The sequence below is a fragment of the Phyllobates terribilis genome, unplaced genomic scaffold, assembly GCF_046119375.1.
Source record: "Phyllobates terribilis strain yellow unplaced genomic scaffold, ASM4611937v1 Scaffold_11__3_contigs__length_659146591, whole genome shotgun sequence".
NCBI classification, from domain to species: Eukaryota; Metazoa; Chordata; class Amphibia; order Anura; family Dendrobatidae; genus Phyllobates; species Phyllobates terribilis.
The window spans coordinates 118,486,374-118,774,731 of record NW_027362771.1 but is presented as its reverse complement, the minus strand read 5'-3'; the positions used below and the strand labels follow the sequence as shown (position 1 = coordinate 118,774,731).

Below are 288,358 nucleotides of genomic sequence, written 5' to 3'. Positions count from 1 at the left end.
AGGCCCGTGGTAAGCTACATATATACCAATCAGCTCAACAAAGGGCATGCCACACCCTTAAATTGCACAGAATGCAAACAAGTCAAAAAACCAGGCAATGTGAACTGAGGTCTAAGATGGCAGACATACAAGAAACAGAGGCATGTTCACACTAGCAAAAAAGAAGCAAGACAAAAATATATCTCATACCCTACCATAATTATATATAAATGTAAAGCAAAATTGCATAATAAATATAGGGTACTTAGTGAACTATTTTTGATCAAAAAAAGTATACAAGCCGTCCCACCCTATATTTATTATGCAATTTTGCTTTGCATTTATATATAATTATGGTAGGGTATGAGATATATTTTTGCTTTGCACACTCTTGGCATTCTCTTGATGAGCTTCAAGAGATAGTCACTGGAAATGGTCTTCCAACAATCTTGAAGGAGTTCCCAGAGATGCTTAGCACTTGTTAGCCCTTTTGCCTTCACTCTGCGGTCCAGCTCACCCCAAACCATCTTGATTGGGTTCAGGTCTGGTGATTGTGGAGGCCAGGTCATCTGGCGTAGCACCCCATCACTCTCCTCCTTGGTCAAATAGCCCTTACACAGCCTGGAGGTGTGTTTGGAGTCATTGTCCTGTTGAAAAATAAATGATGGTCCAACTAAACGCAAACCGGATGGAATAGCATGCCGCTGCAAGATGCTGTGGTAGCCATGCTGGTTCAGTATGCCTTCAATTTTGAATAAATCCCCAACAGTGTCACCAGCAAAGCACCCCCACACCATCACACCTCCTCCTCCATGCTTCACGGTGGGAACCAGGCATGTAGAGTCCATCTGTTCACCTTTTCTGTGTCGCACAAAGACACGGTGGTTGGAACCAAAGATCTCAAATTTGGACTCATCAGACCAAAGCACAGATTTCCACTGGTCTAATGTCCATTCCTTGTGTTCTTTAGCCCAAACGAGTCTTTTCTGCTTGTTGCCTGTCCTTAGCAGTGGTTTCCTAGCAGCTATTTTACCATGAAGGCCTGCTGCACAAAGTCTCCTCTTAACAGTTGTTGAAGAGATGTGTCTGCTGCTAGAACTCTGTGTGGCATTGACCTGGTCTCTAATCTGAGCTGCTGTTAACCTGCGATTTCTGAGGCTGGTGACTCGGATAAACTTATCCTCAGAAGCAGAGGTGACTCTTGGTCTTCCTTTCCTGGGGCGCTCCTCATGTGAGCCAGTTTCTTTGTAGCATTTGATGGTTTTTGCAACTGCACTTGGGGACACTTTCAAAGTTTTCCCAATTTTTCGCACTGATTGACCTTCATTTCTTAAAGTAATGATGGCCACTTGTTTTTCATAACTTAGCTGCTTTTTTCTTGCCATAATACAAATTCTAACAGTCTATTCAGTAGGACTATCAGCTGTGTATCCACCAGACTTCTGCACAACACAACTGATGGTCCCAACCCCATTTATAAGGCAAAAAATCCCACTTACTAAACCTGACAGGGTACACCTGTGAAGTGAAAACCATTTCCGGTGACTACCTCTTGAAGCTCATCAAGAGAATGCCAAGAGTGTGCAAAGCAGTCATCAAAGCAAAAGGTGGCTACTTTGAAAAACCTAGAATATCAGACATATTTTCAGTTGTTTCACACTTTTTTGTTAAGTATATAATTCCACATGTGTTAATTCATAGTTTTGATGCCTACAGTGTGAATGTACAATTTTCATAGTCATGAAAATACAGAAAAATATTTAAATGAGAAGGTGTGTCCAAACGTTTGGTCTGTACTGTATATATATATATATATATATATATATATACATATATATATATATATATATATATATATATATATATATATACAGTGAAGGAAATAATTATTTGATCCCTTGCTGTTTTTGCAAGTTTTCCCACTGACAAAGACATGAATAGTCTATAATTTTAAGGGTAGGTTCATTTTAACATTCAGAGATAGAATATCCCAAAAAATCAAGAAAATCACATTGTATAAATTAGATAAATTTATTTGCATTTTGCAGTGAGAAATAAGTATTTGATCCCCTACAAACCATTATGAGTTTTGGCTCCTACAGACCAGTTAGACGCTCCTAATCAACTCGTTACTAGAGATGAGCGTTGTTCTACTCGAACTGTTCGACAATCTCAAATTCGAGCTGTTTTGGGCGGTGTTCGAGCCGTTCGGCGAACACGAACAATTTGATAAAAATTCGGCTGTTCGAGGTTATGTTCGATAACTGTTCGTGCACCAAAATCATAACTGGATTTTTTCTCAGTAATGATGAAAATTAATGTTAATACGCAGTTTGAGTGTACAGCGGGGTGGGGGGAGGGGCAGGGGATGGATCTCTGCAGGAACAATGAAGATCTCCATTTTTTTTTCTCTTTCCCGCATTTGCAGTGGGGAGGTGCAATCTGTCAGCCTATCAGCAGCGCACACACGGAGCGAAGTGCTTTTTTTCACACAAGCAAGGGCATGTGTCATTGGCAGTGTATGTCACATGTCCTTGCCCTATAAGACCAAGCCATTTTCCCCGTCGCCACCATTTTCTCACTGCTGCAGCTGCGTGTTAGACGGCACCGCTGTTGCTGTGTGCGCTATACCTTGTTAATTTCAAGCCAATTTTCGCACAAATATACAGATAGCTTGGGAGTAGGGAATAGTTGTGATTGCAGTCCTTTTAAGGACTAGGTTACAGCATTTCCTACGACTTTTATCAGGGAGGTCTGTGCTCTTAAATAGATAGGTTGTGGGAGTAAAGACTAATTGTAATTGGAGTCCTTTTCAGGACTAGGTTACATCAGTTCCTATCAGTTTTTGCCAGGCAGGTCTGTGCCAGTGCTGTGCAAGTTTTTTCACAGCATTTGGCTGAATCTAGCAAAGCTAATCCTTTTTGGCCTATTGCAGAGTGTGTTAGTCAGTGGAGTAGCCTATCTGTGCTGCAAGATATACCACCTGTGTATAGAATACCAATTTTTTTACTGCACCTAGTGAAGTAAAATCTTTTGGGCATAGCATCATTCTATTAGTCCATCTATACTGACCTCCATCAGGTTGCAAATTAAAACTAATTTTTATCTGCATCTACAGTACCTCTGAAAAAATATTTGGGCTTCTAGCTGTGTGTGGGACTTGTTGTATTAGTCCATCTATACTGACCTCCATCAGGTTGCAAACTGAATATATTTTTTTCTGCATCTACCTCTGAAAAAATATTTGGGCTTCTAGCTGTGTGTGGGTCTTGTTCTATTAATCCATCTATACTGACCTCCATCAGGTTGCAAACTGAATATAATTTTTTTCTGCATCTAGCTCTGAAAAAATATTTGGCCTTCTAGCAGTGTGTCGGACTTTCTCTATTAGTCCATCTATACTGACCTCCATCAGGTTGCAAATTAAAAATAATTTGTATCTGCATCTACAGTACCTCTGAAAAAATATTTGGGCTTCTAGCTGTGTGTGGGACTTGTTGTATTAGTCCATCTATACTGACCTCCATCAGGTTGCAAATTAAAAATAATTTTTATCTGCATCTACAGTACCTCTGAAAAAATATTTGGGCTTCTAGCTGTGTGTGGGACTTGTTGTATTAGTCCATCTATACTGACCTCCATCAGGTTGCAAACTGAATATATTTTTTTCTGCATCTACCTCTGAAAAAATATTTGGGCTTCTAGCTGTGTGTGGGTCTTGTTCTATTAATCCATCTATACTGACCTCCATCAGGTTGCAAACTGAATATAATTTTTATCTGCATCTAGCTCTGAAAAAATATTTGGCCTTCTAGCAGTGTGTCGGACTTTCTCTATTAGTCCATCTATACTGACCTCCATCAGGTTGCAAATTAAAAATAATTTGTATCTGCATCTACAGTACCTCTGAAAAAATATTTGGGCTTCTAGCTGTGTGTGGGACTTGTTGTATTAGTCCATCTATACTGACCTCCATCAGGTTGCAAATTAAAAATAATTTTTATCTGCATCTACAGTACCTCTGAAAAAATATTTGGGCTTCTAGCTGTGTGTGGGACTTGTTGTATTAGTCCATCTGTACTGACCTCCATCAGGTTGCAAACTGAATATATTTTTTTCTGCATCTACCTCTGAAAAAATATTTGGGCTTCTAGCTGTGTGTGGGTCTTGTTCTATTAATCCATCTATACTGACCTCCATCAGGTTGCAAACTGAATATAATTTTTTTCTGCATCTAGCTCTGAAAAAATATTTGGCCTTCTAGCAGTGTGTCGGACTTTCTCTATTAGTCCATCTATACTGACGTCCATCAGGTTGCAAATTAAAAATAATTTTTATCTGCATCTACAGTACCTCTGAAAAAATATTTGGGCTTCTAGCTGTGTGTGGGACTTGTTGCATTAGTCCATCTATACTGACCTCCATCAGGTTGCAAACTGAATATATTTTTTTCTGCATCTACCTCTGAAAAAATATTTGGGCTTCTAGCTGTGTGTGGGTCTTGTTCTATTAATCCATCTATACTGACCTCCATCAGGTTGCAAACTGAATATAATTTTTTTCTGCATCTAGCTCTGAAAAAATATTTGGCCTTCTAGCAGTGTGTTGGACTTTCTCTATTAGTCCATCTATACTGACCTCCATCAGGTTGCAAATTAAAAATAATTTGTATCTGCATCTACAGTACCTCTGAAAAAATATTTGGGCTTCTAGCTGTGTGTGGGACTTGTTGTATTAGTCCATCTATACTGACCTCCATCAGGTTGCAAACTGAATATATTTTTTTCTGCATCTACCTCTGAAAAAATATTTGGGCTTCTAGCTGTGTGTGGGACTTGTTGTATTAGTCCATCTATACTGACCTCCATCAGGTTGCAAATTAAAAATAATTTGTATCTGCATCTACAGTACCTCTGAAAAAATATTTGGGCTTCTAGCTGTGTGTGGGACTTGTTGTATTAGTCCATCTATACTGACCTCCATCAGGTTGCAAATTAAAAATAATTTTTATCTGCATCTACAGTACCTCTGAAAAAATATTTGGGCTTCTAGCTGTGTGTGGGTCTTGTTCTATTAATCCATCTATACTGACCTCCATCAGGTTGCAAACTGAATATAATTTTTTTCTGCATCTAGCTCTGAAAAAATATTTGGCCTTCTAGCAGTGTGTCGGACTTTCTCTATTAGTCCATCTATACTGACCTCCATCAGGTTGCAAATTAAAAATAATTTTTATCTGCATCTACAGTACCTCTGAAAAAATATTTGGGCTTCTAGCTGTGTGTGGGACTTGTTGTATTAGTCCATCTATACTGACCTCCATCAGGTTGCAAATTAAAAATAATTTGTATCTGCATCTACAGTACCTCTGAAAAAATATTTGGGCTTCTAGCTGTGTGTGGGACTTGTTGTATTAGTCCATCTATACTGACCTCCATCAGGTTGCAAATTAAAAATAATTTTTATCTGCATCTACAGTACCTCTGAAAAAATATTTGGGCTTCTAGCTGTGTGTGGGACTTGTTGTATTAGTCCATCTATACTGACCTCCATCAGGTTGCAAACTGAATATATTTTTTTCTGCATGAACCTCTGAAAAAATATTGGGCTTCTAGCTGTGTGTGGGTCTTGTTCTATTAATCCATCTATACTGACCTCCATCAGGTTGCAAACTGAATATAATTTTTTTCTGCATCTAGCTCTGAAAAAATATTTGGCCTTCTAGCAGTGTGTGGGACTTTCTCTATTAGTCCATCTATACTGACCTCCATCAGGTTGCAAATTAAAAATAATTTTTATCTGCATCTACAGTACCTCTGAAAAAATATTTGGGCTTCTAGCTGTGTGTGGGACTTGTTGTATTAGTCCATCTATACTGACCTCCATCAGGTTGCAAATTAAAAATAATTTGTATCTGCATCTACAGTACCTCTGAAAAAATATTTGGGCTTCTAGCTGTGTGTGGGACTTGTTGTATTAGTCCATCTATACTGACCTCCATCAGGTTGCAAACTGAATATATTTTTTTCTGCATCTACCTCTGAAAAAATATTGGGCTTCTAGCTGTGTGTGGGACTTGTTGTATTAGTCCATCTATACTGACCTCCATCAGGTTGCAAACTGAATATATTTTTTTCTGCATCTACCTCTGAAAAAATATTGGGCTTCTAGCTGTGTGTGGGTCTTGTTCTATTAATCCATCTATACAGACCTCCATCAGGTTGCAAACTGAATATAATTTTTTTCTGCATCTACCTCTGAAAAAATATTTGGCCTTGTAGCAGTGTGTCGGACTTTCTCTATTAGTCCATCTATACTGACCTCCATCAGGTTGCAAACTGAATATATTTTTTTCTGCATCTAACCCAGCCAATAGTTTTGGCCTAATACCACAGTTTGGCCACTCAGCTCTGCTCGGTTACCATCCATTGTTTTTTTGTGCAAACAACTCCAGAGTTGTGAATTAGTTAACCACCAAAATGAGTGGAAAAAGGCCTGCTGCTGGTGGAAAGGGGAATAGGCGTGTTGGGAAGGGGAAAAAAGGTTGTGTCCGTGGGGTAGGTGTTAAAGCAACAGTAACATCTGCAGAAGAAAGACCATCTTCCAGCCAAACTAAAATGTCTACTTCTTTTAGCGGACAATGTGATAAGATCCCTTTCTTACGGCCACGCCAATCGCTACAAATTCCAGATGAGGCACAAAAACAGCAGGTGCTTCAACGGATATCAAGTGCTCCTTTAAGTGGGCTCTCCTCCACATCAACTTCAACATCACAAATACTCCAGTCCTCAAAGGTGTCACCCAAATCGCACTTGCTTCCTCACAGCTCCCAAATCTCCAGCTGCCCGTCTGAGTATGAGGTAGAACAGATGGTTGAGTCTGCAGAGCTGTTTACTCATACTATAGCCTGGGAATCAGAGGTCGACTCCAGCGCTTCTGTGAATCCAGACGAGGAAATGATCTGCACTGATGCCCAGAATCTTTATGAGTCGGATCCAGGACCAGACGCAGAAGGTTCTGACCATAATGTAGACCCTCATTCCCAAACTGTAACTCCTGTTGGTGGAGACAATGAGGAAGACGATGATAAGACTCAAATACCTGATTGGAGCGACAACTTTAGTTTTTTGTCAGGGCAGGAACCGGTTGGCTCTGAGGACGACGGGTGTGATAACACACAGGGTGATGATGATGAGGTTGGAGATCCCACTTACTGTCAACCCACAGTCAGCCAAGAGATGAGGTCAGCAGAGGAGGTGGAGGAAGATGCTAGTGACGACGAGGTCAGGTTGCGCCTTCCTGGACAGAGACGTAGTACTGGAAGCACGTCAACAACTGCATCCTCAAACACAACTCTGCCTCTCACCACAAGTCATGGTGGCTCTTCAGGTCGCATGGGTGCTAAGCCTTGCATAGCCTGGGCATTTTTTCAGATCGATAAAGATAACCCAACTCGTGTTATCTGTAACATTTGTCAGCAAAAGCTAAGTAGAGGCCAAAAAATACATAGTTTGAGTACTTCATGCATGAACCGGCACATGGACATGAAGCATAAGTTGCAGTGGGAAGCTCAGTGTGCTACAATGCGGCCTAGCCGGCCGGGCCAACCACCGTCTGCCATATCTTGTGCATCCGCGGCCTCTTCATCCTCTGTGACTGGGGGGACAGCAGTCACACCTGTTTTGGGGCGCAGACCTGCCACCTCTTTACCCGCAACAGCCAGCGTGATTGGCAGGTCATCATTTTCTTTGGAGGTGGTAACAGCAGCTGGTGTTGAGCGCTGTCCGACATCGATAGCACCACCTTTGGATCAAGGCAACCTAACATGTCCGCCTGCATCTTCCTCACAGACCGGCAGTTTGCCGGGGACACCCTTATCAACCCCATCTAAGCACAATAGCCAGCCCTCGGTCCCTCAGATGTGGACAAGTAAAAGACCATTTCCTCCTAGCCATGAGAAAGCTAAGAGGTTGAATTTCACCATCTGCAAGCTCTTGGCTACAGAAATGCTGCCTTTCCGCCTGGTGGACACAGAGGATTTTCGAGACCTTATGTCCGTCGCAGTGCCCCAGTACCAGATGCCCAGTCGGCACTACTTCTCAAAGAAAGGTGTGCCTGCGCTCCACCAGCATGTCGCACACAACATCACCGCTTCTTTGAGAAACTCTCTGTGTGACAGGGTGCATTTCACCACAGACACTTGGACGAGTAGGCATGGACAGGGGCGTTACATGTCGCTGACTGGGCACTGGGTAACTATGGTGACAGCAGGACAAGGGGCTGCTGTCCAAGTCTTGCCGTCCCCACGAGTTGTGCGTCAATCCTCTTTATGTCAAAGTTCCTCCACTGCTTCTGCCTCCTCAACCTCCTCTCGGTCTTCCACCTGCACCCAAAGCCTGTCTGGTCATGCCACAAGCTTTCTAACTGCGCAGAAGGGATCCTGCACACCTCCTTACTATGCTGGCAGTAGGGCTCAACGTCATCAGGCGGTTTTTACATTGAAATGTCTGGGAAATGTGAGTCACACAGCTGAGGAGTTGTGGTCAGCTCTGGAGAACCAATTTCATGAATGGTTGTCTCCACTGGACCTGAAACCAGGGAAGGCCGTGTGCGACAATGCTGCAAACCTGGGTGCGGCCCTTCGCCGGGGCAATGTCACACACGTGCCTTGTATGGCTCACGTGTTGAACCTGGTTGTCCAGCAATTTTTAGCCCACTATCCCAGACTAGATGGCCTTCTGCAGAGGGCACGGTCGCTGTGTGCTCACTTCCGCCGTTCGCATCCCGCAGCTCAGCGACTTACATCTCTACAGAAGTCGTTGGGCCTGCCACTTCACCGGCTAAAATGCGATGTGCCTACCCGGTGGAATTCAACTCTGCACATGTTGCAGCGACTGTGGCAGCACCGACAAGCCCTGGTGCAATACGTTCTGACGTATAGCCTGGGCCAACGAGATTCAGAGGTGGGGCAAATCACGCTGGAGGAGTGGTCTCAGATCAGGGACCTATGCACCCTTCTGCACAGTTTTGAAATGGCGACGAAGATGTTTAGTGCTGACGATGCCATTATCAGCATGACTATTCCGGTGATTTACATGCTGGAGCACATGTTAAACAGAATTCGGAGTCAGGTGGTGGCACAAGAGGAGGTGGAGGAAGTAGAGGAGGAGGAGTTGTATGCGGAAGGGCTAACATCTGCAAGGTCCAGACGGTCGGCAGCACCAAGGCGGCAGGCATGTGAGGGTGGGGGAGATGGTTTTACCAGGGCGCATGGTAGCAGCCAAACTAGTGAGGAAGGTGCAGGAGCCCAGGAAGAAGTGGAGGACGAACTGATGGAAGACTCATCAGATGAGGGAGACCTTGATCACATTTCTGTTGTGCGAGGTTGGGGGGAGAGGACAGAGGAAGGAAGCATGATTGTTACCTCGCCACCAACACAACAGGGACTTGGTGCTCCTGGATGCGCAACACACATGAGTGCCTTCTTGCTGCACTACCTGCAACATGACCCTCGAATTGTGAGAATTAGAAATAATCCTGACTACTGGGTTGCCACACTGTTAGATCCCCGGTACAAAAGTAAATTTGCAGAAATTATTCCTGCCATAGAAAGGGATGCACGCATGCAGGAGTATCAGCAGAGACTGTTGCAGAATCTTACATGTGCTTTTCCACAAAATACCAGTGGTGCACGTAGTGAATCTCACAGTTCCAACTTGCCAACCGTGGGACCGTCAAGTGTTCAGCACTCAAACCGTAACAGAACCACAGTATCTGGTGGTAACATCAATTTTGCAGAATCATTTCACCACTTTTTTAGCCCATCCTTTGCAAGGCCACAAGAGACAAGAAGTCTGACACATAGTCAACGCCTAGAGACGATGGTACAGGAGTATCTCCAAGTAAACATTGAAGCCACGACTGTGTCACTGGACCCTTGCTCTTTTTGGGCTTCCAATCTGGATAAATGGCCGGAGCTAGCCACTTACGCCTTGGAGATCTTGTCATGCCCCGCAGCCAGCGTTCTGTCTGAACGTGTGTTCAGCGCTGCTGGTGGTGTGCTGACAGATAAGCGCACGCGGCTCTCCACTGATAATGTAGACAGACTCACGTTCATAAAGATGAACAAATCATGGATCCGAAACGACTTTTCTACCCCTGTGTCATCCTGGGGAGAGTAAAAGCTTGATGATTGTTTAAAATCACCCTACCAACCGTTTTAAGCTTTCAAATTACTAATCATGTTTATCTGTATCTTGACTGGAAAATAATTTGGGCTTTGTAGCAGTGTGCAGCACTGATCCTATTAGGCCATCTATAATAAGCTCCACCAGATTTAAAATTAAAAATAATTTTTAGCTGCATCTAGCCCGGAAAATAATTTTGGGGCTCCGAGATGCGCAAGACACATAAGTGCCTTCTTGCTGCACTACCTGCAGCATGACCCTCATATTGTCAGAATTCGAAGTAATCATGACTACTGGGTTGCCACACTCTTAGATCCCCCAAACTTTTCGATCAACCTTTTCATTTTAATAAAGACCAAAAAAATGGTCATTTTTGAAATTATAAGCATTAGCAGGTTGTTAGAAACTGAAATCAAACAGTTTTCAACTCAAAACTTTATTCTAGGTGATGTTACATTTTCACATAGGACCCCTTGTTCGAAAGGAGCTTCTGAACTCTCTCGTCCATTGAATTTGTTAGGTTTTGGATGGTTTCTGCTTCAATTGTTTTGCATGAGGACAGAATACCCTCCCAGAGCTGTTGCTTAGATGTGAACTGCCTCCCGCCATCATAGACACTCCTTTTAATGATGCTCCAAAGGTTCTGAATGGGGTAGAGGTCAGGGGAGCATGGGGGTCACACCATAAGTTTGTCCCCTTTTATGCCCATATCAGCCAGAGATGCAGATGTTTTATGTGCAGCATGAGATGGTGCATTATCATGCAAAAAAATGATCTTGCTGTGAAATACACGGTTCTTCTTCTTGAACCATGGCAGGAAGTGCTGTTTGAGAAAATCCACATACATTATGGAGTTCATCTTTAGCGCCTTCAGGGATCCTAAAGGGGCCGACAATCTCTCTCCCCATGATTCCAGCCCAAAACATTACTCCACCTCCTCCTTGTTGGCGCTGTAGCCGTGTTTGCGTGGGGTGTCCATCAACCAGCCATCCTCCACTCCATCCATCTGGACCATCGAGCGCTGCACGGCACTCATCCGTGAACAAAACAGTTTTGAAATCAGTCTTCATGTAATGTTTGGCCCACTGGAGCCGTTTCTGCTTGTGTGAAGTGGATAGAGGAGGTCGACAGGATGGCGTATGCACAGCTGCAAACCTCTGAAGGACCCTGCATCTTGTTGTTCGGGGGACGTTGGAGGCACAAGCAGCTTCAAAAACTTGTCTGCTGCTATGACAAGGCTTTTTTGCCGCTGCTCTTTCAACCTGACGTAATTGCCTGTAGGAAAGAGTCCTCAATTTGCCCTTATCAGCACGCACACGTGTGTACTGTGAATCAGCTACATACTTCTTGATTGCCAAGACACTTCATCCTGATCATCGCACAATGTTGATTGTAGTCATGCCTTGACCTAAACACTCCACAATTTGTTGCTTCTCAGCAGCCGACACATCCTTTTTCTTTCCCATTTTGGCAGAAAATGTAGGCTGCTGAATAATGTGAGAGAGCCTTCTTAAGTAGTCTTGCCTTTCATTGGACACACCTGCCAAACTAATTAGCACTGGTGTCTGCAATTGCTTACAGTGATATAAAGAGCCCTGACACACATCACCATCAATGAGTTTAACTGACAAACAAACAAATTCTTCCCTTATCACTCCTAAACACTTTTTGCATAATAATTTGGAACACAGTGTACATGTGCTTTTCCACAAAACACCAGTGGTTCACGTAGTGAATCTTACAGTTCTAACTTGCCAACCGTGGTCTGTATGGAGTTGTTCAATAAAGGGCCCAAAATTAAGATAACATAGATGGGAGAGGTCTCTATGAATAGGAATTCCTAAGTATTTGATACCCTGTGAGGGCCAGGCAAAGGGAAAGTTGGACTGGATGGAATCCTATATGGATTTGGGGAGGGAGACATCGAGGGCCTCAGACTTCGCTGCATTGATTTTAAAATTTGACCATGTAACAAAGTGATCTATTTCAGCCATAACAGCATGGATGGATATATGTGATTGAGTGATATATACTAGGACATCATCAGCAAATAGAGAGCACTTGTACTCGGTGCCTCCCACCTCAATCCACCTAATATTGGGGTTATGGCGAATTGATGAGAGCAGGTGCTCCGTCACTAGGATGTATAAGAGAGGGGACAGAGAACATCCCTGCCTTGTCCCATTGGTGATTGTGAAAGGTGATGAAAATGTTCTGACGCGCCCCCTGGGCCTTGGGACACCCGGAGCCGGACCCTTTTTGGTGGATTCTGGTGGTTGTAGTCTCCGTGGCGGCAACCCGGTTCCGTGGCTCAGGGCGGTCAAACCAGTGGCGGAACTATTTATGTGGTTTTGATGTTTAAATGTCCGACTACGCCACCCGTGGATTGCGGTCAGAGTGAACCGCCGCTCCAGGGCAGACCGCTGAGGCTGGTGTTGTGGGTGCAGCAGAGCGTAGCATAACTCCCCACGGGAGGAGTATAGCCTCAGGGCAGTGTATGCGGAGGATGGGGGTGATGGTGCAGGGCAGCAGCAGTAATGACACGGAGTCAGTGATGCAGTCCAGGGCCTTTACTCACAGTTCTTATTATCCAGACCACGTCTGCAGGTAACGGCTGCCCACGTCGTACTGTGCTCACCAGGTGAGGGGCTCAGACAACTCCCAGATAACTTTGGAGCGCTTCACAGGACCCCCTTTGTGTGTCCTTTGTCTGGCCTTTCTTACCAACCCTTCTGTCCGGCTGCCTCGGGCCTCCTCTTGGTAAACTTGGCGCCAGTTTCCCTGACCCTATGTGGTGCCTTCCTAGCGGGTGTAGCGAGGGGCTGCGCCACATAAAATGTCACAGCCTCCTGTTTCTAGCTGACCGTCGTTTCCTGCCTCCACTAGTTTCGGGGACCGGTCTCCCCCTTTGGCCTGACCCCTCCACGCAGGTGGATTCTGGCGTGCGGTGGCGACTCGCCCGTCCGCACCCCTGAGATCCCTTCGTTCCTCGTTCCTGGAGCCTTCTCCGCTCCTCTTCCTTCCTTCTCCCTCTTCCAGGCCTGGGCCTCTGTTACTAGGCCCGCCTCCGGAGCAGAGCTCATGCAGAGCCCCTGCTCCCTGCCACTTCTGCTCAGACTTCTCTGCACTGAACTAAGATGGTGCCCACCTTTTATTCTCCCTTCTCAATGCACCCAGGAACTGCTTCCTCCCTGCTCCTGCACTACAGGGTTCCCCTTCCTCAGTGTTCCCTCCCCCCACTCCAGCCAGGGACAGGGACTGTCGTGCCCATCTCAGGGGCATATTGGTCGCCCTGCCCCACGGCAATGTGGTGTAATGCATGCAGGTGTCGGGTCCTGATCCACACTACATCCTTACCTGAGAGTGAGATATCACACCTCTGGGTGAGGTGCAATACCTCTGTAGCAACCGAGCCCTCAGGGTGCTACAGTTCCATTCATCTTCAGCCTAGGTGACGTATTGCGATACAGGGCCGTGATTTTGGCTATAAAATGGTCCCCTAGACCCCTACCCCAAGCTTTTTAAGAGAATCATATATGGCGTGCCAGGAGACTCTATGGAATGCTTCCTCAGCATCCAACGAGAGTATCTAATTACAAATTTTTAACTGCATCTAGCCCAGGAAATACTTTGTGCCTAGTAGCAGGGTCTGCTAGTCAGCGGATTATCCCGGCTGTTAAGCAAGCTACACCACCTGTAGTTTGGACACTTCATTTTTTCAAAGGAAATGCTTCGGGACCACGGGATACTCAGTGAAGAGCATCAGGAGGCACCCCAAGGCATAGGGGCTGGGACTGGCAGTAGGATGCCTTGCGGTGGACAGCCGAGCTCGATCCTTATAAAAGCTTTTTAACTGCAGCAGCTTTAGTGGACGCTACTGGAGCTGGAATTACGCGGCTGCTGGCATGAGACTTGCCCTCCAATAGATCCTTGTAAATGGATTTAAAGTGTATTCATTCAAATTAGAGAGACAATTTAAATTAAAAAGCTTAGAGCTGCCTCCACCACAGGGGGGCTCGCTCGACCCACCAGCGGACAGGCACCAGTATTGGGAGAGGGGGGCTGGCCATCAGGGTTCACCGCGGCTCTGGCACAAACCCGGCGACACGGAGGTGGCACGGGCAGGAGCGGACTGGCCGTGTCGGCTTCTCACTTTTTGGATTTTAGAAGGGCATGACATGCCTATATCTGTGTCTCCCCCTCCTTTTACTCCTCCACCTCTTTTATTTTCGCATGACTATATGTACTTGTCACATTTCCATGTGTTAGTTAGGTCTTCTGAGCAGTTTGTCAGCTTTTGGACACCTTTGAAGGTGTTTTCTATGTGTTTCTATGTGTTTTTGTTTGCCTGCCATTGGTTTTAACGGTGTTCGAAGGTGTTCGACGAACAGTTCGACGAACAGTTCGGCGAACACACGGGTGTTCGACGAACCGAACCGAACTCGAACACTACGGGGGTGGCTCAACACTACTCGTTACCTGCATTAAAGACTGCTGTCTTACATAGTCACCTGTATAAAAGACTCCTGTCCACAGATTCAATTACTTATTCAGACTCTAACCTCTACAACATGGGCAAGACCAAAGAGGTTTCTAAGGATGTCAGGGACAAGATCATAGACCTGCACAAAGCTGGAATGGGCTACAAAACCATAAGTAAGACGCTAGGTGAGAAGGAGACAACTGTTGGTGCAATAGTAAGAAAATGGAAGAAATACAAAATGACTGTCAATCGACATCGATCTGGGGCACCATACAAAATCTCACCTTGTGGGGTATCCTTGATCATGAGGAAGGTGAGAGATCAGCCTAAAACTACACTGGGGGGGAATTGTTAATGATCTCAAGGCAGCTGGGACCACCTGTCACCAGGAAAACCATTGGTAACACATTATGCCTTAAAGGTTTAAAATCCTGCAGTGCCCCCAAGGTCCCCCTGCTCAAGAAGGCACATGTGCAGGCCCATCTGAAGTTTTCCAATGAACACCTGGATGATTCTGTGAGTTATTGGGAGAAGGTGCTGTGGTCAGATGAGACAAAAATTGAGCTCTTTGGCATTAACTCAACTCGCCGTGTTTCGAGGAAGAAGAAGGATGAGTACAACCCTAAGAACATCGTCCCAACCATGAAGCATGGTGGGGGAAACATTGTTGTGCTTTTCTGCAAAGGGGACATGACGACTGCACTGTACTGAACGGAAGATGGATGGAGTCATGTATAGCAAGATTTTGGCCAACAACCTCCTTACCTCAGTAAGAGCATTGAAGATGGGTCGTGGCTGAGTCTTCCAGCAAGACAATGACCCAAAACATACAGCCAAGGCAACAAAGGAGTGTCTCAAAAAGAAGCACAGTAAGGTCAAGGAGTAGCCTAGCCAGCCTCCAGACCTTAATCCCATAGGAAACTTATGGAGGGAGTTGAAGCTCCGAGTTGCCAAGTGACAGCCTCAAAATCTTAATGATTTAGAGATGATCTGCAAAGAGGAGTAGACCAAAATTCCTCCTGACATGTGCGCAAACCTCATCATCAAAAAAAAAACGTCTGACAGAGGGATCAAATACTTATTTCTCACTGCAAAATGAAAAAAAAAAATCTAATTTATGCAATGTGATTTTCTTGATATTTTTTTGGCTATTCTATCTTTCAATGTTAAAATTAACCTACCCTTAAAATTATAGACTGTTCATGTCTTTGTCAGTGGGCAAATTTACAAAAACAGCAAAGGATCAAATAATTATTTCCTTCACTGTATATATATAGAACAGTGGAGCCATCAAACCATATATAAGGGGCCTTGGGGCCATCATATTATAGATAAGGGGCTGTGGGTGCCATCATACTATAGATAAGGGGCAGTGGGGCCATCATATTACATATAATGTGGATGTCATTATACTATGAATAAAGGGCTATTGGGGTCATCATACAATATATAAGGGGATGTGGGTGCCATAATATAGTGTACAAGGGTGTGTGTTGGCCGTCACACAGTATATATTAGGCTGCAGGGGCCTTTATACAGTGTATATGGGGCTATGGGGGATATTATACAGGATATAGGGAGTTGTGAGGGCCATCAAACCGGATATAGGGAGCTGTGGAGACCATGATACAGTGCATGGGGAGCTGTAGGGACCATGATACAGTGCATAGGGGGCTGTAGGGACCATAATACAGTGCATAGGGAGCTGTGGGGACCATTATATAGTGCATAGGGAGCTGAGGGGACCAACATAGAGTGCATAGCGAGCTATGGGGACCATCATAGAGTGCATAGGGAGCTGTGGGGGCCATCATGCAGTGCATAGGGAGCTGTGGGGACCATCATGCAGTGCGTAGGGAGCTGGGGGGACCATCATGCAGTGCGTAGGGAGCTGTGGGGACCATCATGCAGTGCGTAGGGAGCTGTGGGGACCATCATGCAGTGCATAGGGAGCTGTGGGGACCATCATGCAGGAGTTGTGGGACTGTCATACAGTATTTAGGGGGGCTCTCAGGACATGATTTCAAATGGGTGCATTATTAGTTTTGATTGAGGCTTTGAGAGTGCATTATTATTTTTGGGGAGGGGCATTGTTACTTAAAGGGGATTCTCAAGGGTACTTGTTGCTTGGAGGGGACACATTGGATATCATATAACTTTGAAAAGAGCATATCTAGCATTGTTACTTGCTAGGTAGCACAGTGGGGTCTTTACTACTTTCTGTGGGGCGCTATTATTTTTATAGGCCCCCTCTATCTGACACAGTCTTGGAAGCATTAATTGGTGGATGGGTAATCATAGTAATGACATAATTTTTGAAGTATTGGGGGTCACTGTTCTACTGTCGGAAGAGCAGGCAGCATGGGGAGGTGTGGCAGGTTGGGGACAGATGGGGACGGTGCTGGAAATGTGAGAAGTCAGATGTGTCTTTGTTGTAATCCCTGCCGGCGAGTTCTGGCTGGAGAAGTTGTTATGGTGGTCTGGATCAATTGAAAAAGATGAGAAAAGTAAAGGACTCAATCAGAAAGAAAGTCACTATACTGTATATAATTCTACTGTAATCTCTTTAATATGGTTTGTAGAACTGGTATCTACACTATATGGTCACCATATGGCGTAAATATCAGTCTTTTATATAGCGTTTTTTTTTTCTTTAATTTAGTAACGGCTTAATTCATTTAAGTCATGCAGTGGTACGTGTATGGTGGTATTATTGGTCTTTGTACAGTGTGTGTTATGTAGAGGTAATGGTCATATTATAATACTATGCTCTCACTGTGTAGTGGTGATGTAGAGGACATTGTGTAGCAGTATTATTTTGGCGTTGTATAGTAGTAAGTTTGGTAATATTGGCCTTTGTATAGTGTGCTTTAGGTTGGCAACTGTGGTATACTGTAATTATTAGTGATGAGCGAGCACTAAAATGCTCGGGTACTCGTTGTTCGAGTTGAGCAAATTGGAATGCTCGAGTGCTCAGACCAAGTAACAAGCCCAATGTAAGTCTATGGGAAACTCGAGCATTTTTACGGCAGCTCCCCCAGGCGGTCTGCAGAGGGCCTAAAAATTGCCCAAATCAATGGAAACAGTGCTCAAATTACATGGGAACAGCTTGGGGAAGACCCCTGGAAGCATATCTGACTCCCAGGTCACTGCTGTCAGCAACGTTGTCAGAGGTAATACGCCACTTTTACAGACTCACAATAAAACATACAAAAACGAAACCAAAATGGATTTTCCTGGGAATTATGTTAAGGAACATCCTTTCAAGGGTAATGACTTGTATGTAAGGCAAAATAAATATACAAAAACAAAAATGCTCCTCCACACCTTGGGCTATGTTCACACGTAGCGTTTTTGATGCGTTTTTGCACTTTTGCATTGCTTTCAACCTTTGCATTGCTGCCAAATTCATTCACCGTGAAATGTCATTTTAACATTTTACAACCTTATCTGGCCATGTGGTGTGTGACATATCATCAGACACATCCTGTTTTATTTATGATGGAGGGACTCTGAAAGTCACAAAGACTATTTTATAGGGCCCTTACTATTCCAGCAGTTGGCTATGCTTTGTTGTTCCCATTATTAACGAGTGGGTCTCCTGTACTGTTATTGCGTATGCAGTGACTGCAACGGCTGCCAAAAATTTGGAGGAACTCCAATGCCCCTTGCAAGAGATGTTAAGGTCGGAGGGCGTCCTGCAAAAAATGCTCCAATTATTAGGAAGTGTGCCTCCCATACTTTTTGCCTATACAGTGAAGCAACGGCTGCCAAAAATTTGGAGGAACTCCAATGCCCCTTGCAAGAGACGTAGAGGTCGGAGGGCCTTCTGAAAACAATGTTCCCATTATTAGAAAATGTGTCTCCCATACTGTTTGCCTATGCAGTGAAGCAACGGCTGCCAAAAATTTGGAGGAACTCCAATGCCCCTTGCAAGAGACGTAGAGGTCGGAGGGCCTCCTGCAAAAAATGCTCCCATTATTAGGAAGTGTGCCTCCCATACTGTTTGCCTATACAGTGAAGCAATGGCTGCCAAAAATTTGGAGGAACTCCAATGCCCCTTGCAAGAGACGTAGAGGTCGGAGAGCCTCCTGAAAACTATGTTCCCGTTATTAGGAAGTGTGTCTCCAATACTCTTTGCCTATGCAGTGAAGCAATGGCTGCCAAAAATTTGGAGGAACTCCAGTGCCCCTTGCAAGAGACGTAGAGGTCGGAGGGCCTCCTGCAAAAAATGCTCCCATTATTAGGAAGTGTGTCTCCCATACGGTTTGCCTATACAGTGAAGCAACGGCTGCCAAAAATTTGGAGGAACTCCAATGCCCCTTGCAAGAGACGTAGATGTCGGAGAGCCTCCTGAAAGCAATATTTCCATTATTAGGAAGTGTGTCTCCCATAATGTTTGCCTATGCTGTGAAGCATCAGCTGCCAAAAATTTGGAGGAACTCCAATGCCCTTTGCAAGAGACGTATAGGTCGGAGGGCCTTCTGAAAGCAATGTTCCCATTATTAGAAAGTGTGTCTCCCATACTGTTTGCCTATGCAGTGAAGCAACGGCTGCCAAAAATTTGGAGGAATTCCAATGCCCCTTGCAAGAGACGTACAGGTCGGAGGGCCTTCTGAAAACAATGTTCCCATTATTAGGAAGTGTGTCTCCCTTACTATTTGCCTATGCAATGAAGCAATGGCTGCCAAAAATTGGGAGGAACTCCAATGCCCCTTGCAAGAGACGTAGAGGTCGGAGGGCCTCCTGAAAACAATGTTCCCATTATTAGGAAGTGTGTCTCCCATATTGTTTGCCTATGCAGTGAAGCAACGGCTGCAAAAAATTTGGAGGAACTCCAGTGCTCCTTGCAAGAGACATAGAGGTCAGAGGGCCTTCTGGAAAAAATGCTCCCAATATTAGGAAGTGTGTCTCCCATACTGTTTGCCTTTACAGTGAAGCAATGGCTGCCAAAAATTTGGAGGAACTTCAATGTCCCTTGGAAGAGACGTAGATATGTTGATATGGTACATATGGTGGTGATATGGTGGTGGAGAATGATGATGCGGAGAAGGAGGAGGACAAGAGCAAATAGACAAAATCAGGAAACGTATACCCATATCTGGGTGTGAAGACAGAGGTACATGGGAATAGAGTTAGACCTCCCAAAAAAAAGACACGGTATTTGAGTTTATGTTACGCTGCTATCATTCGGTGGTGTTGAGAAGTCTAGCCCAATCCAGCCCTTGTTCATTTTTATAAGAGTCGGCCTGTTAGCATTTTCAGTTGACAGGTGGATGCGCCTATTGGTTATAATTCCACCAACGGTACTAAAAACCCACTGACAAAATGCTAGCGGCAAGGCAGGCCAGGACCTCCAAGGCGTGCCATGTGTCCAGCTTGTATATCCAATAATTATAAGGCACAGAGGAATCACGGAGGACATTGTGTCACGCTGTCTCTGTATACTGGAGGTAGGGGGCCTAAGCTGACCCTAAGCTGGGGCCCTGACTAATCCCTCAACCTGGAGGTACTGTTAAAGGTACAGAGGTCCAGGCCGCCAGCGTAACCCCTACCTCCTGAGGATCCCTGCACCTAAGTAATCTAGTCCTGAGAAGGACCCCGATCACAACAAAAGGGGACAAGTAATAATATGCCCACACACAGTACTTAGACGAACGAGACAGTACAAGGGAAAAACCAAAACCACCTTGCATACAAAAACTACACAACTACAACAGAGGGAACACCAACGGGAAAGGAGATAAATGATAAAGCGAGGAAGGGAAAAAACTCTCCGAATACACTTATCTCTGAAACTCCAAATACCACGATCCGCTCTGTTAGTCTGCATGAAATGCTTTCACCGACACTTCCCTAACAGACCAGCAGGCATTTGAAGGAGTCTCACTACAGCAGCATTGATTGCAGCTGGGCGAGGCTGGACCTCGTCTAGCACAGAGAGAGAGAGAATTAACTCCCTCACTGCCGAAAAACACAAAGCACCAAAAAGTCAGCTGCGAGAAGTCAGGCTGTGTAATCGTGACGATCTTCGTGGCGACACACCCGTGACAGTACCCCCCCTTCTACGAGGGGCCTCCGGACCCTCAGGGCCAGGTTTATCCGGGTGAGTCGTGTGGAAGGCCCGAACTAATCGGTCTGCGTTAATATCCGACGCAGGAACCCACATCCTCTCCTCAGGACCATACCCTTTCCAATGAACCAGGTACTGAAGGGACCGGCGATTAAAGCGTGAATCGATGACCCTTGATACCTGGAACTCCAAGTTACCCTTGACCACCACTGGAGGGGGAGGTAAAGGTGACGGTACCACCGGCGCCACATACCTCTTAAGCAACGATCTGTGGAACACGTTGTGAATTTTAAACGTAGGGGGGAGGTCAAGACGGAATGCCACCGGATTAATAATAGAACTGATTCTGTACGGCCCGATGAACCTGGGACCCAGTTTCCAGGAGGGAACCTTAAGTTTTATATTCCTGGTAGACAACCATACCCGATCGTTCACACTTAGGTCCGGACCAGACACTCTCCTCCTATCAGCCATACGTTTGTATCGGTTCCCCATAGTATTCAGATTCTTCAGCACCCCTCTCCATACTGAAGCGAGTGATGAGGAAAATCGTTCCTCCTCAGGAACCCCCGAAGAGCCCCCCCTACTGAAAGTACAAAACTGGGGGTGAAAACCATATGCCCCAAAAAACGGGGACTTACCAGTGGACTCGCTCCGCCTATTATTAAGAGCAAACTCTGCCAGAGGTAAGAAAGAAGCCCAGTCCTCCTGGTTCACTGACACAAAACACCGGAGATATGTCTCCAAGCTCTGGTTCATACGTTCCGTCTGACCATTGGTCTGAGGATGAAAAGCCGATGAGAACGACAAATGCATACCCCGCCGTGCACAAAACGCCTTCCAGAACTTGGACACAAACTGAGACCCCCGATCAGACACCACCTCGGAGGGTACCCCGTGAAGCCTCACAATCTCCCCAATGAACACCTGCGCAAGAGTTTTAGCATTAGGGAGAGCCGGAAGAGCGATAAAATGTGCCATCTTGCTGAACCTGTCCACTACAACGAGTATGACCGTTTTACCCAAAGACGGAGGGAGGTCCGTAATAAAGTCCATAGACAGATGAGTCCAAGGACGCTCCGGGATCTTCAAAGGTAAGAGGGCCCCAGACGGACGGGTATGTGAGGTCTTAGAGTGCGCACAAACCCCACAGGACGCGACAAAAGTTACCACCTCCTTATGTAAGTTAGGCCACCAAAACCGACGCGAGAGGAGATCCACAGTTGCTCTACTCCCCGGGTGTCCTGCAAAAACTGAGTTATGGTGTGCCTCGATCACCTTTTGTCGCAACTGATCTGGAACAAACAGTCTCCCCTGAGGTCCAACAGGGGCGTCCCCCTGAGCCTCCAATACCTCCTCCTCCAGCTCAGAGCATACTGTCGAAACCACCACCCCCTCCTGAAGGATAGGAATCGGGTCGTCCGTATTCCCGGCCCCAGGGAAACTACGAGATAAGGCATCCGCCTTTACATTTTTTGACCCAGGACGATATGTAACGACAAAATTAAACCTGGTAAAAAACAATGACCACCTAGCTTGTCTGGGATTCAGACGTTTCGCGGACTCCAGATATAGCAGGTTCTTGTGATCGGTGATGACGGTGACCGGATGGACTGCCCCCTCCAAAAAATGGCGCCACTCCTCAAAAGCTAACTTAATGGCCAAGAGTTCCCTATTGCCGACATCGTAATTCCTCTCAGCGGACGACAATTTTTTAGAGAAAAAGGCGCACGGATGCCACTTACCAGGGGACGAACCTTGTGACAATACTGCTCCCACCCCTACCTCGGAAGCGTCTACCTCTACAATGAATGGCTGTGACGCATCCGGTTGAATGAGTATGGGTGCCGAGGCGAAACATTTTTTCAAGGAGGAGAATGCTTGACAAGCCTTGTCAGACCACCTAGAAAAATCCGTCCCCTTTTTAGTCATGTCTGTGAGAGGCTTAACCATGGACGAGAAATTACGAATGAACTTCCGGTAATAATTAGCAAACCCCAGGAAACGTTGTAGTGCCTTAAGATTCTCTGGCCGATCCCACTCAAGAACTGCCCGCACTTTCCCAGGGTCCATACGAAAACCGGACGCTGAAACCAGGAAGCCTAAAAACTGGAGTTCCTGTACGGCGAACACACACTTTTCCCATTTGGCATACAGTTTATTATCCCGCAAGATCTGTAACACCTGCCTAACGTGCTCCTGATGAGACACCAGATCCGGCGAGTAAATTAAGATATCATCCAGATATATGACAACAAACTGTCCCACCAGGCGGCGAAAAATGTCATTAACAAAGTGTTGGAACACCGCCGGGGCATTAGTCTGACCGAATGGCATGACAAGGTTCTCATAATGCCCCTCCGGAGTGTTAAACGCCGTCTTCCACTCATCCCCCTCCTTCATCCTAATCAGATTGTACGCCCCCCTGAGATCCAACTTAGAGAACCATTTGGCGCCCACGATCTGATTAAAGAGATCGGGAATAAGTGGGAGCGGATACGGATCTCGGACCGTAATCTGATTAAGTTCACGGAAATCCAGGCAAGGGCGTAGGCCTCCATCTTTCTTCTTAACAAAGAAGAACCCTGCAGCCACCGGTGAAGATGAAGGTCTAATATGCCCCTTAGCCAGACTTTCTGAAATATAATCCTTCATGGCCTGCCTCTCAGGACCAGAAAGGTTATACAACCTAGCTTTAGGTAACTTGGCCTCAGGGAGCAGTTTTACAGAACAGTCATACTCGCGATGAGGAGGTAGTTCCAGACACCCTTTCTCCAAGAATACATCCTCAAAGTCCGCCAGAAATGGAGGTAAGACCCAAGGAGTAACCGCACCGATGACCGTGTTCATGCAGTTTTTATTACAGAATTTACTCCATTGGCTTATCTCTCTGGTTTGCCAATTAATAACCGGGTTATGCTTAGTTAACCAAGGAAGGCCCAACACTATAGGAGTGGGAAGACCCTCCAACACGTAGCAAGACAACAGTTCTTTATGTATCGCCCCCACTTGAAGTTTTACATCATGCACAGCTTGCAAAAAACTTCCCTGACCGAGAGGCCTGGCATCGATCGAGAATATGGGGATGGGTTTAGCCAACTCACTCAATCGCATACCTTGAACCCGGGCAAACCGAGCATCAACCAGATTAGCCCCGGCCCCACTATCCAGAAGAACAGATATCCTCTCAGTTCTCGTACCCACCACCACCTCCGCCGGTACGAGAAACTGAGACGAACCTATGGACGAAATACCTACTCCCAGATTGCCGTCCACCACACAACCTGGGATCAACAGTTTTCCGATGACTCTTCACTCTGCAAGGGACGGAATGGACACCCCCCAATAAAATGTCCCTTTCTCCCGCAGAAGAAACACCTTCCTGTCTTATGGCGCACCACCGGTCCCCTCCCCCGAAATGATGTCCCTCCTAATTGCATAGGCTCCTCTGGACTGACCAGGGGAACCACCATATGAGGGGACCTTGTAGGAGGTGGAGTCATCACAGGGGGTAGAGTTATCCCGCACCTCTCCCGAAGCCGTCTGTCAACGCGAATAGCAAGGGCCATAGCGGCTTCCAGTGACGCGGGAGAGTCATACTGTGCCAACACATCCTGTAATTTGTCGGATAAACCTTGACAAAACTGGCTCCTAAGAGCCGGGTCATTCCACTGGGTGTCCGTGGGCCCACCTACGGAACTCCGAACAGAATTCCTCCGCCGGACGATCTCCCTGCTGGATTCTACGTAACTTAGACTCAGCAAGGGAGATCCGATCTGGGTCATCATATACGAGTCCCAGAGCAGCGAAAAACCTATCCACTGACTGGAGAGCCGGGAAGCCCGGGGGAAGAGAGAACGCCCAAGATTGTGGGTCCCCTTGTAGGAGCGAGATGACAATTCCCACCCTTTGTTCTTCACTCCCCGATGACCGAGGCCGCAGCCGAAAGTACAACTTGCATGCCTCCCGGAAAACAAAAAACTTGTCCCGCCCCCCAGTGAACCTGTCAGGGAGAGCTATTTTAGGTTCTGGTCCGGCTTGCTCCTGAGGATACAAAACCTTGGACCTAACGTCCGCCAGCTCCATGGACAAACTCTGCAACTGCCGAGCTAGACCGGCTACTGGATCCATGGTAGCTGGAGAAAAACTAAGTGGTCGGTGAAAATGTCACGCTGTCTCTGTATACTGGAGGTAGGGGGCCTAAGCTGACCCTAAGCTGGGGCCCTGACTAATCCCTCAACCTGGAGGTACTGTTAAAAGTACAGAGGTCCAGGCCGCCAGCGTAAACCCTACCTCCTGAGGATCCCTGCACCTAAGTAATCTAGTCCTGAGAAGGACCCCGATCACAACAAAAGGGGACAAGTAATAATATGCCCACACACAGTACTTAGACGAACGAGACAGTACAAGGGAAAAACCAAAACCACCTTGCATACAAAAACTACACAACTACAACAGAGGGAACACCAACGGGAAAGGAGATAAATGATAAAGCGAGAAAGGGAAAAAACTCTCCGAATACACTTATCTCTGAAACTCCAAATACCACGATCCGCTCTGTTAGTCTGCATGAAATGCTTTCACCGACACTTCCCTAACAGACCAGCAGGCATTTGAAGGAGTCTCACTACAGCAGCATTGATTGCAGCTGGGCGAGGCTGGACCTCGTCTAGCACAGAGAGAGAGAGAATTAACTCCCTCACTGCCGAAAAACACAAAGCACCAAAAAGTCAGCTGCGAGAAGTCAGGCTGTGTAATCGTGACGATCTTCGTGGCGACACACCCGTGACACAGTGGTACTGTCGGCAAGGTACTCCTTCACCATCTTCCAAAACTTTTCCTTCCTTGGGAGAATACCCCGCGACTCAGGGCCTGTGCAATGGGAGGATCTGAGAAAACTGTCCCAGAACTTTGACAGTGTTCACCTACCTCTGCTGGAATGCATTTGTGGCTCTCTTGCCTGTACTCCTTGGTTGTCTAGCGAACTGTGACCTCTGCCGCCAGTGTTTTCAGATGAGAATTTTTTAAATAATTCCGCAACAAGGGCCTTCTCATACTGCCCCATTTTATTAGACCTGTCCTGCAAGGGAATAAGAGACAGAAAATTCTCCTTGTAGCGTGGGTCTAGAAGTGTCACCAACCTGTAATGACTGTCACCCAAAATTTGGACAACGCGAGGGTCACGTGAAAGGCTGCGTAACATAAACGCAGCCATGTGTGCCAGACTGCAAAGAGGCAAGACTTCCGTGTCCTCACCAAGAGGACGACTACCATGCTCACCTCCTCATCCTCCTCCTCTTCCTCCTCCTCCCTGTCCTCAGGCCATCCATGCCGAACAGACGTTATGACAGTTGTGAAGGTAGTACCGTCTATAGCGCAGGAAACTAGCTCCTGTTCTTCCTCCTCCTCCTCTTCCTCATTATCACCGAAACCACATTGGGATGAAATGAGGCTGGGCTGTGTGTAATCACCCTATATGGTTCCTTGCTCCATCTCATCGTGCTCTGCCTGCAATGCATCCTCTTTAACTGTGAGCAGAGAGCGTTTCAGAAGATAGAGAAGCGGGATGGTGACGCTAATTTTGGCATCATCGCTGCCCACCATCTTGGTGGAGTCCTCAAAGTTTTGGAGGATGGTACAAATGTCTGACATCCATGTCCACTCCTGAGGTTTTATGTGTGGAGTCTGACCTGAATACCGATGGCCTTGTTGATGCTGGTAGTCAACAACTGCCCTCTTCTGCTCACAAATCCTTCCCAACATCTGCAATGTAGAGTTCCAACACGTGGGGACATTGCAGAACAGTCGGTGAGCTGGAAGCTGCAAACGCTGCTGAAGCACGGCAAGGGCAGCGGAAGCTGTAGCTGAATTTCAAAAATGGGCACACTGGCAGCGTACTTTGACAAGCAGATCCGACTGATCTGGGTAGGTTTTGAGAAACCGCTGAACCACGAGGAAAGCACATAGGACAGGCATGGTACGTGTGTGAGCTCGCCTCGCCTCAGAGCCGCCACCAGGTTCTGGCAATTGTCACAATGACCATGCCTTGCTGTAGGTCAGCGGTGTCAGCCACAGATCTGCCTGCTCTTTCAGAGCTGTCGACAACTCTTCAGCATTGTGCGGTTTGTCACCTAAGCATATTAGCACAGCCTGTTGCCGCTTGGCTGAGGCCGTGTTGCAGTGTTTCCAGCTTGCGACTGATGTGGTTATTTCAGAGATGGAGGCTGAAGAGGAGGAGGAGGAGGTGCAGGAGTTGTAGAATGTGGGGGCAACCCTGATTGACCCAGTGTCCGCAATCTTCTGCGTCGGGAGGATTTGTTCTGTCCCAAGGTCTGACTGAGTCCCGGCTTCCACTGTATTAACCCGGTGTGCCATCAGCGAGATGTACCGTCCCTGCCTACAAGCACCTGTCCACGTGTCCGTGGTTAGGTGGACCTTCCCAGTAACTGCGCTGTTGAGGGCACGGCTAATGTTGTGGGACACGTGCTCGTGTAATGCGGGGACGGCACACCAGGAGAAATAGTGGTGGCTGGGGACCGAGTATCAAGGGACAGCCGCCATCGAGTTGCGGAAAGCTTCCGTCTCCACGAGCCTAAAAGGCAACATTTCGAGCACAAGCATTTTCGAAATTTGTGAATTTAGTAGTGTAGCCTGTGGGGCGTTGGCTGCGTATTTGCGCTTGCATTCCAAGGACTGGGGTAGGGACAACTGAATGCTGTGCTGGGACAAGGACGTGGACGTGATTGCTGATGGTGCTAGTTGAGAGTGTGTAACGACAGGTGCAGGGCGGGAGGCATCTTGGCATGCACCATGGACAGGAGATTGGCGTGCACGCACAACAGTGGAACAAGCAGTGGTGTCACCCGCAGACACTGTTGCTGGACCCTGGGGTTCGGCCCACTTAGTCGGGTGCTTTGCTGCCATGTGCCTGATCATGCTGGTGGTGGTCAGGTTGCTAGTTTTGCTACCCCTGCTGATGTTGGCCTGGGAGGTGGTGCAAATGGCCTTTTTGGGGTTATCTCTAGAGTCTTTAAAAAATAACCAGACTCGGGAAGACCTAACAGTTTTACTGGCAACTTCCGTCGTGTTGGTGTTACGAGGAACGCTTTCCCGCCTTCTGTCTGCGGCCACCACACTGCTTCTTCCTGCCTGTTGTGATCTTACGCCTCCCTCCCCCTGTGTGCTGCTGTCCTCGCTCTGTATGTCCCCCTGCCAGATTGGGTCAGTTACTATATCATCCACCACCTCATCTTCCACTTCTGCACCCTGGCACTCCTGAATTTCTGGCAATTGTGTCTCATCATCATCATCATCCACCTTTTGCAACAGTAATTGCACTTTCCCACCGTCGCCTTCGTGTGACCATGGCTGCTCTAATATTTGGGCATCGCTACACACGTTCTCCTCTTGACTCGCTTGAAGCTGGCCGGGCGAGAGGCCCGAATCTACAAATGGAAAAGTGAACAGCTCTTCTGAGTGTCCAAGTGTGGGATTAGTTGTCTATGGGCACACGGCATGGTGGGAGGAAGGAGGATCAGGGTGAGGAATATGCAGTCCAGACTCACGGCTACTGAGACTTGACCGTGTGGAAGACAGGGTGGTGGTGGTGGTGGTGGCTAAGTGACTGGATGCATTTTCTGCTATCCAACCAATAATCTTTTGACACTGCTCTGTGTTCAATAGTGGTGTTCTGCGGGCCCCTATTAATTGGGACAGGAAGGTTGAGCGACAAGATGTGGGTAATTGTTGTGGCACAATTTCAGCTTGCCCACGGCCACGTCCTCGGCCTCTGCATGCACCATCACATCCACTTCCCCATCCCTTGCCACGCACCTTCCCCATTTTTAATGGAGGACAATATTTTCCACGTTCACGAGAAATGGCTGATTTTGATACGTCTGACAGAGAACCACAATTTTAAATAGCAGGCCTGTAATTTGCTAATACTATCCTTCACAGACACCTAGTGTGAATAGCTTGACCGACACACTGCAACGAAATGAAAATGGAAGAAATGTCTGATTTTGGAACATTCTTATAGGTGTTATGTCTGACAGAGAACCACGGTTTTAAATAGAAGGCCTGTAATTTGCTAATACAATCCTTCACAGACACCTAGTGTGAATAGCTTGGCCGACACACTGCAATGGAATGAAAATGGAAGAAATGTCTGATTTTGGAACACTCTTATAGGTGTTATGTCTGACAGAGAACCACGGTTTTAAATAGCAGGCCTGTAATTTGCTAATTCTCCTTCACAGACACCTAGTGTGAATAGCTTGACAGACACACTGCAATGAAATGAAAATGGAAGAAATGTCAGATTTTGGAAAACTCTTATTGGTGTTCTGTCTGACAGAGAACCACGGTTTTAAATAGCAGGCCTGTATTTTGCTAATACTATCCTTGACAGACACCTAGTGTGAATAGCTTGACCGACATACTGCAACAGAATGGAAAAGGAGGCCAATATTTTCCACTTTCAGTTTAAATTTCTGGATTTTTATCGCTGAAATATGGAACAGATCTGGCTTTATTCTGCAGTGATAACAAGCAAATGGAGCATAAAAATGGTGTACTCTGGATTGCTTTTTAAGCAAATAACAAGGATTAAGATAAAAAAAAAATTTCCCTGGCCCCTGACATCTGGGGCTATTTCTACATATATCTGTAAGAACAGCAACAGCAGGAATGTTCAATGGACCCTCTTGCACTATATGCACTGCAGTCTGCCACGTACACTGCCTGCCTGCCTGCTTCCTGCTATCACCACTGAATATATGCAGCTGGATTAGTCCTCAGAAGGACGATCAATGGATCCTCTTGTGCTGTAACATTCACTGCAGTCTGCCACATACACTGCCTGCCTGCCTGCCTAACTCCTGCTATCACCACTGAATATATGCAGCTGGATTAGTCCTCAAAAGGACTATTAGTTCAGTTGGATATATATATGTTGTGGAATACCTATACTAACTACGAAGAAGCAAATCTTTCCCTGACGCAACAACTCTCCCTACTCTGCCTTGTTCTGGAGTAGACTGTGATGAGCATGGCGGCGCCCAGTCTTATATACACCTAATGATGCTGTGTAGCCAGCCAATCATTGTAATGCCCACAACCACCATGGCTACGGCATTACAGTGCATGACAGGCAATCCCACCTGAGCAACCTGAAAATACTCGCTGAGCACGAGTGATGCTCAGGTGAGTACCTAGCAGTGGCGAGCATGTTCGCTTATCACTAGTAATTATATATGTATAGATCCTCTTTTACGTGGTGGGGAGATTGTATGGGGAAACACGTATTTTTGCGCTTGAGCCTCTGATTTTTTAGGGCCCTAGCAATGTCCCTGCTTGATACTGAATAAATCAAGATGTTTTGAAATTGTACTTCTATCCATCCTGTGATTTCCATAAGGGCAGGGACACACGGCCGTATAACTCATGCGATAATCTCATCGCACTGAACGGACTGGCCGGCACCTCTCCTGACCTGAGCATGACAGCATGATGGATTTCTATGCAGCTGTCAAGCTCAGGTGAGAAGAGGTGCCGGCCATTAAAAGTGTTACCATGCGATCCTCGGACGAGAAATACGTAAGTTTGTCCCTGCCCTAATTCCACGACTTTTCCTTATTGGTGTAGCAATTTTAACCTCCAGATACCACGACCACCAGAATAAGTTTTATTTCTCCATTTCACAGTAGATGGGATATTATCCAGGGGGCAGGATACATAATGGTCCGCAAAAGTAAAGCCTTCATGGTTCTCCTGTTTTGGCATTCACAAAAAGTCATTCTACAATATTTCATTTTATGGGGGGCGTTTTTTGTAGGTGCTTTTATAACTTTTTTCAGAAGTGTTGGCATAAGATTTTACAGAAGTATATTTGGAAAAGGAGTAAATAAAAGAAGTTAAAGTGGATCTGTCACCAAATTTCAAGATACAATATGAATACATTATCTTTGACTTGAAAATTCCTTTATGAAAGGCTGTATGATGCTATATGAAAATTTTCCTGTCTAATCTGAAAAGTCATTTTTTTATGAGTCTAGGTCTAGCTGGACTCATAAAATGCTGTTTTAAATTTGAGAATCAGACAGCCATTTTGATATTGATTTTCATGGTGAGTACACCAGTTTCATCAGATTAAATAGACATAATTAATGAATTTTGCAGTGTGTAATGTGAAAGCTGCTAAAAGATCCACTTTTAAGGTGTATTCCCATCTTGGAGATTTGTGCCCATAGAATATGCCATAAATGTCTGACAAATGCCGTTTTCACATTTGTACTTCACACTTTTTTTCAGAATGGGTGTTCCCTATCCTGCTTTTACATCTTTTTCCATAACTACCATGGAACTCAATGAAGAGGACCACGAATATTCACAGCCATCTCTATTTATTGGAAATTGGAGTGCATCTACCAGACAGTGATGACATATCATGTGCATAGGCAATAACTATTAATGGTGGAAATACCCTTTTATTAGACTGTTTAATGTTTAAAGGGGTTTTCTATGAGTCGAAAATTGTTAACCTGAAACGATTTTGTTTTGGAAGTTTTCAATGCATTTTCTCTTGCTTTGATGTTTTTTTTCTGGTACTATTATCCTGGGCACATGCCACTCATTTACATTTAGGCTTAAGGTCATATTGCCAGTTCAGCTTACAATTATAACTTTACATTGAGGCTTCCCATTCCCACCACCTTTATCCTGCCACTATACCTCCTTGTTCTGTAAGGCCAACGACACCTCCTTTTTCCATCTATATCCACCAAATACATGTCTTGCTGCACTAATATATTCTATTTCCATTACATTCATTTGCACCAGGTCCACCTTTCCATATGTGATGGGCTGGAGGCTTTTGAAATTGTGAACAGTTTGGAGATACTGTTGGGTAAGTGCAATGACTATGAAATATGACTGTCCTCTACATGATCTGTGATATGCAGGGACTTTAGTGCAGGAGACTACACTTGGGTTACAGAGCAGTAGCTGATGATGTTAGCCCAATCCCATGTACAACATGTGATTGATGATGTGGTGTATATTGGGGCTGTGACATTAGTCTGGGAAAGCCATAAGACAGATGGCCATAATATCACTGTCATGATGGGAAAGAATTGGCAGCGAGATTACATGACCCAACTCCCCCCAAAAAAAAAATCGGATTAACTCTTAATTCCTTGCCATTTGTAGCATTCACTACAACAGTCCAAAATTAAAATAATAGTCACAGCAGAATGAACAGAATATAAAGAAGACACAGACTCAATGAATCTAGTTTATTCATTTTTATTCTTACGTATTATCAAGTTTAGTTTAATTTAATCATCCAGTGCCATTTATAGGATTTACTGCATAAAAAGGATGAGAACCAGAGGAAAGCAAAACAACCCCATATGTGGGGGAAAATTCCTTCCTGACCCAAATACTGGTGATCGGCTAATCCCTGGTTCACTGCAGTGTCAGCTCTGGATGAGGCCCTGTCACACCTTTACTTGGAATATTTTAGATGTATCTAATACATGTCTATATTATCTTTATATCTAGGCTATTTAAAACTTATGTCTAACTAAGGGTGCACTTCCACTGGCCAATTATCGGGAATTAGAGTTTCTTACCTATACTTATTTTTACATACCTATTCTTATCCTTTCTTACATATACTTTTTTTTTTACTTACCTATGCTTATTCTTTTTAGATTTTTTTATTGAATGCTTAATATACTTATTCTTTTTTTACCTATACTAATCCTTTCCTACCTATACTTCTCCTTTTTTACTTATTATTATCTTCCATTAAATATTAAATATACTTCTCCTTTCTTACCTACATTTATATTTTTTTACCTATACTTATCCTTTTTTACCTAAATGCATCATTCCCTACCTATACTTATCCTTTTTTTACTTACACTTATCCTTTCTTACCTATACTTATAATTTTTTAACTATAATTATCCTTATCTTCATATGTTTATCTTTTTTATTGATTGAATATTAAATATACTTATCCTTTTTTAACTATACTTGCATTTTCTTACCTAGACTTATCCTTTCCTACCTAGACTTATCTTTTTTTATTTTGTTGAATTTTAAATATATTGATCCTTTCTTACCTATTCTCATCCTTTTTTATTCCTATGCGTATCCTTTATTACGTATATTTACTTATACTTATCCTTTCTTACCTATATTTACCTATCCTTACATTTTCTTAACTATATTTACCTACACTTATCCTTTCTTATCTATACTTATCCTTTCATACATATATTTCCCTATACTTATCCTTTCTTACCTATTTTGACCTACACTTATACTTTTTTAACCTATAATTATCCTTTTTATCTATATTTATCCTTTCTTACCTATATTTACCCATACTTTTTCACCTATATTTACCTACCCTTATCCTTTCTTACCTATATTTAATTTTACTTATCTTTTCTTACCTATTCTTATCCTTTCTTACCTATACTTATTTTTTATCTATACTTATGATTTCTTACCTATACTTATCTTTTATTACCTATATTTACCTATAATTATTCTTTGTTACCTATATTTACTTATACTTATACTTTTTCACCTATATTCACGTACACTAATCCTTTCTTACCTATATTTAATTTTACTTATCTTTTCTTACCTATACTTATCATTTCTTACCTATTCTTTACCTTTTTATCTATACTTATCCTTTCTTCTTACCTATACTTATACTTTCTTACTTATACTTACCTATATTTATTCTTTTTTACCAATACTTATCCTCTCTTACCTATACTTATCCTCTCTTTTCTATATTTACCTATACTCATCACTTATAGTTATCCATATGAAGGTCCCTGATGATATTGGACATCCAATCTTCTAGTCTTCTCTTCAAGGTCTTCTGGAAGCTGAGGTACACAGCTTGCTCTGATATTATTGAGCTGGTTTCTTGTTGAGGATTTTCTAGTTCCCAAATGAAAACCCTCTGAACACGGCCTGGTCCTCTGGTGTTATAGATAATGCAGCCTCAGCCGCTTGGATCTTGTCAAGCTTAAAAGCATGGAACCTGGGTTTAGGCTTAGTTGGCTTTAGAAAAGATGCAGAAAAAAGTCATGGTGAACTTGGTAACTAATCAAAACAGTCTTGACTTGAAATATTGAAAAAAAATGCTCAATGTTAAAGGAACATTTTCAAATGTAAATATATCTTGAAGACAAAATCAGCACCACGAGTATTGCAGCTCAAGTCTAGTCACTTCAATGAGCTGCAGTGCCTCTAGTCATCTCTATGGCCAATCATACTTCTGTCTCATCATACATAGGATGCCAAATTATGTGCAGGTAACATGCAATAGCTTAAGTATGGTTAGAACATGAAGTTTTTAAATAAGTGCAGTACAATCTGTACTTATTACTTCAACTCTGAACACTTTGACATGTTAACAGACTCTTTCCGAATTGGTCTAGCTCCATTAGTTTTGCTTTTTGACAAAATTGCTTAAATTTTTTTGTTTTAATTTTCTTCTGGCCAAAATCAGCAGTAGAGACTATAAAAAGGAGAAGTATTATTGAAAAATGTAAACTAATCTTTTTTAGATTCACTTTCAGGTCTGCCTGAAAAATTATCAAAATGTTGTGAACTGCTCCTTATGGAGAGCTCGTTTCAATTTTTTTTTTTAACCAAGAATATTCTTCTCTAGCTCTAGCCACAGATACCTATGCAATGCTTTGCCAGGTTAAATGGTTTGTATACAAAAATTGGCGTGCACACAATCAGTAGGTGCTGGTGGAATGAAAAGGATAGTAATTCACCGCACACTCTGGGCTTGGGTGATGCAAAGTTTATTTATTCTCTGTGAAAAGCAAAATTTCAAAGTGTATAGACATATTCCATGCTTGAATGTGACCAAGTTAAACAATGTTTCGACCCCATATGGGTCTTTTTCAAAGCATCACTTAGTTTCACGGCGTCTGAGGGTGCTCCCGTGCCCCAACATGCAGGCAGAAACCATGGGGCACGGGAGCACCATCAGACGCCGTGAAACTAAGTGATGCTTTGAAAAAGACCCATATAGGGTCGAAACGTTGTTTAACTTAGTCACATTCAAGCATGGAATATGTCTATACACTTTGAAATTTTGTTTTCACGGAGAATAAATAAACTTTGCATCACCCAAGCCCAGAGTGTGCAGGGAATTACTATCCTAAGGTTAAATGGCTTGCACCTGACAAAACGTATAACTAGTTAAATATTTGCATATAGCCTCCAAAAAAGTCTGAAGAAGCACATTACCATAGACTAGACATGCACCAATAATAAATTAAATTGTCCAACCAGCCCCATCGTCTATAATATTAATGTAAAGATTAACGCTGTCCAAATTGTTTTCCAACTCTGACATTAAACATAATGTATCACAGAGCCAAAAAGGTAGAAGATTGTGGGAGAGTATCTTATTCAGATCATTGTGACAATTCTGTACATTTACTTACTACAGGGATGTATGGTGGTGCCATCCTAAGGGCTTCCACTGAGACCCAATCAATTCGCTGGAAGAAGGGATGTTCTCGAATGTTACCATTGAGTCCTAATCACTGGACAGGATCTTCCTGGAGGAGCTGTTCAATGATATCCTTGGCACTGGAGGAAGATTCATCAAAGATTGTGGGATCCTATCTACACTCACTGGTCAGCATTTCGTTTAAGATGACTCCAAACGAGTACCAGTCTACTCCAGCGTTATACTCCTCCATGTCCAGGATCTGCCATAGAGAAGCATTATTAGTAGTGCTACCGCTTGTATGTCACCGTACTTATATGTCACTCATATTATTATGTGATTCTATAGTAAATGACAGTAAGTCTTACTACTTAATCATGAGACAAAAAGGATATTTGATAATTATGCTCCATAAGGCTGTGTGTCCACAATGCGGATTTAATGCCTTTCCGCGGCGGCATTTCCGCCGCGGAAACGCATTAAAATCATTTGTTAAGATGTTTGCCATGTTTCTCAATGGTAATCTGCATGTGCTGTGCACATGCTGCGGAAATTTCGGCTGCGGATTATCATTGCGGGAAAATCCTCAGCACAACAAATTTGTGCCCGATTTCGCGGCGAAATCAAGCCCATTGACTTGCATTGAACCGCATAAAATCTGCATGGTACCCTGGTCTGGAGAAGAGGAGACTCTCATCCGACCCAGGTACCATCGTACCCGCAAGTTAAAAAAGAATTATACAGTAAGAAATAAAAAAAATTATTCATACTTACCTCTCCGGTGGCCCCCGGTCTCTTCCCGGCGGGTTCCTGTCTCCTTGGCGGCCTGTAGTGTACTGGCAGGACCTGCGGTGGCGTCATTTAATCAGCTGATGGTCACGCGACCATCACCTGACCGCTGACGTCAGCGGTGAGGTGATGGTCGCGTGACCATCAGCTGATTAAATGACGTCACCGCAGGTCCTGCCAGTACACCGAGGGCCGTCGAGGAGAGAGGATCACCGCTGGGAGGAAATCGGGGGCCGCCAGAGAGGTGAGTATAAGGTTTTTTTTTCTTTTTACTTTTTAATTATTTTTTTTAGTATAAATGCACCATTTGAAAGCAGAACTCTCCTCATAAGTTGGTCACACAATATAAATCCATACCAGTTGCATGGATTTATATTGTGTGACCAACTTATATTGTCAAGCCCTTTTCCAAATGCATTTGAGTGATGCTCAAAATCGCTTGGAAAACCGCTTGAAAAAACGCATGCATGAACGCATGTAAAAACGCTTAAAAAACGCATGTAAAATCCGCAGGCGTTTTTTCTGCCAGGGAGAGGAAAAACCACTCAGGAAATTTCTGCTTCAAATCTGCATAGTGGGCACATACCCTAAATGAAATTAATAAAGGATATTAAAAATCAGAATGAATGTAATATGTATGATTGTGACAATGCACACAACGCTCAGCTCAGTGTGTTACCGGCTCAGACATTAACCCCTTTACCCCCGGTCGGTTTTCAGTTTTTCCTCCCCTTCTTACAAGAACCATAACTTTTTTATTTTTCCATCCACATAACCATACAAGGGCTTGCTTGTTGCAGGACGAGTTGTAAGTGTGTTTTGAATTACACCATTCATTTTATCATGTGATGCACTTGAAAGTGGAAAAAAAAATTCCAAACGTGTTGAAATTGCAAAAAAAGTGCAATTTCACAATTTTTTTAAATTTTGTTTTATTTACCATGTTCACTATATGGTAATTACAATTGCGCAGATACCAAACGTGATGACATTTTTATTGATACCATTTTGAGGTAGATACAATGTTTTGATCACCTCTTATGGCTTTTTATTACAATATTGGGCAGCCAAAAAAACGTAATTCTAATGTTTTGATTTTTTTTTCATTACACCGTTTACTGATCAGATTAATTTATTTTATATTTTGAGTGACTGAACTTTTACAAATACAGCGATACCAGATATGTGCATTTTTATTTTTTTTAATTGTTTTATTTTTTAAAGGGCCAAAGGGTGGTGATTTGAACTTTTCTGTATTTTTTAGTTTCCTTATATTTTTAAAAACATTGTTTTTACTTTTTACTGTATTTATTAGTCCCCTTAGGGGAATTGAAGCTGAAACTGTCTGATCGCTGATGCACTGCTATGTATAGCTAAAATCACAATCTCCTCTGAATGCCAGCTAAACACTGGCTTTCACAGAAGTACTGTCATGACAAGCAAGCAGGTCTTCAGGAGACCCCAGACTGTCATGGTAACCCATCAGCACCCTGTGTGGAAAGACGCGCCCCCCTGCCGGCAAATGTTAAATACCACTGTCAAAGATTGACTGCAAGATTTAACAAGTTAATGGCTGCAGTCGCAGTAGTATTACATATGCAGCTGTTAAAAGCTCATGATGGCTGATTAAATCAGCCATTATCCACATGAAAAGATGAGGGCTCGGCATGCGACCCCCGCATCAAACGCAGGGACATGACATATGACCGACATGTACGCCATATGTCATTAAGGAGCTATCTGTGACATTATAGCTGATAGTATTGAGGTGGCGGCTGGCCTTGACTAACATACACAGCTTAGTCCGATGTACTTGGACTTCAGACACTTGTTATCTAATAAATGCACATAAAATAATACATTTTCCTGTATCATTATTACACATTTTATTGCCATCTATGGTCCAGTTTACTCTACATTACACCTGGTCAGTCATAGTTCACTATCCATGTAGACATATGGGCTAGGAGGAATAGGAGACGCTGCTCCTCCCATTTGGTGATTGTGGGGTGCATGACAGTGAAGCACCCAGAGGTCAAACATTTTTCTCCTGTTCTTTGGATGGGTGATATATTGAAAAACATTTAAAGGGGGTTTCCAGTGCTCTTATATTGTTAAACAGAACAGGTCATCAATATAAGATTAGTGAGGGCCAACACCCAGCAGTCCCACTGATTGGCTGTTATCAACTCCGCCGGTGGTTGGATATAACCAATAAACAGACATCACAGCTCCGTTCACTGGTTAGTGGCGGTTGCTGGTAATACAGATTAGCCCCTATTGAAATGAAAACGGGCTGATCTGCAGATCTCGGTACTGACCAGTAAATAGTACAGAGGTGCGATGTTCTGCTCTGTTTACATCAGGTTGCAACTAGAGGTAAAAACAGCTAATGAATGTGATCGGACCCTCTATGATTTTATATTGATGAACTAGCCTAAATAAAGCTCATCAATGTGAAAGTATCCGAAAAACCTTTTAAATACAAAAAATAAAAACATTCTATTCTCACCTCAGGAGCCATGTAACACATGGTCCCAGTGAAACTGGTGGCTGTTTGGTCTCCGTGCATGTTCTCAAGTGCAAGACCGTAATCTGTGATCTTAACGTGGCCCGTATCAGTCACCAGGATGTTCTCGGGCTTTAGGTCTCTGTAAGAAACACAAATGTAACCTAAGTATAAAGTAAGTGTTCTTCTTATATCTGTGGTCAAATGATGACATACGAGAATAAACATATTTTCTTTTACTGCTGTACTTTCCTCTGAGATACCTCCTTTACTATATGCCCTAACTGTATCACTGTAGGGATCACTGAATTACAAGTGACAACCGCTCACGTGCAGTTTCCTGACAGTGATACCAGATAGGACTACAAGACTCCAGTTACAGGGCATCAGTCTGCAGGTCACCTGGTGGACGGACTGAGTGCAGCTAAGCTTTAACCCCTTTCTGACGTGTATCGTAATAGTACAGCACACCTCGAATCACTCCCTTTAGTGCGGGCTCCGGCGTTGATCCCACACCTTTCCAGGCACATGACAACTGATATGTACAGCTGTCATGTGCCCCTAACAGCCACGGATGGAATCGCGATCCACCCGTGGCCGATAACTAATTAAATCTCTGACAGCGGCATTTAACTTAAGCTTCCCGGAAGCGCGTCACTGGTTCCGCCCATTGGCGACCCCGGCACATGATCGTGGATCGCCGATAGGTTGGCATGACAACCTGGGGTCTGCAGGAGACACTCAGGTGATCTGATCATTGCCTGTGTGTAGCACAGGCAATTAGACAATTGCAGCATCTAGTCTCCCATGGATACTATTGAAGCATGCAAAAAGTAAAAAAAAAGTTTTTAAAAATATTAAAAAAATAAAAAAATGTAAAAGTTTAAATCACCTCCCTTTCGCCCCTTTCAAAATAAAACAATAAAAAAAATCACATATACACATATTTGGTATTGCCGAATTCAAAATCGCCCGTTGTATCAATAAAAAAAAAAGAATGAATCTGATCGGTAAACAGTGTAGCAAAAAAAAAATCAAAACGCCAGAATTACGTTTTTTCAGTCGCCGCTACATTGCAATAAAGTGCAATAACGGGCAATCAAAACATCGGATCTACCCTAAAATGGTATCAATAAAAATGTCAGCCAGGCGTGAAAAAAATAAGCCCTCACCCGGCCCCAGATACCGAAAAATGGAGATGCTACGGGTCTCGAAAAATGGCACCATTTTTTTGTTAACAAACTTTGGATTTTTTTTTCACCACTTAAATAAAAAAGAACCTATAGTGAACATGGTAAGAAAAAAAACCAAAAAAAATCAAGTGTGGAATTGCACTTTTTTTGCAATTTCACCGCACTTGGAATTGTTTTCCCATTTTCCAGTACAGAATATGGTAAAAGCAATGGTGTCATTCAAAAGTACAACAAAAGAAAATGCAAAAACGGTAAATGGCTGAGTCATGAAGGGGTTAAGGCCTCGTGCACATAATCATATTTTTGGTAAGAGTGTGATCTGACAAAACATTGGATAGCACTCAGAACAATATTATTCTATGGGCCCGTGTATATGTCCGATTTTTTACTCGGACCGATCGCAGCATGCCTGAGTTGGATCCAATCATCGGAACACACTCGGCCATGCAAATCAATGAGTCCATGGGAAATATCGGACTGCACTTGGATGACATCTTAGTGCAGTCCGATTTCCACGGACTCACAGAATGGAGATGGTGGAGACATTTTTTTTCCATCTTGTCCTCATCAGAAAAAATCGGATCACACAATGATTAAATTCGGTTCAGAGTTTAATCAAAGTTTGATAATCATCCAGATTCTCTTACATGGGAGAATATAACTGGTGTGACCCAGCCTGACACTGACTAAATTACCTATGGATGACGCCCTTAGAATTGAGGAACTGGATCCCACACATTAGTTCGGCGGCATAGAATCTGACAAAGAGAAAATGAATAAGTATCAGATCCCATAGATAGTAAACTTGGGAATTCATATTAGTCAATAGGAGCATTATTCTATATTATTCCACTTATAGGACAATTTTCTATCATTACTCTAAGCATTTTCATTTCAGTTACTTTAACCAACAATTAGAATTAATCTGGGCTCCTAAAGAGACTGTTATAAAGTATTTCCACATTCAGAAATAGAGAAAATCTCAGGACCTGACATGTCAGCAGTGGAAGTAACACTGTGACCTACAGAATCTAACTGCCCTTTTATATACTACACAGCTTATTTAAAGAGGTTATCTTGTCTCACAACAAAACTCTGCAGTCACTGTATGTGACTGCCGAATCGTGACAGTGTAAAAGGCACACACTGTCAATACTGCAGTCTCGAGAATGCATGTATGAAAATGACATACTTAACGATTATATGCCGACTATACTTCTGCACTTCTCTCTATTCTCTCCTATTGAGGGAAGCCAGGTGAGACTAGTCAGCATGTGACCACAAGTATGCAAATTGTAGCCGTGATCACAGGATTGCAAACCTGAATGGGAAATACAGGGAAATCGTGACCGTGTGCGCAGTGCACACTTTCACAATTTGGTAGCCTGCAGTCATGTACAGTGACTGTTGACTTTTCTTCTGAGACCGGACAACTCCTTGAACACATTACCTGGCACTTACCTGTGCAGAAGTTGGTAAAAGTCCCCGCAGCTCATGTATTCCATACCAAGAAAAACATTAATCTGTAACATGGAACATTTGTATTTATTATACAGTAAAGACAAATACAGGTTTTATTACTTGAAGGGGTTTTCCATCCAAGAAACAAAGTTAAAGCATATTGCTAAGATATATAGTCACTCAATAAAAAAGGTGGGTTGACTGCTGTGACCCCTAAAATTCTAAACAATGATATAGAATATATTAATAAATGTATAAATTCTTGTTTCAGCCAATGTTTAGTAATTATTTTTCTTTTAATTATAGACATAGGCCCAGCTTCATCATTTGCATTTTTTTAATCACTTTCCTTTTTCGTCTTCTGGTATTTGTTGCTGTTTTTGATGCCAAATTCTTCTTAGTGGTGCACACAATTCAAGAATTTGGTGCAAAGTCAAAAAAGGTCTTTTTCTGCCTTGAACTGTTTTTGCAACTTTTTGGCCCCAAAAATTACACATTTTCAAATTGGCCCAAATATATGGCCAAAAAACTGGCAAACTCAAAAAATACACCGAAGGGGACTGGAATGAAAATTGCATCATATTTGCAACTTTGTAAAAAATCAGAATTGATGAATCAGGTAAAAACATCTGGAATCACTAAACTCTGCCCACAAAGTGAAAAAAAAGCAGATGAGCTCATATAGAATAGACTTCAAAAAAGGTACAAATAAAATAATAAATTGGGTGCAAACAAAAAAAGGCGCAAAAACACACAAAACCAGACAAAAAACAGACTTAAAGGCAATAATGAATCAAGGCCATAATGTTATCTCTGTATTTTGTATAGGACAGCTACACAGTAGCTGTTTTATCTACATCTCACTTCCCAAAAAGTAGAATAAAAGATAGTTGTAAAGTCCTGTGTACCCCCAAATAATACCAACGTAAAGTGCAGGCTATGCAGAAAAAAACAGCAAACAGCTCTGTTAATAATAACAACAACAAAGTAATGAGTCTTGTAAAAAAATGTATTTGGTTTGTTTTTACAGTATGCTAATGTAGCAAAACATAAAAATCATATAAATCTGTTTTTTTCCATAATCCTAAAGACCCCAAGAATAAAAGTAATATATTATGAAAAAAGTGTTGCTACCCATGAGCTGTGCCTGGTATTTCAGCTCAGCCACATTTAAGACTATACAGAGACATTTTGTTCTGTACAATAATACCCTGTATATCCCCTCTGTAGAGTTTGTCCTGGAAGAGGAGCATTGAGCAGTGAAGCTTGTAGTGCATGCAGGGGTTTTCCACTATTATGATGTATCTACAGTGGCTTCTGGTGGTCCCAAACTTCTTCCATTTAAGGATTATGGAGGCCACTGTGCTCTTAGGAACCTTGAGTAGTGCAGACATTTTTTTGTAATCTTGGCCAGATCTGTGCCTTGCCACAATTCTGTCTCTGAGCTCCTTGGGCAGTTTCTTTGAGCTCATGATTCTCATTTGGTCTGACATGCACTGTGAGCTGTGAGGTCTTATATAGACAGGTGTGCCTTTCCAAATCAAGTCCTATCAGTTTAATTAAACACAGCTGGACTCCAATGAAGGAGTAGAACCATCTCAAAGAGGATCACAAGGAAATGGACAGCATGTGGCTTAAATATAAGTGTCTGAGAAAGGGGTCTGAATACTTATGACAATGTGATATTTCAGTTTTTCTTTTTTAATAAATTTGCAAAAATTTCTACATTTCTGTTTTTTTCAGTCAAGATGGGGTGCAGAGTGTACTTTAATGAGAAAAAAATGAACTTTTTAGAATTTACCAAATGGCTGCAATGAAACAAAGAGTGAAAAATGTAAAGGTGTCTGAATACTTTCCATATCCATTGTATCCTTAGAATAGGTCAATAATATCAGATTGGTGGGGGTACAATCGCTGTTACCATCTCCGCCAAAAGCCGGATGTAAACAGTGTTCAGAGCAAACAAGGTTTAGTGGTCGCTCCTTGTACTGCAGGACAGCTCTTATTCAGACTAATAGGTCATCAACATCAAACAAGTGGCAAAACCTTTTGGCACTAAGTAGTGCCAATTCTACCTTGGTCTGGAATGCGAAGTCTGCGTGGACAAGGAAGGGGCTTCCAGATGCCAGCTGAAGAACTCGCCTCACCACCATGACATCCAGCCTATCACCTCCGGCTAGCAGGGCTCTTTTGCTGATTATCTTAACAGCAAATTCTTGTCGGGTTAAAATATCTTCCGCCATTAGGACCTTTTCAAAGCTTCTGAAGCCGAGCACATGGTGGAATAATAATCTCTCCTTGATGGAATGAGAGACTGTGCTGGAGCTGGATGGCCGGACACCGCTGCATCCTATAAGGGGAGTTAAATGGAAAATTTTAACATTTACAGGACATTATTCAGACTGAGGAAATCTTCTGTTCTAGGTAAAGCTTGTACTTCATTTTATAAATTGTGCTAATGGATTTTTATTAAAAAGCAACTTAGTATTCATGTAATCAATCTTACATAGTTTTATCTGCTAAAAAGAAGTAAAAAAAATGATTATCTCTGACTGCGATTGTTAACCTTTTAAATGCCACTGTCAATCTCGGACAGCGGCATTTAACACGCAACGGCATGCGTGCCTGTCATTCCCTACGCCCATCGGCGCACCTGTGACGTGATTGCTTGTTGCCGATGGGTTGTCATTACAGCCGGGGGTCAGCTGATGAGTCCCATGCCTGTCATTACGGAGCTCTTTTGTAACCCTGCCTGTGGCTGGGCCTCAAAGGTGACCGTGATTTCTGCTATATATAGCGATGCTGTGGCATCGCTGTGTATAGCATAAGCGATCGGACAATCACATCTTCAAGTCCCCTAAGAGGGCTAACAATAACAGTGAGAAAAATGAAATAAAAAATTTAAAAAACCTTAAAATGTAACCTTTATTAAAGTTATGTAAAATAGATGGTTTGCTGCAGGGCATCTCTATATTTATCCATTTACCATAGATTTCCTGATGACCAACATCTGGTGGGGAAACGCGTCGAGATACACTGGAAGACCATACATGTGAACTGATAAAAGGGGGGATGGCCCTAAGGCCAAAATAAATGACAAAAGGTCATTTAGAAAAAAATAAATACTTTATTAGTCACAACTACACAGGTTAATAAAGGTGGATGAACCGAGCAAATACATAATTAAAAACAACTGAGGTGCACAGAGTGGTGAGTACATTATTAATCAATACAAATAAATATAGGGTCATAAAGGGTCATATGACCAAGTGACTCACATAGCCGTCTTGTCATAAGCTTGAAATGTCACACATAAGTAAATATAAAGATAACAGACTCATATGCTACCTCAGAGGGTGAAAGTCTGGAACCACCACATGTTCCCTGGCATTCCTTTAATTTTGTAGTACATTACTTCAATAAAATGGTACCGGAGTCAGCACTTGCGCATACCGTACTATTTGGCGCCATTTTATTTAAGACACTGTATATGCGAATTCGCAGACACAGGGTCTTAAAAATATGGCGTCGTATAGCGTGGTATGCGCACACGCTGAATCCAGCTTAATTTTAGTGAAGTATTGTACTATAAAATTAAAGGAAAGCTATCACCAGAAATAATGCTGTTAACCTGCAGATACGCGGCCTATCGCCTGCATGCAGAGGGGAGAAAATGAACTTTATTCTCCCTGCTAGCATTCGGTTTCAGTTAAGGGGTCGGGGGCGCCGCGGGTTGAGTCATTGCTCTGAGAATACAGAGCGTCCGCTGTAACTGCACCTCCAGCCCTGACTTACACTCCCTCTGCATTAGGGCTTGATGGATGGGTCTCCCAGCCTGGAATATGCTTCCCCATCCTGCCTGCGCTGCTGCTCCATCCATCAATCCATGCTGTTCATCCATCCATTCTGCTCATCCATGCTGCTCATCCATCCATCCATGCTGCTCATCCATCCTTCCATGCGGCTCATCCATCCTTCCATGCGGCTCATCCATCTATGCTGCGCATCCATCCATGCTGCTCATCCATCCATCCATCAACACTTCTACTCACCTTTCCCTCGCTCCACTGCAGCGCATCGTCTGAGTCAGGGATGGGCAATTAATTTTCTCGGGGGTCACATGAGAGACCGTGACTGTTGCGGAGAGCCAAACCAATAAGTTGAAATTAATTCTGCTTAATATTAATATCAATATATTAATTATAATTATTATATTATTAATAATTATATTAATATTACTTGTATGACTTAATATTGAGAAGAATTAAGTATGCTGACATCCCCCTATATACCGTTTGAACCTGAATACAGCCCCTTCTATATACCGTGAGAGCCCCCACACAGCCTCCCCATATACAGCATGAGCCCCACACAGCCTCCCCATATACAGCATGAGCCCCACACAGCCTCCCCATGTACAGCATGAGCCCTAAACAGTCTCCCCATATACAGCATGAGCCCCACACAGCCTCCCCATATACAGCATGAGCTCCACACAGCCTCCCCATATACAGCATGAGCCTCACACAGCCTCCCCATATACAGCATGAGCCCCACACAGCTTCCTCATACACAGGATAAGCCCCACACAGCCTCCCCATGTCCAGAATGAGAGCCCCACAGCCTCCCCATGTCCAGCATTAGAGCTCCACAGCCTCCCCATGTCCAGCATTAGCGCCCCACAGCCTCCCCATCTCCAGCACGAGAGCCGCTCAGCCTCCCTATGTCCAGCATAAGTGCCCCACAGCTTCCCGCTTTCCAGCATGAGAGCCCCATATCCTTCCCATGTCCAGCATGAGAGCCCCATAGCCGCCCCATGCCCAGCATGAGAGCCCCATAACCCCCATGAGACACCCATAGCCTCCCCGTGCCCAGCATTTGAGCCCCATAGCCTCCCCATGTCCAGTATGAGACCCCCATAGCCTCCCCATGTCCAGGATGAAAGCCTTGTAGACTCCCCATGTCCAGGCTGAGAGCCTTATAGCCCCCTATGCCCAGTTTGGGACCCCCCATAGCCTTCCCATGTCCAAAATGAGACCCCCATAGACTCCCCATGTCCAGAATGAGACCCCCATAGCCTCTTCATGTCTAGGATGAGACCCTCATAGCTTTCCCACGTCTAGAATGAGAGCCTTATAGCCTCCCCATGTCCAGGATGAGACCCCCATAGCCTCCCCATGTCCAGGATGAGACCCACATAGCCTTTCCATGTCCAGGATGAGACCCCCATAGCCTCCCTATGTGAAGGATGAAACCCCCGTAGCCTCCCCATGTCCAGAATGAGAGCCTTATAGCCTCCCCATGTCCAGCATAAGACCCCCATAGCCTCCCCATGTCCAGTATGAGACCCCCATAGCCTCTCTATGTCCAGGATGAGACTCCCATAGCCTCCCCATGTCCAGCATGAGAGCCCCATATCGTCCCCATGTCCAGCATGAAACCCCCATAACTTCACATACACATGAAAAAAAGAACACCACATACTCACCTCGGTCCCGTTCCCCCGGCGCTCTGCCTGTGCCTTTGCTATTGTCTCCGGTGTGCTGACTCTCTGCAATACAGAGCTGACGAGATGAAATGACTTCATCGTGTCAGCTGTTTCACATGTTGATTGGTGGAGGAACGGGTTAGAGGCCCATTCTCCAGCAATGCAGTCGGCGCCAATGGAGATAGCGGGCGGGTGGGCGTGGGATGGCACGGTGCAGCTCAGGTCTGGTATGAGGTAAATATTAAAATAAAATGGCGCCATTTTGTTGAAGACCCTGTGATTTTGTCTTCAACAAAATGGCACCGGAGATCGTGCTATGCGCACAGGCACTAACACACTCCTCCTCCATACTTACTTAGCACCTATGCGTACCGCTATCTCTGGCGCCACACTCCTCGTCCTCCTCCCGGTCTGGATGTGTTCTTCTGTCTCCGGCCACACTGCACAGGCACAGTGCGCTTGCGCAGTCTATAGAGGCTTCGGACAGAAGGACACATCCCTGATTATAGTGTAGATATTGTTTGCATACCCTGCAGACCTCGTTTTTCTGTGATTATAGTGGAGTATTTATTTATATATATATTTCTAATCCCATTACTATCACACTAGCCATGTGCTCTCCCTCTCTATTGGTGTTCAGGGACTTAGAGGGACTTTTAGGGATAGAAGACTTGTGAGTGGGGGCGCGATTGTCGTACAAATTCTAGAGTGCCAACCCCTGCGGTCAGGAAAGGTCACCCTAGGGAACAATAGGAGGAGACTAGTTCCCGTAGTATCATTGATATTATGATATTTATTCAATCCCGCCATTATCATATTAGCACTGAACTATTGCTCACTGTTGGTTCAAGGGACTTATAGGGACTTCGAGGGATAGATGATTTATGAGTGGGGAACCATTGTCGTACTATATTTAGGGTGCCAATCCCTGCAGTCAGGAAGGGTCATCATAGGGGACAATAGGAGCAGACTAGTTCCCATTGATATATTGTGCATCATCCACATACTTTTGTATTTTTATATCACTAGTTTTGCACATTTATTATTTTTCTCTTTGATCTTTGGGATATTTCTTTGTATGGACAATTTTAGTTATCTTTAATACAGATTACATTTTAAGGTTTTTTTAGGCAAATAAAATGGCTATATCCTTTAATTGTTTGATATGCTGTTAGTTGGTTAAAAAAAATAAATAAATAAATAAAAAGTTCAAATCACCCCTCTTTTCCCCCATTGAAAATAAAGATATTAAAAAAATTAGAAAAAAATACACACCTGGTATCGTTTTTTCAGTCACTGCATTTCCACAAAAAATGCTGTAACAAGCGATCAAAAGTCACATCTATCCCAAAATGGTATTAATAAAAACGTCTTCTCGCCCCTCAAAAAACAAGTAAGTCATCAGACAGCTCCATCGACTGAAAAATGAAAATGTTATGGGACTTGGAAAATGGCGATGCAGCCCCCAAAAAAAATTTGTGGGGCAAATTTCTGATTTTTTGTCATCACTAAAATAATAAAAAACTGGACATGTTGGGTATTGCCGTAATCGTATTGATGAGGAGAATATTATTGCAAGGTCACTTTTATGACAAAATATACACCGTAAAAACAATTCCCATAAAACAATGTCAGAATTGCATTTTTTTTCCACAGTTTCACAGCATTTGGATTTTTTTCCCATTTTCCAGGACACTAGTGGTAAAATGAATGGTGCCATTCAAAAGTAAAACTCATCCCACAAAAAAAAAGCCTTCATTCGTCTATGTGGACAGAAAAATAGATATGGCTCTGCGAAGAAGCGGAGGAAAAAACAGAAACACAAAAACAGAAATTAGCTGCGGTGTGAAGGGGTTAAGTCTGCACCAAATCTGCAAGTCACAAATAAGCAAGGTGTGCATGAGACTTCAGGATTCTCATTCACTTTGCTGGCATCGGGAAACCCTTCAGGTTATGTGACAAATCTGAAAAAATAACGCAGCAAAAACACAACGTGTGCACACAGCCTTACAGTAGGAATGTCTACTTTGCCCATAACAACCAATCACAGATCAGCTTTCATTTTACCAAAGCAGGTTGAGAAATGAAACCTGAGCTCTGGTTGGTTGCTATGGACAACAAAGACAAAGTAATGGACAGTTTTGATAAATGAGGCTCCCAGACTCTGCATTATACATCAGGGGACAGCAGCTCCATGTCACTGGCCCACACCTGCTGTCAGCAGATGGGAGCAAGAACAGTTGGTGAGAATCTAGCAATATGGGTGATGTGGTCTGCATTACAGGAACCATATAGGAGAAGACCTCAATATGGCCGATAACACAGACATGGCACATCCGCTACAGCAGGTACACAAGGCAGACACTAGGATTTCTAAATGTACGGCATACGGTGCTGAGAAGCAACTGCAATGCTCATGAAATAAACCTCCTAAGAGATGGACAATCCTTTACAAGTATCACTAGGATTATTATTATTTATTATTATGGCGCCATTTATTCGATGGCGCTTTACATGTGAAAGGGGTATACATAGTAAATACAAGTACAATGATCATGAACAAGACAAGTCAGTGACTGATACAGGAGTAGAAATAACCCTGCCCGCGAGGGCTCACAGTCTACAAGGGTTGGGTGAGGATACAGTAGGTGAGGGCAGGGCTGGTCGTGCAGCGCTATGGTGGAGCTGTGGTTACTGCAGGTTGTAGGCTTGTCGGAAGAGGTGGGTCTTCAAGTTCCTTTTGAAGGTTTCCACGGTAGGCGAGAGTCTGATATGTTGGGCTACAGAGTTTCAGAGTAGGGGGGGATGCACGGGAGAAATCTTCTATGCAATTGTGGGAAGAGGAGATAAGAGGGGAGTAGAGAATGAGATCGCTACATTCTAACATTTGCACAAATTTCAGAATTTTTTGGGATCGTTTTCTGCAGAAAAAGTCATTTAAGGAGTTGTCCACTACTTGTCAACCCCTTCTGAAATGCTACAGTGCCCCAAATAAAGTAAAAACACTTCATATTTACCTAAGTACCAACATCGTCCGAATGGCACCATTTCAGGAGGGATGTGCTTTTTTTTCATTTTATTTCAGACACTGCAGCATTTAAAGGGGCTATATCACCAATATTTTGACAAGTAATCTGAGATATAATATACAGTATATAGAGATATACTGTATAGATATATAATATATAGAGATAAATGTGTCACTTATAGGGCTGCTTGTTGTAGTTTTGATAAAATCGCTGTTTTATCAGCAGGAGATTGTCACTAGAGGACTGCTGCCAGGCAGTCGTCCATATTAATGAGCTCTGTATAACCCTGCCCCCACCACAGCTTGGGAGATTTCTGCCTATGCAAAGTGTACACTCACAGAAAGCTTCCAATCAGTGTTGTTAGCAGGGTTATACAGGGCTCAGCATTCAAAGAACTGGTAAATTTGTAGCAGATAAAACTGTGATTTTCTCAAAATTATATCATGCAGTCCAATGAATAGTACACCATTGGAATAAGGGTCTCTGCCCCTATATCATGCTGCTCTCAGATAGGGTAACACGAAATTTCTGCCAGATTCCCTTTAAAAAGGAGTCAGCATTTTCCATGTCTTGTGGTAAATCTCAGCAAAACTGGACCTGGACATTACACAACGATAAGAACATTTCATCATGATTTGTGAACAGATAACTCTGACCACTTTATATTGATAAACTGCCTACAACCCCTATAATCTAATATAAAACTGGTTTTGGTAATTTTTCATTCTAAAGTTAGATTTGGACTAATTTTTCTGACTTTATCCCGGATTACATGTGGAGGTATAAAACATGTACACCAATGTTCCCCATAATTACTAGTTACATTTCTCTATTTACCTGAGCCTTCAAGGTCTTCTTTCTTCTGGCTATTGGCCTGGATTGATGGTGTCTTTCCTTCCTCTGAACAGTCCAGGCTGATTCTTCTGTTCTTCGGTCCTTTACTCTGGACATTGACGTCTTCATCCATGTGCTCCATCTCTGGGGTGGGAGACACCTTCCGTCCTGAGTCTGGTTTCTTCTTCTTTATTCCCTTCCTTTTGGGCTTTTTGATTGAAGACTTCTCATCAGCCGATGAGTCCAAGTGTCTTCTGTTTGAAGTCCTTCACTCTGGGCAATGACGTCCTCATTCACTCGCTCCAGTTCTGGGGTGGGAGACATCTTCCGTCCTGAATCTGTTTTTTTACTCTTTCTTCCTCTCCTTTAGGGTTTTTTTGATTGAAGACTTCTCATCAGGCGATGAGTCCAAGTGTCTTCTTTTCCTCTCTCTCTTCCTCCCTACAACCTCCTCTTTCTCCATATTAGCGCTTTGCTCACAGTCCGCAGACAACTTCTTCACTGTCACCAGTCAACTCCAACTGTCACTTTCCTCAACTGTCAACTAAGCGCACGGGCACCTGGATGGCACTGTGATCAGTAACTGACCAATAAGATTCCAATGTATATGCTACAGTATAAGGATGGGAATTTATCAGTTTGATATAAGGGTTGTAATAAAATTAAATCTGTTTCTGTTCTACTAGTTTTAATTAGTTGATTTAAACTTTATCTTTTCCATTTTCCATTACTTTAGTATTATCTCACGGATAATTTTAGGATTTTAGGGCCCATTTTAAAAATATGTTGTATTATTTATCCACATCAATAAACTATATACTTGACCATTGTACTTATTGAGAAAGAGTTGAGATCTCTATATTATTTGCATCAAGTGGCTGCAAACAAAGCAAGCAAGATGAGTTTCTCATCCACTGCTGTACTCAGCATAAGCAGCAGCTAAAGTGACAAAGCTATGTATAATAATGTTTTTTTCTATTGCTGCCTATGCAAAGTACAATAGTCTATGACAAACTCATTTTGACTTCAGTGCTATGTATAAGCAGTGATCAAGATGACAGAAAATGAGCAATTAATTATTAAAGACAACTCTAATCGTGTAGAGTGCATATAACCAGTGTTCATTCATTCGCTATTCATTTTCTGTTGTCTCAGTCTCTTTCTACGTAGAGTGAAGCATTCGAGATGAGTTTGCCATAGGCTGTTGTGCTCTGCTTAGGCAGCGACTTATATGATAAAGCTCACTTCATTATACTAGCTTTGTAATTTCGATCTTTGCTTATGTAGAGAGCCGCAGCCACTGGCAAACTCATCTCCCCTTCTGCGCTCTGCATAAGTAACATTGGATTGGCATTCGCTTTGCCAATCAATATTGTCTTCATTTATTACATAGAGCTGCTTTTAAAGTTTTACATTTTTTCTAACCCAAACTAGTGTTACAAGTCGGTCAAGAGACTGGTTTAGGATTAGGCTTATGGTTAGGCTAGGAATAGGGCTAAGGTATTAACATTGTTCCATAAAAAATGTAAAAAATGGGCTGCACTTTGAACACATTTTATAAGTGGTCATGAACTTGTAAAAAACTCATGAAAGAATAAAAGTATGTTAAAACCAAGCACACCATTGTTTTTCTTATGAAATTCTCAATAAGCTTGATGTGTCATATGACCCTCTTCCCTTTGAAAAAAATAAAGTTGGATCCAAAATGGCCGAATTCAAAATGGCCGCCATGGTCACCACCCATCTGGAAAAGTTTTTCCCCTCCCATATACTAATGTGCCACAAGCAGGAAGTTGATATCACCAACCATTCCCATTTAATTTAGGTGTATCCATATAAATGGCCCACCCTGAATATTCTTTATTGTTGTTAGTAGCAATGTATTTTGGGGTTTTATACATGTAAGGACATAAACCACACAATTTCTGTAAACATTTATGCAAACGAATAGATAACCTATTTCTTTTTTCGTTAGTTTAAACCATATTAGTGTGATCACTTGGTGAAACACGATTGCCAATTGTAGTGCCTCGTTTAGACACAAACTTGCAGCCTTTTTTCTAGTATATTTTTAAGAGATTTATCAGTATATAAAATAGGTAAGTTTTTTTGACAATATTTATAATGTGGTAATAATTTGCACTGTAACTTGTAGAAAAAGTCACAGGTTGATCAGTAATAGAATCTTTGTCTTAGGTAGTGGACTGCGACAGGTATTCCATTCTGATTTTAGAATTAGCTATTTTTTTAGCCTGATTTAGAACTTGATGGGAATACCCAGTTTTGGAAAGCGGGCATCGATAATGGAACATTCCGCGTTGTAATTGTCCTGTAAGGTACAACACTGTCTTGCTTTTATATATTCACCGACTGGTAAATTGTGAACCACGTCTAGGATGACAACTAGTAGCAAATAGCAAAGAGTTTATTTATCCCAGTGGATTTTCTATATCATTCACATTTGACATCCTCATTCTTAGTATCCCCATACATGAGTATGTCCCAAAAATATTTTTAATACAAATACAATTATATGTGAAACTGATGTTATCCTCATTGTTATTAATGTAATCAATGAATTTAGGTATGGACACCTCACAGCCGCACCCGATTGTGAGGACGTCAACTATGAAGCTCCAATATGGCCACAGGTAATATTTATCCATTGTGATGTTTATCCATTATGGAGTTGTTCTACCGCATGTCAATTCATATGGCAATACTGAGGTGAAGGATTTGTTTATCCCTATTGAACGCTATTACATTGATTGCTGTATTGTCATAATATATATGTTACAAGTAGTGTTGAGCGATACCTTCCGATATCAGAAAATATCGTATCGGATTGGATCGGGCCGATACCCAAAAAGTATCGGATATCGCCGATTCCGATACCGGAAACCAATGCAAGTCAATGGGACACTAATATCGGAATGAAAATAAACCCTTTCTTTCCTTGTAGGTTAATTCTACATGAAGTAAAACAACTAAGAATAATGTAGAATGACATGAAAAGCCGGCAATTCATCAGCGGCATTCACCGGTACCCGACAATTTACAACAGAAAGAATAGAGCTTCACACATAGATTAGATAGATAGAAACATGTCAGTCACATATATATGAAGTACAGTGACAGTGTTGCTTACTGTACTTGTCATTTAGTGTAAAGGATTTATTAAAAAAAATATTAGTGTTTTCGTGCACCGTCTCTTTAAAAAAGCCGGCCGGCAATTCAGCAGCGGTACCCGACAATTTATAACAGACAGAATAGAGCTTCACACATAGATTAGATAGATAGAAACATGTCAGTCACATATATAAGAAGTACAGTGACAGTGTTGCTTACAGAACTTGTCATTTAGTGTAAAGGATTTATTAAAAAAAATATTAGTGTTTTCGTGCACCGTCTCTTTAAAAAAGCCGGCCGGCAATTCAGCATCTGTACCCGACAATTTATAACAGACAGAATAGAGAATCTCACATAGATTAGATAGATAGAAACATGTCAGTCACATATATATGAAGTACAGTGACAGTGTTGCTTACTGTACTTGTCATTTAGTGTAAAGGATTTATTAAAAAAAATATTAGTGTTTTCGTGCACCGTCTCTTTAAAAAAGCCGGCCGGCAATTCAGCAGCGGTACCCGACAATTTATAACAGAAAGAATAGAGCTTCACACATAGATTAGATAGATAGAAACATGTCAGTCACATATATATGAAGTACAGTGACAGTGTTGCTTACTGTACTTGTCATTTAGTGTAAAGGATTTATTTAAAAAAATAATAGTGTTTTCATGCACCGTCTATTTAAGAAAGCCGGCCGGCAATTCAGCATCTGTACCCGACAATTTAGAATAGAAGGAATAGAGAATCACACATAGATTAGATAGATAGAAACATGTCAGTCACATATATATGAAGTACAGTGACAGTGTTGATTACTGTACTTGTCATTTAGTGTTAAAATAAAGGATTTATTTAAAAAAAAATTGGCGTGGGGTTCCCCTTAATTTTAGGCTCTAGCGGAGGTTAAGCAGACAGCTGGGGCAAATGTTTGAAGCCTGGGAAGGGGGTAATACCCACGGAGCTTCCCAGGCTACTAATATCAGCCCCCAGCTGAATACCTAGCCTTTACTAGCTATTAAAATGGGGGAACCCCCCCAAAAAAATAACGTGGGGTCCCCCCTAATTTAATAGCTAGCACAGGCTAGGCAGACAGCTGGGGGCTGATATTAATAGCCCAGGAAGGGTGCCATGAATATTGGCCCCCTCCCAGGCTAGAAACACCAGCCGTCAGCCGCCCCAGAAATGGCGCATCCATAGGATGCGCCAATTCTGGCACTTAGCCTCGCTCTTCCACGCTGCCCTGGTGCGGTGGCAGGGGGTAATAGGGTTGGGGTTGATGTCAGCTTATAATGCCAGCTGACATCAAGCCCAGGTTAGTAATGGAGAGGCGTCTATAAGACACCCCCATTACTAACCCCATAGTCATAGTCAAAGTTAAAAGAAAACACAAACACCCAGAGTAAAGTCCTTTAATTGAAATAAAGACACAATTCTTTATTGTTCTAAATTAAACCATACTTACCATCACGCCCATTCCAGCTGAAGCCAACGATCTCCTGCAATAAAAGAAAAATAATAAAGCAACCTCATCCTTACCTTTCGATGGTTCCCAGGACAGCTCCAGCTCTGCTACATCGAGATGACAGGCTGGACCGCAGCAGAAAGCTGCCATCCAGCCTGTCATCCCGCAGACACTGAGAAGCGCAGGCATGCTTGCGCTCCTCAGTGTCTCTCTGTGACGTCATCCAGATGAGCCGAGTTCATGTCCAATGAACTCAGCTCACCTCATGCACGTCACTGACAGCGTGGGAAAATTCTCCTGCACTCAGCGCTTCAGCGTGAGAATTCTCCCACGCTGTCAGTGACATACATGAGGTGAGGTCATGTCCAATGAACTCAGCTCACCTCATGCACGTCACTGACAGCGTGGGAAAATTCTCACGCTGAAGTGCTGAGTACAGGAGAATTTTCCCACGCTGTCAGTGACGTACATGAGGTGAGCTGAGTTCATTGGACATGACCTCGGCTCATCTGGATGCCGTCACAGCCAGACACTGAGGAGTGGAAGTATGCCTGCGCTTCTCAGTGTCTGCGGGATGACAGGATGGATGGCAGCGTTCTGCTGCGGTCCAGCCTGTCATCTCGATGTAGCAGAGCTGAAGCTGTCGTGGGAGCCATGGAAAGGTAAGGATGATGTTGCTTTATTATTTTACTTTTATTGCAGGAGATCGTTGGCTTCAGCTGGAATGGGTGTGACGGTAAGTATGGTTTAATTTAGAACAATAAAGAATTGTGTGTTTATTTCAATTAAAGGACTTTTTTCTGGGTGTTGTGTTTTTTTAAATACTTTACTAGAAATTCATGGTGGTCATGTCTAATATTGGCGTGACCCCATGAATTTTGGGCTTAGGGCCAGCTGATAATGCCAAGCTGGCCTTAACCCCTTTATTACCCAGTGAGCCACCGCACCAGGGCCCTGGATGAGTTGGGTACAGCGCCAGAAGATGGCGCTTCTATGAACGCGCCATTTTCTGGGGCGGCTGCGGACTGCAATTTGCAGCGGGGGTGGCCCAGAAAGCTTGGGTCTCCCTGCGCTGCGGATTCCAGCCCCCAGCTGCCTAGTTGTATCTGGCTGGGCACAAAAATAGGGCGAAGCCCCACGCATTTTTTTTTTAAATTATTTCATGAAATTCATGGAATAATTAAGAAAAAAAGGGCTTCCCTATATTGTTGTGTCCAACCAGGAACAAATAGGCAGCTGGTGGTTGGGGGCAGCCCATTCCTGCCTGCTGTACCTGGCTGGACACAAATATAGTGCGAAGCCCCACGTCAATTTTTTTTTAATTATTTCATGAAATAATTTTTTTAAAAAAGGGCTTCCCTATATTGTTGTGTCCGGCCAGGTACAAATAGGCAGCTGGTGGTTGGGGGCAGCCTGTTCCTGCCTGCTGTACCTGGCTGGACACAAATATAGGGCGAAGCCCCACGTCAATTTTTTTTAAAATAAATCCTTTATTTTAACACTAAATGACATTTGAGGAGTTAATAAAGATGCAGTCCCTAAATTATTATTTATTTTTTAATTAATTTTTCCCAAAACTTTTGACGTGGGCTTCGCCATATTTTTGTATGCCAGCCAGGTACAGCATCCAGCTTCTATGAACGCGCCATTTTCCGGGGTGGCTGCGGACTGCAATTTTCAGCGGGGGGGGGGCAGAAAGCTTGGGCCTCCCTGCGCTGCAGATTCCAGCCCCCAGCTGCCTAGTTGTACCTGGCTGGACACAAAAATAGGGAGAAGCTTCACGTATTTTTTTTTTTTAATTATTTCATGAAATTCATGAAATAATTAAGAAAAAAAGGGCTTCCCTATATTGTTGTGTCCAACCAGGTACAAATAGGCAGCTGGTGGTTGGGGGCAGCCCGTTCCTGCCTGCTGTACCTGGCTGGACACAAATATAGTGCGAAGCCCCACGTCAATTTTTTTTAAATCATTTCAGGAAATTCATGAAATAATTAAAAAAAATTGATGTGGGGCTTCGCCCTATATTTGTGTCCAGTCAGGTACAGCAGGCAGGAACGGGCTGCCCCCAACCACCAGCTGCCTATTTGTACCTAGCCGGACACAACAATATAGGGAAGCCCTTTTTTTCTTAATTATTCCATGAATTTCATGAATTTAAAAAAAAAAAACGTGGGGCTTCGCCCTATTTTTGTGTCCAGCCAGGTACAACTAGGCAGCTGGGGGCTGGAATCTGCAGCGCAGGGAGGCCCAAGCTTTCTGGGCCCCACCAGCTGCAAATTGCAGTCCGCAGCCGCCCCGGAAAATGGCGCGTTCATAGAAGCGCCATCTTCTGGCGCTGTACCCAACTCATCCAGGGCCCTGGTGCGGTGGCTCACTGGGTAATAAAGGGGTTAAGGCCAGCTTGGCATTATCAGCTGGCCCTAAGCCCGAAATTCATAGGGTCACGCCAATATTAGACATGACCACCATGAATTTCTAGTAAAGTATTTAAAAAAAACACAAACACCCAGAAAAAAGTCCTTTAATTGAAATAAACACACAATTCTTTATTGTTCTAAATTAAACCATACTTACCATCACGCCCATTCCAGCTGAAGCCAACGATCCCCTGCAATAAAAGAAAAATAATAAAGCAACCTCATCCTTACCTTTCCATGGCTCCCACGACGGCTCCAGCTCTGCTACATCGAGATGACAGGCTGGACCGCAGCAGAACGCTGCCATCCAGCCTGTCATCCCGCAGACACTGAGAAGCGCAGGCATACTTCCACTCCTCAGTGTCTGGCTGTGACGGCATCCAGATGAGCCGACAATGAACTCGGCTCACCTCATGTACGTCACTGACAGCGTGGGAGAATTCTCCTGCACTCAGCGCTTCAGCGTGAGAATTTTCCCACGCTGTCAGTGACGTGCATGAGGTGAGGTCATGTCCAATGAACTCGGCGCACCTCATGCACGTCACTGACAGCGTGGGAGAATTCTCACGCTGAAGCGCTGAGTGCAGGAGAATTTTCCCACGCTGTCAGTGACGTGCATGAGGTGAGCTGAGTTCATTGGACATGACCTCGGCTCATCTGGATGACGTCACAGAGAGACACTGAGGAGCGCAAGCATGCCTGCGCTTCTCAGTGTCCGCGGGATGACAGGCTGGATGGCAGCGTTCTGCTGCGGTCCAGCCTGTCATCTCGATGTAGCAGAGCTGAAGCTGTCCTGGGAACCATGGAAAGGTAAGGATGAGGTTGCTTTATTATTTTACTTTTATTGCAGGAGATCGTTGGCTTCAGCTGGAATGGGCGTGGCGGTAAGTATGGTTTAATTTAGAACAATAAAGAATTGTGTCTTTATTTCAATTAAAGGACTTTTTTCTGGGTGTTTGTGTTTTTTTTAAATACTTTACTAGAAATTCATGGCGGTCATGTCTAATATTGGCGTGACCCCATGAATTTCGGGCTTAGGGCCAGCTGATAATGCCAAGCTGGCCTTAACCCCTTTATTACCCAGTGAGCCACCGCACCAGGGCCCTGGATGAGTTGGGTACAGCGCCAGAAGATGGCGCTTCTATGAACGCGCCATTTTCCGGGGCGGCTGCGGACTGCAATTTGCAGCGGGTGGGGCCCAGAAAGCTTGGGTCTCCCTGCGCTGCAGATTCCAGCCCCCAGCTGCCTAGTTGTACCTGGCTGGACACAAAAATAGGGCGAAGCGCCACACATTTTTTTTTTTAATTATTTCATGAAATTCATGGAATAATTAAGAAAAAAAGGGCTTCCCTATATTGTTGTGTCCGGCTAGGTACAAATAGGCAGCTGGTGGTTGGGGGCAGCCCGTTCCTGCCTGCTGTACCTGGCTGGACACAAATATAGGGCGAAGCCCCACATAATTTTTTTTTAATTATTTCATGAATTTCCTGAAATAATTTAAAAAAAATTGACGTGGGGCTTCACACTATATTTGTGTCCAGCCAGGTACAGCAGGCAGGAACGGGCTGCCCCCAACCACCAGCTGCCTATTTGTACCTGGCCAGACACAACAATATAGGGAAGCCCTTTTTTTCTTTATTATTTCATGAATTTCATGAAATAATTAAAAAAAACAAAACGTGGAGCTTCTCCCTATTTTTGTGTCCAGCCAGGTACAACTAGGCAGCTGGGGGATGGAATCTGCAGCGCAGGGAGGCCCAAGCTTTCTGCCCCCCCCCCCCCGCTGAAAATTGCAGTCCGCGGCCGCCCCGGAAAATGGCGCGTTCATAGAAGCTGGATGCTGTACCTGGCTGGCATACAAAAATATGGCGAAGCCCACGTCAAAAGTTTTGGGAAAAATTTATTAAAAAATAAATAATAATTTAGGGACTGCATCTTTATTAAGTCCTCAAATGTCATTTAGTGTTAAAATAAAGGATTTATTTAAAAAAAAAAATGGCGTGGGATCCCCCATAATTTTAGTCTCTAGCGGAGGTTAAGCAGACGGCTGGGGCAGATGTTTGAAGCCTGGGAAGGGGGTAAAACCCACGGAGCTTCCCAGGCTACTAATATCAGCCCCCAGCTGAATACCTAGCCTTTACTAGCTATTAAAATGGGGGACCCCCCCAAAAAAAATGACGTGGGGTCCCCCCTATTTTAATAGCTAGCAAAGGCTAGGCAGACAGCTGGGGGCTGATATTAATAGCCCAGGAAGGGTGCCATGAATATTGGCCCCCTCCCAGGCTAGAAACACCAGCCGTCAGCCGCCCCAGAAATGGCGCATCCATAGGATGCGCCAATTCTGGCACTTAGCCTCGCTCTTCCACGCTGCCCTGGTGCGGTGGCAGGGGGTAATAGTGGTGGGGTTCATGTCAGCGCCAGCTGCCATGAAGCCCAGGTTAGTAATGATGGCCGTCTATATGACACCCCCATTACTAACCTACAAAGTGTTAAAAAGAAAAAACACACTACACCCAGAAAAAAATAATTTATTTGAAATAAAACACCATTTTATTTAATTCTTAGTTTACTAAAAAAAAAAATAGTTACCTGTCCACGTTCCTGCGCTGATCTCCCATGCACAGCTGTCACATCTGGAGATGGTGACAGCTGTGCATGGCTGCTGTAAGCTCACGCTGCCGGGAACACGTCCGCTCCCGGCAGCGGGAGCCACTGACTGAGGTCACCGGAGTGCATTCAGGCAGCGCAGCTCCGGAGACCTCCTTTACGGCAGTGCTGTACCGTGGGAATTTCTCACGATACAGCAGTGCCGTAAAGGAGCTAACCAGAGCAGCGCTGCCTGAACTCCGGTGAACCCTTACGGCCCAGTCATTCTAGCGGCGGCAGCGGTTCAGAGCGGTCACATTCTATGTGGCTGCTCTAAACTGGAGATCTTCGTGGGACACTCGTGGACTGCTACGGAGGGGTAAGGATAAGGTTGTGGTTTATTATTTTATATTTTATTACAGGAGATCGATGGCTTCGGGGAATTAGGTGTCTAGGTGAGTATAGGTGTAGTTTTTTATTTTTTACTTTATTTTAGGTGGCGATCGGCGGGGACAGGTAATGTATGAACTAATTTCTTTTAGGTAACCACTGGCCACCAATGACATGTATTTAAAATTTATTGGGGACACAGTAGGGCAATTTAAATAGCAGGATCAGGCTGATGGGAACTACTGCTCCCATCGAGCTGATCCTGCTGGCACGAGTGGACGGGGGACAGACATAGGCCGATGGGAGTAGTAGTGTCACATCGGCCTATGTCTGCCTGCACGCACAGACACCCCGCACACACACCCGCACACACACCCGCACACACACACCCCGCACACACACACACCCCGCACACACACACACCCCGCACACACACACACCCCGCACACACACACACCCCGCACACACACACACCCCGCACACACACTAATCATGACGGGTCCGGGAGGTGAGGCTGACCTGTGCGGCCGTGGGAAAGTTGATGTGAGTTCATGCAGTCAAGCATGAACTCACATGAACCCTCTGAGGGCACCGCGGCTACTTAAAATGAACAGCTGATCGGCATCACCTGATACCTCAGCTGTTCATTTGAAATAACCGGCGGGAAAGCGCAGCACAGAACGGGAAAGCCGGCGGTGAAGTCTTTTCACTGCCGGCTTCCCCGCCCGGGTCCTTCGCTCCTTGGTGCTGCGCTCCCCGCCCGGTCCTAATTTACGATTGGGATTGGAGGTGGCGAGGGGAGCGGAGGATCGGGGTGGGAGGCTGCGGGGAAGCAGTATGGGGCTGCGTGATTGTTTAAAAGCCGGCGGCTTTTAAACAATCAGGAGAATTCTCCCACGCTGGGATGGCATTCTGATGACAAGCTGGATCGCAGCTGAGCGCTGCCATCCAGCTTGTCATCCTTCACAGACACTGCAGAGCGCAGACATTATGGGAACTTCCGATTCCGGTATTCGATATTATAAAAGTATCGGAATTAAGTATCGGAATTCCGATACAGTGAATATCGGCCGATACCCGATATTTCAGTATCGGAATGCTCAACACTAGTTACAAGTCATTTGGTTCTGGCATGTTTTTCTGGTGTAGATTAGCCAAGAGTTAAATGTATGTCTGTTATAATATTGCCAGACATATATGGCCTGCATTATATTACATAACTCTACATGCCACACCATATGAACTGTCTATAGGGTTACAGTTTGTGTTTTCTGTATTCTGTCTGTATAAATTGTTAATTTTATGGACAACTGACAACAAATTGTTCTTTTTATCGATTTTGGTATTTTGTATCTTTAATAAAATTATTCTATATTAAAATATTGTGGATCATATGCTCCTTCATAGTCTCTATAGGCTTACATGAATCTTTTTGAAAGGATCTTTTTTTTTTTTTTTTTGAGGAAAAACATATTGTGTCTATAGGTATATAGGGGGCTGTGTGTGGTCTCATATGGTATATACAGTGGCATGTAAAAGTTTGGGCACCACTGGTCAAAATTACTGTTATTGTGAAGGGTTAGGCAAGTTGAAGATGAAATGATCTCTAAAAGGCCTAAAGTTAAAGATGACACATTTCCTTTGCATTTTAGGCAAATATATATATACTAGATGGTGGCCCGATTCTAACGCATCGGGTATTCTAGAATATGTATGCGGCCGTCCGGGCGCAATTAGCAGAGCGTTGTTTAAATTTGGTGCCAATCTCGCTGATTGCTCGCGGCTGTCAACCGCGACCAATCAGCAGAGCGCTGTTTACATTTGGCGCCAATCTCGCTGATTGGGCACGGCTGGCAGCCGCGACTAATCAGCAGAGCGTTGTTTAAATTTGGCCCCAAGCTTGCTGATTGGTCGCGGCTGGCGTCCGCGACCAATCAGCACAGCAGTGTTTAAATGTGGCATCAACATCGGTGATTGGTCGCGGCCGCTATTTAAATGTGGCGCCCAAATCGGTGATTGGTTGCGGGTAGCGTCCGCAACCAATCAGCACAGCGGTGTTTAAATTTTGCGCCAAGATCACTGATTGGTCGGTTGCGGAGACAGCGACCAATCAGCGAATCGTATTGGTGAGGACCGGAGAGCGGAATCGTATTAGTGAGGACCGGGGAGCGCCGCTGCCTGTGCGGCTACTTCCGCTGCGAGAAGCCAGTAGATGAGCGACTGCTCGCAGAAGTATCCCGACCCGCAGCGCTGCTCCCCGGTCCTCCCTTCACACCCTAGCCACTGATCTCCCGACAGTAGCCGCATGGTGTTCCTAAGGTTCGGACATTTGTGTTCAAAATCGCTGATTGGTATAGCGTCGGCGACCAATCAGCACAGCGATGTTTAAATGTATCTGCAAGATCGGTGATTGGTCGCGGCCGCTATTTAAATGTGGCGCCCAAATCGGTGATTGGTCGCGGGCAGCGGCCGCGACCAATCAGCACAGCGGTGTTTAACTTTTGGGCCAAGATCAGTGATTGGTCGCGGCGAGAGATCGCGACCAATCAGCGCATCGCATTGGTGAGGACCGGGGTGCGGCGCTGCCTGTGTGGATACTTTCGCTGCGAGAACCCGGGACATGAGCGACTGCTCACAGCAGAAGTATCCCGACCGGCAGCGCCGCTCCCCGCTCCTCCCTTGACACCCTAGCCGCATGGAGGTCAGCAGTGCCGGCGGTTGGGAGATGAGCGCCTCGCGCCGGTCATCTCCTGGCTGCATCGCCGCTGAGCTCCGTCCCGCAGATGAGCCGCTAACGGTCGCCATCTTTTTTCAGAAATCCTGCGGCGCTGATTGGCCGCTGCCGGACCAATGAGCGACGCGGGATTTCCTGGACAGACAGACGGGATAAGACGATTATATATATAGACTAGATGGTGGCCCGATTCTAAAGCATCGGGTATTCTAGAATAGGTATGCGGCCGACGGGGCGCAATTAGCAGAGCGGTGTTTAAATTTTGCGCCAAAATAGCTGATTGGTCGCGTTCGGCAACCGCGACCAATCAGCAAAGCGGTGTTTAAATTTGGCGGCAATATTGGTGATTGGTCGCGGGCGGCGGCCGCGACCAATCAGCGAACCGTGTTAGTGAGAACTGGAGAGCGTGTTTAAATTTGGCACCAAAATCGCTGATTAGTCACGACCAATCAGCAGAGCGGTGTTTAAATTTGCCGCCAATACTGCTGATTGGTCGAGGCCGCCGGCCGCGACTAATCAGCGACTTTGGGGCCAAATTTAAACCCCGCTCTGCATCGCTCTGCTGATTGGTCAAGGCCGGCGACCGCGACCAATCAGCAGAGCGTTGTTTAAATTTGGCACCAATCAGCGAGCCGTGTTAGTGAGGAATGGAGAGCGTGTTTAAATTTGGCACCAAAATCGCTGATTAGTCGCGGCCGGCGACCAATCAGCAGAGCGTTGTTTAAATTTGGCGCCAAGCTCGCTGATTGTTCGCGGCTGACGGCCGCGACCAATCAGCAGAGTGAGGTTTAAATTTGGCGCCAATACTGCTGATTGGTCGTGGCCGGCGACCGCGACTAATCAGCAGAGTGGGGTTTAAATTTTGCGCCAATACTGCTGATTGATCTCGGCCAGCGACCGCGATCAATCAGCAGAGCGTTGTTTAAATTTGGCGCCAATCTCGCTGATTGGACGCGTCTGGCGTCCGCGACCAATGAGCAGAGCGTTGTTTAAATTTGGCGCCAAGCTCGCTGATTGGTCGCGGCTGGCGTCCGCGACCAATTAGCACAGCAGTGTTTAAATGTCGCGGCAAGATCGGTGATTGGTCGCGGCCGCTATTTAAATGTGGCGCCCAAATCGGTGATTGGTCACGGTCAGCGTCCGTGACCAATCAGCACAGCAGTGTTTAAATGTGGTGCTAAGATCACTGATTGGTCGCGGCCGCTATTTAAATGTGGCGCCCAAATCGGTGATTGGTCGCGGGCAGCGGCCGCGACCAATCAGCAGAGCGGTGTTTAACTTTAGCGACAAGATCACTGATTGGTCTCGTGCGGAGAGCACGACCAATCAGCGAATCGTATTGGTGAGGAGCGGGGAGCGGAATCGTATTAGTGAGGAACGGGGAGTGCTGCTGCCTGTGCGGATACTTCCACTCCGAGAAGCCGGGAGATGAGCGACTGCTCGCAGCAGAAGTATCCCGACCCGCAGCACCGCTCCCCGGTCCTTCCTTCACACCCTAGCCGCTGATGTCCCCACAGTATCCGCATAGTGTTACAAAGGTCCGGACATTTGTGTGAAAAATCGCTGATTTGGGCGCCAAATTTAAATATCGGCTGCGACCAATCACCGGTTTGGGCGCCAAATTTAAATATCGGCCACGACCAATCACCGATCTTGGCTCCACATTTAAACACCGCTGTGGTGATTGGTCGCGGCCGATATTTAAATTTGGCGCCCAAATCGGTGATTGGTCGCGGGCAGCGTCGGCGACCAATCAGCACAATAGTGTTTAAGTTTTGCGCTAAGATCAGTGATTGGTCGCGGTCTTCGGACCCGACCAATCACAGAATCATCTTGGTGAGGACCGGGGAGCGGCGCTGCCTGTGCGGATACTTCCGCTGCGAGAACCCGGGACATAGCGGGCGCTCGCAGCAGAAGTATCCCGACCCGCAGCGCCGCTCCCCGGTCCTCCCTTCCGCATGGAGGTCAGCGGCGCCGGCGGTCCTTCCGCTGCTACCGGCCGGGACATGAGCGCCTCGCGCCGCTCATCTCCCGGCTGCATCTCCGTCCCGCAGATGGGTTCGGCGGTCGGGTTTCCTCTGCTATTGCCGGCCGGGAGATGAGCGCCTCGCGCCGGTCATCTCCCGGCTGCATCTCCGCTCAGCTCCGTCCCGCAGATGAGCCGCTAACGGCCGCCATCTTTTTTTAGAAATCCCCCGGCGCTGATTGGCCGCTGTCGGACCAATGAGCGACGCGGGATTTCCTGGACAGACAGACACACAGACAGACAGACAGACGGGATAAGACGATTATATATATAGATATAGATTGCAAAGCAGTCATCAAAGCAAAAGGTGGCTACTTTGAAGAACCTAGAATATAAGACATATTTTCAGTTGTTTCACACTTTTTTGTTAAGTATATAATTCCACATGTGTTAATTCATAGTTTTGATGCCTTTAGTGTGAATGTACAATTTTCAAAGTCATGAAAATACAGAAAAATCTTTAAATGAGAAGGTGTGTCCAAACTTTTGGTCTGTACTGTATATATATATATATATATATATATATATATATATATATATATATATATATATAGTCATTTTTTACATTTTAAAAATGATGAAAAAAGAAAATCGTCAGATGCAAAAGTTTGGGTACCTTGCATGGTTAGTACCTAGTAGCACCAACTTGTAAACACTCTATGTAGCCAGACAAGAGTCTTTCAATTCTTGTTTGAGGGATTTTCTTCCATTCCTCCTTGGAAAGTTCTTCCAGTTTTGTGACTGGACAGACTGACTTCTGATGACTCTTCCATGAAGGCCATATTTGTGCAGGTGTCTCTGAACAGTAGAACAATGTACCACAGCTCCAGAGTCTTAAATCTTTTTGAAGGTCTTTTGTAATCAAACGGGGGTTTTGATTTGCCTCTCAGCTCTCACTGAAATTTTTCTTGGTCTTCCAGATCTTATCTTGACCTCCACTGTTCCTGTTAACTGCTATTTCTTAATTACATTTCGAACTGAGGAAAGGGCAACTTGAAAACACTTTGCTATCTTCTTATAGCCTTTTCATGCTTTGTGTGCCTCCATCATTTTCATTTTCAGAGTGCTAGGCGGCTGCTTAGAAGAACCCATGGCTGCTGTTTTTTGGCACAAGGTTAGAGGAGGCTGGGTTTTTATAAAGCTGTGATATTTGTAGCACCTGGCCTTTCCTAACAATGATAGTGAACAAGCCATAGCCCTAACAGGCTAATTAATGTCTGAAACCTTGGTTAAATTCAAGTTTGTAATTTTTAAATTGTAAAAAATGACAATATTTTATATATACATACATACATACATATATATATATATATATATATATATATATATATATATATATATACACACATAATATATATTTGCCCAAAATACAAAATAAATGTGTCATTTTTAACTTTAGGCCTTCTAAAGATCATTTCATCTTCAACTTGCTTAACTGTTCACAATAACGGTAATTTTCACTAGGGTTGCCCAAACTTTTACATGCCACTGTAGGGGGGCTGTGCGCGGGCTCATATGGTATAGGGGGATGTCAGCATACTTAGTTCTGAATTATTTCACAATTAATTTCAGCCTATTAGTTTGGCCCTCCACAACAGCCACGTTCTCTCATGTGGCCCTTCAGAAAAATTCATTGCCCACCCCTGATCTAACCCAAAGTATCTACCAGTGCTAATTTGTGATTTTAGCATGCTTTCTAATTAAGGTTATGTTCACTCGTTGAGTTTTTTAATGAAAATTTATGCAAATTAAAAGCAGCATTTTACAGTACCAGCAAAAGCTATGAGATTTCAGAAGTCTCATGCACAGATTTTTTTTTCCTGACTGAATTGGAAAACTGATGCGTTTTTGAAAAGTACAGCATGTCAATACTTTCATCGTTTTTGCAGCATTTTTTACCTATAGAAAGCAATTAGTAAGTGCAAAAATGCAGCAAATATGTAGCCAAAAAAGCAGGTTTTGTTCAGTTTTTAGTGAAAAAAGCATGTACAGTCATGGCCAAAAGCATTGAGAATGAGACAAATAGTAATTTTTCCAAAGTTTACTGCTTGATTTTTTGTAATGGCAATTTGCATATACTCCTGAATGTCAAAGAGTGATCAGCTTAACAGCAATTACTGTACTTGCAAAGTCAATATTTGCCCAGAAAATGAACTTTAACCCCTAAAACACATTTCAACATCATTGCAGTCCTGCCTTAAAAGGAGCAGCTAACATCGTTTTAGTGATTGATCCATTAACACAGGTGTGGGTGTTGATGAGGACAGGGCTGGCGATCAATCAGTCATGATTAAGTAAGAATGACATCACTGGACACTTTAAAAGGAGGCTGGTTCTTGGTATCATTGTTTCTCTTCAGTTAACCATGGTTATCTCTAAAGAAACACGTGCAGCCATCATTGCACTGCACAAAAATGGCCTAACAGGGAAGAGTATCGCAGCTACAAAGATTGCGCCTCAGTCAACAATCTATCGCATCATCAAGAACTTCAAGGAGAGAGCTTCCATTGTTGTCAAAAAGGCTCCAGGGCGCCCAAGAAAGACCAGCAAGCGCCAGGACCGTATCTTAAAACTGTTTCAGCTGCGGGATCGGACTACCAGCAGTGCTGAGCTTGCTCAGGAATGGCAGCAGGCTGGTGTGAGTGCTTCTGCACGCACTGTGAGGCGGAGACTCTTTGAGCAAGGGCTGGTTTCAAGGAGGGCAGCAAAGAAGCCACTTCTCTCCAGAAAAAACATCAGGGACCGACTGATATTCTGCAAAAGGTACAGGGAGTGGACTACTGAGGACTGGGGCAAAGTCATTTTCTCTGATGAATCCCCTTTTCGATTGTTTGGGACATCTGGAAAACAGCTTATTCGGAGAAGAAGAGGTGAGCGCTACCACCAGTCTTGTCTCATGCCAACTGTAAAGCATCCTGAAACCATTCATGTGTGGCGTTGCTTCTCAGCCAAGGGAATCGGCTCACTCACAGTCTTGCCTAAAAACACAGCCATGAATAAAGAATGGTACCAGAATGTCCTCCAAGAGCAACTTCTCCCAACCGTCCAAGAGCAGTTTGGCGCCCAACAATGCCTTTTCCAGCATGATGGAGCACCTTGCCATAATGCAAAGGTGATAACTAAATGGCTCATGGAACAAAACATAGAGATTTTGGGTCCATGGCCTGGAAACTCCCCAGATCTTAATCCCATTGAGAACTTGTGGTCAATCATCAAGAGACGGGTGGACAAACAAAAACCAACAAATTCTGGCAAAATGCAAGCATTGATTATGCAAGAATGGACTGCTATCAGTCAGGATTTGGTCCAAAAGTTGATTGAGAGCATGCCAGGGAGAATTACAGAGGTCTTGAAGAAGAAGGGGCAACACTGCAAATATTGACTTGCTGCATTAACTCATTCTAACTGTCAATATAACCTATTGGTACTCATAATATGATTGCAATTATATTTCTGTATGTGATATAAACAGACAAACATTAATAAAAACCAGAGGCCAGCAGATCATGTGAAAATATAATTTTGGTGTCATTCTCAAAACTTTTGGCCATGACTGTACAACAGTATGTGAAAACCATTTATTTTTGTGATTTTCGCAAGTTTAAACCATAATGTCTTGGTGTCCTCACATGAGCATGGCTGTTAAGATTAGTACAGTAAATCTTTAAATAATTTGGTCAAATTGCCCTTTTTTTCTTCGCAGGATGGTGACAATGGAGGCAGAATGGAGATATGGGGGCAGGATGGAGACAAATAGGGGCAGGATGGAGACACATGGGGGCACGATGGAGACAATGGGGGCAGAATGGAGATGAATAGAGACATGGAGGCAGGATAGAGACAAATATGGCAGGATGGAGACAATGGGGCAGAATGGAGACAAATGGAAACATGGGGGCAGGATGGAATCATAGGGGCAGGATGGAGAGATATGGGTGGCAGAATGGAAACGTGGAAGAATTGAGAGACATTGGGGGAAGGATGGAGACATTGGAGGCAGGATGGAGACATTGGGGGCAGAATGAAGATATTGGGGGCAGAATGGAATCATGGGGGCAGGATGGAGAGAAATTGGGGCAGGATGGAGAGACATGGGGGCATAATGGAGACACATGGGGGGCAGGATGGAGATATATTGGGGGCAGGATGGAGATATATTGGGGGCAGAATGGAGACAATGGGGGAGGATGGAGACTTTGGGGCAGAATGGAGACAAATTGAGACATTGGGGACAGGATGGAAACATAGGAGAATGGATACATTGGAGGCAGAATGGAGACATTGGGGGCAGAATAGAGACAATGGGGGCAGAATGGAGACAAATGGAGACATGGAGGTAGGATAAAGACAAATTGGGCAGGATGGAGACAATGGGGCAGAATGAAAACAAATGGAAACATGGGGCAGGAAAGAGAGAGATGGGGGCAGAATGGAAACATGGGGCAGAATGGAGAGACATTGGGGGCAGGATGGAGACATTGGGGCAGGATGGAGACATTGGGGGCAAGATGGAGACATGAGGGCAGAATAGATACATTGGGGGCAGAATGGAGACATTGGGACAGAATGGAAACATGGGGGCAGGATGGAGAGACATGGCGGCAGGATGGAGAGACATGGGGGCAGGATGGCGAGACATGGGGGGCAGGATGGTGAGACATGGGGGCAGGATGAAGAGAAATGGGGCAGGATGGAGAGACATGGGGGGCAGGATGGAGAGACATGGGAAGCAGGATGGAGAGACATTGGGGGGCAGGATGGGGACATTGGGGGCAGAATGGAGACATTGGGGGCAGAATGGAGACAAATTGAGACATTGGGGCAGGATGGAGACTATACAGAATGGATACATTGGGGGCAGAATGGATACATTGGGGCAGAATGGAGACATTGGGGGCAGAATGGAGACATTGGGGGCAGAATGGAGACAAATGGAGACAATGGGAGCAAGATGGAGAGAAATGGGGGCAGGATGGAGAAAAATGGAGATATGGGGGCAGGATGGAGACAAATGGAGACAAATGGGGCAGGATGGAGACAAATGGGGCAGAATAGAGTCAAATGGAGACATGGGGCAGGATGAAGACATGGAGGCAGAATGACTGGGACAGAATGGAGACAAATGGGGGCAGGATGGAGACAATGGGGGCAGGATGGAGAGATTGGAGGCAGGTTGGAGACATGGGGGGCAGGATGTTGGACATTATTACTGTAGGGGCTAATTATGGAGACAATGGGGGCAGAATGGAGACATGGGGGAAGGATGGAGAGACATTGGGGGGTAGGATGGGGACATTGGGGGCAGAATGGAGACATTGGGGGCAGAATGGATACATTGGAGGCAGAATAGAGACATTGCGGACAGAATGAAGACATTAGGGGCAGAATGGAAACATGGGGCAGGATGGTGAGACATGGGGGGCAGGATGGAGAGACATGAGAGCAGGATGGAGAGACATGGGGGCAGGATGGAGAGACATGGGGGCAGGATGAAGAGACATAATGATTACTGTAGGAGCTAATTAAAGGATATTATTACCGATGTGGTGTATTTTATTTTTGAGGATACTGTTTTCAGTGAGGGGGCTCCTGTTACTGTGCATGGCGGCACTATGTTGGTTTTTTTTTCTTCATCTGGTGTAGAAGTTGTGGAAAAATTGGGGAACGTGCTCTTGAAGTGGTGCTCTAGATAACCGTGTTATTTTTTGCAAAGACGAAGCTGGGAGAAGTGATGACGGTCTGAACAAGAAAAGCGAAGATGAAGGAGTTCAAATAGAGACGTCACCAGTGAGTCAGTGTGTTATCTGTACACTGACACTATACACTGTATACTATGCACAGCGCTCCTGTGTATAATGGCACTTATGGTAATATTAGTATTGTGTTTTTTTTATTAATGATCAGTATTGTAGTATTCGGTCACTATGTGGTGGCAATATGTGGTCCGGTCATGATGTGACGGTATTTGTTCCTTGTATGTGGTATTGTTCGGTCACTATGTGATGGTAATATGCAATCCGGTCATGGTGTGACGGTATTTGTTCCTTGTATGTTGTATTATTCAGTCACTATGTGGAGGTAATATGTGATCTGGTCACGGTGTGGCGGTATTTGTCCTTTGTATGTGGTATAATTTGGTCACTATGTGGTGGTAATACACGGTCTGGTCATGGTGTGGCAGTATTTGTCCCTTGTATGTGGTATTATTAGGTCACTATGTGGTGGTAGAATGTGGTCCGGCCATGGTGTGACGGTATTTGTCCCTTTTATGTGCTATTATTGGTCATTGTCCATTTGGAACACCCATGACCTTTAACTTCCTGGCTGATGTCTTGAGATGTTGCTTCAGTATTGCCATATAATCTTATTTTCTCATGATGCCATCTATTTTGTGAAGTGCACCAGTCCCTCCTACAGCTAAACAACCCCCCAACATGATGCTGCCACCCCTGTGTTTCACAATTGGGATGGTGTTCTTAGGCTTCCAAGCTTCTCCCTTTCTCCTCCAAAAGTAACGATGGTCATTATGCCCAAAAAGTTACATTTTAGTTTCATCAGACCACAGAATATGTCTCCAAAAATTAAGGTGTTAGTTCCTGTATGCATTTACAAACATTAATCTGGCTTTTTTAAGTTTCTTTTGGAGAAATTCCTTCTTCCTGGCTGAGTGACCTTTCAGCCCATGTTGATACAGTACTCGTTTCATTGTGGTTATTGACACAATCTTACAAGCTTCTGCCATCATCTTCACAAGATATTTTGCTTTTTTCCTTGGGTTAATATGCACATGTCGGACCAAACCACGTTCATCTCTGAGACACAGAACCCATCTCCTTCCTGAGCGGTATGATGGCTGGACATTCCCATCTTGTTTGTACTTGCATATAATTGTTTGTACAGATGAACGAGGCACCTTCAGGTATCTTGAAATTGTACCCAAGGATGACCCAGACTTCTGCAAGTCCACAATTCTCTTCCTGATATTTTGGCTGATTTCTTTAGACTTTCCCATGATGCTACACAAAGAAGCAGTGTGTTTCAGGTGTGCATTAAAATACATCCACAGTTGTGTCTCTAATTAACTCAGATATTGCCAAAAAAACTATCACAAGCTTCCAAACACATGACATCATCATATGGGCGGTCCAGAATTGTTTAAAGGCATAGTAATCTTAGTGTATGTAAACTTTTGAATTTGCAGTAAGTAATAAAAATGCCTAAAAACATTCTCTCTCTCTCATTATTCTGGCATTTGACAAATATTAAAAATTATGGTAATCCTAATTGACCTAAAACGGGAAAGGTTTATTCTGATTTCATGTCACATATTGAGAAAAACATGCGTATGTGTCTTTTTATATAGTGTATGTAAACTTCTGGTTTCAACTGTATATATACAGTACAGACCAAAAGTTTGGACACACCTTCTCATTTAAAGATTTTTTTGTATTTTTTTGACTATGAAAATTGTACATTCACACTGAAGGCATCAAAACTATGAATTAACACATGTGGAATTATATATTTAACAAAAAAGTGTGAAACAACTGAAAATATGTCTTATATTCTAGATTCTTCAAAGTAGCCACCTTTTGCTTTGATGACTGCTTTGCACACTCTTGGCATTCTCTTGATGAGCTTCAAGAGGTAGTCACCAGAAATGGTCTTCAACAATCTTGAAGGAGTTCCCAGAGATGCTTAACACTTGTTGGCCCTTTTGCCTTCACTCTGCGGTCCAGCTCACCCCAAACCATCTCGATTGGGTTCAGGTCTGGTGACTGTGGAGGCCAGGTCATCTGGCGTAGCACCCCAACACTCTCCTGCTTGGTCAAATAGCCCTTACACAGCCTGGAGGTGTGTTTGGGGTCATTGTCCTGTTGAAAAATAAATGATGGTCCAACTAAACGCAAACCGGATGGAATAGCATGCCGCTGCAAGATGCTGTAATAGCCATGCTGGTTCAGTATGCCTTCAATTTTGAATAAATCCCCAACAGTGTCACCAGCAAAGCACCCCCACACCATCACACCTCCTCCTCCATGCTTCACGGTGGGAATCAGGCATGTAGAGTCCATCCGTTCACCTTTTCTGCGTCGCACAAAGACACAGTGGTTGGAACCAAAGATCTCAAATTTGGACTCATCAGACCAAAGCACAGATTTCCACTGGTCTAATGTCCATTCCTTGTGTTCTTTAGCCCAAACAAGTCTCTTCTGCTTGTTGCCTGTCCTTAGCAGTGGTTTCCTAGCAGCTATTTTACCATGAAGGCCTGCTGCACAAAGTCTCCTCTTAACAGTTGTTATAGAGATGTGTCTGCTGCTAGGACTCTGTGTGGCATTGACCTGGTCTCTAATCTGAGCTGCTGTTAACCTGCGATTTCAGAGGCTGGTGACTCGGATAAACTTATCCTCAGAAGCAGAGGTGACTCTTGGTCTTCCTTTCCTGGGGCGGTCCTCATGTGAGCCAGTTTCTTTGTAGCGCTTGATGGTTTTTGCAACTGCACTTGGGGAAACTTTCAAAGTTTGCCCAATTTTTCAGACTGACTGACCTTCATTTCTTAAAGTAATGATGGCCACTCGTTTTTCTTTACTTAGCTGCTTTTTTCTTGCCATAATACAGTCTATTCAGTAGGACTATCAGCTGTGTATCCACCTGACTTCTGCACAACACAACTGATGGTCCCAACTCCATTTATAAGGCAAGAAATCCCACTTATTAAACCTGACAGGGCACACCTGTGAAGTGAAAACCATTTCCGGTGACTACCTCTTGAAGCTCATCAAGAGAATGCCAAGAGTTGGCAAAGCAGTCATCAAAGCAAAAGGTGGCTATTTTGAAGAACCTGGAATATAAGACATATTTTCACTCAGTTGTTTCACACTTTTTTGTTAAGTATATAATTCCACATGTGTTAATACATAGTTTTGATGCCTTCAGTGTGAATGTACAATTTTCAAAGTCATGAAAATACAGAAAAATCTTTAAATGAGAAGGTGTGTCCAAAGTTTTGGTCTGTACTGTATATATGCTAATATTTAAGTATAATCCTAAAGTAATAGTAGATAGTAAATAATACCTTTAAAGTGAGCATATAACAAATGGCTATAATTACTCTAGAAATCAATAGAAACTACAAAAGATAGTATATAGCCCAAATAAAGTATAAATAATTGTTTATTAACCCCTTTCCGACCTTGTCAGTAATAGTACGTAGCTGGGGCCTGGGACTTATGGACCAGCTACGTATTATTACGCGCGCTGTGATCGCGCCCGCACACAAGCGGTGCGGGGCGATCGCCGTCGGGTGTCAGCTGATTGTCACAGCTGACACCCAGTGCTATGTGCAGGGAGTGGTCCCGCACCGCTCCCGGCACATTAACCCCCGCAATGCTGCGATCGAATTCAAGGCAAGGGGGGAGGTGATCGGTATACTCACCTCTCCTGCCGGCGTCCAGCGATATCTGCGGCGGCTTCCGGATGTTGCCATGACAACCCGATGTCGTCATGACAACATCCGGGTCACCAGGAGGCTGGACGTTCGTTTGGTCATGTGCAGTGCGCGACCAAAGTAATGTCTCCCCTGTGTGCAGCGCTGGCAGGCTGCATGACAACGAGAGCTGCTGCTCTCTATGCCATGCAGCCGATCAGGCTGAAAAAAGTGAAAGTCCCATAGTGGGATAATGTGTAAAAGTAAAAAAAAAAGTAGAAAAGTGAAAAAAAATTAATTTTATTTTTAAAATATATAAAAAAAGAGAAAAAAATAATCCCCAAAAAATAAAAATATATTGAACCCATAATATTTATTTATTATGAAAAAAAAATATTAAACCAATAAAAAGTACACATATTTGGTATCGCCGTGTCCGGAACGACCTGACCTATAAAACTGTCCCACTAATTAACCCCTTTAGTGAACACGGTAAAAAAAAAAAAAAAAACGAAGCAAAAAACAATGCTTTATCATCATACTGCCAAACAAAAAATGGAATAACACGCAATCAAAAAGACGAATGTAAATAAAAATGTTATAGGTAAAAACGTCATCTTGTCCCGCAAAAAACAAGCCACCATACAGCTCCATCAGCGGAAAAATAAAAAAGTTATAGCTTTCAGAATAAAGCGATGCAAAAAAATTATTTTTTCTAGAAAATCGTTTTTATTGTGTAAAAGTGGCAAAACATAAAAAAACTATATAAATGCGGTACTGCTGTAAATGCACTGACCCGAAGAATAACGCTGCATTATCAATTTTACCACACGCGGAATGCCATAAAAAAAACAATTCCTGAATTGTTGTTTTTTGTTTAATCTGCCTCCCAAAAATCAGAATAGAAAGCAATCAAAAAATGTCACATGCCCGAAAATGGTACCAATACAAACGTCAACTTGTCCCGTAAAAAACAAGCCATCACGTGACTCTGTCGGCCAAAATATGGAAAAATTATAGCTCTCAAAATATGGTGATGCAAACTCTAGTCTTTGCTAAAAGAAAGCGTCCTTTAGTGTGTGACAGCTGTCAATCATAAAAACCCGATATGAATCTGGTATTGCTGTAATCGCACCGACCCGAAGAATAAAGTAGTCTAATCACTTATACCACGTGAGGAATGGTGTAAAAAAATAAACTTTAGGGTTACGGTTGAAATAGGGTTAGGGTTGGGCTAGGGCTAGGGTTGGGGTTTTTTCAAAAGTAAAGAAAAAAAAAATGATGACAATATGGCGACCAGTGTTGAGCGCAAGTGCTCACTACTTGAGTTTGCTTCGGGTACTCGGGTATGCACTGAGTATCGCGGGTGCTCGAGTGACATGCTCGAGTCTCTGCCCCATATGCTTTGCGGCCAAAAAAAACGTTGCTGGGATCGCCTGCCATGCACGAGCGATCCCCGCATGTTTTTTTTGGGGTGTCTAACAACCGTGAAACATGCGGGGCGGGGACTCGAGCATGTCATTCGAGCACCCGCGATACTTGTTGCATACCCGAGTACCCGATGCAAACTCAAGTAGCGAGCACTTGCGCTCAAGACTAATGACAACTTATTCAATATGTTGACCTAATGTTATCAAATTCTGTCGTACCTTTTGGTTCAAAATGTACACTATACCCCTTGATAAAATTCTTGAGGGGTCTAGTTTCCAAAATGGGGTCACTTGTGGGGGGTTTTCACTATTTCAGCACATCAGGGGCTCCCGAAATGCGACATGGCATCCGCTCTTGATTCCAGGCAATTTTGCGTTCAAAAAGTCACACAGTGCTCCTTCCCTTCTGAACCCTGACGTGCGCCCAAACAGTGTATTTTCCCCACATATTGGGTATTGGTGTACTCAGGAGAAATTGCACAACAGTTTTTAGGTTCCATTTTCTCCTCTTACCCTTGTGAAACTAAAAAAATTGGGGCAAAAAGATCATTTTTGTGGAAAAAGTTAGATTTTTTTATTTTCACGGCTGGGGGGTTAAGGGTGCTTACCACACATCTAGATAAGTTCCCTCAGGGGTCTAGTTTCCAAAATGGTGTCTTTTGTGGGGGTTTTCCACTGTTTAGGCACATCATGGGCACATCCGCTAATTATTCAAGCAAATTTTACATTCGAAAAGTCAAATAGCGCTCCTTCCCTTCCGAACCCTGCCGTGCGCCCAAACGGTGGTTTTCCCCCACATATGGGGTATCGGCTTACTCAGGAGAGATTGCACAACAAGTTGCATGTGCAATTTCTCCTGTTACTCTTATGAAAATGCAAAACTGGGGGCTGAAAAACATTTTTGTGTGAAAAATGTGAAAATTTTATTTTCACAGCTCCATGTTATAAACTTCTGTGAAGCACCTGGGGGTTCAATATGTTCACCACACATCTAGATAAGTTCCCTGAGGGGTCTAGTTTCCAAAATGGTGTCACTTGTTGGGGGTTTCCACTGTTTAGGCACATCAGGGGCTCTCCAAACGCAACATGGCGTCCGCTAATTATTCAAGCAAATTTTACATTCAAAATGTCAATGGCGCTCCTTCCCTTCTGAGCCCTGCTGTGCGCCCAAACAATATTTTTTCCCCACGTGTGGGGTATCTGCGTACTCAGAGGAAATTGCACAAATAATTTTGGGGTCTATTTTTTCCTGTTACCCCTGCAAAAATAAAAAAATTGGGGTCTAAAGTAACATTTTTGTGGAAAAAGTTAAATGTTCATTTTTTTCTTCCCCATTCCAAAAATTCCTGTGAAGGGTTAATAAACTTCTTGAATGTGGTTTTGAACACCTTTAGGGGTGAAGTTTTTGGAATGGTGTCATTTTTATGTATTTTCTGTCATAAAGGTCCCTCAAAGTTACTTCAAATGTGATGTGGTCCCTAAAAAAATGGTTTTGTAAATTTTACCAGAGCACCCGATGCAAACTCAAGTAGCGAGCACTTGCGCTCAACACTAGTCGCCATATCGTCATCTTTTTTTCTTTTTTTTCTTACTTTTGAAAAAAATCCCACCTCTAACCCTATCCCCAACCCTAGCCCTAGCCCTAGCACGACCCTAACCCGAGAGTTTATTTTTTACGCCGTTCCTTGTGCGGTATAAGTGATTAGACATCTTTATTCTTCGGGTCGGTGCGATTACAGCGATACCAGATTCATATCGGGTTTTTATGATTGACAGCTGTCAGACACTAAAAGATGCAATTTTTGTAAAATCTAGTTTTTGCATCGCCATATTTTGCGAGCTATAAGTTTTCCATATTTTGGCCAACAGAGTCATGTGATGGCTTGTTTTTTGCGGGATGAGTTGATGTTTTTATTGGTGCCATTTTCGGGCACGTGACATTTTTTGATCGCTTTCTATTCCGTTTTTTGGGAGGCAGAATAAACAAAAACCAACAATTTAGAATTGTTGTTTTTTTTTATGCTGTTCCGCGTGTGGTAAAATTGATAAGGTAGCGTTATTCTTCGGGTCAGTATGTTTACAGTGGTACCACATTAATATAGTTTTTCTATGTTTTGGCGCTTTTACACAATAAAAGCTATTTTATAAAAAAAAATATTTTTTTGCATCGCTTTATTCTGAGAGCTATAACTTTTTTATTTTTCGGCTGATGGAGCTGTATGGTGGCTTGTTTTTTTGCGGGACAACATGATGTTTTCTGCAGTACCATTTTTATTTATATTCATCTTTTTGATTGTGTGTTATTCCATTTTTTGTTTGGCGGTACGGTGATAAAGCATTGTTTTTTGCTTCGTTTTTTATTTATTTTTTTCACCGTGTTCACTGAAGGGGGCTAACTAGTGGGACAATTTTATAGGTCAGGTTGTTCCGGACGCGGCGATACCAAATATGTGTACTTTTATTGTTTTGTGTTTTTTTCATAATAATATTTATTGATGGGTACATTATATTTTTATTTTTGATGGATTCTTTTTTTATTTTTCTTTTTTCAAATTTTTTTTTTTTTTTTCACTTTCTGATACTTTTTTTACTTTTATACTTTGTCCCACTATGGGACTTTCACTTTTTTCATTCTGATCGTCTGCATAGCACAATAATGGAGCACCATACCTGTGCTATGCAGGCTGTCAGCGCTGCACAGGGAGAAGATCATTTGGTCATGCACTGCGCATGACCAAACTATCTTACTGCTGTCTGGTGACCCGGATGTTGTCATGACGACATCGGGTCGTCATGGCAACATCCGGGAAGCCGCGGCAGACAGTGCTGGAGGCCGGAAGAGGAGGTGAGTATCCCGGTCACCTCCCCTTGCCACCGCAGTGCTGCGATCGACTTCGATCGCAGCATTGAGGGGGTTAATGTGCCGGGAGCGGTGCAGGACCGCTCCCTGCACATAGTACCGGGTGTCAGCTGTGACAATCAGCTGACACCCGGCGGCGATCGCGCCCGCACAGCCTGTGTATGGGCGCGATCGCCATGACTCTTAAAGCTCTTAAAGCCCAGGGCGCAGGTACGGAATAGTACGTCATGGGTTTAAAGGGGTTAATATTAGCTTTATATGTGTTATTCGTAAAAGCAAATAACATAATGTGTATCTAATAGAGCTGTCTTTGCATTAAAGCCTTCCTTTGTTCTGAAAGTATAGTAAAACTAGATATAGCCAGTTTCTAAGGAATTTTGACATAATTTGCGACTTTGTTTTTCCCAACTTAAATATTCCTTTCTAGACAATGAAATGTAATCCATTCCCACTTTCCTTATCTTTGCGGATAGTAATAAAAACGTGTGACCAGGCATCTGAGAGTAGACAAGTCTAGGACACAAATAAGGAAAAGGAGGGATCCAGCACCACTTGCGTGGAGAAAAAATGTTTAAAACTCAAAAATTTATTTTGACCTATTTAAAAAGGAGTTTCATGATTAAAAGTAGCTTTGCTATGTCACTTCCTTTACAAGAGCTATTTAAACCATGCATTTAGATGCACAATAGTCACATTAGGGCCTCCAGTACATCCATGGAAGCATCTGGAACTGCATTAAAATGACCATTGCACAATATCGGACTGATAGGGAAAGTCGCTATTTTCTGGGAGATATGTTCCAGGAAGGCTGAACGAAATGGAAGGGGTATGTATAGGTTTAGAAGGAAAGAGAAATACCTACTGTACATTGTAGGAGAACATACCGTCCATAGTGATCATAGGCTTTCTGTTTAATCTCCAATGGGAGACTCTTGGTAATAAACACAGGAACAACACAAGTAGATAAAGTTGCATGATATCCTCTTGCCATCCAAACCTTCTTCAGTGCAAGGATTTTCTGGCTTGTCAGGTGTGTTTCCTGTAAATATGGCAATTGCTTTCTTAATAAAGTCAAGCACAATTGCACTTTTAAATTTTGAATTAAGTCCTGACTTACAAGCTCAATACAGTAAGTGGCGCCATTATCTAATGCTGAGGTTATGACTATAGAATGTAGAGCTGGAAAGACAATAAGCGCAAGAGGGTCTTATCCGGATAAAAATTATTAGAATGTGAGCAATCGTGCTCACCTGGCTGTGTGATCACAACCGCTAAAAAGCGGCAGACCCATGATTCACTGTGGTTTGTCCTGATGAAGAAGTGTGACACTTTGAAACACATTGACTAATAAACTGCATTCCTGGATTCCTGACTCCTTCTCATTCGCCGGCAGCGCAGATTTAAGCCATTTCACTACAATCCTTGAGGTTATGGCTATAACAATGGACCAGATAGAGATAGGGGAGGAGGGATGGTGGTACACAATCAGCCACAACACAATCATACAACTTACACACTTACAACTTACACAATAACATTTCCCAATTTCACGGAATAAACAGATTTTTATCTTGGTTATATCCTGTGTTGCAATAAATGAGCGTAGACTTTTCCCCTAAACAAGTAACCTTGGTGGTCCAGGTGGGGAAGGTATTCTATGCGTTATGGATTTCGAGGGGTCAACCTGAAGGTCTAATGGGTGGCCAAGAGGGTCCCAGGATATGGATTCATAGTCGGATGGGGGCCTAGATTTGATCCATTTGGGAAGCCCTTTCTCCTCTTTTTAATTCCACCCATGAGAGCTGGAGGTTATAACAGATCGTATATAGAAGCAAGTGCCTCAAAGGCTATGAGACAAGGATAAGTGCAGTTACAAATAGGCATCAGATAACTGGTGCTGAAGGAGTTAGTGCAATCTGATGCTGAGGGCGCACCACCTTAGATTCGCCAGCAGAAAGTTGTATACAGCATTTTATGAAATAACTTTCACTGTAGACTGCAGTGAACCGCGGTATGTCCTGTTAGAAGGTTAATTAGTAAAAGATTAATGCTGAATAACTGTAGCAACAGAACATTTATATAGGGAAAGCAGCGGTGCTTATAGTGATGTTTAGGAAGGGATCACCGCAGTAGATTGTATTTCATGTGGCTGTGAGAAATCTCACCAGCTAAGCCGCTTACACTACCCCCTGTCCCAGTGCCCCTGATTCCCAATGTCTCAATAAGCATCTAGTGTCTGCACCAGGAGCCCACCAGGTCACAACAGTTGCGACCATGGGGCATGTGGGCAGGGAGACTGAGACAGAAAGATGGCGTCGGCGCAGGAAAGGCGGCCGGATCTGAAGTGCAGGACTGCCGGTGTTTGCCCGTTGTCTACAGCAGATGTCCCCAGCTCGTTCAGGGCTCGGGGAGCACAAAGTGCAGCTCCATGTAATGCATAGCAACCACTGCCAGAGCAAATAACAGCTGATATGTGGTGATGTCGAATCTCATAATAATTACTTATCCTACAACAATAGGTCATCAATATGGTGTAACCTGCCAATCCCTTTAAGAAATTGAAAAACCTACAATCCTGTATTTCACATAAACTTTTCAAAACATACAGAAGAAATGTTGGTATACACAGATGAATATTGTTACTATGAAGCAATATTTATTTCAGACTTAATGTTCAGACAGTAAAATAGTTTTCTCTATTCACCTGACAGATACAGTCGGAATACACCAAGTAGTAAGTTTGTAAGGAAAGTGTGCCACCTAGTGTTCAATAGGAGGATCACGTGTCCCAGTAACCAGCACAATGACCTTTTGCTGTGTGTTTGGGCAGTGTACTGGGCACAGATGATATATCAAGCTACATTTGTGTTCTTGATGTCACCAGAGATGGTAGTTGCCTGGAGGCTTGAACTTAGATGAATAAATAATATGTAAAGCATGTTTTTGTGGGACATTTTCATTCCTTTATGTGACTGTGTACTACGTACCTTGACATGATTTCACCTCACTATAAAGCTGCAAGTGGCAAGGGGATAAGCAGATATCTGAAAAGTGGCATATGGCTCAGAAAAGACATGAGCACTGTCGCAGGCAGACAGTCTCAAAGAACTTGTACCTTGTGGAAAATTCTATTCTGAAGAACATGTGACTGCAAAAATCAGCTTTTCTTAACCCTTTCATCCCTGAGCCTGTTTTTACCTTCCTGACCAGGTCAATTTTTTTTTTTAATTCTGATCAGTGTAATTTTATGTGGTAATTATGACGCGCCCCCTGGGCCTGTGCTGTGCAGGGGGATACCCGGAGCCGGATCGCTGGGGGTTGTAGTCTCCGTGTGGCGGTGACCCGGTCCGTGCCCAGGGTGGTCAAACCAGTGGCAGTCTTAATGTATAGCAAATGTCCGACTACGCCACCCGTGGATTGCGGTCAGTGGGGACCGCCGCTGCGCTGCCGACCGCTGAGGCTGATGTTGTTTGCGCAGCTGAGTATGTGATAACTCCCCACGGGAGAAGTATTGCCTCAGGGCAGCTAATGTGAGAGATGATGGGAGTGATGGTGTGAGCGTCCCAGTGCTAATGGTGCTGGTGCGGCGAGGAACCACAGAGACGTGCGGTTGCAGTTTTCAATGCTTTACTCACAGTTGTTGTTCATGTCAATGCTGCAGTCGATGACTGCCCGAGCCGTGCTGCGTCCACCAGGTGAGGGACTCGGTCAACTCCCAGGTAATTCCAGAGTGTGGTTCAGAGCTCCCTTCTCTACCTTTCTCTGGCCGTCCCCACCAGTGACCCACCTTTGTCCAGCTTCCTCGGGCCTTCTGTTGGCGAAACCTCTCCCGGTTTCCCTGACCCTATCCGGTATGCCTTTCTGGTGGATGTAGTGAGGGGTCGCACCAAGATGTGGTAACAACCTCCGGTCTTTGGCTGAGGAATCTGTTGCCTCCACCAATTTGGGTTCCGGTACCCTGTTCTGCCAACCCTTCACCCTGTATCTCCTCTGGGCATATGAGGTTCCTTCTGTCCTCGTGTCTCTGGGCCTTTCTCTGTGTTCCTTGCTTCCCTTCTCCTCTGTTCCAGTTCCTTTCTTACTTTCCTTTCCGCTCCTTCTCCTCTCTCTTTCTGCTGTTTCTGGCCTCCACTCCAGGCCTGCCTCTGGAGCTGGGCCCAGACTGAGCCACAGCTCCCTGTCAGCCCTCTCTGGCTGAACTCCTGTCTTCTTCTCCTCCTCTCTGAACTGGCTGGACTGAACTCACTCCTAAGATGGTGCCCACCTTATGTACCTCCTTCTAACACCCGAGCCCAGGTGACTAGCAACCAATGGGCTCCTACCTATGCCCAGAGACCCACCCCTATCTGCTCCTACACCACTGGGTATTCCACCCCCCCGCCCCACTCCAGCCAGGGACAGATGCTGTCGTGCCTGCACTTCTGTCTAGTGGGAGCACCGTTGAGCTGTCCCTCGGAAATGGGGTGTGTGTGGTGCATGCAGCCTACCGAGTCCTGGTCCACACTCCATCCTTACCCGGGAGTGGAATATCACACCTCTGGTTTGAGGTGCAATACCCCTGTAGCAGCCGAGCCCTCGGGGTGCTACAATTACTCTGGAACGCTTCAACGGATCTCGCTGATTCTGAGACTGTTTTTACATGACATATTGTACTTCATGATAGTGGTAAAAAATTTTCGATATGACTTGTGTGTATTTGTGAAAAAATCGGAAATTTGGCAAAAATTTGGACAATTTTGCAATTTTCAAACTTTTAATTTTTATGCCCTTAAATCAGAGTTATGTCACACAAAATAGTTAATAAATAACATTTCCCACATCTCTACTTTACATCAGCATAATTTTTGAATTTTTTTTTTGTTAGGAAGTTAGGGGTTAAAAGTTGACCAGCGATTTCTCATTTTTTCAACAAAATTTACAAAACCATTTTTCTTAGGGACCACATCACATTTGAAGTGACTTTGAAAGGTCTATATGACAAAAAACACTCAAAAGTGACACCATTCTAAAAACTGCACCCCTCAAGGTGCTCAAAACCACATTCAAAAAGTTTATTAACCCTTCAGGTGCTTCACAGGAATTAATGGAATGTGGAAGGAAAAAATAAACATTTAACTTTTTTCACAAACATTTTACTTTAGACCCAATTTTTTTTACTTTCACAAGGGTAACAAGTGAAAATGGACCCCAAAATTTGTTGTGCAATCTCTCCAGAGCATGCCGATGCCCCATATGTGGGGGAAAACCACTGTTTGGGCGCATGGCAGGGCTAGGAAGGGAATGAGCACCATTTGACTTTTTGAATGTAAAATTTGCTGGAATAATTAGCGGATGCCATGTCGCATTTGGAGAGCCCCTGATGTGCCTAAACAGTGAAAACCCCCCCGCAAGTTACACCATTTTGGAAACTAGACCCCTCAGGGAGCTTATCTAGATGTATGGCGAGCACATTGAACCCCCTGGTGCTTCACAGAAGTTTATAATGTTGAGCAAGTGAAAATAAATAAATTACATCTTTCCCACAAAAATGTTTTTTAGACACAAATTTAGCATTTTCACAAGGGTAACAGGAGAAAATGGCCCCCTCTTTTGTTGTGCAATTTCTCCGGAGTATGAAGATACCTCATATATGGTCGAAAACTACTTTTCAGGCACAGTGCAAAGCTCAGAAGGGAAGAAGCGCCATATTGGAATTCAGATTTTGCTGGACTGGTTTGAGGATGCCATATCACATTGGTAGAGCCCCTGAGGTTCAAGAACAGCAGAACCTCACCATAGGTGACCACATTTTACAAAATACACCTCTCAATGAATTCATCTAGGGGTGCAGTGATCATATTGACAGCACAGGTGCATCACAGAATTTTATACCATTGGGCAGTGAAGAAAAAATAATTACATTTTTACCACAAAATTCTGTTTTAGCCCCAGATTTCACATTTTCACACTGGGAAATGGGTAAAAATGGCACCAAAATTTGTGCCACAATTTCTGCTGAATGTAATACCCCATATGTGGCTGTATAATACTGCCTAGACATACGGCGAGACTTGAGAGGGATGAAGCGCTATTTGCATCCTGGAGCGCAGATTTTCCTAGAATAGTTTGTAGACTTTGCAGACTCAATATACAGAGTCAAAAAAGGGGGAGAGGGGAATGGATGTGCATCAATTTGTATATATATTGTAGGGATTTTACTCACTTAGGTGCGGTGGGAGACAAGCAGGAGGCATGTTCCTTTAAATCTTCATGTTGGTTTATTACATCATAAACCGGGCAAAAAAGTAATACAAACAGCCTTTAGTTCAGGCAAAACAAAGTAAAATGTCCATTAAGCAAGTCTCTGCTTAAGCTAGTCCTGTGGGCACACAGGCAGCTTAGCGTTCAGCGCACTGGCTCAGTCCGGTGAAACAACACACAGGAGGCCTTATCCCTCCAAACACACAGAACATGTGTCAAACAATGGCATCCATTTTAAAGACTGTTAACCACACCCAGAGGTGAGGCACGTGGATAGATGGACCCGCCCAACTGTCCGAGCTACCCATAACCCAGTCCCAGGTGCACCAAACGATCAACTTAGTGCTTATATGCCCTAGAGAAAAACTCCGGGTTACCTCACAGAAGACAGCCATCTCTGTGACACATACTGTACCTCCCATCAACTATGCGACCATAAGCCACCTTACAATATACTGTATACACATGATCAACAAGGATATAATTATACACACTAAGGATAATAGCCATGCAAGTCAAGCCACAATAAGAGAACTGGAAAAAAGGCCTCTCCTATAAATGGCAAAGTGCTAAGTGCAAAATTTCAGTGATCATACCAATAGGTTTGCTAAAATATCATAAAGGCATTTATTTTCACGAATAATAAGTAAGGGTAGTATGGTCCCGCAAGCCATCTTATCTAGGGTCAATCAAATATTGCACAAGCCCAGAGCCAAGTAAATCAGAAATGGAGATAGAACCATATATCCCATAGCCCAAAGTGTGTCATCATTAATCATTTGTAAACATACATCAGGTATTTTCTTCGATATAGGTTGTCAATATACAGAACCCCTAAGTGCAAGAAGAGCAGAATCCCACTTCAAGTGACCCCATTTTGGAAATTATACCCCATTGGGAATTTATTTACAGGTGTAGTGATGATTTTGACTTCATGTTTTCCACAAACATGCAGCAGAGGATGTTGCTGAGTGAAAATTGCAAACTACCATTTTAGCCAGCAGACGTTGTAGTGACCAGTACATTACAGTGACTAGTACATTGTGCCCAGCTCCTGCTTCTGGAGATATGCACCCGTAAATTGGGCAGGCTACGTCGCTACAGAAATGCCAAACATGTGGACGCTGAATGTGGTTTAGACACACTGGGGCTCAGAAGGGAGGGGGGCATTTCGATTTAGGAGCACAGAATCGCTGCATTTATTTTTTTTTTGGGGGGGGTGAGGAAACATTTAGCTTTTCAAGAGCCTTTCTACTACCATTAAAGTGAAAGCCCCCTATATTTCACACACTAAAAGACGCATTTTATTGCAAATTTTGCATCCCCATATTTTGAGAGCTACAATTTTTTCATATTTCGGCTGACAGAGTCATGTGAGCGCTTGTTTTTTGCGTAACAAGTTGATATTTTTATGGTACTATTTTCGGGCACATGACATTTTTTGATCACTTTCTATTCTGAGGCAGAATGAACAAAAATCAGCATTCAGGAATTGGTTTTTTTATGCCGTTCCACGTGTGGTAAAATTGATAAGGCAGCCTTAATCTTCGGGTCAGTAAGATTACAGCAATACCACATTTTTATAGTTTTTATATGTTTTGGGGCTTTTACACAATAAAAACAATTTTATAGAAAAAATAATTATTTTTGCATCGCTTTACTTTGCGAGCTCTAACGTTTTTCTAAGTCAGCTGAAGGAGATGTATAGCAGCTTGTTTTTTGCTGGACAAGATGACTTTTTCAGTGGTATCATTTGTATTTGCATTCGTACTTTTTGTTTAGCAGTATGATGAGGAAGCATAGGTTTTTGCCTCGTTTTTTATTTATTTATTTAACGGTGTTCACTGAAGGGGTTAACTAGTGGGACAGTTTTATTGGCCGTGTCGTTCCGGACGCGGTGATACTAAATATGTGTATTTTTGGGGGGTTTTAACATAAATAAATGTATTTATTGGATTCATATTTTTCTTTTTTGTTTGTTTTTTATAAACTTTTTTTTTTACTTTTTTGACAGCGGCATCACTGGGGTTTAACGCCCGTGATCGGTGCTAGTACCGATCGTGGGTGTTGCTGCAGGGTGTCATCTCTCATATAGAGCTGACACCTGCACTCGATCACGGCAGCGCTCAGTGTGAGCTAGTGAGATCACGGCGCCATATATATACTGCTCTTTGCGGGAACACAGCTCCCGCAGATCAGTATATACAGGTGCTTCTCACAAAATTAGAATATCATCAAAAAGTTAATTTATTTCAGTTCTTCAATTCAAAAAGTAAAACTCATATATTAGATAGAGTCATTACAAACAGAGTGATCTATTTCAAGTGTTTATTTCTGTTAGACTGTGTGCCCACTATGCGTTTTTTAAGAGTTTCCGCAGCGGCAATTCCACTGCAGAAATGCTTAAAAAACGCTTGGTAGAAGGTCTGCCATGTTCCCCAATGATAATCCGCATGTGCACATGCTGCGGAAATTTCCACTGTGGATTATCATTGCGGAAAAATACGCAGCACTACCAATTATTTTGCGGAAGCGCTGCGTTTTCGCCGCCATTGACTTGCATTGGAACGTATGGAATCCATATCACTGCATCTGTACATGAATTTCAATGTGCGGATGGTACCCGGGTTTGAAGAAGAGGAGACTCTCCTCTGAACCCGGGTACCATAGAACTTGTAAAAAAATAAAAAATAAATATTATACTTGCCTTCTGATGGCACCCGGTGTCCTTGTCTCTGCTTGCCGGCAGCTCGCGGTAGACTAAAGGACCTGCGCTGGTGTCATTTAGTCATGTGATGGGTCACGCGACCGCTGATGTCGGCAGGTCCTTAAATCTACTGCGAGCTGCTGGCAAGCAGAGACAAGGACTCCGGGGGCCATCAGAAGGTAAGTATATATTTATTTTTTACCATTCTTTCGGGCGCACTATATAAATCCATGCCGTTTGCATGGATTTATATAGTGTGACCAAGTAGTCAAGCACTTTCCAAGTGATGCTAAAATCGCTTGGAGAGCGCTTGTCAACCCGCATGCGGAAATGCATGTGAAGAACGCTTCACTTCCGCCTTGTCCCTGGCAGGAAAAACGCATGTACAATCCGCATGCGTTTTTTCTGCGAGGGAGATGCAGAAGCGCTCAGCAAAAATCTGGAGCATTTCTGCATCGTGGGCACATAGCCTTAATGTTGATGATTATGGCAATGAAAACACAGAAGTCATTATCTCAGTAGATTATAATAATTAACAAAAAACACCTGCAAAGGATTCCTAAGCATTTAAAAAGGTCCCTTAGTCTGTTTCAGTAGGCTCCACAATCATGGGGAAGACTGCTGACTTGACAGATGTCCAGAAGGCAGTCATTGACACACTCCACAAGGAGGGTAAGCCACAAAAGTTCATTGCTAAAGAAGCTGGCTGTTCACAGAGTGCTGTATCCAAGCATAGTAATGGAAAGTTCAGTGAAAGGAAAAAGTGTCGTAGAAAAAGGTGCACAAGCAACCGGGATAACCGCAGCCTTGAAAGGATTGTTAAGAAAAGGTCATTAAAATATTTTGGGGAGATTCAGAAGGAGTGGACTGCTGCTGGAGTTATTGCTTCAAGAGCCACCACACACAGACGTATCCAGGACATGGGCTACAAGTGTCACATTCTTTGTGTCAAGCCACTCATGACCAATAGACAACGCCAGAAGCGTCTTACCTGGGCAAAAGAGAAAAAGACCTGGACTGTTGCTCAATGGTGCAATGTGTTGTTTTCAGGTGAAAGTAAATTTTGCATTTCATTTGGAAATCAAGGTCCCAGAGTCTGGAGGAAGAGTGGAGAGGCACACAATCCAAGCTGCTTGAGGTCTAGTGTGAAGTTTCCACAATCAGTGATGGTTTGCGGAGCCATGTCATCTGCTGGTGTAGGTCCACTGTGTTTTATCAAGACCAAAGTCAGCGCAGCCGTCTACCAAGAAATTTTAGAGCACTTCATGCTTCCCTCTGCCGACAAGCTTTTTGGAGATAGAAATTTCATTGTCCAGCAGGACCTGGCACCTGTCCACACTGCCAAATGTACCAATACCTGGTTTAAAAACAACAGTATCACTGTGCTTGATTGGCCAGCAAACTCGCCTGACCTTAACCTCATAGAGAATCTATGGGGTATTGTCAAGAAGAAGATGAGAGACACCAGACCCAACAATGCAGACGAGCTGAAGGCTGCTATCAAAGCAACCTGGGCTTCCATAACACCTCAGCAGTGCCACAGGCTGATCGCCTCCATGCCACGCCGCATTGATGCAGTAATTGATGCAAAAGGAGCCCCGACCAAGTATTGAGTGCATTTATTGAACATACATTTCAGTAGGCCAGCATTTCGGATTTTAAAAACATTTTTCAAGCTGTTATAAAGTATTCTAATTTACTGAGATAATGACTCTTGCGGTTTCATAGGCTGTAAGCCATAATCATCAACATTAACAGAAATAAACACTTGAAATCGATCACCCTGTTTGTAATGACTCTATATAATATATGAATTTCACTTTTTGAACTGAAATAAATTAACTTTTTGATGATATTCTAATTTTAGGAGAAGCACTATTGCCTATTGGGAAGGGGTTAAAGAGCTTTAGGCTATTTGCCCACGATGCAGAAATGCTCAGGATTTTTTCCTGAGTGTTTCTGCATCTCCCTGGCAGAAAAAAACGCATGCGGATTGTACATGCGTTTTCCTGCCAGGGACAAGCGGATGTGAAGCGTTCTTCACTTAAATTTCCGCATGTGGGTTGACAAGCGATTTTAGCATCACTTGGAAAGTGCTAGTCAACTTGGTCACACTATATAAATCCATGCAACCGGCATGGATTTATATAGTGTGACTGAAAAAATGGTAAAAAATAAAAAAAATTAATATATACTTACCTTCTGATGGCCCCCGGAGTCTTGTTTCCCTCTGTCCTGGCTGCCGGCAGCGGTACACTGAAGGACCTGCCGACGTCAGCGTCGCGTGACCCGTCACATGACTATGATGTCAGCGCAGGTCCTTCAGTCCATCGCTAGTTGCCGGCATGAAAGGAGGAGCGCAGCGGGGGCCATCAGAAGGTAAATATGATCTTTATTTTTTATTTTATTCTTTTTTTTACAGTTTCTATGGTACCCGGGTCCGGAGGAGAGTCTCCTGTCCTCCACACCTGGGTACCATCCGCACATTGAACGCGTGCATTCCGCATGTGCTTATCTAGTGAAGCGGAATGCACGCGTTCTAATGCAAGTCAATGGCGGCGAAAACGCAGCACTTCCGCAAAATAATTGGTAGTGCTGTGTTTTTTCCGCAATGATAATCCGCAGCGGAAATTTCCGCAGCATGTGCACAGCACATGCGGATTATCATTGGGGAACATGGCAGGCCTTCTACCATGCGTTTTTTAAGCGTTTCTGCAGCATTTTTGCTGCTGCGGAAACGCTTAAAAAACGCATCGAGGGCACACAGCCTTATATAAAGATTGTAGTCCTGTGATAGAGTACATTCTACCTGGTCTCTATGCAGTGCAGCCTAGGTAAGTAAGGAAAAATGACATGGTAAAAGATAATAGAAGAAAACAAAAAAAAAGTGTAAAATCTTCTATTCTTCATCTGTAAATGCAAAATAGCACAATAGAAGCAGTTTTCCTTCTCCTGAAGAGTCGGTGGAGTCTCCTGAAATTGAGGACATGTGGATGAACACACTGAAGCATGTCCTATATATTATGTCCTTTTGGCCGGTTTAGCAGTTAACTGTTTCTCTCTTTCCAGTTCCTGTTCTCTCTGTTGTTCTTGCTTTAGGTTTTCCTCCTGTTTTTCTGCTGGAGTTTCAGAGCTCGCTTCTGTAATAAAGTATAAACATCATCAGTATCATGAAAATGGTGTCTGAGCTGCTGGCAGGATGTCATAGAGCAGGAGGAGCTGATGGCATTCATATACATGTTTGTGGGACAAGCTTCAGTAAACCTTTCATTTCCTGAAATCCTTGGTGTTTGTATAGAGGAGTCCAGTGGGCGGTCCTATTCAGTGACTGACAGTCTTCCCTTTTTTTTTTAACTGTTTACATGCCTCAATAGTCTCCATGGGAGACTAGAAGCTACGATCGTCTGATCGTATGTGTAACAAAAATGCTCATCTGCTATGGGTGACGCTCACAGCAGTTCAGCAATGACAACCACAGGGGTGTCCAGCAGACCCCAGGTTGTCATGCCAACCCATCGGAGGCCCGCGATCATGTGACAGGTGCGCAGATGGGCAGAGTTAGGGTATGCGCACACGGTGCGGATTTGCTGCGGTTTTCACGCTGCAGAATTTCTGCACCATTTCCGCACCTAATATGCAAATTAGGTTAATTGCGTTTTTTGGTGCGTTTTTTACATGCGGTTTTGCCGAATGCGTTTTTTGATGCGTTTTTTATGCATGCGTTTTTCATGTCTTTATGTTGAAATTTGCAGAGTTTCAGAGAATAGGGTTTTTCTAAACAAACTTTATTGATCATCATGTAGCGTTTTTGTGCGCGTTTCCGCGGCAGAAACGCTATTGAAACACACATGCGGTTTTTACACATGCAGATTTTCCTTATCTAATGCAAGTCTATGGGGAGAATCCACATGCATTTCCACAAGAGAAATTGACATGCTGCAGTCTTTAAAGACGCACCTCATGTCAGTTTCCTCAAGGTGCACAAAAACGTATAGTGGGACTATGCTGTAACATCTGGCCGCTGCAGTTTTGATGCTGCATAAAAACGAAGCATCAAAACTGCAGCAAATCTGCACCGTGTGTACATACCCTTAATGACACACTTCCAGGGCGATCATGCTAAATGCCGCTGTCAGAGATTGACAGCAGCATTTATCATGTTAACGCTATTCCACCTGTGGCTAATGAAATCAGCTGTCATGTGCCCAAAAACGTGCGGGCTCATCGCCGGAGCTCACACCAAAAAGGGGGAGGCGACCTATGACATACCTGTACATCATAGGTTGTAAAGGGGTTGTGACCATCGTTTTAATTTTGTTTCATAAATCATTAGAACATGCGAAAATAATTAACTTTGTAATATATCTTCTCAGAGAAAGATATATTACAAAGTCCTCACTGTCAATTCATGGGTAAAATCTGTATTCAGTGAATAGATTCTCAATTCATTGAAAAAAGGAAAAAAATCAATAAAAGACATCACAGGAAAAAAAAGCAGCCATACTTCCAATACGATGTCCAGACACAAATACACAACAGGATGCAGCAGGCCCCCATTATAAAGCTGGGGGCAGCACAGGTGCAAAATACTAACAGAACAACCACTTACAGCAGACATCCGTGAGGCAGCTGCCTGGTATTCAGAATGCACACAGGCTTGCATAGGGGCCATTCACAACATTACATAAGATGCATCTCTGTCCGTATAACAGTCTATTACCAACACCCCTATTATTACATCAGGTTGGCTGCCACTGCGATATGTGCACCCACAGGCCAGATACCCCATATTACCCAGCCACCACTGAGGGGCCCGGCCTGCACCCTGCATAAAACATGCAAAAAAGATGCATATAATGCATGAGGTATTGGTCGATATTTTGGCCAAAATACACAAGCTCACAACCCACGTCAAAGGTCCTCATTATCTTGCAAGTCCCTATACTAAATACAGATTTTCCCATTGCTGAGATAGATGACAGTTGGTGCTTATAAAGTTCTATGCAGAAAGAAGGAGGAGTTAGAGGTACAGACATTCTGTTACACATTCTGCTGTTACAATACTAGTTCTCCATTAAACTGTATGAGCACCAGTCATCATCTTTTATCTCAGGAGATCTGTATTCACACGTCCAAAGCAAACACAGGAGAAATACTGCCTGGCAAGTATTATTCCTGCAGGCAAGTGCTATAAAATACTATGTATCTGAGACTGAATTTAGAAAGATGAATGACTTTATAGTTAGGACACTGAACCATCAATGACATGTTGGGAGTTCCCATTTAAAGTTTACAAATGCCAACGTGATGTCATGGCATCAAAATTGTTCACCATAAATTCTCCTAAAATCACATTTTATTAATTACTTATTAAAAAACTCATGAGTGAAAACATACAAAAAAACACCTAAACGATAAAATAATGCAGGAACACTTTTCTCAAATGTAAAGATGTTCCAAGATTGGCGGTCCACACAAATTAATAAATAGGGATAGATATATATATATATATATATATATATATATATATATATATATATATATACAGAGGAAAGTAGGGAGGACAACAAATTACCCAAATACTGTCCCCTACCTAAATCGCAGAGGTAGGCACCCTAAGTGTACGAGAATGGCGCCCCCATTCTCATTTCAAGTATCTTTGGGCCATCTATAAAGGAATCCCTGTTTTTCTACTCAATGCTTAAGGTGTTTGATCCTGATTGTTAATTTTTTTAAGATTTTTTTCAGGACATTTCCTGATTTATGTGTATCTATAAATATTATTTTCACAGGATCAGTTAAAAAAATCTGCTTTTGGTGATCTTGATATCAACAGTTTTTGATTTAGGTGGTTCAATGAATTTTTTGATCACAAGCAACGTATAGGTCAGAGCCTATTAGGGACAGTCGATAAGAAATGGGGGTGCCAGTCATGCCACACAATGTGATGCCAACCTCCGCGGCTTAGGCAGGTTTTCAGTTATTAGGGATAAGGTCATTTCTATTTGTTCATACCCTCCTATCTTTGATCTAATGTGGCGCCCCTGAGGGTTCAGTCGCCACAGAGGTACTGCACCTCAGACCGAGGTGTGGTATCTCCTCTCCGAGGAAGGGTGGAGCACCTCTCAGGACTCAGCCATCCATCCAACACTATACCTCTCCCACCTGAGGGGGGCTTATATGCACCAGGGTGCTGCCCCAGCCGGGATAAGAGGAGATGGGGGGAACCAAAGATAGGGGGAACCATGTAGTGGGTGAGGGTGGAGGATGCACTTTAGGTTACACCACAAAATTCATATTTAATAAACGGCCATCGTGGGCTTATGGTCTTTGGTTGTGATTTTCATCACTGAATGTGGCTTTCTGTGTGAACCTGCAGCTGATTGAAGATACACGGTCCTCGTCCTCCGGCCTTGAGGCGAGGAGCGGGCTAGAGTTAATGGCTGTCTCTACCCGGTCAAGGTCCCTACCTAAGAAGGCCTGGAGGGGAGCAGAGGAGACAAGCTCCACAGGCAAAAGGATCCCAGGGGGATGCAGACGGAGCGGCATACGCCACCTGTCCTCACTATTCTGGCCTAGTCAGAGGGACTCCTGCTGCAAAAGGGGTACCGGCCCCCGATATCTGGCTTTGCTACTCTATGTCCTAGTCAGAAAAGCCCGGAGGCTTAGAGGATCCCACCGGGTAACGGACAGAGTCGCCACCCGTACCCTTGTTCTGTGTATAGCCAGAGGGAGACCCAGCCTTGTAACACGCACCACATACGGACAGGAGAGGACCTAGTGGAAAGCCTAGGAACACTCTGGTGCAGGGGGTCCTGATTGATGCACCCGAACTACCTGGAGTGTGCTGAACCCCTTCCTGGTGGCCGCAGCGCGCCGTGAGGAGCAAGGAGAAGCCTTGCAGCTGACACCTAACAACGTGAGTAAAGCTTGGAAGACTGCATCCATTGCCTCCGGTCCCTTATTTCAGCGCGACGCCATACACCACACCGCACCACCCACTACGACTCCCCTGATCCTTCTTCTCTGCCCTGAGGCCCTGCTCCACCTGTGGGGAGTAGTACCATCTTCTGCTGCCACTACATCCCGCCTGAGAGGACTGCCGCAGCGCTGGTGGCGAATCACCAAACTCCACAGGTGGCGTAGTAATTTAATCCACTCGATTACCACCGTCCCTCCTGGCCCCCTTATTTTTACTGTGACGACCCTGGGCACGGACCGGGCCTAGGCCACGACTACATCCACCGTACACGAGGAGGCCCGGTTCCGAGTACCCCCATCTCTCAGGGTAGGGCCAGCGAGCGGGAGAGAGGCGTCACACTATCATCTAAAAGAAATTGAAAATCTGGTTACTGTTTATCTGGTATTTTCATCTGGTTATCTCCACTATGACACAATTTTCTTTCCCATCCACATTAGATAGGACAGGAAAAACAAAGAGAGGAACACAATACACAAATACCCTGCGATAAATAAATAAACCGCAATAGTGCATGAAAATAATAAAGGGTACTTAGTTAACATAATTTTGATCAAAATAATGCGAAAGCCACCCTGCCTCGTCACGGCGACCCTTATGGGACAGTCCTAACCCTAATATTCAAAACCTTACCGTTTGTCAAGTGACATTCATGTAGATAAGGGCTGAGAGACTGAACCCAACTAGTGGACACAGAGAACTGGGAAGCAAGATGAATAAACTGTAAGGTATTGTGTTTCTGTCTTTGTTTTTTCTGTTTAATGGCTATGCGTGAACATGCTCTTACATGCTGCATGCACACCAATTTACATTCCAGTTCAGTTCTTCAGATTATTATTATTATTGGGTATACCAGAGTCAGCCGATGAGGAGAGGGGGCGCCATTCTCGTACACTTAGGGTGCAAACTTCCACGGCTTAGATAGGGCACAGTATTAGGGTAATTGTTGCCCTCTCTCCTTTCCTCTATATATCTGTCCCTATTAATTAATTTGTGTGGACCATCAATCTTGGGACATCTTCACACTTGAGAAAGATGTTCCTGCATTATTTTCTATTGTGTGGGTGTTTTTTGTATGTTTTTACTCATGAGGGTTTCAATAAGTAATTAATAAAATGTGATTTTAGGGGAATTTGTAGTAAATGAGTTCCCCTTTAAGCACACCACTGTGGTATTCAGCCATTTATCGCTGGAAAATTAAGGTTCCTTTATCTACTATGACCCTTTCGGCCAAACACCACCAGCATCAGCTCACCCAATGGTGTTTGATTGTTCCTAGACCCAAACGATTCAAGGTTATTCTGCCGATTCCAGAACTTAGACATGTCGATATTCAGGATTTTTTCACATCAGATGTTTTACTAATTTGGAAAGGGACCTACTTATTACACATGTGAGACTAACTGCAGTAATAAATTCTTTAGGTCTTGTTCACACTACTATCAAGGCTGTTCATATCGGTGTTACGACCTATATCACAGATCTACAATGTATTCCAACAGGTTTCCATCTTCGGTTTTGTCGTTTTGACAGCAATTAAATTGCTGCAAACTTTGCATTTACACTGAAACCCAGATGAAATGAAAAAAAAAGCTTTAATGTGGATTTACAGGTTTTTAAGATCAGAAGAAAACCTCTGTGGAGGGTATTGCTGAACCGTGTCTCAGAAAGTATCTACATTCCCACATGTACTTTGATAAAACTTACCAGAGCGTTGATATCAAGAATTGAATTACATTCTCTACATTTGGAAATTTCTTGCTCTGGGGTGTCTAATAAAACCACTTGATTTTGCCTGAACAAAAGATATAAATCATTGTGAAATATTGAAATTATGGAATATTGTAAGATTTAGATCCATTTCTAAACTTTATATAAGGTTTGGTTTCAGTGATGTCATGTTAATTAAAGGGGTTGTCCAGTGATAACAATTTATCCACGGAATACGTGATAAATCACTGATCAGTGGGGGTTCAACTTCTGGGACCTGCACCGATCAGCAGAATATTTATCCCCAAAGGGGAACATTTTATCTCAATTACAAAATGGAGTAACAGGTTGTATACCCAATAATTCTCTATGGGGCAGCTATAAAAAGCCGAGTGCAGTGCTCGACAGCCCCATAGGGAATGAATGGAGCAGTGCTTGCATATGCGCAGTGACGCTCCATCCTAATAGCAATAAAATTACCCCGTTCTGCTGATCAGTGAGGGGTTCAGCAGACAAACCCCCCCACTGATCAATAAGTTAGCAGTAAGAAAGGAAAACAAATCAAATCCCAATTAGCAGAAATGAAGAAGAAGCTTTTATTGGAGATTCTACTTTAGAACTTAATAAAAAAGAATTTATTTAAAAAGTGAAACTCTACTTATCAAAATAAACATATTAATTCCAAGATGCTCCATTATTGGTATCGGCTAAACCAGAGCTTCTCAAACTGTGATATTTAGGACTCATACCCATCACCTTGAGAAAAATCGGTCCGATGTTGTTCCTGAAAATTTGGACAAGTGTCATGCGTTTTTCATAGGAGTAGAATGCGATTTTTCACACCTAGCATCCGAATAACATCCAAATTCAATGCGATTTTAACATTAGCTTTTACTTAGAGAATTACTCTTTGTCATTTAACCCCTTTACCCCCGAAGATGGTTTGCACTTTAATGACCAGGCCAATTTTTACAATTCTGACCACTGTCATTTTATGTCATTGAGGTAATAACTCTGGAATGCTTCAACTGATTCTGAGAATGTATTTTCATGACATATTGTACTTCATAATAGTGGTAACATTTCTTTGATATGACTTGCGTTTATTTGTGAAAAAATCGGAACTTTGGCGAACATTTTGAAAATTTTGCAATTTTCAAAATTGTAATATTTATTCCCTTAAATCAGAGAGATATGTCACACAAAATAGTTAATAAATAACATTTCCCACATGTCTACTTTATATCAGCACAATTTTGTAACCAAATTTTTTTCTTAGTAAGTTATAAGGGTTACAATTTGACCAGCGATTTCTCATTTTTCCATCAAAATTTACAAAACAATTTTTTGGGGACCACATCACATTTGAAGTGACTTTGAGGTGTCTTTATGACAGAAAATACCCCAAAGTGACACCACTCTAAAAACTGCACCCCTCAAGGTGCTCAAAACCACATTCAAGCTGGGTCAGGAGTTGAAGAGGGGAATGATTCATGTAGGGACAAGAGACTTCCTGTTCTCCGGTTGCTTTTCTGGCTCTACACTCCTGACGTTGGCTACGTATCCTGAACCTGCCTACCGCGACCTCAGACTGTCTGATCTCATCCTTGTCTTCGCCCTCCTGTTCCTGGTACCTGTGCCTCTGGACTTCCCGTCTGCTGCTGCAGTCCTGGAGACAGCCCTGGAGTGCTACCTGGCAGCCCAGCCTGTCCTCACCACCAGAGGCTCCAGTAAAGACTTAGTAGATACCTAGTCACACCTCTCCAGGGTAAACCCGGCCCGTAGCGCAGTGGGTCCACTTCCACTAGTGTTACATTCACTTACCAGCATTACACTCACGTAGCAAACGTGGTAGCAAATATTCAAGGAGGACACAACATCTGAGCCTGGGATTTATAGGCTGGTAAGTTTAACCTCTACTGTGAGCAATATCTTTGAGGGTTTTCTAAGAGATGCTATTCTGGAGTATCTCAATAAGAATAACCTAATTTCCCAATATCAACATACTGTATGTTTATGAAGGATCTCTCCTGCAAACTAATCTGATCAGATTCTATGAGTAGGTAAGTTCTAGATTGGACCAGGGAAACATAGCAAATGTTGTCTATCTGGACTTTTCAAAGGCATTTGATAAGGTGCCACACAAAAGGTTGGTACATAAAATGTGAGCACTGGGATCAGGGGAAAATATGTGTAACTGGCAGGGGCTGACATATTGCTGGTGCAGCTGCACTGGGGCCCAGAGTTGGAGGGGTCCCGCAACAAAGGCGCACATTCAACTGAAATGTATTGCGATGAAGAGAATCCGCCGGCTCCCTACGCTGCCATATATGCCGCTAGCCAATCAGAGGTTGGCAGCTGATATCGACGTGCCCCTGACTGGGGGAACATGGCAGTGAAGTCATGAGCCGCGGTTCGCACGCCGAAGATCATGTGTAGCAAGATTGGAGCAGCAGATCAGAGGCAGGAGCTTCTGGACAGAAAAGAGGACAAGCGTTTCATCTACCTCACCGTCCCACACACCAGGAAAAAGTACTTCTCATTAGCTGAACTGGGGAGGGTTTCTGCACTAACATGCTGCTGCTTTTCAGTGGTTGAAGCTACGTATCTCAGTCTGCTCCTGCGAGGCTGGCTGGCTATAGGTATTGATCATGCTGACTGGTTGAGGCTTCTCCTCTTTCATCCTTCACATGAATAATGTGAATATGAAGAAAAGGAGTCACGTGGGACTCGTGGGAGAAGGGGTGCGACATTGATCCCTGAGCAGCGGAAAATACCAGGAGACACCAAGTGACAGAGCGGCCCAGTGCAGGTACCAGCATATCTGGCAATTGCCAGAATTGGAATATGGCCAGATCGGCCCTGGGTGCATGGAGGATGTGGAAACAGATGAATAAGAGGGACCAAATTCTGAAGAAAATTTAGAAAGGGGGAATAGGGAAGAGTTAGATTAATGAAGTGAGGTGATAGGCCTGTCTAAAGAGATGTGGCTGGCTGCTAGATGTCTGATAGCCTGTAAGTGGAAGTCGGTTCAACCCCCATCGAATACTGAACTACAGTTGCGAATACAAGATACCGAGGTATGAAATATCTTACAGTTGTGCTGAACAACACTATAGGGAGTTTTGATGCAGTTTGGACTCTCTGGGACACGTTTTGGGTTCAGAGAGACTACGATTAAGTGTAGTGGCGGTTGGATGTCATGAGTCTTACAGTAAGTACGTTTCTTTATCTTCCCCCTCTTACCCTTCTTCTGTCTCAGTGTCTTGTGTCATTGCTTTTCTTTAAACAACATATTGAGATGCAGACTTACTGTGCTGAGTTAACTCATTATAGACGATGGCTCTGTTTAGCATTAGAAATTGTATCTACTGTTTCTATTTTGATTTGAATGATTTTCTTTTTCTCTTCTGTAATACTACCCCTATTGGAAGTAGCAATCCTACAAGTCAATATTGACCCTTTAATGAGCCTTGCAATATGACTTAGGATAAAAGTCAAACCAGAATCCCAATTTACAGACACAGTCTTTCGGGGTATTTCCCCTTGGCAGTGCAAAGTCGGTAAATTGGGATTCTGGTTTGGCTTTTATCCTAAGTCAAACTGCAGGGCTCATTAAAGGGTTGATATTGACTTGCAGGATTGCTACTTCTAATAGGTAGCACTAGAGTTTGAGTCCTCTTCGTCTCTGAAGAGAAAATTTGCATATCTCCTTATATTGGCATGCCAGACCTGGCTTGTCACTCTCCACGAGGAGAAACCTTACCCTTTAGATCCCAGTAATACTACCCCGAAATTTTAACAAAATTCAATTATAGAAAAAAAATGTGGTGGCTAGGTATTAGTCGTATCATCTGGGGTAGTAAATTCCAAAAAACTGGTGCAGCATGGGAGAAGTCTTGGAGATGGAAGTGCGAGGTTAAGATGATGGAAGATGTTAGTCTTAGATCAATTGAAGAACGGAGAGCACAGGTAGGGTGATAGACAGAGATGAGGAATGAGCTGTGAAGTGGTGCAGAACTGTAGAAAGCTTTGGGGGTGAGAGATAAGTTTATATTGTACTCTATAGTAAATGTCTAACCATTGCAATGACTGGCACAAGGTGGAGACATTTGTGTAGAGATCTGCAACAGTCCAGATGAGAATGAATAAGAGCAACAGCAAGAGTTTTTGCCATTTTAACCCCTTCACCCCGAAGCCTGTTCTCACCTTCTTGACCAGGCCATTTTTTTAAATTCTGACCAGTGTCACTTTATGAGGTAATAACTCTGAAACCCTTTAACAGATCCTGGTGATTCTGAGAATATTTTTTCATGACATACTGTACTTCAGGATAGTGGTGAAATTTCTTTGATATGACTTATGTTTATGTCTGAAAAAATCGGAAATTTGGTAAAAATTGTGAAAATTTAGCAATTTTCAAACTTTTAATTTTTATGCCCTTAAATCAGAGAGTCATATCACCCAAAATAGTTAATAAATAACATTTCCCACATGTCTACTTTACATCAGCACAATTTTGGAAACATAATTTTTTTGTTAGGAAGTTATAAGGGTTAAAAGTTGACCAGCGATTTCTCATTTTAACAACAAAATTTACAAAATTATTTTTTTAGGGACCACATCACATTTGAAGTGACTTTGAAGGGTCTATATGACAGAAAATACCCAAATGTGACACCATTCTAAAAACTGCACCCCTTAAGGTGCTCAAAACCACATTCAAAAAGTTTATTAACCCTTCAGGTGTTTTACAGAAATTAATGGAATGTGGAAGGAAAAAATAAACATTTAACTTTTTTTCACAAAATTTTTATTTTAGACCCATTTTGTTTTACTTTCACAAGAGTAACATGAGAAAATGGACCCCAAAATTTGTTGTGCAATTTCTCCTGAACACACCAATACCCAATATGCTGGGGAAAACCACTGTTTGGGTGCACAGTAGGGCTCGGAAGGGAACGAATGCCATTTGACTTTTTGAATGTAAAATTTGCTGGCATAATTAACGGACGCCATGTCGCGTTTGGAGACCGCTGATGCGCCTAAACAGTGGAAACCCCCCCACAAGTGATGCCATTCTGGAAATTAGACCCCTCAAGGAACTTGTATAGATGTGTAGCAAGTAGTGTTGAGCCACCCCCGTAGTGTTCGGGTTCGGTTCGTTGAACACCGGCATGTTCGCCGAACGGTTCGTCGAACACCGTTAAAGCCAATGGCAGGTAAACAAAAACACATAGAAAACACCTTCAAATGTGTCCAAAAGCTGACAAACTGCTCAGAAGACACAACTAACACATGGAAAAGTGACAAGTACATATAGTCATGCGAAAAGAAAAGAGGTGGAGGAGTAAAAGGAGGAGGAGACACACATATAGGCATGTCATGCCCTTCTAAAATCAAGAAAGGCTGGAGTAAAAATCTAAAATCAGCCTACCAACACCCAGACGTCGTGACAAGAAAATTAAAAAAATAAATATCTTTAGGTAGAATGGCGGTTCCATTCAGAACACTTATATTACAAGACATAGTGGTATCCCTGTTGGGAGTCGTGGCAAAAACGGAACCCAATACATTCGGGCTAATCCACCATTTGTCATATCCAAGGGGCAGGTCAGTAAATGACAACATCGATGCGGAACCAAGTACAGTAGTATATACTGTACCTCCTTTGACAAGGCAATCAGGCGGGTCAAGAAGTTGGGAAGGGGCACCATAATGGCCAAAACAGACATTGAGGGGGCGTTCCGGTTACTTACTACCTGTGCCTATTGGGCTGCTTCTGGGAAGGAGCATACTATATAGATCGCTGTTTGCCCATGGGGTGCTCCATATCCTGCTCACTATTTGAGGCGTTTAGTTGTTTCCTCGAATGGGTCGTCATGGACGTTTCTAAGGGGGCACATATTATCCATTACCTCGACGACTTCTTATGCCTGGGCCCAAAAGATTCTCCACAGTGTGAATACACGCGGTAGTCCACCTGTGAGAAGGAGAGAGCTGGAGGGAGAGCGGACACCACAGAGCCGAGGGGTTAGATGAAGAACGGAAGAAGGAAAGAGGGCGAGGGAAGTAAGGGAGTACGGTGGAAGGCCGACCTGAGCTCCCCCACGTTCCGGCTGGGCGGGGAACAGACCTGGGAAGAAAAGCCGCTTGCGCATCCCTTTGAGGTTACGGGCGCGAGCGGGCAGAGGGACTACGCTGGAGTGCAAAGTCGACACGGCCAGGCCGTTCCTGCCCGGGCGACCTCCGTGTCGCTGGGTTTGTGCCAGAGCGGCGGTGGACCCTGACGGCTAGCCCCCCTCTCCCAATACTGGTGCCTGTTCGCTGGTGGGTCGAGACCCCCCGCAGTGGAGGCAGGTCTAAGCTCTGTAATTTAAATTGGCTCTGTAATTTGAATGAGTACACTTTAAATCCTTTTACAAGGATCTATTGGAGGGCAAGTCTGGTGCCAGCAGCCGCGGTAATTCGAGCTCCAGTAGCGTCCACTAAAGCTGCTGCAGTTAAAAAGCTTTTATAAGGATCGAGCTTGGTGGTCCGCCGCAAGGCGTGCTACCGCCAATCCCAGCCCCTTTGCCTTGGGGCGCCTCCCCGATGCTCTTGACTGAGTGTCCCGGGGGCCCGAAGCGTTTCCTTTGAAAAAATTAAGTGTCCAAAGCACAGGTGGTGTAGCTTGCTTAACAGCTTGGCTACTCTGCTGACTAGCAGACACTGCTACTAGGCCCAAAGTATTGCCTGGGCTAGATGCAGTTAAAAATTGTTATTAGATACAAAGACGGTGTAGCTTGCTTCAGATGGGCTACTCCGCTGACTACGAGACACTGCTACTAGCCCAAAAGGATTTCCTGGGTTAGATGCAGTAAAAAATTGTTATTAGATACACAGGTGGTGTAGCTTACTTCAGATGGGCTACTCCGCTGACTACAAGACACTGCTACTAGCCCAAAATGATTGGCTGGGTTAGATGCAGTAAAAAATTGTTATTAGATACACAGGTGGTGTAGCTTGCTTCACAGCTGGGCTACTATGCTGACTAGCAGACACTGAAGCTTTGGAGCAGATCTCTGATTCCCAGGCTATAGTATGAGTAAACAGCTCTGCAGACTCAACCATCTGTGTTACCCCAAGCCATAGTGTATGTAGTTTCTTACGGTTAAAAGGGGGGGGGGAGCGACCCGACCCACCTGGAATTGACGATGCCAATGTCATGTAAAACACAGCAAGGGGACTCCAAAAAGAGTCTATATTTTTTCCAAAAATTGTGGCACAGACACCACTTAAGTAGCATCAATTGCCCCAGAGTTGCTTAAAATGGTTGGTGAGGTGATTTTCCAAAATCCTCAAGCTTTTAGTCTCTCCAGGATGACACAGGGGTAGAAAAGTCCTTGCGGATCCATGATTTGTTCATCTTTATGAACGTGAGTCTGTCTACATTCTCAGTGGACAGCCAAATGTCCTTATCTGTCAGCACACCACCAGCAGCGCTGAACACACATTCAGAGAGAACGCTGGCTGCGAGGCACGACAAGATCTCCAAGGCGTGAGTGGTGAGCTCAGGCCATTTTTCCAGATTGGAAGCCCAAAATGAGCAAGGGTCCAGTGACACAGTCATGGCTTCAATGTTCACTTGGAGATACTCCTGTACCATCCTCTCTAGGCGTTGACTATGTGTCAGACTTCTTGTCTCCTGTGGCCTTGCAAAGGATGGTCTAAAAAATTGGTGAAATGATTCCACAAAATTGCTGTTACCAGCAGATATGGTGTTACTGTTACGGTTAGAGTGATGAAGACTCGACAGTCCCACGGTTGGCAAGTTAGAACTGTGAAATTCACTATGTGCAACACTAGTGTTTTGTGGAAAAGCAGATGTAAGATTCTGTAACAGCCTCTGCTGATACTCCTGCATGCGTGAATCCCTTTCTATGGCAGGAATTATTTTGGAAAATTTACTTTTGTATCGGGGATCTAAGAGTGTGGCAACCCAGTAGTCGGACTTCGAATTCTGACAATCTGAGGGTCATGTTGCAGGTAGTGCAGCAAGAAGGCACTCATGTGTCTTGCGCATCCAGGAGAACCAAGTTCTTGTTGTGTTGGTGGCGAGGTAAGAATCAGGCTTCCTTCCTCTGCCCTCTCCCCCCAACCTCGCACAAGAGAAATGTGATCAAGGTCTCCCTCATCTGATGAGTCTTCCATGCCCATCGCCAGTTTGTCCTCCACTTCTTCCTCGGCTCCTGCACCTTCCTCAACAGTTTGGCTGCTACCATGCGCCTTCGTTAATCCCTCTCCCCCACCCTCCCATGCCTGCTGCCTTGGTGCTGCCAACCTTCTGGACCTTGGAGATGTCATCCCTTCTGCATACGACTCCTCCTGTACTTCCTCCCCCTCCTCTTGTGCCACCACCTGACTCCGAATACTGTTTAAAGTGTGCTCCAGCATGTAAATGACCGGAATAGTCATGCTGATAATGGCATCGTCAGCACTAAACATCTTCGTCACCATTTCAAAACTGTGCAGAAGGGTGCATAGGTCCCTGATCTGAGACCACTCCTGCAGCGTGATTTGCCCCACCTCTGGATCTCGTTGTCCCAGGCTATATGTCATAATGTATTGCACCAGGGCTTGTCGGTGCTGCCACAGTCGCTGAAACATGTGCAGAGTTGAATTCCATTGTGTCGGCACATCGCATTTCAGCCGGTGAACTGGCAGGCCCAACGACTTCTGTAGAGATGTAAGTCGTTGAGCTGCGGGATGCGAACGGCGGAAGTGAGCACACAGCAACCGTGCCCTCTGCAGAAAGCCATCTAGTCCGGGATAGTGGGCTAAAAATTGCTGGACAACCAGGTTCAACACGTGAGCCATACAAGGCACGTGTGTGACATTGCCACGGCGAAGGGCCGCACCCAGGTTTGCAGCATTGTTGCAACCGGCCTTCCCTGGCTGCAGGTTCAGGGGAGACAACCATTCATGAAACTCGGTCTCCAGAGCTGACCACAACTCCTCAGCTGTGTGACTCACATTTCCCAGACATTTCAAAGTAAACACCGCCTGATGCTGTTGAGCCCTGCTGCCAGCATATTAAGGAGGTGTGCAGGATTCCTTCTGCGCAGTTAGAACATGGGTGGCATTACCAGACAGGCTTTGGGTGCAGGTGGAGGACCGAGAGGAGGTTGAGGAGGCAGAAGCAGTGCAGGAACTTCGAGATAAAGAGGATTGACGCACAACTCGTGGGGACGGCAAGACTTGTACAGAAGCCCCTTGTCCTGCTGTCACCATAGTTACCCAGTGCCCAGTCAGCAACATGTAACCCCCCTGTCCATGCCTACTCGTCCAAGTGTCTGTGGTGAAATGCACCCTGTCACACACAGAGTTTCTCAAAGAAGCGGTGATGTGTGCGACATGCTGGTGTAGCGCAGGCACAGCTTTCTTTGAGAAGTAGTGGCGACTGGGCATCTGGTACTGGTACACTGCGACGGACATAAGGTCTCGAAAATCCTCTGTGTCCACCAGGCGGAAAGGCAGCATTTCTGTAGCCAACAGCTTGCAGATGGTAAATTCAACCTCTTAGCTTTGTCATGGCTAGGAGGAAATGGTCTTTTACTTGTCCACATCTGAGGGACCGAGGGCTGACTGTTGTGCTTAGACGGGGTTGAGTAGGGTGTCCCTGGCAAACTGCCGGTCTGTGAGGAAGATGCAGGTGGACATGTTATGTTGCCTTGATCCAAAGGTGGTGCTCTCGATGTCGTCACTAGCATCCTCCTCCACCTCCTCTGCTGACCTCATCGACTGGCTGACTGTGGGTTGACAGTAAGTGGGATCTCCAACCTCGTCATCATCACCCTGTGTGTTCTCACACCCGTCGTCCTCAGAGCCAACCTCTTCCTGCCCTGACAGAAAAGTTAAGTTGTCGCACCAATCAGGTATCTGAGTCTCATCATCGTCTTCCTCATTGTCTCCACCAACAGGAGTTACAGTTTGGAAACGAGGGTCTACATTATGCTCAGAAGCTTCTTCATCTGGGCCTGGATCCAACTCAAACATTCTCGGCATCAGTGCAGATCATTTCCTCGTCTGGATTCACAGAAGCTCTGGAGCAGATCTCCGATTCCCAGGCTATAGTATGAGTAAACAGCTCTGCAGACTCAACCATCTGTGTTACCCCATACTCAGACAGGCAGCTGGAGACTTGGGAGCTGTGAGGAAACAAGTGCAATTGGGGTGACACCTCTGAGGACTGGAGTATTTGTGATGTTGAAGTTGAGGTGCAGGAGAGCCCACTTGAAGGAGCACTTGATATCCGTTGAAGCACCTGCTGTTTTTGTGCCTCATCTGGAATTTGTAGTGATGGGCGTGTCCGTAAGAAAGGGATCACATCACATTGTCCACGAAAAGAAGTAGACATCTTAGTTTGGCTGGAAGATGGTCTTTCTTCTGCAGATGTTACTGTTGCTTTACCACCTACCCCACAGACACAACCTTTTTTTCCCTTTCCAACACTCCTATTCCCCTTTCCACCAGCAGCAGGCCTTTTGCCACTCATTTTGATGGTTAACTGCTTGGCAACTCTGTAGTTGTTTGCACAAAAAACGATGGATGGAAACTGAGCAGAGCCGAGTGGCCAAACTGTGGTACTAGCCCAAAAGGATTGGCTGGGTTAGATGCAGTAAAACAATTTTATTAGATACACAGGCGGTGTAGCTTGCTTCACAGCTGGGCTACTCCAATAACTACGAGACACTGCTCCTAGGCCCAAAAGGATTTCCTGGGTTAGATGCAGTAAAAAATTAAAATTAGATACACAGGCGGTGTAGCTTCCTTCACAGGTGGGCTACTCCGCTGACTAACAGACACTGCTACTAGGCCCAAAAGGATTTCCTGGGTTAGATGCAGTAAAAAATTAGAATTAGATATACAGGTGGTGTAGCTTCCTTCACAGGTGGGCTACTCCGCTGAATAACAGACACTGCTACTAGGCCCAAAAGGATTTCCTGGGTTAGATGCAGTAAAAAATTAGAATTAGATACACAGGCGGTGTAGCTTCCTTCACAGGTGGGCTACTCCGCTGACTAACAGACACTGCTACTAGCCCAAAAGGATTTCCTGGGTTAGATGCAGTAAAAAATTGTTATTAGATACACAGGTGGTGTAGCTTGCTTCAGATGGGCTACTCCACTGACTACCAGACCCTGCTACTAGGCCCAAAAGGATTTCCTGGGTTAGATGCAGTAAAAAATTAGAATTAGATACACAGGCGGTGTAGCTTCCTTCACAGGTGGGCTACTCCGCTGACTACCAGACACTGCTACTAGGCCAAAAACGATTTCCTGGGTTAGATGCAGTAAAAAATTAGAATTAGACACACAGGCGGTGTAGCTTCCTTCACAGGTGGGCTACTCCGCTGACTACGAGACACTGCTACTATGCCCAAAAGGATTTACTGGGTTAGATGAAGTAAAAAATTGTTATTAGATACACAGGTGGTGTAGCTTGCTTCAGATGGACTACTCCACTGACTACCAGACACTGCTACTAGGCCCAAAAGGATTTCCTGGGTTAGATGCAGTAAAAAATTAGAATTAGATACACAGGCGGTGTAGCTTCCTTTACAGGTGGGCTACTCCGCTGACTACCAGACACTCCTACTAGGCCAAAAAAGATTTGCTGGGTTAGATGCAGTAAAAAATTGTTATTAGATACACAGGTGGTGTAGCTTGCTACAGATGGGCTACTCCACTGACTACCAGACACTGCTACTAGGCCCAAAAGGATTTCCTGGGTTAGATGCAGTAAAAAATTGTTATTAGATACACAGGTGGTGTAGCTTGCTTCAGATGGGCTACTCCACTGACTACCAGACACTGCTACTAGGCCCAAAAGGATTTCCTGGGTTAGATGCAGTAAAAAATTGGTATTAGATACACAGGTGGTATAGCTTGCAACACAGATAGGCTACTCCAATGACTAACAGACACTGCTACAGGCCCAAAAGGATATGCTGAGCTACATTTCGCCAAATGCTGTGAAAAACACTTGCACAGCACTGGCAGAGACCTGCCTGGCAAAAAGTGCTATGAACTGCTGTAACCTAGCCCTCAAAAGGGATGCAATTAGAACTAGTCCCTACTCCCTAAACCTATCTGACTCGCCCAGGGGGATGTAAGGGGGAGACTCGGTACCCGGGCCTTTACCTTCTTTGTAGGATATCACGGCAGTTGGCTCCTGGGCCCGTCCTCTGGGTCTCAAATAAAGCCCCATCCAGCTTTTTGGTTGAACTTGACTATTAGTCCCTTCTCTCGGGGACTAGGCCGAATGAACTCATTTTGGCGTACTTGCGCCTTGGCGGCCTTGTTTCTGGCCTCCAATTGCTCCGAGCGCACCCGCCGGGTGTGCCGCTCCTTTGCTAGCTGCAGGAGTTCCTGCCTGCAGAATCCTTCCCTCTGCAGGGCTTGGGCCTGGGTCTCCTGCGGAAACCCCATCAGGTCCCCCCCCCGGTTGTCCCACCTAAATTCTTCTCCTTCTTGGCGGGCAGCCGGGGGCGCTGGTGCGGGGACTAGAGGGAGTTGTTGCTGGTCCTCGTATTTCGCGGACCAGTCGAAAGAGGGCGCTCCGTACACCCACTCGGGTGCCGGGGCTGGAGGTTCTGGGAGGGAGCCGAGCAGGAGGTCCGCGGATTTGGCGCCCGGGGGTGGAGGTTCCGGGCTTAGCAGCTGCTCCAGGGTGTACGTGGCTGGGGACGGAGGGTGCTGTAGGAGGCCCAGGAGCAGGTCGGCGCTTTCAGCGCCCGGGACAGGGGAACTAACTTCTCCTACCTGCTCCTGTGCTGGACACGACCTCCTGGCGTTCATCTGGCTCCGCCTGGGCCGGGGTGCTGCCGCCGTGCTGCGATCTTCGCCAGCAGCTCCGTTTTCCACTTGGCAATCGTCGCTTGCTGGGCCTTTTCCAGCTGCTGGCTCAGCTCCTGTACCTCGCCCTGGAGGAATTCGGCCTCCTCCGGGGACAGCTTAACAATTGCTCCCTCCAGGGTGAGAGGGGTCGCCAGCTCCTGCAGGCCAGAGGCGGAGGTTTGGTCCTGACCTCCTTCCATGCTGGCTGCCAGGTGCGGTCTGTCTAGACTGGTTAAGACAACACCCTGTCTCCACTGCTTTTCTCCTCCTCCTCTCCCCTTTCGGGGGCGATTCCATGGAAGCCTGTTGTCGGTCACTCCTAGGAGTGACCTCCCTACTTTGACGGACACTTCTACATACATGGTCACTGTTGCTTGGGGCGGGCCTCGCTTTTGGCGCCATTCTGGGACCCGGCCCACAATGGGAGGTGATTCCTTGTTGTCTTTGAGTACGCACATAATGGCGCCCGTTCTTCTGGGGTGGGCGCCACATTCAGTGAAGAAAAACAGTTCAAATACGGCACACAGTACCCGGTGATAACGGGCACGAAATCCTGTTCGTGACGCCAGGAAGAGTGTGACTCGTCCTGGGGGATATATGGGGGAGACTCGGTACCCTGGCCTTTACCTTCTTTGTAGGATATCACGGCAGTTGGCTCCCGGGCCCGGGTCACTCTTTAAAAGGTGTTTTGTTAACAGTTTGTCTCGTGACGCCACCTGTGGTTTCTGGTAATGGTTACCAGCGCTGCTGCAGACCGCCGGGGGATGATGGGATGGCAGCTGGGATGTTTCTGCTCCCCACAGGCGGAGCGGACCCCCAGGGCAGGGTTGATGGAAGGAATGCAGGGCGTTGTAGCGTAGAAGGGATGATGGCGCAGCGGCAATAACCGACAGAGACAGTGGAGTGCAGTCATCCGATTTTACTCACAGTTCTTTTTAGGTTCCTCAGGTACACTGTACAGGTTACCACTTCCCGCGTCGCACTGCGTTCACCAAGCAGGGGTTCAGAAGTCCCTCCGGCAATTCGAGAGTACTTATCGGGACCCCCTTTCTATATGTTCCTTTCCTCAGCCGACTTTCCGCGCTGGGTCTCTCCCTCCTGCCCTGCGCCTCACATAGACACCTCTCTCTCAGACTCACTACTTTACACACTTCCTCTAACTAAGATGGATCCCCTATTTATACTCCTAACAAATGCTCCCCTAAACTCCTTCCTCCACCCACACCCACTACTTGGCTCCCCCTCACTCTGGTTCCCCCCACTCCAGCCAGGGACAGGGCTCAGCAGAACACAGTGCATCTTGCCCTTCCAGCCGGCCTGGAGCAGTGTAGTGTTGGATGCAGGTGTTGGAGTCCCGGGCTGTACCCTTTCCTTACCAGAGAGTGAGGCACCACGGATGCAGTACCTCTGTGGCGACTGAACCCGCAGGGGTGCCACATATCTCTCCATGTAACTGGAAATTCACTCGCAATTCACACAGTTATACTGTATAGCGCCCACAGCAGCAGCGGTGCCATCTAACACTCAGCTGCAGCAGTGAGAAAATGGTGGCGACGGGGAAAATGGCTGGGTCTTATAGGGCAAGAACATGTGACATACACAGCCAATGACACATGCCCTTGCTTGTGTGAAAAAAAAGCACTTCGCTGCGTGTGTGCGCTGCTGATAGGCTGACAGACTGCACCGCCCCACTGTAAATGCGGGAAAGAAAAAAAATGGCGATCGGCATTATTTCTGCAGAGATCCATCCCCTGCCCCTCCCCCCGCCCATTCTACACTGAAAAAATCTATTAACATTGATTAACAGTATTACTGTGAAAAAATCCAGTTACGCTTTTGGTGCACGAAGAGTTATCGAACATAACCTCGAACAGCCGAATTTTTTGCAAATCGTTCGAGTTCGTCGAACGACTCGAACACCGCCCAAAACAGCTCGAATTTGAGATTGGCGAACAATTCGAGTCGAACACCGCTCATCTCTAGTAGCGAGCACCTTTTTCCCACACTAATGTTAGCATCATATTTTGCATATTCACAAGGGTAACAGGGGAAATTGCACCAAGCAATTTGTTGTGCAGTTTGTTGTGCAATTTCTCCTGAGTACACTTTCCAGACTGGACCAAGAAAAAGTAGTGGATGTTGTGTATATGGACTTTTCAAAAGCTTTTGATACGGTTCCACATAAAAGGTTGATACATAAAATGAGAACAATGGGGATAGGGGAAAATATATGCAAGTGGGTTAAGAACTGGCTCAGTGATAGGAAACAAAGGGTGGTTATTAATGGAACCCACTCAGACTGGGTCTCAGTTAACAGTGGGGTACCACAGGGGTCAGTATTGGGCCCACTTCTTTTTAACATATTTATTAATGACCTCGTAGGGGGCATGCAGAGTAGTATTTCAATATTTGCAGATGACACTAAACTCTGCAGGGTAATCAATACAGAGGAGGACAATTTTATATTACTGGAGGATCTATGTAAACTAGAAGCTTGGGCTGATAAATGGAAAATGAGCTTTAATGGGGATAAATGTAAGGTAATGCACTTGGGCAGAGGAAATAAAATGTATAATTATATGCTTTATTGTAAAACACTGGGCAAAACTGTAACTGAAAAAGACCTGGGTGTATTGGTGGATGACAAGGTCAAGTTTGGTGGCCAGTGTCAGGCAGCTGCTGCAAAGGCAAATAAAATAATGGGAAAGAGGCATAGATGCTCATGAGGAGAACATAATTTTACCTCTATACAAGTCACTAGTGCGACCACACTTAGAAAACTGTGTACAGTTCCGGTCTCCGGTGTATAAGAAAGACATAGCTGAACTAGAGCAGGTGCAGAGAAGAGCGGCCAAGGTTATTAGAGGACTGGGGGGTCTGCAATACCAAGACAGGTTATTACACTTGGGGTTATTTAGTTTGGAAAAACGAAGGCTATGGGGTGATCTTATTACTGTGTACAAGTATATAAGGGGACAGTACAAAGACCTTTCTACTGATCTTTTACTCTGAGGCCTGAGACAGGGACAAGGGGGCATCTTCTACGTCTGGAGGAAAGAAGGTTTAATTATAATCACAGATGCGGATTCTTTGCTGTAAGAGCAGTGAGACTATGGAACTCTTTGCCGCATGATGTTGTAATGAGTGATTCACTACTAAAATTTAAGAAGGGCAAGGATGCCTTTCTTGAAAAGTATAATATTACAGGTTACATATACTAGATTCCTTGATAGGGCGTTGATCCAGGGAACTAGTCTGATTGTCGTATGGAGTCAGGAAGGAATTTTTTTCCCCAATGTGGAGCTTAATGTTTGCCACATGTTTTTTTTTGCCTTCCTCTGTATCAACATGTTAGGTTATGGGTTGAACTAGATGGACTTAGTCTTCCTTCAACCTTAAAAACTATGTTACTATGTTACACTCATACCCCATATGTGGGGAAAAACTACTGTTTGGGGCACGGCATGGCTCGGAAGGGAAGGAGCGCCATTTGCTTTTCGAATGTAAAATTTGCTGGAATAATTAGCGGACGCCATGTCGCATTTGGAGAGCCCCTGATGTGCCTAAACAGTGGAAACCCCCCACAAGTGAGACCATTTTGGAAAGTAGACCCCTCAGGGAACTTATCTAGAAGTGTGGTGAGAACCTTGAAGCCCCAGGTGCTTCACAAAAGTTTTATAATTTTAAGCCGTGAAAATAAAAAAAAAAAATCACATTTTTCCAACAAAAATGTTTTTTTATTTCCAAATGTTGCATTTTCATAAGGGTAACAGGAGAAATTGCACCATGCAATTTATTGTGCAATTTCTCCTCAGTATGCCGATACTCAATATGTGGGGGAACATACTGGTTGGGTGCACGACAGTGCTTGGAAGGGAAGGAGCGCGATTTGACTTTTTGAATGCAAAATTTGCTGGAATAATTAGTGGACACCATGTCACGTTTGGAGAGCCCCTGATATGCCTAAACAGTGGAACTCCCCGTGCTTCACAGAAGTTTTTAACGTTGAGCGGTCAAAATAAAAAAAATCACATTTTTCCAGCAAGAATGTTTTTTAGCCCCAAATTTTGCATTTTCAAAAGGGTAACAGGAGAAAATGGACCCCAAAATGTTTTGTGCAATTTCTCCTGAGTACACAGATACACCATATGTGGCCAAAAAATATTTTTGAGGCACAGTGCAAAGCTAAGAAGGGAAGAAGTGCCATATTGGAGTTCAGATTTTTCTGGACTGGTTTGAGGGTGCCATTTCACATAGGTAGAACCCTTGAGGTGCCAGATCAGCCAAACCCCCCATAAGAGACCTCATTTTACAAACTACACCTCTGAATGAATTCACCTAAGGCTGCAATGATCATATTGACACCACAGGTGTGTCACAACATTTTGTGCCATTGGGCAGTGAAGAAAAAATAATTACATGTTTATCACCACCAAAATTTTGTTTTAGTGAAGATTTTACATTTTCACACTGGGAAATTGGTAAAATGGCACCAAAACTTGTCCCACAATTTCTACTGAATTTAGAAATGCCCAATATGTGGCTTGCAGTACTGCTTAGCCATACGGTGAGACTCAGGAAGGACTGAGCGCTTTTTGCCTCCTGGAGCACAGATTTTCCTAGAATAGTCTGCAGACTCCATATACAGAGCCCCTACCTGCTAGAAGAGCAGAATCTCCCGCATCAAGTGACCCCATTTTGGAAATTATACCCCTTTGTGAATGTATCTACGGGTGTAGTGACGATTTTGACTCCATGGGTGTTTTCCAGAAACAAGCAGCAGTGGATGTTGCTAAGTGAAGATTGTAAACTGCTGTTGTAGTGTCCAGTACATTGTAGTGACCAGTACATTGTGTCCAGCTCATGCTTCTAGAGACATGCACCCTTAAATTAGGCGGGCTGTCATCGGTACAGGAATGCCAAACATGTGGAAGCTAACTGGGTTTAGGCACAGTGTGGACCTCAGAAGGGAGGGCGACATTTGGATTTGAGAGCGCAGAATTCACTGGATTTCTTTTGGAGAGCGAGTAGCCATTTAGTTTTTCCAGAGCCTTTGTGCTACCAGTAACATGGAAGCCCCTATATTTTTGTTAACAGATGACAGACCTGAGTTGGGACTTGCTATTTTTGTGAATGGAGTTGAAGCTTTTATTGGGAACATTTTACATAACATTTGGGATCACATTTATCCAGCACTTACATCGGGGTTTTCATGTAAATCTCTGAGTGATGTGATTCAGATGAAACCCCCGAGAGATCCATTCACTATAATGAGGCAGCAGAGTTACTCTGGACTCCATCTGGCCTCTATTCAGCATCGTCCTTCTTTTCAGAAGTGCACAAAACTGTGGCTGATGGCACTTTTATGCATGTCTAATAAAAAGACAGACACCGCTGGATCATAGGCCAGACGGCATCCACAGTACCTCCATCTGCCTCATTATAGGGAATCTTCTGCAGGGAGTTCCATCTGAATCACGTATTTCAGAGATTTACACGGAAACCCCGGTGTAAGTGCTCAGCGTAGAGTGCTGGATAAATGTGAGCCGAACCTTACTGCAATCTTTGAGAGACAGAATGAACAAATCAACACCAGGTGAAGAATTGGTTTTATTTATTTTTTCTGCTGTCCCTCGTGCGGTACAAGTGATTAGATTACTTTATTCTTTGGGTTGGTGCGATTATAGTGATACCAGATTTATATTGGATTTTTACGTTTGGCGGCTGTCACACACTAAAAGACACTTTTTATTGTAAAAACAAGTTTTTGCATCGCCATATTTTGATAGCTATAACTTTTCCATATTTCGCCGACAGAGTCATGTGACGGTTTGTTTTTGCAAGACGAGTTGACGTTTTTATTGGTACTATTTTCGGCATATGACATCTTTTGATCGCTTTCTATTACGTTTTTTGGGAGGCAGAAATAACAAAAAGCAGCAATTCAGGAATTGTCTTTTGGGGATTTTTTTTATGCCGTTCCACATGTGGTAAAATTGATAAGGCAGGTTTATTCTTCGGGTCAGTAAGATTACAGTGATACCACATTTATATCTTTTTTTATGTTTTGGCGCTTTTACACAATAAAAACTATTTTATAGAAAAAATAATTATTTTATTATTTATTATTTTATTTATTTCACTTTATTCTGAGAGCTATAACTTTATTATTTTTCCACTGATGGAGCTGTAACTTGAATCTGACAAAAGTAATAATTAATTAAAAATCTATGAAAATGAACAAATTGAGTCAGACATTGCTTTTCAACCCTGCTTTCACAGAATTTAAAAAAAAATAAACTCATGAAATAGGCCTGGACAGAAATTATGGTACTCTTAACTTAATATTTTGTTGAACAACCTTTTGAGGCAATCACTGCAATCAAATGATTCCTGTAACTGCCAATGAGACTTCTGCACCTCTTGACAGGTATTTTGGCCCACTCCTCATGAGCAATCTGCTCCAGTTGTCTCGTGTCTGAAGGTTGCCTTTTCCAGACGGCATGTTTCAGCTCTTTCTAAAGATGCTCAATAGGATTTAGGTCAGGGCTCATAGAAGGCCACTTCAGAATAGTCCAATGTTTTCCTCTTAGCCATTCTTGGGTGTTTTTAGCTGTGTGTTTTGGGTCATTATCCTGTTACAAGACCCATGACCTGTGACTGAGACCAAGCTTTATGACACTGTGCAGTACATTTCTCTCTAGCATCCCTTGATAGTCTTGAGATTTCATTGTACCCTGCACAGATTCAAGACTCCCTGTGCCAGATGCAGCAAAGCAGCCCCAGAACATTACAGAGCCTCCTCCATATTTCACAGTAGGGACAGTGTTCTTTTCTTGATATGCTTCATTTTTCCATCTGTGAACATAGAGCTGATGTGTCTTGCCAAAAACTTCCACATTCCAGTTTGGCTTTTTATGATTTTTTTTCAACTATTTGTGTTCTCCTTGGTCGTCTCCCATGAAGTCCACTTTGGATCAAACAACGACGGATGGTGCGATCTGACACTGATGTTCCTTGAGCGTGAAGTTCACCTTTAATCTCTTTAGAAGTTATCCTGGGCTCTTTTGTTACCATTCGTTTTATCCGTCTCTTTGATTTGTCATCAATTTTAGTCCTGCAGCCACGTCCAGGGAGATTGGCTACAGTCCCATGGATCTTAAATTTCTGAATAATATGTGCAACTGTAGTTACAGGATAATCAAGCAGCTTTGAGATGGTCTTATAACCTTTACCTTTAACATGCTTGTCTATAATTTTCTTTCTAATCTCCTGAGACAACTCTTTCCTTTGCTTCCTCTGGTCCATGTTGAGGGTGGTACACACCATGTCACCAAACAGCACAGTGAGTATCTGCAGCCCTATATACAGGCCCACTGACTGATTACAAGATTGTGGACACCTGTGATGCTAATTAGTGGACACAACTTGATTTAACATGTCCCTTTTCTCACATTATTTTCAGGGGTACCATCATTTCTGTCCAGGCCTTTTTCATGAGTTTAATTTTTTTTTAAATTCTGTGGAAGCAGGGATGAAAAGCAATGTCTGACTTTCATTTGTTCATTTTCATAGATTTTTAATTTATTGTTACTTTTGTCAGATTCAAGTTATTTCTGAGACCATTGTAGGTTTTTCTTTCATTAAACGATGGGTACCAACAATTTTGACCACGGGTGTACATGGTTCTGGAAACCTAATATGCTGATGGTTTGTCCATTAAGTGCAGTAAATAGAGAGTAGAGGAGGGGGTGTATGACTGAACGTTGAGGAACCCCAACAGTACAGGAAAGAGGAGAGGGAGAAAAGAGGGCAAATAATACAGTGAAAGAGTGAGGAGAGGTAGGAGGAGAACCAGGAGAGAGCAGTTTCTTTGAGGCCAAAAGAGCGGAACATAGTGAGGAGGAACTGGTGATCCACAGTGTCAAATGCAGCAGAGAGATCCAGGAGAATCAGCAGGGAGTAGTGACAATTAGATTGTTAATAGATTGATAGAGTCTTTAGTAAGGGCAGTTTCTTCCTCAAACTGTTCTCACAGAGATGGAAGCATACAAATGTCAAAAATGTCTTAAAATGCTAAAGAAAGATTTCTGGAATTAAGGGGCGTAAGGCAACCCTTGAAAAACACAGCATTGTTGTTCATTTGCCAAATTTATAGTTGGCACAATGCAATCAATACTATAAGTAAGGCCGTTTTTTTTCCGCTGTTTGTTGATTTTGTGTCCTATCGTTTTTTAGTTTTAAATATTATACACTCCCAGTAATAGCAGACATTGGATACCCTAAACATTTATTTTTTCATTTTAAATACATAGTATTAATGAAAGTTTTAGAATTGATTCCTTAATTAGTCAACAAAATTAGTGCTAAAATTGAGGCTAGACAAATACATCTTGAAACATAGTGCCTAAAATCGTTTCCCCATCTTAGGGCAGGGACACGGAAACGCGAACGTATAACTCGTGCGATGATCACAGTGCACTGAATGGACTCGCCGGCACCTCTCCTGACCTGAACATGACAGCATGATGGATTTCTATGCAGCTGTCAAGCTCCGGTCAGGAGAGGTGCTGGCCAGTACAGGTTTACCATGCAATCCTCACACAAGAAATATGGCAGTGTGTCCCTGCCCTTACTCTTATAGTATTACATGTTATATAGTCATTTCACCATATACTGCTGAGTAAAGGAAATTTACTTATTACTTCCTTAAAGAAGTTCCCTTTTGTGGTATGCATTTTGTTCCTTTAAGCCACCAATGTCTTTGTTTCTATTTAATTTTAACATCTTATCAACAGTCCATTGCACAAGTCTCATTACTTCATAATTGCATGTAATGGTTTACAAAACGTATTAGGTAATTAAAAGGAAGGTTCACACCCTTTAAGCAAGGTATATTTAGTTGTTATTTCATGCAAATGCTATATAGCCATTAAAAAATGTAGCGATGTTTGTTTTTTGTAATAATAAATTCTTTTTGATTAGTCCGAATAACATGATATTAAATTTCAGGCAATTTTTTTTACTTTCTTCATTTCACCCTTCACTGACATTGCAATGAACAAATCAATATACTGTACTTATCACATGTTGCATTATGGGCTCTCATGATACAGTGGGAGTCTGTACCCTGATATACATTTTTGTAAAGATTTGTTTCTGGAATTGCTGTTGAATTCAGTATAACTGAGATGCAAATGCAGGTACAGACTAGCAATTAAAGAGGGTCTGGTTGCACAGTCCTCCACTGGTGCCGTCCTCTTTGAGTCCTAATCAGTGAAATCATGACTGGTTTTGTACAGGATGTATATGAAAGAACCTTTGATTGTCCGTTAATTAAATTAGTTCAGATCAGTTGCACAGCAAAAAAAAATTAAAAATGTGTTGCTGTTTAGATAAAGAAATCTTAAATCTTCGTAAATGATGGCATACCTCTTGTATATACCATCACTCACTAATGGCAAAGTCCAGCTGCAGGATGCCCATTAATCAGACTGAGTCCCTTTGACTTTTTCTCCGCATAATGCATTTGTCAAAGTGCTGTCCCAGCTCATGTACTGGTAGCCACCACTGTCAGACGATGACAGTTAGTTCTGGTGGGTGGCACTGATAGCATATGGGGCAGTGGGCATGATGAATGGTGCCTTGTTACCCAGTCAGTCTGGAGTTGGGAAAATGCTCCCCCCCTCCCCTTTTGCTAGGCAACGTCTAAGAAGGCCAGCTAGGAATAAAATATATAATGACAGTTTAGCTCCTGCTGACTGGCTATACACTGGGAAAACCTAAAATAAAAATAAAATGAACAAAAACTCTGCAGTAAATAAATAAATTGCAACAGTGCATGAAAATAAAGGGCACTTGATTAACTTAATTTTGAAAAAAAAACGCAAAAGCCACACCCACCACATCATGGTGACCCTATTCTCTGCCCTTATTCACATTCACATCATTAGACATATGGTAAGGTTTTAATACTACAGGTTAGGACTGTCCCGACTAGGGTCATCGTAACGTTGTGGGATAGCTTTTAAATTTTTTTGATCAAAATTATGTTAACCAAGTGCTCTATATTTTCGTGCACTATTGTGATTTATTTACTACGGGTATTTGTTCATTTTGCTTTTAACTATGGTTTTGTGTGTTTAGTGGCCAGTGTGAACATGCGCCTACATACTGCATGCATACCAACTTATACTCCAGTTCATTTCTTTTGTTTTTTTGTTTCAGGTTTTTGTACCTTATGCAAACAAGGGTGTGGACTTGCTTTTCTTTGAACTGGACATTAGGTTTATATAGCTCCCCACTGCTGGGTGTCCATTAGCCTGAGTCTCGGTCCTTCTTTCTCTGCCCTTATTCCCATTCACATCATTAGACTTATGGTAAGGCTTTAATACAAGAGGTTAGGACCATTCCAAATAGGGCCACCATGACGTCATGGTGGTGAGATGGCTTATGTTTTTTTATCAAAATTATTGTTAACCAAGTACCCTATATTTTCATGCACTACTGCTATTTATTTACTTACTGCAGGGTATTTGTTCATTTTGTTTTTATCTTAGGTTTTGTCTGTTTAGTGGCCAGTGTGAACACGCGTCTACACGCTGCATGTATACCAATTTATACTCCAGTTTATTTCTTTTGTTTTTTATTTAGCTATTCACTGGGTCTGTTCAGGACAGCTTTGGCAGCCAAGGGAGGGCACCTTGCCTTTATTTTATTGTATTATTTAGACCGCTCTAGTGCATTTATATAGGAGTGGCTCTCTTTTTACTGACCAGGCTTTTGTTCAATGTTTACTCTGAAGTTTATTCCTAGGATGCCCCTCTGAATTTAACTGTTACTCTCTCTTCTTCTGCTCCACCATCCAGTAGCTACGCCATGCATGCAACTCAGGGGCCTCTACAGAAAAGGTAAAATCCTTGCTTGGGGTGAAAGAGTGAACATTAGGGAGTTTGTTAGTCCTGATAAGTAGAGTTGCGTGTACCAAGACTGTCCATGGTAGCAGTAAAGAGCTTAAATAAAGAGCAGTTTACATTGTAATATACACAGAGGAAGGTTCGAAAAGTGGAGCTCTTTAGAATCAAAGTGGGAAGGCAGTTCTACTATTGTCACATAGAAAAAAGAATAGAAATCATCAGCATCAGTTCATCCTACTGGGAACAGACCAATATTTGAAAAATATGCATGTAGGGTTAGTTTTCAGCCCACGATCTAATAACAGAAGAAAAACCACAGCATACATTAACCGGTTCCCGACCGCCCACTGTACATAAACGTCGGCGCTTGCTGGGCTCTGTGCAGCGCCGACGTTTCAAAACGGTGGGTGGTCCTGCTAGCACTGCGGTACCGGTTCAGAGAGATGATGTTAACCTGTTCCTATCTTCTAGATGCCGCGATCCATAGCGATCGCGGCATTTAAAAGATAGTGACAGCCGGTGGTCGGCAATCGGGAACCCCCACATACCTCAGCAGCGGTCTCCTCTGCGATCTCAGTGAGAGAGCAGAGGAGAAACAGTGTGACAAGAGCTGTCAGCCTTGCCACAGTAAAAGTGAAAAAAAAAATATCAAAAAGAAAGTAAGGTTAGGGTTAGTGAGTCTGTCAGATCAGTCAGTCCTGTCAGATCAGTCAGTCCTGTCAGATCAGTCTGTCCTGTCAGATCAGTCTGTCCTGTCAGTCAGTCCTGTCAGATCAGTCAGTCCTGTCAGATCAGTCAGCCCTGTCAGTCAGTCAGTCCTGTCAGATCAGTCAGTCCGGTCCCGTCCGTTCAGTCAAAAAATATAAAAATAAAATGGCCCGTCAGACTTATACTGCAGAAGAGGTGTATGCCCTGCTGTGTTCGGATAGTGATGACAGTGCAATCTCAGATGGAGATATGGATTTTGAGGGCTTTAGTAGCGGTGACACAAGGACCAGTACAGCAATAGGGGCAAATAGCGCTACTGGAGAAACGTCTCCAAATCAGGGAACACTGCCCAGTACAAGAGCTGTCCCTGCTACTAGTGAATTGGGCAACGCCAGTGTACAAGGGGTTTTGCCACATGATCTAGCATTTCCCAGATGGTAGGCTTTGGATTCGGCTGCTCCATTCAGCCCTGATTTCAACGCCTTTCCTGGTATAAATGTGGAGGTGGAAGATTTTGGACCAATTCATTTTTTTAATTTGTTTTTTACAGACAGCTTGCTAGAGCATATTGTCATGCAAACAAATTTATATGCATCCCAATTCATAAGCCAGAATCCCCGATCTTACTATGCTAGGGCAAATTTATGGACACCAACTAATGTCCCGGAAATAAAAAAAATTTTAGGACTTACATTTGCCATGGGGCTTGTTAAAAAACCGAGCATTCAATCCTACTGGTCCAACCACCCTGTTCAAGCCACCCCTATGTTTTCAGTCGTTCTGCCTAGGACCCGTTATGAAATGCTCATGCGGTTTTGGCATTTTAACGACAATAGTCAATGCCTGCCCAGAAATGCCCCAGAACATGAGAGGTTATATAAAATTAGACCCATCATTGAAAATTTGTCAGAAAAATTCTTAAGGCTCTACACCCCAACACAAAATATTTCTATAGATGAGTCCCTTGTAAAATTCAAAGGAAGACTGCACCTCAAGCAATTTATCCCATCTAAAAGGGCAAGGTTTGGAATAAAGATCTATAAAATGTGCGAAAGTTCAACCGGATACACATCCGCTTTTCGCATATACGAGGGGAAAGATAGCCAACTAAACCCACCAGGATGCCCTACTTATCTGGGGACATCTGGAAAAATTGTTTGGGAGCTGATAAGTCCATTTTTTCAAAAAGGCTACAATCTATATGTGGACAATTATTACACCAGCATACCCCTATTTAAAAGTCTGGTTGAACACAACATCGGGGCTTGTGGGACCATTCGTAAAAACAGTCAGGGGTTTCCACAGCCATTGGTCAACCAAAAGTTCCAAAAGGGGCAGTCAGGGGCTGTACGCAACGGAGAGCTGCTTGCCCTGAAATATAGGGATAAGAGGGATATTTTTGTCCTCAGCTCGATCCACACAGATGCCACAAGGGCCATTGTAGAACTAGGATCCACCACTCCGAAGCAAAAACCTGTGTCAGTCATTGACTACAACAAACACATGGGGGGTGTGGACCTTGCAGACCAGGTTCTACAGCCATACCAGGTATCAAGAAAGTCCTATACCTGGTATAAAAAGTTGGTTATTTATTTGTTTCAGGTGGCCACATACAATTCTTTTGTGTTGTACAAAAAAAGCAGGAAATTCAGATCCTTTTCTTGATTATCAAGAAAAGGTAATTGAAAATCTTGTCTTTCAAAGTGTTAGCCCCGCTCATCCATTAGAATCTGAGGATGTGAAAAGACTCACTGAGCGACATTTTATTGCTCTTATTCCAGCAACGGAAACAAGAAGGAACCCCCAGAAAAGATGTCGTGTATGTACTAAGAGAGGAATGAGGCGTGATACCCGCTACTATTGCCCACAATGCCCATCATTGCCAGCCTTATGCGTCACGGACTGCTTTAAAATCTTCCACACAGAACCACGTTTTTAAACTGTAAAAATGCATCCCAATTTGTCATTCAAACATTTGGTTCATTTAGTGAATGACACATTCGAGTAGAGCTCACTTAATTTCCAGGGGGGGTTCTCCAGAATCTAAACCTTCCATTGCGTGCTTGTTTCTGGAAATCATCCATTGAGTTAAAATGGTCACTAAACCCATAGATGAATTCCCAGAGGGGTGTTATTTCCAAAATGGGGTCACTTGTTGGGGGTTTCCTCTGTTTAGGCACCTCAGGGGCTCTCCAAATGCAACATGGCGTCCGCTATCGATTCCAGCCAAATTTCCATTCCAAAAGTCAAATGGCGCTCCTTACCTTCCAAGCCATGCCGTGCGCCCAAACAGTGGTTTTGCACCTCATATGGGTTATCAGCGTGCTCAGGAGAAATTGCACAACACATTTTGGGGTCCATTTTTTCTGGCTGCCCTTGTGAAAATTAAAAATTTGAGGTTAAAGTAGCAGTTTTGTGAAAAAAAGTTAAATGTTCATTGTTTTCTTCCACATTCCAAAAATTCCTGTGAAGCACCTGAAGGGTTAATAAACTTCTTGAATGTGGTTTTGAGCACCTTGAGGGGTGAAGTTTTTAGAATGGTATCACTTTTGGGTATTTTCTGTCATAAAGGCCCCTCAAAGTCACTTCAAATAAGATGTGGTCCCTAAAAAAAATTTTTTGTAAATTTTGTTGTAAAAATGAGAAATCGCTGGTCAACTTTTAACCCTTATAGCTTCCTAACAAAAAAAAAATTTGTGTGACATATCTCTCTGATTTAAGGGCATGAAAATTCAAAGTTTTGAAAATTGCAAAATTTTCTACATTTTCGCCAAATTTCTGATTTTTTCACAAATAAACGCAAGTGATATCGAAGAAATTTTACCACAGTCATGAAGTACAATGTCACGAAAAAAACAGTCTCAGAATCAGGGGAATCCGTTGAAGCGTTCCAGAGTAATTACCTCATAAAGTGACAGTGGTCAGAATTGAAAAAATTGGCCCGGTCACGAAGGTAAAAACAGGCTCTGGTGCGAAGTGGTTAAGAAGTAAAGCTGATTAAGCTTTATTCACTGACTAAATATATAATATTTCAATCCTAACAGTGGGTCTTTGTCAAGCAGTGTAACATACTATAAGTAGCAGTATGTAATGGGGTCACTCCACCCCTACAATCCAATTTGTGAATCACATGACATCATATTCCATCAGCCAGTAACCCTATACAAAAATTGCGTATAACAGTGATCAGTCAAAATAGTATAAACTCAGGAAGTCTGAATAAGAAGAATAAATTATGTTTAATTCAATAACGTAAATTATGGCTTCCTGAAAATTCCACAAGTTGCAATGTGCGTGTACAAAAAACAGCACGTGTTGTCAAAGATCATTGCACCGAAAGATGACTTGGTGTCCCTTGTTATAAGACTGCACATGACCAAAAACATCAGAGTGTGGTGTGGCCGAAGAAACGAAGAAATCACATCTAATCAAGGAAGTATACAATGTTTCTAAAGAAGCTTGTGATAGTCACATGTCAAATTAGCTACAGACAAACTGCTGGCAAAAAAGTAAGAATACTATCATTACTGGGCCAATAAGCATAATAACAAATGGCATCAAAAGATAATGAATAAACGGTGGCTGCTAACAGTCCTGGCCTATACTGTGTTATGGCTTATAGACATATTAATATTTGGTCAGTATTTAAAATCAGTATTTGTATAAGAAAACTAAAAGAATTTAGCCGGAGTATATGCTGGTATAAGTGCAATGCATATGTGTGCATTCACACTGTGGCCATTTAACAGACAGAACCTAAGATAAAAACAAAATGAGCAAATACCCTGCAGTGAGTAAATGAGTAAATAGTAAAAGTACATGGAAATAACAAAGGTACTTAGTTTACACTGTGTTGATCAAAAAAGCGTAAAAACCATCTCAACGCGGCATGGTGTACCCAACCGTGATGGTACCTAACTCTTGTACTTCACTTCACTGTGACAGCATATGTCAAAATAGATAAGAGAAGAGCAGGACCGGGTCCCAAGTGTTCAGACACCTATGGAAAGCTATATAAACAAAATGAACAGCCCAAAAAGGAGGATTCACGTCCCGGTTTGTACAAAATTCAAAAAAACTACAACAAAACAAAAAGAATTGATTCAGAGCATATGTTGGTATAAGTGCAATGCATAAGCGTGCATTCACACTGTGGCCATTTAACCTCTGAGTGTCCAGGATGGAGGACTATGTGGGGCCCATTACACTGTATGGAGCACTATATGGGGCCTACAATACTGTATGGAGCACTATGTGGGGCCATTATACAGTATGGAGCACCATGTGGGGTCGTTATACAGTATGGAGCAGTATGTGGGGCCATTATACAGTATGGAGCGCTTTGTGGGGCCATTATACAGTGTGGAGCATCATGTGGGGCCATTATACAGCATGGCGCACTATGTGGGGCCATTATACTTTATGAAGAACTATGTGGGGCTATTATACAGTATGGAGCTTCATGTGCGGCCATTATACAGTATGGAGCATCATGTGGGGCCATTATATGGTATGGAGCACTATGTGAGGCCAATATTCTCTATTGAGCACTATGTGAGGCCATTATAAAGTATGGAGCACTATGTAGGGCCATTATACTCTATGGAGCACTATGTGAGGCCCACTACACTGTATGGAGGACTATGTCGGGCCCACTATACTGTATGGAGGACTATGTGGGGCCCATTACACTGTATGGAGTGCTATGCGGGGCCCACTATACAGTATGGAGCACTATGTGGGGTCCACAAAAGACAAGAAAGAGTATATGCATATTAATGTGAAGTTCATATAATAAATGAATACAAACAAATCATACACTACATATTAGTAATACTAATAATACATGATTGTTCAGGTGAATGAAATATTGCAAAAGGTAAAGTGCTTAATGTGGTCAAAAGATGGCATAAATAACATGAAGTGATGCAGCAGTATCTGACATGGGTTAGTTTAAACCAGTTTAAAGGGAGATCTCCATAGATATATGGCACATGTAGCCATATTTAGTACAGGAGTAACAATAATACATATATAACCTATCCACCATACTGCCCTACCAGCATGACCTACTATGTTTGAGAAAGATATTAGTCATGGACCCCAAAAGTGTTACCACAGGTATAGGCAAGTATCCCACGTGTATCGCTGCTAGACGTGCGGCTTTATCAGAGAAAGGAAAAAAGCAGCATACCCAAACTCCAGCTGATCCTGTTTTAAATACCGTAAAAATTTAAGTACAATACCCAACAGCTGACCACATATCAGCCCGGAATGATGTGGCATGATCCAGCCATGCAGGGCTCCGAAGACCGGAAATTTTGCGCATCGCCAGCCAACAGCATCTGCGTATGATCTCAGAGAGCTGGCGATGATAAGGCAGACCAGACAGGCTGCAAAAAGATGGCGCCGGATAGCTCGCACATGCGTTGTACACATAGGTCTCCTCAAAGGAGCTTCCCAAACATGGAGATCGCCACACAGTATTGTAAAAATGAAGTAAGCGTACAGAGAAAGAAGTGGGCAGACTTAGACAATGGCAATCATAAAGATCAAATAAACAATTTGTATATTTATTGAATAAAGCATTTAAAAATATCTAAAAAACAACAGACACAGACATGATCGCGTCAATAAAGACACAGCCATGTCTGGGTACAATTGAGTGTTGCAACACCTTTGGTTTAATAGCAGCAAAAGACAACAAATGTCCAAGATGTTTCAAAACTCGTCCATAGGACGCCTACATATGTGGAAAAAGGTAATGACGTTAACTCTATATCACAATATACTCTACAACCTCCAAATTACTATTTTGTTTATAGAACCCTGAAAAAAAAGGAACTCTTCATTAAACCCATTGGGTGCCATGCTTTTTAACTCAAAGATCCATCGCGATTCTTTACGTAACAGGGCATTGGAGATATCACAACCTCTGAGTGACATTGTGAGTGCCTCTAGGCCCATAACCCTGACGCCCCTGGTGCTCCCACCATGTATCTGAAAAAAATTAGATGCCACTGAGGTGATAGTATTCCCCCTTCAGTAGATCTTTATGTGCTGTCCTTATATTGGAGAGGTGCTGTTGGATGTGTTTACGAAATTCTTGTGTGGTTTGCCCCACGTAGACTTTAAGACAGGGGCAAATAGAAGCATAAATTATAATTTTTGTGCGACAATTAAAATAATTTCTAATGCAAATATGTTTAAGAGCCAGAGGAAGATTGTTACTATCACCTAGTGTCATCAGTGGACATATATTTCACCCTCTACAAGGGTTATAAAATCCAATAGTCTCATACCCCTATTCAGAGTAGAAACAAGACGCTCAAAGTGACTTAAAGTCAACCGATCTTTCAAATTGCCAGCTCTTCTTGCTATCGTCTTAGCAGCATCAGATAAAAATGGTTTGAGCCGTGTTTCACTCAATAAAATGTTCCAGTTTTTAGTCAGAATGTGTTTAGCATCATACCATTGGTTATTATATGTGGTTACCACATTGATTGTCCTAGGTGTTTCCCGTGTGTGAGGGGTAAATGTCTCCTTGTGTTCAATACGACTAGAATGTTGAAAAGCTGTAGAGATAACACTTTTAGGATAGCCACGCGATTTGAATCTTGATGTCAGGTCTTTAGCCTCAGTCTTGAATTTGTCCAATGTGCTACAGTTCCTCCGGTATAGTATGGAGCACTACGTGGGGCCATTATACAATATGGAGGATCATGTGGGGCCATTATACAGCATTGAGCACTATGTGAGGCCATTATACTCTACATAGCACTATGTGGGGCCATTATAAAGCATGGAGTACTATGTGAGGTCATTATACTCTATGGAGCACTATGTGGGGACCACTACACTGCATGGAGGACTATGTGGGGCCCACTATACTGTATGGGGCACTATTTTACTTAGAAAAACAGAGTAATTACACATGCAGCAATTTTTGTGAAAAAGTATAAATCCATTTATTTTACATATATGCTGACAAACAATTAAAAACAGTTATTTAGCAGACAGTGAGCCATAGTAAATGATGAACCGATCAATTGGGGTGGTTTGCAGGTTTACAAGTATATATCCTGAGTGGCATTAACATCAATCAAATCACATTGCAGTAAACAGTTTAACACCAGTCTTTTTAGTAATCAGAAGGGCTTTATCTTCCCCTCTCCACGGGAGGTAGCAAACAGCAGGCAGAGAAAGAAAAAAAAAAAAACACCCACAAGTCACAGTTTAACAGCACACCATTATATATATATATCTCAGTCTATGCCTCAAGTGCAATCATAAATGCAGGCTGCAAACTATCAGTGCTCATGTACCCAGTGCACAGTTACCCTGTGCTGAAATCTCAAACCCCAGTTAGTGTCACCTCACTGAATCAAGCAAGAATATCTTATTTTGCGGTGTTAGCAGTGTCAAATCATGTGTTACATGCTATTACCAGTCAGGAAAGCTGTTAGGACCCATTTACCACGTGACCCCTGGCCCCAATGCGCATTTCGCACTAGCTTCCTCAAGGGGGCACTACACTGCATGGAGGACTATGTGGGGCCCACTATACTGTATGGGGCACTATGTGGGGCCCACTACACTGTATGGATGACTATGTGGGGCCCACTATACTGTATGGAGCACTATGTGGGGCCCACTATACTGTATGGAGCACTATGTGGGACCCATTACTCTGTATGGAGCACTATGTGGGGCCCATTACTCTGTATGGAAGACTATGTTGGACCCATTACTCTGTATGAAGCACTATGTGGGACCCATTACTCTGTATGGAGCACTATGTGGGGCCCATTACTCTGTATGGAGCACTATGTGGGGCCCATTACTCTGTATGGAGCACTATGTGGGGCCCATTACTCTGTATGGAGCACTATGTGGGGCCCATTACTCTGTATGGAGCACTATGTGGGGCCCATTACTCTGTATGGAGCACTATGTGGGGCCCATTACTCTGTATGGAGCACTATGTGGGGCCCATTACTCTGTATGAAGCACTATGTGGGACCCATTACTCTGTATGGAGCACTATGTGGGGCCCATTACTCTGTATGGAGCACTATGTGGGGCCCATTACTCTGTATGGAGCACTATGTGGGGCCCATTACTCTGTATGGAGCACTATGTGGGGCCCATTACTCTGTATGGAGCACTATGTGGGGCCCATTACTCTGTATGGAGCACTATGTGGGGCCCATTACTCTGTATGGAGCACTATGTGGGGCCCATTACTCTGTATGGAGGACTATGTGGGGCCCATTACTCTGTATGGAGGACTATGTGGGGCCCATTACTCTGTATGGAGCACTATGTGGGGCCCATTACTCTGTATGGAGCACTATGTGGGGCCCATTACTCTGTATGGAGCACTATGTGGGGCCCATTACTCTGTATGGAGCACTATGTGGGACCCATTACTCTGTATGGAGCATTATGTGTGGCCCATTACACTGTATGGAGCATTATATAGGGCCCATTACACTGTATGGAGCACTATGTGGGGCCCAATACTCTGTATGGAGCATTATGTTGGGCCCGTTACTCTGTATGGAGCACTATGTGGGGCCACTATACAGTCTGGAGCATCAGGTGGGGCCATTATTCTATATGGAGCACTATGTGGGGCACATTACACTGTATGGAGCACTATGTGGTGCCTATTATACTGTATGGAGCACTATGTGGGGCCCATTATACTGTATGGAGCATTATATGGGGCCCATTATACTGTATGGAGCATTATATGGGGCTCATTACACTGTATGGAGCATTATTTTGGGCCCATTACATTGTATGGAACACTATGTGGGGCCCAATACTCTATAAAGAGCACTATGTGGGGCCCATTACTCTGTATGGAGCAATATGTGGGGCCATTATGCAGTATGGAGCATCAGGTGGGGCCATCATACAGTATGGATCACTAAGTGGGGCCATTATACAGTATGGAGCATTATGTGGGGCCATTATTCTATATGGAGCACTATGTGGTGCCCATTACACTGTATGGAGCATTATGTGGTGCCCATTACACTGTATGAAGGACTTTTTGTGCCAATTATACAGTATGGAGGACTATGTGGGGCCCATTATACTGTATGGAGGACTATGTGGGGCCCATTATACTGTAGGAAGCACTATGCGAGGCCCATTATACTGTATGGAGAACTATGTGGAGATTAGAGTTGGAGAATCATACTGTGATGGTGTCACAATTCTTTGTTGGGGGAATTGAGGAGAGGGGTACAGTAGGGTCATCATGCTGTGCGTGTGGAGGAATTCACTGTGGGGGTATCATACTGTGTTTGGGGACAGTTTTATTTGCATCATACTTTATTACCTGTTTTATTCAAGGTTTTTTATCCTTATTTAAATTAGGCAATTGGGCCATATGTTTTTTACTTCTCTTACATAACGTATATTATTCCACTATGATTCCAAAAGTTAATTGTTTTATTTGATAAGGAAAAACTTCCTCAATTGTAGACATGTTTTTTAACAAATATCAAGGTTGGCCCGCAACTTTTTCCAAGCTTTTAATTTTGGCCTGTGTAATTCAGTTTGACATCCCTGGCTTAAAGAGTTATTCTCATCATGATAAAGGGTTACAATTGCAAAGAGGTTGTAAAAAAAAAAAAAACAACTTTGCAATTTTACTTTTGATTAAAAATCCTCTCCATTCTCAAGAACAGATCTGCACTGCAATTGGTGGGTAGTATCTTGGGCTTGGAGTGCAGTGCTTACAAGCTCTTTGCTATAGACTCTATAGCGTGCTAATGTATGAGTTATTTTTCTAAACTAAAACTTCAGTATTCAGGTTAAACTGCCATGTTGGCACATTGCGATAAATAAGTGGGTTTTGCATTGTAGTTTGGGCACTCGGTCTCTAAAAGGTTCACCATCACTGACATAGGGTTACTTAGCACTGTTTTGACCAAAAAAGCCCCAAAAGGGGTAGCCATGCCCCTGATAGTACAATAAAACTAGAACAAAAGAAAAAAAAAATGACCAAGAGCATATGTTGGTATAAATGCAATGCATAGGTGTGGCTCTCCCTTTTTGGGCTGTTCATTTTGTTTATATAGCTTTCCATGGGCAGGTGTCTGAACAGTCGGGACCCAGGTCCTGCTCTGCCCTTATCTAATTTTACATCTGCTGACACATAGTCAGGTGAAGTACAAGAATTAGGTATCATCATGATTGGGTACACCTTGCCGCAGTATGGTGACTTTTACGCTTTTTTGATCAGTGTTAACTAAGTACCCTATGTTAGTTACTATGTACAGTACTATTATTATTTAGTCATTTACTTACTACAGGGTATTTGATCATTTTGTTTATATTTTCTGTTCTATGCGTATTTGTAAGCCAAAACCAAGAATGGAACTTATAGATAAAAACTATAATTAACCCCTTTACCCCCGAGTGTGGTTTGCAAGTTAATGACCGGGCCAATTTTTACAATTCTGACCACTGTCACTTTATGAGGTAATACCACTGGAACGCTTCAACGCATCCCGCTGATTCTGAGACTGTTTTTTCGTGACATTGTACTTCATGATTGTGGTAAAATTTCTTCGATATCACTTGCGTTTATTTGTGAAAAAATTGGAAATTTGGCGAAAATGTTGAAAATTTTACAATTTTCAAACTTTGAATTTTTATGCCCTTAAATCAGAGGGATATATCTCACAAAATAGTTAATAAATAACATTTCCCACATGTCTACTTTGCATCAGCACAATTTTGGAACCAAATTTTTTTTTTTATTAGGGAGCTATAAGTGTTAAAAGTTGCCCAGCAATTTCTCATTTTTACAACAAAAATTACAAAACCATTTTTTTAGGGACCACATCACATTTGAAGTGACTTTGAGGGGCCTTTATGGGAGAAAATACCCAAAAGTGACACCATTCTAAAAACTGCACCCCTCAAGGTGCTCAAAACCACATTCAAGAAGTTTATTAACACTTCAGGTGCTTCACAGGAATTTTTGGAATGGGGAAGAAAAAAATTAACATTTAACTTTTTTCACAAAAAATGTTACTTTAGACCCCAATTTTTTTATTTTTACAAGAGTAACAGGAAAAAATGGACTCCAAAATTTGTTGTGCAATTTCCCTTGAGCACGCAGATACCCCATATGTGGGGAAAAAACACTGTTTGTGGGCACGGTGGGGCTCAGAAGGGAAGGAGCACCATTTGACTTTTTGAATGTAAAATTTGCTTGAATAATTAGCGGACGCCATGTTGGGTTTGCAGGGCCCCTGATGTGCCTAAACAGTGGAAACTCCCCACAAGTGACACCATTTTGGAAACTAGACCCCTCAGGGAACTTATCTAGATGTGTGGTGAGCATCTTGAACCCCCAGGTGCTTCACAGAAGTTTATAACATGGAGCCGTGAAAATAACATTTTCATATTTTTCCCACAAAAATGTTTTACAGCCTCCAGTTTTGCATTTTCATAAGGGTAACAGGAGAAATTGCACCATGTGACTTGAGCAATCTCTCCTGAGTAATCCGATACCCCATATGAAGGGAAAATTTGGGCGCACGTCAGGGTTCAGAAGAGAAGGAGCACTGTGTGACTTTTTGAACGCAAAATTGGCTGGAATCAAGAGCGGACGCCATGTCGCATTTCGGGAGCCCCTGATGTGCCTAAATAGTGGAAACTCCCCACAATTGACTCCATTTTGGAAACTAGACCCCTCAAGGATTTTATGCTCCGCATGTTTCACGGTTGTTAGACACCCAAAAAAAAATATGTGGGGATCACTCGTGCATGGCAAGCGATCCCAGCAACGTTTTTTTTTGGCCGCGAAGCATATGGAGCAGAGACTTGAGCATGTCACTCAAACACCCGTGATACTCAGTGCATACCCGAGCACCCGATGCAAACTCAAGTAGTGGTCGCCAAATCGTCATCATTTTTTTTAACTTTTGAAAAAATCCCAACCCTAATACAACCGCAACCCTAACCCTAGCTCAACCCTAACCCCAACCCTAACCCCAACCCTAAACCTAGCGTTTATTTTTTTACGCCGCTCCTCGTGTGGTGTAAGTGATTAGACGACTTTATTCTTCGGATCGATGCGATTGCAGTGATACCAGATTCATATCAGGTTTTTATGATTGACAGCTGTCACACACTAAAAGACGCTTTTTTTTGCAAAGACTAGTTTTTGCATCGCCATATTTTGACAGCTATAATTTTTCCATATTTTGGCCGACAGAGTCATGTGATGACTTGTTTTTTTGCGGGACAAGTTGATGTTTTTATTGGTACCATTTTCGGGCATGTGACATTCTTTGATCGCTTTCTATTCCGATTTTTGGGAGCCAGAATAAACAAAAACCAGCAATTCTGGAATTGTTTTTTTTATGCTGTTAGGAGTGTGGTAAAATTGATAAAGCAGCTTTATTCTTCAGGTCAGTACGTTTACAGCGGTAACGCATTTATATCGCTTTTTTATGTTTTGGCGCTTTTACACAATAAAAACTATTTTCTAGAAAAAAATAATTTTTTTGCATCGCTTTATTCTGAGAGCTATAACTTTTTTATTTTTTGGATGATGGAGCTGTATGGGGGCTTGTTTTTTGCGTGACAAGATGACGTTTTCAGTGGTACCATTTTTATTTACATTTGTCTTTTTGATCGCGTGTTATTCCATTTTTTGTTTGGCGGTATGATGATAAAGCATTGTTTTTTGATTTGTTTTTTATTTATTTTTTTTACCGTTTTCACTAAAGCGGTTACCTAGTGGGACAGTTTTATAGGTCAGGTTGTTCCGGGGGTGGCAATACCAAATATGTGTACTTTATTGGTTTATTTTTTTTTTCAGAATAAATAAATATTATGGGTACAATATATTTTTATTTTTTGGGGATTATTTTTTTCATTTTTTTTAAATATTTTTACAATTTTTTTTTCACTTTCACACTATGTCCCACTATGGGACTTTCACTTTTTGCAGCCTGATCAGCTGCATAGCATAGAGCAGCATCTCCCCTTGCCATTCAGCCTGTCAGCACTGCACACAGGGGAGACTTTGCTTTGGTCATGCACTGCGCATGAACAAAGTAATTTTCTGCCTCCTAGTGACCAGGATGTTGTCATGACGACATCGGGTCATCATGATAACATCCGGAAGCCGCCGCAGACATTGCTGGAGGCCGGGAGAGGAGGTGAGTGTCGCGCTTACCTCTCCCTTGCCCCCGCAATGCTGCGATCGATTTCGATTGCAGCATTGCGGAGGTTAATGTGCTGAGAGCGGTGCGGGACCGCTCCTGGCACATAGCACCGGGTGTCAGCTGTGACAATCAGCTGACACCCGGCGACGATCGCCGCGCACCGCTTGTGTGCAGGCGTGATCGCCACACTCGTAATAGTACGTAGCTGGTCCATAAGGCCCAGGGCACAGCTACGTACTATTACAGACCTTGTAGGAAAGGGGTTAAAAGATCAACACCTGTTCTGTGTTTTGGAGACCCTCCTGGTTTTGGTATGCAAATACTGATGAAATACTGATCAAAAACACTGCTATGTGAATAAAGGTTTAGGGTTGAAACACTGCATTTTTGTTTAATGAATAAAGCTCAATCAGCTTACTTCTTGGAGCGTGTGCTGTGCTTTTTCTTATTTTCTCTTGTGATTATGAGGTTAACAGGCTGACATCTGACACTGCAGACACCAAGAGATTTACTAGATATCATTCTATTCCCAGTGAGACATGCTTTTTGCTGTGGCCCTAAAGCATGCACTGGAGTGAACAAGGAGTTAAACAGTGATTTGTTACTAATTTGAATATCGCACACTTTCACTTATACCAGTGATGACACTGAATGTATGCTAGGGCGACACATGGAATAGTACCTTTTTGAGTAGACCAAATGGTGACAGTATCTGGAGAAAATCATAAAATGAAAAAATAATTGATTTTCTATGGATTACACCTCCCCATTCTCTGTCAATTCTGTAAGTCTAAGATTACATTCCCATGATGAGTATTTGATGCTCTGATTTTCTGCAGCATTTCTGCAACTATTAGCCAAATTAGGTTACGTTCAATTTTTTTCATTCCATTTTTGTATTTTTTTTTACATGCTTTTTTATTACACTTCTGATCTTGCATTTTTTGTCTCTTGTTGGTATGTCACATTTTAAAAAAAAAGCCTGCTTTGTTTTTGAGACCTCCTTAGAGCTTTGCCAAAACTTTATTTATACAGTCATTTACAGATTAAATGCGTTTTTAGTGTGTGTCTTTATACAACAAAGATGAAGGCTACAAGATCAGCAAAATTTTACTTATCAGAAAGAAAACTGTAGCAAAAGTTAAAAAATTTAACAAAGATGGAACTGCAACCATCTCATAGAGACACCAAGGGCCTAGTTAACATCTAAACAGATGTGTCTTCTGATAAGAAGGGTTGAGGAAAATCGACATGCAAGTTCACTGCAGTTAGCTAAAGTTGAACCAGGGTGAGTGTTTCCCATGACACAATATGGCATTCACTGCAGAGGAATGACATGTATGGGTGTCGTACACTAAGGAAGACTCTCCTAAAGCCCATGCACAAAAAAGCCCACTTACAATTTGCTAGGGCCCATGCTGAAGACTACTGGGGACTCTATACTCTGAAGTGATGAGACCAAGATAAATGTTTTTGGAACTGATGGCTTTAAAACTGTATGGCGTCAAAAGGGTTAGAAGTACAAAGAAAAATTCATGGTGCCTACAGGGAAACATGGTGGTGGCAGTGTCCTTATGTGGGGCTGCATGAGTGCTGTTGGTGTAGGGGAAAGAATCATGAATCCACAGATGTACTGCTCTATATTGCAACAGAAGATGCTACCATCACTCCATTCCCTTGGTAGATGTGCACTTTTCAATATGACAATGATCCAAAACACATATCTAAGGCCACTTTGGCATTTCTGAAGAACAGGGTGAAAATGATTCAGTGGCCAAATATGGCTCCTGATCTGAACCCAATTGAACACCTATGGGGAATGCTGAAAAAAAGTAGGACTGATGTGACCCAGATATACCAAAACAAACAAAATTCCCATGAACAAATAAAACACACACAAATAACCTTAAAACTCTTTTTCTTTTAATGGATTAGGTCGGTCACAGCATAAGAGGTATATCAACATAAGGCACCTATTGGCCTGGTATAACATTTATTTGTGCAAATTGTTTGCAAATAGCCGGATTCCCGGCGAACATCAGTCCTTCTTACGGGGAAAAACATAAGAATTCCAAAAAGAGCACCAAGGAGGAGCGTAGTAGCTATACTGCGCTCCGACCCCCACCCATTAATAACAAAGTCTATTAGATGCTATCTTGAAGGCCAGACAGGAAAATGTCCAAGCCAATATCGGTGAGGAAGGAATTATCCCCTTTGAGTTGTCGATGTCAAACGATGATGCCGCCTTTGAAACATACAAAACGAAACATCTGAGCATTGAACATTCAACGAGAACGCTCAACAGCCGCTGCCTCCCTAGCACCCTTCCAACAACCCGAGGAATGAACTCCAACCAAACCAGAGCTAGCTCCAAGTAGAAGCCGTGGAGCTTATCCACATCGGACCACATCATCTTAAGAAGCTCTGCTAAACGAAAGGAGCAGAAGTCATTCACGCGAGCATGAAGGACCAGGATAACAGGAGAAGAGTCAGCCTGCGCAGTCCTCACAATTTCGGGTAAGACTTGAGAACAAGTTAAATCTCCGACACCCTTCCATAACATCTCCAAACTCGAGTACTCTTCCTCCTGGACAACTCTCCGCTCTTTGGGCCACCCAAAAAATATAAAAGTGATTAAGAATTCACACTGGAGGTCTGGAACAACCTAGGAGGAAAACAATGCTACTAAAGCAACAAATTTGGTCTGATATACCTAGCAAAAGAAGCAGAGCGGCATCTGCCAATTTGTTGAATCTCTGAATTGGAAAACCCACACATGCAGCTTCTGTAGTTGCCCCGATCCTAAGCGAATGGTTACCAAAGTCCTTGGGTGATAGCCCTAGGAACAAAATAGCCTTGCAAAGAAGATATTGAAATTGGAACTTGGTGAGAAAGGATCCGTCAGCATGGGATAAAAAGTAATGACCAAGGCGTCTATACTGTAGGTAATCGCTAATTAAGGTTAGTGGACAGATCGGACCAGGGATAGAAAATAAGGGAACCCATGATCCAATACCTGATGGATCTTAGACTTACGGATGCGAATACGCAAGCCTATGCCACACAAGGAAACATCATCGTGCTGAAGACCCCCCGGGCTATGTTTTGCTGAAGAAACTAACTTGCTAACACGAAAGGCATCAAAAAACGCAAGACCAGAGGCAGCTGAAAACAGAGCCACCTCAAAAGGAAAGGTACAGAGGGAAGGGGTGCACTCAATGAGACGCTTAAGCAAACTGAAAGAAATAGGCTGTCTGCTCTCCTCCTGGATATGACTCCTCCAGCCCTTAATGGCCTGGCGTATGATAAAAATCTTTGAAACATCTACCCATTCGCAAAATTGAAAGTGAAAGGCTAAACCTGATAAACAGCTCTGAGCGACTTCTCCCGTTACGCCCTTAGGCTTAGTGCCCACGATGCAGAAATGAAGCAGAAATTTCCCTGAGCATTTCTGCATCTCCTTGGCAGAAAAACACATGCATTTTTTACATGCGTTTTTGACGCGTTTTGCATGCGTATTTGCCATGCGTTTTTCCAATGCATTGTATAGGCAAATACGCATGCAGAAACGCACAAGAATTGGTCATGTCCGTATTTTTTCTGCGAGTAAAATCCACGCAGAAAAAATCCTGACCATGTGCACAGAACTTGCAGAATGTCATAGGAAGTCATGGGATAAGGTATAAGGTATGCAGCCTTAGGCTGTGTGTCTACGATGCGTTTTTGGTGCGGATTTGCAGCGCGGAAATGCTCCAGAAACGCATTGCATACCTTATCCCAGGACTTCCTTTGACATTCTGCAAGTTCTGTGCACATGGTCAGGATTTTTTCTGCGCGGATTTTACACACAGAAAAAATACGGACATGACCAATTCTTGTGCGTTTCTGCATGCGTATTTGCCTATACAATGCATTGGAAAAACGCATGGCAAATACGCATGCAAAAACCGCAAGCGTTTTTCTGCCAAGGAGATGCAGAAATGCTCAGTAAAATTTCTGCTTCATTTCTGCATCGTGGGCACTAAGCCTTACTATGCAGCTGAAGCAGATTGTATAGTAACCTCTAAGCGAGCTGCATCAGATGAAGAAACCGGATTATCACCTAAAAACTCATACCACTAATTCCAGGCCTTACCGTAAGGCTGCGTGCCCACTATGCGCTTTTCAAGCATTTTTGCCGCGGAATTTCCGCAGCGAAAACGCTTAAAAAACGCTTGGTAATACGTGCCCCATGGTCCCCAACGATAATCCACATGTGCTGTGCACATGCTGCGGAAATTTCTGCTGCAGAGTATCATTGCGGAGAAATACGCAGCATGTCCATTCATTTTGCGGATACGCAGCGTAATTGCTGCCATTGACTTGCATTGAATCGGATAATATCCGCATGAGCACATGGGGATATTATGCGATTCTATGTGCGGATGGTACCCGGGTCTGGAGAAGAGGATTCTCTCCTCCAGAGCCGGGTACCATAGAACCTGTTAAAAAAATAATTTAAAATAAAAAATAAACATTATACTTACCTTCCGATGGCCCCCGGTGTTTTCTCCGCTGCGTCCGGTCTCCCCGTGTCTCACGGTGGTCTAAAAGGACCTGCGGTGACGTCATTTAGTCATGTGACAGGTGGGAAGATGATGAATTAAGCAAAACTTTCCACATTCCTTCTTTGGAACAATACCTAGGGGGAAACATGTAAATTAAGAAAGGGTGGAGTTGTAAAAGGCCCACAATTCTACCCACGAATATTTCCTTTTGTAACTTCTCAGACAGGATATGGGGGATTTCCCTGTGCCAGGGGCCGTTGACTGAAAGGAATTTGACACCTTCTGGGACATCATTAGTCGAAGCCACGAGTCCATGGCTTTTTCTCCCCAGCCCAAATATGGCTGAAGGGCCAAACGCCTTCTGAACTCCTCATCGCAGCGCCACCAGGCACTACCGCCGTGGGATTTATAAGAGTTATAAATACAATCGAGATAAATATACAACTCCGAGCAACGCTCAGGATGCATTTGGCCCATAACAGAAAAGACCTGAAGCCAATTATTCATTGTTTTAGCAACCTTTGGTTTACGATCATAAGGTCTGTCTGCCACTCAGCGTACTTTATCCACAGTATGTTGGTCGGTGGATACCAGATGTCAATATAATCCTTCGCCCAAATCTTATTGACAGCTTTCTCATCTAAATGAGCTCCCAATGGGGTGATCCCGCAAAAGAACACATCCTTATGTATACTGGCTTGAGCAGGAGGTGGATCCCTTTGAACCTGGAGGCTCTGACCTAATAGAAGGGGGTTAACAAGGATTTTTCTGTTGGAAGTGGGGGCTGCTACTAACATTGCACCCTCCCCCCCAAGTACCTGAATATTGGTACTCACCACCACCTTGTTGAACCAGAGGAACCGGGACCGCCTGTGCATGCCCAACCATACTGTCAGGACGAGAATGGGCTAAAGAAACTCTGGGTGACCTCTGATAACATCTGGACAAATGGTGCAAACATCTATGTGGACTCACCGAGGCGCCTGATGACTCTTCTGTAGATGATGGTGAGCGCCAGCGTGAAGATCTAAAGCGATAGCTCCTCCTGGAGGATCTGGAACAGTGTTAGGAATGTCTGCTGTGCCTGGTATGAGATCTGCCAGATCGTCTGTGAACGGGACTGTGGGAAGTTGATGGGGAGAAGGCATCAGCGGTGAGGTTACCGCGCACATGACGGCAACGAATCTGGGCCAGAGATCCTACATCCGCGAAGAGAACAGCATTGGGAACTGATGTCTTGATAGGGCCACAGGATACTGGGGGTGCTGTGGACAAAATGAGGGGGACAGGAAAACTTGCACAAGATTTGAAAGTTGTGGAGGGGGTGGTGGCATAATGGAATCTTTATTATGTGTTTGATGGGCTGGAGGGGGGACTTGTGAGAAACAGGCAGAAGCAGGGGACTGTAAAACACAAACTGCAGCAGGGAGCTGTGTAATATTAGCATCTTCCTCTACAGAGGAAAAGCTGCAGATTGCCTGACCACCCATGTGTGCAGCCTGGGGATGCAAGAGAGAGGGGAATGGGGCATGGTAAGGAGGCTCTGCGATGCTCTTTTGTAATTTGCAGCGTGCAGCCGCCTCAGTAAGTAACAATTGGCAAGTTGGTGTGGCTATAGCTGTTTGACGCGCGGGGACTGTGGGGCAAGATGGCAACTCAGTGTTATTGAACACACAGCGTGCAGCAGCCGAGATCATTAATCGGTGGCGAGTGGGCTAAAATTGTATGCGGCACAGGAAATGTGTCGCAAGATGGCGGCACTGCATTGCCTTCAGGACAGTGAAGGCTTGCAGCTGCTGAGGGCATCAAGTTCCGGCAGGTGGGCGTTACCACCACAGCAGCTCTTGTGCACACTAGCTGTGATAACACGTCGCTGGGGCTTAGATGAGTTGGCCGACAGATTTGCCGAGTGGGCCGCTGGCCACCGAGGGGGATCGCATGGATGTTAGGAGAGGGAGAGTCCAGCACACCAAGGATGCAGCTGAGCCAGGCGTTATTCACCCTTCTTATTCTGTCCTGAACAGTTTCAGCAAGGCTGTCAGACATCTTACTGATGTCTCATCAGCAGACAACCAGTCTCCGGGTCCAAACGCTGTGAAGAGAGACCAGAAGATGACAGGACAGGGAGTTTTAAAGAAGGGATAGGATGGGAGGAGAACAGGAAACAGGAATTATTGGCCTGGAAAAAAGATAAGGGGACATGGGAATGAGAAAAATTAACCCCTTATAGCGGGGCAACCCAGTCAGAAGCATCCAACTAAATGTTGGAATACCCTTCATTCTTGAAAAATGGAAAAAGATAGGTGACTTGTTCATTCCATGCCTAGAAGACTTGGTTCTGTTCTTAAAAATCATGGAGGTCATACAAAATACTTGATATAGTAGTTTTTGAAGTGGGTTGTATTCATTTTTGCATCAACTAATTTGAGTAAAACTGAAGATTTTGTAATGAAAGTTATATTAACTTTACTTTCATGTTAAGAGTTAAAAAAATGTTCTATGAAAATCAGTCTTATAAAAATGTTGAAAATTGTTCATATGTTCAGTGAGGTATTGATTAAAATCTTACTTTTCAAAGGGGCTGTACTCAGAAGCGTATCTAGGGGGAGGCAGGTGGGGCCGCCTAATGCAACGGTCCAAAGTGTCTCCTCCGGCGGCTGCATTCTGTCGCCCCCCGGACTGGGAGCCGGCAGCTCTCTCAGCTGGCTGTCATGCTGACAGCCAGCTCACAGATCATGCTGACAGCCAGCTCACAGATCATGCAGCACGCCGGCTCCCAGTGTTCAACTGTACTCACGTCTGAAAGACGCGAGTACAATTGAAGCTCTGACCGCCGGGTCAGAGCAGCGGCAGCAGCGTGATCAGGTCAGGTAATCACGCTGCTGACATCACTCGCTGGAGCCCAGAGATGGTAAATGCTCCACGTTAGTAGAGCTGAAGAGGGTGGGGGAGATTTACAGTAGGTGAGGGATCTGTACAGAGGGTGGGGGCTATTTACAGAGGGTGGGGGCTATTTCCAGAATATAGGGGCTATTTTCAGAGGGTGGGGCTATTAACAGAGGGTAGAGATATTTATAGTGTGTGGGGGCTATTTACAGAGTATGAGGGCTATTTAAAGAGGGTGGTGGAGATTTACAGAATGTGGGGGCTATTTACAGAGGGTGGGGCTATTAAGAGAAGGTGGGGAGATTTACAGTGTGTGGGGGCTATGTACAGAGTATGGGAGCTATTTTCAGAGTATGAGGGAGATTTACAGAATATTGGGGCTATTTACAGAGTGTAGCGGCTATTTACAGTATGTGGGGGCTATTTACATAGTATGGGGGCTATTTACAGTGTGTGGGGCCTATTTACAGTGTGTGGGGGAGATTTACTGTAAAGGGGGGATGATTTTAGGGCACAAGTTTGGGGAGCAAGGGAGGGACACAATATGGGGAGCGGGAGAAATTTGAAGACAACATGAAGAGCAAGGGGTGAGATGGGGGGCATGTATGAGTGCGGACATAGTATGGGGAGCGAGGGTGATGGGTGCGGACACAGTATGGGGAGTCGGGGGATGTGTGAGGAGCTGTATGGAAAGTGAGAGGGTAAATGTATGAAGAGGAGGGGGAAACATGTGAGGAGACTATTGAGGGGAATAGTGGGAGGAGACAGTATGGGGAGAAAAAACTGTGAGTGGGTACAGAATAGAGACGGAGTATTGTGGAGAGGGGGTGGCATGGGGGAACAGTGTAAGGGCACAGCCAGGAAGGGACAGTAAGCCAAGGAGGAGTGAGGTGAGGGGGCACAGTATAGAGACTGGCCCTATAGGGGGACACAGTTTGAGAGGGCAGTGTGAGGAGGGGGCCCAGTGGATAGCACATACCATAAGAGGAACAGTTTGGGGGTCATATTTTGTGCGGGGAATATAATAAGGGGCAGTTATTTATTCAGGGACTCAGCGTAGGGCAGATATTTTTATTCAGGAGCATTATAATGATACTGCTATCTTTAAGGGCATCGCTGCAGAAGACCAGAGAAGATGGAAGTCTGCAGAGATGGAGCTGTGGATGTGAATCATGGAGTCTGGACAAGATGAAGAAAAAGAGAACGACTCCAGAGACATTGTCATCTATCAGGTACCTGGGTGTAAATGTTATTTGTGATACTGACTAATTCTCATATTTTTATTTGTTAGGAGCATTAAAGGGGTTGTCCAGGTTTGTGAGGAGTCTGCAGTCATTCTATGTGACTGCAGACTTCTGAATTCTCACATTTCGCACTGCACGGTGTCAGAATTCTCTGGTGCTGGCGATTTGCATACATGCAGTCACTTGTCAACTAGACATGCTTGGCCTCACTCAATGAAAATGAATTGAACGAGGCTGGACACGTCTAGTCGGAATGTGGCCATAAGTATACAAATCACATACTTGTGCAAGGGAGAATGCTAAAAGAGTGCAGTGCGTGTGCTGTGAGAATTCAGAAACCGGCTGTCACATAGAGTGACTGCAGACTTTCATCTCAAACCCTGATGAGCCCTTTAATTATAAAATGAAGCCCAGTAGCAGCCAATCCTAACAGTGTGTAATATCCTCACTGTCAGGATTCAGCTCTACTTGCAGGTTCTAGCAGTCATCACATGGCCACTTCCCTCATATGCGATTTTCATACTTACGGTCATGTGACAACGAGCTTCTCTTCCTGCATCTCTGTTTTTTCACTGAGCATTGAGACAATTAGGGAGATCAGCTCGTTGGCACGTGACTAAGTGTGCAAATCGCATATGTGTTGAGGGGGGGGGGGGGCACCAAACTGAATTTTTGCCCCGGGTGCCAGAAAACCTCTGGCTGTACTCATTTATGCTGAGCTGTATCTGTAACACAGCTGTTGATGACTTCCAAATATTTCATGGCTTGTTTCAGCATGTACAGGAGCACAATCAGTGGTTGGTTAGATAATTATGGTTAATTTCAACACACCTTGATCTATTATTTTTACATTGTTTTTGAGTGTAAACTTCTCCTTATATGTGAGTTTTAGGTGTAAATGTATGTTTTATTAAATTGTTAAAGAGCTGAAGGCAACAGCTGATCAAGACAACAGCAATTGTGTGTCTGCTTTCCGAAACTAAATGCACTTACACATCTTTAAAAGTATTTTTTGTATTTTTTGGGTTATTACCATTTAAAAAAACTCCTGCAGAAAAATAGATTCTTCTAGATCTTCTATGAAGATTTTTGCTTTACCATGATAATTTAATTTGGGATTTATTTGTGCATGTCAAAAATGTAAATGCTATTCAAGCTACCAGTGGTACAGAATGGGGCAAATATGTGAATACGGGTAGCAGCAGAAGAGAGGTGGCGTTGAAGCAACAGTGTGTATGTAATACTGATTGGTTTTTTTTGCCCTTTTCAGGACCATGACTAGCCAATTCCTTTAAGGTTTTTTTTTCGGATATGTATAATGTTTTATTTACATAGGGATGCAGATGATAAAAATAACAAACTTTGCTGAACCCAGTGATTGACTGCTGTCAGGGGGAAGGTGAATATAACCCGGTATGTTATATGTTATCTCAGAAAACCCATTAAAGAAGATTTCAATATTTTTTAGGCTCAATAAAATGACTTGAACTCATTTACTTCAGATAGTGCTTAAATCTTATCACTCAAACAAGTGATCAAGCCCTTAACTCTTTGATTCTTTAAGGTAAGAACCTTCTGGTTGAATTCATGAGGTCTATGAATCTTTTAACAGCTGGTGTTTTTTTTTATTTCACATGTACTGTCAATACAACCTTACATGTATCCTTTAGGCATTATACAGACAACATGGGCTATTAGTTGGACCTACTCGTGTAGTATGTAATATTGAAAAACAAACATACACATAAGTTATATGTCATTGAGTTCTAAGGGAGCTGATGGCAGTAATGATTTTATTATGATAAATTATAATTATAAATTCAATTATAAAAAGAGAAACTGTCACCTGATTTATGCTGCCCCAAACCATGGGCGGCATGAGTCAGGCATTTCAGAGAACATATACTTTAAGATGTTGCCGGTGGTCATGGCTGGAAACTAGACTAGTCCAGCTCTTCTCCTGGCTGTCTACTAGCGTGGCTAGAGTGTGCATATAGGGAGAGACCTGTCAATTACCTGTATTCTGGTCCAAAAAAAAAACAGCCAATATGACTATCACAACATCCATTGACAAGTAAATGTTACTGGTAGTCAGAATTCAGTTAAAATCCAGAAGATAAGGTACAGATATTGTAAGCATTTTTAAGCTGTAAAATATTCAGGAGTGCTCCAACTATCAAAAATAAAATGAATATCCTCTATATATGACACCACCTGTATCTGTACTATGACAGCTAAGTTTTGCTGTGTAGCTCATCTCCTGATTCTAGAAACCTCTGATAAAAACTGTTTTGCTTCTTAAGCCTCCCTTACACATTAGACTAATGTTGCTGAACCTGCCGATATCAACGAACGATCGATATACCACTCGGCCAACAGCCAAGTAATGTGTATGAAAGGCTTTTTTATGTGTGTGTTTTTAGATTTAAACATGGCAAAGACAAAGCCAAATTTATCACCAGATGTCAGAAAGCCTGCTATTCTGAGAGGGAAGTCAGGCAAAAGCCAAAAAGCGGTAGCTATGCAATTCAATTCTTAAACTGTTCTCAGAGTCAAATGTCATGTATATTAAAGAAAGAAAAAGAAGGTTATGGAATAGCTGACAAACCTAGAAGTGGACGACCACAGAAAACTTCCTCCAGAGTGGATCACATTATTAAGAAAAAGTCAGTATCTGATGTCCATAAAAGTGCTGTACAGATTTCGCACAAATAAATGAAAAATATGGGGTCAAAATGTGTCGCCAAACTGTGGTGCGACGGCTAAGAGCAGTAGGGTTGAATGCATGAGTTCCAGTCAAGAAGCCGTTCATCTCTGCAAAGAACCGGAAGGTCCGACTTGAGTTTGCCAAAGAACACAGCCAATGGAAAGAGACAGATTGGTCTAAGGTGTTGTGGTCGGATGAATCCCAGTTCAATCTGTTTGGTAGTGATGGCAAGCACTATATGGAAACGTAATGATGTAAGGTACCAAATACCTACAGTGAAACATTGTGGTGGCAATGTCATGGTTTGGGGCTGCTTTCCTGCATCTGCTATTGGCCCTCGGCATAGAATTGATGGAAATATGAATGTTACCATGTTTAAGGATATACTGGAAAATGTAATGCTGCCACATGGAAGAATCAAAGAAGGCGGGGGATGTAAATTCCAGCAAGACAATAATCCTAAGCACACATCCAATTTACCAAATTGGAAAGCAAAGAAAAATGTTCGCTTGTTGTAATGGCCAAGCCAATCACCTGATTTAAACTCTATAGAGCACCTTTTGGATGAGTTAGAGCGATGAGTTGGGGCCCGTACCCATAGCAATAAAGATTAATTGTTTGTAGATTTGCAAATGGAATGGAGCAAGATCCCTCAAGATGTCTTGAATACCCTACTGGTTTCAATGCTCCGTCAGTGTGGTGCAGTAATTAAAGCCAGAGGTTATGCTACAAAATACTAAGTTATGGCATCATAAACAATGTATTACTCTCTATGTTGTGATCAATAAATAGTATATGCAAAACTTTTGGCAGTCAGTTTTCTTTAATTAAATTACCATACTTATATTAAAAAGCATTTTGGTTAAAATTAAGGTCTTGCATGATGACAACTTCATGCACTTTCAATTCATCACCAGAGAAATGGCATCACAACAACTAGACAGGAGTAATCACACTTTGAAAAAAAAAAGCAAAACTTTTGGTCGCCACTGTAGTATAATGCACTCCATAGTCCTCCATACAGTATAATGTACTACCCATAGTCCTGCATACAGTATAGATATCCCCATAGATAGTCCTGCATACAGTATAATGCCCTCCCCATAGTCCTCTGTACAGTATAATGCACCCCATAGTCTTCCATTCATATAATACAATGCACTCCCCATAGTCCTCCATATATTATAATGCACTCCCCATAGTCCTCCGTATAGTATACTGCACTCCCCATAGTCGTTCATATAATATAATGAACTTCCCATAGTCCAGCATATAATATAATGCACTCTCCATAGTCTTCCATACAGTATAATGCACTACATAGTCCTCCTTACAGTATAATGCACCCCATAGTCCTCCTTACAGTATAATGCACCTCATAGTCCTCCTTACAGTATAATGCATCCCATAGTCCTCCATACAGTATAATGCACCCTATAGTCCTGCATACAGTATAATGCACCACATAGTCCTACATACAGTAGAATGCACCCCATAGTCCTCCATATAGTAGAATGCACTCCATAGTCCTTCATATAGCATAATGCACTCCCTATAGTCCTCCGTATAGTATACTGCACTCCCCATAGTCCTTCATATAGTATAATGCACTTCGCATAGTCCTGCATATAATGTAATGCACTCTCCATAGTCTTCCATACAGTATAATGCACCCTTTAGTCCTCCATACAATATAATGCACCCCATAGTTCTCCTTGCAGTATAATGCACCCCATAGTCCTCCATAAAGTATAATGCACCCCACAGTCCTCCATACAGTATAATGCACTCCATAATCCTGCATACAGTATAATGCACCCCATAGTTCTCCATATAGTATAGTGCACTCCCCTTTGTCCTCCCTACAGTATAATGCACCCCATAGTCCTCCATATAATACAATGCACTCCCTATAGTCCTCCATATAGTATACTGCACTCCCCATAGTCCTTCATATAGTATAATGCACTTCCCATAGTCCTGCATATAATATAATGCACTCTCCATAGTCTTCCATACAGTATAATGCACACCATAGTCTTCCATACAGTATAATGCACTCCCCATAGTCCTCCATACAGTATAATGCACCCCATGATCCTCCTTACAGTATAATGCACCCCATAGTTCTCCATACAATATAATGCACCCCATAGACCTGTATACAGTATAATGCACCACACAGTCCTCCATATAGTATAATGCACCCCATAGGCCTACATACAGTAGAATGAATCCCATAGACCTCTATAGTATAATGCACTTCCCATAATCCTATGTACAGTATAATCCACCCCATAGTCCTCCATATAGTATAATGCACTCCCCATAGTCTTCCATACAGTGTAATGCAACACTCCCCATAGTCCTCCATACAGTATAATGCACCTCGTAGTCATCCATATAGTACAATGCACTCCCCATAGTTCTCCATACAGTATAATGCACCACTCACTCCCCATGGTCCTCCTTATAATATAATGAATATTAGTCATCCATATAGTATAATGCACTTCCCATAGTCTTCCATATAGTATAATGCACTCCCTATAGTCCTCTGTATAGTATACTGCACTCCCCATAGTCCTTCATAAAGTATAATGCACTTCCCATAGTCCTGCATATAATATAATACACTCTCCATAGTCTTCCATACAGTATAATGCACCCCATAGTCCTCCTTACAGTATAATACACTCCATAGTCCTCCATATAATATAATGCATCCCATAGTCCTCCATATAGTATAATGCACTTCCCATAGTCCTCTGTACAGTATAATGCACCCCATAGTCCTCCATATAGTATAATGCACTCCCTATAGTCCTACATACAGTATAATGCACCACTCCCAATAGTCATCCATATAGTATAATGCACCTTATAGTCATCCATATAGTATAATGCACTTGATACAGTCCTTTAAATAGTATAATGCACCCCATAGTCCTCTATATAGTAATATGGTCACCACAATGTGCTCAATGATTTAAAAAAAAAAATTACAATACTCACCTCTCCTCATTCATTTGCTGCTCCGGTCACTGCAGCAGGCGTCCTGAAGTGCCCGCACATGTCAGAAAAGCGGGTGCCATGTAGTGACGTCATCGCACCCACTGCGGTAAGATGTCAGACACCGAGGGGGAATGATGGGAGAGGGAGAGTCAGCTGTCGCTCCCTGTCTCATCATTACTTTTAACTGTATCGACATCCTGGATGACTATAGAGTTGAATGTGTGATGACAGGCGGGGGGGGGGCCCGATGCCGCACTAGCAATGGGCCCCCCGGCTCACAGGCCCCATAGCAGCCGCGTGGCCTGCCGCCATTGGTGGTATGCCACTGCATATAGATTGGAGAGCTGGATCTGCAGGGAGAGCTGTAAGCATTTACATTACCCAGGTGAGCTCTGCTGAATGTAGCCCTGCCCACCCGTGTGGCAATCCCATCCCCATCATTTTCTAGAGCCCTGAAGTGAGGGAGAATCTGACATGACATCACAGGACGCAGCAGATTCTCAGCCAGAAGATCATGTGACCAGGAGAGCAGCTCAAGTTACAGCAGAATTTGGCAAAACAAGGTATTTAGAGAGGTGTTTATCTATGGCAGTTAGTTCACATGAAAAGCACTTGTAAAGTAGTGGCCAACCCTTAAGGTCAGAAATAGTGTTGAGCGAACGTGCACGGATAACGTGCTATCCGAGCATGCTCGAGTGCTGTTCAAGTATCTTCGTCGTGCTCTGTCAATATGCTTGACTCCCTGCGGCTACATGCTCGGATAACACGTTATCTGAGCATGTTTGCTCATCACTAGATAGGACCAAAAATACTAATTGCCCAAAAGAATGTACCTTATGCACAAGCAAGGTCCAGCAGCCAAATTCTTTGTTATAAAAAGACCCCCCTGCCAAGTCATTTGAGTGGTCTGGTCCCTATTGAGACATGACCTGCGGCTGAGGAGTGAGGAAAAGTAAGTAACAATAGCCATCTTATTTGTGTAGAAGTTACAATGTATTTATCTTAAAAATAGATCATTCCTTAAACACTAATGCATTTCGCAAAGCTATTGTCTTTTCTTGGCCTTTGAACTGTCTTCCAAGCCTATCCCGGTCTCTTCCTTTTCTTTGAAAATGGAGATGTTTCGCAACGCAATTGCTTAATATTGTTCCACATAAAACACAAATTCAACAAAATTAACTATGTTTTGCAATATCATGAGTTCCTCTTAGAATAATTCCTGAGCTTCATTATCTGCTTGAACAAACAGACTGTCCCCATTACAATGTTCCAGGAAATCATTAAAGAGATGATGGACTTATTTACAGAACTTGTCAAGGTGACAAGGCTGGCTCTAGCCCCATCTAAAAGGGGCTAGAGCCAGTGGTTTATACAGTTCTGCTCAAAAGTTTACATACCCCGGCAGAATTTTTCCTTTCTTGGTCTTGTTTCAGAGAATATGAATGATACAAAAAACTCATGGTTATTGGTTGGATGAAGCCGATTATTGTCAAACTACTGTGTTCTCTCTTTTTAAATCTTAATGACAACCAATAGCACTCAAATGACCCTGATCAAAAGTTCACATACCCCAGTTCTTAATACCATGTATTGCCCCCTCTAACATCAATGACAGCTTGAAGTTTTTTGTGGTAGTTGTGGATGAGGTTCTCTATTTTCTCAGATGGTAAAGCTGCCCATTCTTCTTGGCAAAAAGCCTCCAGTTCCTGTAAGCTCCTGGGCTGTCTAGCATGAACTGCGCGCTTGAGATCTCTCCAGAGTGGCTCAATGATATTGAGGTCAGGAGACTGAGATGGCCACTCCAGAACATTCACTTTGTTCTGCTGTAGCCAATGACAGGTCGACTTGGCCTTGTATTTTGGATCATTGTCATGTTGGAACGTCCAAGTACGTCCCATGCGCAGCTTCCGGGCTGATGAGTGCAAATTTGCCTCTAGTACGTGCTGCATTCATCTTTCCTTCAACTTTTACATAGTTTCCTGTGCCTTTGTATCTCACACATCCTCAAAACATCACCTCCGTGCTTTACTGTAGGAATGGTGTTCCTTTCATCATAGGTCTTGTTGACCTCTCTCCAAATGTAACGTTTGGGCAAAAAGTTCAATTTTGGTCTCATCACTCCAAATTACCTTGTTCCAGAAGTTTTGAGGCTTGTCTCTGTGCTAAGTGCCTCCTTACTGTGCATCTTGAAACAGCCACACCGCTAGTTTTCAGAGAGTGCTGAATTTAGGCTGATGTTAGTTGTGGGTTTTTCTTTGCATCCCGAACAATTTTCCTGACAGCTGTTCTATCTGACTGTGGTTTGGTTTTTACAGAGCCCCTGATTTTCCATTTGTTAATCACAGTTTGAACGCTGCTGACTGGCATTATCAATTCCTTGGATATTTTTTTTGTATCCCTTTCCTGTGTTATACAGTTCAACTACTTTTTCCCGTAGATCCATTGACAATTCTTTTGCTTTCCCTATGACTCACAATCCAGAAACGTCAGTGGCTGGATGAAAGATGCAAGAGTCTGTCTGGATCCCAGAAACTCACTCAGCTTTTATGCACACACTGATTACAAGCAAACAGGTCACAGGTGAGGATGTTACGTTTAGTAGCCAATCAAACCCATCTGTGTCAAATTGTGCATCTTAACAGGCCAAAATCACCAGGGTATGTGAACTTTTGATATATATAAAAAAATAATATATATACAGTACAGACCAAAAGTTTGGACACACCTTCTCATTTAAAGATTTTTCTGTATTTTCATGACTATGAAAATTGTACATTCACACTGAAGGCATCAAAACTATGAATTAGCACATATTGAATTATATACTTAACAAAAAAAGTGTGAAACAACTGAAAATATGTCTTATATTCTAGGTTCTTCAAAGTAGCCACCTTTTGCTTTAATGACTGCTTTGCACACTCTTGGCATTCTCTTGATGAGCTTCAAGTGGTAGTCACCGGAAATGGTTTTCACTTCACAGGTGTGCCCTGTCAGGTTTAATAAGTGGGACTTCTTGCCTTATAAATGGGGTTGGGACCATCAGTTGTGTTGTGCAGAAGTTTGGTGGATACACAGCTGATAGTCCTACTGAATAGACTGTTAGAATTTGTATTATGGCAAGAAAAAAGCAGCTAAGTAAAGAAAAACGAGTGGCCATCATTACTTTAAGAAAACTTTGAAAGTGTCCCCAAGTGCAGTTGCAAAAACCATCAAGCACTACAAAGAAACTGGCTCACATGAGGACTGCCCCAGGAAAGGAAGACCAAGAGCCACCTCTGCTTCTGAGGATAAGTTTATCCGAGTAACCAGCCTCAAAATCGCAGGGACCAGGTCAATGCCACACAGAGTTCTAGCAGCAGACACATCTCTTCAACAACTGTTAAGAGGAGACTTTGTGCAGCAGGCCTTCATGGTAAAATAGCTGCTAGGAAACCACTGCTAAGGACAGGCAACAAGCAGAAGAGACTTGTTTGGGCTAAAGAACACAAGGAATGGACTTTAGACCAGTGAAAATCTGTGCTTTGGTCTGATGAGTCCAAATTTGAGATCATTGGTTTCAACCACCGTGTCTTTGTGCGACGCAGAAAAGGTGAACGGATGGACTCTACATGCCTGGTTCCCACCGTGAAGCATGGAGGAGGAGGTGTGATGGTGTGGGGGTGCTTTTCTGGTGACACTGTTGGGAATTTATTCAAAATAGAAGGCATACTGAGCCAGGATGGCTACCACAGCATCTTGCAGCGGCATGCTATTCCATCCGGTTTGCGTTTAGTTGGACCATCATTTATTTTTCAACAGGACAATGACCCCAAACACACCTCCAGGCTGTGCAAGGGCTATTTGACCAAGAGGAAGAGTGATGGGGTGCTACGCCAGATGACTTGGCCTCCACAGTCACCAGACTTGAACCCAATCAAGATGGTTTGGGGTGAGCTGGACCGCAGAGTGAAGGCAAAAGGGCCAACAAGTGCTAATCATCTCTGGGAACTCCTTCAAGATTGTTGGAAGACCATTTCCGGTGAGTACCACTTGAAGCTCATCAAGAGAATGCCAAGAGTGTGCAAAGCAGTCATCAAAGCAAAAGGTGGCTACTTTGAAGAACCTAGAATATAAGACATATTTTCAGTTTCACACTTTTTTGTTAAGTATATAATTCCACATGTGTTAATTCATAGTTTTGATGCTTTCAGTGTGAATGTACAATTTTCATAGTCATGTAAATACAGAAAAATCTTTAAATGAGAAGGTGTGTCCAAACTTTTGGTCTGTACTGTATATATATATATATATATATATATGTATATATATATACACAGTATATATACAGTATATATATATATATATGATATATATACACACACACACATATACAAACTGCTCAAAAAAATAAAGGGAACACTCAAATAACACATCCTAGAGCTGAATGAATGAAATATGCTCATTGAATAATTTGTTCTGTACAAAGTTGGATACGCTGACAACAAAATAACACAAAAATCATCATTGGAAATGAAATTTATTAACCATTGGATGCCTGGATTTGGAGTCACCTCCAAAATTAAAGTGGAAAAACACAGGCTGATCCAACTTTGATGTAATGTCCTTAAAACAAGTCAAAATGAGGCTCAGTATTGTGTGGCCTCCAAGTGCCTGTATGACCTCCCTACAAAGCCTGGGCATGCTCCTGATGAGGTTGCGGATGGTCTCCTGTAGGATCTCCTCCCAGACCTGGACTAAAGCATCCGCCAACTCCTGGGCTGTCTGTGGTGCAACGTGACGTTGGTGGATGGAGCGAGACATGATGTTCCAGGTGTGCTCAATCGGATTCAGGTCTGGGGAACAGGCAGGCCAGTCCATAGCTTCAATGCCTTCATCTTGCAGGAACTACTGACACACTCCAGCCACATGAGGTCTGGCATTGTCCTGCATTAAGAGGAACCCAGGGCCAACCGCACCAGCATATGGTCTCACAAGGGGTCTGAAGATCTCATCTCGGCACCTAATGGCAGTCAAGCTACCTCTGGCGAGCACATGGAGGGCTGTGCGGCCCTCCAAAGAAATGCCACGCCACACCATTACTGACCCACTGCCAAACCGGCCATGCCGAAGGATGTTGCAGGCAGCAGATCGCTCTCCACGGTGTCTCCTGACTCTGTCACGTCTGTCACATGTGCTCAGTGTGAACCTGCTTTCATCTGTGAAGAGCACAGGGCGCCAGTGGCGACTTTACCAATCCTGGTGTTCTGTGGCAAATGCCAAGCATCCTGCACAGTGTTGGGCTGTGAGCACAACCCCCATCTGTGGACGTCGGGCCCTCATACCACTCTCATGGAGTCCGTTTCTAACCCTTTGTGCAGACACATGCACATTTGTGGCCTGCTGGATGTCATTTTGCAGGTCTCTGGCAGTGCTCCTCCTGTTCCTCCTTGCACAAAGGCGGAGGTAGCGGTCCTGCTGTTGAGTTGTTGCCCTCCTACGGCCCCCTCCACGTCTCCTGGTGTACTGGCCTGTCTCCTGGTAGCGCCTCCAGCCTCTGGACAATACGCTGACAGACACAGCAAACCTTCTTGACACAGCTCACATTGATGTGCCATCCTGGATGAGCTGCACTACCTGAGCAACTTCTGTGGGTTTTAGAGTCCGTCTCATGCTACCACGAGTGTGAAAGCACAGCCAACATCCAAAAGTAACCAAAACATCAGCCAGAAAGCATTTGTACTGAGATGTGGTCTGTGGTCTCCACCTGCAGAACCACTCCTTTATTGAGGGTGTTTTGATAATTGCCAATAATTTCCATCTATTGTCTATTCCATTTGCACAACAGCATGTGAAATTGATTGTCAATCAGTGTTGCTTCCTAAGTGGACAGTTTGATTTCACAGAAGTTTGATTTACCCTGTTGTTTAAGTGTTCCCTTTATTTTTTTGAGCATATATATATATATATATATATATATATATATATATATATATATATATATACATATACATACATACACAGTGCCTACAAGTAGTATTCAACCCCCTGCAGATTTAGCTGGTTTGATAAGATGCAAATAAGTTAGAGCCTTCAAACTGCAAAAGAGAGTAGGATTTATGAACAGAAGCATAAATCTTACAAACCAAAAAGTTATGTTGCTCAGCTGAATTTTATTAAATTTTAAACATAAAAGTGTGGGTCAATTATTATACAACCCCTATGTTTAATATTTTGTGGAATAACCCTTGTTTGCAATTACAGCTAATAATCGTCTTTTATAAGACCTGATCAGGCCGGCACAGGTCTGTGGAGTTATCTTGGCCCACTCCTCCATGCAGATCTTCTCCAAGTTATCTAGGTTCTTTGGGTGTCTCATGTGGACTTTATTCTTGAGCTCCTTCCACAAGTTTTCAATTGGGTTAAGGTCAGGAGACTGACTAGGCCACTCCAACACCTTGACTTTTTCCCTCTTGAACCAGGCCTTGGTTTTCTTGGCTGTGTGCTTTGGGTCGTTGTCTTGTTGGAAGATGAAATTACGACCCATCTTAAGATCCTTGATGGAGGAGCGGAGGTTCTTGGCCAAAATCTCCAGGTAGGCCGTGCTATCCATCTTCCCATGGATGCGGACCAGATGGCCAGGCCCCTTGGCTGAGAAACAGCCCCACAGCATGATGCTGCCACCACCATGCTTGACTGTAGGGATGGTATTCTTGGGGTCGTATGCAGTGCCATCCAGTCTCCAAACGTCGCGTGTGTGGTTGGCACCAAAGATCTCGATCTTGGTCTCATCAGACCATAGAACCTTGAACCAGTCTGTCTCAGAGTCCTCCAAGTGTTCATGAGCAAACTGTAGACGAGCCTTGACATGACGCTTTGAAAGTAAAGGTACCTTACGGGCTCGTCTGGAACGGAGACCATTGCGGTGGAGTACGTTACTTATGGTATTGACTGAAACCAATGTCCCCACTGCCATGAGATCTTCCCGGAGCTCCTTCCTTGTTGTCCTTGGGTTAGCCTTGACTCTTCGGACAAGCCTGGCCTCGGCACGGGAAGACACTTTCAAAGGCTGTCCAGGCCGTGGAAGGCTAACAGTAGTTCCATAAGCCTTCCACTTACGGATGATGCTCCCAACAGTAGAGACAGGTAGGCCCAACTCCTTGGAAAGGGTTTTGTACCCCTTGCCAGCCTTGTGACCCTCCACGATCTTGTCTCTGATGGCCTTGGAATGCTTCTTTGTCTTTCCCATGTTGACCATGTCTGAGTGCTGTTCACAAGTTTGGGGAGGGTCTTAAATAGTCAGAAAAGGCTGGCAAAAGAGATCTTTAATCCACACATGTGAAGCTCATTATTCTTGGTGCCTGAACTACTTCTTAATACTTTAGGGGGACCAAACAGAATTCTTGTGGTTTGAGGGGTTGAATAATAAATGACACTCTGATTAACTTTTAACATTTAAAAAAAAACAAAAAAAAAACAACAATATTTGCTGCAGTGCATTTCACACTTCCAGGCTGATCTACAGTACAAATGTCACAATGCCAAGTTAATTCCGCATGTGTCAACCAGCAAAATCTGCAGGGGGTTGAATACTACTTGTAGGCACTGTATATATATATATATATATATATGTATATATATATATATATATATATATACACACACACACATATACACACACACACACACATATATGATGCGCCCCCTGGGCCGTGGGGTACTCGGTAGCCGGGCCGGTCGGTGCTGGGGGATGTCACAGTAGCGGTGACCCAGGGCCGTCAATAGAAAGGGGATTATAGTTTTTATAGTTGCCGGGTGCGGTCTGTCTGCACTGCTGGATGTTATGATCTGCAACATGTACTAAGGAAAGATAGGGGAAAGCTGTCCCTACAGTAAGACTAAGCTGAATCCCTACGATGTAGCAGGCTGCCTGTTCCTAGTTAGTTCTCGGCTAGTCTGAACAAAGACCTATAGAATTAAGGGAGGGGTCCCTGAAAGAACTAAGGACTGGGACAAAAATGGGACACCTCCTAAACAGAGAAGTTGTTGCAGAACACAAAAAGACAAACTGACAAAAATGTACTAGAGGTCCCAGAGGACCAAGCGAACTTGACAGAGAAAGGCACTGAAGCACCAGGCTAGAGAAACAGTCAAACACTGAAGTCCAGCACAGCCACAAGGACGGAGCTGGAATATAAAGGCAGATGGTCACGTGACCGCAAAACACAAGATGGAAAAAACAAACAGGATGGTTCTAACAGTACCCCCTCTTTTATGAGGATCCTCCGAATCCTCCAGGCCCAGGCCTATCTGTAAACCTCCTGTGGAAAGCTTTAACAAGCCTAGGAGCAGAGACATCATCCGTCCTTACCCAGGAGTTGTCTTCGGGACTGAAACCCTTCCAGGAGACAAGATACTGTAATGTCCCTCTATGCTATCTAGAATTCAAGATACCAGAAATTTCATATTCGCCATCTTCCAAACAGGAGGAACAGATACATCAGCCTTTTTCAAAAAGGGAACATGAAACACAGAATTAATCTTCCAGGAAGTAGGGACATCCAACCTAACAGCAGATGGGTTAACAACCTGAAGCACTTTAAATGGACCCACAAACTTAGGACCCAGATTTTTAGAGGGAATCCTCAACCGCAGGTTCTTCGAGGACAACCAAACAATGTCACCCACAGTAAAAAAAATCTCCTTACATTTCCTGTCAAAATACTTCTTGGACTTCTTGTTAGCCTCCTGAAGGTTGCAACGTACATTAGTCTAAACTCTCTCCAAATCACCGGAAAAATTCTCCTCCTCCGGCACCGCTGACCCCAATTTGGAGAACGAACCAAAAGACGGATGTCTCCCAGTACAACAAATAAAAGGAGAACACCCAGCAGAGGAGGATGTATGATTGTTAAGAGCAAATTCTGCGAGAGGCAGAAACTCAGACCACACCTCTAGATTGTCCGCCACAAAACAATGCAAAAACTGTTCAACATCCTGGTTCTTTCTTTCAGTCTGTCCATTAGACTCAGGATGATAACCAGACGAAAATGACAAATGGACTCCCAACCTGTCACAAAAAGCACGCCAAAAGCAAGCCACAAACTGAGGTCCTCTATCAGAAACAATATCCGTGGGAACGCCATTGAGCTTGACAATCTCCTTAACAAACGCCTTAGTGAGTGTCTTGGCGCAGGGCAACTTAATGAATGGAACCAAATGACACATCTTACTAAAACGGTCCACGACCACCCAGATGACAGTAAAACCCTCGGACACAGGAAGATCAGTAATAAAATCCATTGTGAGATGCTTCCAAGGCGCACTAGGAACTTCCAGAGGGCAAAGCAACCCCGCCGCAGGAGTATGTGAAGCCTTTGACCTAGCACACACAGTACACTGACGCACCCACTTGATGACTACCTTCTGCCATCCAGGCCACCAAAAACTGCGACTGATAAGTCTCTTAGTCTCTGAAATTCCTGGATGACCTGCCAACCGAGACTCATGACACTCCACAAACAAATCTCTCCTAAAGGCTATATGCACGAACAACCTCCCATGGGGAGTGCTAGATGGAGCATCATCTTGAGCTTTCAGAATCCCATTCTCCAAAACGGAGTCCAATGCCGCCACCACAACTCCTTTCTGTAAAATGCTCTCCTCCTCCTCGGCACTGACCGTAGGACAGAAGCTGCGAGATAAAGCATCGGCTTTAACATTCTTAGTACCAGGGATATAGGTAACAAAAAAATGAAACCGAGAAAAAAAAAGTGCCCGTCTAGCTTGCCGGGCTCAAGCGCTTGGCAGCATCCAGATAGATCAAATTCTTATGATCTGTGAAAACCTGAATAGGAAATCTAGCGCCTTCCAAAAAATGACGCCAATGTTCAAACGCAAGTTTAATAGCCAGCAACTCCCAATTTCCAACATCATAATTCAGTTCGGTTTCCGAAAAATTTTTCGAAAAGAAGGCACAAGGATGTACTCCACCCTTGTTCTCCTGAGACAAAACTGCTCCTACCCCCACCGATGAAGCATCGACCTCGACCAAAAAAGGCTTGGTCTCATCAGGCTGCATAAGGATAGGGGCAGAACTGAACCTCTCTTTGAGATACTCAAATGCTTCAATGGCCTCAGTAGTCCCCTGGGCCGCATTCGCACCTTTTCTGGTGAAATCGGTTAGAGGTTTAACAATTACAGAAAAATTCTTAATGAATTTTCTGTAATAATTGACAAAACCTAAAAATCTCTGTATGGATTTCAAACCAATAGGTCTAGGCCATTCCTGCACAGCCTGAACCTTCACAGGGTCCATCTCAAAGCCCTCGCTGGAGACAATGTAGCCCAAAAAACTAATTTTCTGCACAGCGAACTCACATTTCTCCAGCTTAGCAAAGAGTGAATTATCACTCAATAACTGCAAAACTTCACGTACACTCTGCCAATGGGACTCTAGATCTGGTGAGTAAATCAAAATGTCATCCAAATACACAACCACATTCTTACCATTCAAAGGTCTCAGGATGTCATTAATAGGGTTCTGAAAAAATGCAGGTGCATTGGTAAGACCGAAAGGCATCACCAGATTCTCAAAATGACCTACCGGAGTGTTAAAAGCAGTTTTCCATTCATCACCCTCCTTCACTCGTAACAAATTGTATGCCCCCCGGAGATCAATTTTGGAGAACCACTTGGCCCCCACTAACTGGTTAAACAAGTCAGGAATTAACGGCAATGGGTAGAAATTGCGTACGGTAATCTTATTAATTTCATGAAAATCCAGACATGGACGTAAACCGCCGTCCTTTTTTTTAACAAAGAAAAATCCAACTGCCACAGGCAACTTAGAAGGTCTAATGTGACCAGCAGCCAGGCTAGTCTGTATGTACTCCTCCAAGGCCTTTCTTTCAGGGATAGTCAGATTAAACAAGCGACTCTTGGGAAGAGTAGCTCCCGGAAAAAACTCAATGGCGCAATCATAATCCCTATGAGGAGGTAAAACTTGCGACTTCTCCTCCGAAAAAAAACTCCAAAAATCTTGAATAGGTACCGGTAATTCCCCTTTTTCCACAGCCGCAATGCGACCATTACAACATTTATCATAGCACTTCGGACTCCAAGACTTAATCACATTAGTAGACCAGTCCAATAAAGGATTGTGCAGTTTTAACCGAAGCAATCCTAGAACAACTGGAGAGGGTAAATTATCTAAAACAACCAAGTCCAAAATTTCTTGGTGAACTCCATTGATAGTGAGGGGAAATGCAGCAATCTTGTGAGTAATACATTTCAAAGGAGTGTTATCAATTGCAATCACAGAAATAGGTGATGACAAAGGTTTGGATTTCAATTTAAGGTTTTCCAAAAACCCTTTATCAATCACATTAAGTGTTGAACCACAATCCACAAATAACTGAAATTCAATCAAATCTCCCTGCAGAGTAGTACTCCCAGAAAGAAATACTCCTGCAGAGCGTAAACAAGCTATACGGGCGTAACTGACCTTTTTTTTTTCTTTACTTAAACGACGCTCACAATACTTTATCAAATGGTCAGCTTTACCACAATAAAGACACAATCCCTCGGTAAACCTCCGGTCTCTTTCCTGAGAGCAGAGTGATATTGCCCCAACCTCCATCGGTTCTCCGCCATCAGAGCAGATTTTCTGGGGACTAGGACCTGGCATTACAGGAGTCTTTACCTCATTGAGCCTGCACCTCAGTCTCCTGTCTATAGGAAGAGCTAACTGCATAGCATCCTGCAGAGTCTCAGGTGCAGGGAATGCAATTAGCAGATCCTTAACCCTTTCACTCAGACCAGCAAGAAATAAACATCTCAGCGCAGGATCATTCCACTTAACTTCTGAAGACCATCTCCTGAAGTGTGTGCAATAATTTTCAACATCATCTGACCCCTGATTCAAACGCCTGAGTTCTGATTCAGCAGATGAGATTCGATCAGGATCGTCATATAACAGCCCCATATCAGAAAAAAATTCTTTAACAGACCTTAAACACAGATCATTAGGCTGGAGAGAAAAGGCCCACCCCTGTGGTTCATTGCACAAAAGTGACATAATAAAACCAATGCACTGTGATTCGTTCCCAGAGGACCTTGGTCTCAAACGAAAATATAACAAACAAGCATTTTTAAAGGAAAAAAAATCTTGCTGTTTGCCATAAAAAACATCAGGCAGTCCTACCTTGGGTTCGACAAAATGCGCTCCAGAACAGCTACTCACGTGTTGCTGAAGCTCGGCCACCTTCAGAGACAATCCCTGCAGGCGTTGAGCCAAATCCTGGACGGAAACCATACTGATCCCCGAATTTCTTTCCTTTTAGTTTTTTGGGCTGGACTTACTGTTATGATCTGCAACATGTACTAAGGAAAGACAGGGGAAAGCTGTCCCTACAGTAAGACTAAGCTGAATCCCTACGATGTAGCGGGCTGCCTGTTCCTAGTGAACAGACCCGCCTTAGTCCTCGGCTAGTCTGAACAAAGACCTATAGAATTAAGGGAGGGGTCCCTGAAAGAACTAAGGACTGGGACAAAAATGAGACACCTCCTAAACAGAGAAGTTGTTGCAGAACACAAAAAGACAAACTGACAAAAATGTACTAGATGTCCCAGAGGACCAAGCGAACTTGACAGAGAAAGGCACCGAAGCACCAGGCTAGAGAAAGAGTCAAACATTGAAGTCCAGCACAGCCACAAGGGAGGAGCTGGAATATAAAGGCAGATGGTCACGTGACCGCAAAACATAAGATGGAAAACACAAACAGGAAGGTTCTAACACTGGAGACTCCACCCTGTCTCCAAGGTTTCTCTTCTCCTCTCCCCTTTCTGGGGCGGTTCCATGGCTGCTTGCTGTCGGCCACACCTAGGGGCGGTTTCCTCAGACTGATGGACACGTCTAGGTACAGTACAGACCAAAAGTTTGGACACACCTTCTCATTTAAAGATTTTTCTGTATTTTCATGACTATGAAAATTGTACATTCACACTGAAGGCATCAAAACTATGAATTAACACATGTGGAATTATATACTTAACAAAAAAGTGTGAAACAACTGAAAATATGTCTTATATTCTAGGTTCTTCAAAGTAGCCACCTTTTGCTTTGATAACTGCTTTGCACACTCTTGGCATTCTCTTTATGAGCTTCAAGAGGTAGTCACCGGAAATGGTTTTCACTTCACAGGTGTGCCCTGTCAAGTTTAATAAGTGGGATTTCTTGCCTTATAAATGGGGTTGGGACCATCAGTTGTGCTGTGCAGAAGTCTGGTGGATACACAGCTGATAGTCCTACTGAATAGACTGTTAGAATTTGTATTATAGCAAGAAAAAAGCAGCTAAGTAAAGAAAAACGAGTGGCCATCATTACTTTAAGAAATGAAGGTCAGACAGTGTGAAAAATTGGGAAAACTTTGAAAGTGTCCCCAAGTGCAGTTGCAAAAACCATCAAGCGCTGCAAAGAAACTGGTTCACATGAGGACCGCCCCAGGAAATTAAGACCAAGAGTCACCTCTGCTTCTGAGGATAAGTTTATCCAAGTCACCAGCCTCAGAAATCGCAGGTTAACAGCAGCTCAGATTAGAGACCAGATCAATGCCACACAGAGTTCTAGCAGCAGACACATCTCTTCAACAACTGTTAACAGGAGACTTTGTGCAGCAGGCCTTCATGGTAAAATAGCTGCTAGGAAACCACTGCTAAGGACAGGCAACAAGCAGAAAAGACTTGTTTGGGATAAAGAACACAAGGAATGGACAGTGGAAATCTGTGCTTTGGTCTGATGAGTCCAAATTTGAGATCTTTGGTTCCAACAACTGTGTCTTTGTGCGATGCAGAAAAGGTGAACGGATGGACTCTACATGCCTGGTTCCCACCGTGAAGCATGGAGGAGGCGGTGTGATGGTGTGGGGGTGCTTTGCTGGTGACACTGTTGGGGATTTATTCAAAATTGAAGGCATACTGAACCAGCATGACTACCACAGCATCTTGCAGCGGCATGCTATTCCATCCGGTTTGCGTTTAGCTGGACCATCATTTATTTTTCAACAGGACAATAACCCCAAACACACCTCCAGGCTGTGTAAGGGCTATTTGACCAAGAAGGAGAGTGAAGGGGTGCTACGCCAGATGACCTGGCCTCCACAGTCACCAGACCTGAACCCAATCGAGATGGTTTGGGGTGAGCTGGACCGCAGAGTGAAGGCAAAAGGGCCAACAAGTGCTAAGCATCTCTGGGAGCTCCTTCAAGATTGTTGGAAGACCATTTCCGGTGACTACCTCTTGAAGCTCATCAAGAGAATGCCAAGAGTATGCAAAGCAGTCATCAAAGCAAAAGGTGGCTACTTTGAAGAACCTAGAATATAAGACATATTTTCAGTTGTTTCACACTTTTTTGTTAAGTATATAATTCCACATTTGTTAATTCATAGTTTTGATGCCTTCAGTCTGAATGTACAATTTTCATAGTCAAGAAAATACAGAAAAAACTTTAAATGAGAAGGTGTGTCCAAACTTTTGGTCTGTACTGTATATGGCCATAGGTGCATGGGGCCATTCTGGAACCCTGCCCACGATGGGAGGTTTTGTGTCGTCCTTGATAACGCACATAATGGCGCCTGTTCTTCTGGGGCGGGCGCCACATTCAGTATACAACACAGTTTCTATGCGCACAGTACCCGGTTATACAGGTTGGTTCATATCCTGTTCGTGACGCCAAAAATGACGCGCCCCCTGGCTCGTGGGGTACTTGGTAGCCGGGCCGGTCGATGCTGGGGGATGTCACAGTGGCGGTGACCCGGTCCGTGACCGAGGGCGGTCAATAAAAAGGAGATTATAGTTTTTATAGTTTAATGTTCGTGACGCCACCTGTGGTATGCGGCTATATGGAGCCGCCGCTGCTGTACAGATCCTCTGGAGCTGATGGTGACACCGCAGAGTTGGTTCAGCTCTCCACAGGCAGAGCTTAGCTCCAGGGCAGTGTAGATGGTGATGTTATAGAGGTAGATGTTGCTGTGCAGTGTAGTGCAGGGGATGGTGCAGATAATAATTCCAGGACATAGTGGGGTGCAGTCTTCAAGGTTTACTCACAGTTGTTGAACTCCAGGTTACCAGTACCAGGCTAATCTCCCACGTCGTCCTGCGTTCACTAAGGAAGGGGTCAGCAATCTCTCAAGTAACTCAGGAGTACTTAAACGGGACCCCGTTCTATGTGCCTTCCTCGGTCGTCTTCCTGCGCTGGCTCTCACCCTCCTACCCTGCGCCTCACAATCAGTGTCCCAAGCCGGTAGCCTCGGATCTTGTCGGGCGACCTGCAGTCCCCTGGACCCTCTATGGCCACCTTTTCGGCGATGTAATTGTGGTGGTTGGCAGCCGCACCTTGCAAGTACAGCAGCCTCCGGTTTCTAGCTGAGCCTTGTAGTTCTGCACTAGTTTAGGGGCCGGTCCCCTCTGCGGCCTGATCCCTCCACGTCCGTGTAGATTCAGGCGCACGGGTGGCATCCGCACTTCCCGTGCCCCTAGGATCCCTTCCGTTCCCCTTGGAGCCTTCCCTGCTCCCTTCCTCGTCCTGCCAGGCCTCCTGGGCCTCTCACTCTAGGCCCGCTCCTCTGAGCAGAGCTCCTGCTCCCAACTCTCTCTCCTCTGACTGAACACACTCTCTCAAGATGGCTCCCCTTTTTATGCACCTACTGAAGTGCTCCCCTAAATTCCTTCCTCCACCCACACCCACTACATGGTTCCGCCCTCCAGCTATGGACCAGGGACTGTGCTCTACCTTAGGAGCAATCTCGCCCTGCCTTCTGAAGTGGAGTGTAATGGATGCAAGTGTGTGGGTCCCGGGCAGTACTCCCTCCTTACCTGAGAGTGGGGCACCACACCTCTGGGTGAGATGCAGTACCTCTGTGGCGACTGAACCCGCAGGGGCGCCACATATGCACAGTTGCCAAGAAGAATGGGCAGCTTTACCAGCTTTTCAGCTTTCTCTGAAACAAGGCAAAGAAAGGAAAAATTCTTCCGGGGTATGTAAACTTTTGGGCACAACTGTATCATGCCAATGGCTCTAGGAAACATATAGCTGAGCCCCGTAGGTGTTTTAGATACGACCAACCAGGATATTTAGCCAACGTATAGATACCATCACAGGAAAAGAGCCCACTACTAAATGTTGACTATCGGAGTCATTATTAAAGAGTGCAAAGAGCTTTTAAGAGGATCCTGTAGTCTCTGCTTAGTGGAATGGGCTAATCATTGCGTACGATCAGAGTTAATCCAGGGACTTGAACAAGAGCCAGCCGGCAAAATGAAGTGTTTCAATATCCTGCAAGGAGTATAGTTTCATGAGGCAAATTGGCTCTAATGAGGTTGTTTGTCCACTAGACATCTTTAAAATGGAATGCCATGCCTAGGTGTCCTCGTGGTATGAGAGATGGGGGACAATGTGGAATTTATTCTGATGAAGAAATTGGTGACTGGGCAGCCTGTGTCACAAGTCCTGATGGACCCTCAACCAAAAGTACCAGGCCTGCACATAGAAGGTCAAAACTTTTTATGTGCTCCTCCAGGCTAAAGAGAGTCAATACAACAGAGAGAGGCAGCCTACAAGCTCCTGCAGCAGTTGACAAGCCCACTCTACATCAGGCCACTAAAAAAATCCTATCTCAAATTGCAGCTAGTAGCTGACAAAGCCAATCCAAGTGGGATTAGCCATGCCTTAGTAAGGGAAGTAAAAGATGTCTCATTTCATTGTGGAAGCCATGTTATAAATGGCTTGTTTCTGAATCTCTTCTAAATCTAATTCCAGAAACGCAATTCTTATTTCCACAAACATGGTTCAGGAGCAACTCTGTGTCAGTACAGGCCTTATTAGACACAATTTCTTTAGTATATTCTTTCCTGATCATTCTCCTATACTAGAGGTGCACAACCTTTTTGGGTTCGAGGCCACATTTTCAGATGGAACCAACCCCAAGGGCCACAGTATTACCTTCAGAGATAATTATTGCACATTGAAAGTATGTGCCAAAAAATATCTAAATCCATTTTGAGGGCTCCCACCTAACAGAAAGGTAGAGATACTCTTCTCATAGGTGTTTGTAGCTCTCTCCATCGTAATATATGCCAAATGCTAAAACAGCCAAGGGTTTACCTTCTCCCATAAACTACAATAAATATAAACGCACCATACATGGTCACTTGTTCACCTCATGTACTCCTATCTGTTCTACAGGAGGCTGACCCAACCCATTCTGCCAAAATATGGCAGCCCCAGAAATGACAACACAGCACACCATTGATAAATTATCCATCCCTACGGTGCTACGCAATACTGTTCTTCTGTATGACATGGAGTAGACATGGGACCAGACACAGTCTATGAGCAGATGGTTAAGGGTCACACAGAAGGGTGTGCAACAGCCCAAGACCAATCTCCCATTCTTTACCTGCTTCAAAGGCAGTCTGATACTGGCAACTTCATATCCTCAACAAATATAAAGGATTTTTCTCTTACCCCATAAGGAGACAAGGGGAAAATCCTCTGCCTTTGCTCTGTAGATCCAAATGGCCATGCAGAAGTTAACATTTTAGGGGCTGTGGACATGTTGCACTTTTATCTCAGTTTTTCTGTGCAGATTTGTCTCAAAACCTGAAGGATTTCCTAGTCCCAGCAAAGTGAATGAGATTACATTGGTTATTTTTTCCTTGCAGACCTTATATCTGCAGCATGTCAATTCTTTAAGTGTTTTGGCTGCAGATTTCATCCATACTAATGAATGAGAATAACACATCAAAAACACGTGTGAAAAACGCACCTATTTTATGTTACTCTTTTCCTGCCAAGGCGTAAGTATTTTCAGTAGATTTTCAGCAGATTTTTCTGGGGTGGTCTATCCACTTGGAATGCATTGGATTTTGAATTTTAACCTTTTTTCTTATCACGTGCTTATTATGGAATGATTAAAAAAGTGGTATGTTTTTGTTATGATTTGCTCCACTGCTGGACTAAACCTCTATTATCAATAAGTTAACTGTGTACTATAGCCGCAACGGGTTACTGCAGATCCACTTCTGCTCATTCGAATGGAGCTGGAGTTGCAGTACCCGGGTCTGGCCACCATAAAGTTGACAGAGCTGTGCTGTGAAGATCCACAAATGACCACATCTGGTATCTGTTGACACAGGGAATCGCTGATCAGTGGGGGTACCGAGTGTAGCCCCCAACGATCTGATATTGATGATCTATCCAGGGGGTAGACCATCAATATAAAAGTAGTGGACAACTTCTTTAACCCCTTCACCCCAGGCCATTTTCTGTGTTTTTGTTTCTTCTTCTCCTTCTTCCCAGAGCCATAACATTTTTATTTTTCTGTCAATATAGCTGTATGAGAGCTTGTTTTTTGCAAGAGGAGTTGTACTTTTGAATGACACCATTCATTCTTCCACAGTGTGTACTAGAAAATGGGAAAAAAAATCCAAGTGCGGTGAAATTGCAAAAAAGTGCAATTCCACAATCGTTTTTTGCATTTTTTTATTTACCATGTTCACTATATGGTAAAACTGACCTGGTAATCTGATTCCCCAGGTCAGTATGAGTATGCAGATACCAAACGCGTAGTTTTTTTTATTTAATTGGTGAAAAAAAAGTTCAGAAATTTGTAAGAAAAAAGATGATGCTTTTGCCACCATTTTCTGAGACACGCAGCATTTTAATTTTTCGGGATCTTGGCCTGTGTGAGGGCTTATTTTTTGCGCCCTAAGCTGACATTTTTATTGCTACCATTTTGGGGTAGATACAATGTTTTGTTCGCCTCTTATTGCATTTTATTGCAATGGGGCGGCAGCCAAAAAAACGTAGTTCTGGAGTTTTTTAATTTTTCTGTTACGATATTTATGGCTCTGATTAATTTATTTTATATTTTGATAGATCGGGTGATTCTGAACCCAGCGATACCAAATACGTGTATTTTTTTTTATTGTTTTATTTGCAATGGGGCAAAATGAGGGAGATTTCTGAAAGCTTATGCTATACACATTGTAGTGGTGCATTAGCACGGCTACTGTATGCATAGCAGTAATCCCAATGTCCTATGATGTCCGTTGCCGGCGTTCACAGGAGGATGCTAATGACCCCTGTCATTAGCAGACACCCAGCTCTCAAGACAACCCATCGGCGCCCCACAATCATGTGATGGGCAGGAGGAATGACACGCTCCCGGCTGGCACATGTTAAATCTCGCTGTCAGAGATTGACAGCGGGACTTAACAGGTTAACAGCCGCGGGCAGAGCACCGCTCCAACCGCAGCTGTTAAAGGCACATGATGGCTGATTAAATCAGCCGTCATGTGCCGGGAAAGATGCGAGCCCACATCAAAGGCAGCGACACGACATATGATATACCTGTACGTCATATGTCATGAAGTGGTTAAAGAGAACCTGTATACCTGTACGTCATATGTCATGAAGTGGTTAAAGAGAACCTGACTCCTGATACATCCCAATCTGTGGGCAGAATGTATCAGGCATTGGCTGTAAAAACACAGCAAGGTAAATCTGATTCTGGAACGCTGCAATGTTTCAGAGAAAAACATACTTTAAAAGCTGCCGAAGATCAAGACCGTGCCTAAGCCTAGAAAGACAGGCGGGTCCAGGTGGCTTCTCCATGCCCGCTGCCTTGGAGTGACAGGCCTCTGCAGCGTGCAGCGTGGTCTCAGTCTCCAGCGACTTTTAAAGTACAGTACAGACCAAAAGTTTGGACACACCTTCTCATTTAAAATTTTTCTGTATTTTCTTGACTATGAAAATTGTACATTCACACTGAAGGTATCAAAACTATGAATTAACACATGAGGAATTATATACTTAACAAAAAAGTGTGAAACAACTGAAAATATGTCTTACATTCTAGGTTCTTCAAAGTAGCCAGCTTTTGCTTTGATGACTGCTTTGCACACTCTTGGCATTCTCTTGATGAGCTTCAAGAGGTAGTCACCGGAAATGGTCTTCCAACAATCTTGAAGGAGTTCCCAGAGATGCTTAGCACTTGTTGGCCCTTTTGCCTTCACTCTGCGGTCCAGCTCACCCCAAACCATCTCGATTGGGTTCAGGTCTGGTGACTGTGGAGGCCAGGTCATCTGGCGTAGCACCCCATCACTCTCCTTCTTGGTCAAATAGCCCTTACACAGCCTGGAGGTGTGTTTGGCGTCATTGTCTTGCTGAAAAATAAATGAAGGTCCAACTAAGCGCAAACCGGATGGAATAGCATGCCGCTGCAAGATGCTGTGGTAGCCATGCTGGTTCAGTATGCCTTCAATTTTGAATAAATCCCCAACAGTGTCACCAGCAAAGCACCCCCACACCATCACATCTCCTCCTCCATGCTTCACGGTGGGAACCAGGCATGTAGAGTCCATCCGTTCACCTTTTCTGCATCGCACAAAGACACGGTGGTTGGAACCAAAGATCTCAAATTTGGACTCATCAGAACAGAGCACAGATTTCCACTGGTCTAATGTCCATTCCTTGTGTTCTTTAGCCCAAACAAGTCTCTTCTGCTTGTTGCCTGTCCTTAGCAGTGGTTTCCTAGCAGCTATTTTACCATGAAGGCCTGCTGCACAAAGTCTCCTCTTAACAGTTGTTGTAGAGAAGTGTCTGCTGCTAGAACTCTGTGTGGCATTGACCTGGTCTCTAATCTGAGCTGCTGTTAACCTGCGATTTCTGAGGCTGGTGACTCGGATAAACTTATCCTCAGAAGCAGAGGTGACTCTTGGTCTTCCTTTCCTGGGGCGGTCCTCATGTGAGCCAGTTTCTTTGTAGTGCTTGATGGTTTTTGCAACTGCACTTGGGGACACATTCAAAGTTTGCCCAATTTTTCGGACTGACTGACCTTCATTTCTTAAATTAATGATGGCCACTCGTTTTTCTTTACTTAGCTGCTTTTTTCTTGCCATAATACAAATTCTAACAGTCTATTCAGTAGGACTATCAGCTGTGCATCCACCTGACTTATGCACAACACAACTGATGGTCCCAACCCCATTTATAAGGCAAGAAATCCCACTTATTAAACCTAACAGGGCACACCTGTGAAGTGAAAACCATTTCCGGTGACTACCTCTTGAAGTTCATCAAGAGAATGCCAAGAGTGTGCAAAGCACTCATCAAAGCAAAAGGTGGCTACTTTGAAGAACCTAGAATATAAGACATATTTTCAGTTCTTTCACACTTTTTTGTTAAGTATATAATTCCACATGTGTTAATGCATAGTTTTGATGCCTTCAGTGTGAATGTACAATTTTCAAAGTCATGAAAATACAGAAAAATCTTTAAATGAGAAGGTGTGTCCAAACTTTTGGTCTGTACTGTATATCTTTCTCTGAAATGCAGCATTTTAGAGTCAAACACACAGCTAGTGCCTAATACATGCTGCCCACAGACTGGGCACCATGTATCAGGTTCTCTTTAACCCCTTAAGGACCAGAGCTTTTTCCGTTTTTGCTTTTTCGTTTTTTGCTCCCCTTGTTCCCAGAGCCATAGCGTTTTTATTTTTTGGTCAATATGGCCATGTGAGGGCTTATTTTTTGCGGGAGGAGTTGTACTTTTCAACGCCATTACTAGTTTTACCATATAGTGTACAGGAAAATGGGAAACAAATTCCAAGTGCGGTAAAATTGCAAAAAAAGTGCAATACCACAGTTGTTTTTATTTCTTTTTTTTACCACGTTCACTGAATGCTAAAACTGACCTGCCATTATTATTCTACAGGTCATTACGAGTTCATAGACACCAAACATGTATAGGTTCTTTTATATTTAAGTGGTGAAAAAAAATTCCAAAATTTGGTAAAAAAAAAAAAAGCGCCATTTTCTGAGACCTGTAGCGTCTCCATTTTTCGTGATCTGGGGCTGGTGAGGGCTTATTTTTTGCGCGCCAGGCTGATGTTTTTATTGATAACATTTTGGGGTAGTTCCGATGTTTTGATCGCCCGTTATTGCATTTTTATTGCAATTTTGCGGCGACCAAAAAACGTAATTCTGGCGTTTAGAATTTTTTTCTCGTTACGCCGTTTACCGATCAGATTAATTCTTTTTTTATATTGATAGATCGGGCGATTCTGAACGCGGCGATACCAAATATGTCTATGTAGGGTTTTTTTTTTATATTTTATTTTGAATGGGGCGAAAGGGGGGTGATTTAAACTTTTATATTTTTTTAATTTTTTTTATATTTTTAAAAACTTTTTTTTTTCACTTTTTGCTTGCTTCAATAGTCTCCATAGGAGACTAGAAGCAGCACTTGTTTGATTGGCTCTGCTACATACAAGGGACGAGCAGATCCCTTGCATGCAGCAGAAATGGTCCTGTGCTATGAGCGCCGACCACTAGGTGGCGCTCATAGCGACCAGATCATGACAACCACAGGCGTCTGCTGCAGACCCTGGGTTGTCATGCCCACCCATCGGTGACCCGCGATCACGTGACGGGGTCGCCGATGGGCGGGGCTTATGACACGCTACCCGGAAGAGCGCGTTAAATGCCGCTGTCGGAGATTGACAGCGGCATTTAACATGTTAACAGCCGCAGGTGGATCGCGATTCCACCCGGGGCTGTTGCGGGCACATGTCAGCTGTAAGAATCAGCTGACATGTGCTCGGTTCAGTGCGGGCTCAGTGCAGCAGCCCTCACTGAACGGGGGGGATCGCAAATGTGCGTACTAATACGGCATGGGTTGTAAAGGGGTTAAGCATGCTTTAAAAATCTTTTTCATATGACAAATGAGTGATTTGCTTGCTCATTGTATGATTCCTGGTTTGCTTAGACAGGCATATAATTGAGAAACATTCATTTGTAGGAATGCTCTTTCACGATTATTGACCTGTCTAAATGGGCCATTAAGGCTGCGTTCACTCACAGCGATCATGCTGTTGCTTTTAACCACAGCTGGCCTATACCACCATGGTTTTTGAACTGTTTCACTGCCAATCACTTTTTTTTTTTAAATCAGATACATTTTTATTCATTTAAAGATAAAATAATGAAATACAACTTCAGTACAATAATTTTCCATTTTCTTATTATCAAAAATAATCCCTCCCTCAACCCCCCTCCCCTTTTACGGACAACAATAAACCTTTATTGTTATACAAAATATGGTTCAATATCACAAAAAAAAATCTTATAACCATTGAAATGTATTTTATAGTGTAATCACCAGATTCTTCCCTCCAAAAGCATTAATCACACCTTCCATGGTGCCCATAGGTTGTCACTGAGTTTGGCGTTTTTCCTTTTTAAATAAATTTTCTCCTCCATCCATACCACATATTCCACCTGCCTTATGTACTCTTGTCTAGAGGGAGGCTCCGTTCACACCCAATACCTAGCTATTACCTTTCTAGCTGCATATAAGAGTCTGGCAATTGCCAGTTTTGCGACATCATTCCCCATAAGTTCCTCCACATATCCCAGCAAGCAAACCACTAGATCTCTAGGAATTATACAATGATACCGTCCTTCAATTAGGGCAACTACTTCAGACCAATAGTTTGCAAGCTTTGGGCAACTCCACATAACATGTAGTATACCGGTGACTTCTGACCCACATCTCGGGCAATCCGAATTCTCCCGTACCCCTATTCTGAACAAAAAATCGGGCGATCTATATGCTCTAAGTACAAGAAGTAGTTGGGACATTCTGGCAGGTTCATTTAGAGATAACTTGGATACATTCCAATATGGACTCCCATTTGTTATCTTCAATGGTACCAACATCTGCTTCCCACTTTTCCTTCGCCAAAACAGGATAGTTCAATAGAAAGGTGTGAAGCAGATCAGCATACACCCTAGATATGACGCCTGTTGTACATCCCCCCCATACAAATATAGTCAATAACGATATCTTTTTGAACAGATAGGTTCCTTATTTTCCTTTGCTTAATAAACGCATGCTTAACCTGTGTATACTAATAGCTGTGTCCGTCTAATAAGTGAAATTCCTCTTTCAGCATCTCTAGGGTTTTGATGTTTTGATTATCCATCAGTTGGTAGATATATTGTATACCCCTTGCCACCCATCCTCTCAGCTCTCCTATTTTATAAAATTCACCTAAGTTTTCATTATCCCAGATAGGAGTATACATAGACATTCCCACTATGCCTCTAATCCTCTTCACCCTCATCCACAGTTTATGGACTAGGCCACAGGTCGGGTATGACCTGCCCATCTTCCCAAAAAGTCCCGACTCTAGGCCCATTACCAATGGACTTTTTTTAAGATGAATTTCCAAAACCGCCTGGATAGTCCCCTTCGCTGCCCTCTGCGCCCACCCTCTAATATGCTGGGACTGTGCTGCCAAAAAATATATCCACGGGTTTGGTAGGGCGAGACCCCCCTCCTCTTTCGGCCTCTGGAGAGTCTCCAGCTTAATCCTAGGTTGTCCTCCACCCCAGACCAGATCCCTAAATATTGCATTAATGCGCTGGAACACTGGCTGAGGAATCCACACGGGGGAGTTATGTAAAACATATAACAATTTGGGCATCAGCATCATTTTAAGAAGATTGGTGCGTCCCACCACCGAGAGGTGCATTTTGCTCCATGTAGATGCTTTATCTTTTAATTTCCCAAGTATCGGGTATACATTCAACTGAAGGTACTCCTTTACTGGTAATGTTATTATAATTCCAAGATACTTAAATTCTCGTACTAATTTGAGTTGTGTACACTCCACCTGTTCAACATCTAAGCCATCCAGGGTATCTATTTCCATAATATGAGATTTATCCCAATTAATTTGTAGCCCAGATAGCAGGCCAAATCTATTGATGATAGCTATTGCACCATGTAATGACGTCTGAGGGTCCTGTAAGAATAATAAAATATCATCTGCGTACAACGCTATCTTCTCCTCAACCATTCCATACCGAAATCCCTTTACCACGTCTGACTGTCTCATTACAGAAGCCAGCAGCTCTATGGCCAGGGCAAATAACAGCGGGGAAAGGGGGCAGCCCTGTCTGGTTCCTCTTGTCATATCAAAATCATGAAAACCGGACCAAATCCCATCAATTGGAGAACAAGCCAGAGATAGCTCCACTCCACACTATCAAAGGCTTTCCGTGTGTCCAATGAGACCACAACTCTATGCCCAGCATTGTAAGCGGCCAATTGCATGTTAAAGAATAGTCGCCTAAAATTAATGGCCGTTGATCTATCTGGCATAAAACCTGACTGATCCGAGTGTATAACACTAGAAACTACACGGCTTAGTCGGTTAGACAATACTTTAGCTAAGATTTTAATATCAGCCGGTAGTAGGGATATGGGTCTATACGAATCTGGCTGTGTCCGGTCCTTATCCGCCTTGGGCAAAACCACCACCGTAGCCTCCCGCATTGACTCCGGTAATTCTCCCACCTCCAGGGCCGTCAAAAACACATCTTTCAATTTTGGCAATAGTACATCTCTAAGATGTGTAACGGGTCTGGGAGGCGGAACCTCTGAGCTACTATACAAGGGGGCGGTCCTTGTAAGGGAGCGGGTGGCGACCAGGCAGGCAGTCACAGCAGGTGACCGGGACAGTCTCTGGAAGAACGGGCAGGAGGTCACGGCAAGTGACCGGGGCAGTCTCTGGATGAACGGGCAGATGGTCACGGCAAGTGACCGGGGCAGTCTCTGGGTGAACGGGCAGATGGTCACGGCAAGTGACCGGGGCAGTCTCTGGGTAAAGGGTTGGTACGACCTGTGGCGGCTGATGGTAGACGTGAGCTCCCAGGTGAGCAGGCGAGAGTCTCTGGATAAACGGGTGGTCACAGCATGTGACGGCGGAGCCTCCAGGAAGACCAACAGACAGGCGGCAGATGAGCGCTCCCAAGTGAGCGGGCAGAAGTCTCTGGACAGGCGGGTGGTCACAGCACGTGACGGCAGAGCCTCCAGATAGGCTAGCAGACAGGCAGCAGATGAGCGCTCCCAGGTGAGCGGGCAGGAGTCACTGGACAGGTAGGTGGTCACAGCACGTGACGGCGGAGCCTCCAGGTAGGCTAGCAGGCAGGTAGCAGATGTGCGCTCCCAGGTGAGCGGGCAAGCTGGTCCATAGACAGACTGACAGGAGTTGTAAGGCAGACCGTCGGACCTCAGGCTAGCAGGCAGGTAGTTGATGTGTGCTCCCAGGTGAGCGGGCAAGCTGGTCCTTAGACAGACTGACAGGAGTTGTAAGGCAGACCGTCGGACCTCAGGCTAGCAGGCAGGTAGCAGAATATCAGGCAGGAATAAGACAGCAAGCTGGCAGGAATCTGGCAGGTATCTGGCAGGTAACTGGCAACGGGACCTGAGGGCTGAAGCAGAGTAGTGAACAGTGCAACAACATTGCTCGGGCACCTCCATTTTGGAGGAGGTGCCTTATATATGGTGAAGTCCTCCGGCCATTGGCCGGAGACTCCTTAGGACGGCGCGCGCGGCCCCTTTAAGAGGGAGGGAGAGCGCGCGCGCCCTAAGCACAGTGGCCGGGAAGGAGCGCGCGCTGCCAGCAGAGCGGGAGGAGGACGCCGGGCACGGAGCAGAGAGGTGAGGGGAACAGCGTCCCTGCCTAGCAGAGGGCAGGGACGCCGGCACTACAAGATGTTTATAGAATTCTGTTGGTAGGCCATCCACTCCTGGGGCTTTATTATTTTCCATTGAAGCCAGAGCTTCCTCCATCTCCTCCGCCGTCAGGGGGACTTCCAAGCTATCCCTAGCCTCCTCACTAAGCTTAGATATCTGGGTTCCCCTCAAAAATTGGTCTATATCATCTCTCGTGTTACTTAATTTAGAGTTATATAGGTCACTATAAAAGTCCCTAAACACCCTCAAGATATCTCATGTTTCAGTGATTAGGGTGCCAGTTGAATCCAGGAGACCATATATATATCCCGGTACGCTCTGCGCTGCCGCTATAATAGACAACAGGTGACCAACTTTTTCACCCTCTTCATAAAAGGCAATTTTTTGAAATTCCCTCTTCTTTTCCCCACTGGCCAGAAATATTTTATCCACCCCTTTTTGAGCTTCCTTCATGATCTGTTGCGCCTCTACGGTGGGGTTAAGCACCAATTCCTCCTCTGCCCTCTTCAGTGCAGCCAATGCCTCTCTTTCCTCCATTCTGCTCTGATTTTTACATCTGGAGATATCTCGGATCAGTAAACCCCTAACATAGGCCTTCATTGTGTCCCACACAGTTCCTATGGCTGTACTTCCCACGTTATTCTGGAAGAATTCTTCCACTTCTCCTGCTATTTTCTGAATATCCACCGTTTCCAGCCATACCGAGTGAACCTTCCACTCTTTCCGTCTACCGTCCCCACATATACCGAACCTCAGCTCTACCAACAAGGGACAATGATCAGAGAGTATCCTGGGTAGATATTCAATATGCATAATGTTTTGGTCAACCATCCCATTTCCCAAGGCTAAGTCTATTCTAGACATAGAGCCATGCGTCGAGGAGTAGCACGAGTATGTCTTCACTCCCATATGTCTCACTCTCCACAAATCTATCAGGCCCACCTCTGACACATACTTAGCAAAGGATGTCTCCTCCTCTCCGTCATTTCTTCCCGGTTGCCTACTAGTTTTGTCCCAAATTTTATTCATTATGTTGTTAACATCTCCAATCAGCAACACAGGAATCCCTGTCCAATGCCTCGTGAGCTCTATAATCTCTTGCAGTTTCGTCCCAGTATATGGCGGTGGAAAATACACTGCCACCATGCAATATAATTTGCCATAAAGTCTGCAGACTAGAAAAATGTATTGCCCATCTTTATCTATTTTAATCTCAACTTCTTCAAATGGAATCCCAGCATGCACCAAGATAGAAACCCCCCTTGCATATACATAATAGGTAGAGTGGTATGCTCTTTGAACCCATTTCCTCGCTAAAGAACCAATTTTGTCACTCGTCAGGTGTGTTCCCATGAGGCAGATAATGGAGGGCCCTTGAGCCATAATATTTTGGAGAATAGCAGCCCGTCTCTTATGGTCCGCCAAACCACGTACGTTCCAGCTTAATACCTTAACCATACCCGCCATTATTTATCAGATTCAACATCTGTGTACTGCCAATCCTTTAATCTTCCTGCTTCACTTGCAAGACCATGAGGCCAATCATAATGGCAGTGGGTCTTGCAGGTGAAACAGATATTTCACTGCAATATTTAGTGATTGTGCAGGGATACAATGGAAAGACGTCAGCAACACAGGATGTGAACACAGCCTAACCTTTCTTGGGACGAATTTCAGATAACCTTTCAATGCAGTTTGGAATACACCACATTATTGCCCATAGTGACTATAACAACAAAATATCACTTAGGAGTAGTGTTGAGCATTCCGATACTGTAATATCGGGTATCGGCCGATATTCGCGGTATCGGAATTCCGATACTTAATTCCGATACTTTTACAATATCGGATACCGGAATCGGAAGTTCCCATAATGCCTGCGCTCTGCAGTGTCTGTGAAGGATGACAAGTTGGATGGCAGCGCTCAGCTGAGATCCAGCCTGTCATCAGAATGCCATCCCAGCGGGGGAGAATTCTCCTGATTGTTTAAAAGCCGGCGGGCGGTAAAAAGCCGCCGGCTTTTAAACAATCACACAGCCCCATACTGCTTCCCCGCAGCCTCCCACCCCGATCCTCCGCTCCCCTCGCCACCTCCAATCCCAATCGTAAATTAGGACCGGGCGGGGAGCGCAGCACCAAGGAGCGAAGGACCCGGGCGGGGAAGCCGGCAGTGAAAAGACTTCACCGCCGGCTTTCCCGTTCTGTGCTGCGCTTTCCCGCCGGTTATTTCAAATGAACAGCTGAGGTATCAGCTGATGCCGATCAGCTGTTCATTTGAAGTCGCTGCGTTGCCCTCAGAGGGTTCATGTGAGTTCATGCTTGACTGCATGAACTCACATGAACTTTCCCACGGCCGCACAGATCAGCCTCACCTCCCAGACCCGTCATGATTAGTGTGTGTGCGGGTGTGTGCGATGTTTGTGCGGGTGTGCGGGGTGTGTGTGCGATGTTTGTGCGGGTGTGTGCGTGCAGGCAGACATAGGCCGATGTGACACTACTACTCCCATCGGCCTATGTCTGTCCCCCGTCCACTCGTGCCAGCAGGATCAGCTCGATGGGAGCAGTAGTTCCCATCAGCCTGATCCTGCTATTTAAATTGCCCTACTGTGTCCCCAATAAATGTTAAATACAGGTCATTGGTGGCCAGTGGTTACCTAAAAGAAATTAGTTCATACATTACCTGTCCCCGCCGATCGCCACCTAAAATAAAGTAAAAAATAAAAAACTACACCTATACTCACCTAGACACCTAATTCCCCGAAGCCATCGATCTCCTGTAATAAAATATAAAATAATAAACCACAACCTTATCCTTACCCCTCCGTAGTAGTCCACGAGTGTCCCATGAAGATCTCCAGTTCAGAGCAGCCACATAGAATGTGACCGCTCTGAACTGCTGCCGCCGCTAGAATGACGGGGCCGTAAGGGTTCACTGGAGTTCAGGCAGCGCTGCTCCGGTTAGCTCCTTTACGGCCCTGCTGTATCGTGAGAAATTCCCACGGTACAGCAGTGCCGTAAAGGAGGTCTCCGGAGCTGCGCTGCCTGAATGCACTCCGGTGACCTCAGTCAGTGGCTCCCGCTGCCGGGAGCGGACGTGTTCCCGGCAGCGTGAGCTTACAGCAGCCATGACAGCTGTCACCATCTCCAGATGTGACAGCTGTGCATGGGAGATCAGCGCAGGAACGTGGACAGGTAACTATTATTTTTAGTAAACTAAGAATTAAATAAAATTGTGTGTTTTATTTCAAATAAATTATTTTTTTCTGGGTGTAGTGTGTTTTTTCTTTTTAACACTTTGTAGGTTAGTAATGGGGGTGTCTTATAGACGCCCATCATTACTAATCTGGGCTTCATGACAGCTGGCGCTGACATGAACCCCAGCCCCATTACCCCCTGCCACCGCACCAGGGCAGCGTGGAAGAGCGAGGCTAAGTGCCAGAATTGGCGCATCCTATGGATGCGCCATTTCTGGGGCGGCTGACGGCTGGTGTTTCTAGCCTGGGAGGGGGCCATTATTCATGGCACCCTTCCTGGGCTATTAATATCAGCCCCCAGCTGTCTGCCTAGCCTTTGCTAGCTATTAAAATAGGGGGGACCTATGGATGCGCCATTTCTGGGGCGGCTGACGGCTGGTGTTTCTAGCCTGGGAGGGGGCCAATATTCATGGCACCCTTCCTGGGCTATTAATATCAGCCCCCAGCTGTCTGCCTAGCCTGTGCTAGCTATTAAATTAGGGGGGACCCCACGTTATTTTTTTGGGGGGGTTCCCCCATTTTAATAGCTAGTAAAGGCTAGGTATTCAGCTGGGGGCTGATATTAGTAGCCTGGGAAGCTCCGTGGGTATTACCCCCTTCCCAGGCTTCAAACATCTGCCCCAGCTGTCTGCTTAACCTCCGCTAGAGCCTAAAATTAAGGGGAACCCCACGCCATTTTTTTTTTAAATAAATCCTTTATTTTAACACTAAATGACAAGTACAGTAATCAACACTGTCACTGTACTTCATATATATGTGACTGACATGTTTCTATCTATCTAATCTATGTGTGAAGCTCTATTCTGTCTGTTATAAATTGTCGGGTACAGATGCTGAATTGCCGGCCGGCTTTTTTAAAGAGACGGTGCACGAAAACACTAATATTTTTTTAAATAAATCCTTTACACTAAATGACAAGTACAGTAAGCAACACTGTCACAGTACTTCATATATATGTGACTGACATGTTTCTATCTATCTAATCTATGTGTGAAGCTCTATTCTGTCTATTATAAATTGTCGGGTACCGCTGCTGAATTGCCGGCCGGCTTTCTTAAAGAGACGGTGCACGAAAACACTAATATTTTTTTAAATAAATCCTTTACACTAAATGACAAGTACAGTAAGCAACACTGTCACAGTACTTCATATATATGTGACTTACATGTTTCTATCTATCTAATCTATGTGTGATGCTCTATTCTTTCTGTTGTAAATTGTCGGGTACCGGTGAATGCCGCTGATGAATTGCCGGCTTTTCATGTCATTCTACATTATTCTTAGTTGTTTTACTTCATGTAGAATTAACCTACAAGGAAAGAAAGGGTTTATTTTCATTCCGGTATTTGTGTCCCATTGACTTGCATTGGTTTCTGGTATCGGAATCGGCGATATCCGATACTTTTTGGGTATCGGCCCGATCCAATCCGATACGATATTTCCTGATATCGGAAGGTATCGCTCAACACTACTTAGGAGTTCTCCCCACCCTGCTTGTTTTTCTCTTTGGATTGCTCTTTTTTTCTACTTTAATTGTTAACACCGTTCATCATTTTTAAGTTCTTTTTTTGTGTTCTTGATATTGGTAGTGTGTTTCCCCTTTGTTCTGCCAATGCACACAAAGCAATTTAACTACCAAATATGTTCTTCTCAAGAAAGATTGCTTAGCAATAAGTACAAGAGGCAAATAACTTCAACAAAACACATAATTGGCACAAGTGAAAAGAATGCCCATGATAACAGCAAAATATCTACTGAAGACTCTACAAAATAGAACATTTCTGTCTCCTTTATTAGAAAAACACTGGACAAGAATGATGGACCCCAGAAAGGAAGCCGCTACTTTCCAAAAATACATTGCGGCAAGTCTCAATTTTGCTAAGACCACATAGATGTTTACAGTTCTTCTGGGAAATTTTTCTTTGGACAGATGAGGCAAGTGAATACCGTACACCGGTATACTGTAGAACCTCATCCCAAATGTGAAACATGGTGGAAGGGATATCACAATTTGGAGCTCCTTTGCTGCTTCAAAGCCTGAAAACCTCCTCACCCAATGTAGAAAGTTATCATCTATTCTTAAGGAACTGATAAGGGCTGAGCATGCAAAGCATCTTATAAATATTGATGAACTGAAACACATTTAGAAAAAAAAAAGAATTGGCCTTATATTATAACTCAATGTTATGCAAATCTTATTTGCAGCAATTGGAAACATTTGAAGGAGATAATTGCTTGTAAAGGGAGATCTATGGATGATTAAATTCAATAAATCACTTACTTTTTCACTACCTTGTAGATGTTTATGTTTTATTACTTTATTTAATTTGTGTTTTTTCATCATTAAGACTTAGATAACAATTAGCCCACATATTTGATTCCTACTCAATATAGTAATATAGGTTATACCAAATGATTCAATTACTATTTTTGCAACTGTAACTCTTCTGTTTACATATTGTGGATTGTCATTATGAAAATCTGTTCTACACACGAATACAATTTTATAGAAATGTGACTGCAATGCAAAGACCACGGCCCCACTATCAGTATTTGGTCAGTATTCGGTCAGTATTGTTTCTCAGGAGTGGGAGCCAAAACTATGTGAGGAACAATCAGAGAAAAGGTCTAATAGAAACAAGTCATCAATTCTGCATTTATCACCCACTCCGTGTTTTGGCTCCCACTCCTGAGAAAAAATATTGACCAAATACTGATAGTGGGGCCGTGACCAAAAGGTGAAATCTGCAATAAAATTCCATGCCAAATTTCAAAAAACAACCCTGATGGATTTTTCATTTTTAAAGGGAATCTGTTACCAGGTTTTGATACCCCATCTGAAAGCAGTATGATGTAGGGGCTGAGATCCTGAATCCAGTGATGTGCCACTTATTGGGCTGCTTGTTGCAGTTTTGATAAATTCAATTTTATCTGCTACAGACTTACCAGTTCTCTGAATGCTGAGCTCTGTATAACCACGCCCACACCACTGATTGACAGCTTTTTTGTGTACACTGTGCATAGGCAGAAAGCTGTCAATCAATGGTAGGGGTGTGGTTATACAGAGCTCATGAAAATAGAGGACCACATGGCAACAGGATTACTAGTCCCCTAGTAATACTCTCCTACTGATAAAACACAATTTTTATCAAAACTACAGGAAGTAGACCAGTAAGTGACACATAGCTGGAATCAGAGTCTCCCTCTCTACATTATGCTGCTCTCAGATTAGATGGCAAACATCTAGTGTCAGATTCCCTTTAATCATGATCCTTAACTTTCCAGGACTGCTATATTGAAGACCTTCCTTTACTCCATCAATTTCCTGACTTCAGGGGCAGCATACCCTTCCTTACTTCCCAGGCTCAGCTGTATTATTTTGAAAGGGGCATGGTATTGCAGCTTCATCCCATTCACGTGAATGTGACTGGGCTGCAGAGAGCTACAATACCACGCACAGTCACTTCAGTTAGCATAACCACTTTAAAATTGTAGTGATTCTAAAAAGTCATCAAAAGGAACAAATCACATAATATATTTTCCTAGTAACTCAAACATTTTTATTTCCTCATTGTATTTTTTGAAATTTTCTTTGCATGATATCTTGGGCTTCCATTTTGCTTGTGTTGATGCTTCTCTACTACGTTAACAGCAGTTTAAACATATGCCAGTGGTCTGGCGATAATTCACTGACTTCTATGGGAGAGATATGTGGGCATGAAAAATTCACCAAATGTTTAAAATATATATGTTTGACCAATAGGTCATTAATAAGGAATTATTTCCTCTAAAGAGTTTTTTTCCTTCACAAAATGTGTAACTCACCCATTTAAGATAATTAATTAGGGGCAGATTCATTAATGTGTTTATGCCACAATTCTGGCATAAAACACCTTAATAAGTCACAACATTTTTGCAGTAGGACATTGCGCAAAAGTATTGCAACTTGGACAAGTTGGGCTGATTGTGCTGTAAGCCAGGAGAGAAGTTGCCCTGCTACTCCCTTGGTGGCCATTAGTTATGTGGTGTTCCTACCGGCTCTTTTCTGTGAACTATGAGAGCAGACACCCCACTGAGAGCGTCTTGAATACATATTTGACCCGTTAACATTCCATGATATCATGTAGCATATCAGTGTGTTTGGACAAGCCGGCTCCACACAGTGCAGATGTCGGCTATATTGCCTAGTTGACATCTGCCTCTTACAGTAGTGATCATCGCCATCTCCAGTTGCTGCTGTTAATCTATTAAAGGCCACTGTCAGTCACAGAGACCGACATTTAAACACAGCAATGTAGACGTTCATTCCGGGTAGCCGAGTGATTGGCATGACAGCCAGGCGCATGGTGAGAAAAAAAGCCCTCTCACAGCCCTATTGATGGAAAAATACAAATGTCATGGGTCTCAGAAAAAGGCAGCATAGACATGTTTGGCATCTCCGTAATCGCACTGACCTGGAGAATCATGTTGTCACGTCATTTTTACTGCCCAATTAACACTATAACAATATAACCCAAACAACAATGGAGGGATTGCGTTTTTTGTCACCATTTTACCACATTTTTTTAAATTTTCCCTTACTCTACATGGAAAAATTAATGGTTTCCATTCAAAGTACAACTCATCCCTCAAAAAACAAGTCCTGTGTCGGCAGAAAAAAATAAAAAGTTATGGCTATTTAAAAAGGGGAGGAAAAAATAAAAGTGCAAAAAACAAGAATAAGCGTCCATTAAGCAATAAAAAAAATTCTCACATTTTTTGAGGCAAAAATGCTGACAAATGCTCAGATACCCGGGCACCTATATAGCCTTCTCACTGACTACTATTGTATGATATGGGGCAGCTTCCTAGCAGAAAACACCTGAAGAATGGTCAGCATGGCGCCTGAAAACCTGAAGAATGGTCAGCATGGCGCCTGAAAACCTGAAGAATGGTCAGCATGGGATCTGAAAACCTGAACAATGGTCAGCATGGGGTTTGAAAATCTGAAGAATGGTCAGCATGGGGTTTGAAAATCTGAAGAATGGTCAGCATGGGGTTTGAAAACCTGAAGAATGGTCAGCATGGCGCCTGAAAACCTGAAGAATGGTCAGCATGGCGCCTGAAAACCTGAAGAATGGTCAGCATGGCGCCTGAAAACCTGAAGAATGGTCAGCATGGCGCCTGAAAACCTGAAGAATGGTCAGCATGGCGCCTGAAAACCTGAAGAATGGTCAGCATGGCGCCTGAAAACTTGAAGCAGTTAAAAGTCCTGAGCATAAGAACAGCACGTCACATTTCTATAAAAAAAAAAATGGAATAAATCTTTTGAGCGTTTATCAGCACTTTTTCCTGCATTTTTTGTAATGGAGCTGCTTATCAAAAAATGCAGCCAAACTAAAAATTGTGTGAACATACTACGGTGCCAAGAAACGTTTTTATTATTGTATGTGCACCTCCACATCTGCTTACTTGCACCATTTACATACACAACCTGTATCTATTTCTGTAAATGCCTCCAAAAGCAGCCCGATGTAAATAAGCCTGGTTTACTGGTAATATCCCTCTTCATGGTATAACATCACTCAGCCTCTTGGTGCCTGATTATGCCGCTTCCTCCCGGGGGGTAGACTATGTGCACTTCCTGCAATGGAGATTGCGACACTAACAGAACAAAACTACAACTCCCATAAGGGCTTTCGCGGTCACGTGGTCCCGTTCCAGGCAGGGATTGGCTTGTTTTTGATCCTTCTCGTGTGTGAGCCGTCACATTTTGCCGTCAGTGTGCGCTGCCCGTGTAACTGTCATCATGTCGGACCCCAGCTCGTTCTGTTCCCCGGAGCAGTTCATCACCCGGCACCTGAGCCTGCACCTGAGAGTGGACTTCAGTACACGCGTGATCGCCGCCTCCAGTGCCCTGACCGTGCGCTGCCTGCAGGACTCGCTCTCCAGCTTGGTACCTGTGCCTGTGTATATAGTGCATGTGTATAGTGCATGCTCCGCTTCATCTGTGTAGGCAGCAGGAGATCCGGGCGCAGACTGGCTGCATTCACCATTGGTGGCTCCAGCTCTGTGGTGACCTGTATATTAGCTGTGCAGTATACCTATGACGATCGTTAACGGTCCAGGCATAAAACAGTCGTCTGTGTAACTAAGGATCGCTTGTGACTGCTGGGACTTTGCTCCATTGGGTGTAACAGGGACAGATTGTGTCAGGGCAGATTCGATCTATTTCTCAAGTGATGGTGATTGTCAGTACAGTGACTTTTACCCACTGGCAGATGTTGCTCCTCTCACTGTTCTGGGTCCCAGCGGTTGCACCTCCTGGGATCGGGTGATCTTAGGAGATCCCCCTATAAATGGCACTCAGCAAATCTGTACACTGAGCCTGCTGACGATCCTCCAGGCTATGTCAGATCTCTATTACTGTTAGAATATCAATTATTGAAATTCTGGAATTATCTATAGCAAATATGGCTGAACATATCCAGTGTCCATCTATAGAGGCTGTATTACGCTTTTGTTCCAGAATAGCTTCTGTCCTTCTCTACCTATATTACGTCATCACTACAACAACTGCACATCTGAACAGTAGATTAGTACTTAAGCTGCCATATTTTGTACCTCTTAAACAGGATAAGTCTTTGCTTTGGCATGACCTCCAGTCTGTGCCATGAGTTGTGCCAACACACACCCTGCACACATCTGTGATTGTCCCCTTCTGATACGGCATCTACAGTTATCACTAGAAGTGATTTTTCTTGTACGTGAGAAAAGTGACCTGATATTGGATTCGATTTTGATCAGTGTTCAGTCAGATTTTACAATCCGTTTTTCCCATTTGTTAAACTAATGAAGGTTTCTCAAGCTTCCCTATTGATATACTTAGAGATCATAACGTTTGGTAAAACGATCTAATTACTGATCACAAAAAAAACTATACCAGCAAACTTAATGTTAAAATGATGTAAATTTATTGTCAATAAATTCATACAAACACAAAAAGGATAAAAGGCACCTCCAACTGTGAGGGAATCAAGGTAATATTTGACCTCGACTACAAGGCTTACACTCACATTGAGGTATATAGCCAAGTCAAATGAACCTATCAATCTCCCTAAAGTGCAGTATATAAGACAGTGCTTAATCACCCATGGAGATAGTAATAGTAGACTGGGAATATCATGCCATACCTTAATACAATAGCCGTAGTGATGCTGTCAGTATAGGACCTGGTCCCTCCACCTCTACGCACGTTTCGTCGTTAGACTTCCTCAGGGGATGTGCGTTTTGAATGGGTGAGTGAGTTTGATCCATGACTTGGCTCAAAAATGGCCATGTCTCCCTTTTGTTTATTTTCCGGACACCCCACTAAAAAGAAGAATGTGAACAGCCCCATAGACTACATTGGGCTCCTGTGCTATCCGTGAAAGACACAAAACACTGTCTGAATGAGGCCCAAGAGATGATTGGCACATAACATTCCCTATGTACTGCACATAGTCACATTCAGCCGTTCCCTCTTCTTTGGATTTATCGGTGCAGGTTAATAATATAATGTCTCAGAATTATTTATATAATCTGTTTTATTACAACATTGTAGCTTCTCTGTATTCGCTGCACTTCCTTGCCAAGAATTTTTGTTTTTAAGTGTAGCAGTTCTTTGCTGTGTTGATTTAGTGCTTTGTAATTTTATACTTTGTAACTTTAGCACTTTAGTTTCTTTTTTGGTTTAGTGTTATGTATCTCTCAGGATTGTCCAACTCTGTTTTCTTTCTTCACCATCAATATTGTGTGTTTATAGGTAGCTGGAGTTATCCAAGGCTGGCTATGCACCATAGATGGCTGTCAGCCAACTGCAATTTCTCCTTAAAAGGGAAACTGTCACCCCAGATATAGGGTTAATCTGCAGCTACCAGAAGAAAATGCGCTTTATTTCTTAGTTTCCTCCAGCTTTAAACTTGCAATAGATGAGTCCCGTGTACCTCTCTGTTGTCCGTGCACACTTCGTGCAACCCTTCACAGGGGTGTAACAATACAGAGGAACCAGGGCTCCAGACGTCCTCCTTTTCGTAACTATTAATGCAGAGAAATTTGGTCGCTTACGGCCTTTAACAAGCCATTGCATATGTTTTTCTAAGGCTTGAACAAGGCCCTGTGTGCCTGAAACCTTGTAATTTTTTTCTGCACTAATAGATACCAAAGGGAGGACATCTGGTGCCCAGCCGCCATCTCTAAGTCATAGAGGCAGTGCCCATAGCAGCCTCAGTCACTGCTCACTGTACTGTTGGTGGTGGCTGTAGTCACGCCCTGGGACTTAAATGACATCTGCCTCTGCCCTGATACTCTGCAGAGCAGCTGTCAGTGATTACTGTCTCCGCTCACGGTACAGTATAGTGAGCGGTGACTGTAGGTGCTCCGGTGGCTTTCAGTATTGGGGACGTGCACAGAGCGGCTTCAGTCACCTCTCACTATTCTGTAAGCGGAGGCGTTAATCACCCACGTCATCTGGATCGTCAGCAGGCTCTGCAGAGTATCAGGGCAGAGTCGGATGTCATTCAAGTCCCGAGGCGTGATTACAGCCGCCACCAACAGTACTGTGAGCAATGACTGAAGCCGCTCTGGGCACCGCTTCTGACTTAAAGTTGGCTGCTAAGAGGACAAATAAAGTTCATTTTCTCCAGGTAGCCGCCCTTTCAGTAAGACGGCTGGACGGCTTTGTAACACTATTAACCTACAGAATAACCCTATATCTGCAGGTTAATAGCATTATCCGAGGTGACAGGTTTCCTTAAACCCTCCACTTCCTACACATGAACACTCAGCCAAGTGCGCATATGTTCCCCATAGAAAGAAGGGAATGATCTGCTGCTGGACACCGCTGGTGGTGGCTTAGATCCCATGAGAGCAAAGGCATGAGCATTATAATCTAACATGGCCCAATCCTTCTTTTCCATTACTTCTGTCATCAGGGAAGAGTCTGGACACCCTCTATATGCATTAGAAGATGGTCAGATCCCACCAAAATGTGCCGTTCTTTGTTTCTCATAAAGTACGCTGTAGGGGACTAAGCTTTTTGACACAGTTAAAAAATAAAAAAAAATTTAGGCGAGAACCTTGGGGGCATTTTTTTTATTTCAGAATGCCAATCCCCTCTGTTCACTGTCTTCTGTATTCCTATGTACTGACGTGACTGGAGCTTAGCTACCATACCAGGGAGAGCCGTGGCCACTGATCACACACCGGTCACATGCCCTAGGAGTATATTATCTGTTTAATCTCAGATTAACCCTTTAGCATTCTTACCGTACCCCAGTTTGCACTTCTTCCTTATGTGCTTATCTCTATATATTTTTTTTCTTCTTCTCTATAGATCTTGGACACCAAAGATCTCACTATCAAAAAAGTTTCTCTAAATGGTCAAGAGGCAAAATTTTCTCTTGGGGCAGCTCACAGCTTTAAAGGCACACCACTGGAAATCACCCTTCCATCCCCCCTGACCAGGTACAGTCGCCTTTTCCCTAATGCAGTGTTTCCCAAACTCCAATCCTCACGACCCCCAACTTGTCATATTTTCAGGATTTCATAGATATTGCACAGGTGATGGATTACTATTAAGGCATCAGAAATGGCCACCGGTTCTCTCACCTGTGCAATACTACAGAAAACCTGAAAACATTGTGTTGGGGGGCCGTGAGGACGGGGTTTGGGAAACACTGCCCTGATTCATTCATGAGGAACTTGTGTGGTGGAAATCATGTAATTTAGGGTTTTATCTGCTCCGCCAATGAATAACTATCTCTAATGGCTGGTCTTGGCAGGAAAGTAATTGGTTCTTGCACGGTAGGAGATCCTGATTACACTTCAGAATAATAAGCTTCTTGTGGCTCTTTGACTTTAAGACTTTGGATTGCTTTGAAAACGTGATTACATTTTGCAAACTTGTACATTGTGAAGACTCTGACCCGTTTTATTACTTGTCCCGCTATCCCAGCTGACTGAGCCATATACATAATGATTGAGCTAAGTTCGAAGTTTATCACTTTATTGATTGACCTTGGTGCTCCTTACTTGGCATTTTCTCATCTTAGTTATTTTATTTGTGCATCTAGATATTGGCCCGTAGAACTACAGCATTCATAGAGATCCCATAGGTAATATGTAATCCTCCCAAGGCATATTATGATGGGACTGTAGTAGAGACCAATAGAAAGTAGCACCTGCCATTAAAGTGACAATCTGTCTGTAATAGCAAAGCAAGAATAATAATTGACTGTGGCTCTTAACCAGTTTGGGGTGAATATTTTATCTGAAAGTCTAGGTGCATTTTTCTAAGTGCTGGAGAAACCCCCCTGCGATCAGTCTGTATTCCTGGGGAGTGCGGCCACTGGAAGTTGTCTCCTCAATCTGGCTGACCGAGAGGACACCTTAGGAGACCCCCCCACAATGTATGAGTTCTATAAATCATATTAACTTTTATTAATGGGAAGATCTCTTTATGGGTATGTTCATACATTTGGCTGAAAAATTTACATGTAAAAATGCTGCAAGGTTTTTATATTTTTGTGTATGGAACATTTTTTTTTCACATTTATTACACCACAATGTAAAATGTGGCATGTTTTCCTTGCAAAATGAACATGGTGATTGTTTGGGGGTTTTATTCCCTATGCATTTAAAAACGAGCAGAACAAGGCATGACACATATGCAATAGGCATGCTTTCCCATTAAAATTGAGAGGAAGCCTATGACATGTAGTTGTGAAGTATTGTTTTGGGGTTTGTGTTTTTTTTTCTACAAAAAACCCCAATATGTAAACATACCACTAAAAGATTTCCACTTGCAGCAAGTTGGATTAAAATGGCATGCGCTGGGTTACAATTAATAAATTCAAATGGTACTCACCCTAGCCTGCATGGTTTCTTGTCGGTGAGCTCAGAGATGTGTGCTGAAGTCGTGATGTCACCACAGCAGCCAGTAAACCAAGACAAGAGTAATGGTGGAGAGCAGATTGGAGGAGCAGGGTGGGTTTCGTTGGATTTTATCACAGAGGTGGCCATTAGAGTTCAGAACGCTATAAGTAGAAAACCAGTTTAATTGGTTAACGACCTATTATATGATATACATTTTCATTATGGATTGTTCAGTGAAGTATGAATCTGGCTCAGGATCTGAGCCTGCTTCATACCAGGTGTTACATTGGACAGATGATACAGAAGGAAAAAGTGATGGCCGTCTCACGCTGTCAAACTCTTCATCCAGGCTCTTTATCAGCTTGGATGAAGTACTTGACAGTGTGAAATGGCCATCACTTTTTTTCTGTCTGTATCACCTGTCCGGTAATTAATAAAGGACTGTTTTAGGCATGGAGGGAGTGCCACAAATTTATCTATTTTTCGCTATTTGGCATTATCTTGAACTTGTTGAGCATGCACATGTAACTCTTACATGCTCTAAGCTTGCTTCATTTACTAGTGCTGATCCATTTCCTGTACTTGCAAGTTTATCACGAGATGCAGAACTTTTAAAGAAGGGGCACAGAAGAAATAAGAAACTGTTCTAGAATCAGTGGAGGAGGTACTCCATTTTATAGTAAAAAAAAAAATCCTCTCGAAATGCTGCTGTCGAGCTCTGAAAGAAGCATTTTAATTACATTTTGGGTGGTGAGCGCTTACACCGGCTTCAATGACGCAAATGCATGGTACTGATGGTTTACCATGACAGGCCTCCCTAACTGCCATTTTTGTCCTCCTCTGACAGGTTGGTCTTCATAGGTGATTTTGCTACACACTACAGTACAGTGGTACCGCAGTATATATTATAAATGCTCAAACAGTTGCAGGTTTAAGTCCGTAGGGATGACTAAAAACATGTTGAAAATGTCAAATGTGAAAATAAAACCCTAAAAACTGTGGCGGAGCTGTGAGGTTTTTTTCCCTGCAGTTTCACCACATATGGCGACGTCTATGGAAAAATAAACAAGTTATGGCTCTTGGAGCAAGGGGAAGAAAAAAATGAGTGCAAAATGAAAAAATTCCCTGGTCCTGAAAGAGTTTAAAAACCTAATCTTCTGTACGCATATTTAACTCTATAAGGTAGTTGGTATAGCTTTGGATCATTATGTATTAATTTTTTTGTTGTTGTTTATTTTACATAGAGGACAAGAAGCCATTTTGGAAGTCTGTTCTGAAACCTCCCCCAAATCATCGGCCCTTCAGTGGCTTAACCCTGAGCAAACTGCAGGGAAGACTCATCCTTATCTTTTCAGTCAGTGCCAGGTAATAAGACAAACTCACATGTAATCCTTTGTTGTTGTATATTGTATTCATTCAGAGTTCTTTTGGCCACAAAAATTGTTGCCCAGAGCAATCTGATACCTGGAACTTGACACTTCTTGTCCGCACTAGTTCTTATGCATGAAGCCCACTGTACCAGTTTGTATTAGAAAAACGAGTACTATTATATAAAGTGTATTCCATACAGCTAATGTAAAAGTTATATATTGTGTATATAATGTGAATTTTTTTTCTTTTAATCAAAATACAGTTCAGTGCAAAAATATAGAGTTTAGAAAACACATTCACATAAGTGTGTGTGTAAAATAAAAATAAAAAAATGCACAAAAACTTTAGTGCACTTTGTGGCTTTCCATTGCAAGAGCTCTATTGTGCTACAGATGAGATATTTTTCCCCGTTCTTTGTTGTGACAGAGTGGTTTTCCTCTTTAATATTTCTTTAGAAACATGCATGCCTTTCATTTCTAGTATATTACCCTATAATTCAAACGCTTATACAAGAAACTGCAACAAATCCCTGGTATGTATATATAGTCAGTCCGAAATGGCATTATTAGCTACAAATAAATCCAAGAAAGAACAAAAAATGCCAGGACAAAAGGTACTTAAAAAGGTATAAATTTTATTGAATAAAAAGGAAAAGTAAATACTATCATAGGTAAATCCAATAACAGATGAGGTGACTCTTACAAAGATGAGGGAGCAACTGGGAGAGCTCCAACAGTATAAGAATGCACAGCTTATTTCATCATCCCCTGACCCCTGATGAAGCTACTGCGAAATGTGCACTGGGTCTTGGTGAGTGAGCAAGTGATTCCACCATTGTGTGATCATGTATCGTTTATATGTTGTTAAACTGAGAGATACCACCTAATTATATGTAACAATTTCTTTTGCACACGTATTTATTTGTAACCATAATGGCCATTTATTTATTCTGAATATACTTTTTACCATATTATATATTTATTCTATTATTTATATGACCTTGATTTATAAAGCACTACAGCCCTTTTAGCTGTGATGAAATAACCTGTGCATTCTTATACTGTTGGGACTCTCCCAGTTGCTCACTCATCTTTGTAAGGCTGCGTGCCCACTATGCGTTTTTCAAGCGTTTTTGCCGTGGAATTTCCGCAGTGAAAACGCTTGGTAATACTTGCCCCATGATCCCCAATAATAATCCGCATGTGCGGTCGCATGACTAAATGACGTCATGAAAGGTCCTTTCACACCACCGCGAGCCGCCCAAGACACCGGACGCAGCAGAGAAAACACCGGGGGCCAACGGAAGGTGATTATAATCTTTAATTTTTACCATTCTTCTTCTTTTTTTTTTTTTTTTTTAAAACTATTACTTGGTCAAACTATTACTTGGTCACACTATATGAATCCATGCCGGTTGCAGGCATTTATATAGTGTGACCAAGTTGTCAAGCACTTTCCAAGTGATGCTAAAATCGCCTGGAAAGCGCTTGACAACCCGCATGCGGAAATGCATGTGAAGAACGCTTCACATCCGCATGTCCCTGGCAGGAAAAACGCATGTACAATCCGCATGCGTTTTTCCTGCCAGGGAGAAGCAGAAAAAATATGCAGCATTTCTGCATCATGAGCACTTGGCCTAAGTGTTACCTCATCTGTTATTGGATTTACTTATGATAGTATTTACTTTTCCTTTTTATTAAATAAAATTTATACCTTTTCTGTACTTTTTTGTTCTTTCTTGGATTTAAAATTCAAACACATTGCAATGTATTACGGCTGTCAGCCTAAACCTCGCTGCAAATCTTGCTCCCTAGGTACAGTTTGTAGTAATAATTAATAATAGTGAGTAGTAGTTGCGTCGATAGCATGGCATCCCCATCATGTGATAAGGGGAAGGCGTACCACACAGCTGACCCAGTTATACATCCTTAAGGTCACAGGGCTCTCTGTGCAAAAACAGTATATATTCTTTATTAGTCACATTGGAAATGTAGTCCATAAATGCCACTCAGAAATTGGACACATGCTCCACAGACGCTTGTTCACATTACATATATTGGACCTGCCTGCACATTGCGCACATTTTTGACTCAGTGGCTGTGTCAGGTTTTGCGTCTGAAGCCCTGTAAAAACAGGATTCAGGCGTATTCCCTAACAAGGCCATTGACTTTAGTGAAGCAGACGGAGTCGCTATCTGACCTCATTCTCTCAGTGTATACCTTTTTAAGGCTGGCACAAAAAAGTTGGTTGACCACGCCCTTATGCCCACCCCAGGAGGCGGTCAAACTGACCACAAAATGACTCCCTCTGCTTCAATAAAGTCAGTGACTCTTTTGGCGGATACGCCTGAATCTTGTTTTTGGGGTTTCAGATGGAAGCGCCAATGGAGCCATTGAAGTGGCAAAAAATGTGCTGTGATCATAGCCTTAAGCACACACCACTCACATATAAGGAGGTGTATACTGCTTGTGTCTGTATTGCATATTTTAGTCACCTTCATAATGCACATATGTTGGTAAGACACGTCACGTACTGTAGACATTAGTCATTTTTGGATTACCCACTTCCTTTTGCACGTAATACCTATACCTGGCTGGCAGTAGGCCCATAGTTTAACTAAGCCCCACTCACTTGTCACTTAAAGAGGTTTTCCCACAAACAAAAGTTCATTTTAAAAATGGTCTGTGTCTGACCGTGTACGGAACATACCACAGCTCCTGGGCAGGGGAGGAAGCAAAAGACCATACAGATATTACAGCACGGGATCACAGCTGATTCTTTTCGAGAGGTAAAACATTTCACTCCCTGTTTTTAAACGATATTTTACCTCACAAAATGAATCCTCTGCGATCCACTGCTGTATTTTCTGTACACTCTTTTGCAGCCTCCCCTGCCCAGGAGATGTGGTATGTTCCGTACACTGTCAGACAGACCATTTTTACAATGAACTTTTGTTCGTGGGAAAACCCATTTAAGTCCAGCCTCTGCCATCACATCATGCTCCACCCCTGATCCAGTGACTAAAAGGAACTTCCATGTAACTTCTCTTATGCTCTCCAGCTTAACCAAAGCAGCCAGGCTTTTTGCTTTTTGCTATAGCTTTGTCTGCCCCTGAACTCGGCATCTTGTTATAGGAAACCTGTGAGGTTTTGTTTTTTTTTTTTTTGTTTTTTTTTAAATAAATATATAAACCTGCTGCCTAACCCCATACTGAAATCACAGTACTGGGAGGAAAGGAACTTGTATCTACCCGGGAGCTGGTCACTTTTATTCATACGGGTGTGCAGAAAACAACTATGGTCATCGCTCGCTATACACGCAGCTCAGACTCCTCAATTTCCCTGACTCCCGACTCCAACTCCACAGCCCTGCCTCACTACTGAGCGTGTACATAAAGTGCAGCACAGATTCATCTCCACTAAAAGCCGAGATCAGGAATAGACATTTATAGGACATTTCAGAACTTTCCCAAATTCTTATGAAAACATTAACAGCACATACTGCATTGTACTACTGTACCCAACTTATATATTTTAGGAGTCGGTCCATTTTATACCGACCCCACCAAAATGGACACTGACTCCAAATCCAGAACCCTGGCTCTGCAGGTAAATGGCATTTTTGGACATGACAGGTTCTCTTTAAAGGTCCATCAGTAGATAACTAAACTAAACAAGCCGGATCATCCCTCCTCTGCACCTATGGCAGCTTACTTTGGAGCTCAAAGCACAAGTTTCTGCACTAGAAAAGGGTCGTCCATCCTTCATTTGCCTGTCTGCCAGTGTGCGGGCACTCAGCTCAGCGGGATGAATTATGAATAAAATGTTCCTGAGAAACTGAGTGACCCTGTGGCTTAATAACTAGAGTTAGTGTGAATCGATTTGCAAAACCTGGTCCAGCAGACATGTCTGTAATCTGTGGTGGCTGGACGGAAGCCCTGAGAACCACCTCTTGCCTCGTGGTATCTCCAGCTCTGTTTTGATTAGCTGGCTTTTCGCGACCTCATCGTTGCGGTGTGATGCACATGTAACGTCATGACGAGGTCGGCCAACCAAAAGAGCCGTGGATGCCATTAGGTACTATGTAGTTGTCAGGGTTAAGCCCAGCAACCACAGGCCGGAGGGGGAGTATAAGGATGCATTTTTCTTTTTTAACCTTTTGATTGCTTTTCATGCTTGTGATAAATGGCGGATTACAAAAAAATCTGCATTTTGGCGCTTTAACGTAAAATTCAATTCCAATCTAATTTATGCACTCATCCGTAGTTATCACGAATATATTACCAATCATATTTAATTTTTCTTTTATGTTTTCCAGGCCACACATTGCAGAACTATAATTCCCTGTCAAGACACTCCATCAATAAAATTCACCTATTACTGCCAGGTTTGTTACCAAAAGAAATAGAAGCTGGGATTATTTTAGGACCCAACCAGTACACTGGTGTGACCGGTGCACTTCAGAAATCTTGATGACGGCAATAGTGTTTGGTGTCTCAGTAAATTGAATGCAGATGTGTGTTAGAGGAGCTGTCACAGATCATAAGCCGTAGTTTTGCCCTCATTTCATTCCGCTGCTCCCCAAGTCTGCCGTCTTTGTTTATTTTTAATCCCCCTCCCCCATACAGTTCCAGAGATATGGGCCTCTTTTTTATTTTCTGCTGAATTTTCTGCTCTTTACAAGGGGGTGTAGATCACAGGGTAATAATCAGTGTCGGACTGGGGTGCCAAGGGCCCACCAGTAACCAACTCCAGGACCCCACTTTTCAGCTACATGTAATTGTGACCTTATCCTCCATCACAAATGTATATAACATTGAACTGGGTAGATTGTTAAATGAATGCTGCCTTTGTACATAGTGATTCAATTATATAGTGCTAAGTACTGCTCATATAAGAGCGTAGTGGCCCACTCTTGCACAGGGGCCCACCGGGGGATTCTCCTGTGGGCCAGTCCGAGCCTGGTAATAATAGAGAGCAGCCCAAAGACACCCACCCCCCACCCCCACCCCCAGAGAATCCTGTGTGCACCACTTCCTTGAAAGACCTTAAAAAGCTCTGTATTTCTAGAGAAGTTTGGCAGAATTATAAAAAAAGAAAACTGAATACTCTGGAGCGCAGCGGGAATAAAATAAGAGAAAGAACTGGCCACTTTAGATCTGGTGACAGGTCATCTTTAAAGTTCCGCTATAATAGCATGACCACATCGAAGATATTAAGCTGCGCCTCTTAATATTAAGCATCCTGGGGTAAGTCGGGCCAATTTTATTAAGACTGGTGTAAAGAATGCAAGTTTTTAATAAATTTCCCCCCACTGTCTGATTCTTAGAGAATGAAAACTTAAGACTTAACAGTCTTCAAAATACATCTGATTTAGACTTTTCTATATTTTGAATACACAATTATTTTAATTGTTTATTATTCAGCTTTGTTTAAAAGTTACTATTGTCAGACAACGTTATCTAATTAAGCTACTGTACTGGATTACTTTGTTTTAAATGCATAAGCTAGATTTCCTCCTTTCCCTTGTTCCTTTCCTTTATGCATCACTGTAGTAAATAGTAGTTATGTTTGACTTTTGTTCACTTTGAAAAATTAAATAAAGATATTAAGGAATGAAATACATCAGATTTATCACAGTGCTTCAAGCTGTTTGACATTTGTTGCATTATTTTTAGACTGTTTTGTCCCAAGTTTACACTAATTATTAATGAGCATACTTTGTGCCAGATATTTGATATATGTTCTCCAAATAGAAATACTTGGGTCCTGGTTCATCAAAGCGATTACTACAGAATTCTGGTATAAATTGCTTGAAAAATCAAAACATTTTTGTGCAATACTGAGCTGCACAAAAATGTTCAGTCTTCTGCCGTTTTCAGGGCAGAGCTGAGACGCCAGCAGAACAGGTACATGATGCTACAGCTCACCTAACTTATGACTAGCTGTAGCGGACCTTATGCTAGAAATCTTACTCCAGTCTGGCTAGATTTGTGGCGTGGGCATGGAGGCACACGCCACTTGTCAGACCCCCCTGATTCATTAAGAGGTGTTTGCCTCTTAATGAATCAGGAGCGTCTGACTCCAACACACCCCATCATCAAGACCAGAGTTGTTCACACCAATGTTGGAGAATCTTGGGTTTATAAATAAGATTAGGTGACATGCTTTAGTTGGCATTCATAGTCCTGTGAATATAAACTTGGGGGCCAATTCGTCAAAAGCTTTTATGCAACAAAAGTGGCATTAAAGCCATAAAAAGTTGTAAAAATTTTGCGCAAAGTGAAGTTGCACAAAACTTTAGTGACTTTTGACATTTTCATGCCATTTTATATCCGCTCCAGTGGAATAGGCAGAGCTGAAGCTGGGGCGGGATGGGGCCTATTTATGAAAAGTATGACTGAAGTAGGATTTCTGGCACTGCTCGTGGAGGCGCATACCACTAGGAAGAAATGCCAAATTCATTAAGTGGCGCGCACCTGTTAATGGGTTCAGCGTCTACTATCCAATTACGGCACTACGCCAGTCTTTATGAATCAGCTCCTTGGTTTCTAACAGTGCAGTTTTATTTTGGCTTTGTTTCTATGGGATTTTTTTTTTTTATTGTAATATTATTCCTAGAGTTTTTCACCTTACCATTGAAATCGTAAATCCTACAGCAATAGTGACTGGATCCTGAGGTTCTAGGGAAATTTTTATAAAATCTTGTGTTTTTTGTTTTCTTACTGTGACATTTTTTGGCAAGTTTGCCTATGAATTTTTACCATTGTAGTTTTTAAATAATTGAAGTTAAGTGTCAGTGTTTAGGAAATCCCCTTTATTTTTTTCTCCCTAGGTGTCAGTTCCAAAGGAGTTGGTGGCTTTAATGAGCGCTCTAAATGATGGAGATTTTATTGATCCACATGACTGCAAAAGGAAGATCTTTCGCTTCAAGCAAAATGTAGGGTTTCCTTTCATATTTTTTTCTTTCATGTATAATATATAGAATCCTTTTTTTTTTTTACTTTCACTGTGAGATATTGTTTGTTTTTTTTTATCTGGGTTAATGAACAACAAACAATGTTTAAATAGATCCCACAATAGTCTTGTATTGCTTTGCACAGCAATAAACTGAACAACTCTGCCAGATAACATTGTCCATGGCTAAACATAATAGAAAGAAGTGCAAAAAAAAAATAAATAAATAAACAAAACCTCTACAATAACTGTATTTGGGGGAAAAAGTACTTCTGGGTTATCAATATAAATGTGTGAATTTAACTTTACAGAATGCCCCTTTTTAAAGCATTATTTATTTATTTTTATTTTTTTTTTGTATAACAGGTACCAATACCAAGCTATTTAATTGCTCTAGTAGTTGGTGCTTTGGAGGGGAGGTAAGTGTACTCCTGGTTAAGCCTGTTGTACATTAACGAAAACACCATTGTTACCATGTGTATTACAGATTATGAAAAATGGCATAATGCATTCACAGCTATTAGGCGTCTTAGATTGCAAAAAAATAAAAAAAAAATAAACTGCCACAAAAACCTTTATAACAAGTTATCACCATTTGATACAATGGTCTTCTATCTGCAACTTATCCAAGCTCTGTGTCTGACAGCACTTGCTATTCAAGTCTGTTACCTTATCCACATTGGAAGAGACTCTTAGGCCATGTTCCCACGGTGAGCTTTTAGTGAAGTTTTTGATGTTTCAGATTTCCTGCAGTATTTCTTCACCCATTAAGTGAAATTGGTTACTGATTTCCTTGCTCCACTTCTGATTTTCTATAATAATGTTTTGATTTCACAAGTTGTACAGTAATTGGTGAAATCTACCTCTTAATACACATGCAAAGGCAGATTCCCCCCCCCCCCCTGTAAAAGAGAAACCCTTTTTATACAGTGGGTACGGAAAGTATTCAGACCCCTTTTAAATTTTTCACTGTTTCATTGCAGCCATTTGTTAAATTCTAAAAAGTTCATTTTTTCCCATTAATGTACACTCTGTACCCCATCTTGACTGAAAAAAAACTGAAATTGTAGAAATTTTTGCAAATTTATTAAAAAAGAAAAACTGAAATATCACATGGTCATTAGTATTCAGACCCTTTGCCCAGACACTCATATTTAAGTCACATGCTGTCTATTTCCTTGTGAACCTCCTTGAGATGGTTCTACTCCTTCATTGGAGTCCAGCTGTGTTTAAACTGATAGGACTTGATTTAGAAAGGCACACACCTGTCTATATAAGGCCTCACAGCTCACAGTGCATGTCAGACCAAATGAGAATCATGAGCTCAAAGGAACTGCCCAAGGAGCTCAGAGACAGAATTGTGGCAAGGCACAGATCAGGCAAAGGTTACAAAAGAATTTCTGCATTACTCAAGGTTTCTAAGAGCACAGTGGCCTCCATAATCCTTAAATGGAAGAAGTTTGGGACCACCTGAAGTCTTCTTCGACCTGGCCGTCCAGCCAAACTGAGCAATCGTGGAAGAAGAGCCTTGGTGAGAGAGGTAAAGAGGAACCCCAAGATCACTGTGGCTGAGCTCCAGAGATGCAGTAGGGAGATGGGAGAAAGTTCCACAAAGTCAACTATCACTGCAGCCCTCCACCAGTCGGGCCTTTATGGCAGAGTGGCCCGACGGAAGCTTCTCCTCAGTGCAAGACATATGAAAGCCTGCATAGTTTGCTCAAAAACACATGAATGACTCCCAGACTATGAGAAATAAGATTCTCTGGTCTGATGAGATGAAGATAGAACTTTTTGGTGATAATTCTAAGCGGTATGTGTGGAGAAAACCAGGCACTGCTCATCACCTGTCCAATACAATCCCAACAGTGAAACATGGTGGTGGAAGCATCATGCTATGGGGGTGTTTTTCAGCTGCAAGGACAGGACGACAGGTTGCAATTGAAGGAAACATGAATGCGGCCAAGTACAGAGAGATCCTGGATGAAGACCTCTTCCAGAGTGCTCTGGACCTCAGACTTGGCCAAAGGTTCACCTTCCAACAAGACAATGACCCTAAGCACACAGCTAAAATAACAAAGGAGTGGCTTCAGAACAACTCTGTGACCATTCTTGACTGGTCCAGCCAGAGCTCTGACCTAAACCCAATTGATCATCTCTGAAAATGGCTGTCCACCAACGTTCACCATCCAACCTGACGGAACTGGAGAGGATCTGCAAGGAAGAATGGCAGAGGATCCCCAAATCCAGGTGTGAAAAACTTGTTGCATCATTTCCAAGAAGACTCATGTCTGTACTAGCTCAAAAGGGGGCTTCTACTCAATACTGAGCAAAGGGTCTGAATACTTATGACCATGTGATATTTCAGTTTTTCTTTTTTAATAAATTTGCAAAAACTTCTACAATTTCAGTTTTTTTTCAGTCAAGATGGAGTACAGAGTGTACATTAATGGGGAAAAAAATGAACTTTTTAGAATTTAACAAATGGCTGCAATGAAACGGAGTGAAAAATTTAAAAGGGGTCTGAATACTTTCCGTACCCACTGTATAAAAAGGGTTTCTCTTTTACAGGGGGGTGGGGGGGGGGGAATCTGCCTTTGCATGTGTATTAAGAGGTAGATTTCACCAATTACTGTACAACTTGTGAAATCAAGACATTATTATAGAAAATCAGAAGTGGAGCAAGGAAATCAGTAACCAATTTCACTTAATGGGTGAAGAAATACTGCAGGAAATCTGAAACATCAAAAACTTCACTAAGTGTACTTTAATGAGAAAAAAAAATGAACTTTTTAGAATTTACCAAATGGCTGCAATGAAACAAAGAGTGAAAAATGTAAAGGGGTCTGAATACTTTCCGTACCCGCTGTATATCATATTGATGATTTATTATCATTTATTTTCAGGAAGATTGGTCCAAGGACCACAGTATGGTCTGAGAAACAGTCTCTGGAAGCTTCTGCCTATGAATTTGCTGAGGTGGGTCGTTACAGCTTATAATTCTCTTAACGACATATGACTTACATTGTATGTCGTATGCTGTCTTCTTGACTTTGATGCTCACTCGCAAGCAGAGTTCACATCTTTGCCAACAGATAATGGCTGTAAAATCAGCCATCATATGTCTATAACAGCTGCAGATGGAGCGGAGCTCCGCCCGCGGCTGTTAACCTGTCAAACTGTGACAGCGACATTTACAGCGTGCGAGCAGGGTGGTGCGGGTTCTATGCGACCATGATGTGATGGTGGAGTGCCGATGGGTTTCAGTAATGCAAGTGGACTGCCGAGGACCCCTATATCTATCATGATTGTACTACCATGAAAGCCAGCCTATGGCTGCGTGCTCACGATGCGGTTTTAATGCGTTTCTGCGGCCGTTTTTCCCCCGCGGAAACGCATTAAAACAGCTTGTTAATAGGTTTACCATGTATAGCAATGATAATCCAGATGTGCTGTGCACATGAAGCGGAAATTTCCACTCCTGATTACCATTGCGGCAAAAACCGCAGCAGGACCATTTATTGCGCGATTCCGCCACAAATTTGCGCCCATTGACTTGCCCATTGACTTGCATTGAATCACAGCAAACCCACATGTATAATATCTATACATGCGGATTTGCTGCGTTTGAATGACAGTCAATAGGCGCGAATTTGCGGCGGAATCGCGCTGCGGGTGGTACCCGGGTCGGGAGAGGAGGCCATTACTCCTCTCATCCGACCGCTGCTCTGGCTGATAACAGCAAGAGCAGCGTGGATAGGAGGAGCAGCCGTCTGCCCTTCCCAGCCCGCGAGAAAAGAAAAAGTAAAAAAAAAAAAACCTCATATTCACCTGTCCGGCAGCCCCCGGTTTCCTCCTGGTCACCAGCGGCGATCCAATGCTCCCGGCGGCCAGTGACACTGCGGGCTTGCTCCCAGCAGTGTACTACGCCACCAGGACCTGCACTGATGTCAGCGATCACCTTATGGTCACGCGACAATGGGAAAATTCGCAAGAATGTTACCAGGGTGGTAAGTTCACCGGGGCTCATCAGCTGATCAACCCCAGTGACCTCCTGCAGCATGTATACTGACAGGGGAGATTTTACACCCCTGTCACATCTGTAGAATACAGTACTCTATACTGACATCAGTGATTACTGATGTCACAGCTGTAGAAGTGACCCAGATCGTCGTGGGACACTCGGCGGTACGTGGACTGCGTCGTTAACAGCGGACAGGTGAGGAATATTGTTTGTTATTTTACGTTTTTTTTCAGGAGATCGAAGGCTTCGCAGAGGCGTACAATAAAAAAATATATATATTAAAAACCGTGTGTTTTTTATTTAATTAAAATACTTTTATTCTGGATGTGTTTTTATTGAAAAGGCGGCGACTATTTTATAGACGTCCTCCATTACTAACCTGGGCTTCATTTCAGCCGCCAATATAAGGCTGACGTGAACTCCAACCCCATTACCCCATTACAGTGGGAAGAGCGAGGCTAAGCGCCAGATTTGGTGCATCTTATGCATGCGCCATTTCTGGGACTGCTGAGGGGTGATTTAATAGCCGCGGAGGGGGCTAGTATCCATGGCCCCTTCCATGGCTATTAATATCAGCCCACAGCTGCCTAGTTTAGCCTTTGCTGGTTAGATTTTATAGGGGGACCCCACATCAATTTTTTTCTGGGGTTCCCCTGTAATCTAGCCAGTAAAGGCTAAACAAACAGCTGTGGGCTGATATTAATAGTCAGGGAACATTGTTGGCTAATGGCCCCTTCCCTGACTACTAGTATCAGCCCCCAGCGGTCGGCTTTCCCTCTGCTGGTTATAAAAATGACGTGGGAGCTCACGCCATTTTTTTTTTTTATTATTATTATTTTAATTTTTTTTTTTTTTTAGGCTCTTTCCCTACAATCCGGACGTATCAGCGCTTTGGGCGCAAATTTTTTGCTGCGTCCAAAACGTTGCATTCTATTGAACGCAGGTAAATCCACATGTGTCCACTGAACCATGCGAATTTACCGCATTCAATACTTTCTAGTGGTCAAATTTCTGTTGCGCAGACTAGCAACTCCGCCAGAGAATTTGACATGCTGCGGTCCTGAAAGATGCGCCGCATGTCAATGTCCGCAGGTGATCTGCAGCCTCTGATGCACGCATAGTGGACATGGGATTTCTAGAGATCCCATCCACTATGCTCTACTGTCTGGACGCTGCGGGTTTGACGCTGTATAAACACGCAGCGTCAAACCTGCAGTGGTTCCTGACCGTGGCCACGTACCCAAACTCACCCGCAGCATGTCCATTTCTGTAGCTGACACTCTAGTCTCCACTGCATATTTTGACCGATTTGAAGTGTCATTATATGCGGTGGATTCATATGTACGACAACAAAAGTGCGGCATTAGAACTCCGCGTTTTGGACGCAACATAAATACGTTGTGTCCAAATCGCTGCAGAGTGCTGATCGGGGGGACGTAGCGGCTAACGAACCAGCTGTGAGATGTCAATTATGGCCAGGGAAAATGTTTGCCTAATGGCACCTTCCCAGGCTAAAATTAGCAGCTCACAGCAGTTGCATAAATTACATGAATAGAAATGCTAATGAAGATTGGGTGAATGGGACTAGCTGACACCTAGCTCTTTTGTTTGGTGATGACAAGGTGTCAATCAGACCTTTTCATGACCAAACTTAATTAAAGTAAAGAGTTAAATAAACACACAGACAGTGTAAACACTTTATTTGAAATTCAACAGACCCATTCTTTAATCATTTAAATGAACCAATATACTCACCCCAGTTCTTAATCCAAGGGTTTAAGCAATGTCTCACCAAATAACTTTATTTAGCTCCAAAAAGCATTCATTGATGTACAAAAACGCATGTAAATCTGCATACGTTTTTTTCTGCCAGGGAGCGGCAAAAACGCTCAGGAAATTTCTGCTTCAAATCGTCATTTCGCTCACATAACCTATAGCTGGCATTCATAAGTGACTGTGATTTTCTCCTATACATAGCAATACTATGGTATTGCTGTGTACAGTACATGCGATCGGATGATCAAAGATTCAAGTTCCCTAAGGGACTAACAAATACAGTAAAAAGTTAAATAAAAAATGTTTTAAAAAAACAAACCATTGCAGAATTGCGCTTCTTTTGCTATTTCGCCACGGTTGGAATTTTTTCCCCCACTTTCCAGTACATCACATGATAAAATGGATGTTGTCATTCAAAAGTACTTGTCCCACAAAAAATAAAGCCCTCCTACAGGTATATTGATGGAAAAATAAAAAAGTCGTGGCTCTTGCAATAAGGGGAGGAAAGAATGAAAGCGCAAACAGTGAAAAATTGCTAGGTCCTTTTTAAGGGGTTAAAAAAAATTATTTTTAGTGCACCATTGATTCGATGGTGTTGTACATGTGAATAAGACACAAATGGCATGCTGTTGCCTGAGCGCTCCATTTCAGTTCAGCTTTTATTCATAATATATATATGATTTTCTAAATATTATTTGTAGACAGAAAAAATGCTGAAATATGCGGAGTCTCTGGCAGGCCCCTATGTCTGGGAGAAGTATGACTTGCTCATTTTGCCTCCATCATTTCCATACGGCGGAATGGAGAACCCTTGCCTTACTTTTGTAACGCCAACTGTGCTGGTAAGGAACTCGTGTATAAGTGTACAATACTGTGCTGTGTGATGCTGGCTGTGACACTGTATTTTATGCAATATATGTTAAATAGATACATTTTATTGCAACATGTTTGTTCCTATGTCAAAAAAAAAAAATCAATAAAGTAAAGCAAATTAAACCATCTATGAAAATGGGTTCTTAGCTTATGCCCTGTAGTAATAGCTATATTTAATTTGCATTTATTTTTAAGTGTTTTCAATTTAGATTGGTTTAATGTTGGGTCTAAAGGAGTTGTTCGGGAATTGTATACTGTATTGGTGACCTATATTAACGTCAGATTAGTGGGATCTCTGTATGTACATACTGTACAGCCCTATACACTCTGTAGTGGCCATTCTCAGGTACTGCAGCTCAGCTTTCATTCTAATCAGAGCTGAGCCGCAGTGCCTGAGAACAGCCACTACAAAGCGGTGTTGTTCCTGCGCTGTACACCGTGTACATCCGGCCACAGCAGGCGATGCAAACATCTGATTGGTGGGGGTGCAAGGTGCCGAACCCTCACCAATCTGATACTAATGACTTTTATACTTAGGTCTTTAATAAAAGAATAAATGTGATATCTCAGTGGTTGCTCTAACTGGATAATTAAGCTCATTCAGAGAATAATTAGACGACATAGGCTAAATGAAAAAAAAAATTGTGTGATCTGTTTTTGGTTTAGTTTTTATCTTTTTTGCTGTGGCTGATGTAAATTCAAATTGACTTGGGATGAGCTTTAATATTTAGACAGCTTATTGATAAGAGTGGTGCAGTTTGGGGATGAAGAAATTCAGTGTTTTGTCTTTAATACCGTAGAATACCTGTAGAAAGATAAGGTTGGGTCCCCGGCTGTCAGCTACTATAGATGCCCCAAGTACAGTGAAAAAATGAGCAAAAAAAAAAGTACCGTATTTTTTCGGACTATCAGACGCACCTAGGTTTTAGAGGAGGAAAATAAAAAAAAAATAAGCAAAAAATGTGTTTATGATGCACTTTTAAGGGGGAGGGGGTCTTCTGCTGACACTGGTATAGGGGTAATGTCCCCCAATTCTGACAGTATCCCCCATCCTGGTATATATGCCCCCCCCCCTTCCTTTATACGTGGTACCCATACCAGGATGGGCATGGCAGCCCGCATCCCCATCCTGGTATGCATGGCACCCCGCATCCTTATCCTGGTATGCATGGTCCCCCTAATCCCCATCAGAATGCACATGAAAAATGTAAAAAAAATAAAACACTCCTATTCACCTTTCTTCTCTCCTCCAGCGCTGCTTCCTGTCTGCCCCCACTGATCTCTCCATGTGAGCCGCTCATGACGTCACTGCCATGCGCGGCTCACAAGGAGAGATCAGCTGCCGGAAGTCACTATTCCCCATGCCGGGACTGTGTGCGCAGTGAGCAGTGACTTCATGCTGCTTGATAGCCGGCATACAGTGTAGCCGCAGCGCGGCTCTTCTGCTGCCGGGCTACCTCTGCACACACGATCGCCCGGCATCAGCAGGAGCCGCGCTGCTGATATACTGTGTGCCGCTATTAAGGAGCATTTTCTTTAGCAGCGGGGACAGTGTAGGCTGCAGCAGGCGGCGGCTGCCTCCTGTGCCCCGCTCCTCCACTGCTACCCTCACCCCCCCCCCCCCAACATTCGGACTATAAGACGCACCCTCCATTTTCCTCCAAAATTTTAGAGGAAAAAAGTGCGTCTTTTAGTCCAAAAAATACGGAAGGTGTTATTTCACTGTTGGCGGATGAATAATGTAATAAAGTGTGTATGTGTATAGATAGAGAGGTGTGTGTGTGATATATCTATACCTCAAAAACATGAAGGGAACACTCAAATAACACATCCTAGATCTGAATGAATGAAATATTCTCATTGAATACTTTGTTCTGTACAAAGTTGAATGTGTAGTCAAAATGAGGCTCAGTATTGTGTGTGACCTCCACGTGCCTGTATGACCTCCCTACAACGCCTGGGCATGCTCCTGATGAGGTTGCGGATGGTCTCCTGTGCGATCTCCTCCCAGACCTGGACTAAAGCATCCGCCAACTCCTGGACAGTCTGTGGTGCAACGTGACGTTGGTGGATGGAGCGAGACATGATGTCCCAGATGTGCTCAATCAGATTCAGGTCTGGGGAACGAGCGGGCCATTCCATAGCTTCAATGCCTTCATCTTGCAGGAACTGCTGACACACTCCAGCCACATTGTCCTGCATTAGGAGGAACCCAGGGCCAACCGCACCCGCATATGGTCTCACAAGGGGTCTGAGAATCTCACCTCGGTACCTAATGGCAATCAGGCTACCTCTGGCGAGTACATGGAGGGCTGTGCGGCTCTCCAAAGAAATGCCACCCCACACCATTACTGACCCACTGTCACAGTGTGAACCTGCTTTCATCTGTGAAGAGCACAGGGCGCCAGTGGCGACTTTGCCAATCCTAGTGTTTTGTGGTAAATGCCAAGCGTCCTGCACGGTGTTGGGCTGCGAGCAAAACCCCCATCTGTGGAGGTCGGGCCCTCATACCACCCTCATGGAGTCTCATGGAGTCAGTTTCTAACCGTTTGTGCAGACACATGCACATTTGTGGCCTGCTGGAGGTCTTTTTTCAGGGCTCTGGCAGTGCTCCTCCTGTTCCTCCTTGCACAAAGGTGGAGGTAGCGATCCTTCTGCTGGGTTGTTGCCCTCCTACGGCCCCGTCCACGTCTCCTGGTGTACTGGCCTGTCTCCTGGTAGCGCCTCCAGCCTCTGGACACTACCCTGACAGACACAGCAAACCTTGCCACAGCTCGCATTGATGTGCCATCCTGGATGAGCTGCACTACCTGAGCAACTTCTGTAGGTTGTAGAGTCCGTCTCATGCTACCACAAGTGTGAAAGCACAACCAACATTCAAAAGTGACCAAAGCATCAGCCAGAAAGCTGATGTGGTCTGTGGTCCCCACCTACAGAACCACTCCTTTATTGAGGGTGTCTTGATAATTGCCAATAATTTCCATCTGCACAACAGCATGTGAAATTGATTGTCAATCAGTGTTGCTTCCTAAAGCCCCCGTCAGGCTAAGTGCCCACGATGCAGAAATGCTGCATATTTTTTACGCTTCTCCCTGGCAGGAAAAACGCATGCGGATTTTAAATCCGATTTTTCCCGCCAGGTAGAAGCGTTTGTGAAGCGTTCTTCACTTGCATTTCTGCATGCGGGTTATCAAGCGCTTTTCCAAGCAATTTTAGCATCACTTGGAAAAGTGCTTGACAACTTATTCACACTATATAAATCCATGCAACTGACATGAATTTATAGTAGTGTGACCAAGTTAGTTAAAAAAAAGAATAAGAATGGTGAAAAATAAAAAAAATAAAGTTTATACTCGCCTTCCGATGTCTTCCCGGTGGTTTGTCTGCTCCGTCCGGTGTCTTGCACTGCTTGCGGGGGTGTGAAGGACCTGCGGTGACGTCATTGAGCCATGTGATCAACGCGAACATTGCAAGACACCGGACGGAGCAGACAAAACACCAGGAGGACATCGGAAGGTAAGTATAATCTTTTATTTTTTATTTTAAATTCTTTTTTTACAGTTTTCTATGGTACCCAGGTCTGGATGAGAGTCTCCTCTCCTCCAGACTTGGGTACCATCCGCACATTGAACCGTGTGATATCCGCATGTGCAATTGCAGTGATGCGGATGTCACGCGGTCCAATGCAAGTCAATGGCGGCGATTACGCTGCGTGTCCGCAAAATTAATGGACATGCTGCGGATTTTTGAGCGCAGCATAAACGCTGCGGAAAAATCCGCAGCATGGGCATTGACAGTGCGGCTTGTCATTGGGGACCATGGGGGGCGGATTACCATGCGTTTACCATTCCGCAGCATAAACGCTTGAAAAACGCATCGTGGGCACTCAGCCTAACACTAAGCAAGATCGCTGCTGAGTCCCAAGTTTTGTGACGCAACAGCGACCTCAGCATCTATCTCTACGTTTGACACGTAGCAGCGACCAGGCCCCTGCTGTGAGATCGCTGGTCGTGTCGAAATGGCCTGGACCATTTTTTGATCGTTGAGGTCCTGCTGGGTAGCATGCATCGGTGTGTTTGACACCTAACCAACGACCTCGTTGGCGACTCAGAACTGAGAAGTCGTTCCTCATCGAGGTCTGAATCGTCAGAGTAGCTGCTATGTGACAGGGTCCCAACGACCGCCGACATCGTTACACAGGTCGCTACGGGTCGTCGTATCGTTGCTGCGTCGTTGGGAAGATCTGACTGTTTGACATCTCATCAGCGACCACATAGCAACGCAGCAACGATCCCTGACAGGTCGTATCGTTGTCGGGATCGTTGTAGCATCACTAAGTGTGACGGTACCTTAAGTGGACAGTTTGATTTCACAGAAGTTTGATTTACTTGGAGTTATATTCTGTTGTTTTGTTTTAAGTGTTCCCTTTATTTTTTTGAGCAGGGTATATGTGTGTAATATATATACAGACCGAAAGTTTGGACACACCTTCTCATTTAAAAAATTTTCTGTATTTTCATGACTATGAAAATTGTGCATTCACACTGAAGGCATCAAAACTATGAATTAACACATGTGGAATTATATAGTTAACAAAAAAGTGTGAAACAACTGAAAATATGTCTTATATTCTAGGTTCTTCAAAGTAGCCACCTTTTGCTTTGATGACTGCTTTGCACACTCTTGGCATTCTCTTGACGAACTTCAAGAGGTAGTCACCGGAAATGGTTTTCACTTCACAGGTGTGCCCTGTCAGGTTTAATAAGTGGGATTTCTTGCCTTATAAATGGGGTTGGGACCATCAGTTGTGTTGTGCAGAAGTTTGGTGGATACACAGCTGATAGTCTTACTGAATAGACTGTTAGCTGTTTTTTTCTTGCCATAATACAAATTCTAAGTAAATAAAAACGAGTGGACATCATTACTTTAAGAAATGAAGGTCAGTCAGTGCGAAAAATTGGCCAAACTTTGATAGTGTCCCCAAGTGCAGTTGCAAAATCCATCAAGCTCTACAAAGAAACTGGCTCACATGAGGACCGCCCCAGGAAAGGAAGACCAAGAGTCACCTCTGCTTCTGAGGATAAGTTTATCCGAGTCACCAGCCTCAGAAATCGCAGGTTAACAGCAGCTCAGATTAGAGACCAGGTCAATGCCACACACAGTTCTAGCAGCAGACACATCTCTTCAACAACTGTTAAGAGGAGACTTTGTGCAGCAGGCCTTCATGGTAAAATAGCTGCTAGGAATCCACTGCTAACGACAGGCAACAAGCAGAAGAGACTTGTTTGGGCTAAAGAACACAAGGAATGGACATTAGACCAGTGGAAATCTGTGCTTTGGTCTGATGAGTCCAAATTTGAGATCTTTGGTTCCAACCACCGTGTCTTTGTGCGACGCAGAAAAGGTGAACGGATGGACTCTACATGCCTGGTTCCCACCATGAAGCATGGAGGAGGTGTGATGGTGTGGGGGTGCTTTGCTGGTGACACTGTTGGGGATTTATTCAAAATTGAAGGCATACTGAACCAGCATGGCTACCACAGCATCTTGCAGCGGCATGCTATTCCATCCGGTTTGCGTTTAGTTGGACCATCATTTATTTTTCAACAGGACAATGACCCCAAACACACCTCCAGGCTGTGTAAGGGCTATTTGACCAAGAAGGAGAGTGATGGGGTGCTACGCCAGATGACCTGGCCTCCACAGTCACCAGACCTGAACCCAATCGAGATGGTTTGGGGTGAGCTGGACCGCAGAGTGAAGGCAAAAGGGCCAACAAGTGCTAAGCATCTCTGGGAACTCCTTCAAAATTGTTGGAAGACCATTTCCGGTGACTACCTCTTGAAGCTCATCAAGAGAATGCCAAGAGTGTGCAAAGCAGTCACCAAAGCAAAAGGTGGCTACTTTGAAGAACCTAGACTATAAGACATATTTTCAGTTGTTTCACACTTTTTTTTGTTAAGTATATAATTCCACATGTGTTAATTCATAGTTTTGATGCCTTCAGTGTGAATGTACAATTTTCATAGTCAGAAGAAATTTCTTTAAATGAGGTGTGTCCAAACTTTTGGTCTGTACTGTGTAGATATATATATATATATATATATATATATATATATATATATAGATATATATATATATATATATATATATATATATATATATATATATATATATATATATATATTATACACCATTGCCTAGTATAACACTAATTTAACTGCATATATAAATCAGAAAAAAACCTTACATATTGGGTATCCACACTATTGTAGTAATGTCAAGAATTACCATAATGAATCAGGTTATTTACAGTGAAACGTAAACTGTATTATAAACAATCCTAAAAGTAGATTTTTCTTTCTTTAGTCACATCACACAAAAATGACATTAAATTACACAATAACTTGGCTTAACCCCCTATCTTCTTTCCCACCCCCAAATTTTTTTAAAAAATAAAACCATTTCTTATGCATAATTTCTTTTTTCATATAGCCACTTTGGTGAAATAATAGTTCTAATTGCTGATAGACAGGCAACATCTAATAAAACTGACGGGTCATTGATGCCTTTTCAGACTTGGTCATTAAGGGGGAAAGTACATTCAATAATTTTTTGTTTTTTTGCATTATTTACTTCTCTTCGGTAGACAATCCTCTTATACCCTGTAACATGTAAAAAGTATATCGGTGTGAATCTAGTTCTTGTATTTTGTTTCTGTCTTTCAGGCTGGCGATCGATCTTTAGCAAGTGTAAGTATCCTAGTGCATTTATTAGCAGATTTCTGTTGCTATTTTGATCTGAATGATTAGAAAATTTTGGTGTACAGCATATTTGCTCTAAAATTAGTGACTTTTCATGTTTTCTGCTAATTCTGAAAGTGGGCAGGGTAACTATTGGTATGACAGATATATTAATACCTTTTGGCAGAAACTAGTGCAAATGATAAAATTGCACTTTCATCGTCCGTTATGTAATTTCCTTGTAGGTTTTCTAAACATGCTTTCCTGTGTTGCTTAACACTTCAGCCAGATGAGAAAAGCATGCTCGATGTAGGTGGCACGCAGGCGCTGCCCCCCGATGAGCATAGTCCTCATGCTGGCCCAGAAGTCCATCGCTGCAGCACTGCTTCAACAGCGCAGATGAGAGAAACTGATTCTTTTGTTTAACCCTATGTTTGGTAGCATAGTATAGCAGAGTCCAGAGGGTCTGTTTAACAACCCAGACCTTTGACCATATTGTCTATATAGGCTTTAAAGGGAACCTGTCATGTAAAAAAAAAAAAGCTATTAAGCTGCAGGTTCATAGCGTTCTAAAGCTGAACAGCCCCTTCACTGAAAGCCCAGCTACCCGGAGGAAGTGAACCAGCCGCTTTGGGCTTTCAGTCATAGTCATGGCCGGTGTGGCTTCAGCCACCGCTCCGTAGTCAGTGCCAGGCGTGGTTACCGCCGCTCACAGACAGTGGGCTTAGCAGTGTATTTTAGTGAAAACAAATAAATGTAAAATCTGGGATAAAAAACACACATAAGTGCATGAAAATACTTGAAATACTGCATAATAGAAATGTCAAGACATAACCTCACCTAAACCCATTTGCAATCATAGTAATTTGCACAATACATTGTTTGACTGCCATACTTGGAAGTGAAGCCAATGTTGCAGTCACACTTGCGTTTTGACATTCCTCTTGTTTGTTCCTTTTTTAGGAACAGACAAATATAGTGAATTGAGAAAAAACAGATCTTTGAAAAAATTGGTGAAAATGGAAGAAGATAAACCCCATTTACTATGATACGGGCCGTCTTGGTTCTGTTGTGTCAGTTTCAGAATGGAAGAAAAAGCAAATTATTTCTTCTGATCTAAAAACTCCCACATCAGAACCTATAATAATCAGTAAATTCCCTCTGCTTCAGTTTCTTCCCAGTTATGCAAATGATCTGTTTTTGACATGAATTAGGTTTTGTCTGTTCTGTCTTCATGCAGAATTTCAAATCATAGTGTGGACATAAGGCCTCATTCACATTTTTGAGTATGAGTGTGATCTGTGATTTTCATAGGCAAGGCGCCATTCACATGTACATATAATTTTTTTCTTATTCAATTTTTTTTTAATAAAATACAATCCAATGGGTCCATGAAAAAAAATCAGACTGCACTCTGATGACATCCAAGTGCAGTCCGATTTTCACAGGCTGTCAGAATGGAGAATTTTTTTTTTTTTCACCGCGTACTAGAAAATTGGATGACCCTTGTACCACACTTTAACCAAACTCTGATCAAAATAATTGGTCCATTTTTCTCATATGTGGAAAAATCAGACTTGTGAATGAGGCCTAACTAACACAGATGGTAAGGACTCATTATGTTTTATATGTAGTGGTTATCAAAGGTACATGCATTACTCTCCATGTAGAAAGTAATCCTCTTGGCCAATCTATTTACAGTATTTTCCTGCAACTGTAAGGGCCTGTGCACACATTGCAGATTTGTTGCAAAACCTGATACCAGAAAAGTGAATGAGAAACTTAAAGTGTAATGCACACGTTTAGTATTTTTGACTTTGCAGATTTGGTGCAGAAAATAATCTTTAACATGTCCAATTCTCAGTGTGTTTTTGCCTGGGTTGAATGCACTGGCAAAAAAACGCAACGTTTTTTGAGGCTGTGTTTTCCTGCAAATTTCTGTAATCAAATACTCAACGAGTGCACATACCCTAACATTTAATCAATTACAACCAAGAAATGTCTTATACTGGGCTTGATCAACCCTGCAAGCTTCATTGGGAATATCATGATGATGTGCAACGCCTCCATTTTTATTTCTCTGCCCTAGTTTTAGAATCTTTTGTAAAAAGATATTTAACAATATTTTTCCAGTTCACAAATTTAGTTTTTTCGACAGACTAGACATATGTGAATGTTACTGCATGCACAATGAATAATCTGCTGGATGTCAGAAATGGATCGCTTACCCATTTAATTTGTAGGTCATTGCACACGAAATTTCACACAGCTGGACAGGAAACTTGGTCACAAACAGAACCTGGGAAAATTTCTGGTATGTACATATCGGATTCATTATCTCCTTACATGGTGGTCTTTGTCATCCCCAAGCAAAAACTCTTTTAGCTGATGAGGAAAGCATAACATGCATTGTACCTTATGAGGCTGCAGTTATATTTGATTCACTTTCTATAGGCAATAAATGAATGTGAAATTCTGCCTTATGCATAAAATCAAATATTAGTCCCAAAAACTATAACTTGATCAACTATTTTTACTTTTGATCAAATTAATGCAGATAATGAATCTTCAGCAACTGATTCCCATACCTTGAAAAAGGCTACCTAGTGTCTATGTAAAATCCAGCGGGTGATTGGAGTAAAAAAAAAAAAAACTGTAGAGCTTGTTACAAGTGGTTAAAGGGAATTATCAGGTTTTTTTTGTTTTTTTTTATTCCATTTGATAGCAGCATAATGTAGAGAAAGAGGCCCTGCTTCCAGCGATGTCACTTACTAGGCTTCTTGCTGTAGTTTTGATAAAATTGTTTCATCTGCTGCAGTGATGACCTCCTGCTGTGTAGTCATCTATATTCATGAGCTCTGGCTATCTCCATCCCCACTACTGGATGGCAGGTTTCTGCCTATGCACAGCATAAGCGGAAAACTGTCAAGTGTTGTGGCAGAGTACGTAATTGAGAGAAATGGCAGCAGATAAAACCTTGATTTTTATCAAAACTACTGCAAAAAGCCAAGTAAGGGACAGAGCTGGAATTGGGGTCTCTTGCTATTTTATACTGCCATCACATGAAGAAGCATAAACCTGGTGATTCATCTGGCCAGGTAGGACTTTTTTCCATAAGCTTAGCCCTAGCCATGTGTTGTAAGGCATTTAGAATATATGGAACATGTTTAATTTCTTTATTATAAAGGGAATATCCATGGTCAGAAATTGCCTCCTTATTTCCAGTGCCTATGTGTGTGGTATTGCAGCTTATCTTTATTAAAGTGAATGAAGCTGAGCTGCAATACCTGATCCAACCCACACGTAATGGTGGCAGTGTTACTGGGATAAAAAGACGCTTTGTGTTTATTAACCATTTAATCACCCTTTTAATGTTCGAGAATATATAAAGTGGCAGCTTCTGGTTTCAGGTTGAATGAAGGTCACACTGTTTATCTGGAAAGGAGAATTGATGGACTTCTGTATGGAGAGCAGTTCCGACAGTTCAAGGCTTTAGGGGGATGGAAAGAACTTCAAAACGCTGTATGTAGGAATGTCTATCTTCATGATGTATGACTACATTGGGAATGGTGATACTTTTACTCCAGCTGTAGAAGTACGCTGTTACAATTTAATCCATTTAGTCTGGTATTGTTCAGAGGTCCAAATTCAAGCAGTAAATACATGAAGGGAAGTTGTGTTATGCTTAGTGTCAGGCTTTAAAGGGTGTTCGCTCATCTTCCTAAAAGGGTAAAATTGCAAAGTGGTCCTAAAAAAAAAAAAAAAAATCTACTTTGAATTTACTTATCTAAAAAAAATCCTCTCCATCCTCATTAATGGAGGGATTTTTAATTTTATTGTGTATAGTTTGACTGTTACTGGCCACTTCTGCAGTCCATCACCGGTGACCTGTGTGCTAGGCAAGGAGCGCAGCACTTACAAGCTCTGTTATAGAACTTGCAAGCTCCACTCTAAAGTTGACCTGCTTCGGCCAGCTACAGGGCCCCTACGGTCTTACAATGCTGCGGAGGCAAAGCTGTCTCTGCTTGCAGCTTTGGAGAGTTAACAGTTTGGGCCAACAGCACAATGATGATGCTTATCCAAACTGTCTATCATTCAGGAGTGCGCCAATCTCCGGCAATCCGGAGTCCTGAAGCCATAAGAGCCACATGCTCTCCTTTGTTTAGAAGACTTCAGTTTTGTTCTTTCATTGTACCAAGTACTTGACTAATATATTATGGGCATTTTCTCTGGGTTACAGGTTAAAACCTTCGGTGCTACTAATCCGCTCACCAACCTGGTCCCCAATCTTCATGAAGTTGATGTGGATGCAGCATTCTCCTCTGTACCATATGAGAAAGGATTTGCCCTTTTGTTCTACTTGGAGCAGCTTCTTGGTGGACCAGGTTTGTAAATGTTGGATGTGAAAGACGTGTGACAGATAAGATTAATATTTAGCATTTTGGGTGCCAAAACCTCCTAAAATTCTACCTACAGATCAGAACTCGTATGGCTACTGTAGGTTTTTCATCCATGTCACATGAGAATAGACTTCTACGTGAAGATTATAAGGCTATCAAATACCGCTGGGGCTACTAAAGGAAACATATAAACTGCCTGTGGCAGAATAGTAATTCCTGATCCAGAATTAAATACAATTTGTTATGAAATAAGGTCTATTCCACATGGTGATTTAAAATACAGTTGTGTAATAAAATTAGTCAAAATATGATGAGGATTGTGAATGAGTCAATCTGGTGCAGGCAATTACTTACGGAGGAGAAGGTCTTTAGATGGAAGAGGGAGCTATTACACATGACATCCCTGATGAAGGGAACAGAGGTTCTCTGAAACGCATAGTTTATATTCGAATGCCGACTTTTACTATTGTAGTTTGTTCTGACGTCACGACCGGCAACCTACAGCTCCATTTTTGAAAGATGGACACATTGGATAACTGCCACCAGCCGGGGCACTGCCCGGAAATACGCTTACCTTTTTAGGTACCTTTGGAATCAGCAAGCCATGGATGATAGTTTTTATGGAACACTTGGTCTTGTACATTTTGTACCTACACAAGCTGGGCTCATTTACAGTCCTCATTGTCTATTGAATCATTTCATTACACAACTGTATTCTACATGAAGACCAATCCATCTCCCTCGTTGTTTGAGAGTTGCCATAGTGCTGCTAACACAATGCTACAACCTCTACAGGAAACCTTGACCATCAACCAAGAACACTCTCTTGTCTTGATGATTCTGTGTTACATTCATTATTATATATTGATGGTTAATTCTAAAGAAATCCCTGACTCATTAGAAAAGGTTTTTTGTTGGTTACATATAGCTGATGCAATGAGTCATTGGGTTTCATGAGGCAGGGGAGCGCTCTCATTAATACACTGGATTCCTAACTATGTGCCCGTAGTGTTTTATTGTGTTACAAGCATAAAGTTGCAATATATTGTCTTGTGCTATTTGTGCTTTGTCGTACAATACACCAGTCCCTATGATATACTGCCTTTAATAGGACTGCATATTGCTTGACAGAACCCCCTCCCCCCTTTTAAGTTGTTTCTGGAAAAGTTAGATTAAAACCAATTAGGATACCTTACAGCACCTATTGAAGTAGTCACCTAGGTCATCCAGTAAGACTTGTAGTATTAGATCCCATAAAAAAAAACAAAAAAAGGGGGAAATCCACACTGCAAAATGTATAAAACAAAAGAAATTTATTTAACCCATATCAGGATAAAAAAAAGTCACATGGATACACAAAATAGAAAAATATGAAAAGACAAAAAAGGAAAACGCCTTACGCGTTTCGGACAATCATGTCCTTAGTCAGACCCTTGATTAAGGACATGCTTGTCCGAAACACATAAGATGGTGTTTTCCTTTTGTCTTTTCATATTTTTGTGTATTCATGTCATTCATGTTTTTATCCTGATATGGCTTAAATAAATTTATGTTTTATACATTTTGCGTTGTTGGATTTCCCCCTTTTTTGTGGTTCCACAGCTGGGTTGCCGGGCCCAGAGCTTTTCATCCGTGCACCCACATGGCATTCCGGAATTGACAACAATAATTGTGAGCATACATATATATATATAGATAGATAAAAAAAAAAATCTATCTATCTTTTTCTTATTCAATCCCATATTGTGCGTACTTGGCTTTGGTACCTGTAACAGCACGTGCACTCTGTTATCTTATGACTAAGACATGTTTTTTAATTTATTTATTTTTTTCCTGAAACTAGAATACCCTTTTAATATATCTGCTAGGGCTGGGTGACCTACTACGGAACTTATTAGAGCAAGTGCTTTTTAAGATGCATTATTTAACGTAAGACTGCAATCACATTCTCCCAACTTGTAAAATGTATGTGTAATATTTACTATTTTTTTTTTTTGCTCTGGAAATAAAAGTTTTTAAGATGAACGGAGTTCTGATACCCTAGGAAGTAACTGAATGGCCGTACTTACTAGGCTATATTGGAAAAGTTAGTAAAATGCCACCTCTGTTCTCCGACATTGCTTCCTACTATTGGCTGAAGTTTCCATCTTTTCTCGGCACGACACTGTATATAATACTGAAAGACTTCTGCTTTGTGGTGTTTTTTATGTTATGCATATTGATTTTTTCTGATATCTGTAGTTTTTGTTTTTATTGTAATTTACAAATCTCTTTTCTAGATGTGTTTCTGGGATTTTTGAAAACCTACATCCAAAGGTTTGCTTATAAAAGTGTAACCACCGAGGAGTGGAAAACGTTCCTGTATTCATATTTCAAAGACCAGGTACAAGTGGATTATTTTTTTTTTTTTTTTTTTTAGGTTTTGTCCCTGGGCTTTTTTTTTTTTCCTAGTTCAGCATAAATCCGGTTTTCCTCCTTGTCCTTGAATACAGGTGGAGATTCTGGATAAAGTTGACTGGAATGGGTGGATGCACACGCCAGGCATGCCACCCGTGCAACCCAAGTGAGTTCCTGTTGCTTCTATTTTTAATATACTCTTCTCCCTATGGCTATTTTTACACATTTGTGAAAATTTCTACTGAAGATTTGGCTACAAATTCGCAACGGATCTGTATGTACTTGTCGGTTTTCATTGGAGTAGAGCAAAATCCTCCCTCACTAAAGCATTGAACAGGCTGAAAACTGCTATGAAAATACACCTAATAATGCGCATGCTTCAGATTTGATATTTCCCATGGTTTAATTTTCATGCGGACTTCTTCCCATAACGGGTGACTGCGCTTTTGAAAAACACATTTACATGCATTGGATTGAAAATTGCAGTAGAATTGCCATTCAGAATCTGCATCGTAAATCTGCAACGTATGAACTCGGCCTCTGTCAAAACCTTTTACTGGGGAAATTATTTCCCATTTGGTACAATCCTTAAAGAAAATTCAGAAATCATTTCACTTAGAGGATGTTCAGTGTATAGTTTGACTTTTGTAGAAAAAAAAACAAATTACACATGACACAAACTTAAAACTTTAAAGTATATTATTTTAAATAATGGCATATGTTATTCCAGATAAAGTAGAGGGAAACATTATAAAATTAGCCATTAAAGCTTTATATCCTCATATCAAAAATACAGAATAGATAGTTGATCTATAGTTTTTAATTATGCGGTTTGTGTTACATTATGATTACGGTCCATTGTTAATGGCCTGAAATGCATAGGTGACGCTGCTACTATTTGTGAAATTCATCCATTCTGTATTTTTAACTTGAAATAAAGCACATTTATAATTATCTGGACGTTGGCCTTGCTTCTTTGTTCAAATCTTGTAATTTGCATTTCTAAAATACTGGCACAAGTCTAAGGGTGCAAATTACACCCCTTTCACATTTGTGCGTTTTTTATACTAGTGCTCAGTCTTTTTCACAGAACCAATAGCAGCAATTTGGCTTGTGACCGCAAATATGTAAAGTAGATATGAGCAGTCACATGACCACCACTTGTTCAAGCAGAGGACAATCCTAACAGTATAGATGTTACACACTGGTAGTATTTCCCATTGATTCCAATTTACTCCTTTTCTAGCCCCTGATGAGACTCCTTATCTAGTTTTATGCTCTGGCTGATATCTTACATCTCTTTTACAGGTACGATATGACTCTTGCCAATGCCTGTATTCTACTTTGCAACAGATGGACAGAGGTAAGAGGTGCAACATCATTCTTGGTTTAACAGTTTTCTATAGATAGTCAGAAGATTAACGTTACATGCACACAGATCAGCGAAGCTGCTGCGCATTGCACTACCATCATCGTATGAAGTATGTGGTGCATCCATAACGTAAACATCACAATTTGCCTATTTTGTGGATTGGTCCTGAGTTTCCACAAATGCTAAAGGCGTTCTCATGGGAAGAAAAAATCCTGGCCCATCAGTTATCGGTAGTGTCCCATTCGAAGTTCTATATGCCCTATTACGGGTTATTTTTAAGTGAGACAACCACTTTAAAGGAAACCTGTCCTCTTGTACATGCAGTCTGATCTGTGGGCAACATGGTATAGAGAAGAAGCTGCCGAGCAGAAAGATATGTATAGGCTTGTTAGAAAAAAATAATCACTTGTATTTTATTCATTGAGATCCCTGGTGTTTCTATACATGAGTCCAGTGGGTGGTTCTGTTCTGTGATTGACAGTCTTCCCTGCAAGACTGAACATGGAGAGAGCTGTCAATCACATCACACATTCCCTTAAGCCTTTCCTTTCAAAAGCGGGGAGAGAATTCTAGGAAAACTTTGTAGAATATGAACAAGTGAGTGGCTCAAACAAACTAGCAGGCATAAAAAGAGTTGAGAAAGTTGACTTTGCATGTATAATAATTTTTACACACGAATGTACAGTATGTTTAACAAAGTTCTTTTAATAGACTGAAATGATTGTGATATGTTGACCAACTAGATCAGATTTCACAATTTGTATTTTTTTTTTTTTTAGGCCAAAGCTTTTATAATTTTTGTTTTCTATTTTTTTGCCATTTTGTTAGGCTAAGGAGAGTGATTTGAGTTCCTTCACTGCCGCCGACCTGAAAGAATTATCATCCCATCAGCAAATTGAGTTCCTGACTCTCTTGCTTCTTAAGGTAATTGTTCCTGCTTTGCTGTTGCATTAATGTCATTCTATTATGCAAACTGTTTTGCATTGATTTTAATTTTACTAATAATGATACTTCTCAGATAAAGGGGGCACAAGGCAGGCCAAACATGTATTTAAAAAACAAAATCTATTACCAGTGTAATCATGGTCTTTTCTTTTAGATCTTAGCACCAATAGTTCAGGGGGAAGAGAACAATTCCCTACAGATTATACTGCATACTCTAGGGCTAACTAAATTACATTGGCTTTAAAGGAGACCTGTCACAAAATGTTTGTGCCCTGAATCTCTATCATGTCACTATATTGCTGGGTTTTAGGGTGACTTGCCTATGTAATGCATATGCACATAATGCACATTTCTGGTAGCAGCATGTTAACTCTACATAATATGGACAGTGTATGTAACTTGCAGAATAAGTGTTAGATGGCACCTTAGGGGACAACAATTTGACAGATTCCAATTAAATTGCTTTCCCATCTCCAAAAGTGATGACCTATTGCTAGGATGTGCTATGGTTTTCTGAACATCGGCAGTCCAAAACTAAAAACTCCAGAACTGCGGCTTCTCAGTTGCCACAGCTCCAAGAAAAATTGCAATAAGAAGTGATCAAAATGATGGATCTACCTCAAAATGGTATAGATTTCAATCAAAACATCAGCTTGCCACGCTAAAAAGCTGCCCTCACACGGCTCCATCAACCTACCCCAAAAAAAGTTAGATCACCAGGAATGCAGGCAAACAAAATTTCATTTTGTTTTTATGAATTTCACTGCACTTGGAATTTTATTCCTATTTTCCAGTACATTAAATGGCAAATCAATTATTTTTTTTTTTTGGACAAGTTGTATTTTTTGATGATGCAAGTCCTGATATGGCTGTGTCAGTGGATAAAAATAAAGTTGTAGCTCTTGGAAAATGGAGAGGAAAAAATGGAAGCATAATAAACCAACTGAAACCCTGAAAATCGCCCAGTTGGAAGGAGTTGAGGGAGGAGATAGTTGTGATCCTACTAGTTTTTAGTCTGTTTGGCCATTCCAAGTGTGTACCAGGTGCCTGTGCTTGGTTTGAAGTCATTTTATGCGGAGACTCCCTTTTAATAGGAGTACTAGGATTGTAGTGATTGACAGGCTATTTATACATTCATACACGCTAGCCTGGCATTTACCACCTTGAGGGGCTATTCTAATGCTCTCCTTCCAAATACAGGACTTGTATTCTTTTAGCACTTCTATTAGCCAAATGGCTCCCGTTTTGAGCCATTTGGGCTACTAGATGCAGGAATCTGTAGTTGTAATATAACAGTCCTTACCTAGGGCAGCATGTTAAGCTGACAGATGCCCTTTAAGGACGTATTCTTGATTTTTCTCTATTAACAAAGAGTTAGTCTGAAATCACTGTTGTCCAATATAATTTTTCATATAATACAATGTGCGTGTAGAATATGGACTCTGATTTAATTTCCTTTCTGAGTAGGATCCATTGCCGGTGTCTCATGTGAAGCGTATGCAAGAGGTATACAACTTCAATGATGTCAAGAACTCTGAGATTCTATTTAGGTATGAAAGATCAAAACTGACAATTGGTTCATAATGCAGAACTGGAAAAGCTGTTGCCTACCCAGTGAGGACTAGCCCCCTGCTGGTACATTTTAGACCTATTGCTAATCAGTGTGAAGTGTCCGGTTATTTTTGTGTTTTAAATACTTGTTTGCATTTTTTCCACTATGTCTGCAGAGAATAATGTAAGCAGATTTTTTGTTATGATACAGTTCTAATTGATTTATCCTCTACCTGCCTTACATTATTAAATGGCAAGACTGCTGTAAACCTGTCAAATATCTTCTGACTACTTTCTTGATTTATTTACTTTAATTTTCTTTTGAATATAGTTTTAAATCTTAATACTTACTGAATACTTAGAGCTTTTTGTTTTTATTTTTTTTCACACATATAGATGGTTACGAATTTGTATTCTTGTAAAGTGGGAAGACGTTATTCCTTTGGCTTTTAAAATGGCAACAGAGCAGGGTCGGATGAAATTTACTCGTCCGTTATATCGGTAAGATATAAAAAGGATTTTGCAACCAAAGATGGCATCGAAGTGAATGTTAATCTTCTACTTTTCTGAATATATGCAGAATTATGTGCTGATGTTAGATCTTGTTTTGAACTGACTTCTCCTATAAAGGGCTCCAGATCCCTAGTATAGAGGTAGTGTAAAATTCTTGCTGTCTGCAGTTTCCACTAGGGGCGCTCACTGTAAAATGTTACAAAACAGTTTACAATAAGACTGCAAGCTCCCTCTAGTGGTGGCTACAGGCGGACAATATTATATAATTATACATCAGAGTATTGTCAGTCTGTGCCGTCCGTATGCAAAATGGGTAGCACACCGACTAATGCAAGTCAGCATGTTAATTAACAAGAACGTTTTTACAGACTGACTGACTGATTTTCTACTTTTAAAAATTAATCACAGTATGCATTTTGATCTATATTTCAGATCTGACTGCCATTATAAGTAATGGGTGTGCAATAAACATCACATACCATCCGTATGTCATGTGTCTTTCACAGATCTCTTACAATTATTAACATGGGAAACTGTATTTAACCTTTTATTTATTAAATTGTTCATTTAAAAACTGGAAACTATACGGATGAAAAAACTTGATATATAGATAATAATGAAGAAAAAGTTTTTTGTTTTTTTTTCTGGATGAAAAGTGGACGATGTTTGCGTAACTGTTTTACTTTGTGTATATTCTTTAGGGACCTCTACAACTTTGACAAAGCCCGGGACCAAGCAGTCAGCACTTTCATCAAGAATAGAGCCTTTATGCATCCAGTGACTGCAATGCTGGTGGCCAAAGATTTGCATGTGGATGGATAATGTAATTAGCCACTCAACATTGTTTTCAGACATTTTTACTCTAGCTAAACAATTTTAAAATTACTGCCTTAATCGATGGATTGCAACAAAATCCATAAAGTATTTGTATTCTCCACGCTACAATAAATCAGAATGGTGAGATTTTACTGAATATCATTTGTCTGTACTTTTTTTTTTAGGTATATTTTAAGGGTTTACCTGCGCATTACTAAAGTAATTTAGAGAAGGTGAGCTGTATAATTACAAGTTTCTGTTCATGCCAGTCTGGTAAAACACCTAGTAAATAAAAGCCTACAAATAAGTGTCAGCTAGCCACAGGGCCAGTGTAAAGAGTAAGAACACGTACAGCCAAAAAAACAGCATTTAAATATAATACTACATCGCCCCATTGAAGCCTTGGCAAAACGCGCGTCAGACATGTATAGGTAACACTCATTATATATTATGTATTTATCATGAGATTTTGATTATGTCTTGCACTTTGCTTAGTTTGCTACCATTCCTTTAGTAAAATATGTATATTATGTTTTTCCACATCAATATAGCTTGAAGGCCTCATTAAACTTAGTTCTATATTTACTTACCTGTATGTAATATTTGTGACAGTTAAGGCATTTATAAGAGAAATTCTATATCTGCCTTCAACCATTATATATAGGGATTCCTAATACACCAGGACATATTCTGTTATTCATTGCATTATTCATGTATTTTAGATTACTTTGTTTGTACATATTATCCTATATGGTCTTTGGAATTTCCTTCATGATGTATTCACCTTTTATATAACTTATTTTATTCTTCGAATTAGTTTATTTTTAATATATTTAAAATGCAGTCATTCTTTGTAGGTGTTATATTAAAACACACAGTTCTATGCTTTATTTTCTAACCTTCACATAAAAGCTGGAATCTAGACTGTGGGCTATGTCCGGCGCTGGAAGCTGTCGCTTCTCCGTACCCAGTTCTGAATGACTAACGGGCTGCTATCTGTATGAAAACTTTTGCCTGTTCCTGGAGCTTTTTTAAATATTGTCCTAAAAAATACCAAAGTGTCAGTAAGGGCTCTTTCAGACCAGTTAGTAATTTTGTGTCAAAAGGACAGTACACAGACTAATGCAAGTGAGTGGAGGATTTCAGATAAAAGTTATTACACTTATGTAAAAGAAAAAAACAAAAACACTACTCTGATTTGGGGTTTTTTGGGGATCAGATTTGTTCATCAAACTCAATGGGCACCATTCGTATAGGTCAGTTCTATTACAGTAATAAGATGGGAAACTATTTGGCTAAACATACAGATGACATAATGAAACACCAGATTTATGAAGAATGGACAATTTTTATGCGCTCGGTTTAACACTTCCTAAGAAACTAACTTCTTTCTAATGAGGGAGGCAGCTGAATGATTCTGCTGATGGGTGTCGTTCAAAGGGATTGTCCGGTCAAAACAGATAAGTCTGCAGTCAGTTTGTGTGACTGCAGACTTCTGAATTCCCCCAGCGCATGCAGCAGGGATTCGCCGGTTTCAAACCTGGTAACGGAGGGTATGTACCACTTATACATACTCCCGGCCAGTGGGCGCAGCCTCGCTCTCAATGCAATTGTATTGAGTGAGGCTGCGTCCTCTAGTCTGACGCCCCCACTGGCCGTTTGTGTCACTAGACTGGGCACGGCCTCCGCTCTATAGAAGTATATGGAGCGAGGCGGCGCCCACTGGCATGTAGAATTCATACATACCCTCGGTTACCAGGTCTGAAACCGGCCAATCCCCCCGCATTGCAGTGTGCATGTTGGGGGGATTCATAAGTCTGCAGTCACTCTGTGTGACCACAGACTTATCTGTTTTGACCAGACAACCCCTTTAATACATTTTGCATTTCTCTGACTTTCTGATATGTGTGCTCAAAGTAAGTGGTCTAGTATGGACTGCATGAAATTGATATTTTATATGCTCATGTGAGCAAACCGTTATACTATCGGTCCCATTTTCATCCAGGAGAGTGGGATGGTTTTCTTATTTGTCATCCGTATACAATCCATTTTTTTTTTTTTTTTTTTTTACAGCAGCAGCTATTAATCATTTATAGGACCATTTACAGTTTCCTATGCTACAGAATTGATCTGTAAAAATCCGATGCCATACTGATTTTTTTTCCCCTCACACTGTATCTGAGTGATTCCCCCCCCCTACCCCTCCCCCTCCCCCTTCCCCTCCACGATTGCACTCGTCCAATGATACGTTAGTGTGAGCGGACCCTTAATCTGGGAGCCAATTAATTCACACAATTACAGAAAAAATCCTTTTATTAATTCAGGATGTATAAAATTCATGTAGTAATTTTTCTACTTGTATAAAAATTGACGACAGAGCAGACATGTGATCATATCAACCAACAATAAGACAGGCTTCCCAATCCTTCCCTAAGGTCATAATCCAAGATCATAGTGTCATAAGACCATTTATTGTGCCTAGTCTTCCCATGACTACTAAAACTGCTCAAATATCCTACATGACCTCTTGGGCTACATTCCCACGAGGAGTTGGGTATTTGAGTTTTTGATGTTGCAGATTTTCTGCACCTATTATGTAAACTAGGTTCATTGCATGTTTAAATGCGTTTTCTATATTCCTTTTTGACGCTGCGGTTTCTCTTGTTGGTGTGTCAGGCTTTAAATAAAAATGCTTTGTTCTTGAGACCAGGGCTGTGGAGTTGGTAAGCCAAACCTCCGACTCCCTCATTCATGGCTCATGTTTAAGTGATAAAGTTACTGTAGTACAGATTCATCTTAGCTAAAAGTCCAGACCCTTAGATCAGGAATAGGACAGACATTTATAGGACATTTCATAACTTTCCCAAATTCTTCTGAAAAAAATATTCCCCACAAACTGCATTGAACTACTGTACCCAATTTATTATATATTTTAGGAGTCTGAGTTGGTCCATTTTATATCGACTCCGACTCCACCAAAATGGGCTCCGACTGACTCCACAACTCAGACTCCACAGCCCTGCTTGAGACTTCCTGGTATTTAGTTTTAACAAAACTTTACTGATAGTTGTGTGTGGATTACATGTTGTGTGTTCTTTTTTCTTAACCTGTGGATTTTCCTCATTTAATGCAATTCTGTGGGGAAAATCTGCACTCTGCTGGGTATACTACATTTTTACAAACATGATTCCTAAATCGGATCCATTGAAGTAACAGGAAAAACACTCAACACTAATAACAATGCAACAGAAGGAACTAAGTGCCACCTTAGTGCAAATAGAGTGACGATTTCTATAATATAAATATTAAATACACACATTTATATAATAACCTATAAGCAAGGAATATTTATTTATTTTACTCACTTATGTAGCGCCATTAATTCCACAGCGTTTTACAGACATTAGCATAGAAAATGAATGATAGGTCCTAAATAAACACATGAGCCATATGATAATACAGATATATGTATAATAATCAGTCTGTAAACGTCAGAAGACTAAGGTAAATGGATCCATTCAAGTTTTCATAATAGTCAAAATGCCAAGTGCCACCAAGTATAAGGACCAAAAAATGCTCAAAGTATGCTAAGTCAGAAAGAACTCAGCCTATCTGAACTGGAAGGCCCAGCAAACGGCATGACAAAGATAAATTAGTATACTCTGCTCAACCCATCAGATGAGCACCCCAATGTACGTTTCGCCTATCTTCATCAGGAAGCGTTGTGATATAAGACTATTTACCTTAGTCTTATGAAGTTTATAGACTGATTATTATACAATTATTTTTATTATGGCTCGTGTTATTTATTCCGAACCCATCATTCATTTTCTATGATAACCTTTAAGCCAGGAATATTATATAATGTGTGTATTTTTAATGTATTCAATAAAAAAAAAATTATGGAAATCTTGTCCCTCTATTTGAACTAAGGTGGCACTTAGTTCCTTCTGTTGCATTGAATTTTAACATGTTGAGGATTTGAAATGCGCACTGCACATCAATTTATACCGAGAAAGAAAAAGCAGCGTGGCCATGAGACTTCTCTAAATCCCATCCATGCTGAAACTATTTTACTCAACGAAAAGATGCAGCATCAAAAACTCATTGTGGGAACACACCCTTAGGGAATGATCACACTGAGGGTTTTTTTTTTGTTGTTTTTTAGTAGTAGTTTTTGGAACAGAAACTCCCCAAAACCACAAGTAGTTCAAAGACCACAAATGCTCACTTTGATGCACTAGTAGTAAGTTCACACTAAAAAAAAAACAGAAAACCAAATTGGTATTTATGCAAATCTTTGCTTAAAGGGGTTGTCCACTACTTGGAAAACTTCTTAAATGCCAGAGTTTCCTGAATAAAATAACCCTATTCTCTCCTCCCATTCCAGCTATGTAAGCACCAGGTCTTGTCACTTGCAGAACAGTGTCACGTGAGTGTTGCAGTCCTGCAGTGACCGGCTGCTAGTTCTTATTACATCAGAGTGAATGTCTGCTCTGACTAACTGCCGCACTCGCGTCACATTCAGTGCAGACATCTCCAACAGCGCTTGGATGGGAGGGGAGTATAAGGTTTTCTTATATTACGCATGGGATTTGGGCATTTAAGAGGGGGTTGTCCAAGTAGTGGACAGCCCCTTTAATTAAGAGTTCTGCAATTCCTATACACTTTACCTACAAATAAGGGTAGCGGCCTGAAGTCTGTTATATGGCTGACTGGATAGAATTGTGACTACATCTCAGATAAATACTAGGTCTAATGGGTTGCTCTGTTTCCATTCAATGACAAATAGATTTTATAATAAATTAATATTTAGCAAAGTTCTGATTAAAAGTGAATATGTACATAGAACTGGATAACCACTTAAGCTGAAAGGTATATTCCTATTAGTTACTGCTACGGTTGTTCACAAGCCTTTATGTCAGAGGCAAATTGGTTGGTTAATCTAAAGTATAATTTACTATCAACTAGTTTAAAAATAAAAAAACATTCTCAGTTGCACAGTGATTTTGTTCCAGGCTCTCATTTGTGGTTTGATGATATTAAATCATATAATGTTTACTTCAATCAGGAGCGTCCGCTGAGATGTGACCCACAGTGTCCTCTCCCGAATGCACTATCCATGAGACGTCACATCAGAATCGTGGACTCCTGGTTACCCGTACTTAGTACTAAAAGTTCTTAGTCAAGCGTTATGTTAGCAGACATTCTCCGGCAGAGAGGATCCAGGCATTGTGCTCCGTGCTTTCGACTGGCTGGGGGCTGTAACCATTAGGAGACGTTAATTACATTTGGTCACCATGCATACAAAAGTTAATTTTATTCTTGCCACAGAAGTTTTATGACCATGCCTAAGGATTCAGTAGTCAATGATTTATTGATTTATTTTTTTTTTTAAATGAATAACCTCTTTAAAAAGGGACACATTATTACATAGTTAGGACCTCGAATGAAAGTGAAAATGGAGCGGTGAACTAGTCTTAAGTATATTTCTACAGCACTGACCTGCTCTACCTCCTCCATATTGCTCTGTAATTTACTAAGGCTACGTTCCCACAAAGATTTTGATGTTCTAGATTTTCTACACCCATTAAGTAAAATAGGTTACTTGCATTTTTCCAAAAATACTCAGTGTAAAAAATTAATCGTGAGATGTAGATATGGTAGAAGACTACAAGCATAGATGCTTAGTGTGTTTCATGGTTTGATTATACCTAGGCTGGCCTGAAAGATTTATTCTGGGTTAATAGTAATTCTTTTATACACTTGCCTGAATCTCTGGCCATTGACAAACACACATTCCTATGATAAGCTTCTTAAAGACTTTATTTACACTGAATAGCAGAATAGTTGTCTAGATTGCCGAGTGATTGGTGAAACTGGTCAAAAACTCAACTATGTGTAAAGCTGATCTGTCACTGGATTTCCCATTACAAACTGCATACATTAAAAGGTAACCTGTCACTGGGATTACCTCATAATGCAATAGAAGTGCTTTATCAGCCTCCTAATATCGTTTTTAATGCATATGGATGCATCAATATAGCTTCGCTGGTGTGTGCATAGGGCGCAGGAGCTGAGATCTCTACACTCATGGTAAAGGCTGGCTGTGTTACACAGCAGGCATCTGTCTCTAACAGCAGTGGTTGTAGCTGAGCTCCAACTGCTGCTGTTAACCATCTAGATGCTGCTGTAAATAGCCAACAGCACCACTTAAATGGAAAGCTCTCAGAGTATGTACACCAAACTATAAAATTTTCAAGTAGAAACAGCTTCAGGAAATGATAGTGGTTTCCCTGCATTTTGTTTTCGAACATGGTTTTGTGCAGTAATGTGTTTTAGTTTTTTTTAGGTCTAATAAATGAATAAAACATGAGGGTTTTTTTTTAAGTTTGGATGTAAAAGCTTGCAAAAACACCCCCAAAGACGTGCAAACATATTCTGGACCTCTTTTGCTTTCCCATTCACTTCTATTGTATGGTTGAAGTGGAAAAAGCATAACTAATGCTCATTTTTAACCTCTTGGGAGTTTCTGGAAACCTTATATGGTTAGAAGTCTGATCAATTGAACAGCAATGTTTTTTAACAAAAATATGTATGGAAAAAAAAAGTGTGAACCTACCCTCAAGTTTATGGAATTCTGATTCATCTCTGTGTATGAAAGGAAGAAGTGTGGATTTGGAGCAGATTCTAACTTTATAAAGATGTATAATGTATTCTGAGATTCATAACAAAATTTCAGATACAAAAAAAATAATATATTGGAGTTACAATACAACCACAAAATTCTGTGACCATGTACTGCATACTGGCAAGCTCACACACACACACACAAAGTTTGTAGTTGCATGGTGTAAAGTTCTGTGTAGTTGCCAGATTTGGGCCACTGAAGGCTACATTTTTATTACACAAGTGCCTCTTCTACTAGCCTATAGTTACATTTAACACCTTCACTACCTGCTGATTTTCTGTTTGTTTTTTTTTCCTTCCCTTCTCCCCTTAGGAGACTTGAAACTGCGATCGTCTGATCGCCTGTGCTATACATAGCAGTAATCATGATCTCGTATGAATGCTGGCCACGAGCCGGCATTCACAGGAGTATTGTAATGAGACACGGGGCTCTACTGCAGCCCCCATCAAAGGTAGGGACACAACCTTTTGATGTATATGTACATCACGTTAGGGAAGGAGTTAATTGACAGTTGTTCCAGTAGATAATTATTTGACTAGAACCTGAAAAGATAATCCTTACACTGGACCAGCTCAATCTCGTGTCTAATGTAGTGGTTAGTTTTGCCTAAAGGCCCCGTCACACTAAGCGACGCTACAGCGATCCCGAAAACGATACGACCTGTCAGCTATGTGGTCGCTGGTGAGATGTCAAACAGTCAGATCTTCCCAACGATGCGGCGACCCGTAACGCTCTGTATAACGATGCACGCCTAGGTGTTTCGGTGTCTGAGTCGTCAACTAGGTCGTTGGTAAGGTGTCAAACACGGCGATGCATGCTACCCAGCGGGGTCTCAACGATCAAAGAAATGTCCAGACCATTCCGACACGACCAGCGATCTCACAGCAGGGGCCTGGTCGCTGCTAAGTGTCAAACGTAGCGAGATTGCTGCTGAGGTCGCTGTTGCGTCACAAAACTTGTGACTCCGCAGCGATCTCGCTTAGTGTGACGGGGGCTTTAGTTTCTTGTACAAGGGACAGTAATATGAAGGGAGATTCAATAGGACACAGTCATGGGTCATATAAATTTTCTGTATTATGGTATAATTATTTTGTATATATCATAAATACATGGTAAAAGTCAACTGAAAAAGAAAACATTAGATGAGTACCTTCTGCTCCTTTTGGATCTCTGTATGCAGTCGTTGTGTCTGCTGGGAGACCAACATATACTCCTCCATAATTCCTTAAAGAAAATACATTAAAAATAGTAACTCCATGTAATACACTTAATATACTACACTAAAGCGGTTGTGCCACAAAGGACATTTACCAGTTATTCATAGGATAAGTGATAAATACCTTTTGGTAATCCTGGCTCCAGCAAAAAGACATGTCCTTAGCCCCCTGGTTCCCCTTACTCCATGACTGCCCAGCTACTGAACTGAACTGGATTGTGCCAAATTAATCCGGAATGCGGTTGTGCAGTGAAGAGGTTTGGGGGTCTTGGAACCCCTTTTCTAGTAACTAGAATTTATTCACCCCTCTTTAACCAATTTATTCTGCACTGTATGGCATGCAAGCCTTTCTGCACAGGGTGGAGTCAAAAAGATAACCAGGACTATAGAGGCTACTACTGCTCCAATAGTTACTGTAGGTGCACCTGTACATCATGACACATGTACAATTTCAAATGAAGTAAACATTGGACCAAATACCTGTGTTTGTCGTCTTGAGATGTAACGTCACCTGACCTGTAAATCAGAGGAGGATTTTATAAGCTTAAGGATTCTATCATACAATATTTAAATAGAATGGGAAAACCAATCAAAATGTCGTAAGGCAGTGGTTGACTATGTGGCAAAAACTGTGCCCACCTGTTGGGCACCAATAGCTCCATGAATTTGAAATTAAGTCTTGTGACAATTGGCCCCTACAGTAGCGGGAGCCTTACCCGCATGCGACCAGTCATCGTATGTACTCTATTACATTTGTGGGCTAAGATTACAGACTTCACCCGTAATTTCAAAAATAAACAGGCTCTATTGAGGGTTTAAACCGCTAAAGCGCAATACAAAGAAAGTTGTGAAGATTTTCATTCATGACCTTTTTGTGTGACATACAAAAGAATCTGAAAAGTGGCTGGAGATTTGGAGTTGTATACAGCGTGACTCATTTATTAAAGATGACGCTTTTTACTTAAGGTGTAAGAAAAGAAACTCAAATCTGACATTGTGTTTTCAGATTAAGGGCTTGTTCAGACGAGCGTAATCGCTCTGTGCCACGGACGGCACATAGGCCCATTATAGCCAGTGTCCATGGATGATTTTATGGTTTTAATCAGTTTTTTTTATTTTAAATATTTTGGGATAACAAAACGGAATTACACACTTATAGGTAACGCAGGACTAAAGACATATGAAATAATGCTTAAAAAGTAATACAAAAAAGGCAAACAATAAGCTTGTATGTCTTACTAGTACCATAAACGGCAAACATACTCTTGAGGATTTCAGGTGAGAGGGAAGATAGAACTTGAATTAATAATACCCTATCAATAAGTATACCATGTTAATGAGGCAAGACAACTCTGCGCTTTAGGCCATGGCCCCACTATCAGTATTTGGTCAGTATTTTTTCCTCAGGAGTGGGTGATAAATGCAGAATTGTTGCAGTTGTTTCTATTATACCTTTTCTATGATTTGTTCCTCGCCTGGTTTTGGCTCCCACTCCTAAGAAAAAATACTGACCAACTACTGATAGTAAGGCCATGGCCTTCGAAAGAGAAAAGCGAGGGTCAGCAAAATGCGAAAAGGAGATGACGAAAATGGGAGTAATTGAGAGGAAAGGGAAAAAAAGGAAGATGGAAAGGGGCACCCCAACACCACGGAGAACAGAGTCTGGAAATCAGATTCCCTACATTTCTTCCAGGGATACTTTATTAGCCAGAATATCTCAATTTCCCTAGAACTTTCAGTCAATAGTTACACCTTTCAATTTAAAGTAATGTTTCCTGTTGCCACTCTGCCATAGAAGGGGATGTATTGGGTGGGTAAGACAATATATCTTTTTCTGGAACCTAATAGTGCTTGGAAGAATTGAGAGGAAGGCAACTTGAGTAGTATTTTGGACTGTGTGTCCTCTTAGGAAGTTGCCTATTCGAAATACCCAGTCCCACACAGGCTTAAAATTTGGACAGCTCCACCAGATGCGAGACATTGGCCCTATGGCATTGGTTCCACAATGCCAACTAAACTGATACATTGGGGAAGCAGTGAAAGGTAGCCATATCATCTTGTTAATATTTTGGACTTGTCTTGTGCCCAGCAAGCAGTCGACAATTTATGGGTGTATAGAAAGGCTTTCTGATATTCCTGAAAATAAATCTTCATGGTCTTCCATTCCTGAGTGTTACCCACACTATCACCACCCAGTACGTCAATGAAGATTATAAATCAAAGATATAGTATAGAGTAGGGAGAAACCAAGGGAATAAATGACGGTGAATCTTGGTAGAAATTCTGCCTTGAGCAGGAACTAAGGAATGATTGTAATGATTATTTTAAAGGAGGGATACATTGTAAAATTGTATTCCTTTGTCTCTAGAAAGACTAGCTGAAAAGTGGAATTATAAAATAAAGGAGTGATTGGCTTCTGTGATCTGGATAACATGGATTTCTTTATGAAGGAGTCCTTTGTTCAAACAGTAGCTTTAAAGGAGGTTGGGGTGTGCTGCTGTCTATGAGTGGGAGAGAGCCATGGCAGATATTTTATGGGAATATCAGCAGTCTTTTGTTCAAGAGATACCCATTGCTTAGATAGTTCATGAAATTGACAGTCTAATGTTCTGATAAGAATCGCCCCTGAATGACATATGTAGGACTTCCTGATCTCAAAACTATCCAGGGCATAATCCACCCCCCAAATAAAATGAATCATGGTAGATCACAGTTTAGTAAAAGAAGACTAAACGAGGAAAAATAATGACTGCTTGAAACATGTATGTAAAAAAAAAAAAAAAGTTGATACCAATTTTTAGAGCATTTATCCTCCCAAACCATGAGGGCTGCAAACCTTGAGATCAACAGGAATTTGTACCCCTAAATATTTCAAAAGCGATTGCCATTTAAAAGGGGAGTTTTGGGTAATGTGTTTTAGTACTGCTGTTAGAGAAACGTTGAGCGCTTCTGACTTCATGTAATTGACTTGGAACAAAATATGTACCTTCAGTTAGTGAGTTAAAATCTTCACAAGGAAATGTGGTGAGCAGCTCTCAATATATTTTATAAAAGGCTGATATACAGTAGTCAGGTTCTGGGCTTTTCCCAACAGGAGTGTGTCCAAAAAGGGTTGTCCGAATCTAACAGTCAATTTCATGCTACATGTTTAATTATTTAATCCAATAATCTAACTACTTTTTTTTTTTATTACTTCCAATAATGATTTGTTTGCTTCTATGCTCTGGGTATTCTCAAACGGATCATCATCAGGGGATTGTTGTCACTACCACTGCTTCCTTTTGTGCCCTACAATGGATCGATCGTCATCAAGGGGCGGCACTGCTGTCACTCACCACAGCTTCTTACCCCACCATCCACTGTTGATGTCCCGTTTCAGTAGCGGTGATGACAGAAGCAGCGGTCACTTCTACCTGCCGCCACCTCATTCACTGAAACAAAACATCAACATGGGGCGGTGACAGAAGCAGGGTGACAGCAGCGCCTCCTGATGACGATTTGTTTTAAGGCAGAAGCTGTGGGGTGGCACTGCTGTCACCTGCTTCTATAACCAAATGGAAACTGACATGTAAAAACAACCCAAAGTGCATATGCATGGGAACATAGTGCGAGAGCACTTTTCTAGAAGAATGTATATGGTGTACATAAAGAATGGATATATGGAACAAAATTGGATCAATCCAGAAACCAATACAGTAAGCCATAAGAAGCTTAAGTAGCGTCTATGCGTATAACATACTCACATGTCTTTACTGGGACCTTTGCAACCTAGAAAGTAAAATAAGGTATTCAAATTAATTCAGTAACTTATGCCAATAGTGATACAGTTATTTGTTTGAGAAAGCATAAAATATATAAAAGAACATTCCTATTCCTTCATCCTCTGCCGAGGTCTGAGGATCCTTGCTCCTGAATAATTATAGCAATTAAAGGGAATCTGCCACCAGGATTTTGCTGCAGCTCTACCTTCTTCTCTGACTGCTAGCTTTGTATAACCCCTCCCACACCACTGAAGGACAGCTTTCCGTGTACGCTGTGCATAGGCAGAAAGCTTCCAATCAGTGATGGGGCGGGGTTATACAGCTCATGAATATTCTTGATTAGATGGCAGCAAGTTTACTAGTTCTCTAGTGATTTTACCAAAACTAAAGCAAGCAGCCAAGTAAGTGACATCACTGGAATCAGGGCCTCTGTACATTATACTGCTTTCAGATTAAAGGGCAAAAACCTGATGACAAATCCCTTTTAAAGAGAGAACCATCAGTGGATAGTTGATTTTTACGAACCATGTACCCCCGCACTTAGCGACCCTACTTCAAGTTTGTATGGTCTCCTTATTTGTGACTGGCTATTATTCACATTAATGGGGAGAAATATCATGAACTGACTTGTAAAAGGTGACATCCTAGTACAGTGCCATATTTAAAGTCAGTGAGCTCTTTAGTACAACACGCAGCACCAATATTTTTCTATGGATGTATACACATTGCGTATGGACTGTGCCAACACAACATGCATATACATAACCAAATCTTTATTAACTTTTAGTATTATCTGCTAGGTCAATCACTAGACTATAATATTTCCTTAATTAGATAAATTATTGTGCAGTGTCTCAGGTTATCAAGAAACCATTAACTGAGCTACAGAGCAAAGCAGCTACAGAGAAACAGACTGGCAAGAAAAAAAATCAGTAAGCGTTAAAAGTTAGAGAGTTTAAAGGGGTAGAGCTGGATTAGATAAACATGGCTGCTTCCGAACACAGCACTATATTCATACTTAGCGTCTTGTAATGTAGCTGCAATACCGCACATAACCTTCATACATGTGTTGTACAAGATCCAGGGCCGATCTAGCCTGGGGGTAATCAACACCCACCGGGCTAGTCCTGGCTAATTTGCATAAAACAAAGTACGGTAAGTAGTAGAGTTGTTTTGTTTAAAACAGAAAAGATTATAGAGCGAATAAAGGTTTTTGATGTAATCCAGGACCATGGTGGTAGTTTGGAAGGTGTAAAGGAGCTGACCGGTTCCCTTTAAAGTTTCCTTGCTGCTCTATTTACCGCAATGTCCTTCGCTTAGTAGTTGCTTTGTACAGTTCCTTTTCTTTTTTCATACTAACGATACAGTTCCTGCTGATATACATCCCTTGACGTGAAGAATAGGGCATGTCTAATAGTTTATAGCATAGAGCATGTGACTGAAAAGGTAATCATTTATAATAAGGTTAAGCAGAGCTCGATTAGAATAAAATAAAGCTGCATTCATTTGATTACCAGGAAGAAAAAGATTTTTTTAATGCAAAAAAAATATTGTACGGAATATGTAGCATTGTATTTATTTTAATATTCTGCCGGCGTTTAATATTGTGAAAAATCTTTACATTGAGTTTCCGATAAAAATGTAAAAGGATTGTCTATGGTCACAGCAGCACGAAGAAATCTGTATTTAAAAAAAATAAGGCCGATTCATTATTTCATTTGCATCTATTGGAGTCTTTTTTAGCGTTTTCCATCTTTTTTTAAGTTTGTGCCATATTCAGATTCAATTTGAGCCTTTGTAAAAATCACTTTATGTATTTGTCTTGTTTGATTAGTTTGCCAGTGTGGGCGGAATTTAGGATTCGCAGATGTTTTTGCTTGACTCATCTTTAGCAACTTATCTAAAAGCTGCAAAATTTGATGCTAATGTACTCCGGGCCACTCTTCGAGTGATTTTATGTATGCCAGATATTTCAGTGCAAATTTTTAATGGCACAGATGACTTTTCGCTGTGCGAGTGTGTTTAATTTTGGCAAAATTCATGAACCGTGTGTGACGAACTTAATAAATTTGGCACTAAAATGTCAGTGAATACTTAAAGAAAAGTGACAAAAACAAACCACAAGAAGTGAATCAGGCCCTGAGTATTGATCATTGTGTGAAGGTCAGCATACTGGAACTAGAAGAGAATGTGCCAGACACAATGGTCGCTTATCTTCTATATCAATTGGCAGCTCCAGTGCAGAATTTATACAGGATATCCAAGTTCCTATTCTTACATGGCACGAAGCAAAGCACAAATAGGTTTTATCTATTTAATTTTAAACCCGCTTGGCAGACGACAGACAATGTAGCCATGTGGTCCCATTCATTCTACATTTCTGGGGTCTTTTTGCATTGCCCCTGGCAGAACTCTGATGGGCAAACTAACAGGTCCAGGAGATCCCACTGTCACATGCTTTAAGGTAAAGGGGTCTGTCCTCATAACAGATTTCCACTAAAGTGTAACTTTAACATTGAAAATTATTTCATGTCCAAAAATCTGTTTAAAGTAAGCGGAGCTGACTGCGCCTTGTGCCTGATGTAGCGCAGCTGACTGCGCCTTGTGCCTGATGTAGCGCAGCTGACTGCGCCTTGTGCCTGATGTAGCGCAGCTGACTGCGCCTTGTGCCTGATGTAGCGCAGCTGACTGCGCCTTGTGCCTGATGTAGCGCAGCTGACTGCGCCTTGTGCCTGATGTAGCGCAGCTGACTGCGCCTTGTGCCTGATGTAGCGCAGCTGACTGCGCCTTGTGCCTGATGTAGCAGAGCTGACTGTACGTAGATCTTTCACAGCACACGGATCATAGGCAGACTGGCAGATGGAGATGTGAGGAAGAAAAACAAAAACACCTACAGAGGAGAATAGGGAATTCAACTTGGATGAAAGTGTGGGATGGAATAAAAAAAGAAGGGCACAGTACACATTACACTCACATTAATTTTTACCACTTTGCAGATGGAGCAACACAGGCAATAGAGAGAAAGATGAGAAACAATAAAGTAATGAGGGAGGAGGGTAGGAAGACGGTGGAAGTTGGGATGGATACTTAGTGCAGCCTGCTAAAGTAGTTACACGTCTTTCCTGCTGCATCAGGATGTAAACCAGCAGAACTGTAGATTGGAAGGGACTACATAGAAATAAAATTAAAAAATACAATTTATGGTAGGTTTGCCCTAAGCAACATGGGTAATAGTATTTTTTTATCCTTCGACAATATAACCAAAACGAAAATCCCATTTAAAGGCCCCCAAACACACTAGATAAAAGTCATACAAATGCACCAATTTCAGCAGAAGCTGACAGCCATATCATGTGCTCCAGACTGTTCCCAAAAGAGGTCAGTGAAACAAGACAAAAAAAAAAAAAAAACACAAAAAAACAGGGAGTGCCTGGAAGGAGAATGGCGAAAGGGGAGTGGGTAACGAAGCAGAGTACATAATAAGTATAACCGTTATTGTGGGGCGTGTGGATCCTCACTCCTTCCTTATCCAGGATGCCTTCTCGACACAAATTCTCAAAGTCTGGGTCATTCTTGCCAAAACAAGGTTTATTAAAAAAATATACATATACAAAATGATTAAAAAAAAAAAGGGAAAATCATTTTGTAAGAAGATTTCTTAGAAAACTCAAAACGCTTGGCTGAGCCCAGCATTCTTGTATATGGGGGAGTTGGAAGGAATTTATGTCAGTTGAACCATAGTTCTGCCAACAGTTATCTAATGTACAAGGCCTGCTTTACTGCTGGGCACAGGACTGTGGTCTGAGTTCTAACTATAGACTATTATGTGAAGTTAGAGAAAATATCCAATAGAAATGCATTGGCATAACAATGAATGACATATCATGAATTTATGGCCATTTTAGGTACATTAGGGAAAAGTGCTGGATTATTTTCACTAAACTTTACACCGGAACTGTGGAAGTAACTAAAAGGCATATCATTTACTTGCTAATGCCATATTATCTCCACTTTGATTTATTCATGTGATACGCTTTTTTTTTTTTTTGACAAATATATACTGCTAGTGCTCTTTGTACAGTGGCATGTAAACTTTTGCGCACCCCTGATCAAAATGACTTATTGAGAACAGTTAAGCAAGTTGAAGATGAAATGAGCTATAAAGGGGCTAAAGTTAAATTTGACACATTTCCTTTGTATTTTAGGCAAAAAAAAAATATTGAAATTTTTTACATTTTAAAAAGTACAAAAAAGAAAATGGGCCGATGCAAAAGTTTGGGCACCCTTGGAGATTTGTGTGCTCCGATAGCTTTGACCAAGGTTTCCGACCTTAATTAGCCTGTTAGAGTTATGGCTTAGTCACTATCAACGTTAGGAAAGGCCAGGTAATGCAAATTTCCCAGCTTCATAAAAACTCAGCCTCCTCTAACCTTGTGCCAAAAAACAGCAGCCATGGGTTCTTCTAAGCAGCTGCCTAGCACTCTGAAAATGAAAATGGTGGAGGCCCACAAAGCAGGAGAAGGTTATAAGAAGATACCAAAGCATTTTCAAGTTGCCCTTTCCTCAGTTTGACATGCAATTAAGAAATGGCAGTTAACAGGAACATTGGAGGTCAAGATAAGGTCTGGAAGACCAAGCAAAATTTCAGTGAGAGCTACTCATAGTATTGCTAGAGAGGCAAATCATAACCCACGAATGATTGCAAAAGACCTTCAGAAAGACTTAGCAAACTCTGGAGTTGTGGTACATTATTCTACTGTTCAGAGGCACATGCACAACATGTGGCCTTCATGTAAGAGTCATCAGAAGAAAACCTCCTGCGTCCACGCCATAAAATTCAGCATCAAAAGTATGCAAAAGAATATCTAAACAAGCCTGATGCATTTTGGAAACAAGTCCTGTGGACCGATGAGGTTAAAATAGAACAATTTGGCCACAATGATCAAAGGTATGTGTGGCGAAAAAAGGGCACAGAATTTCAGGAAAAGAACATCTCGCCAACCATTAAGCATGGGGATGGATCAATCATGCTTTGGGGTTGTGTTGCAGCCAATGGCACAGGGAACATTTCACTGGTAGAGGGAAGAATGGATTCAATGAAATTTCAACAAATTATTGATGCAAATGACGCGCCCCTGGGCCTGTGTCGCGCTGCGTTGCGCACGCGGGAGCCTACCCGGAGCCGGATCAGTGGAGGGTTGTAGTCTCGTGGCGGTGACCCGGTCCGTGCCCAGGGAGTCAAACTAGACGGCAGTCTATTAGTAGTAAATAGTTGATGACTACGCCACCCGTTGAGTGCAGCCAGGAAGCTGCTGCTGCAGGGCAGACCGCTGAGGCCGGTGGTAGGATTGTGCAGCGTGATAGTATAACCCCCAACGGGAGGGGTATGGCCTCAGGGCAGCCAACGTGGATGATGGGGGTAGCAGGAACCACTCAGAGACGGTACGGTGTAGTTCAGGGTCTTTACTGGTAACAACGACAGACCCTCCCGGAGTACTTGCTAGCAAACGGGGCCTGGTCAGTCTTTGAGCAGATGGGATCTCCCCTGGCCAGGCGTAGTTGTAGGCCTCCCAAACTGACTGTACTCTTCTGGCTACCTTGCTAGAAGCTGATGTAAGTAGCCCACGTCCCTGAGTGTACCGTGTGGTGCTCACCCGTATGGCCGGTGACTCGGGGCCTTCTAATGGCTTCCGCTCCACGATGGCGGTGCTGGTCCCACGCGTGTGACCGTGCCTTCGGGCTTCTGGGCCAGAGGACCTGAAATCCCCTGCCTGACGGATTCTGCTGCTGGGTAGGAGTTAGTCCCCACAGCCTCGGACTCCGGGTCCGGTAAAGAATCTTCTTAGTCAGGGCGAGCTCTGCAGCTGCCAGCCCCTGACTCCTTGTAACTCTGCTGTTTCCTATGCTGCTTCTTGTCTCCACTCTCCTTGTCTGACTCACCCTGCCTCAGCCCCGGGTTTATACAGGGGAAGTTCTTCCCCTCCCAAGACTGGGCAGGAGGTGTGGCATGCACAGGATCCCTGACCAAAGGACCTCCCACCTGCTCTCAGACATAACATTACATTACTGTGGAAAACCAGACCCCTGGGGTGCCACATTCCCCCCTAGTGAAATTTAGTACTCCGGGACTAAACACATTTAGAAAAACATAACAAAGTATAACAATAACAATACTATAAGAAAAACACATAAGATGGTTACGGCGTGTCCGCAACCGGATGCAGTCTTTGAAGAAAAGCAAAGGTGTCCATTTCACCAACACAGGGAGACGTAACCAGGTAGGGGTCTGTCCTACCCCGAGTCCTTAACAGTCTCTAGTCCATCCTGGGTTACGCTCCAACTATATACAAGGATTCCCGGTAAATCCACCAAGGTTTCCTAAAAACAACTGGAAACACAAAATTATACACAAGCAACAATACACAGATAAACATAAATAAAACTATTTTTACACTTCAAATTCTCCAGCGTGCGGGTAACTGGCCTCTAGTGGCCCTAGTGGACCTACGGAGCTGACTGTCTGGCCCTGAACTACAGGGTGTAGGAGCTGTCAAGGGTAAACTGGGCAGCTGTCTACCGGCTCTTTGTCTCACTAGGGGTACGGCAGGCTCACTATAAGCAGAGGGTTGATTCTCCTGTTCTACTCGTGTGGAGTCTTCTGCCTCCTGGACCGGCTGTTCTTCCAGCTCTACCCGTTGCTCCGTAGGTTCTTGGGATGATGGTTGGAGGAAGGTGAGTACGGGTACCACAACTGCACCATTGACTTGAGTCCAAGACCGAGGGAAGTCCCCGAGCACGGTACTAACCATATCTTCCCTTTCTCCCACGGGTCGATGGTCTTCTTGTTCCTCTTCAGGGTTCCTCAGTTGTTCGGGACACTTCTTCAGGTGGTCCCGGGATACAATGGCTGTGGTTTCCCCTCCGTCTTTACTGATGGTACAGACCTTCGGGTTCTCGTGGCTTGAGGGCAGTACGGTGTACGGGTCCTTCTCCCACTGGTCATCCAACTTGTGGAGCCGTCTTTTCCTCTTCAAGACCTGCTCTCCGGGTACCAGGGGAACAGCGGGAGCATACTGGTTGTAAGTCTTCTCTTGTCTTTCCCTAGCCTGACAGAGACTTCGCTCCACGCTCTCTTGTACTCTCCGGTACTGCTGCTGCCTCTCTGTGTCCCAGTCTGTTTCTGGTGAAGTGTCCTCAGGTGTCAGGACTCCCATTTCCAGGTCAACAGGTAACTTACCAGGTCTCGCCCTCATTAGGTAAGCCGGGGTACAGTTGGTGGAACCTACCGGGATGTGGTTGTATAGGTCCACCAGATCGGGCAACTTCTCAGGCCACAGACTGCGTTCTTCCAGGGGCAATGTTTTTAGAAGATCCATTACCACCTGGTTCATTTTTTCACAAAGTCCATTAGTTTGCGGATGGTAGGGTGTCGTCCTTATCTTCCGGCAGCCATACAGATTGCAGAATTCCTGGAAGACCTCCGCTTCAAAGGCAGGTCCCTGGTCCGTCAGCACTTGGTCCGGGTACCCGTGTGGACGGCAGAAGTGCTGCTGGAAGGCTCTAGCTGCTGTTTGAGCCGTTAAGTCCTTGACGGGGACGACAACCAAGAACCGGGAGTAATGATCCACGATGGTTAACGCGTAGACGTAGCCACTTCTGCTTGGGGTCAGTTTTACATGATCCAAGGCTACCAGTTCCAACGGTTGCCGGGTGACGATGGACTGCAGGGGAGTCTTCTGGCTGGCCCGGTCCTTCCTTCTCAGATTGCACGGGCCACAGTCTCTGCACCACTTCTCGATGGTTCCCCTCATGCCTACCCAGTGGAACCGCTCGCGCAGCAGGAACTCCAGCTTTTTCCACCCGAAGTGTCCAGCTCCGTCGTGGTATGCCTCCATCACCATGGCTGCGTCTCTTCGTGGCACCACTACTTGCCAGAGTAGTTCATGCGTCCGGGAGTTGACCATTCTGCGGCACAACTTCCCCTTGTAAAGGAATAGTCGACTCTTCTCCGCCCATAGTTGTTTGGCTTCCTCCGGAGCGTCTGGTTCAAGGCGAGCCTCCGGCCGAGTCAGCATCTCCTTCACCAGTCGGACGGCAGGGTCGCTGTCTTGCGTTTCCGCCCAGTTGTAGTGGGGTAAGGGGTTCAACGTAGCAGCCTGCTTACCCCTTACCCGGTGGGAATACTGGATAGTCCCATGACGGTGGAACGCAGGGAGTTCAACTTCTTCCAGTCCCTCCGGATCTTCTCCTTCGTCCGGCAGGTTGGGCATCCTGGACAGGGCATCCGCGTTAGTATTGGAGCGTCCTGCCCGGTATTTGATTGTGAACTCGTAGTTGGACAGACGGGCCATCCACCTCTGCTCCAGGGCACCGAGTCTTGTCGTGTCCAGGTGTGTCAACGGGTTGTTATCCGTGTATACGGTGAACCGGGAAGAAGCGAGGTAATGCCTAAAGCGCTCGGTGACTGCCCATACCACGGCCAGGAACTCTAGCTTAAATGAGCTGTAATTCTCGGGGTTCCTTTCGGTGGGTCGCAGTTTTCGGCTGGCATAGGAGATTACTCGTTCTCTCCCCTGCTGAATCTGGGACAGTACGGCTCCTAGCCCGATGTTACTGGCGTCGGTGTAGAGGATGAAGGGCTGGCTATAGTCCGGGTACGCCAAGATTTCATCCCCCGTGAGGGCCATCTTCAGCTGGCGGAAGGACTCTTCTTCTAGCTCTTCCCATTTGAAGGGCGGCTTCTGGTTCTTGGCCTTTCGGGACTGGCCTATCAGGAGGTCCTGCATAGGCGCTGCCTTTTTGGTGAAACCGGGAATAAACCTTCGGTAGTAGCCTACCAACCCTAGGAACTGCCGCACTTCTTTTACGCTGGAGGGGCTTGGCCATCCCTTAATTGCGGTGATCTTATCGGGGTCGGGAGCCACTCCGTCAGCGCTCACCACGTGTCCCAGGTATTGCACCTTTGGTTTCAGGAGGTGACACTTGGAGGGTTTCACCTTTAGGCCGTAACTCGCCAGAGCTTCGAACACCTCCGCCAAGTGTTTCAGGTGGTCCTCATAAGTTTTGGAGTATACGATGACATCGTCCAGGTACAACAGGACCGTCTCGAAGTTTCTGTGGCCCAGACAGCACTCCATTAATCGTTGGAAGGTTCCTGGGGCGTTGCAGAGTCCGAACGGCATGCAGGTGAACTCGCTAAGTCCCATCGGGGTGGTGAATGCGGTCTTCTCCCGGTCCGCCTCTGCTACAGGAACCTGCCAGTACCCGCTAGTGAGATCCAAGGTAGAGAAGAAGTTAGCAGATCTTAAAGCAGCCAATGACTCCTCTATCCTTGGTAAGGGGTACGCATCCTTGTGTGTGATACGGTTGATTTTCCGGTAATCTACACACATCCTCATGGTGTTGTCTTTCTTTTTGACTAAAACTAGTGGGGCTGCCCAGGGGCTACAGCTATCCCGGATTACCCCAGCCTCCTTCATGTCTCTAAGCATCCCCTTGGCGTGTTGGTAATGTGCAGGGGGTACGGGTCGATACCTCTCTTTTATGGGAGGATGATCTCCCGTGGGGATGCGGTGTTCTACCCCCTTGACTCGCCCGAAGTCTAACGGGTGTTTACTAAACACTCTCTCATACTCTTGAACCACCCGATAGACTCCTTGTTTCTGATGTGAGGGAGTGGAATCAGTACCCAAATGTAGTTGCTGACACCAGTCCTCCATGTCTTTCTTAGAGCCGTTACCTACCTCCGGGTGAGATGGAGGCAAGGGTTCCACAGATTGTATAGAATTTTGATTAGTGGTATATAATTTGGCTAGCGTGGCATACCGGGGCAGGTACACTTCCCTCTCCCCGATATTTATTATGCGAATGGGCACCCTCCCATGGCGTACATTGACCACCCCCCGTGCTGTCAAAATGGTGGGCCTACTGTCTGAGTAAACTGGTTCTACCATTGCCTGGTAATCTCTACCTCTCAGACCAATAGCTGCCCGGCACCAAATCATCATTTCACTTTTTGGGGGCATGGCAATAGGAAAAGGGTCACACATTCTTACGCTACCAATCTCACCGCCGGAGAGTTCCACTTGTTGCCGTTGCATCAGTGCCCGGATCTCTTTCTGGAGCACCCGCTGTTCGCCGGAGCTGGCGTTCTTGGCAACCTGCTGTAAAAGGAAAATCACCTCTGCAAGACAATTTTCAATTACGTTAGTTCCTAGAGTTATTTTTGGGTGACTCTCATGTTTATCAATATCTACAATGATCAGTCCCTGTGCGGCCAGTTCGACTCTACCGATTTTGAGGGTCACCTCTTTAAATCCGATCTGTGGCACGGGCTGGCCATTGCTGGCGATGATACTCAAGTCGTCGTCAGGGTAGCGGGTAATATCCGAGTCATTCCAGTACTGCTTGAAGAGCACGTACGGGATGGTGGTGACCTGTGACCCGGTATCCAGTAGGGCACTCATGGGAATGCCATCCAGTACCACAGGCAAGACTGGACGTCCTCCCACATATCTGTCGCGCCAGTTCGATGGGCCTGGTGATCTTTTTCCTGGGGGTTGGCCCTCTACCCCAGGTTGTGCCCGTTTAAAGAACAGTACCTTTCCATATGTCCGGGTTGATTGCAGCGGCGGCAGATGGGTCGTCCGTCCTCGCTGTATCGGTCACTGGGTCTTCCTCTGGCCGGTGGGGTCCTCCTTGGTCGACGCCACGGGATGTCCTCCGGTCCGGATGCCAGCTGGATCTTCCCTGGGGTGGAAACCTGTAAAGACTGCACAGTTCGGGTTAGCGCAGCAACGCTCTTAGCTAGCTCTTGGACCTGATGGCGTAGGTCTGGAGCCGGGTCATTGTCCAAAGCCTGCGCATCAGCTCCCACAGGCCCTGCCGACAAGGGCGCCGCCTCCTGGTGGTAAGTGATAGCTGGGCGCCTGTGGGTAACAACGCCACCCGGTGCTGGTTCTCGGAGCACCCGGATAGCTCTATCCTTGAACTGTGCAAAGTCCAGATGGGGATCCTGTAAGGCCATTGCCCGCAACTGGGTTCGGTGGGCATTGCAATATAAACCCTCTATAAATTGTTCAGTCAATAGCCTGTCCTCGTTTCCCACCCCATCAGGGTCGGTCTGCTTTATGGCCCTCAGGGCCTCTTGTAGGTTTAGTGCATAGTCCCTTATACTCTCATGCGCTCGCTGCTTGCACCCGTAGAATCTAAGCTTAATCTCGGCTGAGGTGCGGGTATCAAAGGTGTCCTTCAGCCTGGTTAGTATCCCTGCGACAGTCTTCCTCCCAGGTGGCCAGGATTTTACTTCCCTTTTGGCTGCCCCGGTTAGTTGGGCCACCAGGATGCTCACTTTTTGCTCTTCTGTGAGGGGGTACACCTGGAAGAGGCTATCCAGCTTTTCTCTAAAGTCATGCAGGGTATGTGACTCCCCTGAGTACTGGGGTAGCCAAGCTGCTCCCGGGATATAGGGCATGGTGAAGGGCATAACTGCAGCAGCGGTAGCGCTGGCGGGGGTTGAGGCAGTGAAGCTCTCCTCCGTATCCGACATCTTCCTCCCCCCTAGTGGACCGTGGCCTACCTTGCGATGATCCTCTTCCGTAGGCCGCGGCTCCGCAGTGGATCGTCAGGGTTGAGGACCTTCCGTCGCGCTCCTGTGACGTCGGCGTCTGCTGGGCTCCTTCCAGGACCTTACGCAACGTCCGGACGTGAGGCGGGGCTTCAGTTCTCGCGCGCTTTCGGAGTCCACGCCCCTCTTCTTCCCGCGCGGCGTCCTCAAGATGGCGTCCAATGGCGGGAAAACTCCACGGATGGCGGGAAGAAGGTCGAAGATGGCGCCGGATGGCGGGAAAACTTCGCGGATGGCGGGAAGAAGGTAGAAGATGGCGCCGGATGGCGGGAAACCCTCACCACTGGTAAGTTTGAACAGTCTTTGCTTTTCAGGCACGCAGTACCCGGTGGTTGCGGGCACGAAATCCTGCCGACTACGCCAAAGTTGACGCGCCCCTGGGCCTGTGTCGCGCTGCGTTGCGCACGCGGGAGCCTACCCGGAGCCGGATCAGTGGAGGGTTGTAGTCTCGTGGCGGTGACCCGGTCCGTGCCCAGGGAGTCAAACTAGACGGCAGTCTATTAGTAGTAAATAGTTGATGACTACGCCACCCGTTGAGTGCAGCCAGGAAGCTGCTGCTGCAGGGCAGACCGCTGAGGCCGGTGGTAGGATTGTGCAGCGTGATAGTATAACCCCCAACGGGAGGGGTATGGCCTCAGGGCAGCCAACGTGGATGATGGGGGTAGCAGGAACCACTCAGAGACGGTACGGTGTAGTTCAGGGTCTTTACTGGTAACAACGACAGACCCTCCCGGAGTACTTGCTAGCAAACGGGGCCTGGTCAGTCTTTGAGCAGATGGGATCTCCCCTGGCCAGGCGTAGTTGTAGGCCTCCCAAACTGACTGTACTCTTCTGGCTACCTTGCTAGAAGCTGATGTAAGTAGCCCACGTCCCTGAGTGTACCGTGTGGTGCTCACCCGTATGGCCGGTGACTCGGGGCCTTCTAATGGCTTCCGCTCCACGATGGCGGTGCTGGTCCCACGCGTGTGACCGTGCCTTCGGGCTTCTGGGCCAGAGGACCTGAAATCCCCTGCCTGACGGATTCTGCTGCTGGGTAGGAGTTAGTCCCCACAGCCTCGGACTCCGGGTCCGGTAAAGAATCTTCTTAGTCAGGGCGAGCTCTGCAGCTGCCAGCCCCTGACTCCTTGTAACTCTGCTGTTTCCTATGCTGCTTCTTGTCTCCACTCTCCTTGTCTGACTCACCCTGCCTCAGCCCCGGGTTTATACAGGGGAAGTTCTTCCCCTCCCAAGACTGGGCAGGAGGTGTGGCATGCACAGGATCCCTGACCAAAGGACCTCCCACCTGCTCTCAGACATAACATTACATTACTGTGGAAAACCAGACCCCTGGGGAGCCACACAAACATAACACCATCTGTAAAAAAGCTGAAGTTGAAAAGAGGATTGCTTCCTTCTACAAATGGATAACGATCCTAAACACAAGTCAAAATCCACAATAGACTACTACAAAAGGCTCAAGCTGAAGGTTTTACAATGGGCCCCCACAGTCCCCTGATCTGAACATCATTGAAATTCTATGGCTAGACCTCAAAATAGCAGTGCATGCAAGATGACCCAGGAAGAGAAAGAGAAAGAGAAAGAGAAAGAGAAAGAGAAAGAGAAAGAGAAAGAGAAAGAGAAAGAGAAAGAGAAAGAGAAAGAGAAAGAGAAAGAGAAAGAGAGAAAGAAAGAAAGAGAGAGACATCATGCAGCGCACATAGCGGCAAATTTTGGCCACGCCCATTTACTAGTTCTTTCTGCCTCACTAGGAGGAGTTGTCAGAGGGGCGCTGGTAATGAGGGGCATTCAGCAAACTCCATAGACTGCAGGGCATAGACCCAAATCCAGGACTGCCCGTTTTATCTGGGACAGTTAAGACTAGAGATGAGCGGATGGATTCCCATGTCTCTGGTCCAGCGTCCAGGTCAGTGGTACCTGGCGGCTGGACAGGAGGCTGTGAATCTCTAACCATCCGGTGTCCCCAGCGGCTTTTGATCACCCAGGGCAGCGTGACGTCATCTGTGCGTCCTGCTCATCTCTAGTTGGGACCTGTGGATTATTTTTTGTTCCTTCATTCACAGTAGGAGGCGGCAGAACTTTCTCATCTTTATGTAGCTTCACTATACGACATCTTGCTTTTTTGTGTCTGTAAGGCCGTGTTCACTGTTTTTTGTTTTCTGCAGGATCCGCACCAAACTCGACAATAAGAATCAAAGCTTTTCTGTACTGTTAAAAAGCGTTAAAAACTCTGCTTCATATCTTCCCCAAAATCGCATCAAACGAAGAGGAAAACGCATAAAAGAAACGCAGCGAAGACGCCATAATCAGAGAAGATTGTTACTGTGTCGTCTGGTGCGGACACCTGCAGAAAAAAAGCAGCAGAAAGAACGCAGCATTTACGTTATGTGTGAACACGGTCTCAGCGTTAGTTTTATTACATTTTCATGGGTGTAATAGAGAAAAATATAAATTCCGACTTTTTTTTTTACGCCCTTTACCGATCTTTGTAAATAATCTGATTACTGTAGTGCGGGTCGTTACGATTACAAGGACACCAAATATGTCCATGTTATTTGCTGATTTGTGATGTTTATTATTTAAAAATAAAGGCATTAAAAATTATTTTTTCATTATCAAGTGTTTTTCATTATTATTTTTTTTTAGTAATTTTAGAAGATTAAAAAATCTCTTAGGGTATGTGCACACGATCCAGAGACGCTGTGGGTTTGATGCTGCGTTCTTATGCAGCGTCAAACCCACAGCGTCCAGATGTTACAGCATAATGGATGTTATTTCTAGAAATCCGATGTCCACTATGCGTATCTGGGCACTTGCAGATCACCCACGGACATGCGGCGCGTCTTTTCAGACCCGCAGCATGTTAATTTCTCTTGCGGGTCCACATGCAGGCTTTCCCCATAGACCTAACCTCTATGAGGAAAGTCCGCAAGTAAAAAAAAAAAATAAAAAATGGCGCCACTCATTTGCACATTGAGCGGAAGCCGCCGCCGGCTATTCCGGAGAATCGGACCCGCTGGCTGGTACGCATCGTGCGTATATACCCTGATTCTCCCTGTAGAATAAAAATACATACATTGTACACAGCAGCCTAGTCAGATTCAGCAGTACAGATCAAGTACATGAAATTCTGCTCATTACCTCTCAAGAGCTTGTGGCTCAGCACACTAAAGCTCCCATCTATGTGTAATGTGTGAAGGTTGGGAGTTCCAGACCTGAGTAGACACTAGTGATGGGCGAGCACTAATGTAGCACCCTGAGGGCTCGGCTGCTACAGGGGTATTGCACCTCAAACCAGAGGTGTGATATTCCACTCCCGGGTAAGGATGGATTGTGGACCAGGACTCGGTAGGCTGCATGCACCACACACACCCCATTTCCGAGGGACAGCTCAACGGTGCTCCCACTGGACAGAAGTGCAGGCACGACAGCATCTGTCCCTGGCTGGAGTGGGGAGGGGGAGGAAAACCCAGTGGTGTAGGAGCAGATAGGGGTGGGTCTCTGGGCAAAGGTAGGAGCCCATTGGTTGCTAGTCACCTGAGCTCACACATAGAGGGAGGTATATAAGTTGGGCACCATCTTATAACAGTGTTCAGTCCGGGGAGTCTGTTTAGAGAGGAGTTCAGCCAGAGAGGGCTGACGGAGCTGTGGCTCAGTCTGGGCCCTGCTCCACGAGGCAGGCCTGGAGTGGAGGCCAGAATCAGCAGAGAGAACAGGAACAGAAGAGAAAGGAAACAAGGAACAGCACATTAAGAGAGGCCCAGAGACACGAGAGAAGGAACCCCATAGGCCCAGGAGATTGCGGGTGACGGGTTGGCAGAACAGGGTACCGGATCCCAAATTGGTGGAGGCGTCTAATCCTCGGCCAAAGACCGGCGGTCGTGACTATATCTCGGTGCGACCCCTCACTACACCTACCAGGAAGGCACACCACATAGGGTCAGGGACGCAGAGATCAGCGTACCAAGAGAAGGCCCGAGGCAGCCGGACAAACGTAGAGTCACTGGTGGGGCACGGCCAGAGAAGGGAAGAGAAGGGAGCCCTGTGCCACGCTCTGGAATTGCCTGGGAGTTGGTCGAGCCCCTTGCCTGGTGGACGCAGCACGGCTTGGGCAGTCACCGCCGGTACCGAGGTGACTAGGACCAGTAAAGAACTGTGAGTAAAGCATTGGAAACTGCAACCACACGTCTCTGTGCTCCTTTTCCGCACCAGCACTACCAGTGCTGGGACGCTCGTGCACCATCACTCCCATCATCCACACTAACTGCCCTGAGGCTATACTTCTCCCGTGGGGAGTCATCCCATTCTTAGCTGCACACATAACACCGGCCTCAGCGGTCTGCCTTGCAGCGGCGGCCCCCACTGACCGCAATCCACGGGTGGCGTAGTCGGACTATTATCTCACTAATAAGACTGCCACTGGATTGACCACCCTGGGCATGGACCGGGTCCACGCCACGGAGACTACAACCCCCAGCGATCCGGCTCCGGGTATTTCCCGCACACACAGGCCCAGGGGGCGCGTCACTAACATGCTCGGGTCGAGCAAATTGGAATACTTGGGTGCTCGACCAGAGCAACGAGCCCAATGTAAGTCTATGGGAAACTCTAGTATTTTTCAGGCGCTCCCCCCCGGTGGTCTGCAGAGGGCCTAAAAATTGCCCAAATCGATGGGAACAGTGCTCAAATGACATGGGGACAGCATGGGGAAGACCCCTGGAAGCATTTCTGACTCCCAGGTCACTTCTGTCAACAACGTTGTCAGAGGTATTACGCCACTTTTACGGACTCACAATAAAACATACAAAAACAAAATGGATTTTGCTGGGAAATATGTTAAGGAACATCCTTTCCAGGGTATTGACTTGTATATAAATCAAAATAATCAAAAACAAAAATGCTCCTCCACACCTTGGGCTATGTTCACACGTAGCGTTTTTGATGCGTTTTTGCACTTTTGCATTGCTTTCAACCGTGACAAATGCATTCACCAGGAAATTTCATTTTAACATTTTACAACCTTATCTGGCCATGTGGTGTGTGAGATATCATCAGACACGTCGTGTTTCATTTATGAAGGAAAGACTCTGAAAGTCACAAAGCCTATTTTAATAGGACCATCAGGCGGCCTTTACTATTCTTAGAGAGCCATCAGCCGGCTATGTTTTATTGTTCCCATTACTAAAGAGTGGGTCTTCTATACTGTTATTGCGTATGTGTGGCACCCCAGGGGTCCGGTTGCCACAGTGGCATTGCCTCCCTCAAAAGAGGTAATGCCATGCTTGGAAGCAAGCAGGGGTCCCCTAGTCAGGTATACTAAACATGCAACACTTTCCTGGCTCCAGACCAGCAAGGGGAGCCCCCTCTCCTTGGCAACTGGGATCTTGGGGCGGGGTTAGTTAGTCTTAGTGTGAGAAGTTGAAGAGAGGACGTCGAGGAGAGAGGAGCTGGGGACTGGAGCTGCGTGGCAGCTCACCCCAGAAGGAGCAAACACAGGAGAACCGGACACCGGAGTCCGAGGCTGTGGGGCACTGAAGGCCCAGCCGCAGAAACCGGAGGGCAGGAGATTGCAGGTCTCCTGGACCCATCAGTCGCCCGGAGGCTCAGCAGCACCGCCACGAGGGAGCGACACGCCAGCAAGGCCTGAGCTGCCTGCCATAAGGGTAAGCACAGAAACGTTGCACTCAGGGACAAGGGCCACCGCACCGCTACAAGTAGCAGGGCCAAAGAGTTTAGTGGAAAGGGAAGGCTTCCAACTTCACCTGGCAAGGAGGATTCTTTACTTGCTTCCAGGCTGCCCGGACTTCCACTTCTAGCCAGTACTCTAGTCCCGGCTTGTCAAATCAGCACCAGTAAAGACCCTGGGACTGCACTTCCTTGTCTCTGTGTTTCTTGCTGCGCCATCAACCCCTGCACTACAACGCCCAGCACAACCTGCAACATCATCTACACTGCCCTGGAGCTAGCTCTTCCTGTGGAGAGCCATACCATCCCTGCTGCAGTAACATCAGCTTCAGAGGACTGCTCGGCAGCGGCGGCTCCCTTTGGCCGCATTCCACAGGTGGCGTCACGAACTCTATAAAAACACTATAAATCCCCTATCCATAACCCCTTTTTATTGACCGCCCTGGGTCACAGACCGGGTCACCGCCACTGTGATATCCCCCAGCATTTACCGGCCCGGCACCGGGTACCCCACGGCCCAGGGGGCGCGTCATATGCAGTGAGTGGCAGGGCTGCCCAAAATTTGGACGCACCCCAATACCCCTTTGAAGAGACTTAGAGGAGGGCCTCCTGAAAACAATGTTCCCATTATTAGGAAGAGGGTCTCCCATTGTGTTTGCCTATGCAGTGAATGCAAGGGCTGCCAAAAATTCGGAGGCACTCCAATGCCCCTTGAAAGAGACGTGGAGGAGGGCCTCATAAAAAAATGTTCCCATTAGAAAAGAGCCGGTCTCCTATACTTGTAATGCCCATGCACTAAGTGTATGGGCTGACAAACATTTACCCCTGGGGGGTATACATGAACATACTGTATAAAAAAAATTTACGGGCATCATAAACACCCTGTAAAAAAAATTATGTGGGTGTTGCATCACGGACCACGGTCACCCTGGTGATATTGTGGTGGAGGATGTGGATGAGGAGAAGGAGGAGGACAAGAGCAAATAGCCAAAATCAGGAAGCGTATACCCATGTGTGGGTGTGAAAAGGTGCATGGGAAAACACCTCCTGAAAAAAGTCACTGGATTTGAGTTTATGTTACGCTGCTATCATTCGGTGGTGTTGAGAAGTCTGGCCCAATCCAGCCCTTGTTCATTTTTATAAGAGTCAGCCTGTCAGCATTTTCAGTTGACAGGTGGATGCGCTTATCAGTTATAATTCCACCAGCGGCACTAAAAACCCACTCTGAGAAAAACGCTGGCGGCAGGGCAGGCCAGGACCTCCAAGGCGTAGAGAGCCAGTTCATTCCACGTATCCAGCTTGGATACCCAATAATTATAAGGCACAGAGGAATCACAGAGGATGTTGGTACAGTCGGCAAGGTACTCCCTCAGCATCTTCCCAAACTTTGCACTTCTTGTGAGAGTACCCCGCGCATCAAGGCCTGTGCGATGGGAGGGGCTGAGAAAATTCTCCCAGAACTTTGACAGTGTTCCCCAGCCTCTGCTGGATTGAAGTGGTGTCTCTCTCGCCTGTACTCCTCGGTTGTCCAACGAACGGTGACCTCTGCTGCCAGCGTTTTCTGATGGGAATTTTTTTTAATAGTTCTGCAACAAGGGCCTTCTGGTACTGCCCCATTTTTGTACAGACCTGTCCGCCTCAGGAATAAGAGATATAAAGTTCTCCTTGTAGCGCGAGTCTAGAAGTGTAACAAGCCAGTAATGACTGTCACCCAAAATTTTGAGAACGCGAGGGTCATGGAAAAGGCAGCGTAACAAACTCAGCCATGCGTGCCAGACTGCTAACAGGCAAGACTTCCGTGTCCTCACCAAGAGGATAACTGACCATGCTCTCCTCCTCCTCTCTGTTCTCTGACCATCCACACTGAACAGACGGTATGACAGTTGTGCAGGTAGTACCGTCTATAGCGCATGAAACTAGCTCCTGTTCTTCCTCTTCCTCATTGTCATCCAATCCACGTTGGGATGAGATGAGGCTGGGCTGTGTGTAATCAACCTGTATGGTTCCTTGCTCCATCTCATCGTGCTCCGCCTGCAATGCATCCTCTTCGATTGTGAGCAGAGAGCATTTCAGAAAACAGAGAAGTGGGATGGTGATGCTAATTATGGCGTCAAAGCCGCTCACCATCTTGGTGGAGTCCTCAAAGTTTTGGAGGATGGTACATATGTCTGGCATCCATGTCCACTCCTGAGGTCTTATGTGTGGAGTCTGAACTGAATACCGACGGCCTTGTTGATGCTGGTACTCAACAACTGCCCTGTTCTGCTCACAAATCCTTCCCAACATCTGCAGTGTAGAGTTCCAATGCGTGGGGACATCCCACACCAGTCTGTGAGCCGGAGCTGCAAACGCTGCTGAAACACGGCAAGGGCGGCGGAAGCTGTAGGTGACTTTCTAAAAATGGGCACACAGGCGGCGTACTTGAACAAGCAGATCCGGCAGCTCCAGGTAGGATTTGAGAAACCGCTGAACCACGAGGTTAAGCACACGGGCCAGGCATGGTACGTGTGTGAGCTTGCCTCAGAGAAGCCACCAGGTTCCGGCCATTGTCACACATGACCATGCCTGGCTGTAGGTTCAGGGTGTCAGCCACAGATCTGCCTGCTCTTTCAGAGCTGTCCATAACTCTTCAGCATTGTGCGGTTTGTCACCTAAGCATATTAGCTTCAGCAGAGTCTGTTGCCACTTGGCCGAGGCAGTGCTGCAGTGCTTCCAGCTTGTGACTGATGTGGTCATTTCGGAGATGGAGGCTGAAGAGGAGAAGGAGGCTGAGGAGGATGAGGTGCAGGAGCTGTAGACTGTGGGGGCAACCCTGATTGACCAAGGGCCCGTAATCCTTGGCATCGGGAGGACGTGTTCCGTCCCAAGGTCTGACTGGGTCCCGGCTTCCACTAAGTTAACCCAGTGTGCTGTCAGCGAGATGTACCGTCCCTGCCCACAAGCACTTGTCCACGTCTGTGTTTAGGTGGACTTTCCCGGTAACTGCATTGTTGAGAGCACGGCTAATGTTTTGGGACACGTGCTTGTGTAATGCAGGCACGGCACACCGGGAGAAATAGTGGCGGCTGGGGACCGAGTACCGAGGGACGGCTGCCGCCATCAGGTTGTGGAATGCTTCCGTCTCCATGAGCCTAAAAGGCAACATTTCAAGAGCAAGCAGTCGTGAAATGTGGTAATTTAGTAGTATGGCCTGTGGGGCGTTGGCTGCGTATTTGCACTTGCGTTCCAAGGACTGGGGTATGGACAACTGAACGCTGCACTGGGACAAGGACGTGGACGTGCTTCCAGATGCTGCTACTTTAGTGTGCAACAACAGGTGCAGAGCAGGAGGCATCTTCGCATGCACCACGGACAGGGGATTGGCTTGCATGCACAACAGCGGAAGAAGCAATGGTGCCACCCGCAGACACTGTTCCTGGACCCTGGGGTTCGGCCCACAAAGTCAGATGCTTTGCTGCCATGTGCCTGATCATGCTGGTGGTGGTCAGGCTGCTAGTTTTGCCACCCCTGCTGATGCTGGCCTGGCAGGTGGTGCAAATTGCCTTTTTGTGGTTATTGGCAGAGTCTTTAAAAAACAACCAGACTCAGGAAGACCTAACAGTTGTACTGGCAACTTCCTTCGTGTTGGTGTTACGGGGAATAGTTGCCTGCCTTCTGTCGGCGGCCACCACACTGCTTCTTCCTGCCTGTTGGGGTGCTCTGCCTTCCTCCCCCTGTGTGCTGCTGTCCTCGCTCTGCATGTCCTCCTGCCAGGTTGGGTCAGTTACTATATCATTCACCACCTCGTCTTCCACTTCCGCACCCTGGTCCTCCTCCTGAGTTTCCGGCAATTGTGTCTCATCATCGTCCACCTCTTGTGACACTTTCCCACCATTGCCTTCGTGTGACCGTGGCTGCTCAAGTATTTGGGCATCGCTACATGCGATCTCCTCTTGCCCCGCTTCAAGTGGACCGGGCGAGAGGCCCGAATCTATAAATGGAAAAATGAACAGATCTTCAGGGTGTCCAAGTGTGGGATCAGTTGTCTCCGGGCACTCGGTATGGTGGGAGAAAGGAGGATCAGGGTGAGGAATATGCAGTCCAGACTCACGGCTACTGAGACTTGACCATGTGGAAGACAGGGTGGTGGTGGTGGCTAAGCGACTGGAAGCATTATCCGCTATCCAACCAACAACCTTTTGACACTGCTCTGGGTTCAATAGTGGTGTGCTGCGGTCCCCTAGGAATTGGGACAGGAAGGTCGGGCGAGAAGATGTGGGTGTTTGTTATGGCACAATTTCAGCTTGCCCACGGCCTCGACCTCTGCATGCACCATCACCATCACATCCCTTGCCACGCGCCTTGCCCATTTTAAATGGAGGACAATATCTTCAACGCTCACTACAAATGGCTGAATTTGGAGCGAAGTTATATGTAATCCGTGTGATGGAGAAACCACAGTCTTAAATACCTGGCCTGTAGGTAACTATTTTGAACAGCAAACCGGTGCCAAAAACTTTGCTGACACACTGAAAATAAATTTGAATGGAGGCCAAAAATGGCAGTATTTTCAGCGCAATTATATGTGATCCGTGTGACGGACAAACCACAGTTTTAAATAGCTGGATTTTTAGCGCTGTAATATGGAAAGGACCTGGCTGTATTCTGCAGTGCCAACAAGCAAATGGCGCAGAAAAACGGTGTTCTCTGGATAGCTTTTAAGCAAATAATGAGGATTAAGATCCAAAAAAATTATTCCTGGCCCTTGAGACCAGGGCCTTTGTCTAGAAATATTTAACAGCAGCAGAAGGCAGAACTGGAATGGAGCCTCTTGTGCTATATGCACAGCAGTCTGCTATATACACTGCCTGCCTGATATATCTCTGCAGATGGATTAGTCCTCAGAAGGACTGTTTGCTGAGATGGATATGTGTAATGTACTTGTTTTCGCCCTCCACTACCTATTACACAACCAAATCTCTCCCTAGCTCAGCAGCACCTCTCCCTACACTGCCTGATTGCGGAGTAGACTGATGAGCACAGCGGCGCCAGGTCTGATATAGACCTGATGACGCTGTGCGGCCAGCCAATCACTGTAATGCCACAACCAACATGGCTGTGGCATTACAGTGAGTGGCAGGCAATCCCTGCATGTTGATTGGCGCTCTAAAGAGCTCCATACATGCAGGGAGGGGACCAGAGCATCCACCCAAGCATCTTACAAGTACCCGGCGAGCTCTGAGCATCTTGAGTACTGAGATGCTCGAGATAGTGCAGAATACTTGCCAGTATGCTCATCACTAGTAGACACTAAAAAAAGAAAAAAAAATTAAATTGCATGTTATTTTTAATACTTTTAGGCTACTTTACCACGATCAGGAACAGCAACGCTTTGGAAGCAGCGTATTCTCGCTGCGTCCATAACGCTGCGTTATAATCACGCAGGTAAATCCGAATGTGTTCACTGAACGATGTGGAGTTACCGCATTTAATGACATTTTATTGTGGAAATTTCATAGTGGAGACCAGCATCACTGCAACAGAAATTGGCATGCTACGGTTTGTAAATCTGCGCTGCTGGCGAGATTACGCAGCGCAGGTGAGCTGTGTCCAAAACGTTGCCATTACGGAGCGTGGGCTTATAGCCTTATAGGAACAAGATAAATATTTTTCTTTACCTCAGTATTCAGCCACCATAAAAATACATTGTTATATATACACAATGTATTTCTATGGAGATGTATACTCTGCTTCTGGATTCATTGCAATGTAGAGTCAAGATAACCAAAATCGCCTATCACTATCATTATGGGCTGCCAATGGTTGTAGCACAGCCTGTGAGTATTGGGAAGCATGTTGTGACACAGATTGTGAGTTCAAGTCCTGGTGAGACCAGTGAGAGGAGGTGAATATATAATTTAATTTATGCAGTAAGAAGAGATGATCGGCCCCACCCCTTGAGGAGGAGGAACTACGGAGCAATGAGAAGGTCTGAAAGAGAGGTAAGTATAGAAGCCGGGAGAACAACTGAGCCATGACGGGACAGTCCTACAGAACACTGGACGGTTGGGAGCCATGTATATATTGTAGGGTTTGGTACTCACTCGGCTGTGGTTGAGGTAGGCACAGGAGGCGTTTTCATTAGAGTATCCAGGCTGTTTTATTTTGACAGCATAAACCGCTCATGAAGCAAACACAAAACAGCCTTTTTCCGGCACAAAAGATATAACAGAACAAAACTAAATAGAGTGCCTTTCTCTGTCTCCAGCAGAGTCTAAGGCTGGGTGCCCACGTAGCGTTTTTCAAGCATTTATGCTGCGGACATGCTGCGTACAAAAATCCGCAGCATGTCATTTAATTTTGCGGTAGCGCAGCGGAACTCCTGCCATTGACTTGCATTGAAACGCATAGAAACCGCGACTGTACATTTCTACAAGCGGCTTCTATGCGTTTCTATGTGCGGATGGTACCCAGTTCTGGAGGAGAGGAGACTCTCCTCCAGACCTGGGTACCATTGTACCTGTAAAAAAAGAATAAAATAACAAATAAAGTTTATACTCACCTGTCCGGCGTCTTCTCTCTGAATGCCGGCATCGCTTGAGGACCTGCGGTGACGTCACAGTCATGTGACCGCAGGCCCTTCACCGCTCTGTCTCGCGATATGCCGGCAGCCGGGAACCAGACAGGAACGAGCGCTGCTGCACACGCCGGGGCCTCGGGGGTAAGTATAGCTTTATTTGTTTTAATTTTTACGGTTCACACTGTATAAATCCATGCTGTTTGCATGGATTTATACAGTGTGACCTAGTTGTCAAGCATTTTCCAAGTGATGCTATCGCCTGGAAAGCGCTTGTCAATCTGCATGCGGAAACGCATGTGGATCCGCATGTATTCTGCAGGAAAAGCGCATGCACAATCTGCATGCGTTTTTTCTGCCAGGGAGATGCAGAAATGCTGCAGAAATTTTCTGCTTCATTTCTGCATTGTGGGCACATAGCCTGAGCCGCACATGCAAGGTCTGCTCACCTTGCACAACACACAGACAGACTGGGACAGACCCAGCTGTGTTAAATCAAGATATTTCAAGACCTGGACTTGAGGTAAGTGAGCAGCCGATCCCACCCTGCTCTTTATGCCGCTCGTAAAACCCGGCCCTTTAATCCGGGCCGATTACTTACCTCTCAGCACTCAAGTGGCGTAACTTACTCAAGAGATGTACGTCAGCCCTCAACTGGTGTACATTTCTAGTGGTGGCACAAGCTGGATATCAGACCAGCCAGATTCTTTAAGCGGCGAATTCCACTTAATGAATTGGGTCACTTTACTATAGCAAACGCTTCATTAAGACTGGCGTGCGCAATGCCAGTCTTAATGAATTGCCCCCAAAATCTTTTTAGTAACTGGGTGTGGTCCTCAAGAAAACGGCGATAGAGAAGAGTTGAGGATCACAGAGGAGTTGAGGATCAAGTCTGCTTGACTAAATAAATAGACTTATATACAATGAGGCGGAGGCCATATCGCAGAAACAGAGGCAATGGAACAAAAGAAAAACAACACCAGATTCAGTAGAAACTACATCTGTCTAAATATTATCTTACTGCCCACAAGTACTGTAATAAGAGGCGACCACTAGGTTATGAAATCTAGCCATGAGGCGACCACTTGGTTATGAAATCTAGCCATACTTCCTATTCCACACCATGAAAAAATTCCCTCCACCCACAACTGCACAGTAATGTTTTTCATAAATTACGCTGAGGCCATTGCAAGGTACACACATGCTTTTGCATTCTTCTCTCCTAGGTTTGTACATGTGATGGTCCTCAATGCTTTCTTCTTTGGAGTCCCTAACTTAACTTGCATCGCCTGCAGGGAACTCCATGTGGTTAATGTTGCATTCCCTCCTGTCCTGTTTTCCAGCCATGCTCTTTATTAACTTGAGACCCTCATTTCCCATTTGTACCCTGACCTCTCAACCCTTTCCTTTCCCAGTTGTAAAGTTTGCCTGGTTGTTGGTAGTTTTAAAAAAAAAAAAAAAAAAAACAAACAAATCACAAAAATGGTATGTAATTTTGTAAAGGAAGCCCCAATCAATTTATAATTTCCTCTAGGAGATGCAAGAACATGCAATGCACAGATGTTACCATCTGAATGTAAGGATTATTAACTGTAAAATCATCCACATAATACATGGAAATGGCTTGGCATTTCCATGTCCTGTACTATCAGTGGGACCCCATTTTATCTTTTACAATCACTTTGAAACTATAATGTGCACTTTAAACAATCATTCACCGAGTGCTAAAAAACATACAGTGCTAGCTAATCCTCCAGGACACACAAACAGCACATTCGTACGTGTCAGATGGTTTGCAACAACCTTGGCACATACCATGTATTATTGGCTCATCTCTGTCCTTTTCTAAGCAAGAAATATAAAGCATATGGCTGGTGGTTAAAGGGATAAAGGATTTTTACTATAAACATTTAAGACATATCCATTAGATTAAAAACAAAACTGTGAGATTCTTAGAATAGGAGTGCCCAGCCCTAGCAGAGAAGTAGTTAAAGGTCCTAGCCACTCTCTTATAAAGTCAGTTTATAATATACACTCAGTTTATGACCAGTTATTTAATACTTTGCATGGCCCCCTTTGACCCTAGTAATAAAATCCAGGATCATATATACTCATTATTTCATATGGGACCGTCCCCGGGGACTGTACCCAGTTACTCCAGTAGATCTAACGCGTTTCGAACTAGGTAATTCTTATTCGAACTACCCTACCTAGTTCGAAACTAGTCAGATCTACTGGAGTAACTGGGTACAGTCCCAAATGTTTTTTTTTTTTCCTTTTTTTTTTGCCTTTTAATGTATTCCTAATAAAAAATTCATTTTTCATCATGCTCTCCCGGACCTGTTGCTGGATACTCACCTCTATTGCTTCGTCCTGCTGCCGACACAGCTGAATCCTTGCACTGCCGGAGGGCTCCCTTCACATTGGTGAGCTGGAAAAACTTTTTTTTCCATTACGTCATATGGCACATATTCTGGTAGGTGCAATCAAGACTGGCTGAAAATCTTGCAGACATAAATTGCTCAAATCATAGGACATACCATGTATTTATATTACCCCATTTGCATATTTTCCTAACAATAGTAAATTAAATGACAATTGTGCTCAGAGTAAAGTCGCACGTTCTGGTGGGGGCACAAACATGTGATGTGGCTGGGTCACAGTGACTGTAAAAAGGATTATAGGGAAATGAGTGTAAATTGATTACTTATATTTACTATTGACGCAGTTATGTAACAGCAGCCCATAGATTTTCTATTGAGCTTGTACAATGCCCCGCTCTTGAGCGAGGAAAAGCTGAATGCTTTTCCACTTACTTTGATTAAACAAAGGGGATCTCAGGACCCCAACATTCATAGTTTAACGCTATTAAACAAGGGTTATAACACATCAAAAATATTTAAAAGAGAACTGGTCACCGGCATAAACGCTATGCAGAAATAGAGGTAATTATAAGATAAATAAGGTTTAAATGATGCCTGGCAGGCTTACTGGAGCAACGGCTACAGGGAGAACATGAAATTATATTCTCCCTGCGGCTGCCAGTCACAGGGATGGCGCAGGGTTTTGTAGCTGTCACCACTCACTATACAGTGAGCACGGCTGTAATGACGTACCTTGCACCTTGACTGACAGCCTGCTATGCACACATACACTGCACACAGACACACTGCAGAGCTGGCTGTCAATCAAAGTGCAGGCCAGTGATTACAGCCGCTCTCACTGTATGGTTACAGCGAGCAGCCATAGGGAGAATATAACTCCATTTTCTCCTTGTAGCTGCCGTTACACTGCTAAGCATAATTAAAATGCCATTTCCCTGCACATTAACACTATACTCTGCAGGTAAACAGCGTTTTGAATCCGACAGCTTTCTTTTAAGGCTACCACATACTTGTGTTTCATCATTCCGTTCTGCTTTAAAGAACATATGGAATTAAAGTGAATAATGGACCTAAAGGGACCATATTTATTATTATTGGGTCCATCTTGGTTCCATTATATGTCTGTTTTTAAATAAGAAGAAATCACCTAACATGCAGAACTTTTTTTTCGTTCAAACAATGGTCACAATAGCAGAACCCAGACAAGCTCCATAATAATACATGGGTTCCCACTGCTTTCATTTGCATTCGTTGTGCAATGGATCCATTTTTGACACTTATTCCATTTGTTAATAAAAACGAAAAAGACAAGTGGAACGTCAAAACTCAGGTGTGAATTGTGTCCACTGATGCCCAACTCCTCCTGCACACAAAAGTACTACATCAACAAAGTATGGAACGGTAAGATGGTGCCTACAAGGACTTTCCAGGTCCATAATAATCACTGATGTTTCTCAAGTCAAGCAGCATAGCATGCTCTATTATGAAGGCGTTGTTCCCTAGAAGCATTACTTTCTACAGCTCCTACAGACCAGTGGTCAGTCTGCATCATTCTAAAAGTGTGTAGAGAGCAATTTGTGTGTTCTCCCAAAAGGCTAGATAAAAGAAAAGATTGGCATCCCAGGTTATTCTTGCTTGGTAAACATATTTATATCATTATTTTATATTTAAAATCATTATATTGCCTTCTTTTAGATCCCTGATGTGGTCATCTGTCGGAGAAAACATGTCCTCATACAACAACATACACAATTTTTCAGGAGATGTTGCAATTATAGAAATGACCCACCAATTATCAGATTGTACATGTTTTTAAACAAACATTACCTTTGCCATTACATACTGAACGGGCGATGGTGAGTGCTGGCACAACGAGCGCTTTATGTTTAATGGACATACTGTTTGCAGAGTCATGCTTTTATAACATTTGCAACCGTGACCTATATACTGCAGAGACAAAAGTGCACTTTAACTTCGCTACAGCGGCTTTCAGACACATGAACGTACCAACTCTTAACCTTAAATTTGCAGGCTGTATTAGAAGTCCTGCCTAGCCATCAGCACTTTGCGTATATTCTTAGAGGGTGGCAGCCATGAAACATTTGTTAGCACCAAATTTAATAGAAACAAGATTTTCATTTTATGGGGTTTTTTTGTGTTTGGTTATTTAGTCTAATAGTATTGCATCCACATAAAATCAGATCAATATTTCTCAAACCTTCTCTTCCCCAAAACTAAGCTCCAAACTCTTATCTGTTTTGTTTGTTTCAGACCTTACATTTAACCCTGTCAAATCTATAACCCTGAAATGCATGGTCCGATACTTCTCTCTTCTGCCCAATCTGACGTCCCAGCATGGAGACACACTGCTGTACATAGCGTTTTTAAAGAAGACAACAATGCGACTCCCAGCTGGTCATGTCTACTTGATAGGACATACCATTATCTAGACAAGACAATGAGCGAGTCGGATGTTTGCTTCTGCAATGTCTTTCCCTGTTACGGCAGTAGCACTCCACATTAGATGTCAGATTTGGTGGCCAAGGGAGACATAAAATTACTCCACTGTTAGTTCATTTAACCCCACCCCCACAACCCACTTCCAAACTGATTACATGATTCCATCTTTTCCACATCCGAGAGACTCTCATCACACTCTCATCAGTATAATCGTCCCGATTCTCTCAGATAAGGGAAAATACTGCAGTGTAACTTTAGGCTGAGAATATAATTGGGAACTGAGGCAGTGGAAGTGCTCTGTTCCGCCCAGAACACTTCCAGCCTCATTTGCATAAAACTTCTAAAGTGGATTTCTCGTCAATACAGCAGCACTTCTGTTTAATAATGGTATAGAATTATTGATATTTTTATAGCCTTCATAGTCATGTGTTTCAGGAGAGGAGGGTGAATTGATAGGTTTGATATATGCTTCAATCATCACAAATTTACTCCCTTGGAATCTAACTACCCTTTCAGATTGTCTGCTTCCCACTTGTACCATTTAGGAACCACCTCTTATTCAGACCATTTTTCCACTAATTACCTCCTCCCATTACATGATCCCTATTGGCTTTAATGGAAGTGTCTGTCAATTGTCTATTTCTCTCTCATTTATGCATTAAAGAAAAAAAAATGACATGATTCCCAAAACTAATATACCTAGTCCTACTGTCACAAGTTGCATTGGCAAGAATATTTTCCAAAGTTATATTACACTGTGCTGACCAGTTTGATTCCAGAAATGACTTGTGGATTAATTACATAAAAAACAATATCAAAGCGGTTGTCCACTACTCATGCACAACTCCTTTTAAATGCCCCATACTTCCCAAACCGGCACAGCTCCTCCGCTCTAAGCGATCTCACGGCATTGCTTATGTCACATGGGCGCTGCAGCCAATCAGGGGCCACTGATGGGCTGCAGATCTCACAGTTCCATCAGTATGAGCTGTTCTAATTAATAGAAAAGTCAAGGGGGCGTGGCCTGGATAAGATACAGAGAACACACACACAGCTCTCTCTTCAGACCATGCACCTGGGGGATTATAAGCAATTTACAGCCTCCAACGTGCCCTCCATTATGGGAAAGAAAGACAAGAGATCAGAGGTGAATCTGAGGTCCTCCACCTGTGTCAGTACATCTGATAAGAAACATTACATATCAGAGGGCTCCTCTTCTGCCAGACAGCCAGCGTACTGCCTCACCTCAGTGTGGAACAAGAAGCAGTCTTAACCCTCACGATGCCAGACAGCTCAAGCCTGACAGTCCTGCACCAACTTCTCAATGTTGGACTCAAAAGAAAACAGCTGCACAAGTCTCCCGAAGCCCACATACTCGGCAGCACTTGCTTCACAGGGGAACTGAGCCCCCCAGCCACATGGGATTCTGATATGGGGAACGGCATAATTGATTTGAATCATCATATTGTGTCTATCCCTACTTAAGACATGGAGCAATATATACAGAGGCTGGAGGCCACATACAAAACTGAAATATATTCCCTCACTTCTAGCCTGCCACCGCTTACTGACAAGGTCCAGAGACTAGAAGATGAGGTCATACAAATTGTGGGCCATCATAATACTCAAACAGACACTGGATCTACACAGCCAGCAAATAAACAAACAGTCAGTTTAAGATGGTTGATGACCAAGAAAATCGCAATCGCCACAATTATATCCGCATAAGGGGTATACCTGGAAGCATCAATGCACAAGCAATTATGCCAACACTGCAGACATTATTCAATAATATCCTTGGTGATCCTATTGATAAGGATCTGGAGATCGACAGGGTACACCGTACACTAGGCCCTTGTGGCCCAGATCCTGAGCGTCCAATGAACAGTATCTCTCACATACATTCTTTCAAGGTAAAAGAGGCCATTATGGAGGAAAGCAAAAAGGAGTTGGGCTGTGTTGATTTTAATGGAAAACGCATACAATTGCTCACAGATCTATCTTGAATGACACTTGCTAATACAAGGGAATTGAAACCACGATTTGATGCCCTCCGGGAGAATGGCCTGGTGCACTCCTGATGGTACGCATTCAAGCTGCAGGTCCGGAAAAATGGAACATTACCAACTCATCCTCACTACGGATAGAGCAGCAATGTAGTGGACAACCTCTTTAAGCATTTAATTAGATATAGCTAAATGGAGTTTTAAAGTGCCACTCTTCCACTATATAGAATGTCTCAGTTCATATAATATCTTAGAACGGCATTTGAAGAGGTTGTCCACTACTACATAAAATGCCCCCAATGTATTTAAACTGTGGAGAGAAGTTTTTTTGGTAAATACCTTGCCTGTTCTTTATTGCCTGTGAGTCGCGCTATCGCTGACCGCTCACAGGCATCACGTGACCCCCGGCTGCTGCTGGCTCCGGCATCCGCTGATGTCACATCAAGTCAGGCGTGACTGAGTGACGCGCTCCCTGCTGATTGATGGGCTGTGGGCGGGATTTCCCCGAGCGTCACAGCCCAGCATCCACCGCGCGTTTTCCCTCTCCTGTATTCATTGGGAAAGCGCGCGGTGGACGCTGGGCTGTGACGTGCCGAGAAACCCCGCCCACAGCCCATCAATCAGCAGGGAGCGCGTCACTGAGTCGCGCCTGACTTGATGTGACATCAGCGGATGCTGGAGCCAGCAGCAGCCGGGGGTCACGTGATGCCTGTGAGCGGTCAGCGATAGCGCGACTCACAGGCAATAAAGAACAGGCAAGGTTTTTACAAAAAAACTTCTCTCCACAGTTTAAATACATGTTAGGCATTTTATGTAGTAGTGGACAACCTATTTAAGTTGAGTTCACATTATATTACTGTAATATCAGGCTGCATTACTTTACTCACTATATATTCCATGGTTCCCCCTGATAGTAACCCTAGGTCTGAAAGTCTGACTTACACCTGTAAAGACAACTTGCATTGGGATCTTGCTTGTTTCGCAGTTTCCTAGTGTTCGATTTAGTCATAATATATACCTCTTAGACGCTGAGAGGTAGACGTTACTATCTAACGTCTATACTTCCTCCTTGCTCTTAATCTTTCCATCCTTCCCTCCTTGTTTTTGTTTTTTTCATATATGGGACAACTCAAAACTTGCTAATTGAATCTGTAAAAGGACTTAAAACACGAGGTCTTTTCTCTGGAAAATTATCATATGCATAAACATGTACATTTTCTCTTTCTTCATGAAACCCACTTTAGAGGCAATCATACAGTACAGACCAAAAGTTTGGACACACCTCATTTAAAGATTTTTCCGTATTTTCATGACTATGAAAATTGTACATTTCACACTGAAGGCATCGAAACTATGAATTAACACATGTGGAATTATATACTTAACAAAAAAGTGTGAAACAACTGAAAATATGTCTTATATTCTAGGTTCTTCAAAGTAGCCACCTTTTGCTTTGATGACTGCTTTGCACACTCTTGGCATTCTCTTGATGAGCTTCAAGAGGTAGTCACTGGAAATGGTTTTCACTTCACAGGTGTGCCCTGTCAGGTTTAATAAGTGGGATTTCTTACCTTATAAATGGGGTTGGGACCATCAGTTGTGTTGTGCAGAAGTCTGGTGGATACACAGCTGATAGTCCTACTGAATAGACTGTTAGAATTTGTATTATGGCAAGAAAAAAGCAGCTAAGTAAAGAAAAACGAGTGGCCATCATTACTTTAAGAAATGAAGATCAGTCAGTCTGAAAAATTGGGAAAACTTTGAAAGTGTACCCAAGTGCAGTTCCAAAAACCATCAAGCGCTACCAAGAAACTGGCTCACATGAGGACCACCCCAGGAAAGGAAGACCAAGAGTCACCTCTGCTTCTGAGGATAAGTTTATCCGAGTCACCAGCCTCAGAAATCGCAGGTTAACAGCAGTTCAGATTAGAGACCAGGTCAATGCCACACAGAGTTCTAGCAGCAGACACATCTCTACAACAACTGTTAAGAGGAGACTTTGTGCAGCAGGCCTTCATGTTAAAATAGCTGCTAGGAAACCACTGCTAAGGACAGGCAACAAGCAGAAGAGATTTGTTTGGGCTAAAGAACACAAGGAATGGACATTAGACCAGTGGAAATCTGTGCTTTGGTCTGATGAGTCCAAATTTGAGATCTTTGGTTCCAACCACTGTGTCTTTGTGCGACGCAGAAAAGGTGAACGGATAGACTCTACATGCCTGGTTCCCACCGTGAAGCATGGAGGAGGAGGTGTGATGGTGTGGGGGTGCTTTGCTGGTGACACTGTTGGGGGATTTATTCAAAACTGAAGGCATACTGAACCAGCATGGCTACTACAGCATCTTGCAGCGGCATGCTATTCCATCCGGTTTGCGTTTAGTTGGATCATCATTTATTTTTCAACAGGACAATGACCCCAAGCACACCTCCAGCTGGACCGCAGAGTGAAGGCAAAAGGGCCAACAAGTGCTAAGCATCTCTGGGAAGTCCTTCAAGATTGTTGGAAGACCATTTCCGGTGACTACCTCTTGAAGCTCATCAAGAGAATGCCAAGAGTGTGCAAAGCAGTCATCAAAGCAAAAGGTGGCTACTTAGAAGAACCTAGAATATAAGACATATTTTCAGTTCTTTCACACTTTTTTGTTAAGTATATAATTCCACATGTGTTAATTCATAGTTTTGATGCCTTCAGTGTGAATGTACAATTTTCATAGTCATGAAAATACAGAAATATCTTTAAATGAGTAGGCGTGTCCAAACTTTTGGTCTGTACTGTATCTCTCAGTTTACTAACAGATATTATTAATCTTGGTGCCACAGTACAAACGCTGTTACGAAGTCTAAAGGGGTGAGTATAGGCAGACACAAATCACTGCCTCATACTATTTTAGAAACTGACACAAAGGGGAGGTATGTGTTTGTTAAGATCTCTATCTACTCCAAAATTTTGACTTCGGCAAACTTCTATTTCCCTAATTGTGACCAAATTAAGACCCGTCGTCAATACTTCAACTAAAAAAAATTTGAGGAGGGCCTTATCATTGGAGGTAACTTTAATTTTGCCTTGGAACCTTTTTAGATGCATCCCTGGGTAGGAGTCACCAATCTAAAACACAAATAAAAGCTTTGCTAAACGAGCTCCAGTCTCTCCAACTGGTCGATGTATGGAGTATACTACATCTAGAAGTAAAGGATTATATGTATTATTTTCCTTTACACAATACACATAGCCGTATAGACTTTTTCCTAATTAGCCATCCCTTGCTTACATGGCATCCTACATCTGAAATAGGAACTGCTATATGGTCAGATCATGCGGCTGTATATTGTAATCTGACTACATGACTCCCAACCAGTCTTCAAATGTTGGAACTTAAATGATAATCTGCTTAAAGACTCACTCTGTGTTTTAGACCTTCGTGAGACTATAGACTCCTTCAATAATATTCATTAGCCTGATGAAACTGCCTTACGAATACAAAGGGAAGCACTCAAATGCGTCCTCAGAGGGGTATTAATAAAACATGGATCCAGGCTTAAAAAAAAAAAAAAGGGAGCGCAGATAAAGTGTCCCAATTGATTGTTTGTCAACGAGATCAATCCACTCAATCTACTTCCCTCCAGGTATACGCAGACCTGCTTATCGCTAGAAAGGAGCTAAGGTCTTTAATAGATCAAACTTATACAAAATCACATGCAAAGGGACCCGTATGAATTCACAGATAAATGTGGTCGCTCATTGGCAAGGAGGTTACATGCACACATGCAAAGGACATACGTTTCCAAATTAAAAGGGGCACCCGGGCCAGAAATCCATAACCCCATTGACATGGCTGAAGCATTTCGTTGCTATTATAGTTTGCTATATTATATTCATGAACAATACCACGGTATGCCATCAGGATATTCTTGAAACAAAAATTGACAAATATATGGCATTATGGACACTGCCCTTCCTTTCCTTACAGACGCCTGAGCAGGAGGTACTAGACAAAAGCTTTCATTGAACGAGGGATAGGAAAGGCCATTAAATACTTTCCTATTGGGAAGAGCGCTGGGCCAGAAAGATTTAATAATAGATTTTAGAAGATGTTTGGCCCCCAATCACTTAAGGCTCACATAACGGTTTTATCAAAGCCTTGAAAAGAACCAAATGACTGCCCTAATTTTCGTCCAATACCATTAATTAATCTAGATGTCAAAATATATTCTAAAATAATTGCAAAACGGCTCTCCCACTACTTACCATAAATTGTTAGCAACGATCAGGTTGGCTTCATTAAGGGTAGAGAAGCTTGTGATAATACAAATAAAACATGAGGTCTCCCTTATCACCTCCTATACATATTGGTGATGGAACATTTAGTGGTATTAGCAGAGCAAAAAAGGGCAGCAGTATTTTTTGGGGAATTTTAATTCCTCTTTCTGTGGCTTTGATTTTAATTTTAGTGTAGGGACTCGCAAGTATGAGGAACCTTGATGCAAGTTGGGAGCTTGCATATTTTGGCCAAAATATTGACCAATACCTCATGTATTCTACATATATTTTTTTTGCATGTTATATTTTTATTCAGGGTGCAGGGAACAAAGACCAACACTGATATTACTGCCATATGGTGACTATATAATGGTAGATACCGTCGTGCAGAGTAAGAGATTACGGTACAGTTACAGATAGTGATTTACAGCTGGCGTTCTTTCTGGTGGAGTCATTCACTTTTACCGTCTTCCCCATCTGGCCCAGACCGACATGACAACTTCTTTCAGCCAGGACTCAGCTGCAGAGATTATGACTTCACATTTCCAGCACCGTCCCCATCTATTCCCAACCTGCACAAACTCCTTATCTGCTGGTACCCCAATGCTGAGCCACTGGTGCCGTAAGTGTCCTTATTATTGCACCTCTAAATGGTAAAACAAACCCCTAGAATATATTAATGCGATGTGCAAGTGCTCTAGAAAACAGTGCCCAAAATTTGGCCCCATAGAAAGTAATTATGCAATCTGTGTGCCCCTTGACAGTCACAATAACCCGAGTGCCTCTATAACAATAAGTGCCCACTTAACATTTAATAATGTCCCGTGTCTCTGCCCTATACAGCTCCCCTCTACACAGTATGATGCTCCACACTGTATAGTTGTCCCCACACAGTATACTGACCCTTTAGTAGCCCCAAAACTGTTTGATGGCCCCCTCACAGTAGCCCCCACTCTGTGCCACAGCCCCCTCACAGTAGCCCCCACTCTGAAAAAAGTGACCAACTATGGAAGGGACAAGGCAAGTGTTAGGTGGATTTCCAACTGGCTTAGTGATCGGACCCAAAGAGTGGTCATAAATGGCTTCACATCCAGTTGGATGACTGTCTCAAGTGGGGTACCACAAGGCTCTGTCCTGGGCCCTGTCGTGTTCAACATCTTTATCAATGATTTAGATGAAGGAATTGAAGGTAAACGGATTTAATTTGTTGATGACACAAAGCTAGGAGGGATAGCTAATACTATAGATGAGAGAGAGGATTAAAAAAGATCTAAACAAACTGGAGCAGTGGGCAGCAACTAACAATGTTTTTTAACAAGGAGAAATGCAAAGTCCTACATCTGTGCAAAAAAAAAAGAAAAAAGTATATACACAATGGGAGGAATAGGGCTAAGCAACAGAACATGTGAAAAAGACTTGGGTATACTAATAGATTACAGGCTGAACATGAGTCAACAGTGTGATGCAGCAGCAAAAAAGGCAAACACAATTCTGGGTTGCATTAACAGAAGCATACAGTCTAGATCTCGTTAAGTAATTATCCCCCTCTACTCCTCTTTGGTCAGACCTCATCTGGAATACTGTGTCCAGTTCTGGGCGCCACATCTTAAAAAAGATATGAAGAAACTGGATCAAGTTCAGAGAAGAGCAACCAGAATGGTGACCGGTCTGCAAACAATGTCCTATGAGGAACGGTTGGAGGATTTTCGAATGTTTAATTTTTGCAAAAGAGAAGACAGAGGAGACTTAATAGCTGCCTACAAATATCTCAAGGGATGTCACACTATAGAGGGATCAGATTTATTCTCATCTACAAAAAGACTAGAAGCAATGGGATGAAACTGAATGGGAGAAGATGCAGATTAGATATTAGAGAAAACATTTTGACAGTGAGGGTGATTAACGATTGGAACAGGCTGCCACGAGAGGTGGAGAGTTCTCCTTCAATGGAAGTCTTTAAACAGAGGCTGGACAGACATCTGTCTGAGATTGTTTAGTGAATGCGCATTGAGCAGGGGCTTGGACCAGATGACCCTGGAGGGCCTCACCAACTCTAACATTCTATGATTCTATGGCCCCTTCAGTAGCCCCCACACTGTGCCATGGCCCTCTTAGTAGCCCACATTATGTATGACGGCTTCCGCTTAGTAGCCCCTACTATTTATGGGGGTCTCCTTAGTAGCTCCAACTATTTACAACTATTTACAGAAGCCCCATTAGTAGCCCCCACTATATTTGCGGAGCCCCCACACACTATGGCCATAGCAATTTAAAAAAAAATAAACATCATATACTCACCTTACTCCAGCGAGTCTAGCAGCAGGTCTCAGGCAGACGACTGCAGTGACATCATCGCTCCAGGACTCACATCCTGTGCTTGTCGCGTTGTGATGATATCATGTTGCTCCGCTCTGAACCTGCCATTCTGTGGGCCGCAGTACTAAAGCGACCTACAGCCTACAGAACGGTGAGCAGTAGTCAATGGCGTACATAAAAATCAAGGGGCCCCATAGCATAGCATGTTCCCCCGCTGCTCTGGTCTCTGCAGCGAGTTTTCTGAAACAAAAAACATTTCAATGCAGCGGGCGCCATGTAGTGACATCATTGCACCCGCTGTGCTGAGACGTCAGACGCAGAGGAAGAATGATGGGGGAGGGAGAGTTAGCCAATGCTCCCTCTCATCATTACTTTCAACTGTATCGGCATCCAGTCGAACTTGTGATGACGGGCGGGGGGCTGGTGGCAACCTTCCCTGACTCACGGGCCCCAAGGAGGCAGGGCAAGGAGATCGTGTCTCCCTGCTCTGCCACAGAGTTTAATTGTATTGGCGAACTACACATGCCGATATTGTTGAAAGTAGCTATAATAGGAAATGACCGTTCCTAGGATCACTCATTCCCAATAATCGTGCAGTAGAAATGCACATTACAGCTAGATACTGAGTAGCATTTTTCGGTTTCTATGATTCATTTCATTTTTTTTCTGAAATGAATTTATTAAAAATCCACACTGGATTATTGTAAAATGGAAGCTGTGCAGCCTCCAGCAGAACACAATTAACCCCTCATTTTGCAGAACGATGCATCATGAATTTAAATAAGGATGACCACCAACTCAGCCAGTAGGGGTGAAAATATCTCCTGTGAAAAGCAATCTCTTAATATTGTAGAGTAGCAGCTGGGGATTGAGCATAGAGAACTGGGAACATCTTGCTTGGATGCTAGTCCAAAAGCTGGATTCTTACTACACTGGGTCCTACAGATCTTTAAAGCAACATTCAAACAGCACTTTACAGCATCTTCTTTGAAATTCTCATCATTTTAATGGCTCATTTTGGCAGGGGAGTCAAAAACTTATGGTGAAATGTTATTTTAAAAATCTGTTATGAAATACATAAAAAAAAAACCGGGGAAATTTACTTTTTCCAGTTTTCTGTAAAAAAAAACAAACAAAAAACAAACCCCAAACCTTAAATTATACACGAAAACTACATCAGCTCATAACTGTCATAGATTTGTTTGTGTGCCTCTTAATAAGTTTGGGGTGTTTTACTCTGCTTTATAGAATTCTAGTCTTCAGAAATTCCCCTAGGAATTTTTTTTTGTTATTTTTCTGAAATTATTGCCATTTTTTCAAGTGGTTAAAACCTGCTAACACTACAGCACTTATGAAGGAGTCTTGACAGCCAATAAATATCCTCATTAGAAGAAAATGGAGAATAAAATTAAAAACATGACGTGCACATGAATAAAAACTTGCAGAAATCTCCCGGTGATGGCAAAGTAAGCGGATAACACCCCTTGTACCTATTCAGAGGCCCCTAAAACAGTTAGGCTTCTAATGGTATGAAATCAAAAAAAGACGTAGCATGTCGTTCTATCCTCTGTATCTTATTTACAAGGATTCTATGGGGGATCTGGCAACATTTTACTTAAAGTCACCCTCTGGTTTTACATAGAATTTCAATATTAGCTGGGGAATGTCAGTAAAAGAACCTGGTTGCAATATTTTGACTTACTGGAGCACTAATTGGTTGATTTCTGGGCCCTTCTTCTTTCACCTAAAGCTTCTCAGACTACCGGTAATCAGCATTGCAGGGAGCCAATGATACATTTTTTTCTATAAAACCAAAAGGTTGCTTTAAGTAACTCACAGATTTAATCTGAGAGCAGCATAATATAGGGCAAGAGAGCCTGATGCCACTTATTAGGCTGCGTGCTGTAGTTTCAATACAGCTATAATTTAGGCAGGATATTATCACTACAGGACTATGTCTCACATGCAGGCCAGTCCGGCTATTTTGTGTAATTCCGCCCCCTCCACTGATTAAACAAGGATGTCAAACTCAAATACACAGAGGACCAAATTTAAAAACTTGGATAACGGGCCAACCTTGATATTTATTTAAAAAAAAAAAAAAAAGTCTACAATTTAGGAAGTTTTTCCTTTTCATCAAATATAATGATGAAACTGTTCATATTGAAACAAACTTAAAGGGGTTGTGCCACAAACAAAGTACATTATAATTAATAGAGCTTAGAATAAAAGTATCACAATCACAAATGGGGCATACTGGAATAATATAACATATTATGTAAGAGCAGTAAAAAGCATATTGCCCAATAGTCTAATTTAAATATGTAATAAAGGATAAAAAACTTGAATTCATAAATAATACAGATAATAAAGTGTGATCCCAACAAAATTTCCCCCCAAACGTAGTAGGATATTGATACCTCCCCCACACATTGTATGACCCCCAGCAAAGTATGGTGACCCATCACAGTATGATGCCCCAACTGTGATCGCCACACAGTATAATGGGCCCCACATAGTCCCCCGATGTCACGGTCCAAATATAATCACCCTGAGGGCCAGATTTGGCCAGCGAGCCAGAATTGACATGTGTGGATTAGCAGCTTGCTCACAATGCACAGTGTACACAGGAAGATATCACTTAAAGGGGTTATGAGGCGGAGGGGGATTCTAACAAAACTACACCAAGCAGCCCAGTAATTGATACAGTGTGGCTTACCATTATTGGCACCCCTTCATTTTTTTTTCATAGACTGTACAATATCTTCAGAAACAAATGGAAATGTACCAAAGTTATATCCTCAGGATTTTTTAAATTAGTGGTCTAAAGTAATACAACAATAAAACATTTTTTTCCTACTTCCATGTTGCAATTTCAAAGAAGAAATAGAATTACCAGCATCTGCAGCAATAAAGGCACCCCTAATTAATTCTTGGTTGCACACCCTTTGGCATTGCAGACATCCTCCAAACGTTTCTTGTAGCCATCTATAAGCTTCTTGCAGTTCTCAGCTGGAATTTTCTCCCACTCTTCCTTTGCTGTTTGTTCAAGCTCTTGAATGTTTGCAGGGTTCCTTTTCCCAATGGCAGATTTCAGCTTACCCCAAAGGTTTTCAATGGGTTTGAGGTCAGGACTCATTGCTGCTCATTTTAAAACAGTCCATTTTTTTCTTTTTCAACCATTCCTGTGTACTTTTGGATGTGTGCTTTGGTCATTGTCTTGATGGAGTACCCATGACCTTCGACTCAAATCAAGTTTTCTTACACTGGTAGGACATTTCGCTCTAAAATCTCTTGATAATTCTCTGATTTCATGATTACTGTGATACGATCAAGGCCTCCAGTACCATACGCAGCAAAGCAACTCCACAGCATCATGGATCTTCCACCATGCTTAACTATTGGTAAAATGTTGTGTTCCTTATAAGCTTCATTGCTCAGTTTGTAAACAAACTGTTGCTTTGCATTGTCAAAAAGCTCTATTTTTGTTTCATCTGTCCACAGAACATTTCCCAGAAAGATTGTGCTTTTTATGTCTTTTCTTCAGCAATGGTTTCTTCCTTGGCCTTCACCCATAAAGCTCTGCTTGGTTTAGTGTGCTGATTATGGTACTTGTTGAAACCATGACCCCAGAGTGTTCCAGGTTGGCCTTCAGATGTTTGACGTGGTGTTTTTTCGACCATTCGCACCAACCTTTCGAAGACATCGCTTGTCAATTTTCCTCTTTCCCCCACGTCCAGGGAGGTTCTTGACAGTTCAATGATTGGCAGACTTCGTAATAACACATTTAAAACTGGGATGCCAAGGTCTTTGGAGAGAGCCTTATATCCTTTGGAAGTCTTGTGTTTGGTAATAGCAGTTCTGATATCCTCAGACAACTTATTTGTCTTCTCCATTGTGACAAAGCCTACCATGTGACTTATTAAAACACTGAAGTCATCATTCATTGGCTAATTCATGTCACATGGGCACCGACAATCACAGGAGAATCTCTCTTGTGATTTACCGCAGGCGAGTCAAAATGTGTTTCCATACTAAATTAATGTAAAGGTGCCAATACCAATGGCTCAGCAAGGTTTAGGTTTTTCTATTTTTACCTCCCATTGTTTTTTGTTTCAAATTATTGTTTATCATTTGCTCTTTTGTATTTAGCACGAGTCTCTATACAAAAAAACTGCTTCACGTGATTCATTTTTTTCAGGAGATATTCCACATTATGTACTTAAACTTCATGGGTGCCAATAACAATGAGCAGGACTGTAGATTTCTGGAATCAGGCTTTCCTGTCTTATATTATGCTGCTCTCAGATTATAAAGAAAAAATCTGTTGACAGATTCCCTTTAATAAAATGATGTTTTAGCTGCATAAAACTGTGGACATAAGCTGATTTTTGATAAAACTGGATGCTGTAGCACTTTTTGGCTGCAGTACAGCCTCAAATTGAACTTTACCCTATCTTTAGTTTTATGAGAAGAGTTTCCTAACTAATCTCCGACAGTAAATGACATTATTTAAAGGGCAGCATTTAGGTTTGGTATATCCATGAAATAGCCATTTCTAGTTTTGCACACATGATATTAACACTTTGCAGACTAGCAGTGCAGGCTCAGTTTGAGGTACTAGTGGCTTTCAGAATAAGCAGTTCTGCATTACTGTAGATGTCCTGGTATGAACCCTTAATACCCGTGAACTGGTTATTGCTCAAGTGAAAAGGACATTGTTCATCTGTCATTTCATCTATTGACTAGCATTGATCTTCCTACTGTACTGGATACATTCTGCTCTAAGCTGAAATTCAATTAATAGCATATGCGGAGACCACAGAAAAAATAGACAGCTTACTTTTACTGACTGCTAAGATTTCTTCTGAAAATAGGCTAAGGGTATGTTCACATGTTTAGGATTTGCCATAGACAAATCCGATGTGCAGTTTTCAAAGAATCTGCTCCAGAAATCTGTATTTCTTGTGAGTCTACACAGTTATTAGACCTATTGTAATCAATACGGAAAATCTGTGGCTTTTCCAATCAGAATCCAACCAAATAATGAGCACGATGCAGATTTTCGCCGCATGTCATTGGGGTATAAAATATACAATTCAATTGTATTAAAGGAAACCTGTCACCTTGGGAAACGCTATTTAACTGCAGATGTGGGGTTAATCTGCAGGTAAATGACATTCTAATGCTGTCCTTTTGCCTTCCTGAAAATGCGGCTATTGGGAAAAAATGAATTTATTTTCTCCCAGGAGCCACAGACTTTCAGTCAGGGGGCAATGCAGGAAGTGATTACGAGGACTATAATCACTTTCTGTACCAACCCCATGACTGAAAGCTGGAGGCTCCTGGGAGGAAAAAGGTTCATTTTTTCCCAGCAACCACACTTTCAGTAAGGCAGAAGGACAGCATTGGAACGCTATTTACCCACAGATTAACCCAATATGTGCAGGTAAATAGCGTTTTCCAAGGTGACAGGTTTCTTTTAAATGAATTTTGGGCCTAAATGCTCATCACACTATTGCCCTAAATCAACACCAAATTCCTTGACGAATCAACATATTCTAAAAGGACTAATACAGTGAAAATAGAAATTGTATCACATTTTAAGACAAACCAGCTACATTTCTCCCATTCGGGATCAATAATAAGTTATGTATAATTTATTTGAAAAGGCATAAAAATATGTATCTCAGCATGTATCTTGTGAGATATGTAATGCCTGGCAGGTCAGTAGGAAAACTAGATGCATATCAGAGATTATTGTAATAAAGGCTCTTTTGATGCACTTTCTGGCCTGGAGAGCATCTCTTCTGTTCTCTCCATGTGCAAGTCCACCTTGAGGCTACACAAATGCTATGTCTTCTGTCTATAGACATATACTGTAATCTACAAATCTCCTTTATGCGGAGTATGATCACTGTATTGTTGGGAGTGCCTCTGTAATGATTTTTTTTTTTTGGAGTGGATCCTCTCCAAAACTCTGCTGAAAAACTTTTGGAAAACTTTTCCAACTCATTTCTGCGGGAAAGCCACTTTGAGAAGATTTTTGTGATTTTTTTTTCCCCTGAAGAAGTTTTGAAAAACATTTGGTGGGAAAAAAAGAAAGTGCATGTCACTTCTTTGAAGAGGGTCTTGAGTGCAAAATATGCACTGTCCAATAAGAAGGCTGTAAAGAACGATTCTGGAAAAAAAAAAAAATATCTCTCTTTCAAAACCAATTCAGGAAAAGAAAAATTCCACAAAAAAAAAAAGTTTCCTGAACCAGTTTCTGCTTAAAAAAAAAAATGTGACCGTACCCTAGCAGATATATGTATTTCATAATGAAAGGATATGCCATAAAATTCATGCTGATTTGACTGCGAGATCTCATCAAACAACGAAACACAGTTAGCCTGACATAACATTGCCCCCCCCCCGGTAGGTTCAGACAGACTTACGGTATGTTATTCTCTGCAAGCTTTGTAAAGTAGCATAAAACTAGGAAAAATAAGAATATCCACAATAGTCCTCCAGGATATAATTCCATTAACCAGAAAAGTCATCCCGTTCTTGTGTACCTACTATCATCATCTTTATACCACCATCTCTGGTATGTACCTCCATCTTCAGGAGGCAAAGTGCTTCCCAAGCGTACATCGAGTTCAATAATACGCAATATGGTGAAAAATCAGAACATAATATTCAGACTGTCTTCTTTAAAGGGGTTAATCACCTTTGGGGCCTTTTTTTATATAGTTAAATGCCTGTATTTGGGGTTAAAAATAATTTTTGCAACCAGTTTTCATTAAAAAAAAAAAAAAAAAAAAGTCACCATTTTGCTTTTACAAGTTTTTTCCCTGAATATTCAATTTTGATGCAGGCTGTGGCCACAAAGCTGCTGAGATTAACTCATAAAAAGAAAGATAAAATAGTTAAATTCTTGAATTAGAACCAGCTCACTGATGGAGTCTCAGTTAACTCATTCTGCAGCCAGCAATAGACTGTGCATGACAGATGCTATAGAAGGCAAATGATGCACAATTTTTTAATCAATTGCAAAAAAATATTTTTGCCAGAAATATAGGCATTTAAGTGAAAAAAAAAAAAGGATCAAAAAGGTTGCATACCCCTTTTGGATGGCCCCTGTATGCCCATTGAAGATCCCATGGACGCTCCATTATTTTAGATGTGTAGTGACCCAGGATATAATGTATGATAATAAGACTATACAGGTTCTCAATAGAAATCACACAGTGAAGCAGAACATGGAGGCGATTACAAGCAGGTCGTCCATCCGACTGGGTGCAGTTGTGCTCTAGTCACGATCTCCGACCACGACCACCATTCTCTCCATTTGTCCTAACATTGTAAATAAATAGGGTTGACAAGGACTATAGCCCTTTAAAAACACCGGCATTAAAGGGAAAGCAGATCGGACGCATCAGTCACCATATCTCAGAATCTCATGTACAGCCGATCAGAAGAAACAATATGTGCCCCGAGTGCCCTGCCCGGGGGGCAGACTACACTATGCACCCGCTGTGCCCGGGTGAAGCACACTGTGCAGTGGGCAGAACAGCAGGCACTGCCACCGATCCCAGCGGAGCCCTCGGTACAGGCAGTGTTAGCACCATGACAGCTGCACTCAGCGCCGTGATGTCTCCTTACCTCCCGCAGATGACGAGTGGCTGCAGCCCATGCTGTGGTACACACTGGTGGGCACACTCTGGTGGGCGCTGCACCGTCCGCTGCTGTCACTGCTGGAGCACGGAGCGGGGCGGGCAACTGTTACTGGAGGGGCGGGGCCTGCCTGGACCCAGAGAACCGGAGCCAGGGATCAGGACTACAGGGCGAGCTTCACACCGCTGTCCAATCACAGCCCGGCATCTCGCCAGTACTGCATTACCATTGGTCCAGCCCTAAGGGCGGGAATGTGAACTGGAGTCCTTCTTCCATAGTGTACCTGCACCGCACCTGTATTATACCTGAGCCCCACATGTTCTGCAGTCCGCCCTGCCAACCAGCTGTATCTTACTCCACCAATCAAGCAACTTTCCAAAATGTCATAGGCTATGTGCCCACCATGCAGAAATGAAGCAGAAAATTTCTGCAGCGTTTCTGCATGTTCTTGGCAGTCAAAAACGCTTGCGGATTTTACACGCGTTTTTGTAGCGTTTTTACATGCGGATTTGACTTGTGTTTTTCAAATGCATTGTGACCTCAAATCCACATGCGGAAACGCACAAATAATGGACATGCTGTGGATTTTTCCACAAGGAAAATCCACTGCGGAAAATTCCACAGCATGGGCACAAAACATGCAGATTTTCATTGAGGATCATGGGGCATGGATTACCAAGCGTTTTGCAAGCATTTATGCTGCGAAAAATCCGCATAAAAAAAAGCTTGAAAAATGAATAGTGGGCACACAGCCTTAGTGAAAGCTAGCCTTCTGGTGTGTGTGAAGCTATGTGTCTCCATGGTTACAAACTACAGAGAACTCGTGTGTTGCCTGACCCTTCTGTCATACATGTCTCTGCCTCCTTCTGGAGCTGCAAACACAAACCAGTAGGATATTTTACATTCAGACCAGTGGACCGTCCCCCCCCCCCGTCACCGTAAATGGTTTTCACTTCACAGGTGTGCCCTGTCAGGTTTAATAAGTGGGATTTCTTGCCTTATAAATGGGGTTGGGACCATCAGTTGTGTTGTGCAGAAGTCAGGTGGATACACAGCTGATAGTCCTACTGAATAGACTGTTAGAATTTGTATTATGGCAAGAAAAAAGCAGGTAAGTAAAGAAAAACGAGTGGCCATCATTACTTTAAGAAATGAAGGTCAGTCAGTCTGAAAAATTGGGCAAACTTTGAAAGTGTCCCCAAGTGCAGTTGCAAAAACCATCAAGCGCTACAAAGAAACTGGCTCACTTGAGGACCGCCCCAGGAAAGGAAGACCAAGAGTCACCTCTGCTTCTGAGGATAAGTTTATCCGAGTCACCAGCCTCAGAAATCGCAGGTTAACAGCAGCTCAGATTAGAGACCAGGTCAATGCCACACACAGTTCTAGCAGCAGACACATCCCTACAACAACTGTTAAGAGGAGACTTTGTGCAGCAGGCCTTCATGGTAAAATAGCTGCCAGGAAACCACTGCTAAGGACCGGCAACAAGCAGAAGAGACTTGTTTGGGCTAAAGAACACAAGGAATGGACATTAGACCAGTGGAAATCTGTGCTTTGGTCTGATGAGTCCAAATTTGAGATCTTTGGTTCCAACCACCGTGTCTTTGTGCGACGCAGAAAAGGTGAATGGATGGACTCTACATGCCTGGTTCCCACCGTGAAGCATGATGGTGTGGGGGTGCTTTGCTGGTGACACTGTTGGGGATTTATCCACAATTGAAGGAATACTGAACCAGCATTGCTACCACAGCATCTTGCAGCGGCATGCTATTCCATCCGGTTTGCGTTTAGTTGGACCATCATTTATTTTTCAACAGGACAATGACCCCAAACACACCTCCAGGCTGTGTAAGGGCTATTTGACCAAGAACGAGAGTGATGGGGTGCTACGCCAGGTGACCTGGCCTCCACAGTCACCAGACCTGAACCCAATCGAGATAGTTTGGGGTGAGCTGGACCGCAGAGTGAAAGCAAAAGAGCCAACAAGTGCTAAGCATCTCTGGGAACTCCTTCAAGATTGTTGGAAGACCATTTCCGGTGACTACCTCTTGAAGCTTATCAAGAGAATGCCAAGAGTGTGCAAAGCAGTCATCAAAGCAAAAGGTGGTTACTTTGAAGAACCTAGAATATAAGACATATTTTCAGTTGTTTCACACTTTTTTGTTAAGTATATAATTCCGCATGTGTTAATTCATAGTTTTGATGCCTTCAGTGTGAATGTACAATTTTCATAGTCATGAAAATACAGAAAAATCTTTAAATGAGGTGTGTCCAAACTTTTGGTATGTACTGTATATATATATATATATATATATATATATATATATATATATATATATATGTATATATATATATATATATATATATATATATATATATATATATATAAATATATGCACCCTCCATCCTGGTATATATGTCTCTCATCCTGGCCCCATCGTGGTATATATATACCCCACCCTGGTATACAGTGCATTGTGAAAGTATTTGGCCCCCTTGAACTTTTCTACTTTTTGCCACGTTTCTGGCTTCAAACATAAAGATATAAAATTCTAATTTTTGGGGGGAAGAATCAACAACAAGTGGGACACAATCGTGAAGTGGAACGAAACTTATTGGATAGTTTAAACTTTTTTTAACAAATTAAAAACTGAAAAGTGGGGCGTGCAATATTATTCAGCCCCTTTACTTTCAGTGCAGCAAACTCACTCCAGAAGTTCAATGAGGATCTTTGAATGATCCAATGTTGTCCTAAATGACTGGTAATGATAAATAGAATCCACCTGTGTGTAATCAAGTCTCCGTATAAATTCACCTGCTCTGTGATAGTCTCAGGGTTCTGTTTCAAGTGCAGAGAGCATCATGAAGACCAAGGAACACACCAGGCACATCCGAGATACTGTTGTGGTGAAGTTTAAAGCCGGATTTAGTTACAAAAAGATTTCCCAAGTTTTAAACATCTCAAGGAGCACTGTGCAAGCGATCATATTGAAATGGAAGGAGTATCAGACCACTGCAAATCTACCAAGACCCAGCCATCCCTCTAAACTTTCATCTCGAACAAGGAGAAGACTGATCAGAGATGCAGCCAAACGGCCCATAATCACTCTGGATGAACGGCAGAGATCTACAGCTGAGGTGGGAGAGTCTGTCCATAGGACAACAATCAGTACACTGCACAAATCTGGCCTTTATGGAAGAGTGGCAAGAAGAAAGACATTTCTCAAAGATATCCATAAAAAGTCTCGTTTGAAGTTTACCACAAGCCACCTGGGAGACAAACCAAACATGTGGAATAAGGTGCTCTGGTCAGATGAAACCAAAATCAAACTTTTTGGCCACAATGCAAAACGATATGTTTGGTGTAAAAGCAACACAGCTCATCACCCTCAAAACACCATCCCCACTGTCAAACATGGTGGTGGCAGCATCATGGTTTGGGCCTGCTTTTCTTCAGCAGGGACAGGGAAGATGGTTAAAATTGATGGGAAGATGGACGGAACCAAATACAGGACCATTCTGGAAGAAAACCTGTTGGAGTCTACAAAAGACCTGAGACTGGGACGGAGATTTATCTTCCAACAAGACAATGATCCCAAACATAAAGCAAAATCTACAATGGAATGGTTAAAAAATAAACGCATCCAGGTGTTAGAATGGCCAAGTCAAAGTGCAGACCTGAATCCAATCGAGAATCTGTGGAAAGAGCTGAAAACTGCTGTTCACAAACGCTCTCCATCCAACCTCAATGAGCTCGAGCTGTTTTGCAAGGAAGAATGGGCTAGAATTTCAGCCTCTCGATGTTCAAAACTGATAGAGACATACCCCAAGCGACTTGCAGCTGTAATCGCAGCAAAAGGTGGCGCTACAAAGTATTAACTCAAGGGGGCCGAATAATATTGCACGTCCCACTTTTCAGTTTTGAATTTGTTAAAAAAGTTTAAAATATCCAATAAATTTCATTCCACTTCACGATTGTGTCCCACTTGTTGATTCTTCTCAAAAAATTATAATTTCATATTTTTATGTTTGAAGCCAGAAATGTGGCAAAAGGTAGAAAAGTTCAAGGGGGCCAAATACTTTCACAATGCACTGTATTTGTCCCTCATCCTGGTATATAGGGCCCTTATTCTGGTATATATGTCTCTCATCCTGGTATGTATATATATGTGTCCCCCATCCTGGTATATAGGGCCCTCATTCTGGTATATAGGGACCTTATCCTGGTATATATGGCCCTGATCCTGGTATATATGTCTCTCATCCTGGTATATATATGTCTCTCATCCTGGTATATATTTCCCTCCTACTGGTATATATGTCCCCCATCCTGGTATATATTGCCCTTATCCTGATATATATGACCTTTATCCTGGTATATATGTCCCTCATACTGGTATATATGTCCCTCATCCTGGGCCCCATCCTGGTATATATCCCCCACCCTGGTATATGTCCACCGGTTCTGCCGCTGTTCTTTCATGCATAGAAAAATATAAACCATTATACTCACCAGGGGCGTACATAAAAGTCATGGGGCCCCATAGCAGAATTATAATGCACTCCCCATAGTCCTCCATATAGTACAACGCACAGCCCATAGTCCTCCTTATATCATAATGTACCGCCCATAGTCCTCCGTATAGTGTAATTCACCCCATTGTCCTCCATATAATATACTGCACAGTCCATAGTCCTCCATATAATGCACAGACCATAATCATCCATGAAGTATAATGCACAGCCCATAGTCCTCCATAAAGTATAATGCACAGCCCATATCCATCCATAAAGTATAATGCACAGCCCATAGTCATCCGTAAAGTATAATGCACAGCCCATATCCATCCATAAAGTATTATGCACAGCCCATTGTCATCCATAAAGTATAATTCAGAGCCCATAGTCATCCATGTTGTATAATGCACAGTCCATAGTCATACATGTAATATAATGCACAGTCCATAGTCACATAGTCATACATGTAATTTAATGCACAGCTTATAGTCATACATATAGTATAATGCACAGCCCATAGTTCATACATGTAGTATAATGCACAGCCCATAGTCATACATGTAGTATAATGCATAGCCCATAGTTCACACATGTAAAATAATGCACAGCCCATAGTCCATACATGTAGTATAATGCACAGACCATAGTCCATACATGTAGTATAATGCACAGCTCATAGTCCATACATGTAGTATAATGCACAGCCCATAGTCCATACATGTAGTATAATGCACAGACCATAGTCCATACATGTAGTATAATGCACAGACCATAGTCCATACATGTAGTATAATGCACAGACCATAGTCCATATGTGACACCCCAGGGGTCTGGTTGCCACAGTAATAGAGATATTACGTCTGAGAGCAGGTGGGAGGTCTCTTGGTCAGGAATCCTATGCATGCCACACCTCCTGCCCAGTCCTGGGAGGGGAAGAACTTCCCCTATATAAAACTGGGGCTGAGGCAGGGTTAGTTAGTTAAGAAGAGGAAAAGCAGCTATAGGAAAGAGAGATCAGGAGCTCTGGGAAAGTCGTGCTAAAAGGAATCAGGGGCTGGCAGCTGTAGAGCTCGCCCTGATTGAAGAGTTACCACCGGACCCGGAGTCCGAGGCTGTGGGGACTAATCCTTACCCAGCAGCAGAAACCGACCGGCAGGGGATTTCAGGTCCTCTGGCCAAGAAACCCGAAGGCACGGTCACACGCGTGGGACCAGCACCGCCGTCGTGGAGCGGAAGCCACTAGAAGGCCCCGAGTCACCGGCCATACGGGTGAGCACCACACGGTACACTCAGGGACGTGGGCTACTTTTACCCGCCTCTAGCAAGGTAGCCAGAAGAGTACAATTAGTTGGGGAGGCCTACAACTCCGCCTGGCCAGGGGGAATCCCATCTGCTCAAAGACTGACCAGGCCCCGATCGCTAGCCAGTACTCCGGGAGGGTCTATCTTTATCACCAGTAAAGACCCTGAACTACAACGCATTGTCTCTGAGTGGTTCCTGCTACCCCCATCATCCACGTCGGCTGCCCTGAGGCCATACCCCTCCCGTTGGGGGTTATACCATCTACGCTGCACAATCGTATCACCGGCCTCAGCGGTCTGCCCTGCAGCGGCAGCTCCATAGCTGCATTCAACGGGTGGCGTAGTCGTCCAACATCTACTGCTAATACTCAGCCACACAGTTTGACTCCCTGGGCACGGACCGGGTCACCACCACGAGACTACTACCCCCAACAGGCCCGGCTCCGGGTAGTCCCCGCGTGCGCAACGCTACACCAAGCAGGCCCAGGGGCGCGTCAACCTTTGGCGTAGTCGGCAGGATTTCGTGCCCGCAACCACCGGGTACTGCGTGCCTGAAAAAGACTATTCAAACTTACCAGTGGTGAAGATTCCCGCCATCCGGCGCCATCTTCTACCTTCTTCCCGCCATCCGCGAAGTTTTCCCGCCATCCGGCGCCATCTTCTGCCTTCTTCCCGCCATCCGTGGAGTTTTCCCGCCGTTGGACGCCATCTTGAAGACGCCGCGCGGGAAGAAGAGGGGCGTGGACTCTGAAAGCGCGCGAGAACTGAAGCCCCGCCTCACGTCAGGACGTTGCGTAAGGTCCTGGAAGGAGCCCAGCAGACGCCGACGTCACAGGAGCGCGACGGAAGGTCCTCAACCCTGACGATCCACTGCGGAGCCGCGGCCTACGGAAGAGGATCATCGCAAGGTAGGCCACGGTCCACTAGGGGGGGAGAAAGATGTCGGATACGGAGGAGAGCTTCACTGCCTCAACCCCCGCCAGCGCCACCGCTGCTGCAGTCATGCCTTTCACCATGCCCTATATCCCGGGAGCAGCCTGGCTACCCCAGTACTCAGGGGAGTCACATACCCTGAATGACTTTAGAGAAAAGCTGGATAGCCTCTTCCAGGTGTACCCCCTCACAGAAGAGCAAAAAGTGAGCATCCTGGTGGCCCAACTAACCGGGGCAGCCCAAAGGGAGGTAAAGTCCTGGCCACCTGGGAGGAGGACTGTCGCAGGGATATTAACCCGGCTGAAGGACACCTTTGATACCCGCACCTCAGCCGAGATTAAGCTTAGATTCTACGGGTGCAAACAGCGAGCACATGAGAATATAAGGGACTATGCACTAAACCTACAAGAGGCCCTGAGAGCCATTAAGCAGACCGACCCTGACGGCGTGGGAAACGAGGACAGGCTGTTGACCGAACAATTTATAGAGGGACCATATTGCAATGCCCACCGAACCCAGTTGCGGGCAATGGCCTTACAGGATCCTCATCTGGACTTTGCACAGTTCAAGGACAGAGCCATCCGGGTGCTCCGAGAACCGGCACCGGGTGGCGTGGTGACCCACAGGCGCCCTACTACCGCTTACCACCAGGAGGCGGCGCCCTTGTCGGCAGGGCCTGTGGGGGCTGATGCGCAGGCTTTGAACAATGACCCGGCTCCGGACCTGCACCATCAGGTCCAAGAGCTAGTTAAAAGCGTTGCTGCGCTAACCCGAACTGTGCAGTCTTTACAGGTTTCCACTCCAGGGAAGATCCAGCTGGCATCCGGACCGGAGGACATCCCGTGGCGTCGACCAAGGAGGACCCCACCGGCCAGAGGAAGATCCAGCGACCGGTACAACGAGGACGGACAACCTATCTGCCGCCGCTGCAATCAACCCGGACATATGGCAAGGTACTGTCCTTTAAACTGGCACAACCTGGGGTAGAGGGCCAACCCCCAGGAAAAAGATCACCAGGCCCATCGAACTGGCGCGACAAATATGTGGGAGGACGTCCAGTCTTGCCTGTGGTACTGGATGGCATCCCTATGAGTGCCCTACTGGACACCGGGTCACAGGTCACCACCATCCCGTACGTGCTCTTCAAGCAGTACTGGAATGACTCGGTTATAACCCGCTATCCAGACGACGACTTGAGTATCATCGCCAGTAATGGTCAGCCCGTGCCACAGATCGGATTTAAAGAAATGACCATTAAAATCGGTAGAGTCGAACTGGCAGCACAGGGACTGATCATTGTAGACATTGACAAGCGCGAGAGTCACCCAAAGATAACTCTAGGAACTAATGTGATTGAAAATTGTCTTGCAGAGGTGATTTTCATTTTACAGCAGGTTGCCAAGAACGCCAGCTCCGGCCAGCAGCGAGTGCTCCAGAAAGAGATCCGGGCACTGATGCGACGGCAACAGGTGGAACTCTCCGGTGGTGAGATTGGTAGTGTAAGAATGTGTGACCCTTTCCCTATTGCCATGCCCCCGAAAAGTGAAATGATGATTTCGTGCCGGGCAGCTATTGGTCTGAGAGGTAGAGATTACCAGGCCATGGTAGAACCAGTCTACTCAGACAGTAGGCCCACCATTTTGACAGCACGGGGAGTAGTTGATGTACGCCATGGGAGGGTGCCCGTTCGTATAATAAATATCGGGAAAAGGGAAGTATACCTGCCCCGGTATGCTACGCTAGCCAAATTATATACTATCAACCAAAATTCTATACA

At 43.5% G+C, this 288,358-nt stretch overlaps 2 protein-coding genes across 6 annotated transcripts; one reads left to right on the top strand and one right to left on the bottom strand.

The window, feature by feature from the left end:
* Positions 1-82,599: 82,599 nt before the first annotated feature.
* CUNH12orf75 (chromosome unknown C12orf75 homolog) lies at positions 82,600-280,015 on the bottom strand. Of its 5 annotated transcripts, XM_073651562.1 has the most exons (7): positions 279,818-280,015; positions 234,865-234,889; positions 231,602-231,637; positions 231,056-231,129; positions 189,473-189,641; positions 96,635-96,722; positions 82,600-91,088 (listed from the first exon to the last, which is right to left on the bottom strand). In XM_073651562.1, exons 5-7 carry the CDS (start codon positions 189,625-189,627, stop codon positions 91,044-91,046), a joined length of 288 nt encoding a protein of 95 aa, XP_073507663.1. In that variant the 5' UTR covers positions 189,628-189,641; positions 231,056-231,129; positions 231,602-231,637; positions 234,865-234,889; positions 279,818-280,015; the 3' UTR covers positions 82,600-91,043. The 5 variants fall into 5 exon arrangements, 4 of the variants coding, with proteins under 4 accessions (XP_073507663.1, XP_073507664.1, XP_073507665.1 ...); XR_012251192.1 differs by lacking the exon at positions 96,635-96,722 and having other exon boundaries at positions 88,443-91,088; positions 279,818-280,010; XM_073651564.1 differs by lacking the exons at positions 82,600-91,088; positions 96,635-96,722; positions 189,473-189,641 and adding exons at positions 225,510-228,476; positions 229,837-229,865 and having other exon boundaries at positions 279,818-280,002.
* LTA4H (leukotriene A4 hydrolase) lies at positions 184,304-223,371 on the top strand. Its single transcript, XM_073651561.1, has 19 exons — positions 184,304-184,522; positions 187,940-188,070; positions 190,725-190,845; positions 195,169-195,237; positions 197,686-197,790; positions 198,174-198,226; positions 200,711-200,783; positions 204,306-204,446; positions 211,206-211,229; positions 213,464-213,534; positions 214,631-214,742; positions 215,461-215,605; positions 217,900-218,003; positions 218,113-218,183; positions 219,326-219,380; positions 220,218-220,313; positions 221,802-221,884; positions 222,282-222,386; positions 223,100-223,371. Exons 1-19 carry the CDS (start codon positions 184,376-184,378, stop codon positions 223,218-223,220), a joined length of 1,827 nt encoding a protein of 608 aa, XP_073507662.1. The 5' UTR covers positions 184,304-184,375; the 3' UTR covers positions 223,221-223,371.
* Positions 280,016-288,358: the final 8,343 nt, after the last annotated feature.

Excerpts from the sequence above, each read along its gene's own strand:
- CUNH12orf75 (XM_073651562.1), bottom strand. The coding sequence starts at position 189,627 with ATGGCCACCTCTGTGATAAAATCCAACGAAACCCACCCTGCTCCTCCA. Across the intron at positions 96,723-189,472 it reads AAGAAACCATGCAGGCTAGG|GCAAAATCAAGTGGTTTTAT; the intron begins GTGAGTACCATT and ends TCTTTTGTTCAG. Across the intron at positions 91,089-96,634 it reads TTCTTGATATCAACGCTCTG|AAGCGAGCTCTGAAACTCCA; the intron begins GTAAGTTTTATC and ends ACTTTATTACAG.
- LTA4H (XM_073651561.1), top strand. The coding sequence starts at position 184,376 with ATGTCGGACCCCAGCTCGTTCTGTTCCCCGGAGCAGTTCATCACCCGG. Across the intron at positions 184,523-187,939 it reads AGGACTCGCTCTCCAGCTTG|ATCTTGGACACCAAAGATCT; the intron begins GTACCTGTGCCT and ends TCTTCTCTATAG. Across the intron at positions 211,230-213,463 it reads GCGATCGATCTTTAGCAAGT|GTCATTGCACACGAAATTTC; the intron begins GTAAGTATCCTA and ends TTTAATTTGTAG.